The following is a 242,113-nucleotide window of genomic DNA, read 5'->3' on the forward strand; positions in this document are numbered from 1 at the left end:
TTATGACATATCTTATGGGCTTGAAGAATAAATAAAATAATGGCTCAGGGAATAATGTAAGTTAATGCTAAGTGGTGGAGGAGCAAGGGGATTTCCCCTCCCCTCCTGAAGGTTCACTGACATAAATGGACACTAGGCAGACTAACAGGAGAAAAAGCACACAAACTCATTCATGTACACCAGGTTATCACAGAAAGGTGAGTACCCAACACCCTGGGAGGTTCTGATGCCCACATACCCTTCATCATAGGAAAGGGAGACGAGGAAATGCAGTCTATCTAAATGAGGGACAGTAGAGGAACTGAATAGGCCTAATGCAAGCAATAGTTTGTGATTCTCTTTGAAAATTGAATGGGACAAATATTTCAATAGCATGTGGATACATTATAGAAAAGTGAGAGATGGTTCCATAGTGACTACACTGTGAGATTGTCATGTTATACAGATAATTTCTCAGGTAACCTCTGGAACTTCCCTTGGGAAAATGCCTCATCCATCTGGGTATGGGTAACAACAGAGTCTCTTCTCTTTTCTGGTGGTTAATCTCTCCTGGTAACTTAATGGGATTCCTAGGAGGGGGCATGAAAGTTTTCCTCAGTCAAATAAGAAATTTCCTCTCTGTGTGTGTTAGCTTTTTGTCACTGTGACCAAAATACTTAACAAAAACAACTTAGAGGAAGACAAGTTTATTTTGGCTCATGGTTTCAGAGGTTCAGTCCATAGTTGACCTACTCCGTTACTCTGTGCCCTTCAAGGTAAGACAGAACATCATGGGGAAAGGGTACCATAGAGGGAAGTTGCTCACCTGGTGGTTGGAAAGCAGAGAGAAAAAGGAGAGGAAAGGGGACACAGGGAAGATGAACCCTTTCAAGTCACAACCCCAGTGACCCCTCTCCATACCCCACCTGCCTACAGTCACCACCACCGAGTCAGTTCCTTCAGACTAGGTTGGATTGATTAGGTCACAGCTGTCACCATCCAATCATTTTACCTCCTAGCCTTCCTGCATTAACACAGAGCTTTGGAGGACATCTCTATCCATACCAGAACACTTTCCTTGTACTCAGGGGTGGGGAACAGAAGGTTCAAAAGTTCTAGTTATGAAGCAACTGCTAAGGACTTCCAATTACCTTTAAAACAAAGGTATACAGCACATAAAAAAGAAAAAAGAAAGAAAGAAAAAAAGACATGTTAGTATATTGTTTTCTGAGACCCAGCATCGGGTGGCAAAAGACTGGTTAAGCTGACACAGTTTTCCTAGGCATCACTGTGGGTTCAGAGTACTTTTTACAATGAAAAAGATACATAAGATCCTTTAATCATCGTTCAACAAAGCAGACAAATAACCATTTCAGAACTTTAAACTGTTTGAGTATCATCACAAATGTCTCATCTCAGGGTTTGGATGGGAAATGTCATATGACTCAAGCAATCGGTTGGACCCACACAAGAGAAAATATTTCAAGTTTTCCAAAGCAATGATCTTAAATGAGTTTTCTATAACAAAAGGACAAATTAATGACGTCAAATACCCTCTTTAACTTAGTACAGAAGCTCCTACGGTAAAATATTCATCATTCTAAAATCACCCCAAATAGGATTTTTCTGAAGAATTCAGTTATAATTATTAATTTAAAAGGTTCAGAAATTGAGTCAACATCAAAAAGTGAATTTGAAAATGAGACTGAATCACCTCTGTTTAAGAAAAAGCTAAGAGTGTTTTCTTGTCAGATGGTTTAGAAAAACATAATCCAGAAACGCATGATGACATTAGAGTATATTATTCAATGCTGATAAATTACTACCAAACATTCCAGAAAACATGACAACGTCCCTTATTTATTTTTTAAAATAAATATCTGCTTTCTACATGAAATGAGGAAAATCTTCCATGAAAATCTTTAATTTGTGCAGATTTGGTATATTTAGGAGCCAGATTAAAACATTAGGAGTTCAATGCTACATATTAACTTTGTGTTGGATTTTTATCAAAAAATTTGAGTCATTCTCTACGTCATTTTTTTTTTACTTCCAAGTATTTAAATTGCAAAATAGTATAGTAAATATTTTTATTAAGCAATTGTGACCTTTAAACAAACAGCCAAGCAGGCTGCCAGGAATCTCTCCATGGGTTTTCCATATGTGTGCTCTGCCCATATTAGCCTCTGGTGAAAATGGGCTGAGACTGTGATAAAGAGCTTCTGTTCAACTCTGTGAATACAGACACGTTGATGGTTCCTGGGGATCTCAGAAGACCTGGCATTGTGTCTGTAGCATCAAAGAAGGCTTTTAAAGGGAGGCTTCCTTTTAGTGATTTTCCACCACTGACCCCTCACTCTGCTTGTTGTCTATAAACACCTGCTTGTGTTTATTGTATGTAGGGCTAAGCTCAGCCTCTCAATCCTACAGTGATAGTCTTGACATCTATTGCAAGAGTCTGGAATGAAGTCTTTACAGTTTTAACAAGAGAAGACCAGCATGGAGTAGGAGAGTACAGGAGGAGGAAGCAAAGGGGACAGAAGTTGGAAGAGACGGGTGGGACCAGATCAGACAAGGGCTCCTAGGCCACATGAAAGAGTTTGGCCTCTGTTAAAAGAGAATGGAAAGGCATTGAAGAGTTTTAAGCCACACAGCGACATGATTGGATTTGCATTTTTGAAAGATCCTTCTGGCTTTTAACAGAGCAACAAGGCCATCTTAAAAGTTCTTTACAATATGTGCAAGGACATGAAAGAAAATTGAACTTACTTATACATATGCAAATCCACACTACAAGAGATTGAGACATCTGAGCAGGAATTTGAAAGCTTTGTCCACCCACAGCTGTGAGTGCTGGCCCAGTCCACATTCACCAACTTCAATCCACTTGCTGCCAAATGATATCCACAGAGATTGACTGTGACCACCCCAGCCACAGTCCTCCTGCTCCCTGTGGGTGAGGGGTCATTTCAACAGCCCCATGAGACTGGTATCAGCTCTGGAGGGACAGTGCTTTCTCAAGGACAATCTATACCCTGGGTTCAGATGCTCTTTTGCAAAAATCTCCTTTTTAACTTCACATCCATCACCTAGTAGTAATGGGGATGAGGTTGGGGGTGTCACATACAACACAGTAAAGTCATTGAGGACCAGGAACACTCTAGGCAAAAGGGATTCATTCTAGAGGAAAAGCATAACATTCATTGTGTAGTGTCTTAGAGAAACCTCTGAATTGCCTTCCTCCATCCCAGAATATTGCTTCATACTTGTTCACAGGAGCACATACACCTACTTGCACAGCTTCCTTTCTGCTTTCCAGAAGAGCACTCTCAAATATACTTTACTTCTGATGTTTCGAACATGCCTTAAAGCACAAGTATGCCAGGAACTCATTCCTAAACTTATTCCACCAATGGCATTACTTTTCTCTGATCAAATAATAACAACAACAAAACAAAACAAAAAAACAAAGACTTCTTACTTCATGCTCCTTATGATTTTCTTGTGCTCTCCTGGGTCATGGGATGTTGCATTTCTGCTCATGGTCAGCTAGTAATCAGAGCAGGTAAAATTTCTATCATGAAAATTAGGTAACAGCTGGAAGAGAGCATTTAGCTTCATGATTTGGCAGCTAGTTCCTCTGAAATCTTACTTTTTATGACTAGGTGAATGGTATGTTATCTTGTTCCATAAGTGTTTGAAAATAGGACTGAATATTTGACAGGTGGGAACGTGAATCGTGTGTGACAATGCTTTTCCAATGAGTAATAGGGGCGTTTTGAGAAATTGAGCTGGATACACTTCTGTCTTCTCTCTGGATGACTAACTGTGATGATAATGACGGCAAACAAAGGAACTTGCTGTCCTGTAGGTACCAGCCAATATTATAACACTTAAAAGGCAACATCTTTTCTAACCCGTTGTATAAAAACAGGCTGCAATCACAGTCATCACACAGACTTGGGCATTTTAAAAAGCTGGAAAACTAGGCAAGAGTAACTAGTATCACATGAATTTTTCCTCCCACCACTTTTTCTGTGGGTGGCCATCAGCAGTGGATGTTATGTGGCAATTGACCTTTAATATAAATGAATGAACATGAGTTGAGCATCGATTGGTAAGAATTTTGCTTTCATTAAGCAGTAGGAATTGTGACTTGCTATTTGGGTCAGAAAAGCTTGATGGGATTAGAGTTTTAATTAGAAACATGTGAGCCTTAATTACCTGTTTGTCACTCCTGTTTGATAACAGTGGAAAAGTTCCTACACTTGACTTATAGTCCCCAGTTACTCCCCCAAATTACCTCTGATGGCCACTTAAATTGGCTGGACTAAAACCTAGGACATTTAGTCCTGGAGAATCACTGTTGACTAAGAACGTGGTTAATTACATAAACCGATTTCAGAAAACCATCTCCTTTGCTAAGAAGTGGCTACTTATGAGCATCTGAGGTGTCCTTTTGTGACCCCACAGTAGGTAGATGATAAAGTTGACTTGCCCACAGAAGCCATTTCCATTCCTACCACCTGGTTCCCAAATGCAGCAAGTTATGTTCCCTAAGAGCCTCACTGGGGCCCAGGGTATCATTACCCTCCCACCACCACTCTTGCACGTATACAACCCCACCTGGGACCCTGGATGGTCTCTCTGGGTAGGCTAACCCTAGGGGAAGAAACCCAGAGGGACTGGGCACCATGAAATTCTAGAGGGAAGAAACCACTGCTTATTTATCTGTTTCTCCTTGTCCCCTTGATTCCCTCCCAACCCCATGGCTTACTGCATCACAGAGTGAATGGAAGATACTTAACACATGGCTATAGACTGACTGACTGATATGATAAGCCAAGGAAGGTCTTCCTGGCCCCAGTAGCACCCAAACTAATAAGTGTAAAGATGTCACTTTGAAGAAGTTCTTTAAAACTTCAAATGACTTGACTTAAATTACATCAAGTCATCAGAATTCACTCTTAATTTTTACTGAGCATTACTATATACCCAGGTTAAACATTTTGCATATATTCAGATCTCAGTGCCATTCTGGTAAGGTATTTGCTGTTATCCCTATTTTCCAAGTGAGGAAACTCAACTACTTTGCTTAACTTAGTTTGCATAAAGCCTCAGGCTGAATCCTAGCAGTCCAATTCCCAAATCTAGAAACAAATCACAAATATTTCTTTTTCCCCCCATATTTTTGTGGGTGCATCATATTTGTATGTAGTGGTAGGATTTATTTGTGTACATGCACACAAGACAACATTTTTCTCCTCTCCTCCATCCTTCTGGTCACTTTCCTCTACTCTACTGATCTCCCCTTTGATTTTCATGAGATCCCTCCCCCTTCTTTTCCTTTTCCCTATCCAACTTCCACCTATGAGAGAAAACATACAACCCTTGATTTTATAAGTTTGACCTATTTAATTTAACATAGTGTTCCATTCATTTTCCTGCAAATGACACAATTTCATTCTTCTTTATGGCTGAATAAAACTCCATTGAGTATATATACCACATTTTTTTTGTCCGTTCATCCACTGACAGACACCTGGGATCATCCCATAGTTTGGCTATTATGAATTGTTCTCCTATAACATGGGTGTGCATGTATCACTATAGTATGATGACTTCAATTCTTGAGGCTAAATACCAAGGAGTCATATGGCTGGGTCTTATGGTGGTTCCATTCCTAGTCTTTTGAGGAAATTCTCTTCTAATTTTCATAGTGGTTTTACTAATTACCAATCCCACCAACCGTGTAAAAGTGTTCTGTTTTTTCCACATCCTCTCTAGCATTTATTATTGTTTATATTCTTGATGGCTGTCACTTTACCCGGAGTGAAATGAAATCTCAATACAGTTTTGACTTGTATTTCCCTAATTGAAAATGGCATTGAACACTTTTTTTTTATATGTTTGTTGCCCATTTGTAGTTATTCTTTTGAGAAGTGTTCATTTAATTCATTTGCCCATCTATTAATTGGATTTTTTAAATTTGTATTTATTTTTTTGTTGACAACTGTTTAGAATTCTTTATATATTCTGGATATTATCCTCTGTTAGGAAAGTAGCTGGCAAAGATTTTCTCCCTTCCTATAGGTTATCTCTTCACATTCTTTACTATCTCCTTTGCTGTGCAGAAGCCTTTTAATTCAATGCCATACCATTTATTGACTCTTAGCATTATTATCTGAGCTTTTGGGGTCCTATTGAGAAAGTCATTGCCTGAGCCTATATGTTGGAGTGTTGACCTTATGTTGATCCTTGAGTTGACTTTTGTACAGGATAAGAGATGAGAGTCTAATATTGTTCTTCTATGTAAGAATAACCAATTTCTCCAAAAAGATTTGTTAAATAGGCTATCTTTTCTCCAAAGTATGTTTTGGGCACCTTTTGTTAAGGATCAGATGACTGAAGATGCGTGGGTTTGTCTCCATTTCTTCTATTGGTCTATGTGTTTATATTTATGCCAGTACCATGCAGTTTGTGTTTCTCTAATTCAATTCTGTAGTGTAATTTAAAGTCAGGTATCATGCTGCCTCTGGCATTGCTTTTTTTTTTTTTTCCTATTCTGTGTCTTTTATTATTCCACATGAATTTTAGGAGTTTCTTTCCCTCAGGTTCTGTGAAGACTGTCATTGGTATTTTGATGGTGATTGTATTGAATCTGTCTATTAGTTTTAGTAGTATGGCCATTTAAACAATATTAATCCTGCCTATCCATAAATATTAGAATTCTTTTCATCTTCTGAGGTCTTTTTCAATTTCTTTCTTTAATGTTATGTAATTTTTATTGTATAGGTCTTTTACCTTCTTGGTTAGAGTTTTTCCTAGATTTTTTTTTTGAGAGTATTATAAATGGGATTGTTTTCCTGACTTTTTCTCAGCAGATTCATTGTTGAGGTATAGAAAAGCTATTGATTTTTTAATGTTGATTTTGTAAACTACTAGTTAGCTGAATTTGTTCATTAGCTTTAGCAGTGTTCTGGTAGAGCTTTATGGATCTTCTATGTATAGGATCATATTCTCTGAAAGCAATTTTAAATTGACTTCCTTTCCTATTTTTATCCCTTTTAGATACTTCTCTTACCTAATCACTTTGGCTAGATTTCTCGTGCAATATTAAATAGGAGTGGTGAGAGTGGGCATCTTTGTCTTGTTCCAATTTTAAAGAAAATGCTTTCCGATTTTCCCCATTTATTGATGTTGGCTTCAGGTTTGTCATATATAACCTTTATGGTATTGAGGTAGACTCTTGCTACCTCTAATTTCTTCAGTGTTTTTATCATGAATGGGTGCTGAATTTTGTCAAAGGCTTTCTCTGCATCTATTGAAATAACTAAGTGACTCTTGTCCTTAATATTATTTATGTGGTGAATTACATTTATTTATTTGTGTATGTTAAACCATCCTTGCATCCCTGATATAAAACCAACTTGGTCATAATGTACAATCTTCTTAATATGTTGTTGAATAAGATTTTTTGATAATTTGTGTAGGACTTTTGGGTCTAAGTTCATTAGGGATATTGCTCTGTTGTTTTCTTTCCTTGATGTGTCTTTATTTGGTCTCAATATGAGTGTGATATTGTTTTCATAGAATAAATTTAGGAGTACTCCATCTCTTTCTATTTCATGAAACAATTTGAGAAGCATTGTTATTAGCTCTTTTTTAAAGGTCTAGTAGAATTCAGCTGAGAATGCATGTGATCCTGGACTTTGCTTATTTGGAAGCTTTTATTATGGCTTCTATTTCATTGGGTAGCTATTTATCTGTTTAGATTTTCTACTTTCTCTTGATTAAATTTTGGCAGGGTGTAAGTTTTCAGGATCATCCCTAATGACTCTCAAATTTCTGTGATGTCTATGGTGATTTCTGCTTTTTCACCTCTAATTGTATGAATTTGGATTTTCTCTCTTTTTCCTTTGGGTAGTTTGGCTATGGATTTATCAATCTTGCTTATCTTTTCAAATGAATCCTTCGTTTTATTAAGCTTTTGAATTATTTTGCTTTTTAAAATTTTCAATTTCATTGATTTTGGTTCTTAATTTTTAATTTTGCCTTTGTTTATAATTGTTTATTCCTGGTTTTGATGGCCCTGGAGATGCATCATTAGGCGGTTTACTTGGAATTTTTCTGGTTTTATTATGTGGGCACTCATAGCTATGAACTTTCCTCCTACAACAACTTTCATAGTGTCCCAGAGGTTCTGTTATGTTGTATCACTATTCTCATTGGAGTCTAAGAATGTAAAAATTTCTTCCCTTTTCTATCATGCATTCATCAATCCAAAGGGCTTTATTCAATCTTCATGTTTTTATATAGCATTTGTAGGTGTTTGGGGTATTGATTTTTAATTTCATACCAATCTGAGATGATGCAAGGAATTATATAATTTGTTTAAATTTGCTAAGAGTTGTTTTGTGGCTTAAACTATGATCTGTTTTGGAGAAGCTTCCATGAATTGCTGAGAAGAATAAGTGTTCATCTGTTGGTGAATGAAATATTCTATAGATGTCAATTAACTTTATTTGATTTATAATATTTTTTCAAAACCAAGGAGTCACTACTGAGTTTTGAGTTTATGTTTGGATGACCTATATATTAGTGAGAGGTGTTTGGAAATCACCCAGTATTATTGTAGGGTCTATCTTAGTCTTTTTAATTTGACTAGTGTCTGATTTACATATCTAGGGGCACCAACATTTGGGGCAAAAATATTTACTATTATTGTATCTTCTTGTTGGATTGTTTCCTTTAGCATTATGAATTGACATTCTTTGTCTCTTCTGATTAATTTTGGCTTGAAATCTGCTTTGTTTTATATAAGAAGATCTATTCCTGCTTGTTTGGGAGTCTTGGTTTGCATTATATATCAATTTCTATCCTCCTTTTACTTTCAACCTGGGGCTGTCTTTGCCTGTAAGATGTGTCTCTTGCAAACAACTTAAAATAAGAGTTGAGTCTTATTTTTCAATGTATTCTGTCAATCTATCTCTTTTAATTGGAGATTTAATACTGTTTATGTTCAATGTTATTATAGAGAAAGGTTTATTAATTCTTGCTATTTTGATTTACTTCTAATGTTTCATTTTATTGTGTTTCTCATTTAGTTACTCTTCAAATCAGATGTATTCTTTTGCGAGTTCTGGGGTTTATTTTTTATTTCTTCTGTGTGGAGCATTTCTTTAAGTTTTTTTTTTTGTTGTGCTGATTTAAGTAGTCACAAATTATTTTTGTTTCTGCTTATTTTAGAAGGTTTTTATTTCTACTTTGATTCTGAAGGAAACTTTGATGGTTATAGCAATCTTGGTTGACAGCTATTTTCTTTCAGTATTTGAAATTCATCATTCCAAGCCTGCTTGAATTTTAGAGTTTGTACTGAAAATTGAAAGTAATTCTGATTTGTTTGCCTCTAAATGTAACTTGATGTTTTTATCTTGAGGCTTCTAAAATTCTATCCTTGTTCCATACTTCAAGTATTTTAATTATAATATATCATAAAGAGGCTCTTTTTTATCTTGTCTAATTGGGATTCTGAATATCTCTTGTATCTGAATGTCCATCTCATTCTGAAGGTTTGGAAAATTTTCCCTTATTATTTCCCTGAAGAGATTATTCATTCCATAGCTTGCATTTCAGAAGCATCCTAACGTACAATGATTCTTAAATTTGGTCTCTGAATGTTCCAGAATTCTTGCATATTCTGGTTGTGCTATTTATTTTCTTTTCTTTAATACTGTCTTAAAGATCAAGGTTGGCCACTTTGTTGTCCAGCTCTGAGATTCTGTCTTCATCATGATCTATTCTGTTAGAGGTTCAGCTGAATATCTAATTTGATATATTGTGTCTTTACTCCCAAGATATCAGTTTTGTTCTTTTTCAGTATCTCTATCTTCTTCAATTTCTCACTCATGTCCTGTATGGTCTTTTTTCATTCATTCAGTTGTTTTTATCTTGGAATTCATTGGTCATTTTAATAATCATTCTTTTGAATTTTTTATCTAATATTTCATTCACTTCAATATCTTTGCAGTCAATTGCTGGTGAATTATGAACTTTAGGATGCATCAAGTTACCTTGTTTTTTCATGTTACTTTTAATCTTGTATTGTGTTTTATGCATCTCTTGTGATGGGTTTCTCTTCCACTCTGATGTGTGGACCTTTTAGGGCACAGCCTTCTCTTCCCAGAGTGTACTAGAGTGATCTACATTGAGATCCCTCACAAGCGTGGTATCCATAGCCTTTGTGTCAATCCCCTGTTTTTTTACTATAAGAGTAGATATCTGTGAGTGAGACCTGAGCACCCCCCTACACACACACACACACACACACACACACACACACCATTCTTGAGGCCTGGTCATTAGTTGGATGTTTTTGCCTCTCTTATTCTTTGTATTAAAGTATAGCTGAATTTTGAGAATGGTTAATGTGTGTGTGGAGCATGGTGCACCATCTTTTGGCTGGGTTTAGTTCAGCAGCAGAACCTCTACCCTCTGAAATTGTATGGTCCTTGTAGAGTCTCAGTACTTCACAGAAAATGGGGAAACAAACAATAACAACAACAGAAGAAAACAATATACAGCATTCAAATAAATACTTGGTGCCTATTATGATATCTATAACACTAATTACCACAAATCAGGAATGGTGGGGTCAGAATTATCAATAGAATAAATAATAAATAACTTAAATAAATCTAGCATTAAAGTAAACAGCAGGTATCAACTATGTCATCCACAGTACTAATAAGCCCAACAACGTGAATGGTGGGAGCAGGAGTTTTATAAACTAAGTAGTTCTAAAAAAATGGTAAAAATAAAGTTCATTAAGAGAAAAGAAATTATGATAGGAAGGTAAAAGAAAGTTGAAAATGTTCAAAATGTGAACAGAGAGAATACAGAAGAGATGTAGCAAGTGAGGGTTATCAAGGAGAAGGAGGAAAAAATAGAAAAAACAAAGTAAAGCAAGAAAGAGATAACAAGAGAATTTGGTTACTAGTGGAAGAAGAAAGGAGAGAAAGAGATATAAGAGAAACAAACAAAAGTAAACAAAACCAAACCCATAACCCTCAAGACACAAGACATGGAAGAATAGCTTTCATTTAAAAAATGCTAAAAGTGAAAAAAATATGTATGTGTGTGTGTGTGTGTGTGTGTGTGTGTGTATCCATGAACCAATCAGCACAGCAAGCACACACACACACACACACACATGCACGCATACACACAAGCACGCATACACACATGCACACACACCCACACACATGCACACACACCCACACTCACAAACGCACATGCACAGGAAAATGGGGGAAAAAAAGATTCTTAATGAAAATTGAAGGAACTCTGTCACTGAGGTGGTCAAAACAGTTGGCAAGGATGGATGGCCACCGCCTGTGCCCAACTGTCCTTCTTTCTTTTTCTTTTGGGGCTGTTTACTGAGGAGATAGAGAGCAAAGCCTGGGGGTTGTTTTCCTGTCCCCTTTTTGTGCTGCTCCCTGGGCTGCCAACTGGAGTGACCTAAAACTGTAGCTGGCCAAAACAGCTCTCCGCTTCTCTTCCCACCACTATCAGGCAGGATGGAATGGTGAGTCCTGTCAATTGGAATTTTATCTGGACAGACTGAATCAATACACTCGCAGGGTGGGGCTGCTGCAGAGTTCCATGAGGGTGGCTCAGGTCCAATCAGGCCTCGTGGCCTTTACTGGGTTATATTTGCTCTGGAGAGATCAGAGGGACACAGCCTTAGGGCCAAGCAGATGTAGATCTCTGCTGGAATTCTGGATCTCAGGGACCTCCCCAAAATTCTACTCACAAGGCAGGGGAGCCAACCTCCCACATATTCTGCTATTCACAAATACAGCCTTCCTGGGCTTATCCCTGAGCACATTCACACCCACCTGACCCTTTTCAGCTGTAATCCAATGCTTGAATCCTGACCCTTTTCAGCTGGTCACATGAGCTGCCAGACTCAATGAGAAAGTGAATTGCACTCCTCTTCATTTTTCTGACTTGAATCCTCCTGGGCACAATCTTCCCTGTGCCTGTTTTACTCATGTCCTGCTAATTGCACTTTGGGCACACAGTAGGTGCTTGCCAGTGAGACAGGGTAAAGGACAGATAGCTCTTTGCCTGCCTTTGGGTCACATAGGCGGTTGCAGGAAACAGACTGGTGGAGAAGCAGCAGGCAGCACTGGGAGAGGAGAACAGAGGAGATCAGACTCCAAATTCTGAGAGCCCATCACCAGTTTTCCACAACATTTATGGGCTATCCAGTGTCATAAATGTTCTAGTCTAAAGGATACAGAGTTACACCTGGGGTTTTAAGCAGGAAGCAGAGTGCCTTAAGGGGGAAAGAACTGGCTCCTTTTACAAGGCCTTCAATAAATCTCTAGCTTTAGTCCTGGAGCCTGCACAAGGGCGTTTACATTTCAAAGGAAAGAAGTTAGATCCTAGGGGAAGTAATTTACAATCCAAAGGTAGGAATGGAGGGTGCTAATCAAGTTCCTGGAAGTCTAGCTGACTAGAAAGGGGAGGGGAACTCTCCTTTTTGCAGGCACTAATTCTCAAATAAGTGTTCTTAGCTTATTTTGCATCCAGCTTGGGTTAGTTACCCATTACAAGGCAAGATAGGAAGAAACCTGAGATCTATAAAGAGACAAAACACAAAACACATGCCCCCCCCCACCTCTATTCTGTCTCATAAATAAAATTTGCTTTCTGGGCTTGCCTTGGCGTTTCTGGGGCACTGAATCTTCAACACTCATGGAGAATAAGGACCAGATCTTGATTATCAAGACCGGTATGACTATGATCTCCCAGGCTCCCAAAGCACAAGCCGCAGTGCGGCCCCCTCAAGATGGCTCCAGCCTCAGCTCTTTGCTTGCTGGTTGAGAAACGGAGCACTTTTCATACACCAATTTACTATGCAGCCTCTGGACCAGCTAAATTCAGGCTGCTTATATGATCTACAGGTCTGATTGTGCCAAATTTATCCATTGTGTTGCTCTTATCTATCTTGTTCCTCCCCTGCCACTGCCACAACTGACCTGGCTCCAATGTCCTTTCCTGTTCTTTGTTCCATGCACCTGAATTTCTGAGTCTCTGATATTGAATTTCAGCAAATCCCATTTTTCACCTACCTTGCTGAGAAGCAGTAATCCAATGCTTGTATCCTGAGCCATGAAGCAACTGGAAATGCAGCCTTCCTGGAATCCACCATCTGGAATCTGTAGCCTCATAAACATTTCTTTATATTGACAGGTTCACTTATGAACTACAGTGAGCAAGAATAGCCAGAGGAAATAATGTTACCGCTGTTGACCGGTGAGGAGTCCTTGCTTCCCCAATGTTGAAGAATAATACCAAAGAAGCACGCCCAGGCAAGGTCAGAGTAGAAATTAGAAGTTTATTAAAGGACAGCAGAAAAGACTTCTCCCGGAGGAAAAAGGGGACCCAAGAGGTGGAATCGTGGAAGTGCGGTTGTCTCTCCATTTTATAGTTTCTTTCAGTGATGGAATGTAGGTTGGAAGGCCCGAGGGGTGGGACACAGGTGGGCCAAAGAAGTAGTCTGAGCAGGAAGGACTTCATTATCACTTCTTTGGGATGGACTTTGGCCTAGGGCCTTTTCGGACTTCATTAACATTCCATGAGTTGTCCTGCGTTTCTGGAGGAATCATTCTCAGCATGGCCTCCATTTTAGATTTCACTCGGTATTAGACCCGATTTACCTAACTACACTGACTACCTAACTTTAAATCTGGCTTCAATAAGACAGAGAACATGTATCAGAAGTGGAAAAAATGAGGGCTGTGGATGTTTGTCAGTGGTAAAGTGCTTGCTTGGCACGATCAAGGCCCTGGGTTCTAAACCTGGCACCACAAAAGCAAAAACAAATCTAAAAAAAAAAAAAGTGGACAAATGAGAGGACAAGAGATGAATGAGAGACTGAGTGAGCAAAAGATACAGGGCCAGGGGTCCTGGAGCATTGTGCAGAGAGAGTGGTAGGTCCAGGTGAAGAAAGTCCTCTGAAACCAGCCCATCTGGTTCTTACTTTAAAGCTGTTTGAGGTTGGCCCCAGAAGAGCTTGGTATTGCTGGCTTGGCATGGTCTAGGCTGATACTTAGGAAGTGAAAAACCTCAGTGTGACGGTTTCCTACCAGTCCTGTAACAAATCCTCACAAACTTTATGGCTTAAAACTACACACTCATCTTATGGCACTGCAGATCACAAGTCTAAAATCAAAGCACTGGCAGGGCCGTGTTCCTTCCGGAGGCTCTCGGGGAGGGAATCCATTTACTTGCCCTTTCTAGCTTCTATAAACTGCCTGCCCTCCTTGACTCAGGGACCCATCCTCTGCCATGAAAGCCAGCAGCATAGGATCTTCCAGTAACTTTTCTCTGTGCTGTCATTGCCTCAACTTTTTCTGACTTTGGCAATCTCCTAAGAGTCCTCTTATAAGGAACCTTGTGATTTCATTGGGCTCTTCTAGGTCAACTCTCTGGGTGTAATCCATCTCTCTCCATCTCAAGATGCTTAATCACAACTGCAGAGTGCCTTTTACCATATTCACAGACTCTGAGGATTCGGATGTAAGTTCAGCATCCTCAGTCAGTAAAACTCTAAGAAACTATACACCTAATTTCCTGCCCTGTTGGCAATGATCATAACGATTAGGAATCGTCTACATTGTTGAGAATGTGAAGAATTGAGAATTGTTCCAGACAACTGAAGAGCAGTATGCAGCATAGAGGAGAGAGAGGAAGTATTATGCTAAAAATTTTAAAAACTTGCATTTGCTTTTATCTGTCAGTTTTATTAGCCTGTGCTCCTTTGATTGTTCTGCTATTTTAGGTATAATTTACAAAGAAGAAAAGAAGAAAGATTGTACTTTCCCATTCCTCTCAGAAGATCCTCATCACGGCTTTAACCCCTCCTCTCCAAGGCTTTTTGCTTTGACCTTGACTTCTCTGCAAAGCAGCAGCACTCTTCTGCGGTCCTTCTGTTTGTAGCGGTTCTTGCTCCTGTTGTGGTTATATAAAATCTGCAGTTTTGGGTAATGGCTCTCAGTGGTTAAATTTGTTTGTCCCCTTTTCCTACTTTAAGCTCTGCAAGTTAGAGCCCTATTTTAACACTGCTCTCACCGTCCATATGTATGAGTTAAGACTGAGTTTGGCTAACAGGGACAGAACTTCCGAAACTTAAACCAATCAGGGGTTTGTCCTCCCTAGAGAAGAGTTTGAGTTGTATTTAGCAGGAAAGCAATTCAGAGATGCTTTCAGGGTACAGATTTCTGCCCTGCTCCTCCTTCCTTAGCTGTGCCTTGACCTGTGGTATCAGGAGCACTAGTGGATCACATTCATAGTTTAGGTGGAAGAGAGGTGAGCCTTCCAGAAATAAGGAAGATTAGGGACCTGAGTATTTTAGTCTTTTGAGCTCTTGTGGTTTAGGAAGAAAAGGGAAAAGAGAATAGGGACTGGCTCTGTGTAGTCAAGCCATAGTACCCGCAAGCCATGCTCCAGGGGGGGGTCTGATGGGAGCTTGGTTATCTGAGCTGATATAACCCTTTATTAGTCAAAGGACCTCATGCAAAAATCTGTTCCAAATATGAGTCAGGCATGCACCATAGGTGTTCCCCCAAAGTTGATTTTGTTAATGACTTCCATAGTGTTTGGAAATTTGTAAGAATTACACTTTACTGAATTATAGAAAAGTAGAGTATATTTATGCCAATACAATATTCCTAACAGAGTTTCATTGAAATCATTATTTATATCATGGTGCTACAAAACAATGGGCTTCGAGGACAAAAAGATACTTTAGAGATTACCCAGACAGACTCTTATTTTATAGATGAGGATCCAAACCAGAAAGGTGTGATGTGATTTACTCAGGGCTACAGTTAGTGAGTCACCCAGGGGGGTTGGTGTCCTAGTGTTTGCCTCACCCGCAGCTGCTCAAGGGTCCTGAGAACCAACATCAGGGCTGCCAGGCTCCATATTTTACCCAGGGGCCATGCCCTAGAGCTGCATAAACAGTAGTTTGCACAGTCTCAGTCTTTCTTTTCTTTCACACCCAGAAAATAATTTCATGCATCTATTGCTGTTTCAAACAACACATATTCTATTTATATTTTTATAAATGCAAATTTGATTTTAAGAAGGAAACTTTCTAGAAGTGAGGAAATTCCAGTGTTTATGTGTCTGTCTTAATGACAGCAAAAATACACTCCAGTCTACATATCTTCTTGTTGAAAATATAAATAGGAACATCTTGAGACTAATGTCTATTTTTAAATACTGAAGACGCTAATATCTTCAGTGAGCCACAAAGTTAATAATACAATTTTGGTAGTAATGTTGCCATAGTAACTTCAGAGTCAGAATCAACTTTGAAGTCAGTTATGCTCCTATATTTTTTCATTCTAATAACTTTCACTATTGATTTTTTTAAAGGAAGTGAAATTCAGAATTTTTTTGATATCCCATCTTGCTTTCTGTCAGATATTAAACAGAATAATCTAAACGCTTATCTTCTAAAATAAGCGTTCAGCAGTGTCAAAGTACTAATTATTGCTTTGATATATTTTTTATTAAGTAAACTAATTTAAAAGTCAGTAATTTGAAGCATAGCTGTAGTCATTGTTAAATAAAAGATTAGCTGTCTGACCTTGATGACAATCTGAAATTCCTGCCTCTGCCTTGCAGTTTCATCATCTGTAAAAATGAGGTGTGTGAACTGGATTATCTCTGTGGTGCTCACAGTCGACGCTTTGAAGGGAAGCTCTGATTTGCATTGTCTGGTTGGTCCTGAACACTGTTATTACTGAATCAATCCAGGAGGCTGAACCACCAAGAATTATGATGCCATGGATTTATTATAGGAATTAGACCTTTCACAATTGTGGGGAGGAAGAGAGCCCTGGGGATTGATGGTGTGATAGGAGAGCTGGAGCATCAGTGGAGTCCATAACCGGTCAGTTTGAGAAGCCAAACACATCCAGTCACATATGTGGACTGCAAAGGGGGTGCTGGTGGAAAGGTCTGTAGGAGACGTCTGTGGATACAGAGCTAGAAGTCTGGGCATGGGCTGGGGGATGCTGTTGATCAGCAGGTCAGTCAGCAAGAATGGTTAGATGAGAATCCTTTGGACTCCGGTGTCTCTGGCCAAATACCTTCAGAGAAGGAGGCTGCTGTTTAATTCTCATCTTTCAAATCTTATACAAGGTTCTCTTTTGCCCACTTCTTTCCTGGAACTACTCAAGGACAAAGATTCTAGAAAGTAGAGTTCTAGTCAATTTGATATAAACACTAACCAACCAAATGAAGGGATGTTTGTTCTCCTTTCCTTGACTTTCATTCAGTCCTTCTATAATCTACACCTCTTTGTAAATAGCCTGAGATGCTTGGTGCAGTTAGGTAACACTTTTAAAGATGCATGCCTAGGAAAACATCTGAGGATTTGGGGAGCATGTGGATAATCTTAAAGGGAAACTTTGGTCTAGAATTAACCTGACTGCCTGCTCACACCAGCCCCTCCTTCCTCACAGATGCCCGGGCTGTGGGAGGGAAGTGTAGGAGGTTTTGCAGAAATGGGACACAGAGCCAGAAGGGAAGGGGAGGCCGTGGGAGGAACTGGCAGGTGGAGATACAGGAGAGAAAGAGAGAGAGATGAGGTAATAACAGTATAGGGGTTTGGAATTAGAAGTGGGGGGACAATGAAAACACACTCTGTGTACAGTCTGTCTAAGAAGTACCTGGTAAACCTCCTTTTGACATTTCATTTCAGTGAAATATTTTATGCAGCCCAAGGAATATGTGTAACATAGATTTAAAGGTTAATGACTTATAATATATTGAATATACACAGGCCCACCACCCAACTAAGACAATGAGCATTGTCCATTATTAGAGTTCCTCAAATGTCCCTTTCAACCTGCCGCTCTCACCTCCCTTCCCCTATTTAATATTTCTTTTTCCCTCCACTTGGATCCCAGAAATGTGAGGTTGCTTCCTGGTGTTTCTATATACTCAGCCCCAGTGTCTTAGGCTGCAGAGGTCACTTGAGTAAGTTCCTGGATATCGATTTGATCTCCAGGGTGTGCTGCCAAGGTCGTTGTTCTCACTCTGACTCCAGAGTGTTAGTTATACTTCAATGTCTTTTGCACTGAAAAACTGAGTCCCCTGGTTATTACACCTAAATTAGAAGAGTAATGACCTCTGCCAGTGGCCATGTTAGAGGTTTAGAGGAGATGGTGCCTAAATGCAGAAATCCAATTATTTAATAGCCCCAGTGAAGGCTGTTAACTTCAAAAATAACAAGTTAGCCCAAACTTCCTATAAGGAAGATATTGTGCAATTACCTTTTCTGGGGCTCCTAGATTGGTCTCTTTGGATCCTTTAAGTCATATAGGTCCTAAGCATCCAATAAATATAACTAATCCTAAGGAAGGGCATGCCAGGTGGGCTGGGAAAAAATACACAAGCAGAAAGAAGAAAGACGAGGGAACCTGAGGCTGCTACTCCTGGAGGAAGGGATCGTCTGTCCAATTTTGAATCTTTCTTTGTGTCTTCCACTTTTCCTGGCACAGAACCATTTGTTGAATTGTTGAGTTGAAATCATACTGACATAATTGGTCAGCAAAGCCTCCACAGCTTTCTAGTTTAACCATGCTTTTCCTATCATCTTCTTTGGTTCCAACTCCACTGTTTTTCAGGACTGCAAGGAGAATGGAAATCCACAGAGAAATCTCTCCAGCACCAGTGTATCTGCCAAGCATGGTGACTCAGGAGTGGCCTCCCAGCAGCCAATCGTCCTTCAAGCCTGGGAGTATAATTGCCTTCAGAGGCTCAAAGTTAGTCAACATTTTTAAACCCAAGTCTTTGAACCAAGGTTGTCAGAATGCTCTATATCCCAACTCCTGGGTCTAAGGCAACTGGAGTTTGGGTAACTCCTGGGCAGCAAGTACTACTCCCAAGCCTGACCAGTGGGTAAGTGGTAGATGAAAAGCAGAATGTTCTGGCTTGAGAACCCAAATCTGATTAGGTCATTGCAGCATAGGGCAGGTTTCAACCTGAGCACCACTGACATTTTGGATCAGATTTGTTGTGGTCCTGTGCATGTCTGACATCCTTGGTTTCTCCACACACTAGATGCCAGAAGCACCCCCCTTCTCTCAACCCCTGGTGTGACAACCAAAAATATCTCCAGATATTGCCAAATATTCCCTGGTGGCAGATTTGCTCCTAATTGAGAACTATTACTATAGATATTGTGTCTGCAGCAGTTTTCCTCAAAATATTATTCTTAAACCATCTATGAAAAGCACTGTTAAGGTTTAGATGTCCCCCAAAAGTTCATGCATGAAACAATGCAAGGTGAAATGATTGGATTATGAGAGTCTTGACCTAATCAGTGCATGAATCCCCTAAAAGGGATTAACTGGGTGGTAATTGTAGGCCGGCAGGATACAGCTAAGGAACATGGGTCCTTGGGGTTCTGGCTTTGGTGCATATATTTTGTCCTTGTTGAGCTTATCTCTCTGCTTCCTGGTGCCATGTCCTGAGCCACTTTCCTCCATCACACCCTTCTGCCATAATGTTCTGCTCTTCCTCGAGCCCAGAGCAATGGAGTCGGCCATTATGGACAGAAACCTCTGAAACCATGAGCCCCCAAAGAAACTTATTTTATTCAAATTATTCATGTCAGGTCTTTTGGTCACAGAAGCAAGAAAGCTGACTAAAACAACCACTTAACATGGTCATAAAAATCAGGATTCTAGGGATCATCTCAGATTCTCTAAGATCCCAGCATTTGTGTCTTAATGAGCATTCTAAGAAATTCTTCCCCTTTGACCTGCAGGAGCTATGGCTTTGAGATAGAGATTTTGTTTTTGATATTCCAATAATATGTGTTCATCTCATCTGTAGGCATGAAACTCTGCATTCATGAATTTATTTAAAGTCCAGGATTTTGTTTAAGGAAGCTATTTCCATATCCTCAGGGATATGGCATGTGGATGTCATGACTGACCCTTGCCTCTGCATTTAATATAGTATTTTCCAAAATAAAGGGTGGGCATGTCGAGAGCACTGATCATTCCTTTTTGCACTGATCAACTTCCTTTTTGCCGCAGTTGGCCAGCATAGCTTGCCAGTTCTACCACTTATCATTCATGTAAGTTTGGGCCAGAACAGTCATTATTATGCTGTAAGCATTACCTAGTAGAGAAGACCCTTCACATCTTAGTATTTCTTCATTTTAAGGTTAGTCCTAGCATTAAGCATGGAGGAATGGTAAATATACATTTAAATTTAGATGTTTTCTGAGTTTAAAATATAAAGCTAAGAATTTTTTTTTTTTAAGTAGGACAACCTCAGGATATTTCTGTGTAGATAACTTCATTTCATTACATTTATTGATTCATGGGTGCCATGTGCTTTGTGAACTGGGGCAATGGGTTTAGATGTGATGGGAGTACTGTTGCTGGTGGTTACAAAGTGTGGTATGCTGGCAGTGGATCCCTGGAGGTCAGAGGACAGAACCTGCCAGTAAGAAGTGAAGAACCGAAAGAAGGATAGAAGGAGTCTAAAACTGAACAAAGCCTGCCTTAAAATTTTGCTTGTGGCAAATTCTGCTGTAACAACGGCTAATATTTGTAACATGCTTATGCATTTGATGGGCATGCTCTCATTTAATTCTCCCACCAGCTCCAGGAGGAAGGCACTCTTATTATTCCCCATTGCCTTTGGGAAGACTCAAGTGTCCATGATCTGAATGCATCTGTCTTTTTTTTTTTTTTTTTTTTTTTCTGATCCATGCTCTAACCCAAGACATTACAGGCTGCCTGGATTCCAAAGAATTTGACTTGCAAAACACTCTCTAGGGAGTGAAGGTTGACTCAGGCTTCTGTTTTTGGTTTAGTTCATAATTGAGGCTTCTAGCCTATCAGCATCCTGTCTTGGTGGGTTGCAGTGTGAAGGAGGAGGGTACCCCAGTGGTAGGGACTGGAAGGACTGTGGATGGAGGCAGTGGGACCACCCCCCAGGAGTCCAGCAGGAGAGCAGGGGCTTAGCACCCCAGGGACCTTGGAAGAGGAAACTATTCTCTCTGTTGGTGCAAAGAGAGACCAGAGCCCTTTAAACAAACACTTGATTTCTTTTTCTTTCTCTACACTGCCTTCTTTTGCTCCTCTAAGACATTCTCTTTTATCTGAATTCATTCACTTAAAAATAAAAGACACAAGAGAAGGGCCAAAGTGGGTTTCTCCTGCTCTGCATCCTCCAGGGAAGGCTGGGCTCCATGACCCTGATGAGACCCTAAGGGACTCTGTGTCAGTCACTATGGAGGAGAGAAGGTCAAGGTGGAAAGGAAAGTGGCCTTAGAGCTGAGTGTCTGAAGACATGGCAAGCTTGCTTTAGCTAAAGAGAGGGAGGGAAAAAAGAAGAGAGAGACAAGAAGGAGGAGGCAGGAGTGATGATGGGAGAACAAGGAGAGAGAGAGAGAGAAGAACACATGTATTCTGATTGGACCACACAATTTTAACATCCAATCAAGCATATTAATATTAGAACTTCCCTCTATCTGTCTGCTCTGTGTTTTCATGACTCTATCATCTTTGAAATTATTTCCTCCCTTTGTTTTTGCTCTCTGCTCCCTTGATCTGGAAAACCTGGTGCCTCCAGCAGCAGGACCAAGGACAAGTCAAGGTGACTTTGAGTTGCTAGCACCCTATATTACATTGATTACCATTTGCAGTCTCCTAAAATTCAAATTCTCCAAGTCACATAGAAAATGTCATTCAGAACATACAATCAAGCTGTAGTTCCGTCTTCAAAAGGTATCATGCCCTACAACAGAATATTCCCTCAAGAGGCCAGGGCAGGGCTTCAGACTTGGCTATGCACAGAGTTACCTGGCAAACAGTACCCTGAGACTGCCCCTCCTTTGATTTCGTCTGTACAAGGTCATTGTATGAAGCAACCATGGATCCAGAATGCAGTATCACAGGATTATGCTTGTTTACTTCAGGATCTCTTGCTATTTAGGGTTGGTGTATATACTCATCCTGGGGGTAGAACTTAGCTCTGAGACAGCACCTTTGCTGGGGCAAAACATCAGGGAGGACCGTCGCAAGCATTTTGCTCCTCTAACAATGGTTACGTGTCTTTGTGGTGAGTGTCCATGTTTGGGAGAGAGAAATACCTAGTATACAATAAGAGAAATGCTTAAAATTAAAAGGAAAGAAAGGAAGCAGAACAGCCCTTCATTTGCATCCAAAGAAATTCATGTTCAAAACAAACAAAACAAAAACACAAACCCAAAAGCAAGCAAGAAACCCCAAATTTCTCTTCACTCACTAGAGAGCAGCCACTGCCAGAAACCAAGATTCTGCAACTTGCTTTCATAAAATAATTTGGTTTTCAAGAATCACATCAATCTTGTCTATTTTAAAGGCTTCCGCAGCCACCTCAAAGATACAGTGTTCCCTTTAAGAGAACTGAGCTAATTACCTTCATGTCTTATTCAAGTGATTCCTTCTATCATGATGACAGTGGACTTCGAAATCAGTCTGATGTTCTATGGGAATTTTCCTAGATAGAAGCTAAAGAACGGGACAGTGAAGCAAACCTAATTTCTGTGCCCAAATCCCGCTCCCTCTTCCTTTGATATTAAAAGCATTGAAAAAAAAATAGAAAGACTTCATTGTAGACTTCTGAATTTTGGAGGAAGCAGCAGGAACTTGGGGTGAGATTCGTTTTATGAGGTCATATTTTCATACCTGGAGGTACCCGCTGCCTCTCCATCAAGGCATACAGTAGAAAATGGTCCAAAGTTTGGATATGTGCAACTTTGTTTGACATGGTGCCTTTGGGCTGGAAATAAATACTTAGCTATTTTTTTCTTCCCATTTTCTTATTATGAGTACTCTGAGCACATAGAAAGTAAAGACCCCTTCTGTTTGCTCCGCTTCCCTAAACTTTTTATCCTCAGCAGCACCTGGCACCAGGTATGAAGGCTTAGGAACTCTGAGGGGCACAACTCTCTCGGGAGCCACAGTGGAGGTGGCACAGTGCCCACAGCTGTGTCACTCTACCTGGCTGGTTTGGCATTTGTGACTATGCTGGTTGTCCTTGTCTTTCCCCTCTCTGCCCCTGCTCACACTTTCCCTGGCCTTCTGCTCCAGGGATTGAAAGAACAGATTTCTAAGAGGGCCATCTTTCATTTGGTGGTGTCATTCCAATCCCTGAAAAAGAAAAAGAAGAGGCCAATGTGTTCAGAGGCACATGGAAGATGTTGCTGTGGCTTTTTTTTTTTTTTTTTTTAAATACTGGGGATTGAACTCAGGGGCACTGGACCACTGAGCCACATCCTCAGCCCTATTTTGTATTTTATTTAGTGACAGGTATCACTGAATTGCTTAGGGCCTCACTAAGTTGCTAAAGGTGGCTTTGAACTTGCAATCCTCCTTCGTCAGCCTCCGGAGCTGCTGGGTTTACAGGTGCGTGCCATTGCGACCGGATGGCATGACCTTTCGAAAAGCCCAGAATAACTAGCATTTTAGTTTATCAATCCAATGGGTTAATCTGATATTTTCAAAGACGTGCAAGATGAAAAGAACTTGGGAGAAATAGGATAGGGATTGTTTTTATCAGCTTTTTCACCACTGTGACTAAAATTTCCAACCAGAACAATTGTAGATAAGGAAAATTTTATTTGAGGCCTCAAGGTTTCAAAGAAGGCTGGCTCTATTCCTTGGGGCTTGTGGTAAACCAGAAAATTAGGGCGGAAGAGCGTGGCCAAGGGAAGCAGCTCCATGGTGATCAGGTAGCACAGAGAGAGAGAGAGAGAGAGAGAGAGAGAGAGAGAGAGAGAGAGAGAGAGAGAGAGAGAGACTCCACTCTCTAGATACAAATGTATCCCAAAGCCAATCCCAATTCCTACCTCTTCCAGCCACACTCTACTGCTTTAGTTACCTCTCAGTTAATCCCTGTCAGGGGATTAATTCGCTGATTGGCTTAAGGTTCTTAAAACCCAGTCATTTCTCCTCTGAACCTCCTTGCCTTGTTTCACTTGTGAGCTTTTGAGGGACACTCCACATCCAAACCATAACAGGGATAGGAACAGTCTTAATTCAAGGGTACCAGAATCAAGAATTTCCCCCAGGCTATCTATTTAAAATGACTTTCTCCCCTATCCTTCTCTCCTCCATTGTTCCAGAGACTCTTTCTAGGAAAGTCTTTATATCTGCTGTAATATTTATTACTTCTGATGAAGACAGGAAAGATCAGAGACTTCTCATTTACAATTCACTCTTGAATTTTATTAATTTTAATGAAATTCAGAAACTTTAACTTAATGTCAGTTGAACTTGATTGATATCTTTTATTCAAAGATTATGTAAAATTGTACTTAATACTTGTTTCCTTTTCTTGGAGGTGTTATATATACCCAGACCCACTCAGTCTACTTCCATATAAATATGATTGTGATACATTGTGTATATGTAAAGTTATTATTAAAATTTAGATGAAAGTATCAGAAGCTTTTTAGTTAGTGAAAGTCCTTTAGAATTTAAAGCCTGGTACCTCAGGACCAAAGGACAGAGTTGGCATGAATATCTTTGTAATCCAATTATATAAATACAAGGCAGGAATAATACTTGGAACTGGTGAATTGGGGTTCTAACAGCAGTGATATGAGAAATTTATGACTGCAACTTAATGTTTCAGGATTACTTTGTCATCTCAGCCATCAGAGACCAGTCAGGGCTGTAGCACAAAAATAAACATTCCAGTTGCCAGTGGAAACTGAAATCACCTTGGAAATGATTAATACTGGTAAGGCTGACAGTGGAGGTTGCAGTCACCTAATTTCTGGTCCAATCAATCATGACCATACAAAGAGCAGCAAACATTTCTACAAAAGGCAAAAGAGCCAAAGTCATCTTTTCCAGAGCTTTCAGATTTAGTATGAAAGTTTGTTCTGTGTGAGCAAATTATTTTCCTAATACAAAGCTAATTTTCAACAATCACTGAACAACTTTTCACTGGTTCAATTGTCAGGAGTCCTGGTTGTCCCTTGCAGGGTGCAGTAGGAAGGTTTGATGATGAAAGTGCATCTTGTAAGTTTATAAGCACTTTTTTCTTTTCTGTTATTTCTCTCTTGTTGCAAGTCTTCATTTTTTGAGAATCTTGTGACTCTAGATTATTATAATCCTTGAAGTTTTAATGTTTGTGGCTTTTGTAAAGATTGCTTTGCTTGAGAGTGCTTTGCCAAATCATCAGATACATATGCCTTTATCAAGAGTGTATTAGCGGATAGGAAGACATTATTGGTGCATGCACAAGAGTGTTTAGTGGAACGTAGAGGCAATGAAAACCTCCTTATATTGCGTGGCTACCCAGTTTTAAAAGACAATGATACTATTATCAACTAAGAGATTGTTCCACTCACACACTTCCATCAAAAACTTGAGTAGCAGAGGGACAAGTAACAATAGGTATAATTACGCTTTTCGGATCAAGAGGGCTACCTTATAAAATATTTAATGTTGAATAATGTCAAAGATGATTGTTTTGGTGTCTGTAATTTACTCTGCAATACTATCTACTAGACAAAGTAATGTTACCATAGATGTATTTGTAATGACAGATAACTTGGCTGCTATGACAGAAAATCCTGAAAATCGTAGAGTTATGATTTAATAAACAGTATTTCTCAATTCTAATACATCAGTTTGACATCCCATTTATCAATCCTCATATCACAGCAAGAGACCATGGATATTATGTCCTAAGGAAGCCCAGTGGGAAGTACATGATGCCATCATAGAATGTCCTTGCCAAATAGCCTAACTGATCAAATGACCCATATTCAGGACACGTGGGGCACAACTTGTCAACCAACACTGGAGGGATGCAATTACCTAAATCTAGAATGTGGAAAATGATACAGGACAAATGATGACCTGGTTTTTTCAATAAAGAAATGGCAAGGGGAAAAAAAAGGAGAAGGAAACTAAAAGAGACTAAGAGACACATTACTTAACTATAACATGTGGGCTCTATTTGAATCTTGATATGAAGAAACCAACAGAAAAAAAAAAGAAAAGAAACAGCTGAGGAATATCAAGGGTATTTGATAACGTTGCAGAAAGAATGTAACTAATGTTACATTTCTTGGTGGGATAATAGTATTGAGATTAAATTCAAATGATAGGAGACTCCTTCTGGGACAAATGTTGAGATATTTACAGATGAAATGGTATTTCTTGGATTAGTTCCCAAATACCTCACTGTGTAGGAAGAGGGGAGGCAAGGACCTTTGTCTTTAAAAACATCTGTCAGCAACTATGGAGACTTTGCTAATTAGTGTAATGATGCCAGAAATGGGTTTCCATTGTTAAGTTAAATGATCTCTAATAGCAAGCTACATGTGAGCATGAGCGACAGTCTTCCACTGGTGAAAACCATAATATTAAAGTCAAGTGGATCTGACAAAATGTTGTGGCACTATCCTTTCACTGGCTTTAAGAGGTTTAATAATCCTGGGATTCCTTTGATTTCCTTCTTTATCTTTCATCCCAAGGGATGACACTTGAAGTTCTATTCCTAAACTATCACATTGGTTATGACATTGGTTCAGAGGATTCTGTTTGCCTCTGCTCATATTCAAAAGTGTATTTCTGAGTATTGTTCAGGGAATTCTGGGGTCCCAAAAGACCTGAAAGTGGTCTGTGAAGTCAAAATTATTTTTCTAATAATACTAAGGTTATGTTTGCTCTCCTTCCCTACATTCTCTCATGAGCACGAAGTGGAGATTTCCAGATCCTGTATGATTTGTGAAAATGTCACCCTGTGGCTGCTAGTAAGATGTGTGTTTGTTTTTAAATATTCTTGTGTACGGGGCTAAGGATGTAGCTCCGTGATAAAGTGCTTCCTAGCATTTTTGAGGTCCTGGGTTCAATCCCCAGTACCACAGAGGTCAGAGAGGGGAAATGTACTGTGTAAATTTAAAAGTTCTGGGATATAGTTTCTAATACATATCTATAGCTATAAAACACAAAATGTAATCTCTTTGGAGTCTTCATGAATTTTCAGAGTACAAGGTGTTCTGAGGCCAAAAAGTTTGAGAACTACTATTTTGGATTGTTATCATGCCTATGTTCAGTGACACTGTTATGCAAGGTATAACAGGCATATTAGGATTTGAGAATAAGGATTTTGTCAAGCATATGAAACAAGCTGTTTTTTACCTACTTGTCAATAAATCACCTATATTGTCACAGAACTTGATAGGAGTCTTGCCTTCTTTATAAATATGAAAAAACCAAATGACAACAAATTTAGTTAAATTATTTAATTGATTTTTCTTTGAAATTCATGAATCAGGGAAACATCTCTAAAAATATAGAAAGGTTCTCCCATAAGCTGAAGAGAGAAATCTGGTTTTATAGGCAGAAAAGGACTGAAAAAGCAGGAACAGGGAAAAAAGCAGTTTGGTCATTTCAAACTTACTTCCCTTCTAGGGCTAAAAGGGAAGGGACTTACTTGTCCATTGGGCTAAATCTTGCCCATTTGAGGGTTAGGTTATCTCTGTCTCCAAATTTCTCACATATTCAGCCTTTGATTTTTGAGGATTGGCTTACATCACTTAACACGATAGTCTCCAGACCCATCCATTTACTGGTGAATGTTATAATCATTCTTCTTTAAGACTGAGTAATAGTCCATTTTATATAGATATACCACAATTTGGGTATCCATCCATCTGTTGGTGGACACCTAGGTTGGTTCCATAGCTTAGCTATTGTGAATTGGGCTGCTATAAACAATGAGGTGGCTGTGTCATTGTAGTATGCAGACTTTAATCCCTTTGAGTATATACTGAGGAGTGGGATTACTGGGTCAAATGGTAATCCATTCCTAGTTGGGTTTTTTTTTTTTTTTTTTTTTTTTGGTGGCGTGGGTGGGCAGAATCTCCATACTGCTTTCCAGAGTGGTTGCAATAATTTTCAGTCCACTAATAATGTATGAGCATAACCTTTTTTAACATCCTTGCCAATATTTATTGTTACTTGTATTTTTGATAATTACCATTCTGGTTGGAGTGAGGTGAAATATCAGTGTATTTCTAATTTGCATTTATTTCATTGATAGAAATGTTGAAAACTTTTTTTTTGTATATTTGTTGACTGTTATATTTCTTCTTTTGAGAAGTGTCTATTTAGCATTTAGTTCCTTTGCCCTTTATTGACTGAGTTTTTTTTTTTTTGTTTGTTTGTTTGTTTTTAAGGTGTGAATCTTTTTGAGTTCTTTGTATGTCCTGTAAGTTAATGCAAGGTAAGAGACTAGTTATACCCCTATGTAACTAGTATTATTAGTAAGTGTTATAAACAACCAAAAAGAACTTGATGGTTATTTGTGACCAAATTGGTTTAGATGAGTTTGTGCCCATAATGAAGCCACAAAGCTTATGCTCAGGAGTCTTGGAATAGAGAGTTAGAAAACTGGAGGAGGCTAAGGATTAGACTCTAATGGAGTCTAAGTTTAGGCAGAGAAGGGGGGTTGGGAGAAGGTCTGGAATGTAGAGAATGGAGAAGATCTGATGATGTGGGATTTGGGCTCCTCCATCCCCAGAAGTTCCTGAAAATAGTACTCTGGCTGCCATCCAGTCCAGCCCTGGCTTTCCCTTCTTGGGAAAGGGGTCTTCACAAGGGCAGTGGAGCCTGAAGCAGCAGAATTCTCCAAATCCCTTCCTGCAAAGCCTGCCATGACTCAATACAGAACAAAAACATTGGTTCCACAGTTAGAGACAAAAGGCCTGAAATCCAAGTGTGATCCATTAGTCAGTTGACAGGCATGAAGGATCATCTTTCATCATTTTCTCCTGAGACCTGAGGAGGTGGTGAAGGTTGCTCTCAAAGAACCATGAGAGAGGCGTGGAGAGGAGAATAGTGAAGGCTACAGAGCAATTGAGCGTGGATTAGAATTTTCCTTGTGGATTTCCTGAGTGAAATCCACCTCCTTGCCTGGGCACTTGTTCAAGTGTAGCTAAAAATATATGATACTCTGCTTCTTGAGTTTCATGGAACATGTCCTTCCTCCCTCCCTCCCTCCCTCCCTCCCTCCATTCATTCCTTTCTTCCTTCCTTCCTCTCTCCTCCTCCTCCTTCTCCTCTCCTTGCCTCATCTTCTTCTATAATTTAGTTCTCAGATCTTCCCCTAAAAAGATAAGAAACTTGGAACATACTCAAATACATTTATTTGCAGGTGACATGACTTAATAATCTAAAGACTCTTTTTAAGGCTCTTTATCTCCTGGACTGCTCCAATCTCTCCATGCTGAGCTCACTGTTTTCACCTCCTCATCCCTTGTGCTGTCAGCAGAGAGTTCTCTGCACCCCTGTGGCTGGAGCAGGAGGAGGATCCCCTCCAGAGTAGATGATTAGTGTTCAGAGTGGGGAGTGAGCTGAAGGTCTTGGCACAATGGCCATGTCATGTAGTAGAGGAGGATTTGGTTATTGAGCATTGTAAGATCCTGGAAGAAGAGGACAGTGTCTTATTTGGAATTTTTTTTTTTTTTTTTGGTAGCCCTGTAGACACAGCCTGCTGCCCAGTGGGCTCTCAAAAAGTGACTGTGACACTAGCTGAGAGTAGGATGGGGGAGGGGGGGGCATTTCCCTTCATAAGTTATATACTTATATTTTAATGTGTTTTTTCTAGAATGCCTACATATCAGTATTTCTATAACCAGCAAAATCATTGCAAATAACTTTAAATGCACTTATTGTAATAATTTAAACAAAGTCTTGAAAGCAAAAATGAATAATCTGCTTTGGGTGTCAAATCAAAAGGAAAAAACTAGACAGAGCTGGGAAGGTGAATAGGGAACAGTTAACAGGAAACTTGGATGTGAAGTATGAACTTGTGTTCAATTAATGATGAAGTAAAGGCCTGGGGCTGAGCAATCGGAATGCTGGTGTTGTCATCACAGAGAAGAGGGACACCATATTTAGAGGGAAGGTCCCAAGTTTTTGATACGTTAAATTTCATTTGTCAATTAAACATCCAAGTGGAAGAGACAGGAGTCTGAAATAAAGGAAAAAATCTGTGAATCATGGGCTTGAGATAGATGGTTTCTAAGACCATTACATCACAAGAAGAAAGGGTAAATTCAGAAGAGAGGTGAGCCAAAAACTAGGCCCTGGAGCACTCCAGTGTTAAATGGTGGTGAAGAAAGGAAAAGCCAGCCCTGCAGATTAGAAGAAATTAGAGAAGTAGAGAAAAACAAAACAAAACAAAACAAAAAAACAAGAAACCCCAAACAAACCAGGAGAGTATGGTATCCCAAAAACCAAGATTGAGGGAAAGAAAAGCAGAGACACTGGGTAAACTAACAGGGTGACCAAGAATCAAACACATCTGTTTTCCTTGCTCCTACTTTCATCCAGGTCTCAACTACACTTTATTTTTCTCCTTGATTCTAATATTTCCTAAATCACTCTGCAGATGATCGCCGAGTTAACATTCCTAGTAAATCTTTCTCCATTTATTTATCCTAAGTGGAGGAGGGCTTACACCACCATAGAACTGAGTTCCTTGGCCTGACTTTTAAAGTTACTCTTAATCTGTTCTCCAAAGTTCTTTTCTAGGCTTACATTCTATTTCTCTTCAATTCAAACTCAGTACTTTCAGCAGGCCATGTGCCAATCCTGAAACTGGCTTTACTTTTCCCTTGGGATAGGTCTTTGCCTTGGCTGCTATTTCCCTGTATAAGATAGTCCTTGAAATATTTCCTTCATAGAAACCCTTCAAAGTCTACCTCAAGTTGTTCCATACAGCAAACATAATTCCTTTTAATATTCCTTCTGGATGTCAAGGACAACGCCTGTTTCATAGTTGGCTCCCCATACCATAAGCAGAAGCTGCATTGAGTATGTGTAAGGTACTCGAGGGGCTTTTAAAAAATTAATTTCTTGACTTGTTTATTAAAATTAATAACATTAGGATTTTTCTCTATTCTCTTTAGAAGAGTGAATGTTTGCAGTTAGAATTTTTATTTTCACAATCAAAGAATGGTATCTGCTATTAGCTCAAATGTTTAAAATTTCATTAGGAGCAGATTTCTATTTCAGGTTCACATCTAGGAAACGAAGGTAATTTGCATGCTCAGGTAATGAAGGAATTCCTGAAAGACTAGAGAATGAGGAAAGAATGCTGTGAATCACAGCACCCTGGTAAATGAAATGTAACCTGCAACTTTCCAGAAACTAACTGAAGATTATCATTTTGAATTATAAAGTTATAAAACTGAAATATTATGTATACCTGGGCAATTGTTTCATCAATAAAATGGAGATTTCTTCTTTATTTCAAATATGGCTTGGGGGCCTTAAGGCTAAAAGGCAAATATATTGAACAACAACAAAAAAATAATACAGTTAATGTTACAAAAGGCCCTGGGCCATCTTCTCACATATTAAATTTCTTTTGAATTTCAGAAATAGCTTTTATATTTTGTTTTCAAAAAGATATTCACAGCCTCTGAAATTACTTTCCTCATTCATTCTAGAATCAATTGAACAAAAAGTGCTCCTATGTTAATTCTAAAGCCCTGCCATTGGGTAAGAGCACCATCCATTGCTTATATCCCAGTAAAAATTAAAATTTTATAACCTATCCCCCTTCTTTTTGGCCTGAGATGCTGGAAAACTGATCCATAAGTATATGATAATGAAATTTAGCCTATAATTTTCACTATGAACCAGAAAGCCAAGTAATTCTACAATGTTGTTTGGGAACCTAATATGTAGCAGCACTGTGTAAGACCCTGATAATTCCAGAATTTCCTGAACTTCTCACTATACAAAAAATTCAGTGACATTCCTAGGTTTACAGCAACCTCCATCTGACAAATCAACTCTTGGTGGACTATAGCAACAGGAATGAGAGAGCAGAAGTGCACATAAGGATACACTTAGATACATTCCTCATAACACCTTCTCACACGGTCTCCCTCCCCTTCCATTTAGGCCCATGGACGGTGTAGGTCAGTGCTACCATTTCATTGCAGAATGGTCAAGACTCAATTTTACCTCACCTTTAATCTACCAGTCATAGAACATGGCCATAAAATTGGGTTAACAAAAATAAATAACAGGAGAGCCTGCATGAATCACAGGTTAAATACTAAATGTTTAAATATTTGAGAGAAGGCTATAGTTTTCCCTTTTGGAGGGAATTTTGTAAGCATACAATAATTTTGTATCAGAACATCTTAGTACATATTGCCAGAAGAAGTCTAGAGTTAGAAAAGATTGGATTCTATTAAATTTGCTCTGTATGTTACTGAACATCTTGCAAGCCAATATCAAACACAGGCAGTATCCACATGCTAAAGAGAGTACATTTTATTCACATTACTTCCTAAGAGTCTTTGTTCTATTTTAAAATGACAATGAACAGGCTACACAATAAGATATAATTAATTATATTCTATATTGAATATGATCCTGGTTCTAACTGTCGTCCAGATTTTTTGCTCATTTATATTTTATCTGACCCTCTTAAGGCCCTGAAAACAGTAATATTCTACAATAACAAACTCATACAATGCAGGACCATTTGGAAGATATTTCCTTCACTTTTCAACTTATTTAGAGTTAATTTGGCTTCTCAGGTTATTAAATTGTGAGTGATAACACAAGGTAACACATTGGAATTTGGAAATGCTTTAGGGAAAAAGACTCCTAATGAACATAAGAAATATCTGAGTGCAGGGAAAAAAAAAAGTGTTTCTTTTTTAAATTTTTTTAAATAACAATCTCTGAACAGCTTTGAGCTATTGACAACTCATTAGTTGACAACTTCAAATTAATGATTAATTCACCCACCCTTAGGGTGACTTAAATGAGCTGACTCATAAACATGGTTAGTGCCTAAAAGGTTTTTTTAAATCAACTAAGAATATTTTCTCATGCCCCAGTGATGAAAAATCATGAGCTTGGTTTCATTCCAAAATAAAGTATAAATGGAGTATCTTTTGCAGTGCATAGGTTTTCAATAAGCAGGAAAAACATATGGCGTTCTCTCCTATCTCCCAAATCCCACACCACCCTTGTCTTCCTGCCTTCCTTTTCATAAGTGTGGCTTATTGAATATGGATACAAATGTGTCATTTTCATCTACAATTCTTGTATGAGGGGGTAAGAGACCTTAATGGCATAGTTTCATAGCAATATTAGATTGTTAATATATTAAAACGCAGGAAATCAAGGTATTAAATAAATACTAAAATTTCCCATTTCAAGCTAGATCCCTTTTCTGAGTCAGTCCTAGTCTCTTTAAACCCTCAATATTTCTAAAATGTGGTGAAAATTTCAGCACTGTATTTTCTGCCTGTAATTATGGATATATCTCTTTTTATCTATCCCAAGAAACCCAAAAATCTAATCACCAGATGTTGAACATGATATGTTTTTAAAACCTAGTTTGATCCTGCTGCAAATATGTGGAATCAAGTATGTGGGTCCTGATTCTGCCAATAACTTATATGTCTCACTGGGGATCAGCTCAAACATTCTAGTGCTTCTGAATTCCACGTGCTGTGTTTCTATTAGCAAATTATTCTGTCTTTTGCACTATAAATACTGTGGTCTTATCTACATAATCAACAACTGCACTATGAACAAAATTTCTTATGTTTAATTTATAGAGTATTCTTTGGGGACACAATAGATACCATTTGGTGATAAGAAAAACTAGAAAACAAGTCTTAAACTATTAAATCATGAATTAATAAGGGAGGAGACAAAAATAAGAGTAATTTTGAGTCATTTCTGTAATGAAAAGCAACTAATGAACCAATGAGTAGTAAAAGGAGGCAATAAGAAGAAAAGACATAAAGCCACAGATACACCTTCTGCCCAGTTTGTTGAAAACCATCTTGAGAGTGTGAAATGACAAAATCCTATGTATAATGTATAGGGCTTTTCCATATTCTCTTTGTTGCTTATTTTCTCTCCTCGTAAGCTGATGGTAAAAACTGAAATGTAAATGTAAATTGGTTTACCTAAAATATGTTTCCAGAAGAGGAATTGACCTGCTGACATTTAAAGGTTGACTGACTAATTCTGTCACGTTTCTGGGCCCTGTTCTTGACAGGTCTGAGTTTTAATTTACAATCTTTATGGACTGAATTGTGACCCCTGTCCTCAATTCCTACATTGAACCACAAATCCCAGGACCTCGGAATGTGACTGTAGTTGGAGATAGAGATGTTAATGAAGTTATTAAGTTAAAATAAAGCTGTTATGGTGGCCCTAATGCAATCTAACTGGTGTCCTTGTAGGAAGAGGAAATTTGAATACACAAGAGACACCAGGGATGGGCAAGAACACATGAAGACACCGTGAGAAGGTGGTCACCTGCTAGCCAAGAAGAGTTGTCTGGAGAAATCAAAAGACACTGATACACTGATCCTGGACTTCCAAACTCAGGACTGGGAGAAAGAAATCCTGTTAAGCCTACAACCCAGTTGTGGTATTTTGTTATAACAGCCCCAGTAAACTAATACAATATCTTGAAAAAACACCAGCTGTTAAAAAAGGACTCTTCAATAAAATGGGCTTTTTTCTCTTGTGTCATCATGCTGAGAGAAGCAGCATATATAGAGAAATCAATATGTTCCTTCCATATGAATTCAGATAATAAAGACTTGAACCATCAAAGGGGAGATTAAAGATGAAGTTCTTTAATAATCCAACATCAAGGTTATATATTTTAAAATCTTGATAAAATGTCTAAAATAGGATTACACATAGAAAGGGGCAGGACAACAGGGCAATTTATTGAAATAAGAGACAGGATAACCCAGGTACTATTTTCACAGTGCCTGAAGAAATAGTGATTAAGATTTTCGAACAAGGGCTAGGGTTGTGGCTCAGTGGTAGAGCACTTGCCTGGCATGTGTGAGGTACCGCATATAAATAAATGAATAAAAAAAAGGCCCATTAACAACTAGAAAATACCTATTAAAAAGAACCTGTGAATGACCTGAATATCAGAGTAGATGGATATGTATCACTGGGCAGGCTAATCCTCTAATATCTAACATGCTACAGGAAAAGTATTAGTAAACTAATAAACCTTTTCTTTTTAAAAATATATTTTATTTCTTCTAGTCATCCACTTTGTGTTTCTGTGATGGATTTAAAAGAGGGAAGTTTGAACTGATAAAATAAGCTACTAAAAATTTATCTTTATCTAATAAATTGTCAAATGCTGATTTAATACATAGTTTGACATAAATGTGTGCTAAACTGTTTCTTTTTACTTTACATATTATGTAAGATAATTTACACTGTTTCTTCTAAAATAGAATTTACATCATTTTTTTCTTTATATAGATGGAAACACATACTTAAGCCTGAAAGCTTTTACACGTGATGGTTGTTCATAAACCAACTCTGGGGTTTTATGTTTTATGTAGTCTCTTAAAAATCAACATTTTTTTTTGCTTCCAAAAGCTGTATTTCTTCTTTAAAATTATTATACTGACATTATCAGTGCTAAAAAAGAGATTATCGGTGTAAAAGTAAAGTTGATCAGGATCGTCTGCTTGGGGCCACCTATCATCACCCACTATGATCCAATTTATAAGTTACTGACCAATGGTTCAGTGCTTTGAAGAAGATCCTCTGGTTGGGGGAGATCCATTCATTTCCTGTGACTTTTGGAACACAAATTTAATGGATTAAAATAACAGATTTATTCCTTTGTAGTTCTAGAAGCCCAGAAGCCCAAACCTGTTTCACTAGGTTAAAGTTAAAATAATAGCAGAACTAACCAGCTGGAGCCTCTCAGGGGAGATCTGTTTCCTGTTTAGAGCTTGCCTTTCTTGGCTCATGGTCCCTCCCTCCATCTTCAAAGCCAGAAACTTAGCATCTTCCATTTCTGCTCTGGCCACGTCACCTGCCTCTTTGTAGTGAAATTTCCCTTGTCCTCTCTTGTTAGAGTCTGTAAACAGGTCAGGATGGCGCCTGGCATTTTGCCAGAGGGAGTGGTTTGTGAAGTAACGCCAACGAGCCATTAAGTGTGGAGATTCCTTATTGGTTGACTGCTGTATCTAGTTTATGTTAATTAGATAAGCTGTGTGGAATATATATACCCCTCGGGTCCTACAATAAATGGCTCTTACTCCTGCTGTATCAACGTACACAAGTTGTTCGTCACCCCCCGGTTATTTTGCTGCAGCCGGACTCCGGCACTCTCTCTTATGAGGACTCTTGTGATTACACAGGGCACACATGAATAATCCAAAATAACCTGTCCATCTTGAGATCCTTGGCATCGCTACAGCTGCAAGTCCACTTTGACATACAAGTACCGTTCACAGGATCCAGGGACTGGGATGTGGCCATATTTTAGGAGGCTGATATCCACCCTACAGCAGGCGATATGCTGGGGGTGGGATGGGGATGGGTGAAGGCTGGAAAAGCTCTTATGTGATGCTCTCAGATAGTAATAACATTTATATATTAATGCTCACTATGTGCCTGGCAGGCACCATCCTGAACCCTTTACACAGATCAGCTCATTTAATCTTTAGAATCCTGGAATCAGAACCAGTGCTTATTGGTACACATTGATGGGTCTGTGTAAGTAGTTCTCAGCATGACCAATAGGTCATTGCCCACACCCAAAGCCACTTGACCAGAAAGCGGCAGAACCAGAATTTACGTCTGGACTCTGGCTCTAATGTTCGAAACATTAAGTATTTTTGCTCTCCTACAGTTCTTGACCCTCATCATTTAAGAAACAACAGATACAAAGAAATGTTGACAGGTGATGATTTCATCTGAAGGCACCGAGAACCCTGGAACTTACAAGTTTGAAAGGGTTTGATAGTTTATGTTATTACTCATCTCACTCCATAGTTGAAGAAACCAAGTTCTGTTTTTTTTTTTTTTCGGATTTGAACTCAGGGGCACTAAACCACAGATCCGCATCCCCGGTCGTATTTTGTATTTTATTTAGAGACAAAATCTCACTAAGTTGTTTAGGGCCTCACTAAGTTGCTGAGGCTGGCTTTGAACTTGCAATCCTGCCTCATCCTCCCAAGCCACTGGGATTATAGGCATGTGCCACTGCACCAGGCATCAAGGTCTGTTTTGAAATTAAGAAATAAATTGAGAGATTTGCTAAAGGTTACACAACTGGGACAGCAAAGCCATTTGGGGACATGTTCCCCTAAAATTCATATCTTAAAGCCCCAATCCTCTGTACTTCAGAAGACAATTGTGTTTGGAGACAATCCCTTTAAAAAGGTAACTGAGGTTAAATGAGTCCTATAGGTTGGGGCACCTGTAATCTGTTAAGGCTGGTGTCCTATAAAATTAAAAAAAAAAAAAGACAAGAGGGGTGTGCATGCACAGAGAAAAGGCCACATGAGGACAGTGACAAGGCAGCTATCTGCAAGGCAAGGAGAGAGGTCCCAGGAGAAACAAATCTTAATGACACCTGGATCTTGGACTTCTGGCCTCCAGAAGTGTGAAAAAAATAAATTTCTATTGTTTAATCCATTCAATCTGTGAAATTTTATTATTGTAGCTCTGGAAAACTAATACACCCGAGGTCAGCTATGGGCCTGAGAAACTGTTTAGGCTGAAGGCAGCTAGTCCATGATCCAAATTGCTGGAACTTTTCACAGCAAAAAGTAAAATTTCTAAGTAATTTTCAATATTCATAAAAGCCCCAAGGAAATGTACAAAATTGGAGCTAATAAAAATTCCAGATTTCAAAGCTTTTGGATGGAATAATACCAAATCAATATGGTATCATGAATTATCTCAAACTGGCCTGAAATTTAATTAGGAACATATGGTTTTAGTTAATTTAAAATTTAGAAATTATATATCATTTAAGAAAGGTGACTCATGTGATAAACAAAAAACTCAGGTTTTTTGATGAGGAGAAGACTGAGCAAGAACCACTGCTTGAAGCCCTCAATTCCTTTTTTGGATCCTCCAAGAACCATGCTGCTTAATCCTCTTTACATTTCTAGAACTCTTTTGGGGACAAACTGAGCAAATTATGTGGCTTTAGTCATCTGTCACAACAGGGGTGTTGAAAGCCATTGTTTTCAAATCTGGGAGCATCACTAATATTTGCTGGATGCAGTTTGATTATTTTCTTGAGAGTCAATGAAATGATCTCAAAATAACAATAAATGGGAAAAAAAACCCTCATAAAACAGGTGGCTGGACTTTGCTCTTTAACCTAACAGAAGCAAAATTAAAGCCCCAGGGCACCCAGTGCCTGTACTAGGGCATCCAGTGCCCTCAACAGAATGCATCTGAAAGTTAGGGAAACAGTACATTAAGCAGAAATGTACATTTTATTTAAAAACAATAGCAAAGGTATGAAGAACACCGACTTCTATGAAGAACAGAAGTTTATTAAATGCTTTATAGTAAAATATTGAGCCCACTCTATCACAATACACAGGCTTGATGTTCTAATAATTAGCACAGTACCTCAACTGAGGAAAGCTCATGATGCAAACGTGGGTGGAACTATGGGGAGCTACACACACAAATGTACCATCCTTCTGCTCTTTCACACCTGTAACACTGATGCTCTGAAATGGTTAGGCCTTGAGGAAAACTTGTGAAATTTCCTGAGTATTCCATTAAACAATTCTTAAAATTGTTACTTTAATGGAAAACATGAAATTTTTTCTGATGGAGGCATCCATTTTAGCGTTTAGTGTCTTCAATAACAGAACTACAACCCTAAGAATTTATTACACCATGAGAATGTCTTTGGAGTTAGCATAAGGCTTTCCAGCACAAGGAAAATTTCAAGGCAATTTATCAAGGACTAAATTTTCTTGAACTACCAACCTGGTGGTACATGAATGAAGATAAAAAGAAATATCAAGTTTAGTTGACTATTTTCCAAATAATATGATCTAAAAAATATTGGGGGGAAATAAGGACGTGGGAGTGGGTGTATATTGCATGGTAACAGATGGCTAGAAAAAGGGACTGAGGCTAGCTAGCATTAACTAGTATAAAAGGTATCCTCACTTATTAGCCAATATTTTCTTCCAGTATATAATTACTTCAAGATAGCATTTCTACAAACTACATTGGTTCATTCATTTTTCAAGTCAGATTTCAAAGAAATTTTGATTCTGAATATCTAAAGTTATAGCTGATAGCTTTTTGACATTTATCTCTCAAGTATATATAGCATTCTCAGCCATGACTCTTAAATACATCAATTCTTGATAATATATCACTAAAACAAAACTTATGTTTAAAACAATACTACCTACCTAGAGCTCAAAATAAGATTCATAGCCAACTTAACCAATTTGTAATACTGAGCTCACAAATTTGGCCAATTTGTATTATTTAGCTCACACAGAAACTAGATCCTTTGTCTTTGAACTGATTTAACCAATTCTATATAAAAACAATTACTCAGAAAATCACATCCTAAGATTTGCACTCATACTCATTTGTAAATATATGTTGTGGAGCCTGATTTGGTACTTTTGGTCCACACTTTGGTACCCTATGTTTTCCCTACTAGATGCTTTATTCTATGACTATGACAATCAATGAATGAACTTAAAAGTAAAGCAAAGTTTTAATTTTGATGCAAGTATTTTGTATTCACACCAATAAAAGCTATCATGCTCTTGAAAGAATGGAGAAAACAAAATCACATGTGCTAATCTAGAGTACTGCAGTCTTAAGTAACCCAAACACACAACCATCTCCATTACAGAATTAAGCAGCCAGTAATACACTACAAAACATTTGATTAAAAAAGCTTACAACAAATGCTTTAAGAGGGAAACACTGGTGAAAATAGTTTTAAAATATATACCCTTGGAAAATGATATTTTTAAACTTTAAAACCTTGTTTCAGAAGTTCCTCGTTTTAGGTTGTTACTCAAAAACTCATCATGTTCAAAACTCAAGTTATTGTGAGATCTCGAAATCATAAGAAGCTTCTCCTTATTGGTAAAGTCTTTTTTGATTGCAGCTTGGGGCACCAGCAACCTATCCATGGGGTCCTCTTTGTTCTCTAGTTTCATATATCCCTTGCTGTTGCTTCGATCCAACCGAGGCCAACTTGGATGTTTCCTTTGCTCTGCCTGAACAGTCAGAGTGGAGGGACCCCGGTCCAAGTCTAAGGATTTTGAGTGTGATGAGAGTAAATGTAAAGATGTGTTGGAGCCAAACTGTCTTCTAGCAGCCCCAGGAGACAAGAGCTGTCCGGCCCCAGGCCCAAGGGCCACAGAGGACTTGTACTGAGTGGACAAGGACTCCCCGATGGAATTATTCCTTGGAAGCAGTGTGCTGGCTGGCTGGAAGGATTCACCGGTGTTGGGCAAAGGGACCACAAGGGAATCCATTGACAAATTCCTTGACCTACTTTTGAGGTTATCAGCATCCTCAGTGATGTTGTCTATACTGGGCTCATCAATCACACAGTTATTAAGTTTGATCACAGGCAGTGTAAAAGCACTGATGGATGATGACACAATTGACTTGGTTTCACATTTCTTGGAACTGCTGCTCTTATCCTCCATTGTCTTGGATGGAGGTGGATAGAGGCCAAAGACAGAGACGGAGCTGTCCGAGAGCAAAGGGGGCATGAGATGTCCCAAACTCTTATTTTCACTTAGCATCAGTTCGTCCTCCTCCACGGAGCTGTCCATTCGAAAACTGCTGCGCAAACCTGAGAAAGAGGCAACTGAATTTGTCGCCAATCTTGAGGGACAGGAGCTCCCGTTCTGTTTCACTTCTGATTCTCCCATTAAGCCCGAGTAAATGCCATTCATATGCTTTTGCTCCTTGATTCTCAGCGTGTGGATGTCAATGACTGTAGAGTAGATGTCCCTCATGTGTATGATTTTGGTTTCTTTGTCACGGTTTTCATGAAGAATGGCATTAGCACAGATGAAAATGAAAATGCCAATCCCCATGGTGAAGGGGCCGAGCATTTTCATTTTATCCGAATGCAGATGCTGCTCAAAGAAACGAACTACCACGCCGCCTTGGTTCCGAATCACCTGAGTCTCGTTGGTTGACAATGTTGTCTCAGCATCGATGAAATGTTCCTTTTGGGGCCAATATCCAAGAACGGCCATTGCAATTCCTATGATGGAGATAAGCACTCCTAAAATGAGGAAAAATCCAGATGGGGAATAAAGCCGGATCTTGCCTCGAACAACTACGACATCAGCCCGCGGCCGCCGCCTGACTGGTTTCTGCTCCTGGGCAGCGGGCGATGGACTGAGGTTGACGTGCTGCTGTGATCTGGCAGAGTCTTGCCTTTTCAAGGCGGCCAGGCCGGTTATGACTCCGCCAGTGGCTATCATAGCTCAGCTTTTTACTCTGAAAAGAAAGCAAACACATGATGATCTAAATATGTCCCTGGCTTAGAATGCATTCTTGCAATTCACTGTTCCAAGATCACTATCATCAATGAACTCTCAACAACCACATTTAATGTCCCCGTCAATTTCCATCTTGCTTACCCCTCTGTTTCCATGGATATTACTGGTCTCTCTTTTCTTCTCCAGTTTTTCATGATGCCGGGTCCTCCTGGTTCTACCCTGACCTTGCTGACTGCTTCAGTTTTGGCTCTTCTTCTCTTATCTAAAAGTAGACCACCTTCCCCTAGAGTCCTGTGCTTGGCCACTTTCTCTTCTCTACTGTCCCTCAGCATTCATATCCACTCCTACATCTCCCACCATTTCCTTTATGCCGATGAGTCCCAAGTCTACGTTTTGGTCACATTCTGAGTTTTGATTTCACATTTTCAACTGCCCACTGGGGAACACACCCACATCCACACACTGTTAGCAAAGCTGAGCTCATCTTCCACCGGATACCAGCTGTCTTGCTTGACCTCACTGTTTTAATGGCTCAGTTTTCAAGCCTGGCTCTTTACAGTTTTCCTTAACTCCCCGCTTTCTTCTTCCTTTCCTTTTCCCATTAGCTCTAACTCCTAGAAACGTTCACTACACAAATGTCTCTTAATTCCACCCTCTGTTCCAACCCTCCTCTTCCCAGCTTAATGAAGCTCTAATTCATTCCTATTAGACCATTACAACGACCTCTTAACTAGCCTTCCAGTCTCCAGTTTCCTTTCCGATGATCAAATTTATATACAGAAGGCAGATTACATATCGTATGACACACTTTTGAAATTGTTTAAGAAGTGAAGCAATGGAGAAAATATTCCCCTCTACCTACCAAAATTTTAATCTGGGATTCCAGGTTGAGCTAATCTGAGTTTCCTTTTAAAATGTGCATACAACTAAAACCCATCCAATGTTCCCTATTTCTCATTCATTCTTCATTCCTGAGACTTTTTCAAGACTGTTTCTGTCATTCTGTCCAGATCCCTCCTGCCACCCATCTTCACATATTGACATCTGGCTAGTCATCAAAGCTCATGTTCTACTTCCTTTATAAAGCATTCTCTGATTCCTACCTATATCCACGCATGCTCTCGTTCCTCATAGCATTTGAGCAAGTTTTCTGTGGCACTTGCCATGTTAATGTCTTATTTCTTTCACTTCTTGTGGTTGAACACCAAATTTAATCCATACTTTTAAGATCAGAAACATTCATTGTAGTACCTTGTATGTACAGAATCAGCGCTTGAGCAACATTTGTTAAAATGCTGAATAAGGGAATAATTCTTTTCTGGGATTTGCTGGATGACCTTCATATTACTCTACTTAACTGATAAAAAATATAAACAAACAAAATTAATATCCCCCCCCAAAAGCAACATTTTAGAACTTGGTAAAATACCTGTCTTGTTTTTATAATAAATAGTTCTCAAGCTGCCAAATTTGTCTCTTAGGGAAACAAAGGATATTTTAAGATCTATGAGGTCTTGGGCAAATTTCCAAGAGGGCATCAAATATCAACTTCCAGATTGAGTTCTCTCTCCTTTTGAATTTCTATTAATGATTTCTGGATTGTGTTTAAATAGCAAGGCTGTGGACAGTATGTACAGTTTTAGCAAGCTGTTGAGTAAATCAAGCCTTCAGTGGAATTATAACTAGGATTAAAATAGTTTAATGTTGGAAGAACAAACTAAATTGTAGCCCCTAGCTCTAGTCGATGAAATTTATCAAAGTATAACACCACATCTTAAAAATATCTCCCAAACCTTGGCTAAAACAAAGCTTAGTGTCGACCTATATTTTCTTGAACTAAAAATCAACTGTTTGAAGAAAATGCTTAGATTAGCTAGCAGCCACCTTATTTCCATATGGCAGGCTAAGGACTCAGTCTGAAATCCTTCTGAATTGATGGATTTCAGAAGGAAATGGAAACAAGAGCAAAAGCCTTTCATTTGGTTTAAAAAGAACCACAGTGAATTGCATTCCTTGCAAATTTCTAGTTCTCTACCACTTGTAAAAACATGGTCTTCTAACGCTGCCACTTTCCATTCCTGAGCTTGATAGAGGAAGTGGGGCTGGAAGAGAAGAAATATTTTAGGTGAGAAGTGGAAAATAGGAAGGACTGAGCCTCTGTGTGGGCAAGCAGGTTGGGTTTGAAAGAAGAGAAATGTAGTTTAAGAGTATGCAAATGTATTGGGAACGAAAGAAAGGGGGCTAGGGATGGCTCAGCTGCAGAGTACTTGGCTCCATGTGCAAGGCCCTGGGTTCCATCCCCAGCACAGCAGGCGGACCACACAGTTTCCTTAGCCAGCCTGCCCTGGTCAGGCTCAATCAGAGTCAATAAGGCTCCCCCAGATTAGCAAATTGGGGCTTGGTGCTAATGTCTTCAACACTCCATGAGTCTCACTTATGACCCTGGGAAACAAACTAGATACAAAGGTGAGCAAATTTGGTCACAGCTGCAAGGAGCTTGAAACCTAGCAAAAAAGCTCATATGTACATGAAGCAGAATGAGGTAATTCCCAGAATGAAAGCTTCAATTAGGAAGGGCCTTTCCAACTGGCTTCGTGTAGGAGACAGCATTTCCACATTTATCACAGTGAAATATCAAGTTAACATCATTTTAGATAGGGTTGAGGGAAAGCAAACAGGCTGGCAAAGAGGAGGAATGTGGCCTGCCTTTCACATGCACGTCTCCGTGCTGCAGAGACAAGTAGGTAAACAAGGCTAGATGGGTGGACTGGGTCTTGAAAGATGGCAAATGCATTCTATGTGCTCCACTTTTCCATCTTCAGCGGTGCTGGAGTATGAAGCAAATACCGCTGTCATTATTTTAGAAAAATTAGTCTCAAGTAGATGAGATCAGTAGTGAGAGACTGATAATGGGAAACCACATGAGGATGCTAGCAGAAGTTTGCCAATAAAAAGCCTAGAGAAACCATAAAATCCAGAGTGAGTGAATCTACTGGTCCTCTGTCTTTAAACTGCAATGCCAATTAGTCCAAAGTGTTCAGCTGGTGCAAAATGAGCCTACATCTACTTCTAAAATTTATTTTGCAAAGCCACATCTCCTCTATCCTATGTCCCCCAATATATATATATATATTTTTGCTTGTGGGTGTGACTTGGGAGGGTTAGGTATACAGGTCCCATTATCTAGTCTCCTTATTACAGTAAATAAATCACAGCATTCTTCTAAGTTTTTATAATATCAATAATAACAGCAGCCAACCATACTGCTTATGGTCAGGCATTTTGTAAGTGCTTTAAGTACAAAAATATGTATTCTCACAACAATGCTGAAGGTGGTTATGATAATTATGATCACTATTTTCCAGATGAGAAGACTGAAACTCAGAGTTTAGGTAACTTGCCTATGTTTTTATAGAATCTGAGGTGGGGATGGGCTTCCAAGTTGGTTTTCACTTCAAATTTTCTTTCCCTTGTTTTCCTTATTCCAACTCCTGCTTCCAACATAACACTAGACCCTGAGGAATGCTGCTCTGCCTTTAAAACTAGGACAATAGACCAGAACCAACTTCCATTTCTCAAATTACAAAGACCAGGTAATTAAGTCCATGACGGATATATAGGGTTAAAGGTGTAACTTCAGGTGAGTGTTCACCTTCTTATACCTGTTTCCTGATCCCCTCCAGCATCTAAAGATGCAGCTTCAACAGACCACCCTCCCCTGCTCCATACACCTCATCTTTGCCCTCTGTTTCATAGGGCAGGACAGGGACTCATTTCCTCAAAGGTCCAATTGGAGAATCTTATAATACTGAATTACATTTTGTTATCTTGGGCACAGAGCTTTCACATATTAACCTTTTTGGATCCTGAATCTGTCTTCCAAAATAGTGTTGACCCTCTCAGTGTATGTTCATCTGCAAATACTGTAAACCCTGCCTTCCTTAGCTCTCCTAAGCTTTTGGAAATTGAAGAAAGCATACCGCAAAGCCCTGTGGTACTCCACTAGGGACCTCTCCTCCTTGGTGGACACTGTTAACTGGTTTAGATATTTATTCATGCAATTCATTAGAATGGATACCTGCCATTGTGGAAGTTAGAGGGCTCTAAATAGGTTTCTTGGCCTGAAGAATATAATGATCAGAAACCATCTTTTTGATGAGGCTATTCAACTAGCTATAAATAAACCTAATCAGAGGGTCAGCCACATGCATGTTTCCATATGCTCCCTGCAAAAGATATGATTTTGTCAAAAGCCAAAAGAGAAATATTATATGTATGCATTCATCTGCTGACAGCTAAAACTAAAAAATTAATTTGGATTACCTCTGGGCCACCTGTTGATCGTCCTGTTTTCCATTCTCAGTGCTCATAAACTAGTCTCAATTTTACTAACAATAGGTATCAAGATTACCAGCTTTAAAATAAAAAAAAACATACCCTCTTCCTCACTGTGCTAACCAGGACACTGGTGGGCCATCTTCAGGCCTGTGCCCCCTTATTGGAGTCTGAGACTCATCAACAGGACTCCAGCTCATCTGCAGAAATTCAGTCTCATTTGCCACTTTTGTCACTATAGAGAAATGTAGACTCTCGACCTCATTCAAGCACTTGAACTGTCTACTTTCCTACCTTGGGCTCTCGCATCCTTCTGAACCACGGTTACCTTACCCTTCTCAGCCGAAAGCTCTCTATCCTGGACTGAGAGGATTTCTGCTTGTGCATCATGTGGAATACTACATCACACACAATCTGTTCGAATCTTCAGGCTTATCCTCTCCTATTCTTGCTCTAATAGTTTTTAAAACCCTTGTTGTCCTTAACCTTTTTCATAGGCCTAAGTACATCCTGGAATGTGCTTTTCATGGCACTAACTCATGCCAGGTTTTAGTATTGTCACATTCCTGGAAGTTTATTCCAATATACTTAGGTCCTCTTCTGACCACATTGACCTAATATTCTGACCACATTGCAAGCCTATTGCATATCAGACATGGTTCTAGCTGCATCCACACATTTATATCTGAAATAATGACAATTAAACAGACTGGCAAGTTTTGAATCCAGATATTTCCTCTAGCCAACCAGAATGTTGTCCAAGACCAAATACTGAATTAGCAAAAAGAAAAGAGTTGGAATGCAAAGTTTCAGACTCTGGGTCCAGGGTTCATTCTTGGCTATCTGTTCCTCTTTCTGTTGTTTTGCCTTCTAGCCCAGTGCTTAGCAGAGTTCCTGGATGTAATAAATGCTCAGTAAGTATCTGTTGGCTGGAAATAGATTTGAGAAATGCTTCAATATCACTGAAATGTGTAAAGCATTAGGAGCACAGTTAAGAAGACCCAGTCCCTGATTTCAAGGAGTCTGGCATCTGGTGGGAGAGCAGTCAAAATAAATGTCTAAAATGAAGTGAACTAACTGCTGTGATGGAGTTTCAGAGGTGCCTCTGAATGCTCTCCACAATCTGGAGGAATCAGGGCAGGCTTCCTAGAAGTGGTGACAGTTAATGGAGGCATGGTACTCCAATAGGTGTGTGCTCTGCAGACAGAGTCTCCTTAATCCTTGTTCCTGACTGCTGTACACGTGTCCCTGCTCTATGGTTCTTCATCATCTCCTTTTAAGTGGGCCTATTATTTTAAATATAATTGATATTTATATATTTGAATTTCTATCCTTATTCAGAAGTTAAAAAACTCACCAGAATGCAAGACTATCTGTCCAAAGGAAATACAATTAATTTATGCCTTCAGGACCAAATAAAAACATTATATAAAACTCCATGTGGTATCCACAAATGTGACAGATGGATATATTTTCTGTTCAAGCTACAACAGTTTTAGGACTTTCTTCCCAGTAGAGACATTTTAAACTTTTAGAATAGGATTTTTTTTTTATCTATATTCTTACCAGAGTTGAAAGAGAAAATGCCTATATAGTTCAATCTCATAAAGTTTAAAAAAATAAGAAGAGGAATCATCTTTTTCACATACAGCATGATGGCTCTGCATATGGACGGAACACTGGAATAAGAGAGATGGGATCCGCTTCCTTGCTTCATCATTTCGTAGCCATGCAGCCCTGGAAAAGTTGTTTTAAACTATTCTTATCTCAGTTTCTCCATCTGTAAAATGGCAAAAGGCTTCTTTAATACACAGTAGATTGTGCTCTGGAAACACAAGACCTGGGTCTGTTGAATAACTGCACACCACAAATAACAGCACTTGTCCAATTCACCAAACTCTTGGAGCCTCAGTTTTCTTACCTGTAAAATAGGGCTACAACGGTTGTTGTAAAGCAAAGGAGATAATGAAGGCAAAAGACAGCTCAGTATCTGGCAATTAAGGTCTACATTAGTGATGCTAGCAGTCTCTGATTATAAGTCTTTTCAAGGATAAAATGAAGTTTTACATACATATATACACATATATACATACATTATATGGGTATATATACATATACTTATTGTATACATATTTGTGTGTATATATATAGTATTTACTATGGTTTGATTATAATAAAATCTCAAAAAACAATAGCTGCATTAACACTTCATTACTCATATTATTCTTTCATTGCTCAGCTAGGCAAATAAAAATATTTTGGCTGGGAGTGTAGCTCAGTGGTACAGTACTTTCGTAGCCCTGGTTTCAATCCCCAGCACTAACACACTCTCTTTCTCTGTCTCTCTCATTTTAAGTTAAATGATTAATGATGACTCACTGTACTTGGAGCAACAGTTATGACTACGAATTTGTATAGGGACTTAGAATTAAAAAGAGAATGGAGAATGTGCATTTAAGTGGTGGAAGCATCAATAATTTGGTAGTTGCAAAGTAGAGTTTACATAAGAAAGACAGTTGGGAGATAAAGATAAAATAGAGCATGGCTATTTTTTAATTCATTCTCTCTTCACATTTAGAGGTTTGGCTTATAAAATCATAATGGCAATAATAAAATCAAGGTAAGAAAACCCAAACTGGTTTATCTGATGATTTTACTTGCATTAATAAAGCAACTGGATCAAATGCATGCATGATCTGATCAATTCTGCAAGCACCATTCTGTTGCCATTGGGACACTTGGGCACAAAACAGACTGAAAGGAGAAGAATATGAAGCCTGGGAATATGCAGCCTAGAGAAGATGCCATAAGGGTAACAGAATGTGAAAATCTGCAAAATATGAAATCTGTGTCAAGAAGTTCGTGCACATTCTGGAGATTTTTGTAGATCTTCTTTGGAGAGTGTGGTTTCTTAATATTCAGTACAGTTCTACATTCTATATGAATAAAAAGGAAATACAGAATGTTGACATAATTAGCAAAATATTACTCAAGTCATTAAATATATAACATTATGATTGAGTGCATCCCAAGCCTGCAGACATTGCTAGAAATAGAGGAAACACTTGGAAATCTGTACACAGCCTTCAAAACCTACCAGGCTCACAAACTACAAAATATGGGCTCAAACCAATTATGAGCTGTGTAACAATGACATGGAACAATTGCTCTCCAAGGACTAAAAGCCATGAAGCCTTGGAACACAGAAGTCTCCAGGAGGCTGAATAACAGATCCATAATGAGCTTAGAAAACACCCTGCTGGGACCCTGTGGGAGGCATTTTCTGCAAGAACAGAAGAAATTAGAAGCCTATTTCCCCCAAAGTAGAAATATGCTGCCCGCCCTGCAGTCCAACTCTTCAAACGTAGACAAGCTCTTAACAATAACTGTCATATTTCCCACTTACTGCATTTCCTGACAGGAAGGTGACTTGAACCTGGTGTAAAGAAGCTACGCTAAAGAAGTCACCAATTTACTAAAACACAGGAAATTAGCTGAGGTAGTCCTGGATAAAGACCTAAAGCTTTTAAAATCATAGGTTGGACTTCATGGAGAAGTCTCCTCCATTACAGCAGAACATAAGGTCTCTTCTCTTGGAGGAATGGTGACCAAGTTTTAGAAAGTGAGACTCCAATAAGTATTAATATGCTTTCTGTGATTTAAAATGCCTGGGAAATCATAAACACACCGTTGACACTTCTGCAGGGCCAGGAGGAAAGCTGGCTGGTGAGCTACACTAATTTCAACTCTTAGTTTTTTCCATTTACCAAATATCTTGTATAAGTCTGACAGTTTTTCAAGTAGCACAGCTGTGCCAGTACTGCTAAGGCTACTGAATTCTTGCATACTTCTCTCCTGCAAATGAGGAACCAGCTCTCGTCAGAGCAAATTCACAATTTAAATTAAGTTGTGTCATCTTCTAATCCTCAGTAACAGACTGTACAGTAAATACCATATAAAGTTTTCCAACCAATGGTAGCTCTATTAATAGTAAAGTATTTTTAAAACCTTATAAAATCAGTAGGAAATGATTCAAACGACATCATTTCCATTGGAGAGGGTTAGTGGCAATAAGGTAAATTGAGGAAAACATGGACTTGTAGATGTCCAATTTTAGAAAAGTATTTGTTAGTCTATTTATCTATCTCTTATCTGTTTGGAAACTACTTCCTATAGAATGAATATTTATGTACCCCCAAGGCATTGGTATTAAGAGGTGGGGTCTTTGGGAGGTGATTAGGTCATCAGGCCAGAGCCCTCATGACTGAAATTAGTGCCATTTTGTGTTCCTACAACAGAAATAGAGACTTGGCATTTTTTTTTTTTTTTTTTTTTTTTTGGTTCTGGGGATTGAATCCAGGACCTTGTGCAAGTGATGCAAGCACTCTACCAACTGAGTTATATCCCCAGCCCAAGACTTGGTAATTAAAAAAAAAAATGATTCTCACATTCTGGAGGCTGAGAAGTCCAAGGTGAAGGTGTTACATCTGGAGAGGGCCTTCTTGTTGCATCACAATGGGGAGGAAGGCATCACATGGTGAGACAGTAGGAGCAGGCCAACTCAGGTCTGGCTTCCTCTTAAAGCTACCAATCCCATCATGGGGGTCCTATCCTCATGACCTCATCTAAATACCATGAACACACACATTTAGGGATTATGTTTCCAACACATTAACTTAATTCTTCTCCGAGAATCCCCTTACTCTACAGAGTGAGAAGACACTACCCATGAACAAAGTAACAGGCCCTCACTAGATACTGAATCCACTGGTGCCTGGAGATTGGAATTCCCAGCTTCCAGATCTGTGAGACAATTTTTGTTGTTCATAAACCATCCAGTCTATAATATTTTTGTTACAGCAACCCGAATGAATCAAGGCCTTATATTTATGCCTTATATTTAAATTTTTGATGCATCTGAAATTTATTTATTTTTTTTATAAAATTCAAGGTAGGGATCTAACTTTTGTTAACAGATAATCAATCTTGCCTTCCTTGGTTTGAAATGCTACCTTCATTATACACCAATTTTGTATGCTGTGCAATATAGCAAATTTCATAGGCATTTAGGTCAATAATAAGACATATCATCCCATTCCATTAATTTGTCTTTGCCAGAATCAAGTTGACATTTCATTTTAGTATTATGTATTTGAATACAAAATACTGGGTATTCTCATTGTTTAGCCAGTTTTTTTCAAGACCCACCCAACACATTGTAGAAAAGGAAAGGTTTATTCGAGGGTTCACAGTTTCAGAGGTCTTAGATCGTAGAAGACTGGCTCCATTCCTTGGGGCTCAAGGTGAGTTAAAACATCAGGACAGAAGAGTGTGTCAGAGGGAAGCAGCTCACATGATGATCAGAAAGCAGAGAGAGAGAGTCTCCATTCTCCAGACACAAAATATGTACTCTGTAACCATGAACCATTTCCTCCAGCCACACTCTACCTGCCTTTTGCTAACACTCAGTTAATCCTATCAGAGATCATTGATTAGGTTAAGGCTATGACACATTCATTTCTCCTCCAAACCTTGCCTTGTCTCACACTTGAGCTTTTTGGGGACTCTTCACTTCCAAACCATAATAACACTCATTTTACTTCTGTGTCAAAAGTTCTTATCTGTTCTTATCTATTTATTTTGCAAATGAACTTTGACTTTTTAAAAAAATATATGGTTATTAAATTTTATTGAGATAATGCTAAATCCATACATAATTGTAGGAAGAATTGACTTCAAAATCCTTCTATAGCATTTCATCTAAAAAGAAGTTTATTTTATAAAATAGTTTTTTGCTCTTTTATTTTTTTTTAACATAAATGTCTCCAATTTCTTGCTATGGTTTACTTCCTGAGTGTTTTCTATCATTTCTTTTACTATCATTTCTATCTTCAAGGTCATTTGGATGTAGACAATCACCGATTTTGTGTATCAGTTTTGTACTAAGCTATTTCACTAAACTTGCTCTTTTTTTAAATTAGCTCATTGTCTTAGGTGTGGTAGAAATACAATTATATCACTCAACATTTTTGCCTCCCCTTTTGCAATTTTAAACCTCAACTTCTCTTTTCCAATTGTGTCACTTGGCACCACCTGTGCAAGGGTGAACAACCAGAGGACAGTGGACACCTTCCTGGATCCTGCACTCACAAGCTAACTACTGCTCCCCCCCATAGAGGTATCAGCCTGTGCCTGTGTCATTAAGAGTGCCAGGGGACACTGGTGACTGACTCAGAGATGCTGCTGGTGAGGAAGAGCTCTCCACCTGGAGAGGAAGACAAGGAGGAGAGGGAAAGGGGGGAAGCACAAGGAAAGAAAGAACGAACCAGTGGAGGATAAAGGGCAGGCAGAGAAGAAGAAAGCTGAACTAATGTAATTACTAATATCTGGAAGCAGGGGTAACAATTCCTGTATGTTTTTTGAAATGTCCTTATTTCTTTCTATTACATAAAAAAATGTTTTTAGGGATTTTCCTCCTGGGATTTTGAGATTACTGAATCGTCTGCCCAAGTGTATTAGGTGAACGGGAAAAATGAGAAGAATGACAAATTGCATGAGATGTCAGGAATATTAAAAAGACTATAAAGAATGTTTAGCAGTAAAAATGATTTCAGGAAAGCCAAACATAACAAAAACAGATAAACCACATTTCTGAAAGCACCATGCACATTCCCACTTTCTACAAGTGCATGGTATTTTCTAGATCAGGTCTGAGATATTTTTAGCTTCACGTATCTGTTATATGGCCAATACATAGAATAAAAAAATTACCAATTTCCATTAATAAATGAAAAGAACAAGGAACAAAGCAATGAAAACTAAAATAACTTAAAAAGTAAAAGTAAATAATTGTCACTTAATAATTGTCAAAAATGAAAAATAAAAAAGAGAGACTGATCACACCCACTGTTGGTGAACTATACAGAAATAGGTTTTAATAGGCTGTCAATGAGAGGAAAAATGGGTAGTTTTTCTTGAGGTTAATTTAAGATTGACTTTCACAAATTGAAACATTCAGTCATTATGCTCTCTACCCCATGCCTATTTTACTTCTAAAAATACTTCCTTTAGAAATAAGGATATTCTCTGTAGTACTATAGTAATGGCAGCAACTTAGAGCTGAAAGGCCCAGCAACAGAAGACTTGCTAAGTAGACATACGGCACCTGTATGGTGGAGTACTATATAGATGTTTAAAAGGATGAATAAAAACTAATAAGGAAAAAAAACGCTCACATATTCAGATTTTAATTTTTCAAATATTTTGAAAACCAAAGGCCCAATGATTTCTCTGATACATGGATGCTGATCCATAATGGGGATGTCAGGGGCAGGGAGGAGCATGGGAGGAGTGGAGGAACTCTAGATAGGGCAAAGGGGATGGAGAGGAAGGGAGAGGGCATGAGGGTAGGAAAAGCAGTGGAATGAGACGGACATCATTACCCGAAGTACACGTATGAAGACACAAATGGTGTGACTACTTTGTGAACAACCAGAGACATGAAAAATTGTACTCTATGTGTACTATGAATTGAAATGCATTCTGGTGTCATGTATAACAAATTAGAGTAAATAAAACAATTTAAAAAAAATTTATCTGAAAAAAAATTCAAATATTTTGAAATTTTAGAACAGATATAGAATAAGTCCTCTTCATGTGAAATATTTATGTACTGAATGGATATAAAGGCAACACCAAACTTAACAGCCCACATGCTTAAAGAGTGTGCTTACTGGTGCTGTGCTGCAGAACTATACATGTAATATAGAACTATACTGTTGACCTATTTGCAAGGAGCATGTAATGCTTTTATTTCATTTCCACTTTGGAAGCCTTAAAGATGGAGAGTAAAAAAGTAGATCAACTTGGTACTTTAGGAGGATTAGGTATGCTGGCTAGCTTAAGAACAAGTGTAGTAAAAAAATTCAAGACTAGAAAAAAAAAGAAGATATCTAACATCACTAACCAAACTAAGTAAGCAAAGGAAAAAAAGAGTTATAATACATCTTAATCTTGAAGCACAGAAAACAGTTCCACCCATTTAGGAAATACCTGCATTAAGCAGGAGTAAGGTTACATTAAAGCATAAATTACAAATTTATCCCTTAAAGAGCTTATAATCTAGAATCCGTCTAAGGCTAAAGCTGTACTACATAAAACAAATAGGAAGTACTAAGGCTCTGTAGGGCTCATCCTGGCTCCCCTTGGCCTCCAAAAGAGGGTGGAATCATTTTCTCCCCCAAAGCTCAGTCTTCACTGTGTGTAGGTCTATCTCCATGCCAGTCCATCAGCCTGTCTTCTGTTGCTCTAATGCCAGCTGGAAACAGACTCCTTTCGAGGGCATCCTGCAACTTCAGAATGATTATTTTCCTAAAGAATGCAACTACAGAAGCTGGGCAGAAATCTCCAGCTTCCCTCCAAGAGGGAATTTAAGCCGGGCTCCAGAAAGTTCTTTCACTTAACCTGATTTGTATTCACCTCCTCATGGAGGATGGAGCAAGACTTTTATTTAATTTCTTCTTGCCTTGAAATGAAATTTTTGTTCCACCCCCTCCTCTACCCTGATTCACCCTTTGTGTGCTTCATGGTGGCTCCAATGCCACAGAAACCAGGGCTCTTCTCAGTGGGTGTGGGTCTGATGGCAGAGCCATCAAGGATTCTCCCAGTTCCTGCTTTTCTCTGCTTAATAATCTTAACCCAAAGATTGAATGGTTACTTCTGACTTTGTTTCAAGGAATTAAAATTCCTGGGGCTTATTTAAAATGAGTTCATGTGATAGACAGCTGTCTCTAAATGCAAGTCATTTCAACCCAAGTTTTACAAATGCCTCCAATCTTGATTTTTTTAAAATCAAAATCAAATACTAATAGGGTTATAATGATGAGTTTTGATAACTGTATGCTTTTTAAATAAACACTTAGCAATTTTTACATTTTTGATCTTCAATGATATCAGATCCACAGAGAGCCATAACCCACTGTAATGCTCTAATATTTTTTTTTGGGGGGACTTGCTGTAGTTATATGCTAAGATACAGGTTTTATTGGTAGTTTTTTGAATATTAATCAAATGTTTGTTGGCTTATCCACATATTGGCTCATTAAGTCTTCCCAACGATAATGAAGAGTAGCCCACAGCATCCCTTTACACAAATGAGCTAAGGGGCTAAGGGGATGCATCATTTGTATGTAAGGAAGAATTGGAACAAGTCTTCCAACTCAAGTTCTGATTGCATAATCTCTGTAGCCACTATGTTACTCCAAAGTGGCTGTTTGTGTCTTCAAATGAAAGTTACTGATAACTGATCAGTTTGCTCAGGATTCAAGATCATTGGCATTCGACTGTTTTTATACAAGATGGCTGTTATCAGTTTTGTATTACTTTCCAAGTGATGAAGAGGACTCTTCTTTCTTCTTAAATCTGCATGAAGTAATGAAATCACCTAAGTAAGTGCATCAAATAACATTCCCAAGTCTTTCAGAACAATGTTCATGACTGATTCAGATTTCACTTTGACTGGGAGGCAGGGCATCTATCTCACATCTGTTTGGCTCTGCCTGTGTTGCTTCTAATTCAAATCAGCAATGAAAACACTTGCAGCTTTCTATGCTCCTTTACTTGAGTGATCTGTGATTTTGATCTGACACTCCTGTGATTTTTTAATTTGTTCTTTTTAGTTATACATGACAGTAGAGCCTGTTGGAATCCATATTTATACAAACATGGAGTATATCTTATTCTAATTAGGATCCCAGTCTTATGGATGGTGAGATTCACTGTGGTATATTCACATATGAACATAGGAAAGTTGTATCTGATTCATTCTACTGTCTCTCCTATTCCCATTCCTTCTACCTTCCCTTCATTCCCCTTTGTCTAATCCACTGAACTTCTATTCTTTCTCTCAACCTTGTTGTGTGCTAGCATCCGCTTATCAGAGAAAACATTTGATTTTGGGTTTTGGGGCAATCCTGAATTAAGTACAAAATACATCCTGAATTATCTCACCTGCAGTCAGGTTAGCTGGGATTTGGATATAAGAACTACAACTTCCTAACAGCAACCCCCAAGCAGAGGCTGGAATTCAGAGGGAAAATCTCCAGGTTTTGCTCGATGGGGACACCAGTGATCATCATGGCCCCTGACCCAGCTCTCCCTGCTCATTCCCATAATTCCTTCCCATAAAAGACATTAAGGTCTCCCTACTGCCTAAAAGATAATTTTAGGATTTGTTCAGATTTATATGGAATAAAGTTGACTACACTACAGTCTCCCAGCTTAGTGAGATAAAAGTAAATATGAGTTAAAGCGTGACTTTTTAATAATGAAGAACTCCAAAAAGAAAGTTTATATTAACTATTTCCCAAGAGAACTGTGAACAAGTTCAAATTATTCATCTGGAGACTTTGAGGGAAAGTAAGAAAATTGAAAAAAAGAGTAAATAATTAGAAAGGAAAAAGAGAACTAGTGTTTGTTGATTTCTGAATATTTTTAAGGAACTGAATATGTGTTATTATAATTAGTCTTTGGAAAGAGTGAGGGAAGACAAACTGTCCCATTTCATTCAGGGAGGGTTAGTAATTGACTTAGTGTCACAGAGCCAGGAAGTATAAGGGTGAGGTTACAAATCCAGATCTATTTAGTTCAGAGAACAAACTATTTCTCCTTTGTCATACTGCATGTTGAAAGAAATAGAATTAAAAGGAAGCATAGTTGAAATGTTGAGAGAAAACAGAGACAAGGAGAAAAAAGAGGAGTTTATAATTATGCATTTAGAATTCGGTGAGAAAAGTATGCTATTTAAAGAAAGAAATCATAAATGTTATTTAAAGAAAGAAATCATAAGCATCTCTAAATTGCATTCAGCAGTGCCATGTCTCTAGGACAGGTAGCTATTGGTGAAGGTAAAGTGAGTTCAACTTCTAATCTTCATAGGGACTCACTTCTATAAACATGATCAAAACTGTATGTGAAAAATAATCAAATACCTCAAAACAGAAACACACACACATTCCACCTAATGTGTTGGTAAGGATTCAATACTGCACAAAGCAGTTACATGAAGATCACCATCTCTTTAATCTTTTATGTATTTTATTACCTTGAGGCATGGTATCTGGTAATTTAACCCTTTACTGACACATTTGGACCATCTAGCATCTGTCTCCAAAGCTAAGAGGATATTAAAAATGACTCCTATGGCCTCAAACTGATAAAGCTTTAAAATCGATTTAAAGATTTCATTCTCCACTAAGTATCATATGAGAAGTGTGACCTCAGGAAATGAAATAAAAACGAAAAGATTTTTACTTTTTAAGAAAGACTGTGTAAATGTTTTTTTCCATTTTTTCTGGAGAGTTCTTTGGCAACATGATTCCTTGCTTTTTTCCCTTTCATTTATTTTAAAACAATGCTTTGCCAATTTAAAAAATGTTAGGGAAATATTTAATAACAGGAAGAAATTTTCAATAATTATGGTATATGTAATATAACATTACATATAAATGTATGTCTATATCTACTGCTGATTCAGTAACACAAATGTCCTTATTGCAACTGCATGCATACAGAAAAAAGATATACACAGAGGAAATACTCAGACAGAGAAGCCATTTAGAAAAAGGCTATGCTAAGGTGTAATTAAATATAATTTTTAATATTACTCACATATTAAGAAGCACCCCAAAGAAAAGATCACTTACAACACTGACTTTCATTTCTTCAAGGTCATGTACATCTTTATTCTCAAAAATTAAATTACCTTTTTGTTAAGATCAATTTCAGAGCTATGTTTATGAATTTATAGCTTCAGTTAACTAACAAAATTCCTTGAGCAAAATTATAGACATATTAATTTTATCTCCCACCAGTGCAGCTGAAGTAACTTTTTAAATGATTTCACAAAAACCAACTGGCTAACTAACCAGATAACAACAGTATAATAAAAACACTCAAATAAAATTTTAAACTAGTTTAAATGACTCAAATATCTGCTACGAGGGAAACCATCCACACAGCCTTTGGAAGTGCTAGGTGGGCATCCCCCTCAGCTTTCTCTGTAGGTTTTTCTGATACTAGGCAATGCCCACGTTTAGGACTTCATATTCCACAGCAATCAAAACAACATTCAGGCAGACACATAAAAGACAACAATGGTATCACAATATCAGAAGGAGAGATAATTAGGACCATCCCCATAGCTCAAAAGCAACATTAACCAATTCAAAGGAGACAGCACCTCACAGCTGTTAGGACGACTATCATCAAAATAAAAGATAAAAGAGAGCAAGTGTTGCAAGGATGTGGAGAAAAGGGAAGCCTTGTGCTCTGTTGGTGAAAATGTAAATTAGAAGAGCCATGTGCAAAAGGTACAGAAACTCCTTCAAAAATAAAGAAATAGAATTCCGGTAGGATCCAGCAAGCCCTATTCCGGGTAATACACAGGAAATGGAACTGGTATGTCAAGAGACATCGGTACTCTCACGTTCACTACAGCATTATTGACATGAGCTAAGGTACAGAATCAGCTTAAATATCTACTGACACAGGAATGGGTAAAGTGGGATGCGTGCGCACATGAGCGTGCAAGCACACACACACACACACACACACACACACAGAAACGGAATGAAATACTATTTTTAAAATAAGGAAAGTCTGCCATTCATGACAATATGAGGAGTGAATCTGAAGGACATTAAGTGGAATAAGTTAGACACAGACAGAAAAATACTGCATGATCTCACTTGCATGTGGTATCTTAAAAAGGTGAATTCACAGTAGAGAGTAGAATGGAGAAAGCAGTGGGGAACGGGAGATTCCCATCAAAGAGTACAAAGCTTCAGTTATGGGGCATGAGTGAGTCCGAGAGATCCAACACACAGCAGGGAGACTGCACTTAATAATGCTGCCTTGTATTCTTGAAATTCACTAACAAAGTAGATCTTACCACACACAAAAAACGGTAACTGTGTGAAGAAATGGCTATGTTAGTTGCCTTGGCTGTATGGAGTAGTTTAGTGTGTATATCAAAATATTATGCCGTGTACTGAAAAACAGTAATAACTCACTTAAAGATGGAACTATGTTCTGAGAAAAGTGTCATTAGGTGACTTCCAGTCTGTGTAAGCATCGCAGTATGTACTTACACAACCTAGATGGTAAATCTTCCTACACACCTAGGCTATAGGGTATACATGTAATATGGGAGGTATATATAGGACCTATAAGCATACATGGTATACATATGGTGTGTGTGCATATATATGATATATATAGAAGCCTGTTGCTTCTGGGTCTATAATGAACAGAACAGGAGATTAAATCAAGCACAAGAGATAATGACACAATTAAGGTACTCCTTGAGCAAGAGACATTTGAGGCTAGAGCCAGCATAACATGGCATACTCTAAACTTTATTTTTCTTTCTAATAAATAGAGGATTTGCACTCTAAAATGATAAAAAGTATAGTATAGCAATAGTACAGATCTTTGAGACCACTTCCACCCTCTGAATATGAAACCCTGAACTAGGTGGGTCCAGCAGCCTGTTTTAACAGTTCCTCCAGGTATTTCCCATGCCTGCTGAATCTGAGAACCACTAAGCTATAGACATTTCCAGCAGACCTTGCTTTGCACAGAAGAAACAGGGGAAGGGGGACCTGTTGCCTCTGTTTCTTATAGAACAGGGAAGATTATTTTTGGGGGGGTGAAAGAGGTAGACAAAGGATGCTATCATTACAGAAAGATGGCTCAAGGCCACTATCTCAGCAGGTACTGTATAATGAGGGAGCTCCTTATTGTTTTCCCCAGGGATCTTGTCCTGTCCATGAAGAATAAACGAAGAAGTGAGCAGAAATGAAAGGAATATAAGCATAGGACTAAGGTGTCCAGAACCAAGAAAATGTCCCCCTGTGGTCTCCCCATGCCTGGATCCTTTAAGTGAGGATAGTGTCGTTGTTGTTGTATATTCATTCAGTTCTTTTTTCACCTGTTGTTTCAAGACTAAGTTTCAGACCCTGCTGGGCACTAGAGACTTGAAGCTAACAAAAGACTCTTCACTCCAGAAGAGACAGAGTAGCATATGCAAGAGGGAAGGGCCAACGGAATTGATGTGGTCAAAGTCCGTTGGGGTAAAATGTACTTGATATCCATCCACCCATCCACCCACCCATCCATCCATCCATCCATCCATCAGTGACAATGACCAATTCTGTCCTATCTGGACCATCTCTTTTCCAGCTATGGGTCCATCGTTTGTTACAGTTTCCCAACACCATGAAGTTAGTTAAGCACTGAGTATTGACTTGTTGCGATCAGTGAAATGTGAGTGAAGAGAGCTGTGTCCTTTCCTGAGAAAATGTTTAAGAGCAAGTTTGTGATTTGCCATGATCCCTTTCCCTCTGCCATGGTGACCAACCACTGCCTGCATGGCCAAAAGCCCAAATCCTCAGGTTCTCATATAAGAACAATGGGGAGGGGCTGCTGGCTAAATCACAATGCACAAGAAAGAGGAATACATCTTTGTCATTTTAAAACACTGAAAGTTGTTTGTTATTGCACATATCCTATTCTGATTTACACAAACTGACACTAGTATTATTCTGATGTTATCTGCAACAAAATGAGAGAGAGATTAAAATAATTGACTGAAATACAGAAAGGTGTTGTTATAAGCTGAACGTGTCTCTCCAGAACATATTTTGAAACTTCATAGCCAATGTGACATCGATGAGGCCTGTAGAGGGTGATTAGTCATGAGGGCTCCACACTCTTGGACAGGACTAGTGATCTCATAAGAGGTCATCCCCTTTTGCCCTTCTGCCTTCTGCCATGTGAGGATTTGGCTTCGTGGAAGGAAAGAGCAAACTCTTGTCAGGCACCAAATCTGTTAACCTCTTGACTTTGAATTTTCCAGTCCTCAAACTATGACAAAAGCATTTCTTTTGTTTATAAATAATCTAGTCTTTGGCATCTTACTACAATAGCAACAAGAATACACTAATACAGGTGGTGCCATTAGGTAGATATCTTTTTGTTTGACCTCTGAATCTCTGGATTCATGAGCCAAAGGAAATTTGTTTAACTGATCTCACAAGATTTCCTCTTGCTCTAGATTGTAAACCACTACACTGATATGTGATAATATCATGACTAATAATTGATCAGAGATTGTCCCCATATAAAGAAAGGATTAAGCATATTGTCCACTGTGACTCAGTATGTGACCAAAAGAAGAATGCCTACCCAAATTTCTCTGTCTCTAAAGCCTGTGGTTTTACTATTGCTTTTATGGCTATGTATCTTGAACTGACCAAAAGTTCTGGTCCTAACTTTATCTTTAATAAGTACTGTGACCTTGAGGTAACAGTTTAAGCTTTGGCTTCAGATTTTTTTTTTTTTTGTAAAGTGGGAATATTAACCCTCCCTTTCTCACAGGTTATTATGAATTAAATTGAGTTTAAAGTCCTTGCAAATAATACATCAATAGAATTAAAATGTGTAAACAGTCCAACATCAGCTTGGGACATTCCCTGGCTTATAAGTAGCTCTACAAAAAAGAAGAAATAAATTTGTGTTCACCTCTTTTAGAAGAAAAAAACTTTACTTTCATTACTTGGTATGGAAATATTTTTAAAATATAATACTTGAAATGGAATACTTCATTCCAGAATCTTCAAACTGTATTAATCATTAATTTTGTTTTCTCTTGATGAGTCATTGATGGTTTGCTTTATTTTGATAATGAATATCTACTATGACAAGATTCTGTGCAATCCTCTGACAGCTATGTGAAAAGCCAAGCATCCTGAAGAAGCTTGTGATCAAGATAAGGAACTCAAGCTGTGGGTGTAGCTCAGTGGTAGAGCTACAGGTGCTGAGGATGCGGGGGAGGCCCTGGGTTGGGTCCCCAGCACCAAAAGAAAGAAGAAAAAGAGAATTGGAAATGACTTTCTTGAAGTATCATCTTGCTGCTAGGTGAAATTCAGTGTGTTCATGCAAGTAAGGGTCCATAGGAGTCCTCAGGAGGCTTAGATGAGTCCACTCAGTCAATGCCATCATGGGTGCATGTGGGCCACTGAAACTGTCCTGCCCTGTTCGGCTTCTCATCTGAAGGTTCTAATTTGCTGTGATCCTAGTAGTGAGATAAGCAAGTAAACAGGTTTATGGACACTGTGTGCAAATTAAGAGTGAAGACTTTGGGAATGTATCTCTTTGGCTTGTTTTTGATTTTTGTGTGTATACTTCCTGGTGTTACTTTGGCCTTATTAAGTCTGCAAATTTCTGTTGAATGTAAAGTTATGATGTTGGATCAGCCTTTAAGTGATTAGAGAGCTGTATGGACATATTGCAGTATGGGTGATATAAAAATAAATATTTGTTCTAGATTTTATATTCCATATGTTTTCACAAAGAATCCTTTCCGTGTGTTCAAGGCTTATGAATATATTTAAATTTGTTCACCTGGAAGATTATTTTTATATGCACACACACATTGATAAATCAGTTTCAATCTGGTAGATAGAATTGTCAATGATACTTGCAAACTAATTTTAAAAAACACCACCCAATCATGCTCAAATTTTCAAAATTTTATTTTTTTCAAGTACAGATTGTCGGAATAATTCAGCATCAAAAGTATTTGAGTGACATGCCAATCAGCTTTTCATTCATTCACTAGTTTGTTTCATTTATTTGTTTCAGTCATCTAACAAGTTATTTACGGAGTCAAAGCACTCTGCCAGTAGGCCAGAGATAAAATAATGAACAACTCGAACTGCATCCTCACCTTCCTGGATCTAAATCCAAACTGAATGAATAATTACAAAAATGATCTATGAAACATTCAGGGGAGTGCATATCGAAATGGCCTATCTTGAGCTGGGGATGTGGCTTAAGCAGTAGCGAGCTCGCCTGGCATGTGTGCAGCCTGGGTTCGATCCTCAGCATCACAAACAAAAGATGTTGTGTCCACCGAAAACTAAAAAATAAATATTAAAATTCTCTCTCTCTCTCTCTCTCTTTAAAAAAGAAAAAAAGTATGAAAAAAGAAATGGCCTATCTTAGTCCTAGGGATTTTGGAAGGCAGTTTGAGTAAGTGACTTAGTTTTAATGAGAGAGTGCAGAGAAGAGAAGGAAAAACAGCATGTGCCAGGACTCGAGTGGTAGAGTACTCAGCCTCAAAGACATGAACAAAACCTATGTGGCTTGGACCGGTTGAGGGTGGGCAAATGAAAAGGGAATGGAGCAAGATCATACAAGATTTCACAGGACATATGAAAACTTTGAACTCTATCTTAGGAGACATCATGCATGGGCTTCAAGCAGAGATGGAGTAGGATCAAAGTTTCATTTTTGTGAGATTCTTGCTGCTGTATGGAAAGTGTAAGGATGGTCTTCTTGAAAGGACAAGCATTTTAAGAACCCCTACAGTAATCCAGACAAGAGATGATGGTAGCAGGAAGCAGCATAGGGGTCATATGGGTGAAGAGAGTGGACAAAACAGTGATTTAGAAGACAGAGTATAAAGACCCTGACACTAACTGTGAGAGGTGAGGGAGAGGAAGCTGTCAAGCTGATGCCTTGAGCAGCGGATAGGAGGACAGCACCTTCCACTGAAATTAGAACAAATGAAGAGAAGCTGTCTGAATGCTATCGGTTCTCTTATTCCCAGAGACTTTCTGCTAACTGACTGTATGTACAGATACACCCAGCAATCAAAAGCTAAACATTTAATCCATAGACAAAACAAGTATGAGTCTTAATGAGAATGAATCAAAGTAATGTTGTTTTTCTTAGTGAAATACAGTCTTTGAATCTTCCTGCCAGAGTCAAATGCTGACTGATGAATGTGATTTGGGAACTATTTTCTGTTCTCTTACACTATTGTTTATTTTATGACTTAAAGAAGCATTGCTATAGCAATTAGTATGGAATAATTGCTAAAACAATTTACTAATTTGGAAAGCATCAGTAACAAAAAAAACCCACCCTGCTTTCAAAATAAAAGTATTAATAAAAAATCAATGCAATTATGACACTTATATAGAAAAGGGGAAAGAAGCCACATATCTATCAAAATATTCAGTATAAGAAGTCTTTTGAAACCCTGCAAGAAAAGAAAATTGAAAGTATTATCATTACCAACTGTTTCAAGTCTAATTTTCAAATGACTTGTTTCAGGAAAGATGATGGATGTTCACTAATGATGCTGAGAAATACTATGACACTTCTTTATGCATCCATGGCAAGGCATTTATGCCTTACATCAAAGTTTCCCTGTTAAATATTGACACAATCTCAGCCACCCGCCAAAAACAGTTCTGTGGGCAGTAAGAACAGAGAGGTGTCATCATACTTGGGCAGAGGAAAGGTTAGCTCCTGGGTCAAGGACGGGTGGGCAGATTTCTCATAATTAAACTATGAAAGTGGGGTCTGTCCCAATTCAAGAATCTATCATTTTATGGAGACTTTAGTTCTTTTTATAAGATTTATCTTTTAGTTGTAGTCAGACACAATACCTTTATCTTAGCCATATATTTTTATGTGGTGCTGAGAATCAAACCCAGGGTCTTGCACGTGCGAGGCGAGTGCTCTACCACTGAACCACAACCGCAGCCCTCTTTTTATTTTTATTTTTTTTCACCTTAACTTGTTTTATTCTAAGGGGCAATTTCTTCACCAAGGAATGATGCAATGTATTAGTAATGAAGCTAGCTGTTGGCAAGTTAAGCACAAAGAACTGAGGCGAACTTGTTAAATGGTTCATCCCTTCAGGTTTGGATTTACAGGGAAGGCATCATCCTCTCTCTGCTCGTCCTCCCAATTCCTCCAGTCCTGGTCCTTTATTGCATGTTGGGTAGGGGAAGAAAAACCCTTCCCTTTGGGCCAAACCTTTCTTATTCCCATCCCTCCCCATGGTCCTCAACTCCCTGATTGTTTTCCTCCATCTCCCCCTAAAGCCGAATTTGTAAATACTTCTGTTCCTTGGAGTTGTATTCTGAATGGGGGCATGGGGTGCTTTTTCAGTTCTGGTAGATTATCTACAAGACAATAAAGTATTTTATAAGACTTCCCTGATTAACTTTCCTCCCAGGAGCGAGTATGCTCAAGAGTCTCTGACTCTTTCTTCCCTTTTTATTTCACATGCAGAGGTTGGTTTGGGAAGTTCAGTGTGACCCTGGCTCCAGAAAAACAGTATGTATGGAGTTTAAAAAAAAAGAAAGAAAGAAAACTCCTCCAACCTCATATATATTTTCTGGTTTACTTGTTTATTCTGGATCTCTTTGAGTAGATTATAAACTCCAAGGGAACATTTTTGTTCCCACATCCCTAGCATTGTGCCTGACAAACAGTATGCTCTCAAACAAAATTCACTGAGTGAAGGTAGAGTCCAGGGAATTGATCTTGGCCATCAATGACATAAGTCATTCAGCTCTTCTGTGCTCATGAGATTGTGGATGTTAAGACAGACAAGGTATGCACACTTTTGTACATGTGAGAAATTATTGTAGTAGTTACCAGCATCATTAATGGAAATTCATCATCTTTGCTGAAATGAGTCATTTGAATAAACTAATAATAATTTGATGATAACAATACCTTGAATTCCCTTTTCTTCCATGGTTTTGAAGTGTTTTATACACCAAATATTTTCCAGATACTGTGGCCTTTTTTTTCATTTTTATATTTTCAATGTCATGATTAAATTGATTTTATTGAGACTTTTATTTTGAAAGCAGGAAAAGCAGGCATTTTCCTGTTTTCTTAAGAGCAAATTAAGTTTGATAATTATTTCATGCTAATTTCCACTGAGAGTCTCCTGAAACTGAAAATAAATAATACTGTAAGAGAACAGAAATTATTCCCCAAATCATACTCATTGGTTACGCATTCAATTCTAGTGCAAGGATTCAAAACTTCTATTTGGAAGAGGAAAGATAATGATATTTTAAGCAGATAATGTTCCAAAGCTACAAGGTAGTAAAATGCCTGGTACATTTCAGGTACAGAAACAAGAACAAAGTGGCTGGGCACTGAGAATGGGGGTCAGTAGGAGATGGACTGGGGAGAGGAACCAGGAGCTTATCATGCAGCCTACATGAAAATTGTGTGATTGCTTAAGTACATTTAGGCAAGTTAATGATCTGATCTGATATGCAGATATCACTCTGGTGGCTGTAAGGACAATGGATCAAAAAAGTAGAAAGAATGGATGCAAGAAATAGACCAGGTGAGACATGGTGGTGACTGGTATTAGGCTATGACAGGAGATGATGAAAAGGAGAGACCAGACCACAAGACACAGTGAAATGCCCTACAGAAGGCATAAAGGAGGATAATCAACGACACTTCCAGACCTCTGGCTGGGTGATGGTTATGCCCCTTATTGGGACAGGGAAGACTGAGAGGAGGCCAAAGCAAAAGAATGCAGTATTTTGTGAATCAAGAGTTCAGGTGTGGGTATGCCGAGTCTGAGGTGCCTGTAAGATGTCAAAATGGAAATGTCATGTAAACACTGGCTATAAGAGCATGAAGCTTAGGGGTTACCTGCTTGACGTTTCTGTTTTGATATTTCACAGGCATCTCAATAATACATTTTTAACACAGTTGAGACAAGAGGGCAATCCAAACTGCAGGGCTTTGAAAGCAGTTTCAGGGCCAAGATCTGGGCTGAAATATAAATTTGGGGTCACTGGTCTACATTCCATGTGTACAACAGGAATCACCTTAAACCTTTGGTCTAAATCAAATGTGATGGGATGTGAATGAGGCATTGCTAGTATTTGAATTTGAGGTTTCCATCTTGCATTCCTTTGCAAACAAAATCCTCTGAAGACATTATTCCTAAGTAATTTATGCACATGTATATTTTAGAAAGGATAAGCTATAAATATGTGATCATTTCTCACTGAATGTAGAATTTATCAAACATGAAAGTTTTGCCTTATTACGGTCTGTACCTTCACTTTCAAAAATTGACACGAGGACACAGAAAGATCATTTATCTTTAATTATATGTTTTGGAATTTTGGTTGAAGAGTACAACTGGAGATCTTTTGAGTTTGGCAATCATTAGGTAACTTCTAAATCAATATTCAACCTTGAACTGCATTTTCCTTCATGAGCAATTTACTCCAAAATCCATTTGGTGCGCCTAGGCAAGGGAGGGATCCACACCAAGGTAGGGGACCCCTGGGGGCTGCAGAGAAGTGTCAGAAGCTGGCTGGCCTGTGGAGGATGTTCACTCAAAGAGGAAGTGGCCTGAACTGGGTTGTCGCAGTCTGAACAGGTAAAGAGAGCATCCCCACAGGGAGTGGGTAAAGAAACATCAGCACCGATTTTCTAAGCACTAACTTAGCAAGGAATGTTTCCACTTGGGGCAGTGGGCCAGCACAAGGTGTTAGAACCTGGGGGAGGAGAGACAAGACTCCCCAAGGGAGAGGACAAGGTGGCCTGACATATATATTGAGACCCGGGCAGTATGAAGAAGGAGCCATATGGCAAAGTAACCTAGTGCAAGGGCTCAGAGCGCTGAGAGCGAGAAAGGAGTCTCTGTGGGGTGAAATGTGGTGAGGGCAGCAGGATGAAAGAGTGCTCACGTATGAGAGGGCCCATGAGCAGTTGTGACACCCTGATAAGCAATGACACCAATCATCCAGATCATGGTTTCTAAATATCATCCTCTACTAAAATAAATCAGCCTTTTGGGAGAAATAGCTAATTTCACAGCCAGAGTAGGGAAAGGAGAAGATGAGCTCACAACTTGTTAAAAAAAAAAAAAAAAGAAAAGAAAAAGAAAAAAAAAAAAAAAACAGACAAGAAAATGCTCCAAGAATGATTGATGGGGTATGTCAAAAGGAAACCAGTTTGAGTGAGCTCCCACTGGCCAAATTGAGAAGATTGAATATTAAAATAAATGATTGGTAGTATTCAATTATAACCTATTAAACCACAAAACCATAATATAAACTAACAAATGTATAAATCAGAAGTTCCAAAAGGAATAAGATATTTTCATAAATTCAAAGTACCCCCTCACAGAATACTTAGTAATTAAAAAACAATGTAAAACTTTACAGAGGCATGCTGTCAACTGCAGGTTTGGAACAAACCTTGAGCTTCTTTGTGAGACGCCATATTGTTTTTCCAAAATTTCTACTTAATATAGACAGCCTCTCTGTAACAGCTATGTCCATGATTCTCTGTGGTTTCCCTAGAGCTACAATAACACCAATAATTTATTCTTAATTAAATAAGAAGGTCATGGCCCCCAAATTCAATCTTATCACAATTAAGACATAAGTTCATTATCATTTCACTTGGGCTTTCAAAGTCATCTCTCTTGTCATGCTGGCTGATTACTACTTAGCTTTGTCTGAACAGGGGATCCACCAGCTCAACAGGAACAATATCTCATTTGTGCATGGGTTCTAAATACTATCCGATTATGATATCATGTGAAATCCTTTCACCAACCAGACTTAGGATGATTGTTAGACAATTTTATAGAAATATGAGTTTTTTATTTACCTGGTTCTTTCTAAATTTAAGCAACTGTCATGCATTCTCTTTAAATGAAAACTATTTAGAAAATGCTCACAATTACCATGAGATCATTTGGACTTAAAAGACATTTTTTAAAACATGGGAAAGTTAATGTTTAAAGGCCCAATATATCACTCCAAATATTTCTCAATCCAGTTGAATTTTTGTTGATTTTTAAAATAAGTAACTTGTCCCTTACTAAAGGATTTTGAATGTATAAGATGAGAGTGAGGCAGTGAAGTCAAAACCACAAGACCCTGGTTTCTAAACCCTCTCATCACCATCTGGATCACACAGGGAATCCCTGCTCGCTGGAAACTCACAAAGGGAGTCTGATCACAGGAACACCCAAAAGTCTGCTCAGGAGATAAGACAAAGTTCAATTACACAGCTTAAACACATTTTTTTTTAAAATTTCAAAATAAATGATATTCAACCCATCATCTTATTTTATGTAAATGTAGTATATAATTTTGTTGTTATAGTCATATAAACTGTAATAAATATGATAGAATGTCTTAAAACTAAAAATTAACTTCCATATTTTTCTGACATTTAAAGATTACAAACTATTTCCAGAACAAGAAGTACTATTTTTACTTAAACAGTAAATTATTATTTAAAAAGAAGGGGAGAGAGAGAGAGCCTTTCATATGTAAGGCATAATAATCCATGGAGAAAAACTGCCTCAAAAATCACATGGTGATTCTCTGTAATTAATTCTGGCCTCCCAAATGCTAGGTCACTAGCTTTTAAGATGCTGAATTATCCTTCTCTTTTATCTAGCCACCTGCTAGTCATAAGATATCAAAATACTTTGTATAATAAGAATGATAGAAAAAAAAAATCGTATCTGTCTGAAGCATTTCCTGTCCATCAAGTCTTTGAACTTGAGCCAATTCTGCCATGGATAGGATGTGGGAAATACATTACTAAATAGAACTAAGCAGGGCTGGCACCTCCACACTGTCCCCAGAAGCCTGTCAGATCCCAGTGAGCTGTAATGAACTTGTGCAGGAAAGCTTGGCATGGCCCAGAGCTCCAATCTACCCCGAGATCATTAGTTTAGAATCATTTCTGACTTCATAAAAAAAGTTTATTTCATAGAAAGGAAGGTATGCTAGTTCAGAGGATGAAACATAAATAACCACTTAAAGTTAAATGCTAAAATTTAAAAATAGACTTTGAGGCACCCTGTGTCAGTTCATATCTTATGGGAAGCAGATGTGAAGACATAATTAGAAATATGAGATTATTGAGGGAAACACCCATGACAGATAAAGGCGAAAGAATAGGCAGAGAAAGCCTCAGACCACCATGAAGACTTGGCCCCAGGGAAAGACAGAAGAGAAATATTGACAGGAGGAGCCTTGGATGTCTGTGGCTCTGAGAACTCCTCCAGCAAAGATGGCCCATTACAGGAGTCACGTGGGCAAGGTGGCCAGGCCTTAGTACCCCACCATGCCTGGACACAGAGCAGCCCAGGGACGCTGTGGCCCTGTGCGAATGCTGTGGCACTACAAGCTGCTGGCCTGCTTCTCCTACAGCAGGTTCTCCCTGAAGGGAAAGCTGAGCTGTGCCTCTAATCAATGACTTCAACTCAGAAACAAGCAACACTACACAAGTCTTTCTTATCAGTCTACTGCTGGAGAGTCTTTGAAAGTTCCCCCTCACCCACACAGCAATGGCCAAACCCCTCAGAAAAGCACATACAGTCTTTCATGATCTGGACCCTACTTTTCCGATCATCTCCCACCTCTTCTCTTTCATGCACCTACCTACACTCAAACCATGTGTAGTGCCTCGAGCTCCCCCAAACACATGACTTTTCATACTTCTTTCTTTGCCTGTTTGCATCTTATTCCCTAGTGTAGTCTAAGCTTCAGCCCTTGACAAATCCATTCTGGTCTCTGGAACCATGCAGAGACAGAGGTCATAGAAAATAGGAGACTGGGTCAGGATCAGAGGATGGAGGGCAAAGACAAAAGCAAGGCTAGAAATATTTACAGGCCTGGGGAGGAGGTTTAGCATAGACTTTCTCCAATCCCAGGAGTGGTTGGAGAAAACACTTAGGGAAGTGCCTGATGGGACAAAAACCTGGAACGTTCTTCTTGTGGTCCCCTTCTGCAGCAAATTCAGAACACCCACTGGGTTCTGAAACCTATGCAGTCTGCTCTGTCCATCCATCAGGGTTCATAATTCCCTCCTGCAGGTCACTTCAGTACAAGGTACTATGGGCGCTTGAGTACTGCCCTGGAATACTGTCTACATTTTTGCCTCCTTATGGCTCTAACTAACTCAACCGCATCTTACCAGCCCTTGCAGGTCCCACACTTCGTAGATGGAGCATAGTAAGTATTCAACAATGGTTTGTCAAATGGACTGTATTTATCATAAATGCAAGGATATAGATATATGTGAATACCAATCAGTACAGCTCTAAATAAAATTAAAGAGGATGGAGGATAGCCAAAGGAGACATCAGGTGTGAGACGCAATTGATTAAAAAAACCCTTTGAAAGAGGATAATTTTCAAAGTTTGGGAGAATCAAGTTGCCTTCAGTTGATCCTTTGTATGCCTTTTCTGTTTCTTAAATGTTATTTGTAGTCTCATTTTCAAAGTAAATTTTCTACTTTCTTCCCCCTCCAGATTGAGGACAACTTGAAGGTTACATCTTACTACTCATCTCTGAATTACTTGCACCCATTTGTGTTTTAAATACACTAAGCAGTTATGATATCAACCAAATCAAGTATCTTTTTAGACACAGACGTAAGGGACCTGGGTAAATAATGCTAAATTGCTGAGATAATTATTCTGAAGAGAGATAATTGAGGCAACAAAGGTTCTGCTTTTGAATTACTTAAATCATTGTTTCAATTCTGCTTGCTAAACTTCGTAAATGCAGATCATACTGATACCCTGACCGTTAACAATCCTGCTATGGCAAGCTCCAAATTAATTCTGAGGTTGAGCAAGTGTGATACTTCATAATCTTGATCCTGAACCACATTCCAAAGTGAACCAAATCTCTGGATAAAAGAAAACATTAGGTTAGATTTCTTCCAATTAAATTTGCTTTTATCACGGTATTTCAGAAGGTGCTTAAAATACGTTTGAGCATTTTTAGATGCAAGGTCAGGTTTCTCTGCCTTTTCTATCTCCTCATCCACACAGGCTTATTACAGTACCATGAGACTTCCAGAGCACAATTATAATTTCAGGAGCTTTTACATTATGTAATAGAGTCTTCACTCTATCTATATGAAAATAACAGGAAGGCCAGATTAAAATCAAGTACAATGTGCTCGAAATCAAGAAAACCAGAATATAAACTCTCTGAGGCTTATATTTAACATTTATGAGCTTTGTTAAGGCAACTGCAAGGGAAGTTTAGAATATACTGATGAGAGATCAAATAGACCTATATAGTGAGCTAAGACCGAGATGGTCAGTAGGAACTACTCTTCCTAAGATGTTAGTCTTGAAGGACAGGAGAAAGGCTGTTACTTGAGATGGATGTATAAGGAGGGGGGACTGGTTTTCTGCCTAAATCAGAAAATTTTGTAAAACCAAACAAATTATTTTCAGGAAGTATAAACGGAAAAGTAAAGTTCTTCTGTCTGGCATTCAAGACATGTATGTATCAGGTATAGAGGCTACAACAGTGTGCCTGGGAAATGGGAACCAGATGAGAGGAAACTGTTGACACACATTGACACAGGTTGGTATCACACACACATCAGTGAGTGAAAAATCCAGATAAGGAAGACTGCATATATTTAGATTCTATTTATGTTAAACAACATGTGAGCTAAACAAAAGTCTTTTAAGGGGCACATACATGTGATCAAACTATAAAGAAAAGCAAAAGGGGATAAACAGAAATTAAAGATATCATTCATAGGAGAGGGAGGAGGGATCAGCCCACATAAGGGCTTCAGAAATACTAAAGGGGTCTGGCTTTAAACTGAGTGGTGTGTGTTACACGATTGTTCTTTAAATTGCATTCATATTTTACATTTCTTCTTGTATATCTGACATATTTACACATTTTTTAAAAAAGAAAGCATAAATGAGATAAAGGTTTGACAAATTATCAATTAATGGAAGGGAACCAAAGAAAAAGTTAAGAAAGTGAAGATATGGAAAGACAAGGACTTAATGGAGAGAAATGATTTATGGGCTTGCAAAGGGATGAGTTAACTTTGGAGAAGTGGGCCATCTACTCCCAGAAGTTAGGGAATGATCAAACATGAGGATAAGCTTGCCTTAGTTTGAAGTAGATGAAATTGCTGGCTTTGTCTAGTTAAAAACCAATCAAACACTGTCAATTTCATGTGCATTTATTTAACATATGGAGAAGCGACTGTACAGTGTGGTATTGACTGTGTGCAGTGTCTGTCATCTGGATTAGTAAATGGCCATCTAAACAGGTCAGCCGTGGGTCAGGAGACCTGGGAGGGAGGTGAGAGTCAGCATAGGAAGAGGGCTATGGCTGAACTGCGCTGAAAGCACACATGGGGCTGGAAACCAAAGATAATGGCACCAGGTCCACCAAGATGTGCCATTTTGCCCATCAGTCCTGAGCAAGCTAGTTGCCCTAGGAATGTAAGTAACCATTTCCATGCACATAAATCCTCAATCTCAGAGTGACTCACTTACAGAAAGCCAGCTCATGGAAAGCAAACTCCAAGAAGAGGTCAAAGCACAGAACTACTGCACTAGTGGCATTGAAGTGGCAAGAGTCATTCCTAAAGGTTTCTGAAAGAAGAATTTACTCAAAAATCATAGAATGAACTGCGCTTTTCTACTGTAAAAGTATAAATTATTAAAGAGTATATATTTTAATTTGAATTCTGTAATTTTAAACATACAAGTTGCTTCTTTCAATACCACTCTCATTATACAAACGACTACTTCCATGCGAAAATAAAAAGAACTGCTTTTGGATACCATTTATCAAAATAAGATAATAAATAAGAATCCATCAATACAGTATCTAGAATTCAGTTGGTATGAAAGTATTCTCTTATCTGGTTATATTCTGTCTGAGCTTCTAGGAAAGAGGGCTACCATCTACTATTATCATAGTTAATTATAAAATGGCTTCTTATGAATATCTTGTTTCATTTATCAACAGAGTTCAATTTTCTAGTTAGTAACCATTAATATAGTCATGTCAGATGCCTCTCGGATGGAAGATACCCAGAGTGTCTATCCATGTGCTTTTCCTAAGTGGTCCTACCTGATACCACTGCAGGTAGGAATGTCAGTAATGGAAGTAGAAGAGAATCATCAAGCCACTGCAGATTCAGAGGGTAGAGGGTGGCAATAGGACCAAGATGCAAAAATTACAGTAAAAGTGACATGGGGAAGCCAGGCACAGTGGCACACACCTATAATCCCAACAGCTCAGGAGGCTGAGGCAGGAAGATCGAAGTTCAAAGCGAGCCTCAGCAATTTAGCAAGGTCCTAAGCAACTTAGTGAGACCCTATCTCAAAATAAGAAATAAAAAGGGGATGTAGCTCAGTGGTTATGTGCCCTTGAGTTCAATCCCCGGAACCAAAAGAAAAAAAAAAAAAAAGAAAAAGAAAGTGACATGGGGAGAGAGAAAAGAAATGAAGAGGCTCTTATATACATGGAGATAAATACATTATATTTTAAAAATAACTTAAGAAGATATTAGATAAGTAAATTTTCTAGTAGTAGATAAGAATATTTCACTTCAGCCAATGTGTGTACCATTAATATATTTTACAAACAACTTTCTATAAAACCAGACAAATTGAAAGCCTAGGGTTTGTAGAAATTTCTTAAGTTGTTATGAGTTTTTAAAATTCCACACATTATATTTCTCTTCTGCTTCTGTAGTGCATTTCCTTAGGAAGATTGACGTGGGTAACAGAGTCTTCCACTCCTCCCGGGAGCTGGTGGGTAAACAGAAGGCAGGAGGACAGAAGAATCAAATCAAGCTGCTACCAGTTTGGGCCAGATGAAAATTCTCTACCCATCTGATCTAGCTAATAATAAACCCCTGGTAATAAACACATAGATAGATTATCGTGGTTTAATACTTTTTTTCATTTAGATCTACTCTTAGACCTTTTTTTTTTTTTTTCATTTTCTACTCCACTGGCTCCCATTTTCCATGCATGGTGCTGCAGCCTCTCTGTTGGAAGCACTGTGTTTCCATTTTTATTCCCTGAACATTGTTTGCTATGTTTCTTTCACTTTAGTGTTTTCATCGCTTTAATTATTTTAAGCATTTAAGCATTCAAGTTTTTTTCCTTATTTATCTGGGGGAGCATTATTTTTGAATAATACTTCATTTACTTATTATATGAATTACTCTGATGGCAAATTAGAGTATTTTCCCCATCAAAGCAGTTCATAAATTCCTTCTTTTCAGTTTATTTTTTGTAATAGTAATAAAACCAAAATCCATTAAAAATTTCTTAATGTAGCTATCAACATACAAAATTGAGAACTCTTGTAAGGTAAACCTACCACAGTCAGATTTAGAACACAAACAGCAAACAGCAACAAATGACAATCTGACAGGCCAAGGAATACTGTCTCTGCTATTTAAAAAGCTCTTTAAAATCAATGGATCAAAAAATTGAAAAATAAAACATAAACAGGCAATTTATAAAAGAGAAAAATGGAAAAAGCTCACACACGTACATATACATGCGTTTACACACTCACACACACACACACACCTTATTAATAAGAAAGTGCTAAGGAATGCAGTGAAATATCATTTTTAACCTATTAAATATACACATTGAAAGCAACTGAAGACAATGATGAAAATGTGTGAAGTTGTGAATATAAGACGAATAAACTATGAGAACAATCTTGCTATACTTATGCAATCTTTAAAACTGTGCATATATTTGATTCAATGATGCCCTTTCTAGGCATGTTGCATATAACTTTAATTGTCAAGTATACAAAATATATGTGCCAGGATACCTAACTGCAGCATTGTTTCGTGTAGTGGAGGAATAAATGGGAACAACATAAAGGATCTGTAACAAGGATTGATTTAACTTATGGATCAGCTGAACACAATGAAATGTTATGCGGCCAATAAAAAAGATGCTCACAAGATAGGTGGATTAAAAAGCAAGATACTAAACAGTGGACACCTGGATACAGTGAGGTGACTCTCTGGGTTAAGATGAATCTCCTTGTTATCGATATATAAAAATGCTGAATAATCTATTATGACAAAAATGGATAATTGGCTGGGTTCAGTGGTGCACAAATGTAATTCCAACAGCTCAGGAGGCTGAGGCAGGACAATCAAAAGTTCAAAGCCAGCCTCAACAATTTAGCAAGGCCCTAAGCAATTTAAGGAGACCCTGTCTCAAAATAAAAAGTAAAAAAGGCTGAGGATGTGGCTCAGTGGTTAAGCACTCTGGATTCAATCTCTGGTACCAAATAAAAAAAGAAAAACCCAGGGCTGGGGTCGTAGCTCAGTGGTAGAGAGCTTGCCTAGAATGTGCAAGACCCTGAGTTCCATCCTCAGCACCATATAAAAATAAATAAATAAAATAAAAAGTATTGTATCCATCTACAACTAAAACAAAACAGAACAAAACAAAACAAAAACAGTAAGTGCATAGTTGAACCCCAATGAAAGAAAGAGATATCCTCATCCTCTACTTATTTCCAGAAATGAAGAGGAACCCAGAGCCAGAAAGAAAGATTTCAGCTGACAGCAAGGCCCAGGATAATTTCAGACTAGATATAGGTCTCCTTCCTTAATAAGTTTTTTTGCTTCCAGAACATGTGTGTGGGGTCAGCAGGTGTGATGGGATGGCCATCTAAACCAGAGGGCTGGACTTGGAATCCTTACATAGGGAAGGGCCCTAGAAGTCAATCATGCTTCAAAGGCAACAGGAAAACTTCAATCACTTATCCAGCAAAATGACAAGAAAACTTTTCTTTGCCTGGGGCTCCAAGTGTGTGGATAAGGAGAATTTAAATTAAATTCTCTATGAGGTATAAAAATCCTGAGAAATTACAGTTTAAAAACCCCTTTACTTAAAAATATTTTTTTTTTTGGTTATAGGCGGACACAATATCTTTATTTTATTTTCATGTGGTGCCTAGGATGGAACCCAGTGGCTCACGCATGCTAAGGAAGTGCTTTACCTCTGAACCATATGTGTAATATGTCATACATAACAAATTAGAATAAAAAAGAAAAGAAAAAGAAAATGTTGATCCTGAACTGATGAAACCCCTGAAAACATACCAGAAGTAAACATAAATAACTCAGAGATCCCATGAGAAAATAGTTCTAGTTAAAAATAAACTCATTGTATATATATATATATATATATATATATATATATATATATATATAAATAGAGGCATAAGGCCTAAGGTGTCACCATGACAAAGTCAGAAGAATCCTCCAGTAGTAGGATTCCTAAGCCCAAGAACCAGAGGTAATAGAATAATCGGTGACTAAAAGAAGAGTTTTAAATTAGTACAGAAACAGAAGAAAAACTAGAAAACATAAATAAAGAATGAAATGCTATGAAAAAAATAACTGGTATATTTAAATGAAATTTGTATAATGCAAAAGATAATGCTAAAGTACAATCTCAGAGTCTGGATACAGCTGCAGATTAGCCATTGCTAGAAATGGCAATGGGGCACCAAAAGATGCTTCTGAGGAAAGTACCAGGATTAAGAACTGGAAGGGGGGAAAGAGACATAGTGGCTAGAATCAAAGGTCCAAGGTAGTCTCTTAAGAGTTCCATAAGGAGAAGTGATAGAGAGAGTGGTAGAGAGACAATCTAAAAAGATAGTGTCTGTAAACTCCATAGCAGATGAAATAAATAATCAGGTTGAAGAAGTCTTAAGGAGAAGAAAGTCACTAAGTCACTAAGTCATGAGAAAGAGGAAGAGGAGGAGGAGGAGAGGGAGAAGGAGGAGGAGAAGGAGGGAGGGAAAAGGAGGAGAGTAAGGGGAAGAAGAAGAAGAACAACAATAGGAGGAGGGGAGGAGGGGGAAGAGGAAGAAGATTTATATACAAGGCAGCAAAACTACAGAACAAAAGAAAAAGAAAATCTTGAAAACAATCAGGAAAAATATAAAACATTAAATACAAGGAAAACAATGAGACTGAGAATCAGTTTTCTACAAGAAATGATAGAGCCTGAAATGAAAGGGAGAGATCTTCAAGATACTGAGGAAAATAACCATTAATCATTGCATACCCAGCTAAACTGCTCTTCCAGGAGATAGGGAGAAAAGACATTTCAGACAAGTTAGGACTGAGTTAAATACTCAAGTATCCTCAATGAAATAAACACTAAAGGATACATTTCAGTTAGAAGGATACTGAACCATGAAAGAAAAAATTAGATCTGATAAGCAATAACAGAGAAAAAATGGTCAACAAAAGACTAAAGAGCTGAAAGAATTATCTATAAAAATATAATATGATCAGATGGTGACTTAGGGCAAATGAAAGCAAGAAACAGCAAAATGCTAGGCAACAATAAGGGGAAAGATACGAGGAGATCATCAGAATTAAATCGCTTTAGAGTCCTGTATTAGAGGGGGAGGAGGGAGAGAGAAGGGGAATGGAGGGAAAAAGAAGGCAGTATCATCAAGTATCTTCAATTTTAGGCTGTTTAGACAAGAATACATGTCTAAACGCAATAAAATAAAAAATATGTTTTTACTTTTATAATAATCTGAGTATATAACTTTCAAAGTAGCAGAAGAAAAAAATGAAAACCTATAAAAAGGCAACAAATGCAATAATTCAATATATAAAAAGCCTGTTTAAAATAGAACACAAAATGGGGTGGTGGAAAAAAATCCAAATGTATCAGCAATCACAGTAAAACCAAATGGATTGAATTTACCAGTTCAAAGCCAGCAATTTTCAGATTGGATATTAAAAAGAAGCATAAACTTAAAACATAAATGACACAAAGTAAGATGGAAAGAGAAAGTAGAATAGTAATATTAACATCATATAAAATAGACTGTAAAGAAAATAATAAACTATTAAAGATGAAAAGGGTATTTCATAATGACAAAAGGAATAATTTATCATTAGCATACAATAACCCTGGATCTGTGTTCCTCCAACAACATGGGTTCAGAATATAGAAAGCAAAAATGAGCTCTATAACAAAAAATTGATTCCTGCTAGTGGAGAACTGAATTCCATACCTGCAGTTATTAGTATATTTGAATCTGCCTTTAGTCTACAATTCTACCTGCAAGTATAAATCCCAGAGATATCTTATATGCATGTTCGAGGAGACGTGAAATCCACAGCAATGTTGTTTTTAATAAGGAAAAATTGGAAACCAATTAATGGTCCATCAGTAGGGAACAGATGATTCAACAGTGCCATCCAATACTACACAGTAGTTTAAATAACCAACTAAAGCTCACAGGAGTCAATCTGGTTAAAACCCAAAATATATTTAATAAAAAAAATGCAAAGATAATTTGGAACGGAAAAGCACTTGTGTAAATTTTAAAATATACGAGTCTCTAAGTAATAAAAGATACAAACCTACAAAGTAAAAGCACAGGTACTATTTACCCCAAGGAGGGAAAGTGGAGCATGGGAAGTGGGAGGCATTTCCAACAGAACCTGCAGCACCTATTTGTTGTTGTTATTAAGTTTTTAAAGAAGTATTTTTAAGTACTTTTATATGGCAAAATATTTTAGCAATGAATACATAAAATACATTACAATATAATAAATTATAAAGTCTCTGCAATTTTTTATATTTTAAGTATTCACTATTAAACATAAAACAGTAGATGTAGGAGACATAGTAATTCTGTTTTTTATTAAACACATTACAAAAGGAACAATTTACCAGTAGAACATAACAATCCTGAATCTATAAATTCTACACATAGGTATTTATGTAATGTCTATTTTATGTGCTTTTTTGAAATCAGAAAGGCTATGCTCAAAATATGAATAATCAATATCTTGGGAAAGAGATTATTTCTGAGTTTAATTTACTTCTTCATACTTTTCTAAATGATCCAGTTTATTTTTTTTAAAGAAAAGTATCATTTTCATAAAACCAGAACAACCACCACCAAATCCAACTCTTTTTTATTATTAAGAAATTTTATTCTTTGCAACCTTTATCTTGCCCCTTAGGAATAGTCTTAGTTACAAAATAAATAAATAAAACTTGTTAGAATCCCAAATAAGTTTAAGAAATTTTTCAAAGCTACAATAAAAATATCAGCAAGTAAAAATACATAAATTAAAAAATGTTATAGCATGTTTTTTACATTTTTAATCTCTTGTGTCATCACTAACATTTGCAGAACACATGCTATATGCAAGAAATGATTAGCCTCGTGTCCACAAAGGTTGGAAAAGCAAACTTAATAAATAAAAAGTCTGGAAGTATAGAAAACTTTAAAAAGTTTGTGTGGATAATTTTAAGCAAAAATAGAAAGGAATAAACCATATTGATTTTGCCTACAGGTTTATAACAAATGCATGTCTGGTACATTTCCTTGGTAATGATTCTGACACCAAATGAACCTACTCACTGTTTTCACATACATTCCAGAGAAGGAGAGGGGGCTGTGAAAGTGTCACATGTGAGCCATTAGCAGCCCATGACAAGGTGGAAATCTATGTCCTCTTTTGAACTGTGGTCACAAAATGATTGTCTTGAATGACCAGTGAGACACTGTCTCAGTATTTCAAACTTCCATTAAGTGTAACACTTGCCTTAAATTCAATCAGATTTCTATCCTGCTCGTTAGTTTCTTAGACACATAACTCAGTGCAGTCCTCGGAGTGCAGTGTGAGCCTGCTTTAGCATCATTACCAGCAAAACCTCTTCCATCTGACCAGTCGATCTAAAAGCAATTGCTATGGACCGAAATTTAGTTCTTTCATATTTCATTTTTTAAAAATGACTTCCTGAATTAGGTTTAGCACGTTTTTAAAAAATTATTTAATTGGGCATTTAAGATGCTCAACCAGGACCGGAAATATTTTTAGGTCTACTTTCAATCAAAATTGGTTGTTTATATAATCGTTTCCTCAGAAGAAACAATTTGTGAGATCTGTTCTCCCTGCATATCCTTCACAGATCCACTATCAAGGCCTCAGATCCTTTAACAGCAGACAATTAGACCTGCTTTTCCACAGCCTCTGAAATCACAGATTGATTTTGACATGTTTCAGCTGGCTGGCATTTCAACTAAGGGTTCCTTCCATTCCCTTGAGAAAGGGAAAAACTGCTGAAGTGACCCCTCTTCCAGGCACCTCAGTCTAGGTGCAAGAATTATAACCAATCCAACCAGCATGGTTCTGTAGTTGGTTGGAATTTGTTTTGGAGGAGAAAGGGGCAACATTTTTTTTTTTTTTTTTTTTTTACTTCTTACATACAGAAAGAGACTGAAGTTCAATACATCTAATACATATGTTCTGAGTGTCTACTATCTTCAAAACAGTGTGATAAAGTGAAAATAAAACAGGATAAAGAGAGTGGACCAGGATCCTAGATTTGATTCTAGCATTGGCCAGCTGGGTGACTTTGGGTAAGTCACTGGACAGTTTAGTCAGCTTAACTGATTCTGGCCTCAATCTCCATAGCTTAGAAATGAAGGTAATAAATGCCATGAACTTTTAAATTTTATCCCTCATAAAAGTTGGGATTCTGTGATTCCCTAAAGGGCCTTGAGATTTTTGCAAGGGGGCAAGTAAATCACGCCGGCTATCCTCTCTTTATCCCATCACATATTCCAAAAAGAGCTTCTAGCATCTTGTGCCCACTGGAAGCTCTGGAATGTAAATTCTATGTGCACTTCAATACTTCACATGTACCCTTTGACATCTTAACAAATGCATACGGGATGCCAAAAAATAAATTAGCAAGGGTGCTGTCAGCCAGACATGGAGAGAAGAGGAGACTCCCTGCCAAAAAATGTCCTCCCACGTATAAAGAAACTGGTAATTGGAAGTAAGAGGAATCCCCCCACCTCCCAGAGCAGACTGTGCAGAGGCGGGTGCCCCTACAGACACCCAAGCCTCTGCCACAGCAGAAGCAGCGTGGGGAGAGAAGAAAGCTCTTCCATTCCTGCTACTCTGAGTATTTACAGGGATGCATTCCAGTTCCCGGCAGAAACCTGCTGGCAGAAATAAGTATTCCCTTCTGTGGGAGGGGAAGGGGATTTCAATATGACAGTTGTGAAATGGGAAATTCGTATCAAGCCTTGATCAAGGCTCTTTCTTGCAAATCAGTTCAGCATTCCCCTTAAGCACCTCAGGCTTACAGACTCTGAGCTGGCTGGGTTCAGGGGAAGGGGAATGGCTGCTGGTCCCTTAGATACACAGCAGTCAAGATCCAGATCTTGTAGGGTTCGTCCAAGTTTTTGAGAAATGGACAAATACTGATTTCAAACCCTAATACTGAAATCATAAGACAGTTGATAGAATCACCAAATACACATAGGGATGTGCTTCACTGCTATTTCACTTCATCAGCAAAGCAATGTGTGAAAAGTAGGAATGGAAATATATTCATTATTCTAATCTATCAAAAAGCTGAATATGATACTCAGTTTGTAAGTTCAAGATAGAAAATTCCTTCCTCCAAAGGTAAGACGAGATAGCGACAGGTAAATGGTGGTTAGAGATGCTTCGAATAGTATTGTTAAAGTTATGTATTTGGGCAATATAGAGCATGTTCCCTGGACTAAAAAGAACAACAGGGTTTCCTTGAAGAAATCCTGGTTGAAAATGGTTAACGGTGTTGCTAAATGATGTTTTGGCCATCTCCTTAGTGCTATGAAAACTGTATACTGTTTCCTTGCTTTATATGACAGGTCTGAGAAATAATCTTCCTGAAAAGAGAACTCTTGAGACTATCATTTTTAGAAGCAAACTAATCTAAACCTTATGCTTATGTAGAAAATGATAAAATGCTGATTCCTTTTCTAGCTGAGGCAAAGTAAGCCTGAGGCAGTCTGGCCCACTGAACGTCATCCTTGGTCAGGGTACTTATGTGAAGGTGTATTGACCTAGAGGCCTTGAGTCTCATGTAAAACATTTGCCCTCGGTAAACCACCTCTGATGTTTGACAGAGGTAATGGCAGGACTCCACTTGATGAAAAATTACTTTGTCTCATTTGTAATAACATTACAAACATACCTTTTAAATAGCTCCATATTGTCAGAATTGATTTCCACCCCCTTTGGATGTTTCTCCTTCAAAAGATCAGGTTCCTTAAAGTCAGAGTCAATAAAACAGAATAGTACAACCTCATGCACAGTCCCCTTTAGTCTTCCTTCCTCTGCTACCTACTACAGAATATCTTAATCAATCCTAGTTTCTACCTTCTGTGTGGATCTACTGATTTACTGGTTTTGTCCATCAGAGGTATTTGCGTGGTTTCTTTGTTTGCAATTCTCCTGGCTAATTCCATCCAGTTATTCTTATTCTACTTTGTTCCTGTAATTTTATCAGCCTATACTGACTGACTGAATGTTGCAGAATCCTAGTTTTATTAAACTATGAATACTTAGGAAAAACCAACTATGCACCATGTTATGGTTTGGATGTGAATTGTCCCCCAAAAGTTCATACATGAGATAATTCAAGAATGTTTAGAGGAGAAGTGATTGGGTAATGAGAGCCTTAACCCAATCAGTGAATTAATCCCCCATGGAATTAACTGAGTAGTAACTGAAAGCAGGTAGGACGTGGCTGGAGGAGGTGAATCATTGTGGGTGTGCCTTTGGGGTATATATTTTGTACCTGGTGAATAGAGTCTCTCTCTGCTTCCTCATTGTCATGTGAGCTGCTTCCCTCCACCATACTCTTCCACCATGATATCCTTCCTCATCTTGATCCCTAGGGAATGGAGCCTGCTGTCTATGGACTGAGACCTCTGAAACCATGAGCCCCCAAATAAACTTTCTCTTCTACAGTGTTCTGGTCAGGTCTTTTAGTTACAGCAGTGAAAAAGCTGACTAAAACATACCAAGAATTTGTGCTACTCACTACAGAAACCAAAATGAATGAGACATCAAAACCTCACAGCAAGGGACACAATCAAGAAACATAAAGTTATGCATGGTAACTGATAAAAATACCTCTGTAGCAAGTGCTTAACAGTAAGCGACAGAAGCTCTAATTTTAGTGATGGGGGATAAGTGTCGCTTCCAACATGAAGAAATGATGGGGCTATGTTGTAAAGGTGAGTAGACATGAGCCCAATAAAGAGAAGAAAGGAAAACAAGGAAGAGTCCTAATGCTCGCTGGGATGCTGTTGATGATGGCACTGATTGGCCAGTACCTCAAGCTTGAAAAGCTGACCTTAGTTATAAGCCAGCGGAAGACTAAAGAATATCTCTGTCTGGATAGCAAAACAGTGGGCAGATAGGCAGATGGGAAAACTGGAGGTGGAAAAACTGGTTAAGAATCTGGGCAAGAAAAGACGGAGGCTGGTATGAAACCATGCACTGGAGATGGGTAAGGATGGACCACATTGGGTTGAAATGGCAGATGGAAGTTTCAGAGGATAGCAATGCATTAAGTGGGAAGAGAGCTGGTTAGGGCAGGAGTAAGAGATGGCTCTTGGGTATCCAGCTAAAGCATAATTTCAGATAATAACAGCATCTGCCATTTGCTACATGCCCCAAGCATTGTTTTCTTTCTTTTTTCTTTCTTTTTTTTTCTTTTTTTTGAGTACCACGGGTTGAACTCAGGGGCACTCAACCACCGAGCCTCCTCCCCAGCCCAATTTTGTATTTTATTAGAGATAGGGTCTCACTGAGTTGCTTAGCACCTGGCTATTGCTGAGGCTTGATTTTGAACTTGCAGTCCTCCTGTCTCAGCCTCCCAATCTGCTGGGATTATAGGCATGCTCCACTGCACCCAGTGAAAACATTGCTTTCTAAGTGACTGATGTATATTATCTCATATAAGTTATTTATACACATTTCCTAATTGGCCCTCACAACAACCCTGGGAGATAGGTATTCATTTGCCTGATGAGAAAAACGAGGCTAAGATCTACACAAGGTCACAGAGTAATCAGTTGCAAAGCAAGATTCTGACTACAACCCCTGTGCCATTCCTGGGATAATTTTTGCAGAAAGTTTAGGGCTGGGGATGTGGCTCAAGCGGTAGCGCGCTCGCCTGGCATGCGTGTGGCCCGGGTTCGATCCTCAGCACCACATACCAACAAAGATATTGTGTCCGCGAAGAACTAAAAAAAAAATAAAATAAATATTAAAAATTCTCTCTCTCTCACTCTCTCTTTAAAAAAAAAAGTTTAAAAGGGGTATGGAAGAAAGATGGTAAGTTTGGTTTTACCTATACCAGGTTTCTGTTTCTGGGTCTTATGAAATACACAGGAGGAGAGCTCTAGTAGGTCCAAGATACAAGATTCTGGAATTAATAGGGAGGCTTTCAGCTAGACATAAAAATTTGGGGATCTTTGGGGGTATAGGTGGTTGCTGGAGCCCCAGTGTGGAAGGTGTTACAGAGTAAGAGCCAGGGTGAGAGAGAAAGTGAGAGGAGTTTCTTTAATCTCTGCCTGGACTGAAACCTACAGACTCAGGCATTCAATCCCAGATTATTTTATACTTTGAGTGAAGATGCTGCATAATTCTGTCAATGATGGGAGGAGAAGGAGAGAAGACTTGAGAAGATGGTAATAGCATTAACAGTTTCAGGAAGAGACCAGGGGTTATAGTTAGTCCCTGCCCTTTTGATCCAAAAGGAAACAAAAATCCACAGCATATACTGGAGTAGCACACTATTATAACTAATTATTAAGTGTTTCTTCCTTTTCTTCTCTCCCTATTTACTGGACTACTACCATGTGTGGGAAGAAGCTGTGGTTCAGCACAACCCTCTAGGGGCCAACGGTCTGGTGGCACAGGGTTCGGGGTGCCCAGGTGAACCAACAATTACATCACAAGGCAGCAACTTGTGTACTGCTATTCTAAGCCTGAACAAGTCTGTCCCCAGGAAGACACTAGACAATGTTTGGGACATTTTTTATTGCTACTACTTGGGACACTAGTAGCATCTTATAGTGAAGGTTGCAAGTAGAGCTAAAAACCCTACAAACACAGGACAGTCCTAAAAAACAAAGAATTATCCAGGCTAAATAGGCTATCTTGTGGAAGTTGAGACACACTTCCATAATGAAGGGAAGCTGACAAAGGCCACAGCAGGGGACAAAACACTCAAAACTGCCTTAGAGGAGCCAAGCAGCATCACAAACCATGGACCTGACTCCAGAAGAAGCAATTTCCCAGGCTAATGAATCCGTATTTGATTTTAGTGATCATCTTTTCCTGGCTGGACAGTATTTTTTTTTTCATAACCTCAATCATTATCAATATTTATTAAGCAATAATTGCATTATACACAATGCATTCATTTCTATGATATGGAAGAGAAACAGCCATGAAAAAGACAGTTCGTGCCTTAAAGTGTATAAAGAGTGCTAACGCTTGTCAAGCTTTTTCTCCTGTTTAAACTGGAGCAATCCTATGAGGGAGGCAGCCCTACCCTCACTTTGTAAAGTAAGAAATGGCTTCAATGAGATTCAATGATACATTTGAAACCACACAGAGCGGCTCTGCGCTCAAATCACTTTATGCTCCTGCAGTCTGCGTAACAGCATCCTACGTAATGTATGTCACAGTCTCACGATACAGTAAAAGCCAGTGGCTATTTCACCAAAATGCAGCACATTCAAATTTTCTACAGTGACAGCTACAGAATTTGAGAACATTTCTTGGTTAAAATACAAGGGCTAGGGAGTTAAAATGAGATTGTATTTCTCCAAGAACCAAATCACCAAGACAAACAAAATGGTATGATTTATAAATAAATCATCATATCTCTCAGGCCCTAAAATTTTGTAAATCAGAGGAAGGTTAAATTATAATGAAAAAATTGTTTGGGAGATACAGACCATTTAATATTTTAAGACCTTTTTGAGAGCTGAGCAAAAAGCATTTATAGTTAATTCTCAGTTAACCAGAAAATTCAAGAAACCAAAGCACTCGTTTCTGGCCATACTTAATGAGTGTTGAATAAACATGTAAGCAAAGTAACTTTCATTAGTTACTTTCAGGTATCCAGATGAGGAATTTTTGCATAGTGAAGCCATCTTAAGTAGATTAACAAGGAAATGTATGGGGATTCTAGAACTCTTTTGTAATAATGGAAGCCTATGTAATGAAAAGAGCCCACGGAATCTTGAACAAAGTCACTTGCTTAATACAACTGGGACATTTTGAAATTTCTGGGGAAACCTGAAGCTCAATGAATGACTTAGAATTCTGAGAAAATCTGGTATATAAACTTCAAGTTTATAACATCTTTTTTTCCTCTCAAGTTGTATCTTATAATATGATAATAGTTGTGGATCAAGGGAGGAAGCAACATAACATCAAAAGAGCAAGAGTTCTGGCACCCAGAGCATGTTCCTTCACCCTTCTAGAATATTCTTATGTGGAGTGCTGTTACCTTACATGATGCCGTGAAGACCAAATGAGAAGGCAAGTATGTAGTAACAAACGCAGAGTACACACTAACAAATGTTAGGCATGATTCTTAACTGAAAAATGAGATTCAATTTCTAAAATGATAATTACCTCACATTGTCCTTCATGTTAAAAAGGTCACCTTGCACACACACCCAGTAGAGCTGGTCTGGGAAACCACAGTTCCTGGTCCTACCTATTTTGCCACAAGGTCACAACTTGCTTCTTCTCTTTACTTAACGGTACAAGCAGAGCAAGGCATCTACTCTCATCACTATCTCCAGCATGTGCCTGCACTGCCTTTCTCAGAATCTACACTTGGGGTTCTGGTCAGCATGTTACTGTGGAAAATGCCATGAAAATCAGCAGGACCCCATCTGGCTCTGCCTCCACTTATAACCTGCTGTGCGACTGGATACCAATTTCAAAACTTTGTTTCCTCATTTATAAAATCAAGGGCTTATCGTACAAGATTTTCATTTCTATTCAAATCCAACATACCCAAATATTTTAAGTGAGAGGCAATGAAAAAGGATCATTGCCTTATCTAAAGATAATGGAGTTAGAACTAGCATGAATAGAATGTATTTTCATGTTGCATCTATATTGTATTATAATATTTATTTTATTTTATATGTGGTAAATCATTATTCCAGAAAGGATTAAGATTTTGTTTTTATCAGTTTACCTGACTTCTACTTAAACATAACCAACTTTTAAATTATTATTACATAGTGATGTGTTAAATGTCGTGAGTTACACAGTTTTATAAGCACACATACCCACAGTGGTTGATAAAATTCTCATATACTGGAGGAATTACATTTCTATAATGATATTCTATTGCTTTCCTTTCTTCAACCTTGGTAATTTTGGTGCTTACAATTGAGTAATGCATGTATTTCTTAAGTCATGAAGTTATTTTAAGTGCCAAATATATACTTACAAACACAAAAGTTAATAGTCATTGTTTTGGTTGACAAGATTGAGAAAGCATAACTATCAAATTTCGCCACTCACCAAAAGAGTCAATCACATTATGGGAAATAGAAAAAAGTAAGAATGTGTGAATTTAGATCATGAAATACCTGAATGAAAACATACAAAAACAATAATACACATATTACACCAACAGACACAGAACTTATCTAAACCCGTCATATCCTGAGGACAGGCCTCGTGTTCTTTAACTAAGGACATACACAGCCCCTCTCTTGATAATTCATTCCAGGCTTACCAATTTAGGAAACACTTACATAGCTAATATTCTAAAATTGTGGCTTAAATGCAGTACCTTTTCAAAGGATTTTTCCCCCTAGGAAGGGAGATTTCTAATTCCTGTATTTGAAAGCCATTATGAACCTAAGCCTTCTCTTCTCCAGAATAAGCCCTTTTCCTTTCACATTTACTAGCCTGTTGTTAAAGCCTTACTGTGCCTAGAACCTCAACCCCGTCACTTTTTTTTTATAGGTCTCCAGTAGTACACAATATACTAAGTCACTGAATATTGAAATGTCACTCTCCCCTGTGTGGGTGATACTTGCCATTTCCCTTGACTTCCCATCGTATGCATTATGAAAACTTCCACCTATGAAAGGAAAACTGCTTTGAGAATCAGAAACCAACTGCAAATTTTCAATTCTCTAAGACACAGGATACCAACACTCTCACTGTTGTGTTCCCCTCCTGCTTTTCACAAAGGCAAACAGGATTTCAAAAATCTTAAGAGAAATTCTCCCCCAAAATTGAGCAGGGCTCTAAGCCACTCTCGGTAGAGAGTTTAAACCCAAATATTCCCAAGTCTAGTTGCCAAGGAGCTTCACACATGAGCATTTCAGGGAAATGTACTTAACTGTATGGAAATGATGTCATGATAATCATCTAGAATTCCCTCTACAGGTTTGAGTCCTGTGGGCTGAACAAACACTTAAAAATATTCAACAGGTCATGTGGCCAAAACCACAGGATTCCACCTCTGTCAGCTCCCCACTTTTTTTTTTTTTTTTTGGAAACAGGTTCTGTCTACATTCCCAGGTTGGCCTCCAATTCATGATCCTCCTACCTCTGTCTCTGAAGTTAGCTGGGATCACAGGCTTGGGCCACTCCATCCAGCTCAGATACTCTACCCTCTTTAAAACTCTTATCCAAATACAAACATCCTTCCCTTTCTGCTACAAAGGAATTATGCAAATATTTGCAAAAGCCTTTAATGTGGTTTGATTACTTTTCCCATAAATAGAAGAGGGCTGCAGGCAGTTAACCCCTCATTCTTTTTTCTTAAGCTCTCAGCATCTTGCACCACTATCTTCTCATTATATACTGTCAGAAAATAATAGAGTTGGAAGGGATCTTCAAGGTCATGCCCCCTTGGGATTGATCATTAAAGGAAGGGCCTTCTTCTGCTTCTCACTTCTTAGCATTGAAGGATTATTGGCAGATGAGCTGTGTTCCAATACAATCCAGAGGCTCCACGCTTAGACTCCCCCACAAGGAGTACTTGGGAGCACTACAGGGGACCCATAAAAGAACTTAGTTTTCACATGCTGCTGGTGAGAAAAAGGGGAATGCTGCCTTTGAGCAGTTTTAAAATAACATAGATTGATGCAAAGCAAATTTTTTTTTATTTCAAAATGACCCAGGCTCATGTCTACTGAAGTGACATTCGGTTTGCTTGTTTGGTTTGTGTGCGGTATGAGAGAGAGAGACAGATAGAGAGAGAAGAATAACTTAATTTGAATCATCTATACCAGCTTTTAAAGACCTATGGTTTCTTTTCTACACAAGGTGTTGTTGATGTTTGGAAAGGATAAAGACTTGAGCAAGTTTTCACCTGTGGGAGGCAATAAAAAGGACATCCAAGATGAAGAGGTCAGAAGGCCTTTCAAGATGTTCCTCAGATGTTCCCTGCTGGTCTGTGAAGAGCGCAATTCCCTCATGCCAATCTTTATGGCTAACAATATTGCAGTTGCTTTCAGTGACTGGAACACTAGCTTATAAAATGTATACCGCGAGGGCCACCATCACAGACAAGCAGCTTGGCCCACAGACATTTGCAGCTACTCCTTTCATCAGAGAAGACTTCAAACCCACCAGTGCTGTGCAGGGAAATGGCTCCCTATGTTCCCTTCCTCTTTCTTTGTGCTTCTGTGAACAGGATTGGTTCTTGTTCAAGCTTCTGGTTTTACTGTGTTAGAGGGCTCGGATTACCACAGAGAATAAAGACCAAAAAGCTCTTTCAGTACTAGAGAAATTTTTCAAATGTGAAACTGAATATTAGTTGTTTTCTCAAATTAATATACACCTGGGTACATAAACACAAGAGCAATAACGAATAGAAGAAAATTCCTGATAATTCAAACTTAAGAGCCCTCATAAATATAAAACAATTGTCTTACATAGCACTGGTTTTTGGAAAAATGGAATTTTCTTCCTCAACTGAAGAATAATTTTCTGAACTGTCTATTTAGCATTTCAAAGCATGACCAAATTTTCATCTGAAAATTCTTCTTATAGTTTATTTATAATAATGTGAGAGATAACACAACATTATGAGTGGGTCGATGCTCAGACTCTTAGAGAAGGTTTTCAAAAAGGAAAATGGCACGAAAGATCATAGGTTACAAGGTTATAAACCTCCTTTCATTCCAAGCAGAACACAATGTAATTTTAAAATTACAGAAGAGCAAGGAAAATTAATTTTTTGTAGACAATGAGCTTCTAATTAAGGGCCTTTTCTTTTGGGGATTTGGGTGGAGAGAGAAGGACTAGAGGAATGGAGAACAATCCTGCTAAAATAGCCTACTTTACAAAAAGGTCTATTAACTTATTTTACAGTGAGTGTTTTACCAGGGTAGATGACTTATCTCTGCCTCAAGTTAAAAACACGTATTGCAAGGATCTCTTGAATTTGCAAAATGCGACATCTACTTTATTTACTCAACTTAATGAAAGAAATGGCCTGACAAATCCCCAACAATAAACTCTGTTTAGAATTTAAGTGAACTCTGAATAAACAGACTACAAAAATTATCATAAAAAGCCACCATCCAGGGCTGGGGTTGTAGCTCAGTGATAGAGTGCTTGGGGCTGTAGTTCAGTGGTAGAGTGCCCAGTGCATGTGAGGCATTGGGTTCGATCCTTAACACCACATAAAAAAATAAATAAAACAAAGGTACTGTGTCTATCTACAACTGAAACAAACAAATAAAAGAGCAGGATAAAGTTATAATTTTCCTTAAAAAAAAAAAAAAAAGCCACCTTCCAAGTGGCATTCAATCTCTGGAATGGCATGCCTGATTGTCAAGCACTCACCTCCAGGACCAAACATCCCAGTAGGGAGCCCTCTCTCCCCCATTTCATTCCCTTCCAGTGGTTACAGTGACACGCAAATGTTTGTTATATGATCTCTGCAACTGATAACACCTCAAATGCACATGCACTAGGCATAATGTTAAAGCATTTTGTTAACAAAGGCTGCTTTTATTCCCCACTTTATTCCACATTTATATCTGAAAGACTGTATTAAAAATGACTGACTGGTCTTCATGTGCTTTCTACCATAGGGCATGATAGAGAATCTTTCTGCAAAAAGATAGTAAAGGTACTCCAAAAGTGAATTTTTGTAACATCAAGAAAAGCAAAAATAATCCCAAACCAACTCTCTCAAACATTTTAAATAATGGAAGGGAAAAAATCCATCAGAAAGTTTTGTAGAAGAGTTATGCTCATATTTCCAAGTTCACTTCGCTATAATCTGATGATTATTTCAAAGGTTAAGCTTTGTAGAAAGTACCAAAATAATATATCTGAGAAACACATTACTCCTTTCTGAGTCAAGGAAATTACAAAGGAAACTTCTAGTTGTCATAAGAATTAATATTCCCTTTTCATTAATTAAAAGTATAGACAACAGAATATCATGGAGCCTGTAGAGATACAGATACAAAAATTCCCATGATATATCAAATCCTTAAAATTGACTAACAAAACATTCATTAAAAAGTAAATTTATTTCTTATAAAATGCTGACTTAAGCCATGTTACAATACTGAACAAGTATTTAAGAAGTGATTTCTTATTTTCTCATGTTATTTGAATAAATTATTTCTATGGACTTCCTTTTTAATATTTGTCAGGATTATTCGAAAACTGAAAAGGGGGAAGCTAATGCTATGTATTCATAATAAAAACATATTCGTCACGTCTTGGTATTCATTTTTCCCTCTGTGCCAATCAAATGTGATTTAGCAAAATACTATAAGGTACAAGAACACTGAAATACTGGATTTTTAAGCATGACAAGTTCATAATTCATTAATCAGTATTTTCTGAGACCCAAAAAGCAGTATTTGGATGCATGGTTGAATTCTAATGGCCCCGGGAACCAGTTATGCCACCACCAGACATTCAAGTGCTCACTCTTCATTTTTATTAAGATGGCTTCAAGGATGCCTCAAAACATCAAGATGAATGAGGCCAAGAAAGGGGCCAGATCAGCTCCTATAGATTAATAGTCCCCATCTGGCTGGGCTTTGGAATGCCAGCATGCCCGGCCTGGCCGACTTACAGCATTTCATTCTCTTTAGGATGGCGTTGCTGACTTCTTAGCAATCATGAATAAGATAAAATCTCTTCCTCTGAACTAACACTCTTGCTTGGTACAACTTGCTTGTGAGCTGTGAAACCAATCCTCACAACGCTGTCCTGCAGATGCTGTAGTCACTTAATGAATCCCTTGGAGCTACCATTCTAATTCAATTTAATTTCACAAACTCAATAATCCCTAAGGAAATAGATGAGGACCATAAGGAGTTGTGAACACACTACAATGTCACCTCTGGCCTCTAGGAGAGCACCAGTTGTTCCTCAGGTGAGATGACCTGCTTCCTGGTTTAGAGTCACTGAGGAGCCAAGGTAGATGCCTTGAGGACCCTGGCCACAGAGGAGTGACTGAATGACAGCACCAATTCTTGCTTAGTGCAGCTTACCTTGTCCCTTCCCCAAGAAGATTAAGACAGAAATTCCTGGAGGAGCTGGGGTGGGGGGATATATTTTGTGGAGCTGCAATTTTTCTTCTGAATCAAGCTGACAGTCCCCCCAAAAGCAAACTCTCGATTCTTCACCAAGGGAGCTGAAGTGGGTTCTATTTTTTAGGAACAATGCTACTAGCAACATCACTAAAGGAAAAGTATTTCCTTTCCACACTGCATTTGTTGTCCTAGGGATATGTTATGCCCATTTTTGCTCCTTATCCCCTGGGTCTGGGATAGAGACAAAGGTAAACAAGTCCCTGTCAATACAAACAGGCTTAACTGCTGGCATGAGCAAAGTTCCTTGAAAGTCTGAAAGGTGCAACGCACCCTCCCAAAAGAGGAAGGAGACTCCACATAACAGGTATCTCAATTCAAGGGAACCTAGGAGAATGCAAGGTGGACCTAAAAGAGTTGAAGATGCTGCCCCCACAAGGACTCTCATCCAGGCAGAGCTAACAGCTGCTGAACCCAGAGCTTGTGTGTAGCATCCGTACACCCAGGTTGGGGAGTGGGGACAGAGAGAGGACAGTGGGAGCCAGGAGGGAAGGAATCAATACCGGGCAACACCAACAACTGGTATCATCCACTGAGCCATATTCTTTACTTACTTGACCTTTTATACCCACCCCCAATATCTCTTCTAAGGAGGTCATTCTGTCCCTCACTGAACTGGGGCTCAGCAAGGTGAAGTAATTTACCCAAGGTCTAATATCTCTTGAGTGGTGATGCTCAAATTATCTCATGATTTTCAAATTATCCTTGGCAATGGATCTCAAAAAAAAAAGAAAGAAAAAGAAAAAAAGAAAAAAGAAAACCTCTCTTAAGTCATAAGGAATCCAAATAATCAAAAGTTGATTATATATCTGTACAACTATCTTTGAAGAAGAACCACTCCAGGCAGGTAGCCGGGTAGCAGTGGGTTCTTGAGTGAATGGAAGACGAAGTGACAGATCAAGGATGAGATTCCATTCAGAGAGGACCCTGGGCAGCTGGGTTAATTAACCAGCCTCTTGAAGGTAAAATTACAGGAAAAAAAAAAATAAGGTTATTTCTCTTTTCCCAGGCTTAATATCAAACTCTTATGTTTGTCTAGCAGGACACAAGGCAGCTTTGGGACTGTCCCTCAATGTTCTTAATTGCCATAGAAAGATGGATGGTATTCTCATAGCTCTGCACTTGGAGAAAAGTTAGTGGAGTCTCCAGCTCAATGACTCAAGGCTGATCACCATCCTTCACCCACTGTGTCCAAGGGGAAGTCAATGTCCACACAGAGTCCTCTCTGAACAGGAAAACAGCTCTACCCCCTTTCTGCAAGAGTCATCTTCAGAGATGGTTTGTCTGAAGGCAAGGATCTGGGGAAAAAAAACCTTTGTTGTTGTTGTTGAGGACAAGCAAAAGGATAGATCTTGCTGTACTTAACCGCACATGCTAACTGACACTACTTCTTATGACACGTTTCTGATGAAGGTCTTACATAACGTGTGAACCCTTACATCAGGACGGATAAGCCCACTGGTGAGTTTCCCTTATAAATATTCCTGTAAGAAGAAAAGGTGCTGAAGGACTGACTGAAGGCTTCTTATTCAACAGGGGACCCGGAACAGCAAGGTGCTACTGCCCCAAAGACACAAAGGCCAAGACAGTTTCTATTTTTTACTTTTAAATCATAAGTTATGATTTTAAAAAGAGACAATTAGGAACATCGTAAGGAATATTAAGTGTTTTTATAACTTCATTTATAAATCAGGTGACTTATGAATATTAATATTTATGTATGTTTGTGAGTGTGTGTGTGTGTGTGTGTGTGTGTGTGTGATGCTGGGTTGGAATCCAGGGCCTTGTGCAACTAGGCAAATGCTCTACCCCTGAGCTATACCCCCAGCCTTTAGCCTTTTAATATTAAAAAAAAAAAATACTTTGAAAAATGAAAAGATTATATTAAAAGATTAGAGAAAATGTACAGTAAATGTAGTTAATCACTTCTAATTTGACAATGTTCACACAAGGCTGATTTTCAATTTTTGCACATTAGTGTTCTGTACTACCGATGACTCTGCACTGTGTCTTTTCCTGCAGAAAAATAAGAACGAGGATGTGAGGCTCCCTAAGGATCCAACATCACATATGGAATGGGCTGAGAGGGTTCCCAAATGGAGAGGTTAAACTCAACCTCCAATAACAAGTTTCTTTTCAATTTTAATGAACTCAAATTCATTCAAAATAAAAGCGACTACAGTAATTCTCAGAGATTCAAACCTTTCTCTTTTAAATAAGAAACTTCCCACTATACTGTCCTGCAAAATAAATACCCTGGAAAGCTGAAGCTTCTATTCATGATTAAAAAAAAAAAAAATCTATCATGAAACAGTACGCAACCTAGTAATAAACTTGCAAATGCTTTAAAAAATACCAAGACCTACTAGATTGGAAGGCGGCAGTGGAGCCGCAAATGGCATGATAATGAAATTGACCTTCAGATGTGCTATATAACCAATGTGAAGGTATGACTCCTGCATCTATTCTGTCCTACTAGTATCAACAGCTGTGAACATCAAAAACAGATTTTCAGTAATTTTTAATCTCATTTTATCCCAAAGTTTGAAGGCTATACTACATCAGGATTACATTGATGTATTAAGTTGGAGAAACAAAGATGAACCCAAATCTTCAAAAAGGGCTCAGGAAAGACCAAGCACAAACAAAGCTTGATCGCTCATAACATGTGCCCTCCATCAAGAACATCACCCCTGGCTTTCCTCCCATCTTCAGGGCTGCTACTTCTCAGTACATTTCTCTAGACTCCCTGAAATGTGGAAAGCTTCCGTGCCTGTTCCCAAGCCACCTTCCTTGTTTCTCTCTGTATCGTAATTGTCAACGTGATACTAATGACTCCAATTTATGTCTCCATTCCAATCGTCTCATCTGAGCTCCTAACCCATCTCACCAAGCATGGACTTACCTTTTCCTCAGAGATGTCTCACAGGCATCTCAAACCCAGTGTGTACAAACTGAACTCATTCACCAAGCACAGGGAAAAAGGCTTCCTCATCTGCATAAAAGCTACTGTCATCCATCTACTTGCTCATGCTCAAATCTTGGAGCCTTGGGGACCACAATTTCCCGTGGGCTATCAGTTAACAGGGCCTGCTGATGCTGCCTTCAAAACCTCTCTTGACTCTGGCCATGTCACTCCAACATCATGGCCACCACCCAGCATCAGGCCCTGTTATCTCTTCCCTCATGCAGTCTTGCCTCCCCAACTCCCAAATTCACTAAAGTGCTCAATCTCACCTTATATCAGTATCAATCTTCCTTTTAAAAAGCCTTATGCTTCTCTTAGGATCAAGCATCAGATGTTACTGGTTCTCACAGCACTATATGATGGAAACCTACCCTCCTCCTATCCTCTGTCCTCCTCTCATTGGGATCCAGCAACAAGACAGTCTTTCTGTTTCTCAAAGATACCAAACTCCTCCTCCCACAACCTTCCTGCACAGGACTTTCAGCTGGCTCTTATCTTCTCCAAACTAGCTCCTCTCTTGTCTCTAGTCCCATCTTAGATGTTTGCTGGAGAGTATTCTTCAGCCATCTTTGTGGCACTAATCACATGTACAATTACATCATTATTGATGGTGTAAATTTTTTTCTGACGCCCTCACTCCCAGATTATAAACTCCAGGGCCACCAAATTCCAAATTCTCATGCACAATTAGTACCTGGAAACATGGCAGGTCTTCACGAGTACCTGAGACCAAATGAATACTGGATTTAATGGAGCTTTTTGGGAATTCTCAAGGTCTTTAATCCCGAAAGCCCAGTTCTTATTAAGTAGCTCATCTCAATCCAAATTTCACAGCTTTGCTTTTCCTCAGCACGCGTCTATCACCTACATTCCTCGAGAGACATAACTGGGAGGAGAAAGGCCTGGAGTTTAATCTTGTACTAGACTTGGTAAACGGACTTTAGAAAAGTGAACTGCTTCCCTGGACCTCAGATTTTTCACTCTTGTCTGAAAAATTCCCTTCCTGGCCCTCACATTCTGATTCCGTGAATGCATACCATTTTCAACCCACAACCAAGTTTTGTTTGCCTCTGAAGCAAAAAACATCTCCCATTTGGCTATGGAATCCTCAGGGCTGTTCTTGCTTTGAGGTTTTTATCAAGGTCACTTTCATTTGAACACATGATGTCTAAGAACCTCGGGTTTGAGTTCAGGCCCATCAAGCAGGGCCTACTGCTGATAGGTACAGGCACCTGGGCTCTTGCTCACTGCGTGTTTCTTCCTGGGACTAATACTGAATGTGAGGATGAGGCTCAGTGAAGCCCACACTGCAGGTTAAAATTTCAGCAAAAGCTTCCCAGGTTACTCAGAGTAAAGTCCAAAGTTCCCTCATCACCCCAGTGCTCTCTCTAAGTCCTTACACTGTTCTAATCACACTGGCTGTTCAAGCATTCCAAGCCCATGACCACCTCACAGTTGGCCTCCTCAGGGCCTTGGCGCTTCCTGCTTTCCCTGCCTGGCACATTCCTGAGTCAGTCTGATGATTTCCTCCCTCGCTTCATTCAGGTCTCAGCTCCATGTCAGACCTTATGAGAGGGCTCTTCTTTGTCCACGCCTTGCAATCTCCATCCCAATTGCTTTCTGTCCTTGAGTCCTGCTTTACTTTTCTTCTTATTGTCACAACAAATAATATGTGTACTATCTGTCTTCTCTAACTGGAATGTAAGGGTCAGAAAGACAGGAAATCTGTTGTGTTTCCTCTGACATTTCCAGGGACTAAAAGAGTACATGGTAAATACTCAGAAAATATTTACAAAATGAATAAAGGAAGAAAATAATAATGATCAAGAGGAAGCAGGGTTAAGATTCTTCCAACCCAAAGTTGCAGGAGCCTTTGAAGCTCAGGGCAAGGTGGAGCCAATGAGGACTTGGAGGAGCAACTTAGGTTGCTGTATGCCAAGGCAGGAGAGCCAAGAAGCAGCCCTGCATTCAGGAAACGGAAGAAGGGCGGGCTGCGTTGATGAGGCTGCAGGTAGGGGTGAATCCCTGGGGCCTGCCAAACAAGCCAGCAGCTGGGTCTCCTGCCAAATGAGCAGACGAGTCTCTGGCAGCTGTGGAAGAGAACAGGGAATCCCCAGGGCGGTATCTATAGACATGAGAATCAGGGCACAGGTGGCCTTGTTACCTGGAGATGGATGGCATGTGCTGAGGTTTTCATCTGTCTTCTTTATAACCTGCCTTTTAAAATCATTTAGCCAAATTCCAAAATTAAGGCATCTGTGAACTACTTGACAATTGCACTATCACACCTCTTCTCCAAACTTAGACTCAGGGAGTCCCCTGCATCATCTTATTTTAAGACTCTTGCAGAAAGTACCTAGTTTTACCCAGTGGCTCTCTAGCCCATGAGTTCTTGAGAGAAGTCTGTTAGGCTCTAGCACCAAACACAGTGGCAGGCACTTAGAATGCTCTCAATGAGCATCTGATGACTCAACCAGTATATTGTGAAACAGATCTCCTGAAAAAGATTGAGCTAAATTTTCATTAATAAGCCTGGCTGATTATGTGCTATTATCATTTTATATTCCATTGTGTCAGTGTTGGCAGAAATCTTCTGAACAGAGGTCAGTTCCAGGCTTGAGAGACACACAAAATACATAAGGAACTTGCGCAAGTCAAGTAAGGTATGATATAACCACATGATGCTAATGAAACTTTTACCTAAAATGTGGACTTTGTGGAGATTTCTACCTACACTGGGAGAACAAAAGGTATGTTGGAAGATAATTATATTTGTATTGTATTATATTTTTATTTTCAATATTTCATCTTTCAATATTTTAATACAATTTTAAATTACTATTAATATTCAAAGTTTAGTTAACATACTATTTTTTTCCCTAAGAAAGAGTTGGTCTTGTTACAAAAAAATCCTGTGCCTTAAATGCAAATTTATATACTAGAATTTTTTTCCCCATCACAACATAAAATATTTTATATAATTAATTCCAAAAATGTTTGCCAAATGCATAAAATACACAAGTCACTATGACAAGCACAGTTTAAAATTATAAGCTTCACATCACAAAAAGCATTCTAGTGGACTTACTAAGATATGTATATTCATTGAAATTTATATTTACTTAAATTCATTTATATTAAGTATGTTTGTCATTTATTAATATTTATATATTTGTATTTAATATTTTGTTTATACTAAAACTCCTTTGAAGGTGGGCATACTAAACATGAAATGTCTTCAGCCAAAGAGTGATATATGGCACATCTTGAGCATATCTACATATCTCCCATCTGCAATATCCACAATCATATTAAGATATCACTTTATTCTTAACTTCAACCTCTATTTTAACACATGGCTTCAAACATCATGCTCCAAAAGCCCAGCCTTCTAATGACTCCCAGGGCACTGTGTACAGTCCACCCTAATCCCTCCCTGCTCAAATGTGTGAGGTGGGCTCCTTATTGCCTCTCATGTCTCAGCTCAAATGTCCCAGAGGTCTTCTGCTTTGCTTGTTTGTATTTTTACTATTCATCTTCCCCATCTAGAATGCACACTTTTACTCAGATCATCACCCAATCCCCAACTGCCAGCACACAATATTTATTGAATCATTTGTTAATTAACAAACTTCCTACCAAGCTTGAGTTTGCTATTTTATGCATTTTATCAGAAATTCACATATCAGTAAGCAAACAATAAATATATAGGACATGCTTTCCCACACAGTGTTCTACATTTTCACAGTGTAAGAGGTGTCTCCTACTTGACAAAGTGGGTCATAAGTATAATTTAACAGCATCTGCAGCATCATCTTCCTAAGTAACTATTTGCTGAGTAAATGAATAAAAATAATTTTATCCAAAATTATTGACCGAGACTGATAAAAGAAAATGATGTTGTAATATTTTTCTTAAACTCTTAAAAGAAAACAAAAATATTTTTTTATTTCAGAATTGTGAATTGTGAATGATTTTTTTGTAGAAATATGGTAATGACAGAAAAGTTGAAATTGTCACCCAAGTGATCCTGCAGTAAGTTTAAAAGTTCCATTGTAGTCGTAGTCGCATACAATGAGATAATGAAAACCCTACAGAAGTTTAAGGATAATCCAAATTCCTCCTTCTTGTGAAATAAATCAATTCATCTATATGAAAACTCAACACCATGATGTGGTTCACTTTTCTTTGGAAAGCAATCACATCAGCAAGTTCAAAACTCAGCATCTTTTTGTTTTGTTTTTGTTTTACAATCTCAGTGACCAACTGAGCAGAAGTTCTCTAGGAGAAAATCTCAAGTTATCTTTATAGTCTACTTCCCACCACAACCTGGGCCTGGGTTACCAATGGGGATTGAACCAGGAACAAAACCAATAGGGACCTGTCCTCACTTGTGTTACAGAGACAGGGGACACTCCAGGGCCATGAGCACAAGTCAGGCTACAGTCAGATCACTCCATGACCCCAGGACCTCAGCACCACGGCTGTAGAGGCAGGGCTGTTGGAAGCCTGGGCTCTGCAACATGGGGCCATGGTCTACTCCATGGTCCAGTCCCTCTACTCCAAGTCATTCCACACTATGACCTGAGGAGTCCCCTCACAGGAGGCACATAGAGTTGGCTTTCAAAAAAAATATCATTCATAACTTAATTTTCTTTCTGTAATGGCCCCTCTCTGCATGCTCAGAAATACTTCTAAATAAATTTGAAAACTGAAGTGAGTGGCTCATTGTATTTGGAATGTACCAATCTACATTCTAAAAGAGAGTTCTGGATAACAAAGAGACACAATCATCAGTTAGCATAAACTAGTATTCATTTTGACATGGTAGCTTTTCTATTTAAAAACAACAAATAAGTAAAAAATCAATCTAGTGAGGGCCTGGTGAGAGAGGGGTATTTCCATATTCTGTCAATCCCAATTTCACTTTTTCTGAAAATCAACCTGGCATTGAGTATCTTAAGTTTGGAAACATTCATGTCCTTAAACCCAAGAATTACCTTTCCATGGATCTTGCTTAAAGAAATAATCTGATAAAATTCATAAAATAGTATACAGGTAAATGTGTAATCTTTATCCCCCCATAAAAAAGTAACCTGAAATTTGGACAAAAATTTCATCAAAGTGTCATTTATATACCAAATATTTCTAAATAGTCTAAAGGTCCATTTTTAAGGAAATAGTTGATAAATCATCATACACATACATACACACACACACACACACACACACACACACACACACATAATCCAATACTCTACAACATTAAAAAAGTTGCCTAGAAGTTTAGGACACAAGGTTAAGCTAACAGAGCAGGTTGTAATACCAACTGTGAAAAAAAATCATTAAAAATTAGGAAGAAATGCCAAAATGTTAGGAGTAGCTTTGGGTCATAGAATTATAGGTAAATTTTCTCCATGGATTTTTAATATTTAATACATTTTTCAAAGTTTTTATGGGAAGTGTGTATTGCTTCTATGATTATAAATAATGCCATCTCTTCAGCAATGCTAATATATTACAAATACTTGCACATTTATGTTCACTGAGCCAATCTGACTCACGTTGCCAAGGGAGCCAAAATTTGTGTCTCTCCTCTGCCAACATCAGCTTAGAGAAAATACTGAAATTCTTTGGATTCATCCCACATTTCAGCCCAAAGATGCTGATTCCCAAAAGGAAAATATTTTCTTTTCAGCACCTCTGTGATTAGTTCACTGTTTCCAGAAGAGCTTGCATTGTTTTTGTTTCATCAGACTCCAAAATTCTTTTCATCTCTACCAGCTTTACTCACCGTATTGCAATCATTTGTTTACATCTGGCTCTCTTATTAGATTATGAGATTCAATTCTTAAGTTATTAAATTATGAAACAGAATCCCTGATCTCAAGGATCTCACAATCCAATGAGAACAAAAACATGAATATTATCTGAACCCCAGAAGGGCCAAACACCCCCCATTCAGGTTATCATGAGTGACTACTGCTGCTTTACCCCCTCCATCAGGAGCCCCTCTAGTCTTGCCTCCCTCTGTATCAGCTATATTAAGATACAGAATCATAGGATTAACTGCTTCAATCCAGAGCAATGCCCTCTCCCAAATCACCCAACACAAGCCCAAATCCTACCAGAAATTTCTCACTCTCTCCTGCTGAGACACAGTACATTCTCCCTCTCTGTAAGAAGTATCATGCATGTGCTCAACAGGTGAGTTTCTGCTGGTCTCAGGGTGGAGGGCGATAAGTTCTTAGTCCTGCCCAGAATGCTCTCTGCCCCTCTCTGCCCATGCATATTCATCAGCACTTACCTCCAGTTGGCTTCTTGACGTTAGAAGGGCACTATAACACTTATGTTCAGCTGCTGCTATTAATTTTGTATTTCACCATACTAGCTGACACTGCACTCCTGGTTGCTCTCTGATTCTTTCAACTCTAAAATTACATTTTTTCCATTGCATTAAGTTTTATGCATGGTTGTCTTACTTCCCCAAATAGGCTGTAAGATTCTCACAAATACATCTATTGTCATAGACATTCTCATTACCCTTCCTCTTTTGCACATGCACATGTGCTTGTGTGTGTGTGTGTCATTCAATTCTTGAATTATTAAATTATAAGACAGAATCCCTGATCTCAAGGATCTCACAATCCAATGGGAACAAAATAGTCTTCTGTATATTTGATTGTACATCTGAGCAGATACAAACTTCCCTTTGCATTTGTTGGTGCATGACATGTGGTTCATATTCCATCAGTAAACCTTTTCATTTAGAGCAGCTTCAGATATATATACCTTTGAAACTTAAGTGTGTCCCACATACCTACTGCATTCAGCACGTGCTGGTCTCTCCCTCCTCCCCACCTCCTTCTTATCTTTCATATTTCAGGACAAAGTATAAGTATCAAGGTAACTTCAGGCCATAGCAGTTGGCAGAAGTTCCTTTTAAACTGAAGTCGGTGACTAAAATTAAGCTTTCCAAACATCTGACTTGCTGACGTGTCTACCCTGCATAATGATAGAGATCCTGCATGGACGGGCAAAAGCCTACTAGATCATTAAGTTTTTGCCAAAGCTGAGTGCAATCCTGCTGGACAAGTCTCTTCAGATGGTCTTCTCTCATCTTGCACTCACAGGTCTTAACACTTAGATCACTGCTTTCTTTCACAACAAGATACCCCTGCTGATTTCCCCATTGCTACACTCAGACTTGAAACTGACCTTGCCCTGCAAGGGCTAGGATGCCACCCTGATGATTCAGGCTGAATTCTAGATTCAGATAGACCATGGATTCTGTGACAGCTCTTTTACATTGTGATCTGGCTCCAGGAACTCAGGCAAGCAAGTTAATCTCTCTGAGCCTTCATTTCCTTGCTCAAAAAGGGGAGGGGGCCTGATATTTACCTTTCCAGGACTGTAATGAAGATTCAGTGAGATCATATATCTAAAGCACATGGTAGATGCTTTACATATGTTAGCTCTTCTTTTTCACAGTGCCTGATAACGAATAGAATCCAGTCTCCCTCAGAGAAGCTGCACATTCCACATTCTTATTGACTTATCCCAGGAAGGACATTTAAAGCCAGAGCAGATGGCAGAGCTCCTGTTCTCAGATCAGCAACCAAAAGTCAGTTGTTCTATTGATCTGCCCACCTGCTCAACTTCCTGATACTGCCCCCAATCCCTTTCCTTGCTATACCCCAACCCCCAAAACAAGAATCTATGTGATATTCTTTGCTAAGGTTTTACCTTGGCACCCTTGTCCATCTTTTCTCTGAACATGGACACTCTGCACTTTCACTCTAATAACCTATATTCTACGACTTATGTCTGCCCTGTACTCTGGAAGCCTGATTTGCACAATAGAAGGCTTTTTGATTCCATTATCTAGTTTGGATACAGTGAGTTTGAGAGATGGTATTCCATAGTGGTTACATACCAGGGTATGGCATCAAAATTCCAGGTTTTGAATTCCAGACTTACTACTTAATAATAACATAATCTTGAGTAAACCTACCTCCCCTAACTTTTAATTTGCATACTTTAGAGGGATGTTATGAAGTTTAAATAATACAATGAGTTCAAAGCATACAACACAGGATCTGCCATACCAGGTAGGTCCTCAATAAAAGTCAGTTCTACAAGTGTCTCTAGGACTCAGAGTGACCACTGGCTGCCTTTCTACACAATCCAGTTGATGTTGACCTATCTACCACCATGCACAACCATTTCAACTACTGGCCCAGCCTGTCTTCCTGGTCTGGTCCCCCGTCTGACCCATTCCATTCCACAAATGCTTCTATTAACACAGATACTTCTTCATCCTGACTTATAACCTCACCAGAAATTCATAATGCTGCTCACACACAGTTTCCATCAATACTCTAAGTAGGGACCCAATATCTTAAGTACAAACCCTAAGTTGTGCCAGCTGCTCCCCCTTAGCCCATCTCCAACAAACCCAATGAACTGCATAAATAATATTTCTGGATTCATCCATCACATCACTTCCATGTTTGAGTTTTCCCTGGTCTACAATGCCCAAAGCAAAGGTCCTCAATCTCATAATGACCAGATGTGCAGCTTCTGAAAATGAAATCCCTAGGCTGGAAATAAAGCACAGGGATTTGCTAATAGTACACTGATATGGATAAACTGGGGACTCCTTGTTCAATATTATTCTGGAACTCACACTTCTTTTAACACGCCTAGGCAGGAGAGAATTATTTCATCACTGAATATCACCTTGGTTAGGAGGAAGGTCCCACTATCGGAACTTGAACAGCTTTGAGTACCTGAGTTGCCTCCATGGGCAAACTCCACAGTTTTGTATAAGAAGAGAAATTATCAACAGTAAGAGACATGTTACTTTTAATTGGCAGCATCATTTTCTTGAGAGAATCACATTTCTATGTGATCTCAATAGAATTGTCCCTCATGGACCAGCCTCCTCCTCCCAATCTGGCTACCACCAGAACCACATATACACAAAGTTGGGTACAAGATTTAGTCTGAGATTATCATAGAAGCAAATCTCTGCTGGACATAGAGACTGATGCCATAACCACAAAGCAAGGCCACTCAGAATCCTTCCAAAAGAGTCACACAAACAGAATCTGGAAGAGACAGGATCTTTCTTTCTTATGGACCCCAACCCAAGAGTGGAGTCTTGTAACTTCCAACAGTGATCTTTCTCTGTACATACAAAGAGGGTCGATCCAGAGAGAAGTGGAGCTAAGAAATGAGAAAGGGAAGAAATAACCCTGACAAGACATGTGAAACTCTGGTTCCAGCTGTGACTAAAACAAGGTCCACTTTTGGACTTTCCATTCATGTCTGTCAATAAATCCTTTTTGTTTAACCTAGTTAGATGTAGTTTCTTTGTGCACATAATTAAATGAATCCTGACGAACTCCCTCCCACAAAAACACAGGGTAGTGTGGTGGTACAGGGCGGGGGATTCTTGACACAATTGGTGTTCAGGACAGAGTGAGAAGGTACTGCAGAGGAAATGTATGGATCCACAATTGGCTACACTCTTATGTTTTCTGCATAATTTCACCTTTGGGGACAAAGTTTCCAAAGCACAACTTGCTACTAGAACACTCCCCACTAATTAACACAAGAATCCTCACCTTTATTGAAGTTATGGATATTTACTTTTTCCAGTGGTACTCAAAGCTCTTGAACTAGTCTTATCAGTTACTCTGTAATAGACATATTCCCAGAAATCTGCTAGGGAAGGGGAAGAAAATGAGGTGGGGGGAAGTGAAAATTGGAGCAATCAGAATGAACATATATGCTGTGAACTTAAGGTCCTTCTGGGCATCTTAGTCTCATAATTGGAGATTCTTATCTTTGAGAATGTAAGCTAAATTTTGACTCAGAAATTCAACCTCCACAGAAATCTGACACCAACCTTATCCTTCTCTCCTGTTTATTCAGGGTTTCTGAAGTGTGCATTAGCTTCTGCTATCTCTATAAACCCTGCAGAAAGGCAATGGCTCATACTGATGCAAACTTGCTTTGCAGTACTAGTCTTGGTTTCGTCACCTTTCTGCTCTAATTACCTCGGAGGGTTGCTATGAAAATCAATTGCCATTATTTGTAAAGACTCATCAAAAGCCATCAAGTACCAAGTGAAAATTGGTATTTATTGTTTTATTCTGTATTGTCAACTCAGATAATGAATGATGGGCCAGATGCCTTAGGCTAGATCGCCTTTATTACCTATCATCACAGCCATTATCCATGCCTTCCAACCAGCACATCCTCCAACCTGCCCCCCTCCAACTGTAAAGTCACACCCCCCACACACATTCTGATTTCTCCCTGCCTTTAATTCCATCAGAATTCATCTTGCAGTATTTTAAAAGAATGTAAAGGTCACCAGTCCAAAGTACTTTTTCTTCCACAAAGGTCAAGGAACTTTTACTGGGACATGTAATCAGTAGCTCAGTCAAGATGACAGCTCCCCATTCCTTGCCCTTTGCAAAACACCATACTGTTCCCTGGTCCGCAGCAGCTCCCTGGTGCTCACAGACACCCTTGTTCTGCTAGGTGACCTGTGGCATATTGACCATACCTGTCACCACCAGCCCAGAACCTACCATCAGAGTGTTTGTTAGCTAGCATGGCACCCCAGCAAAGCCCCTTTGATGTTTTCTGAGTATTGGGGCACATTTCGGATCTCAGTAAACAAAAAATATTTTAAGTACAGAAACAAGTGGATAAACTTAATAAAACTGCAAATCACATATTCCTCAGTAAAATGAAAGGTCGATCTCATTGCAGGTTTATTTTTCTGTCACTACACAAGTTCTTTTTCCCAATATATTTTGCTTAGAGTGAGTAACAGTTCACGAAATTTATTTTTAAACTGTATCCTCTTTTACATTTTGCATTGTTTGATAAATAACGTGAAAATGTATTACTTGCTATGAGGACTTATCTTTTTTGCTTAAGATATAAAAATATTATCTTTTTTGCTTACGATATAAAAAGGTGATTTTTTTGCTTCTATCTTTGTCCTTATCAGTTTCTATAAGTAAAATACGAATTTCTTTTTTCCTTATGCTAAGATTTCCCCTGGGAATGAGAGAGTTTAACCAATCAATTGAAATTCATTTACCTTATATGTTAGTAGTCATCTTTCTCTGTCCAATGAGCTATTGTCAAAATCCTGAAACTAAACAAGTCCAAATATAGCCATGTAACTCTTGAAGCATTCAAAACTTCTCTAAAAATTCTTCCAAATTGAAATGACAAGTGCACCCACCCCCTTTTACGGTGATCCTGCCTGATCTTTTAAATCTTTCTGATTTCGGGTATATTTTGGATACTCTGCACTTACCTAGACCTGCATCAGAAGCAACAGGTAAAGCCTTCTCTGTCCCAACTGCTTGAAAATTGCATACAGAGACTTTCTACATATTAATTTCCTCTTTAGTGAAGGCTTTCTCAGACTAGATACAAAGACAATGAAGACAATTATATAACCAAAAATACAAATTATAACTAAATTATCTCATGATTTTAAGCTATGTAGCAGGACTTGGAAGGACTGGGGGGAAAGGGAGAGGGGAATCATGAACTAAAAAGGATTTCCATGCACATAGGAGTTTGTCAGGATGAACCCAATTACTATATATAACTATAAATCTCTAATTAAAAGAATGAAAAATTCTCCTCACTTCATTATACATTTTTAAAAATAAAACACCCATAACATAAAATTGCTAAAATATTGAACTATAGTTTCCACTTAACGGAAGCATTATTTTCTGTTTAGAAGAACTCCTATTTCTCACTTGAGTTGTCGAAAAGCATGACACTACTACCACATGCTTGGTATGGGTAAACAGTAGTGGAAAAATGAAGCAAAGTTTTAAAAGTTTCAAATTTAGCCTACTTTTCACAAAATGGTATTCTTTTCTAGTATCAGCACCTGAATAACAAACTGAAGGACATTTTATGTGTTTCCACAATGCAAAAAATGACAAACCATTAAAGAAAACAGCACTCACAGGCATTGTTAACATTTATGCAAAAAATACTACAGAACGTGAACTTATGTACTTGGTTTGACTGCAAAACCAAAAAGTTAAATGTACTTACTGACAAACAATATCTGTAGATTTCTGAAATATTATCCACAACTACTTCTGAACGTTTTCAGAAGAAATGACAAGGTAATACTAACATTTTAAATACACCACACTAAGGTGTAGAGGAGCACATTCTAATTTATATATATATATATATAATATATATATATATATATATATGTGTGTGTGTGTGTGTGTGTGTGTGTATGTGTGTATGCACCTGTCTTTCTTTCTGACATTACCAATGCTTGCTACTGAACAATGAACTATCATTATTTTACACACACACACATACACACACTTCTCTAAATCAAAGTGCAGCAAATACTAAGAGAGAGATTTCGCCCACACAATGTGAAGTGTTGGCTTGAACAATTAATTATCCCAAAAGATTGATTAATGAAGCAAATCTTGCAAACCTTTTCTCTTAAGGACAGACTTTACAGGGGGAAAAAAAACAGTAATGCTGAATTTTGCAAATAATTGCTTTCACCTCTCCATTTTTGCCTATGTAGGTACAACCACACAGAGATACTGCTTTAGGAACCCCTGCCCATACTTTGTTCTGCCATATATTAACGACATGGACATCTTTACAGAGAATGCTGACTCCCTGGAACCGAAACAAAGGAGGGTGTAGCTTGGAGAAACCTGGCCAGGCGCACCAGGGCTCCGGGTTTTCGGAGGCTGCCCCGTGAGGCTTTTCTTGCGCTCTGGGGACTTAGGAGTCCAGAACGGATGTCGGACTTGGTTTATTTCCCAAACTTCAGGCGTCAGTGTTTATCCTAACTCTGGAGGCTGAGGCGGAGGGGAGGAGAGGAGGCTGAAGAAGCGTGCCGTTTCAGCCACAGGGCTTGCCCACCTACCTCCCCACGCCCAGCAGCACTCTTTCCTGTCCCCTCACCTGTCGTGGGCGCAGAGCTTCGGTGTCCAGTGACCTCTTGGTTTTCGCTCCGCGAGCTGTCCCGACGGCGGGTGCCTCCGGAGGCAGAGAAGGAGGCGGCGGGGTCGGGGGCGTCAGCGGGAATCCTGGCAGCCACTAGCAGCCGCGGTCTCCCTACCCATCCTGGCGGGGCTCGGGCAGCGGACGCGGCGCGGTCACCGGGGGCGGATGAGTCAGGCGAGGGGGCGGGCGGAGGGGGTGCAGGCGCTCCTACCCCCGCGCCTGGGTGACGCGGGAGGCCTCGGACCCGGGGGCGCGCCGCTGCTTGTACCCGCCCGGGGCTGCAGGGTCGCCGGCCGCCGCCATCGGGCGCGCAGAGTCCAAGCTTTTCTGCCCTCCGAGGGCGCGGGCACCGAGGGCAGCGAGCGAGGCAGGGGCAAGGGACCACTGCTCAGGCGTTGCCGCCGCTTCCAAGAAAGACAAAAGGTATCTGGGTCTGGGAGGGAAAGTTTTCTGCTAGGCTCTTGACGGATCCCAGCCCCAGATCTCAATCCCGAAACCTCGAAGGGGAGAACTGGGGGAGGGGTGCGGGGAGGGCTTTCAGGAGCGTCGCCGCGCGCTCGGGACCGGTGTGGTGTCAATCGCGTTGCCACCCACGACCCGTGGGAACTCCTCCGGCCCCGCCGGCCCCCTCTTCCTGGAGAATGCAGACAGAATCCACTCCTTCCCCTTCAGGACTCCCAGTCTCGCCGATGTGCCCCCGAGTCGCAAAGTTGCACTTCTAGAGCCCAGATCAGCCTCCGACAAAATCCATCTTGGAGAACAAAGTACCGCTTTCAGGCGCCCTTTGCAGGGCTGAAGGCCAGAGGGCGGAAACGGACACACCCACTCACCTCTGGTTGCAGCGGGACCCGGGTTCCAAAGTCAGAGATCCCTTTCCTGCGGTTCCCTACTGCACTGGGGGAGCCCCAGCCGATTTGAGGATTTTCTTGGAGCCGGCGCCTCAGGACCCTCGGTTCCACGCCCCTCAAACGCTTTCTTATCAGATGCCACCTTGGCGGGTCGGGGTCCCCCTGGCGGCTGCGCGAGTGCAGCTGAAAAAGAACCAAACCAGACCCACGGGGAGAACTGCCCCCAGTGCCCAGCCCTGGGGAGAGCAGTTTAGGGAACGAGGGTCCAGGGCTTGAGGAGTCAGAGCTAGGACTGAGGCGGATTGAGTCGCTCAGGGCTCCAATAAACAATGCTGAAGTTAAACTCCAAATGTCAAAGTCAACGTGGGATTGACTTTGCCCCTCCTCCTTGTCTCAGTGAGTGGAAACTGTGCCCTATTCGTCAAATAATACAATAGTTACCCCCAATTCAGCAGAGATAGAGTGATGACTGTATACATGAAGGTCAATTCAATAAGTTTATCGTATAATTCTGAATTACTGAATATTCCAACCAACACACTGACGTGTGCAAAGCACACCAGCTCCCTGCGGTAGTGATATGGTAAATCTGTGTGTTCCTGGATGGTTTTAAGTGATAAACTGGAAGGAAATATGGTATTCTGGTGCTGTCCATTTGTGTATTTCAATATGTGATCTGCTGATATCACTTTCGAGAAAAGTCTACTTGCGGGGTAGAAAATGTATGGAGAGGGGGCTGTCTTCCATACAAAAATTTCCACATTAAAAGAAAATCTTGGAAATTAGACATGGCGATGAAGAAAGACTGTGGAAATGGACTCTTTGGGGGGGGGGGACTGGGGTTGTGGCTCAGCGGTAGAACGCTCGCCTCGCACGTGCAGGACCCTGGGTTCTATCCTCAGCACCACATAAAAAAGTGAAATAAAGGTATTGTGTCCGACTACAACTAAAATAAATAAATAAACAGTTATTTAAAAAAGAAATGGACTTACTGGGGTAAAATTTTGCTTTGACTAAAATAATTTGCAAATTACTTTTGAGTAGAAATCTCATAGATGAAATATTTTTTTAAAAAAGAAAGGGCAACTTAATGAGACCCTGACTCAAAATATAAAATAAAAAGGATTGGGGATATGGCTGAGAGATTGAGCTCCCAGGGTTCAATCCCTTATATCAAAAAAAAGGAGGGGACCAAAGAATTGGAGTGGGGTGGAGAAATGAGTCACCTCTCTAACCCATCTGTGGTTTTAGTTTTAGTCCATGTGCACCCAGTACTATTTTGCCCAGAGCCACCTGCTCAATACTCTTAGGTTTTCTTACACATTTGTCAAGAAACCCCTCTAAAGGCACATGAGTCCACTGGGCTTTCCTACTAGCTGCTGCCACTGCATTTTATAAAGTAGTACCTGAAGCCACATTTCTCCACAAAGATCCTAAGAATGAACACTTCCTGATAACTCTCACTAGTTTAATGAATAATAGGCTCATAGTGTGCAGAAAAATCCTTTTGACACCCTCTTTGAAACATGCAGTGAAACATTTATCATGGCCATGGAGCCATTTTAGGCATTTAGTGGCTTAGCATTCCTCAAAAAGAGACTGACGAGGACCATGAAAAAAGAAATAAGCATATTCTTATGCTCAGTGGCAGTGATTTCTTGTTTCTAAACTTAGATTTCAGTGATTCAACCAAAAATAGAAAAAGAAGAAAGATGGACTAGGTAAGAGAACCAAAAGGAAATTACTTAAATTTCTTTAAAAATGATGACCATTAGTCTCAGTGAAGATTGAGATAAAATGTCATATAAATTGAGGATTATCTATACTTACAGTAGTCCAAGCAACTCCCAAGATATACTTTTCTGGAGTTGAGTGCTCAATGTAAGCTCAGGTAAATTATTTAATCTTTGCTAATGGCCAATATTTTTTCCATCTGAAAAGAGCCCAGTGAATATAATATGCCAGTAATGGATTTTAAATTTTAGTTCTACACCCACTTTTGAAATAATAGATGAGAATTAACTATTTCCTGTCTCTTACCATCAGAGCAGCACTGTACTTCACACATAATGTGTTTTTGTTATTGATGTTGTTTTCTGTATCTACTTGAGATGTGTAAGCTTCCACTAGAACAAACCCATCTTAGAAAACTGTATGGTGGAAAGATGGTGATCCTCCCTATCATTCAAGTTTAACCACCTAAAATAAAGACTTTGAACCTAATATTTCCTATTCCTTAAGTAGAAGCAAATTACCTATTTTCAAATATTATTGGGAAATTTATTAAAATAATTTATAATATTAAGATTCTTTTCATCTATTACATAGATCCTCAACACATTTAATTACACTTACACACACACACACACACACACACACACACACACTCCCCAAATTTGTTTTAATGGTATGGTCAAGAAAGAAAGTCTCATTATCTTGAGGAAAAAATGTCAAACTATGAAGATCAACATCTGCAATCTTGGTACATTATAAATGTTTTCTAATGGATGGAAATAGAATTTTAATGAAATGTGGAAACATACATTGGAATGAAAATGAGTATTCTTAAGTAGATCAGATAACAAGGCTAAAAGAAAGCCTGTTAGAAATTGTGTGTGAAATTATACCCACTTTTTGCAACAAATATATTCCATAGTATCCCCAAATTTGAGAAGGGGTCCTCAACCAGAAAATAAAAATGTCTTCAATAGGGGAAATAATTGGAATTGTTTGCTTGACTTTTATCTGAATTACTTTGCTCCTGCTGTGAAATAGATTGATAGTTTTAAAGCCCCTGAGGTTCCTCTGCTGGCAGCCGTGGTTGCTGTTTTAAAGCAGGGGACAAAGAAGAATAAAGGCAAAACAGAAAATTATTTTTCTGATTTTATCCTTGAAATAAGAAAATGTGTAGAAGGAATACAATAAAGAGAAAAGGGTATTGAAAATGCATTTTAAAATGAATTAAGATAATTTTATTTCACTGTGATTTGGAATAGCAGTTTGTCATATTTTTTTCTTTTGATTATGTATAATTGGCTAATAGTATAGTAGATGTAGCAGAAGAAAGCTGTTGCTAATTCTTTTTCTGTTCATCAAATGTGCAACTGAGACTGCTAATCCCTCTCAAATAGATGCCTTATAATGTTAAGACTGATGCGGCGACTTCAATATTTTATAAATTCTGTATTAACTTCCTGATGAGATAATAAACCTGATAAGATTCCTTCTGCCTAAGGGGCACTGTCAGCATACCTGTTAAAAATGCTAGAAGGGAACTAGGCATGGTGGCCCATGATTGTGATCCCAGCTACTCAGGAGGCTGAGGCAGGAGGATCACCAGCTTGAAGCCAGCCTCAGCAACTTAGTGAAATCCTATAGCAAAATGAAAATAAAAAGGGCTGTTGATGTAGCTCAGTGATAAAGCTCCCTGGATTCAATCCCCAGTATCTCAGAAAAAGAAACATGCTAGAAAGGGCATACTCAGCATACTCTCTCTTTAAAAACCCTAGTTATTTCCTCCAGACAGATTTGTATTTATACAAATGGAAAGTTCACCACATGGCTAATAGCCATCCAAGGAGTTTTTTTAAAAAATATTCTGATGGTGTATTTTAGTATGAGTCTACCACAGACAATAAAGACTTGACTGAAATGGAAGCATAAGATGGTAGTGGTGCCCCACCCATTTCACTGTCCGTGGTGCTGAACCAGTCTCACTTCATTTGTGCCTGGTACTCAAAAGTGTGATGAAGGATCAGCCACACTGACATCACTAGGAAGCAATGAATAGCAGGATCTCAGGCCCAAGCCCAACCCTACTGAACCATACCTGAAAACTCAAAAACATCCCCAAAGGATTCAGATTCCTGTGTGTATTATATTTAAGAAATGTTGCATGAGTACCCAGTTCATGTTGCCCTGGAACTGACTTCCTGCCTACATCACCTGCACTCAGTGGTGTTATGCTGAGAGCATAGCCCTTGAATGAAACTTAAAATCCAGCTTAAAATTCCAACTTGTGAATTAATTTTATCTGGGGAGTGCATGATAGTGGAGTAGAGAAAGGAGGTGCTTCTCATTGGCTCTGCTGTTTGGAATTTGAACAATAGGAATATGGCTTCATGATGAGGTGGGTGTCTGAAGAACACCATTATAAATCATCATTTGTCTCTCAGAGATTAGAAGAAGCCCAGATATTCTGGTTTATTGAATGGAGGATATAAAGAAACACACGTGGCCCAGCAGCAGCAGTGGTGCTGTGTCACTGCAAAGGAAGGGCAACATAATCAGATAGAGAAACACAGCAGACAATCTTGGCACACAAAATGTGCTCTATGTTTCCTAACTTCTAAGTGAAGAAATGAGGTGGAGATCTAGCTAAAGGAGTTTATGCCAAATTTTATTCCTACAAGAACCTAACAGTCCTGAGCAAATACTTCTACTCTGTATCAGCCAGAGCTTACTGAGTGACCTAGAGCACACCTGGCAAATCACCATCCCAAATGAGTTTTAGAGAGTAAAGGATCCAAGGGAATTCAAGACAGCGGTACACAGGAGAGTGCAACCTGCTCTCCCTTTGATCCCTGTGGTCCAAACAACCAGCCACTAATGAGAAAGTATTGGGAAAAATGACCAAGCAAAGTAATTACGTGGAGGACAGGAGAGTGCAACTCAATTTCCATTTGAGTTGTATGATGGAAGAACCAGCTGAAAAGGATCAGGGGAAATTAGTCAGGTGGGCATGATTACATTCATTCTGGAGACTTGGAAATCCATATTTGGGTGATGGATAGGCTACAGAAAACCTGCACCATCCACCCAAAGAGGACTCTCACCTTACCCTACAAATAGAACTCTAGGGAGATGCTAGATGCTCAGCTGAGATCATCCATTCAGCCATAGGGGTGCAAAAATTTAATTGCTCCAGAGTACATATCCCAAACAAAGACCCAAAGTTCCATTTAGAGCTCAACTTCAGCAATCAGAACTTCCCAAATAGATCTCTGCACCACTTCCAATGGGAAGAGTAGTGTTCTAAGACACCTGGACAAAACCCCAATAGAAGATACTTCTAGTTCCATCCTCCCACTCCACCCCCAGTACCTGGTGAGCAGTGAAGTTGAGTGTCATCTCAACCAGCTACACTTCCAATGTACTCCAGCAGGCATAGAGTCAAAAATCAAAACAGGAAGTCGGATTTAATATAAACCAAACTGAGTTCTCTTTAAGAGCCACATAGCCTAAAAACTAAAATACAGAAGGATAGTCTGGAATAGGATGTAAATACTCAACTTCAGCTACCTCAGTGGAAAAAATTTAAGCATTTTTAATTAAGAAGTTTTCTTTTCTCCTTTATCATTTGTATTTTTAATTGTTGTTCTGGTTATATTTGCCAATCAGTTCATATATACCTACCTATCCGCATCTATCTATCTATATTTTTTGGGGGGTAGGGTTCTCCCTATTTTATCATTTCCTTTCCTTTTATTAACCTTTTATTATTTTGTTCTGTTTTTCTAAGGAGTGGTGATTTTTTGCTTGTTTTCTTTTTTGTTTGTTTTTGTTTTGTTGTTTGATGTTGGGAGGGATATTGTTGTTTTCTATTTGTTTGCTTGTTTTATTGTTCTTACTTTATTATTCTTTATTATTCATCTATCCCTGTAATAGCAATTTATCTTGTTTTCTCTCTTCTATTCCTTCACTTTCCCCCTCTTTAGGGCCGTCATGCACTACCTTAATTTTATTTTCTCTACTCTCACATTTTGAATAGTTTAACCTTCCTATTGCCTTCATACTCAACTTCTTTACTTTTAATGAACTGTATTTTTAACATCCTTTAAATCCATGTAGTTTATCCCTTTCAGGAATGAAATAAGGTCTTCGGAGGAAGCCACACTACCAATAGAGCTCCCTAAGAGTGATTCAAAATCAGCAAATTGAATCTACAATGAAGAACTCTTTCACTTGTAATAGGTGATCTGAGCTCTGAGATGAAGAGCCTGACTCACCCTGGGGATGTTTGTGGGTGGGAAACTGAGACAAATACAATTCAGGCCAAATGTGGTGATTCCTGAGTTACCTCTTCCAAGCCTAAAAAGAGCTGGAGATCAGACAGACACACCTCCACCTTCGTCCCCCCAACACATGGTCTGAAACTCCCATAAAGAGGGGGGAGTCTCAGAGTTGCTCAGCCAAAAAGGAGTAAAAATCTTCAGAGAAACTTTGCCTACAGACTCCTCTAACAAGTTTGATCACTTAGTGTCAAATCTGAGAATAAACAAATTGTCCAATCACTGAACCCCTGGAGCAGGTGGGATATTCATTTCAAAAGCCTGAGGAAGAAAAATACTTAAATAAACTGACTCCCAGAAAATGGTGGAGGGAAAATAATAAGTCTCAACTCATCCACAGTCCAGAATCGAAACAGTAGGACAATACCTAACCCCAAAGCCAAATACATTTTAAAGGCAATTTTTACTTTTCTTAATATTTAATTTTTCAACTAATCCATGAAATGTATTTTAGTTTGCCACTCAGATTAGTGGACTACTGGAGAACATTGTTGATAAGGTTTTCTTAAAGACTTATTAGTATAAGGTGCTGTTATGAAATAGCATAATTACTGGAGGTTAGTATTTCCTCTTAAGATAGTGTTAGAATCTGGATATGGTAGTAAGTTCAAATTGTGTGAAAACATTAAAATCAAGACATTTGCCCAACCCAGGACCAAGTCAAGAAAAAGCAGTTCACTAAAGGTTATTTTATAAACATAGAAGAGATAATTATCCTACAAGATGGGTAGAAATACAATATGAAAAATCAAAGGAACAAGCCACCCCAAATACCTTCCATTATCTCCACAGAGAGGATATTCCAGAAAGAGAAAAGAGAAGATTTATAATTAAAATTTTCAATGAACTAAAAGAATATGTAAGGAATTACAGAGAATATACAGGAAGTAAAAGAACATTTTAATAAAGAGAGAAGATTTTTAAAAGAATAGAAAATAAATTCTGAAAATGAAGGACTCAATAAATTGAATTAAAAATTCAACTGAAAACACCAACAATAGATTAAGCAACTTTGAAGGCAAATTCTCTCAGGCCCTGGAGACAAAGTATGTAATCTTGAAAATAAAGTTGACAATAAACAAAAGATGTTAAGAGACCATATACAAAATATATTACAAAATATACAAAAAATTAAACATTAAGACAGCAAATCTAAGAATCATTGATTTAGATGAAGGCACAAAAATGTAAACTGAAGGTGGTCACAATCTTTTTAATGAGATAATAGCAAAAATAGTTTTTTTCAAACCTTATCAATGAGATGGACATATAAATACAAAATTCATTTAGAACACCAAATAGTCAAGATCAAAAATGATCATCCTTAACACACATTATAATGAAAATACCTTATATACAAAATAAAGATAGAATTTAATAGGCCACATGAAAAAGCTGCAGATAAGATCACATTTAGAGGTAAGACAATTAGAATTTCAACTGATTTCTCAGTCTAGACATTAAAAGTCAGAAGTGCTTGGAATAATATATATCAAGCCCTGAAAGAAAACAAGTGCCAATAAAGGTTACAATATTCAGCAAAACTATCATTCATAAATGAAGACAAAATTAAAACCTTCAATAACAAGCAGAAACTAAAAATTCTTAACCACTAAGCTTTCACTATAAAAATATTCAATGAGATATTTAATGCAGAAGAAACAAAAAATTAATATCTGAGTAGGTGTATGGATGAATCACTAGAAGAATAGTCAACCAAAGGAGAATCAAGTCTGAATTAAGCATTAGGAACAAACAAAAATAACAGGAAATAAAAAGTATCTCTCTATAATAGTACTCAATGTAAATGGTTAAACTCTTCAATCAAAAAACATAGATTGGCAGAGTAAACTAAAAAACAAGACCCAACCATGTTGTTTATAACTGATTCAACTTAACGGTAAAGATAGTCACAGGCTAAAGGTGATAGGATAGAAAAAGATATAGCTTGCAAATGGATACCAAAAACAAGCATAGGTAGCTACTATTATATCAACAAAGTAGACTTCAAGCCAAAATTAATCAAAAGAGACAAAGAAATTAGGATAAATATCAAATGGCAAGATATAATGATTATAAATATTTATGTCCCTAATGTTGATGTACAACATATAACAAACCCTACTCAATATAAAAAATCAAATAGACCATAATACAATAATATTGTATGATTTACATACATGTCTCTACCCAATAGATAGATCTTCCAGATATAAGTTAACTGGGCTCCTTGGAACTAAAATAAATTACTATTAATCTAGCAGATCTAACTGATATCTATAGAATATTTCATCCATCAAAAACAGAATTTATTTTCTTCTCAATGGAACATGGAACTTTTAAAATATAGATCATATTTTAGAACATAGAGCAAGTCTTGGCAAATACAGGGGTGGATAGGGTAGGAATTTCTTGGATCTTATCAAATCATAATGTAAAGAAAATAGAAATCAACAATAAGAATAAAAGCAAAAATCATTTTGACACCTATAGATTAACCAATACACTTTTTAATGAAGAATTGATCATAGAAGAAATCAAATGAGGAAAAAAATTCTTATAGATAAATGAGAACAGAGATACAACATATCAAAATATCTGGGACAGTATAAAGACATTTCTAAGAGGAAAATTTATAGCACTGAGCTTCTGCATTAAAAAAGTAGAAAGACCCCAGATATAGTCAAATATTATGACTCAAGACACTAGAAAAATAATAAATTTATTCCAGTACTGTTGAAGATAGGTAATAATCAAGATTGGAGCTTAAAGAAATTGAGAATTAAAAAGCAATAAGAAGGATCAATGAAATGAAGAGTTGATTCTTTGAAAAGATAAACGAGACTGATAAACCTTTAAACAAACTAACCAAAAGATAAGACCCAAATATACAAAATTAGAGATGAAATGGATGATGAAAATGGAAATACTACCACAGACATTTTCTGAAATACCAACAATCATTAAAAATGGAAGTCAATAAAATGGAAAATCTAGAATATATTGACAATTTATAAACACATGTGACCTGCCCGAATTAAGCCACTAGAATATAGAAACCCAAACAGACTGATATCGAGCAATAGGATGGAATAGAAAATTAAAAGCCTTCTAATAAAGAAAAGCCCAGAATCAGATGAATTCTCAGCTTTGGTCTAAGAGATCTTTTAGGAACCTAACACCAATCCTCCTCAAATCATTTCATGAAGTAGAAAGGAAGGGAAAACTGCCAAATTCATTCTATGAAGCCAGTATTACCCTGATACCAAAATCAAAGACATATGAAGGAAAGAAAACTTAAAATATCCCTGATGAACTTAGATCCAAAATTCTTAATAAAATATTGGCAAACTGCATTCAAAAACACTTCTAGAAGATAGTACACCATGATCAAGTGCATTTTATCCAAGGGAAGCAATGTTGGCCAAACATGTGGAAACCAAATGTCATTGTAATTTACCCCATAAATAGAATTAAGGATAAAACCAGTCATTTCAATAGATGCACAAAAAGCCTCAGTGAAATGCAGCACCCACTGATGTTAAAAACTGCCTAAGAAACTAGGAATAGAAGGAACTTACCTCAACATTGTAAAGCCTATAGACAAAAAACCCAAAGCCAAAATCATAGTAAATGGAAAAAAAACAAAAGCTTTTCCTCCAAAATCAGGAACAAGAATATCCACTCTCACTACTCTTATTCAACAAAGTCCTTGAAACTCTAGCCAGGGCAATCAAGCAAGAGAAGAAATTTAAAGGGATACACATCAGAAAAGAAGAAGTCAAATTATCTGTTTTCTATAACATAATACTATAACTAGAAGACTTAAAAAAACTGTAACAGAAGATTTCTAGAGCTGATAAATTAAGCAAAATAGCAAGATACAGGAGATCAATCATGTTCCTGTGCTCCAATAATGAATCTGTCAAGAAAGAAATCAGGAAAACTATCTCATTCACAAAAACATCGCAAAATAAAATACTTGGGAATAAGTCTAATCAAGGAGGCGAAAGACATCTGCAATGAAAACTACAGATCATTGAAAAAAAGAAGTCAAGGAAGACCTTAGAAAATAGAAAGACCTTCTATGTTCTTAGATAGGCAGAATTAATGTTATCAACATGGCCATATTATCAAAAGCATTATACAGATTCAGCGCAATTCCCATCAAAATACCAATGGCATTGTTCACAGAACTAGCTTGAAAAAGCGGTTTTAAAATTCATTTGGAAAAATAATCCCAGAGAGGCAAAGCAATCCTGAGCAAAAAGAGCAATGCTGAAGACATCATTACTGGACCTCAAACTGTACAGAGAGCTATACTGGCAAAAGTAGCATGTTATCAGCACCAAAAACACATATGAAAACCAGTAGAATAGTACAGAAACAAATCCACACAGATAAAGTCATCTGATACTCAACAAAGGTGCCAAAACATGCTGGAGAATAGAAAGCCCTTTTAACAAATGGTACTGTGAAAATTGGATATCCATATGTAGAAGAATGAAATTATACCCCTGTGTCTCACCCTGCACAAAAATCAATTCAAAGAGACAAAACACACCTCTTTAAAAGACCCCTGTTCCTTCTGATGGGCAGAATCACAGCCTTTGGAGTCCCCTGTGTTTCTCCTTTGCTATCAAAAGAATAAGCCTTCTTTTTCCTTTTTCTCTAAAACAAAAATAAAAGTAAAAACAAAACAAAAACCAAGAGATAAAAGACCTAGGAATTAGACCAGAAACTCTGCAACTGTTAGAAGAAAATGTAGGCTCAACACTCAAACATATTGGCACAAGCACCAACTTCTTTAACATGACACTTAAAAGTTCAAGGTTAAAAAAAAACACCTAAGAATCAATAAATGGGACAGCATTGAATTCAAAATCTTTTACAAAGCAAAGGAAATGATCAAATGTGTGAAGAGAGAACCTAAAAAATGGGAAAAAAATCTTTGCCAGCTGATTTTCTTACAGGGAATTGATATCTAGAATATATAAAGAACTCAAAAAGCTTAACACCATAAATAAATAAATAAATAAATAAATAAATAAATAAATAAATAAATAAATAAATACCTACAAAAACAACCAACCAACCAAACAAACAATTTAAAAAATTGGAAAAAGAACCACACAGACATTTCTGAAAAGAAAAAATACAAATCACCCCCAAATGTATTTTTTTAAAAAAATGTTCAACATCCCTGGAAGTCAAGGAAATACAAATTAAAACTACATTGAGCTTTCATCTCACTCAATTTAGAATGCCAAATACCAAGAATACATACAATAATAAATGCTGGCAATGATGTCCATCAAAAGGCACACTTTTACATTGTTGGTGTGATTGCGAATTAATACAACCACTTTGGAAAGCAGTATGGAGATTTTTCAAAAGACTAGGAATGGGAACCACCATATGATCCAACTATCCCACTCCTTGGTACTTATTCAAAAGGACTAAAACCAGCATACTATAGTGCTACAGCCACATCAATGTTTATAGCAGCACAATTCATAATAGCCAAGTTATGAAACCAGACCAGATGCCTTTCAGCAGATGAATGGATAAAGAATATGTAGTGTATATGCACATAGGAGTTTTACTCAGCTATAAATAAATAAAATTATGGCATTTGCTGGTAAATGGATGGAACTGGAGAAGATCATGCTAAGTGAAATAAGCCAGACTCAGAAAGTCAAGTTTTGAATGTTTTCTTATATATGCAAAAGCTAGAATTTTTTTTTAAAAAAGCAAACAAAGTGGGAGATTCCATGGAAATAGAAGGGAGAAATGTAGAATAGAGGAAGAAGGATAGAGAGGGAAGGAGGAAGGACAGGAAAGGGGAAGAACTATGGAATGAAATTGACCCAATTATGCTCTGCATATATACCACAGTTAATCTTCACCTTTATGAATATCTATAAAACTCCAATTAAAAAACTACAAATAAATAGAAGGAAGACCAGTACAGTGAGGGTGGGAGGGGAGCAGAGGGTGGAAGGAGGAAAGGAAAAGAAGAAGTACAGGGTACTGAAGTTCAGCAAATTATATTCTACACGTGTATAATTATGTCAAAATAAACCCCAGTATTATTATAATTATAATGCACCAATTAAAACAAAAAAAATTTTTTAAATCCCAATTTATACTGAGCATTATGAGCTATATCATCCCTATCTATAAAGTGCCAATATTATGAGGTGTCCTTGTAAGGTGGTTTTAAGTACTGACTGGTAATTAGGAGTTGTAAAGCCTTTATTCTTGCATGTTGTGTGTGTTTAACAAGTCCCTCAGCAACCGTGTGAGTGCTGCATCTTCAACCAAGTAGGGATGCCCTTTAAACATAACATTTTCAGGCATGGTGGAAATTTATTGTAAGACAATTTAATCTTTAATATATAAATGATCAAATCAACAGGAAGCCACTTTGTTTTTCTTCTTGATACTGAGAATTTGAATCCAGGGGCACTTAACCCCTGAAACATGATTTATTTTTTTATTTTGAGATAGGGCCTCACAAAGTTGCTTATGACCTCGCTGATTTGCTGAGGCTGGCTTCAAACTTGTGATCCTCTGGCCTCAGCCTGCAAGCTGCTGGGATTACAAGCATGTGCCTCCACATACCTGTAATATGGCTATCCCCACTTTCTTTTTTTTTTTTACTAAAATATTTTTTATTTGTCCTTTTAAGTTACACATGACAGTAGAATGTATTTTGACATATTATATATACATGGAGCATATCTTCCCATTCTTGTGGTTATACATGATATGGCGTTACGCTGGTCACAGGAAAGTTATGTCCAATTCACTCTACTGCCTTTCCCATCCTCATTCCCCTTCACTTTCCCTATTCCTCCCAGTACATTTCCATGAACCTCCACTCCTCCCACTGCTCACCCATTGTGAGTCAGCATCTGAATATCAAAGAGAACATTCAGCCTTTGTTTTTTGAGGATTGGCTTATTTTACTTAGTGTGATTGTCTCCAGTTCTATCCATTTTACCGGCAAATACCATAATTTCATTCTTCTTTATGACTGGCTAATATTCCATTGTACCACATTTTCTTTATCCATTCATCTGTTGAAGGGCTCCCTAGCTTAGCTATTGTGAATTGAGCTGTGAGGAACATTAATGTGGCCTTGTCACTACAGTAAACTACAGTAAACTGTTTTTAAGTTCTTTAGGTATATGTCAACTGGGTCAAATGGTGGTTCCATTTCAAGTTTTCTGAGGAATCTTCATACTGCTTTCCAGAGTAGTTGCACCAATTTGCAGTCCCACCAACAATGTATGAGTGTACCTTCTCCCCACATCCTCACATTTATTATTACTTGCATTCTTGATAATTTCCATTCTGACTAAAGTGAGATGAAATCTCAGTGTTCTTTTAATTTGCATTTCTCTAATTGCTAATAATATTGAACATTTTTTCATTTATTTGTTGACCAATTGTATTTCTTTTTCTGTGAAGTGTCTGTTCAGTTCCTTTGTCCATTTATTGATTGGGTTATTGGGCAGGGGATTGGTGTTGTGTTTTTTGAGTTCTTTTTATATCCTGGAGATTACTCTATTTGAGGTACAAGTGGCAAAGATTTTATCCCATTCTATAGGCTTTCTCTTCATGTTCCTGATTGTATCCTTTGCTATGAAAAATATTTTTAGTTTGATATAATCCCATTTATGAATTCTTGATTTTACTTCTTGCACTTTAGGAGTCTTGTTGAGGAATTTGGTTCCTAAACTGACGTGATGGGAGATTTGGGCTAATTTTTCTTCTATTAGGTGCAGGGTCTCTGGTCTAATGTCTAGGTCCTTGATCCACTTTGACTTGAATCTTGTGCAGGGTGTGAGATTGGGGTGTAATTTCATTTTATTACATATGGGCTTCCAGTTTTCCCAGCACCATTTGTTGAAGAAGTTTTCTTTTCTCCAATTTATGCATATGACACCTTTGTCTAGTATGAGATAACTGTATTTATTTGTGTTTGCCTCTGTGTCTTCTATTTTGTACCATTTGTCTTCATGTCTGTTTTGATGCCAATACTATGCCTTTTTGATGTCCCTTTAATTTCTTTCTTTTGTCTATTTGCTCTGGCTAGAGTTTCCAGAACTATGATGAATAGAAGTGGTGAAAGGGGGCAACACTGTCTTGTTTCAAGCTTTAGAGGGAATGCATTCTTTTTTTTTTTTTTTTTTTTGGTACTAGAGATTAAACTCAGGTACCACTGACCCACATCCCCAGCCCTTTTCTGTATTTTTATTTAGAGTTGCTTAGGGCCTCACTAAGTTGCTGAGGCTGGATTTGACCTCACAATCCTACTGCCTCAGCCTCCTGAACTGCTAGAATTACAGGCATGTACCATCGTGCCTCACTCAATTTTTCTCCCATTTAAAATGATGTTGGACTTGGGTTTAGCACATATAGCTTTTAAAATGTTGAGGTATGTTCCTATAATCCCTAGTTGTTCTAGTGTTTTGAACATAAATGGATGCTGTATCTTGTCCAATGCTTTTTCTGCATCTATTGAGATAATCATGTGATTCTTGTAATAAGTCTTTTGATGTGATGAATTACATTTATTGCTCCTATGTGTTGAACCAACATTGCATCCCTGGGATGAAGGTCACTTGATCATGATGCACTATCGTGTTTAATATGCTTTTGTATGCAATATGCAAGTATTTTATTTAGAATTTTTGCACCTATTTTCACCAGGGATATTGGCCTGAAATTTCCTTTCCTTGATGTGTCTTTGTCTGGTTTAGGTATCAGTGTGACACCAGCTTCATAGAATGAGTTTGGAAGGGTTCCCTCCTTTTGTATTTCATGAAAAAGTGTTAGGAAGATTGGTGTTATTTCTCCTTTGAAGGTCTGGTGGAACTCAGCTGAGAATATATCTGGTCCTGGGCTTTTCTTTCTTGGTAGGCTTTTGATAGCATTTTCAATTTCATTACTTGAAATAGATCTATTTAAATTTTTCTATGTCCTCTGATTCAATTTGGGAAGGTCATATGTCTCTAGAAATTTGTTAATGTCTTCAAGATTTTCTATTTCATTGGAGTAAAAATATTCAAAATAGGTTCTGATTATCATCTGTTTTTCAGTGATATTTTTCATTGTGATATTTCCTTTTTCATTGCAAGTTTTAGTAATTTCAGTTTTTCTCTTTTTCTTCATTAGCATGGCTAAGAGTTTATCACTTTTATTTATTTTTTCATTTTTTTATTATTTCTTACATCAAAATAGAGAAGTGCATTACATTCATAATTCTTTTGCATTGCAATTCTTTTTTAATATTTATTTTTTAGGTATAAATGAACACAACACAATGCCTTTATTTTTATGTGTTGCTGAGGATCGAAATTGGGTCCTGCCCGTGCTTGGAGAGAGCTCTACCGCTGAGCCACAATTGCATTGCAATTCTTTTTTTTTTTTTTTTTTTTTTTTTTTTTTTTTTTTTAGAGAGAGAGAGAGACGAGAGAGAGAGAGAGAGACAGAGAGAATTTTTTTTTAATATTTATTTTTTAGTTTTCGGCGGACACAACATCTTTGTTTTTATGTGGTGCTGAGGATCGAACCCGGGCCTCACGCATGCCAGGTGAGCACATTACCACTTGAGCCACATCCCCAGCCCTGCATTGCAATTCTTAATACACTTTTCTACCACAATTTATCATATCTCTGTTTGTATATAAGGTATGTTGACACCAAATTCACATCTTCATACGTGTATTTTGTATAATGATGAATGATGACTGTCTCCTTCCACCATCCTTGCTATTCCCCTTCTTCCTCTCTTTCCCTCCCACCCCATTCCCTATCTAGAGGTAATCTTCCTCCCTTGCTCTCCCTCCCAACCCCATTTTGAGTCACCCCCCCTTATATCAGAGAAGACATTCGGCATTTGTTTTTGGGGGGATTGGCTAACTTCACTTAGCATAATCTTCTCTAATGCCATCCATTTCCCTGCAAATGCCATGATCTTATTTTTTATTGCTGAGTAATATTCCATTGTGTATAAATGCCACATTTTTTTATCCATTCTTCCACTGAAGGAAATCTAGGTTGGCTCCACAGTTTAGCTATTGTGAATTGTTCTGCCATGAACACTGATGTCGCTGTGTCCCTGTAGTATGCTGTTTTTAGATCCTTTGGGTATAGTCCGAGAAGAGGAATAGCATTGGACAAGATATAGCATCCATTTATGATCAAAACACTAGAACAACTAGGGATTATAGGAACATACCTCAGCATTATAAAAGCTATATATGCTAAACCCAAGTCCAACATCCTTTTAAATGGGAAAAAAATTGAGTGGGGCATGGTGGTGCATGCAGAGTGTCCTTGCAAAAACCTACATGGAGTAATTTACTACACACCTGGGCCATATGGTATAATCTATTGCTCCTGCACTACAAAATTCTACTGCATACTGTAGTTAGTTATAACAGAGTGATAGTTGTGCATGTACATAAATCTATCTAAACATATTAAAAATACAGTTAAAAATATGAAAGATAAAAAAAGTGATATGCCTGTTTAGGGCACTTAGCATGAATGGCGCTTGCAGGCTAGGGAGTTGCTCTGGGTGAGTCAATGAGTGAGTGAGGAGTGATTTTGAAGCAGAGGAAATCAGTGTGCACCACTGTAGACTGTATGAACACCATATGCTTGGACTATACTAAATTTATCTTAAATTTTATTCCTTAATAATACATTAATCTTACTTAAGCTTCTCTTCTTTATAAATCTTAAATGTTTTTTGACTTTTTGATTCTTGTAATAACAACTTAAAACACATATTGTAGACCTGTACAAAAATATTTCCTTTCTTTATGACCTCATTCTGTAAGCTTTGTTATGTTTTTGAATTTGTGTATTTGTTTTGCTTTTAAACCTTTTGGCTACAAACTAAGACACGATCCCACACATTAGCCTAGGCCTTCACAGAGTCAGGACCATCAAAATCACTGTCTTCCACCTCGTTTCTTGTCCCATTGGAAGGTCCTTAGGGCCTGGAGCTGTCACCTCCTATGATAAGGATGCCGTCATCGGGAATCCTTCTGGAGGACCTGCCTGAGGCTCTTCTTGAGGAGTTGTCACTGTTCAAAAAATATGTCCACGGAGGTTTGCTAGGTTTGTTTCTTTTCTTCATCATAGATTTGCTTTTAAGTAGATAATGCACCGTGAATGTTTCTCTCTATTAAAGAATACCTTTCCAAAGCTCTTAAAGAACTTGTGGAGATCTGCAAAACCTTCTGCTAAGCCCTTCCCTGTGAGTTTTCAGAGGAGTTCTTTTTCTTCTCTTGCACTTTCCTTTCCTCTTGCCTCTTCAGTTGTGCATTCACCAGGCAATAGGAATTCTTGAGCTCTATTATGAACTTACGGGACCACCATGGGAATTTAGTCCATCATTGTCTGAGATTGTCATGCAGCATATTACTGCACTATATTTTTATTTCGTTTCCAGCACTGGTATTCGATGAACAGGGCATGTCCAGCACTGGTATTCAATGAACAGGGCATACATTGCCTTTAAAAATCATTCTACCACTGCTAAATAAGAAATGAAGACGAAGAGTTCATTGGCTATTTTCACCATAGTCTTATTTTTCAATATTATAAATTAAGATTCAGATACATACATATAAAACAATGGATCACAGTATTGTTTATAGTAATAAAAATGTCACAGCAGACCTTCATGCAGTGTTTACTCTGAAGTAGGAACTGGCCTAAGCATTCAATATCTCTAAATACTTTATAATAATCTTCTACAGTAAGGACTATTTCACCCCATTTTATGGTTGAAATACCTGGTAATAAGGAAAATAAAGTAGTTTACCCAAGTAAGGGGAGGAACTGGGATTAGGAGCTCATACTGTCTGGTGCAAGTCTGTGCTCTCAAGAACTCTATTAGTTGCCCCTCAGTGAAAATTCTAAGTCCCCTTTGTGCCCCTCAATAGGAATCTACTGAAATGCAGTATGTTCACACAGTGGAAGAATTTGTGGTGTTCAACAGAAAAAATCCACATCCATTGACATGGGAATATGTCAAAAAGATATTACATGAGAAAAAAAGTTGTAGAAAATCTTGCATAGTGTGGTCCCATCTTTAAAAACTCTGTGTGTGTGTGTGTGTGTGTGTGTGCATGAGTGGGAAGCTCACAGGTCATAACAGAATACAACTCACAATATTAATATTAACTGTATGCATAACAGGAAACAACTCTCCACAGGGAAATGAAATCAAAGGGTGAAAGGATCCTTCTAATTTCTATTTAAATGATTTTGTTCTTTCTAATTTTTTATCGTGACATTGAACTACTTTTATAATGAATATTTAAGAAATAACAACATCAGCCATTAAGTCTTTTTCCTCCTATTTACTGTGGACCTGGCAATGGGATAGAATCTACTGATAAATGGCAGATTTTGAAAGTTAATCTCCATATTTTAGAACACCTTTCCAAGTCTTATGTGAATATATAATAAGAAATTTTAAAATGAGATTTCACCTTATGATTCATCAACTTGAATACAAAATTTCTGGAATCTTTAACGAAATCCACAGCCTGAATTGAAACCTGCCTGAACTTTTATTATATATCAAAGAAGGCTTTAAAGAGTCTTCTGACAAATGCAATCAATCTGCAGATTGTATTTCTTTCTGTTAGATATATGAAAGAATCATTTACTTCAAAATGTGAAAAAAGATTAGATGATGACGCTGGATTTTTTAATATCCTGCTGAGAAGAACCATATCTACTTTGAGTTTCATGCCTCTATAGAAGAAGAAGAATAAAATTTTTCCTACAGTGTATTTGATTAACAACCTACAACTATTAAAAGATCATAGAGAAAATGACAACTTATTGCTAAAAGAGAAATTAACCCTACTAACTAGCTTTTAACTAATTTAACATTTCTTTTCTTAATGACAAGATAATCCCTATTCCTCAAGCACTTGTCAAATCAACTCTTTTGTCTTCCTGGCAGCTTCTTTATTAATTACTTAAACAAAATTTTAACATGTGCCAAGAAAAAAAAATATTGAGAATTGAGAAGTGTGCTTTCACAAAGTTTATCCAAACATACCTCATGAGCAATGTTTTCTTTTATGCTGTTTAAAAAGTATGCATGTTCCAGCAGATTTTTCCTTCACCAATTGATCAATAACCTGGGAAAGGATTTGAAATTATATTTTTAATCCTTAAGAGAGAAGATACATTTTGTATTTTTGGAGTTCAGAGCATTTACCTTGCTTAGGATCTGGCACCTAATAAATGTTAGGGTTGACATGAACGCAGGACTCCAGTCTTCTAATTCTGTATCATTTTTTTGCGAAAATGCTTTTCTGTGATTTGGAAAGTACCCTTCAAAGGTATTACAAGTTTGGTCACCTTGGTCACAGGTCCCAGTTTGTGGCACTATTAGGAGGTGGTGAGACTTCAGTAGGTGAGACCTAGTAGAAGGATGTTAAGTTATTGGAGACATACCTTTGAAGGGGATATTGGGATTCTGGTTGCTTTCTGTCTCTTTCTTTTCCTAGACACCATGAAAAAAACAAACCTTCTTTCCAACAGGTTCCCACCATGATATACTATGCTGTCATAGGCCCAGAAACAATGGGGCCAACCAAACACAGACTGAAACCATGAGCCAGAATAAAATTTCTCCCTTTTAAGTCAATTTCTTTAGGCATTTTGTCACAGTATATGAAAGCTGAATAACATGTGCTTTCTTTGGAAAAATAGGAACAGATTGTTTTGCCCTGGGCTACTACAAGTCAAAAATGGATATCAGATAGCCTCCTAGAGCAGTGATTTTACCAGGTGATTGAAGAGAGTTTTTAAAAACTAAAATAAAAATACGACACCAATTTTGCAAATCACATGAAAATTTAAAGATAAAACAAAAAGAAATTTTGCATTCTCATCTAAAGATTTGATCTATGTTCCCAATTCATGGCACAGGAGACAGGAAAATAAAAGTCTACTTTCCTCAGTAGAAGTGATATTGGATAAATAGCAGGGTTTGTGACATTCTTGCAAAATGGGAAGCTAAGCAACACTGAGATGAGCCACTCAGGTTTGAGACCAATAGGAAAGATGCACTAGCTACGCAAGCTGGAGACTGCCAGATTTTCCTTCATTTAAATTAATTTCTGCTCTTCAAAATGTCTAATTTGGGCTGGACATGGTGGTGCACAGCTGTTATCCCAGCTACTCAGGATGCTGAGGCAGGAGAATCACAAGTTCTAGGCAAGTTTGGGCAGTTTAGTGAGACCCTGTCTCAAAATAAAAAGTAGAAAAGGCTGGGATATAGCTTGTGATAGAGTGTCCAAGGGGTTCAATGCCTAGTACCACAAATATAAAAAGAAAGGAAGGAAGGAAGGAAGGGAGGGAGGGAAGAAGGATGGAAGGAAGAAAGAAAGAGAGAGAAAAAAGATCATTAAACAGGAAGATCTCAGGCACATTGTAAGGCTATGTTCTGGAAAACAGAAATTTTCATATTCTTCAATGAACTTCCTTCTAAGTGTTACTGCGCAATCCACTGTGCTGTCCTATCTTTGACTTCGCAATAGCACTTGTGTTCATAGGGTGGGTCTTTGGACTCCTTTTAGAGATAATGTGTAATCACAAAGAGAAGAATTGGTGGTTACTAATGGCAGGGATGAGGTTTTATTTAGAGTAAGAAAAGTCATAAAGTGAAGCGGTTTCAATTCAAAACCCCTTAAGTTGTGAGTTGTCTCAGTCCGTTTTGCACTGCTGTAACAGAATATCGGAAACTAGGTAATTTATAATCAACAGAAAATTGATTGGCTCACAGTTCTGGAGGCTGGGAAGTCCCAATCAAGGCACAGCTGAGGACTTTCTTGCTGCATCATCACATGGTGGATGGGGGAAAGACAGAGAGAAAACAAATTCCCTCCAAGGAACCTTTGTGTGATGGCATTAACCCATTCCCGAGGACAGAGCCCTCAGGACGTTAATGCCTCCCATTAAGCCCCATCTCTCAAGGCTGTTGCAGGGGCTTAAGTTTCAATGTGAGTTTTGGAGGGCAAAAAAACATTCAAACCAGAGCATGAGTCATACCCCAGTTTTTAAATACAACAAGGAAAACAGCTGAAATAATTTTTGTGGGCTCTACTCATAAAGCCTTAATATCTTTATTCATTAATATAGTTCCTTCAACTCAAGTTGACCCCCCTTTCTTACATAAATCAACAATTTTTAATCAAGTCATTTTCCTGCCTAAAAAATTCTATGGCTTGTTGTCTTTTATAACAAGATAAAATGCACAATATTCTGCTTGCATAAACAGCTTAGTGTGTATTTTTACCTTTCTGGCTTTATCTATAACCTCTCTCATGGCACTAATAGAAAAGCCTATCCTGGATGCTCTAACATTTTAACTTGGACACAACCTAAATCTTGTGACACTTACTGAGAATTATCTGGTCCTTACTATGAGAGTCTGTTCTCATTTTCTTCTTGAGCTCCTGTAAGACATTCCAAATCTTGATGTCCCTCTGGGATGTTTCAGGAACCCCATCTAACTTCCCCAAGCAAATTGTGCTCATAATTTTGCCTAAGGCTTGTCTCAGCTGGGGGAGTTGTTACTCCACCATACAAATGCAGTCCTGCCCAGATTAACACAGCTCTCCATTTACACCCAAAGCACCCCCTTTGGATGGGGAACACCCTCACAGAAGAGAAGCTGAGGGGTTGTTTACACAGCAACCTGACGGGACATACCTCAGTGGATGACATCTGCTTAGATCTGCTTCACTGAAGAAAAGAGGTTGTGAGTTTTGTCTTTTTCATTCCTAGTTTCCTTTTTCCCCATCTCTCGAAGCCTCCTTCCCTTTACCTCCACCTCCTTGCAGGGGCTAATGAATGACTTCCTGTTCATTTAGTCTTCCTCTTCTACCCAGCCTCAGAGATAAAATCTAACTCAATTCAGCCCTCATTTATTCAGGACTTAGTAAACTGTTGAACCACTTGTTCATCGTCCCACTTTAAGAGGTTTTGAGTGAATTGACTGGTGAATTTAACAGAAATTTATTCACAGCCCAGTTCTAAATGAATCAAGCATCATCTTCTCTTCATTCATCTCCTATTCTATGTGTTTCAGGTATAAATAAATTGTTTAGAAATTTTGGAAAGGATGGAGGGAGGGAGTTGGGCACACTGGGGACAGATGTCCTGACCTTACAGAAGAAAAATTTCCAAGGTCAAAGTAGAACAAAAGCAATCTTTCATTTTCTTTTCTTTTTCCTTTTCCTTCCCTTCTCTTTGCTTCCCTCCCTACTTTCCTTTCTCCTCTCTCCTATCCTTCCTTCCTCTCTTTCTTTCTGCAAAACATGTGTGTTTGAAATGTGCGGTTGTGTCTGCAGGAAGGGATTGGCTGGGAAAAGTCAGAAGCAAGTGTCCAGAAATTCTTTTAAGCATGCCACAGAGACAGAGCAATAGATGTAGAAACAAACAAACAAAAAATGAGTAACATGTTAGTAGTTGTCCTTCCTGGCTTAATTGTGCTATGGTTTGAATGTTTGTATCTCGTCCCAAGTTCATGTTGAAACTTAATCTGCAATGAAAAGTATTAAAAAGTGTGGCCATCGGGAGATGAGTCATGACTGTGGAGGTGAGTCTTGGTCATGACTTGGGGCATTCAACTGAGAAACATCCCCAGCCCTATTTTGTATTTTATTTAGAGACAGGATCTCACTGAGTTGCTTAGTTCCTTGCTTTTGCTGAGGCTGGCTTTCAACTCATCATCCTCCTGTCTCAGCCCCTGAAGATGCTGGGATTACAGGCATGCACCATCACGCCCAGCACTTTCTGCTCTTTATAAATTATTCACATTCAGGTATTTTGCTCTAGCAAATAGGAATGGAAGAGGGATATTCAGAGGGGAATTTTCTTTATGCATTGCTAAATTTTCTACAATCAACATTTGTTATATTGTAATAAGAAAAACAAATTGTTAATATGACAATAAAAACAAATCAAAACAAAAAACAGAAAAGTTTTCATCCCAGAGGGCTGCCAGCTATTTAGGGAGATCCACTGAGTCCCTCTGTTAGAGGAGCTGTTGGAGTAAAAAAGGTGCCTATGTCTCTTTTCAAGGTTTTCTTCTAATGGCACATGATCTGCTGCCATTTGCCTCCACCCATGGCCATTAAGCATTGGGGAACTTGGCCCACAGGGCACCAGGTAATTTTGCTACAGTGGGACAGAATGTGCCTTTTATTTTCATTTCCTCACCCTCGTCTTGCTGTCATGTTTCTGTACTGGCCATGAGGCTTCCTACCCAGGCCTGTGCAACTGGAAGACATTTTCGTCATCTGGGTCATGACTTGTGCCCATGGTAACTCACTTAAAATCCCAAGTTGTGAAGTTTCAGGGGAGACTCAGAGAATCTTGGGGAGAAGAAATCTGCGCTTTCAGAAAAATGAAACCTTTCTCACTTACAAAATTTGCATATTTGAAAAATATTCAGAGTGATATTGATAATGCATCCCTGAAACTGCCTTTGGTACCAGATTTAATATAAAATTACACAACCCCCCAAAAGTACACAAAAATCAATAGCAATAATGCTAGAAGTGATTAAATTCCACCTTCATTTCCAAACTGTTTTTCTCCTTTCAGAAGTTTTCTGAAACTATTTTCTTGACTCATTCTAGAAAAGCCAAGTTTTGTTCCTAGTTCATCTGAATGAAAGCCCCCACAATGAGGTCTAAATGTACAAGGTTCAACATCTACACTGCTTCCCAAATCATGATCAGGCCAGGAGGGGTGGTGCACACGTATGATCTCAGTGATTCAGGAGGCTGGTGCAGGAGGAAGGAGGATCCCAAGTTCAAGGCAAGCTTGGGCAACTTAGGGAGGCTCTCAGCAATGTTGTGAGACCCTGTCTCAGAATTAAAAATATAAAGGACTAGGGATGTAGCTCAGTGGTAGAGCTTTCCTAGGTTCAATTCCCAGTACCAAAAAAAATAAAAAAAATATCAGGGTCAGTAGTCAATATTTCCTCTCCTACCAAAATCCATAGATACTGACGATTTTAGAAGATTTGAATAATATTTCTTACTGTTACCTTTCAAGGAAGATATTGATTTTCTTATATGTCAAGAATAAATCCAATTAGGATGTTCAATTACAGATGAAATTCACAATGCAATTAATATTGCATTTGAAATTTTTTTTTCATTTTTTATTTTAATAATAGAATCTAACTTTTTCAGCCCCTGTTAGAAAAGGTAGGTGTTCAATTCCAATATTATAGAAGTCTGTCTGGATGTTATGGCTTTTCATATTTTTAACAGGGGAAAAGTTATTTTTATCTCTCATTTTTATTTTTTGTGGCACTGTGGATTGATCCCAGGACCTCAAACGTGCTAGGCAAATGCTCTACTACAGAGCCATGTCCTCAGCTCTGACAGAAATGCTTGAAAAAATAAAGACACACTAGTTTGCAAAGCCCCCAAAGTGAATTTTAAAGAAAGTAACTTTAATGAATTATAAATATGATGGTGTGATATTTAAACTCTTAGTCCAATTCCTAAAATTAATTGAAAACTATGCCTAATGCACAAGTTGCCTAGCAATTAATTTTTACAATTTAACATTGACTTTCCAAAAATCTAGTGCTCAATTTTTATGCATGATAGCAAAAAAATAGCTTACTGATTCCAAAACAATTTTTTGAGGTTTGTAAACAGCATCTTGTCAAAAAAAAAAAAAGTTTTACGTCTCTCATCATGAACCATTCCTTTCATTTATTTATTAGACACAGGGTCCAATGAGAATCTGGTGAAAGCTATGGCATTGCATACCAGAAGACAAATGCCATCATATTTACATTTTTCCTATGCTTATAGAGACTTCCCTGATATCCTTCCATGGACTACTCAATTACCCATTAATGCATGGATTAGTTTAAAGTCCTCAGAACTCAATCATTTAACCTTTAAACTTTCTTGTATATCTTACACATGAGCTTTTGGGGGACACTTCATATCTACACCATAACTAAAATCAACAAACAAGCTAAATTAAAAATTTGAATTAAAAACACAAAATGAGCTAGGCATTCCTATATATCTTTATTCTAAGTCATTATAGTTGAACATGTTTGCATTGTCCATTGACAATCTAAATCGTCAATTTTGATGTTGTGTGGTGTCCTGTGTTAAAACAGGAGGAAGTGATAGACCATATTATTATCACTAAATCTTCCCTTTCTTTATTTTTCTCTCTTTCTCTCATTCTTCCTCTCTCTCTCTCTCTCTCTCTCTCTCTTTCTCTCTCTCTCAAATTTTTGTAGAATTAGAAAACGAAATTGTGCAAATATATCTTGAGTTCACCTTAATTACTTTATAGATTAGTCTCTGGGGTAATAAGACTAACAACACCTTCCCCACCTCCATCACCAGCAAAGATGTCCATAAAACAATGTCCTGAAAGCTAAATGTGTTATATTTTAGAGTAATGGGGAATTAGGGTTGCAGATGGAATTAAGGTTGCTGACTTTGAGATAAAGCAGTCTTCCTGGATTATATAGTGAGTCCATCAAGATGCAATTATCAGGATCCTTATACTTAAAAGAGGGAGGCTAGAGGTTTAAAGCCAGAAATTTAAAGTTGTTTCTCTTCTTGCTTGGAAGATGGTGGAAGGAACCATGAAAGAATTCTAGAAAAGACAAAGAAACAAATTCTGCCCTAGAGCTTCCAGAAGGATTCAGCCCTATAGATACCTTGGTTTTAACCCAGTTAAATCATTTTGGACTTCTGACTCCAGAACTACAATAGAATAAATTTATGCCACAAACTATATGGTAATCTGTTATTACAGCAATAGAAAGCCAATGCAGTATTATTGAACATATATTGTATAACTATCTCTGCCTTTTAGATTAGATATAAGTCATAGTCACATGGTCACTAACCTCATTAAGTTTAGTAGAGGATAAGACAATCCTCTCTGCATATTATTGAGTGAGTTCTATGAGGGAAACTTTCATGATATTGAGAGTCTTCTGATTTTTGAGGAGCTACATTAGGAGGATGTTCTCAAACATATTAATGGGGAGAAATGGAGATTTATGCAGAATATTTGACTTGGGAAGGCCCTAATCTTACATGATATCCAGACTACATGCATTATTTCTTCTGTATCCAACCACCTGTTCCAGAAAGTAACAGTGTGATACACAGTATGAAGTTGTGAAAGCTGGTACTTCCCCACTACCAACATGAATAGGTTAATTTTTAAGTGCTGCTTTCACTTGACTATGACCAGCATTTTATATAATGAGTTTTCCGGCTTAGGGTTGGATATATTTGCATTTTAGATCACCTCCAACATGACACTTATTTAGCAAGATTGATGACACTCTTTCAGGCAGAAAGTTACTATAACAGGTGCTGTTGTAAGACTAGGACTTTGCCGTGTATGGGGGGATGGTAATTTTTTTCCTTTGAATGTTTCTGAATAGGTGCCCATGTCACTTATGAGAAATACAGTCATCAAAAATGTTACTTCTGCCAGGTGCCGTGGTTCATGTCTATAATCCCAGCACCTCTGGAAACTGAGGCAGAAAGATGTGAGTTGAAAGCCAGCCTTGGCAACTTAGCAAGGCCATAAGCAACTTAGTGAGACGTGTCTCAAAATGAAATACAAGCCAGGCACAGTGGCAAATGCCTGTAATCCCAGAGGCTTGAGAGGCTGAGGCAGGAAAATCGTGAGTTCAAAGCCAGTCTCAGCAAAAGTGAAATGCTAAGCAACTCAGTGAGATCCTGTCTCTAAATAAAGTACAAAAATCGGGCTGGGAATGTGGCTCAGTGGTTGATCATCCTTGGGTTCAATCCCTGATACAAAAAACAAAAAAGGTCACTTACACACACACACACACACACACACACACACACACACACACACACATTTGCTACAACTGCAATTAGTATTATTCTTTTTTAAAATGAAGTGTCACAGAAAAAGTCCCATGTGCTAGGTTGGAGCCCTGAAAGGTAGTATTACAAGTGCTTAAACATAGACAAATCAAGATTCAAATCCTGGCCTTGCCACTGTGGGACCCTAGTAATATGAACCTCATTTTCATCATCGGTAGAGCAGAGATACTAGAAAACGTCTCATAAGTGGTTTTGTGATAATTAAAGAGATAATTCATATAAAGTGCTTAATGCATTGAATCAATAAATGTTAGCTTCTGCTTTAATAGCCAAAGGAACTAATTTGCTGACAAGCGGTAAGTTTGAAAATATTTGTTTACAAAACCCCAGGTTTGATAATGCTGGTTGAGTGACTAAGTGAATTAATAAATGTGTATCTGATTTAACTCTATGACATGTAATGAGTATGCTGTCCTTCACTTTGAAGGACACAGGTGGCTCTCTATCAAGAAGTTTCTCTAATGGAATTGTTTCCTTGCTAGTGATGGGGGTCAGCCTGGGGGTCATTCCTAATTGCCCCAGTGACAGGCCACACCCATTGAGAGTTAGTTCGTTGGAATCAGAGATGGACTTGGCCATCTTGACACATTATTTTCTGCTTTGGGAACATGTCTGTGCATAAGGAGAGGAGACCCAAAACTTGGCCTTGTTTCCACTCATCCCAGAGCATGACAGACTTGCTAATTGAGTGCCTGCTGACCGCTTGGCTCATCTTTGGGGATAAGAGTGCCAACTTGAGAAAAATACCATCTGGGAGCCTGACCTTTGCTACCGTCAGATCTTGGCCCCACCCCCTGCCGCTCAGTCACAAAGGCCATTGATGTTGCCAAATGTTTTTGCAACTATCATAAATCTTTTAAATAAAAAGGGTTGATTGATAAATGACATGCTGTTTTTCTCACACTGAGAATCCACTCTGCCTGTCTGCTGGTGACAGATTTGTCTGTTGTAAATATGGCCTGGTTGACCATATTTCAAGGCCTTTCTTGGACGATGGTACTGATGGTGCAATAGGAAAAGAGCTGCACTAGAAAGAGGAGCCTGGCCTCTCATTCTGGATCTGCCACACATTGCATATATGGCTTTGAGCAAGGGGAGAAACCCACAGTGTTTCTAGATACCAGTGTCTTCTAGATACCAGTCTCTGAATGAGATAGCGCAAAAGCATGACACCTCTGTAAACCTTCCCAGTGACCCCTAATGGTCAGTAAAGTGATCTTCATTTCAAAGATGAAGGAGTTGAGTTTAGAGAGATTATTGAACTTGCCAAGATCATGGAGCTAAGAAATCAGAGAATCTGGCTTCTGCTCAATCAAAATCCTCTGCAAGTCACTTGCTGCACCTGTAAAAAGAAGTAGATGAACTAAATGAGGCATCCAAGAATTTTTAGTATGAGACTGAAAAAACGAGACCAAAATCTAGTGACTTATAGGTTGCCATCTCTTTTTTTTCTCTTTCTTTTCTTTTTAAAATATTTTCTTCAGTAACATATGGATGCCTTAAGTAAAATTATTTAGCTTTCCCTGAGAATGCAATTTGTTTAAATATGTTGCCCCTTTCTTCCCACCACCAATTCCAAGAATTGGGGAGGGCTTTGCTTCATACCTCAGAGCACCTTTGCAGCAGGTTGGAAAGAAGAAAGGATTTGAAATCAGAGGATTTTCCTAGCTCAACTCTTTGACATTCTAATGATAAGTGCATCATGAGGTAAGAAACGATAAAGTAGTAGTAGTGCCTTTGGGATTAACAAGGAGAAGTGCAAAGATTTCCCAAGAGAAGGAAGAGAACAGAGTTGTATGTGCAGAAACCTGAGCACAGATCCAAGGCAGAGCCCTAGGGAAGTCGCAGCATGTAGGAGTCTAATGTCCTCTGGGTCCAGAGAGGCTGGTCCCAAGCTTCAGACCTCAGAGCTCTAAAGACTAAGACTGAGTTTCTCACCTCTCTCACAGTATAGGACGTTAGAGCAAGTTTTATGTTGACTTAAAATAATAAATAAATGTGCTATTTCCTGCCACCAAAGTGTATAGACTCAATCACACACTTGCTCTGTAATATTGAATGTGATGCAAGCCTGAGTCTGGTGCAAATGGAAGATTTATTGAAACCTATCCTTCTTCTGTTTATCATCTCACAGAAGTCCGCTTTTCAAGGTGTAATTTTAAAGGAATTAAATATGAGCTACTTGAGATTCTATATTAAATTAAACTTAGCTTCCAGTCGAATTGCTAATTGCTCCAAGTTAATTTAACAATATAATGAATAATAGTCACTCAAAAAACAATCATGCAGAAAGGTATTAGGATATACTGGACCACTGGTTCATACTTAGGTTACGAAATACATTTCAGAATAGTATTTTTCTACTAATAGTGGGCATTGAGGAGCACACAGGGCATCAGCAGTATGGTCAAGTTCCAAAACAGAGGTCTCTGGTGGGTGCTGGGACCATCAATCTTTGTTTTATCATATATAATGCATAATTTACACATGCATGACATGTACACTTTTGCAGTGTCAAATATTGCAGTAAAATATTTTTTAATGGTGATCCCCTCTAGCAAGACCCAGGTCATAATCCTAGTAAATATTAATACATATCCCCAGCAGGATTGCTTTCCTACTTTCCCAGAGGGCTTGTTCTCACCTTCTTAGCAATCTTCAAACCCTTCATCCCTTTAATACCCTACACACACACACACACACACACACACACACACACACACACACACACGCACGCACATAGCACTGCCCGTTCTTGTCTTTAACTCTATTGAGGAAATAAGCAAAATAAGCACAATAATCATTGAATTACCAAGCTGCTTTACTTTCTCCCCTATCTCCTGCTACAGTACTAGAAGATCTCAGAATCTGAATCCTGTCCCCTCAGGCACACAGAGATGTTTCCTCCTCCGTATTGGCTTGCAGCACTGTTCTACTATCCCTCTCCAACTAACACAACCACAAACAGCCTCTTGGTCATCCCTTCAGCTACTGTCCTTTCCCTTCTCAGCAGGACTTGTCTCTAAAACCTGTCCATCCTCACAGTCTGCGTCTTCTCATCCTCAGTTTCTATAAAGCCCACTTGGCTGCACATCTTCACCCACACCATTCAGGTCCTTACAGATGCCCTCCATGGTGTCAAATCCCACACTCCCTTCTCTGCTCACAACTCTCGTCATTTCTCAGCATGTTGTTCAGTACAGTTAAGTACCCCAGAAACACCCACTTCCATGGGTCTCCAACCACCTCATCTGCCATCTTCATTATCTTTTCCAGAACCTTCTCTGGCTAATCCTAAATGTTGGACAACTCAGGATGCTTCCTCTGACATCTCCCTTTTGCTCTAGGTCCATATATACAGATGCCTTCTGGAAATCTCCTTTTAAATTTGTAATAAATATCCCTCAAACTGGACAGGTTTAAAACACAACTCCTGCTTTCCCCTCAATTCTAACAGATCTTTTCCTTTTCAATAAGTGGCACCTCCTACTATAACCTTAGTCCCTCAAACCAAAAATCTAGGCACTCTACTTCTTTCTTTCCTTTCCTTCCACTTCTATGTCCTGTAACTTCTACTCCTAAAACCTATCCCAGCCCTTCACCTCTGTTCCACGTCTACCACTGCCATCCAAGTTCAGCTATCATCTGTTGCTGTGGTTGACGCTGGAGCCTCCTGCTGCTCTCTTGCTTCCACTTTTACATCCCCACAAACCATCCTTCAAATGGCCCTCAGATGCTTCTGAGCAGAAGTGATCATGTCCCTTCTGCACAGCAAGGCCCTCTGATCCTCTTCTGACCATCTCAGCAACTCCATCCTCAAGGACTCTTCCCCAAATGCACCCTACTGTTTGTTGTTTGACTTCCTGTTTATTAAATACACTAGGCACCTCTTTTTTATGATATTGTATTTTTTAACCTTTCTTTTATTTAATTAGTTTTATGTGGTGCTGAGGATAGAACCCAGTACCGCACACATGCTAGACAAGTGCTCTATCACTAAACCCCAAACCCGGCCCCATTAAGCATCTCTTACCTGTACGTCTTCGCTCTGGTTTTCTCCATGTCACACAATTAGCCACTAATTATTGCAGGGCCTAGTATGCCTTGATGTCCAGGTATTGTCTCAGATGCCCCCTCTGAAGGGAAAATATGCCTAACCATGAAGAGTTGTAAACGTATACGAATGAACACAGAAGCACACACATTCAGACACACCAACATCTACATACGTCTTGATTTTTTACCATTCTTTCTAAAGCTGGTTAGTGTACTACATCAGTGCATGGCAAAAGCTTATCATTTTATATATTTGTTTATATAAAGTCTCAAACGTGAATAGATTTTTAAAGTAAGTTCCCTTGAATTTTCTAGTCAAAGTCTTATTTTCTGGTTATGATGTCAATATTGTCTTCTCTTTTATAATTGCTGTATGTCTCATTTGCCCTTTGGGTATTATTATGTTGAACAGAAAACACAGAGCAATGTCGAATGCTGCTGAGGATAGTAAGCAGCTTTCTTATGCTTCTGATTTTAATGGAAACAGCTGCAATACGATATTAGCTGTGGTGGCTTCTGTGTTTAGGGGCCCCAGGCAAACCCTATTTTTTCTGCTCATGAATTTAATATGTTAATATCCTTGATGGGGTTACAAATTCCTTTCCTATTTGGTCATGGCTTAAGTTAATTTTTATTCTCTGTTACTGTAGCTGTATTCCAAAAAAAATATCCTGTTTAAATGACTTCTGCAGAAAGCTAAACTCATTTGTATTATACTAATGTTTTCTGTAATAATGTCAGCAAATAATCTTGTCTTCAGATTCTTAATAGGAAGAAGGGGTGTAGAGGAGTAATTTTGGTACACAGTGATCAGGAGGCTCTGGAAGTGGTAAAGATTGTGACACTGGTATTGCATAACCATTTTTCTTTTCTTCCAAATTCTTCCAATGAAAAGGCAGTACCTGTATAACCAAACCCACTCTCGGCACATCCAGGGGAAATTTCAAGTCTATCCTTTCCACCAATGAAATTTGTGCATCCAAAAGTTCTCTTTTGTCTTCTCACTTATTGCTATAAATTCCTAGCTTTCAGTTCTTAGCTCAAGGGCTTCCATTACACAATCCCCCCATAACAATAATTGCTCAATAAAATATTTATATGTTCCTCCAACTCAGTAGTCATATAATTCAATTTTCCCCCTTCCCTCTCCAAGTTGTAGACCATCCCCCCCAAAAATAACTATATGACTGAATATCACTGTATCCACTCAAGTTCTAATTTGGTAATTTTTATTATTCATGTACATAATAAAATTATTATTATGTTGACATAAATTTTTTTGTTAGGTTGACAGCAATATGAACTCATACATATGATTTATGTAGGAAGATTTTATTATAGAGCGTAGCCATTTTAAAGACATCCCTGGCCTCCCTCACCAACACCCTAATATATCCTGTATATTATGCTATACTCTCCCATCCTACAAGCCTTCCTCTGGCATTCACATCAAACCTAGACAATATCTTCCCTTATTCTGGTTCTGTCTAACTTTCAGGTAACTATCCTTACTTTATCAATACATGAGATAAATTATCCTATAGGTATTCATCTCATAATTGTCACTGGACCACTATCTTTTTTAATTTTTTTTACTTTGTTTTGTTACACTTTGGGACCTCGTATTAGGTGCTCTTTACCCGAGAGAGGGATAGTAAAGATGTCAGGCAGTTGTCACTAGTCCCCAAACTGAAAGTGGTTTCTGCAGTGAAATCAAGTCTAAGCAGCAGTGAAAAACTCAACCAGGCTTTATTTATTTTCTTATTTATTTTTGAGATTTTTTTGATGTTGTTTATATTTAGCCACTGACAGTGGTAATGACAGTTGTCATTATATAGAAGTTAGTAAAAATATGGTCTGCCAAATTCAAACAAAGTAGAAGTACATTAACAGTGACCAAGGAATATGAAAGTAATACAGATAAAGATATAAAGATAGATGACAGGGAATCTGTCTAAATCTTGATCCTCTTCCTCACTTACTGGAAATCAATCTCTTATATTCTCACTTTCTGACACTCTCAATCCTATCTTCATAAGTCTACCACCTTTCCTTTGTACTCTGAAATCTTACCCTTTTTTATTTTTTCCCCCTGGTTGTATACATAGTATATTCACACTAATTCGTGTCTTCATACGTGTACTTTGGATAATAATGATCATCACATTCAACCATCATTAATGACCCCATGCCCTCTCCCTTCCCCTCCAACCCCTCTGCCCTATGTAGAGTTCGTCTATTCCTCCCATGCTCCCTCTCCCCATCCCACTATGAATCAGCCTCCTTATATCAAAGAAAACATTTGGCAGTTTTAGGGGGGATTGGCTAACTTCACTTAGCATTATCTTTTCTAACTACATCCATTTACCTACAAATGCCATGATTTTATTCTCTTTGATTGCTGAGTAATATTCCATTGTGTATACATGCCACATTTTTTATCCATTCATCTATTGAAGGGCATCTAGATTGGTTCCACAATTTAGCTATTGTGAATTGTGCTGCTATGAACATTGTTGTGGGTGTGTCCCTGTAGTATGCTGTTTTTAAGTCCTTTGGGTATAGACCAAGGAAAGAGATAGATGGGTCAAATGGTGGTTCCATTCCCAATTTTCCAAGAAATCTCCATACTGCTTTCCACATTGGCTGCACCAATTTGCAGTCCCACCAGCAGTGTATGAGCGTATCTTTTCCCCCTCATCCTTGCCAACATTTATTGTTGTTTGTATGCATAATAGCTGCCATTCTGACTGGAGTTGAAATATTAGAGTGGTTTTGATTTGCATTTCTCTAATTGCAAATCAAACATGAACATTTTTCATGTTTTTGGACACCTGTATTTCTCTACATTACATCTATCTACTTTGTATCCCAAATGGTTTTCCATATTTTATCCTGAAAGAGCCTTTAAACTTAGCAACGGGTAGATTCTGTGAATAGAGAGTGGTAGCCAACTGGCCCTATATTTGGATGACTGGAACAAATGGAAAACGTTGCCAAGGATCAGAAGCTTATTTGTCTAAATAAATGGGGTCTTGAGGCCTCTGTGACACTAATGGCAGCATGGTGGGCTGAAGGAAGTGATCTGGGCGTTCACAAGGAAGAAGGTTGCTTTTAGGTTGATCTCACGTGTAGTTGTCTAATAGTGAAACAGTGAAACCTCCCCGTTCAAGATGACTTGGCAAATTCTGTTTCCATCTGGGCCAAAGTGAATATCTAGAATATTTACTCATTTCGGTGGGTCGTGAGATGAGTATTTCCTGGATATTGGTGGCACATGTGTGGTAGCAGGTAGGTTTAACCTCTGTTTCTGTAGAAGACTCAGAAGACGGGTAGAAGATAGGCAGGGACAATACAAGGATCAGATCCTTCCTGACTATATCTAAAGAGAGAGAACTTTCTGAGCTGGTCATTGCTTAACATCATTTCCAAGGAGAGATAATATTGGTGTCATGCATTTCCACTTTTAATTAATTTTCCATTTACTTCTTTCTTATTTCCTTTACCTCTCCACTTGTGTGTTGCCTCAATCACAATATGGTTATTGTAGTAATTCCTACTTTACAAATTAATTTTTTTTGAGTATTCAAATGATAAAATGTTAAAAGTGCTGTTAAGCACAGCTCCTTTACATAACCCTAAATATGGTGGTCATTATAAATATCAGTATCAATACCTTTCATACATAGCAAAAAAAAAAAATTTTAGATGTCCATATATAAAGTCTATACTAGGCCTCATACCAACATGACCATGTTATTGGATTCTAAATATTTGGTACCTTTTCAATGCACAAGTCTAATGACTATTTTTACTTGACTGTTTTATTTTGTTGAAAGAGTTATGTGGTTTATTGGCCTTTAGTTGGCAATATGCTAGTTACTAAATATACACTTTCATGTTTTTGTGTTAAAATTCTCTATCATTTAGGTTTTGATTTTAGTTTAGAGAATATTGATGTCTTTTTATGAGAAGTAAATTTCGTATTTAAAGATAAGATCATTTAATCTAGTTCTAGAATCTGGAGAATGCTGCACTCTGATCACTGGCAGCTTTCTTTAGAGTCAGTGCCTTTATCTTCTTTTTTTCTATGTTCTGATTTTGTCTGATAACTTAGCAGCCCATGCTTATTTTTTTTCCTAGTGAAATCCACTGACTTATATCTCTCCTTCTATATAAACTTCACGTTCCAGGGGTTGCAAATTCATTTGAGGCAGTGAGATAGAATCCAGGAAAGGAAGGAAAGCATTTCACAACTTGTGAGGTGTGGACTGGAAAGAAACCTACCACACTCAACCAAATGTGCTCTTATGAAAAGAGGAAGTGTCAGATGAATTATAATAGAAATATCTGTTTACTGAGTACAAAACTGATTTTTTTTTCTTGGTACTGAGTATTGAACTCAGGGGCACTCAACCCCTGAGCCACAACCCTTTTATTATTTTAGAGACAGGGTCTTCCTAAGTTGTTCAGGGCCTTGCTAAGCTGTCGAGGCTGGTTTTGAACTCAAGATCCTCCTGCCTCAGCCTCTTGAGCTGCTAGGATTACAGGTGAGCACCACTACCCACAACACTCAGCTAAAACTGATTTTTAAAAACCTGAAGTAAATTACAGTTTTAAATAGAACTGTCTTACAGTTAAAAATTGTAGTCACTGAGTGTCTCCTCTGGATCCATCAGGGAAGTACCTGTGATTGGGTGCCTCAAGGGATGGAGTGGACATTCACATTATTATCTATGAAACTAGTATCTACCCCCTGAAGAGTGCAGTGCACAATGTACACAGCTGTATTCAGTGACTCCAGACCTGGAGGCCATATTTAAAATTGGTGATGATACTAAATTTCTATGCCATTCAAATTATTTGTTCAATCCACTGGGATGAAATAAAGTGCAAATGGTGATGGACTAACTTCAGTGTATCATTGAATTTATAATAATTCCTGAAAAAGCATTCCTACTCCAAAGGAGCATAGAGGGAAAGTCATGTAGATCAACAGCAAAATAGATATGATTCAACATACTCAGGAAAATGCACAGAATACAACGGGCAAGCTGGGTGCAGTGGTACATGCCTATAATTCCAGTGGCTTGGGAAACTGAGGCAGGAGGATCACTAGTTCAAAGCCAGCCTCAGCAAAAGCAAGGCACTAAGCAACTCAGTGCAACCCTGACTCCAAATAAAATACAAAAAATAGGGCTGGGGATGTGGCTCAGTGGTCAAGTGCCACTGAGTTCAATCCCTTGTTAAAAATAAATAAACACACACACACACACACACACACACAATGGGCAAAAGTAAAGGGGTATTTAATACTACCTTGGGCTTCAGGAAAAAAATTACTGGAAAATATATTATTCAGGCAGAGCAAAAAGGAAGAGCAGGAGTTTGCAAGTAAAACTGAGTAGGATTCCCCAAAACTAAAAGCCAAATATTTTATCTGATATGTAGATGCTATTTCACAATGAGGAGGGACTAGGGAAGAATAGACTTACTTTAGAGTACTTAAGGGGAGTGAGGGAAGGGGAGTGGGTCTTAGGGTAGGAAGGATAGTCCAATGAATCAGGCATTATTACCCTATGTACATAGATAACTATTTGACTGATGGGATTCTACATCATGTACAACCAGAAGAATGAGAAATTATACTCCATTATATACTATCTATCAAAGTGCCTTCTACTGTCATGTATAACTAATTAAAACCAATTTTAAAATTAAAAAAAAAAAAACTGAGTAGGCATTTCCAGAAAGAAATCTGTTGGGTAAAGTCAAAGGGAAGAAATATCAGGGTGTTGTATGCCAGGAGATATACCCAGCTTAATACCATTTCACCATAAAACAGGAGCAAAGGAAAACAGAGGCTATGATGCAGGTGGGATGAGATAATGAATGGAGTCAGAAAATTCAAATAAGAAGCTCTTGCAATAGTCCAGATGAGAGATGCCACAGGCCTAAACTAGGACCGAAATGGCAGAAGTGAAGGGGATTAGGTAAGGATTCACCATGCTTTCCTCCAGTGTTTACTGAGCTGTGGGCAGGATGCTAGCCTCTGAGTTTATAGACCAAGCTGAAGTCAGGTCAGGAGAACAGGAGACTGGCTTGAGAATGAGGTGCCTGATGGATGTTGCTGAGTAAGCAAGAGAAAGCAGGGCAGGTCGACTTGTACATTTCTGGATGGGCTGCAGGACAGCTGTGGTCCACTCTCCCAGTTAGGACTAGAAAGGCAGGTAAGTTCAGAGATGGGCACATCGAGTTTGAAGCACCGAAGCCATTACACTTAAAAACTAGCTTCAATACTGAATTATGCCAAAAGTATAAAGAATTACATAAAGCATCTGAATCTGATGGTTACTCTTAGATATCAAGTGGATTAAGGGTTACCAAGATAGCTGATGGAGCGTTGTTTCTGGGTGTGTCTGTGCAAATCTTTCCAGAAAAGATGAACATGTGAGCCAGTAGACAGATTGCCCTCCCCAGTGTGGGTGGGCAGCAACTAATCACTTGAGGGCCAAATGGAATAGACAGGTGGAAGAAGGGCAGATCCCCTCCCTGGTGGAACCAGGAAGCCCATCTCCTCCTGGGTGGGGGCAGGTGATTTCATCTGGACCAGTTCTATGTGTGAACTTACATTTCTTTGAATGTTTTTTTTTTCCCCCGAAACACGGTTATTTGGATATTTTAGTTTCAGCTATTTCAAGGATGATATTCAGATCTTTTGAGTTCAGGAATTTACTTGGTGTATTTAACAGATGGTTTAACTTCCTCTAAGCTAAATTTTTCAATAACCAGAGTTTTAACCAACTTCCTTAAGGAAAGAGAAATAATTCCAAGGAGGGATAAGGAGAGGAAAAAGCACACAATAAATTGGTACAGAGTTTAGGAAATGGCTCATAATTTGAAAACAATATAAGAATAATATATACATATGTGTGTGTGTGTGTGTGTGTGTGTGTGTGTGTGTGTGTTTGGTACCAGAGATTGAACCCCATGAGTGCTTTAACCACTAAGCCACATTCCCAGCCCTTTTTATTTTTTATTTTGAGACAGAGTGTCACTAAGATGCTGAGGACCTTTCTAAGTGGCTGAGGCCAACTTGAACTTGCAATCTTCCTGTCTCAGCCTCCCGAGCCACTGGGATTATAGGAGTGGGCTACTGTGCTGGGCTAAATTCTATATTTTGATGATAAAGAAGCTAGTTCCAAAAATAATTATGATGTAATATAGATTGATACAACTATATCAAAATTATAGAATGTCAAGGTTTTGCTCCCATGCGTATTTATTTATTTTTTGTTAAATTTTTATATTGGTTCATTATAATTATAGATATCATGGGATTCATTTTGCCATATTTGTACATGCACATAACCCCATCATCTATTTTTATTTAAATTCTTTTATTAAAAGTGTACATATTTATGAGGTACAGTGTGATAATTCCATATAGATAGAAATGCCTATGATTGAATGAGGATGATTAACATTGTCATCTCTTTCCACATTTATCATTGATTTGTGTTGGAGATATTTGAATTCCTCTCTTTGGTTCCTCAGAAAATGCATAATAAGTTGTAAACTCCAGCCACTTCACTGTGCTGTAGAGAGCTAGTACCCACTGTTCCTGTCTATCTGTGTCAGGTCATTTGACCTTCTCTGTCACCTTCCCCCAGCTCCTTCCCGCCCCTGTTGACCAAGGGTCTGCTCTTCATAAAAATAGTCATAAAATATTTCTATGATAATATTCATAAGAATATTTCTATGAAATTAACTTTTCAAGTTTCCACATGTGATTTTGCATACATTCTTCAACAGCAAAGCAACCACAATTAACATAATCATCAAACTCATGGCTTTTGCTAAATCAAGGCAGCAATCGTTAAAAAAAAAACACTAAATTTAAAGGTTTGGTTTTCCAGTCTGAAAAAAATATCTCAAAGGTAACTTCTAATGAAAAACATCTATTATTCTCAATCAGTATTTTGAGATTCAACCAATCATTCTAAACTGTTACCCTAATGTTTAATAACCTTTGCTGTATCTAAAATGTTTACATCCTTTGAAGGCTTGAAATGTTCTACTTCTTAATCATGGAAAATTAATATGTTCATAAAAATATTTCAAGGTGTTAAATGCCAGAGCATATTTATTAATTCAATCCCGTGCACCTCATGTGTTCTATCATGATTTAGTCATTAATTTTATCCATGCATTCATTTAAATATTTATTGATACACTGTATATCCAAGACTCTAATGAAAGAGAAGCAGGTTGCACATTTTCTTCCTTTTTAACTTACAATCTTGTTGAAAATCAAACTCATTTCTGGTGTTTATCATAAACAGCAATATCTAAGCATCTTTCATAAATGAACTCACTTAAACCCTGCAGTACCTCTACAAAATTAATAATAGTATTATACCATTTTACAGATAAGGCAAATAATGCTCAGAGGAGTGACGCAACCTGTCCTAGGTTGCACAGCTCATAAGTAGTCATCCCAGAAACAAGAAAGAAGAAGGGGGCGGATTACAATGTAAAATATTAGTGGGGTTTTTATATATATATAATTTCAGGAAAGTACAAATGAAGAGAATGAAGTAATACAGTCAGATGAAGTGATTTGTTTTTAATAGCATCTCAAAAGGAAATAGGATATGTGGATTGCTAACGAAGAAGTGGAATTCTGGGACCTGAAAACTACAAATTAGAGAACCCAAGGAGCCTGACTTGTAAGCTTTGGGGAGGAGGTATCCATTGTCCGATTTTCTTACCTGTCTGTATTTTAGATATGTCTAACACTCACTTATGAGAAAAATCATTTAAGTGTGTTATGTCTATCATGAATAGCAGACACTATTTGCTGTTTTGGCTTTTCATAAAATGCCCCACTGTAACAGCTGATAAAACAGGCTTATGTTATGTGGATGGTTATGTGGATGGCTGTTATTGATAGTCATTGTCTGACTTTTCATGTATTATTCCAAGAACCTTTCCTATTGTAAACTTCTAAGTGTGTGTGTGTGTGTGTGTGTGTGTGTGTGTGTGTGTGAGAGAGAGAGAGAGAGAGAGAGAGAGAGAGAGAGAGAGAGAGAGAGAGAGAGAGAGAAATCCTAGTAGCTGGAGATTCCACCCAGTATTTCTGTGTACCAGCAAATCACTCCCACACTGCCACCTAGTGGGTCAGAGCCGCCTCCACCATTGACAGAAATTGTAATTCAAAAGTCTGATCCAGCTGAAGGTTCTTTAAAATTTCTGGTTTTGCTTTGGTTGTTTAGAGCATTCGCCGCTCATTTTACACAGAAATGATACCACGAGTGGCTGTTGGGTTTCCTGGTTGTTCACGGGATCATTTACCTCACTGCATACTTCGGACTAAAACTTCCCATTTATGTTGTCCCTGCTGCAGTCACCGTGTCACAGAGTCTTCTGGAATCACCTCACCCATATGTCTTAGTCTTTCTCCAGGCTGTGAGCCTTCCACTCCGCCATGTTGTCTGAGCCTGTACTCTGGCTTGAGCAGACAAGGAACTTCCTTGGGGTCCATCTCTAAGCCTGCTGCTGGCTCCGGATACCATGATTCGACCAAGGGCAGGCCCAGGCTGCAAAGTGGCCCCTGAGTGTCTCCTCCACTCTGCCCTTGCCTGGACCACTTGGACACCTGCTTTAGCCTTGCCTTCTGGAGCCTTGCCTCCAGCCTTCCTCTTGACTTCCCATTAGTGACTTCAACTGTGGCTAGGCCAGGCCCTCATGGCTCCTGTGGACCCCAGACATCCGTTCCTTTCCTCCCTTAATTCCTCCTCTCAAAACGTTCTGAAACGCATAATGAATTAATCCCCTGGTCACAGGGCCAAAGCAGCAGAGCAGCTGAAGAAATGTCTCATTCTTCTGGTTGTTTATGAAGGCCTTTCCTTGAGTAAAGAGCTGCATATGTCTAGGAGCTAACAGGGACTGCCTCACCGTCCATACTTTTTTTCTTCTTCAGTTCTATATAAAGGTGATGTGTGTGTGTGTGTGTGTGTGTGTGTGTGTGTGTGTGTGTTGTGTGTGGGGAGAGAGAGAGAGAGAGAGAGAGAGAGAGAGAGAGAGAGAGAGAGAGAGAGAGAGATTGGCCAGACAGGCAATGTTTTAGACCCCTAGTTATGTGGAATTTATATTCTATAGTAAAAAATAGAATTTACATTTTATTGTTCCGTGGAATTTACATTCTATTAGGGAAAGATTAACAAGCAAATATATGGGCCATGTAAAAATAGTTTGATAATGAAAAGTATCTTAAATTTTAAAAAAATGCTAAGTAAGGGAACAATGAGTGTTGGGAATTGTGTATATTGGGGGTTTTCCCAGCAAAGGTTTTATAAGGAAATCCTCTGGATTTGTTGTCTGCTGCTGCATAAAAAAATTATTCAGAAATTGAATAGATTAAAACGAAGAGCATTTGTTACTTCACTATTTCCATGGGTCATAAATCTGGGTGCTTGTGAATCAAGGTCCCTTCCAAGGTGGCCATTAGGGCACCAATCCAGGCTGCAGTCATCTCAGAGCCTCATGGGGAGAGGATCTGCTTCTGTGCTCACTCACATGGCCAGTGGCAGGCCCCAGGGACTCTGTGGTGCTTAGAGGCATCAGCTCCTTTCCCTGTGGTCCCCTCCTTAGTGCGGCTCACAGGGGCCCTAAGAAAAGCAGGTGGAAGAGGGTGGAGACAGCATGCAAGATGGAAGCTGATCTTGGAGGTGACATCCTTTCACTTGACCTTGTTGGGCTTACTATTTATGAGCCACCAGGTCTCACTCACACTCACAAGGAGGGACTCTGCAGGGTGTAAGTACCAGGAGGTGGAGCTCACTGGGGGTCATGTTAGATGGGGTAATACTAGATGAGAGACCAGAATGAAGTCAGGAGCAAGCTCTATGGAGGAAGGTGCTTGTGTCAAGGAAGCATGCTTGGTGCACTCAAGGAACAGCAAGGAGGCCAGCTGTGTGCAGCCCTGGCAGCAGGAGAAATGGCCCAGAAGATGAAGGTAGCAATACTGACCTATTCTCTATCACTTTAGATCAGATTGCATTTTGTAGAATTTTATATAAATGGAACACTTCCATTTATATAAGTGATAATCAGCAAAATTATTTCAATATTTCTCCATGTTATCGAGTATATAGAGAATTCATTTATCTTTATTTCACTGTATCACAGTCTGTTTATCCATTCACCTACCAGTGGACATTTGGGTTGTTTCTAGTTTGGGGCTATTACAAATAATAGTCCTTGGTTATTACAAATATTCACATGCAAATATTTATGTGGACATGTTTTCCTTTATCTTGGATAGTTACATGGAACTGAAATAGCTGCTATGTAGCAGGTATGTTTATTTTTTTCATAAATTGCTGAACTGTTTTCTAACCACTTCATTATCTCACCATTCATGATGTAAATTTCCTTTTGCCCCATATCCTCCCCAATTCTTGGGGCATTCCATGTTTGTAACTTTAGCCATTCTAATACATGTATAATGGTATTATTTTGTGGTTTTAATTTGCATTTCCCTAATGAATAGTGCTGCTACCATCTGTTCATGTGCTAATTTGTCATCTAATCGAAGTTTCCATTCAACTCCCCATCCCATATTGAAGCTGGTTGAGAATTCTCTATATATTCTGAATTTAAATCCTTTATCAGATGTGTGTTTTGATATTGGTTTTCTGTTTTTCCCACTTATTCTATTTTGGCATTTGTATTTTACTATCTTGTTTTGGATTGATTGAATTTTTTTATTATTCCATTTTGATACCATATCAGTTTCAGAATGTGTGGGTATGTGTGTGGGGGGGTGGGTATTTCTTTTTTCTTTTTTTTTTTTTCTCTTCCTCTTTTCATTTGAGTTTGGGAAGCTTCTCTTAATCTACTTCAAGTTCACTGATTCTTTTCTTAGTCACTTCAAGTCTACAAATATTTCTGTCTCCTTTTCTAAGGTTTTCATTATTTTGCTGTTGTTTTTGTACATTTTAATTTTATGCATGTCATAACCTTCAGTATTTTGTTAACTTTTTTCTTTAAAAAGTGGATTATACTCCAGATATTTAAGTAATAATAATAATAAACATGTCTCTACATTTTCATACATAGTTACCATTCCCGTTATCTTCATTCCTTTGTGTCTGGCCAGATTTCCATCTGGTATCATTTAACTTTTGCTTAAAAAACTTCCTTCAACATTTCATGGAGTACAATGTCTGCTTCATCTTACATGTGAATTTTTTTTTCATGATGCTTTCCTGGGGTAAAAAATTATAAGATGAAAATTTTGTCTTAATTTTTTTTGTTTCTAGTACTTTCAAGTCGTTGCTCTTCTGTCTTCTGGTTTGTGTTGTTTTTGCCAAGAACTCTGAGCTTACCCTTGCCTTTGTTCCTCTGTATATAATATGTCTTTTACCTCTGACTGCTTTCAAGTTTTTCTCTTTTTCAATGATTTTTAAATAACTTAGTTATGATGTGGTTTTGTGTAGTTTTCTTCATGTTTCTTATGCTTGGTGTTCTTTCAGGTTCCTTGACCTGAGAATTTATACATTTCATCAAAATTGGAAGCATTTTCAATCATTTTTCAAATATTTTTCTATCCTTCTGTTTCCTCTCCTTTAGGGATTCCAAATTTTCCTATAGTAGATTACTTGAAGTTGCCCACGGCCCACTGATATTCTATTATTTGTTCATAATATTTACATCTTAGGTAGTTTCATCTCAAGTAGTTTCAGTTAACATGCCTTCAATATCACTGATCTTCTTTTCTGTAATGATTAATTTGCCATTGTTCCCTTAAGTCTTTTTATCTGACACATTATAGTTTTCACCACTAGATATTATGTTTAGTTCTTTTTTTATATCTTCCATGTCTATAACTAACATGTTCAATCTTCTAGCTCCTCAAACATATGAATATATGTGTGTGTGAGTTTGTATACATATATATATATATATATATATATATCACATTTTGTTTAAATAGTAGTATTAACAACCATATTAATAATTTTATTGTCCTAATTACTAATTCTTTATGTCAATTCTGGACTAATTTCAGTTGGTTGTTTCTCACCTACTTGTGAGAACTACTTTCCTGTGTCTTTCCTTGTCTAGTAATTTTTTATTATATGTCAGACATTATAAAATTTACCTTTTTGGTTGCTGCATATCTTTTCATTTCTATGAATATTCTTGAGCTCTATTTTGGGATATAGATAACTGCAACCATATGATCTTTTTGAGCCTAGATTTTAGGTTGTGTTAGGCAGGAACAGAATAGTGATTAGTCTAGGCCTATTTTGGAGCCCACTATTGAGATAAAATTCTGAGTATTTTTTTCAAATGCCCAGTGAATTTTGAATCTTTTTACTGTGACTGGTGGGAATAGGTTCCATTTGTGATTCTGTGTGAGCTCCAAGGATATTCATCCCAATTCTGTGAGTTTTTTTTCCCTAACCTTGAATAGTTTCCTGACATGCATGTGTTGATCAGTTCTCAGCTGCATACTCAAAAAAGATCCTCTGCAGTTCTGCAGTTTTATCTCTGCGTAGTTCTCTCTGACATTCTCTCTGACACCGTGACCTTGTTGAACAATCAACATTGCCCCCTCAATTCACGAAGACAATGGCCTGGATGTTCTCTTCGGGAAGTAATCTGTGGAGTTTTTCTCATTTCCTGTCTCTCCGGGATCACTACTATTGTTTGTTACTTGAAGTACAGTGTCTTGATAACAATTGTTTCATATGTTTTCAGGTTTTTCAGTTGCTTCAAATAGGAGAGTAAACTGTGTCTCTGTCATTCCATCTTGGTCACAAGAAGAAATAAAAAAATACATTTATAGAATAGTCATTGTGTGTAATCTCTTTATCTACAATTTTAGGCTTGCCTAGAGCTCTAGGTCCAGATATACTTCTAGTTCTATCATAGCAGACTTTCTTGACATTCCCATTATTTCCTGAAAAATTCTATTATAGCACTGATCACAGTGTATTCTAATTATTTGGCTATATGTATATTTCTTCTGCTAAGGTAGCAACTTCCATATATTTCATTGTATCACCAGAATAGTACCTAACACATAGTAGTTATTCAGCAAATACCACAGTGAGTCTTTCTGACTCTTCTTGAGGAGATGCTTATGGTCTGGCCACTTACTACCCTTCCTACCGGCATTTCAAAATTCTAGAAAAACACTGGGCTTGTTCACTGCCTTTCTTCGCCCACTCCTTTACCCTCTACTCTCTCATGGTTGCTAGGGAACATGATAACCCATAGGGATAGTAAGAATCATAAGGCAGAGAGTTGATGGTAGCTGCAAATACCACAGAAATAAATTAAAATCTGCAGTAAGTTCCTATCTCAAATTGCTTAGGCAGGTGAATAGATTAAACAATCTCACAAGGACATTACTTGTTCCAGGTTTTCTATGATTCTGTTCTTGTCAAAAACTTAAATTCATGTAATACATATAGCAGATAAGATGTTTTCACACATATTAAATCAATAAATTCACATAAACCTCTTGAAAGCTGGAGAAATCAGATACTATTTTCATTTTACAGAGAGGTTTAGACGACTTTTATCTGAGATCATATTACTTGTTCTCCAAATGTCAAGTCCAGTGATAGTGACACCATATTTCACTGGTTCTAATGAAAAATATTGCCACATATCCCTTCTTTTCAAGTTTTCATGGGCATGGTAAACCATATTTGCACTTGGTTTCATACGTGTATATATTGTATATTATATAGAAACTCACATTTTTCTGACACTCTAAAATAGTGGGTGTGATCTCTTTCTTCTCTAATATTTTCTATTGACTTCCCATGTTAGTACATTTAGGTTACACATCTTGCCAGTGTGTGTCAACAATTATTGTTCTGAAAATCAAGAACAAGAACACCACATTATTTTCAATGCTCCTTAGCTTGAAAACACAATAGAATACATACTTTTAACTGGGACCCTATGGTCTATCCGTATATTGGGATTCAAATAAGTTATAATATAATGGAAGTACTAATGTAATAAGGATGTGCTGACCAATAACTTTTGGCATGCAGTACTCAAAAGACACTGATTATTACTATAAGTACCTAGAGAACATTTTAAAAAATCACATCTGGCTATACCTGTAGAAAGCTCAAAAGAAGTCAAATGCCAGGTCAAAGTTTTATTCATTTGACACTTAATTCATTTCAGCTGTGATGTTTTTATAATTTCCTCATCTTGAGGAAATTTTACAAACATAGTCCCCACTACCCTAGATCTGGTGATATTCCTAGAGCCAGATATTTATTTGCAAAGAATTCCACCTGACATTTTGTTAATTATGGAATTTAAATTCAATATCCTTTTTGGTTCACTCATGGCTAGATACCACCTGATTCCCTACAGTCACAAGTTGGGCTCTTTTGACAGTAACAGGAGTTACATGTGAGCAAGTAGGACCAATACCTAAATATCTTTTTCAGATTGTGTCTAAGGGGTAAAATGTTAATAGTTGGGAGGAAAAGCCAAGTGAGACTATGGACTAGGATATTAATAATAACATTTTTTTAAGTATACAAAATTTCTAGGTGTTTTAAACACACTTTTAAGCTACTTGAGTTAATGCCAGTGATATTTTCCAAGTAGAGAGCAGTGTAACTGTAAGGAGAAATGCCTTAGATTTTGTGAGTAAAGTTAAGACCTATAATCCTTATGCTTTTAAGTGACGAATCATAATCCAACATTGGTATCTGTTTGAAATTTATAAAGGATTTTAATAAATTCTGTCTTACTCAAGGATATCTGTTCTGGAGCTTTCTTATTTTAAAGTTTCTTAGGGGATATATTTTCAGCTCCAAATTTGCTTTTATTGAAGAGATGATAACAGTTTAACAATCAGGGTTTTACACCAAAAAAAAAAATTAAAAGAATGTATTTTGTCCCTTCAGTTTTCCATTCTCCATCTTTAACCAAGGCCATTAAAAACACCTCTCCAGCTCAAATACTTTTATACCCTTTCCATCCTCCCCGTACCAAAGCCTCATTTCAAAAGAGCATCTGGGAATTCTGGCTATCCACTGCAGACTAAACACACATGTTTATTGTTCCTCCTTTGTAACACTCCAAAGTGAAAATAAATACACAGAAAGGCATCAATCCAAAAGAACAAAGAGAATGGGGAAGCAGATAACAGCAGATGAAAGATGTGAACAAGACTTTGGACTCAGACACAAGCAGATGGATGAATAGCAATTGATTTAGCAGATCAGAGAAAATGGGACTCTGAGTTCACAGGAGAGAAGCTGCTTGGCCCTGCTGAACCTCAGAAAGAGTCAATTCTTAGGGACAGAAGGTGCCTCTGAGAGCAGGACTTCAGGGCAAAGCTGCAAACTGCAGGAGAGGTAGAAAGTGTCGGTGATGGTCAGGTAGACCTGCAGATCCTCTCCTCAGGAACTTGGCCCTTCTCTTTCTCAATTGAAGAGTTTTACCTTTGGAGATATTTACAGCTGAAAATGGACAGTAGGGTGGTATTGGTGAAAGACAATATGGAAAATAAGGGAATTAAATAGTCTCCCAAATGAAGAGTGAGATTCTCATATCCCTTTCTTCCAGATTGCTTACAGCCAGACTTTTACTTCCCTGATAAAAGAATTACTTAAGGCAGCCAGTGGTTTACTATCCAGGGTAATTTTGTCTGCTAGATGACCTCTGACAAGGTCTTGGGTCATGCTGGGTTCTCACAACTGGCTGGGGGTGGGGTTGTCACTGGCATCTGGTAGATAGATGTCAGTGATACTGACAAACATTCTACAAATGTCCAGGCCAGCCCCACAATGGACAGTTACCTGGCTCAAAATGTCAACAGTGCCAAGGTTAAGAAATCCTGCATGGAGGGAATGATTTTCGAAGTGTGTTTCCTACACCACAGGATCTGCATCACCTGGGCATGGGTAGGAATGCACACCATCCCAAGCCTCTTCTCAGACCTACCAAATCACAGACTTGTGTGATGAGACTCAACCACGTGTTTTAACAGGTCCTTCAAGGGATCCTGATGTACCCACAGACTGAAAACAACCGCTGAACCTCTACTCCAAGGAAATCACCATCCAGGAGAAAAGCCTTATACCTTCTGAGAGCTGGGCATATTCTATTCTCTAAAGCAGCATGAGTCTGTGCCTGCTTCACATTCTCTTAACATGTCTTGAGGTTACCATCAGCTTGCTAATGCCTTTCCCTTAAAAAAGAACAGTCAGCCAGATGAATCACCATAGTATTGTGAAAAAGTATCTAGCATAAAAGTCAGGGGCTGAAGCACAAAAGATGTGTGTGCATATGTGTGTGTATATACACACACACATATAGACACACATTAAACAAATAAATTTGGCCCAAACCTGTCTCTATTATGAGATGATAAGTTTGGCCCAAAGCAGTTGCCATACATACCAAACTACATCCCAGATTAGTGTGTAAAGAAATTGTAATCTAACCTAAGAATTTATTTTGTAACCAAGCAACTAAGTCTTAACCCTTCATAGCAATCAAACTTCAGCCAATCACAGGCTGCCAACTGATCAGACCTTGTTCCTGTTAAAGAAAATGCTGACTGCAGTCAACCCCATGGTCTCTATATGTCACTTCCTTTTCTCTGGCTATAATATAACCTTTTTCTGTATGTGTATGAGATGGGGGATTCTGAATCATCTTTGGTCTGGAATGCTGCCTGTTCTAGAATCTTTTTGTTTGTTTGTTTGTTTGCCAAAGTAAACTTTGACTTCAGTTTTTTTCTTTTAATAGACTATAATTAAAATGTTCCACAAAATAAGATGAGTTTCAAAAACAAGGTAAAGAACAGGGAGCTCAAAATCAGGATACAATTTTCAACAAGAATAACTTGATGCTGAGTTCCCAAATGAATGGGTTAAAATTACTTTACCATCTCCTATGCAAGGACTGGGTTGGTCTGGGACACACAGGTGGTTAAAATAAGACTCACGCTGAGGGAAGCTGTAAAAGTTAGGGAGCAGGAAGAGCCTGACACGGAAAGAACTGTCAGAGGAGTATGTTGAGCAAGTATGACTCAGGAATCCACGCATTACTTTCTTTTTTGTTTTCACTATTTGAAAATTTCCTTTCATGGAAGGTTTCTGCTTTTTGATAAAAGTTTTGGTAGTATCATGACTTGTTACTTGCAGGCAACCAAGAGTTCTACCATTAATCAAAGACAAAGCCTCAATTTGCACATTCAATGTATCCAGTCAGATATAGGAATCAACAATTCCATCTTTGTTTATCATAGATGTCTCCTCCCTCTCTTGCAGCTACAACCCACAGAGACAAGTACTTGTTCATTAAGAATACCTTACTCAATGAAGGAATTTTTTTAGCTTTGAATTTTTTCCTCTGTTTCACTGGATTTCTGCCATCTTGGCCAACTGTAGTTTAACCCCAGAGGTTTGGAAAGTAGAGAGGAAAGAGGACAATGTTCCCTGGGTCAGATAGAAGTTTCAACTGGCTCAACCTTTCACATTCATCAGAGATTCCTCTCCTGATGAGACATGGAATGAATTATACTTGCCACTGTGCCCTGGTTTCTAATTATCTGGTTGTTTAACCAAACAGAGACTCGAACCTTTGGAACCTAGCACAGGACTGGAAACTGCCTCAACCCAGTTCACTTTGACTGTCCCCCGCCCACATACCCTAATGTTGCTATCATCTGGCTATGGAAAACTCACATATCCTTTGCCTGACCAGTTCTGAGCATGCAGCACTCAGAATAGCCACCTCCATTTTGCAGTACAGAACACTTAAAACTTTCTCACTCTTGACTCCAGCACCAAACCAAGCTCTTGGAGTGTCCTCCTTCTCTCTCACTAAGGGCGAAGTCATAATTCAGCTCCCACGCCTCTCTCTTTAGAGAAGAATGGAGTCCATGGTAAATATCTCAGTCTAAAATCCTTTTATAAACATCCTCTGCCTTGTTGTTCTCAACCATTTCATATTTGAAGTCGATGAAGACTTCAAATATGTTGTGGGCTCAGTTCTTAAACATTTCTTGGCATGTTGTGCTCATGGTGATGTAGCTTGTGCTCATTTGAGTTTCAGACATCTATTGTATTGTATTCCATTGTGCTGAGGCTTTTAGTTGAAAATGAAGTAAGGTGTATTGTATTCCTAATACCTTATTCAATAAAAAAAAAAAAGAAGGAAAAGTAGGAAGTTTCAAAGAAAGGAACATGTGATTTGCCAACCAAAAGAAAAAAAAAAGATCCTTTTTCCCAACTCTGGCTTATAACCAATCAACATTTTCCTTGCCTAAAGACTATATAGTTTGCTCTTATAAAAATTCAAGCATGGTTAGGGGAGAAAAAAGGACCTAGGGCTATTTGCTCCATAATCTGGGTCAGCCCAGCCAATCTGTGACCAAACTAGATTTAAAAAAAAATGTGTATTAAACAAATCATTCTCTCTTATATATGTCTTATCCCTATCAATGGGGGTGCCTCAACAGCAGAACCTGGAGATGAGGAAAGAGACATAAAAGCAGTAGTCTCACAGATGTCTTTACAAATTTTATTTTCAACACTTCGGATGTTCCTTTGCTCTAAGTGTCTGCCATTTTAAATAAAGGGTTGGATGATAAGCCTCTAGAAGCTCACATTTTTAATGGAAATCTCAGAATACGGTCCTGTGGGCACACAGTACCAGGAGAATGGCTGCAGCAACATCCAAGGAAGGATCTTGGGCTGCTGGGATGGTCTTGGAAGGGCACATAACCTCTCCAGGACTCTATTCCTCCATCTCGCATAAATTTGTGTCTCTATAAAATTTAAACAACTTCTAAATAATCTTCCAGTCCTAACACGTTGCAATTCTGGTCATATAAATAAACCTTATTAAGAGGAAGAGGAAGATGGTACACAGAATGTGTGGTTCTTCATCATGGCCGCCAACTCTGCCTCACTCTGTTCATTCACTCCCCCCAGCACTGCTTAGCTTGTGTTTACCTGGCTAATGCCCTAACATTAGGTTAGCAGTGATACACTTTTCCTCCTTTATCTCCAGGATAAGAATATTAACTGTGATTTTAGTTTATGTTTTTATAGCTTTAAACTGGCCAAATCCAAAGCATTTTTTGTGGTTATGGAGTACCGCACATTGTAGGGCCCATCGATTCCATGCAGTGGAAAAACATTAGTGGCTATGTTAATAAATGCACATTTGCAATCAGTCTTCAGCTCATTATTTTTGCAATATAATTCAGATCCCCAAGCCTCTGAAATGTGCAATCTACAATTGTAGGGTATGGGAATTCACAGGTGTTAAATTATCTGCATAGAGCACATTTACTGTAATTTTGGATTCAACAGAAGTACATTATATATTGCCAGAAAAAAATTATAGCACTAAAATAGAATATAAAAACTACAATGTTCAAGGAAATTATGTTCCCTAGCTCATAACCAGAACTATATCTATACATATTGTATTGAAATTTTGTTATAATGAAGTATATTGTGCTTTGCTTATTTAAAACAAAAAGAATTTAAATATTTTCATTAACCAAAAAGTATTTTAGGAGACAGAGAAAATTAACTTTGGAAAGCAAATCATTCTTTTAGATAATGTTGAAATGAAATGTATGAAGTGTTTCTGTCAATGATTTTATCCATGAAGGGACCTAAAACTCTATAAATAAAATCTTTTCAAAAGGTAATGTAGGTTTTATTAATATTATATTTGCATTATGGATGTTATAATATTCATCAGATGTGGAGGTAATTATGGTGACAATGTTTTACGTTCTTTGAAATAATTGGAAATGATTCTGTGACCCAAATGAATAGGCACACCAGGAAATTCTAGGAGAATATTATCCTTAAGGTAAGAAGAGAGTGCACCATTCTCTCATTTTTCTATCTATCTGCAGCCCATTTGAGATTTTGAGTTTAGGACAGAAGGTTATGTTCAGAGATAGGTATTATCTTAATTGAATAACAGAATTACCTGCAATTTTGTAAATTGGAGAAAGTTTTCTTTCCCTCATGTGTGATTTTTTTTCCCCAAGCCCCAAAGAAAAAGTGGAAAGGCTGAAGTATTTAATAAAAATGGCATTAGGTATGGCGTTTCTTTCTTTCTTTTTCTTTTTTTTTTTTAACCTCCCTATGTCTCAGAAACTTGGCAGAGGACAATCAAGGACAAATGCAATGGCAGTGAAAATGAATTCCAACTCCCACTCAGGGCAATAATTGGTGTCCCAAATCCCTCAAGTCTTCTCTTTCCTCTGGCAGGGTGCCAGGAAGCTCGTACTTCTCCATAATTTCTAGGCTTCTTGCTGCTCTTCAATTCCGCTGCTGGAGATAGTGAAATCTGAAGTTTAGGGTCTTCCAGACAACCATGTGTGTGTCTCTCATTTCTGATTTGTTCACTCTGTTGTGCTGTCAATGATTTTTAAAGCACTAACGATGACTTTGAAGGTCCAATATTAAAAGCAACAACAATAATAAATTTCTGAGCATTTTTTAAGTGTCAAGCATAGTGCTAAATATAGCACCGTATATAATTAACTTAATTGCCCTATGAAGTGAGAAACGCTATTATCCCCATTTTATAGGTAAGGAGAGTGAATCTTGCTCAAAGTCACACAGGCAGAGCTGGGTTACAACCTAGAAATTAGAATCTAGTACTTAAGCTCTTATCTCTTACATTCTCGTTCCCCATAGCATAAGCAATAATGTATTCTGACTATTTGCAACATACCAAGCAGGATATCAAGTAGTCTACATGCATCCTCCTACTTGTGATTTAAATGCTTGAAATACTCTGACCCAGCTTGAGAAACCTGGAGAAGCTGTCTTCCCACCAGGGTCAACATTATATGACAAGACTGCTGAAGTCAGAGCCAACACTTATCACCAGAGAACTAGTATGGTTGTTTATTTTGCAACTCACTCACTGTGTGAAGTTATTTAAACTCTCTTTAAGCCTCTGATTCTTTGTCATTAATATATGGAAAATAATTGCATCTGTTTCATGAATTATTAAGAAAATTAAGAATTAGAGAGAGAATAGTGCACACTCATATTATTTGTCTCATTAAATTTTGGCAGTTCAAATACTAATGTTGACATTTCCCACCTGAAAGGTATTTTTATTGTCCTCTCTCGAAAACACCTTGGGATGTATTCGGGGATAGTCAGGTCAAAATGCAATTGTGAATCAGTATCTTGGAAGCATTTCAGCTCTTTGATTCACTTGTGTATCAGTGTAACTTCACTCCCTCCAGATTTCCCTTCCCTGATTTGAGGAAGAATCTGTCATTCTCTTGTTCCAAAATCTTATTATAGTTACCTAGAAACTACCCACCCGCCCCAAAATTCATTTCACCTGTATCTTTTATGAGTCCTGATGTGACACCATCAAAATTGGGCCTTGGAATCTTTACAGAGTGGCCAAATCTCCTAGGTTGTTTTGTATATAAGCTTTGTCCCTTAGAATCTTACCTACTGATATGACATGATATGATATGACATGATATCATATGATGTAATATGCATCATATTCAAATATATTTGAACTTGCCAGAGCAAGGAGTTTGAGATGAAATGAGAAGGGCTTCTTGACCCTCCCTAGGATTTATAGCCTTCTAAAACTCTTCTGAGATAATCTTGACTTCCTGGAGAGAGAAGCTCTTCCTAATTCCTTAGGAATTTGATGGTCATACACTCTAGTTTCTTGTTTAATCAAGACTGATATAGAGCTATACCAAACCAACCCAAACAAAGTAAATATAAGAAAAACTTTGTTTGATCAGTGAAGCCAAATGTAGAACAGAATATGAGAGAAATCTTCCAGGAGTATGTCACACATAATTCCACCCAGTTATATGTGTTCCGTAAAAACTTTGTTTTAAAACAGTTGACAGGAGGCTCTTGGACTATCTATGAGATGGAATTCTTCCTGCTCATATCTGTCAGATTCATCTATATCAAAAGAGATCATGAAAGCACAGATCTTGTTTGGCAATGCGAGAACTGTCTTTTGTAATCTTTAGTTCTGTAACAACTGTTTCAAATTTGGTAGATCCTAAAATGCTTTCAGATCAGCATCTATCTATTCATATAAAAATTGAGTCATATTATTAAACTAAATAAAGTGTTGACCTACTTTATTTTGTAAGCAACACCATTTAAAACCTGCTCTAATTGGAGAATATAGTAATTAACAGCCAATTGACCTAAATTAATTTTATACTAAAAATGAACTGAAGGTCAGAGTTACTCCAATTTCAAAAGTAAATTCTCTATTTTCCTCACATTTTGTAAAACAATCCACCCAAACAGTAAAGCCCTCTTCACCTCTATTAAATTATAAACCTGGGTTTTCTAAACCAATACTCTAATTCCTCTCTCAAAGAATATTTGAGTGACAGTTTTAATAAGGAGAATACTTATTTTCACAGTTAATGAACACATTCTAGGAATTAAAAAAGAAAGGTCAAGAGAGAGGAAAAAAGAAAAAGAAAATTTAACTCTAGATCTATCCTTTAATACTCAGATTGGACCAGCTACCTAATTTGTAGTGATTAGCACAAAATAAAAATATGGGGACACTTGTTAAAAAAATTAAGAATTTCAAGACAGCAAAGTCTTAAACCAAATTGGACCTAGGTATGAGGCCCTGTGCACCTGCTCTTGAAGTCAGCATTGCTGATAGCTGCATTCCATAAATGGTGTCTCACATTTAGCAAACACATGTGTTTTCATTGTTATGTGTAAGTTTAAATACACATATAAAGTTCGATCTTTGTGAATTCATAAGGAATATAGAATATCTTAGATACATGAAATAATGTATCCAGGAGCACAGATTTTTAAAATTATTTTCTCTCTGTGTTTTACAGGGGGAACATTCAAAATAATTTTAAAAATCTAGGAGACAGAGAAAGCTAGATAGAGAATAGGTCAGAACAATGATCTATTAACAAATTAGATTACTCATGGTCTTTGTCCCCTAGCCATAGTGGTGAGTCAATAGTTAGAAATTTAATCAGTGGTTTACAATTTTACAAAAAGAAAACACCAGGCCTAAATGGTTTATCAGCTGATTGTAATAAATATGCAATGAACGTTAGTTACGCGTTTATAAACTCTTCCAGAAAATGGAAAAAAGAAATATTCTCTGGCATAGTCTGTAAATTTACCATAAATCTTGATTCCTGTGATGGATGACATTTTCTCTCTCCTCCATACTTTCCCTCTATACACTTCTAGACCTTTGGGGCTAGAAGCCTGCAAACTATATTTTATAATCTCCTTTCCATCTGACATCCTATTTGTTTCTGCTAATCCGAGGCACTAACAAAAAACTGAAAAGTTAGGAGAATACAGAAGGGATTGATTTTTTCTACCTTCTGGCAGCAATTCCAGCAGTAGTAGCTCCAGCTGCCGTAGCAATGGCCACTTTTGAGTCAACTCCCTTCTGACCACAGCAGACTCAGAATCATAGCAATCACAGCACTGGGTGACACTGTTTTAGTCAGCTTTTTCACCACTGTGACTAAAGGATCTAACCAGAACAATTTTAGGGGAAGAAAAGTTTATTAGAAGTCTCACAGTTTCAGAGATCTCAGTTATAGACATTCAGCACCAGGCTCCAGATGAGGCTGAACATCATGGCAGAAGAGGGTGGCAGAGGGAAGCCGCTCACGTGATGACCAGGAAGCAGAGAGAGAGGTCTCCACTTGCCAGATACAAACATATACACCAAAGCCACATCCCCAATTTCCACCTCTTTCAGCCACACTCTACCACTTACTACTCATTTAATCCCTATCAGGGGATTAATTCACTGATTGGGTTAAGACCCTCACAACCCAATCATTTTTCCTCTGAACCTTCTTGCATTGTCCCACATGTGAGCTTTTGGGACACATTTCATATTCAAATCATAACAAACACCATTTTCTTTTGCTTCTCAGCCCTTGTTTAGCTTTATTGGTAATTTTTCCTTCATGTTTCTCTAACTCTTTGTAATAAATTACATTTCCTGTTAAATTTCTTCTTCTTATAATATCTAGAATGGTCCTAAGTTTTCCTGCTTGGATATTTGTGCTTAAAGCATCCAAGGATAGTTGATAGGAAGAATTAAATATTTTTGCATGAATACAAATGTCCTGCAGTGATCTGAATGTTGGTGGCCTCCCTTTCCAAAATTCATATGTTGAAACCTAATTCTCAGTGTGATAGTATTAGGTGGTTAGGTCACAAGGGCAGAGACCACATGAATGAGGTAAGTGCCCTTAACATAGAAGAGTCCCTAGAGAACTGGCTCATCCTTCTGTCATGTGAAGGCATAGTGAGAAGACAGAATTTATGAACCATAAATCTGGCTCTCACCAGACACCAAATCTGTCATCTCAGTCATGAACTTCTCAGCCTCCAGAACTGTGGGAAATAACTTTTTATTGTTTATATGCCACCCAGGTTAGGGTATTTGGTTATAGTAGCCTAAACAGACTAAGAAAAGTCCTAAACAAAATATTAGCAAATTATTTTAGGAATAAATTTTAAAAGCTAACATAATGATTGCCAAGTTTTGCTTATTCCAGGATTTTAAGGTTATTTGTTGAAAAATCAATTAACACATTGTACCAGATAATAATTGAAAGGAATAAAAAATAGTATGACCTTCTTTTTTGACAGAAAAAATAAAATTTAGTGCCATTCATGATTAAAATCCTTATCAAACTAGAAGTAACTATTAATAACTTGTTAACAAGAATCTACAAAGACTTTATAGCAATCACTTTTCTTAACATCGAAATGTTATGAACATTATATTTAGAATTAGGAAAAAATCCGATATTCCACTATGGCAACTTCTATTCAACATCTTTCTGGAAATCAAAACCAGAATAGTATGGCAAGAAAATAAATAAGCTAAAGAACTATACATCAAAAATTAAGAACAAATATTGTAATTATTTAGATGATATAGCTGAATGTCTTCAGAGAAAATACAAGGATTCTGTAGAATAATTATTAGAATATTTTAGAGTTTAGTAAAGTTACTAGAAATAAAGTCAGTATAAATAAATCAATTTAATTTCTTATATACCAGCAACAAATAAAGAAAGTAATTTGACTGCTTATTAAAGCAACCACAAATATGTAAGCACTTTTTTAAAAATTTACAAAATTTTGTTGAAAGATATTTTAAATACCTAAACAAAGAGATTGATATGCCATCTTTTTTGAAAGGAAGATCCAATATAATTACTTAATTTTTTATTAAATTAATTTTAATTTAATTTTAATCTCATTAAGATAAAGTTTGGATAATATTCTAATTAAAATTCAGCATTTTTAAAGTGAAATCTACAAGGTGATTTTATGCACTGAAGATCAAAGAGTTCAAAGAAGAGCCAGAATTCCCAAAGCCAAATAGTAAGTTGGGAAAATTTGCTTTAACTACATTTAAAAAGTTATAAAACTCTAACAATTAAGATGCAAGAGTAATATCAGCATAGAGAAAGAAATTTGGGTTGTGGAACTGAAGATAAAGCCTCCATAAGTGATCTGTTCATTTATGTAAACTTGATTTATGAACAATTTGGCATTTCAGATCAATGGGGGAAATGAGAATATCTAGTACTCTTGACAGAACACTTCTTTAACCTTATTGAGGATTATGAGAGAAAAAGAAAATGGACATGTACCTCATATAATACCCAAATATTAATCCCAGAAAGTTTAAATTTTTAAACTTCAAAAGAAAAACATTACAATTTTCAGGAGTGAATATCAAGCAACATGTGAAGACACTGACCTTAGAATTTATTAGATAAATAACAGAAATGACAAACTTTAAAAGGAAGGATTGATAAATTCAAATGCTTTAAAATTCAAGCTTTACATTAATCAAAACCATTTTTTTAAAAAAGATGAAAAAGCAGACGAAAGGTTGGAAAATACATTCACCAAATATGTAAAAAATAATTAAAATCTAGAAGATATTCAGGAGGAAAGTGACATGATTTTCTGTCTGGTTTTAAAAGATTACCAGGCCACTCCTTGGCGAATATATTTCACAGTTGCAACAGTGATAACAGGGAGAGTTGTTGAGAAGCAACTTAGGTGAACCATAAGGTAGTTTTGAACTGGGATAGTTTTGCATGTGTGGCAGACAGAACTCAATAAATTGTATATGGGCTTTGAAGAAAAGAAAAAAAATTCTAATTAATTCTAAAGTTTGGGGACTGACCAATTGGACAAATGAGTTTCTATAAATAAACAAATAAATATATTTCCATTGAGGGAGAGGCCTGGGAGAGGAAAAATTTAGGGGTGATGAGGAATCAGAGTTTTGCCTGGCCATGCTATTTCTAAATGGAGATATTGACTCCTTTAAAACAAACACTGGATGCTTTCATTCAGACCTCAACAGATAGACCAGGCCAGAAAGATTAATCAGGAGTTCTTGGTCAATATGGCAGGAGGGTACCTATTTCTACCCACTGGATTGTGACCTGAAACTGAGAAGGTTGTGACTTTTAACTTTGGGGAAGAAAGATAAAATAAAGAGGACCTCTATTAGGAGGAGACATGTTGTCCCTAGGTGGGATGAAGCAGGACAGGTCCCCTGGGGAAGGCACTCAGTCCATCACAGCAGGAATAGTAATGGACAACAGTCAGTACGGTCTTATTTTCAAAATTGTAATCCACTACTGTCTGCATGGATGGGCCTGTTTTGGGGAGAATTAAGCTTGCTATTATGTCCATGACTAGGGTCATGCAGGGCATAGTATCCACAGTCTGGAAAAGGAAGAATAATGATAAGCAGTAGAAAAGTCAAGAACATCAGTCCATAGCTGCTGCTGGCTGACTTCCCAATATTCATTTTCTATCCCATCTGAAGTGTACTGGGGAAGGGGAATGAGAGTTGTGGATCAACATGGGCCCAGGCCCGACTCTGATATTCCTATGCCCTTGCTATAGGTTGTTGATGGAAGGGCTCAGATTATTTACCTCCATTAAAAGTGAGAAGAGTTTTTTCTGTGGTTTCCTAGTAAAGAAATGTCTTAATTCTTAAGAAAAAACTACAAAAAGTCTGCCTCATTGTCTCTAGACATGACAATGGAAGTCTATAGTCCCTGTTGCTACTGACCTACATACTATGACCACAACAGAACACTGAGATGGAACTCAACAACAGTGTGTGGTGACCCAGATATAAGGACCATCTAGGTCCTTATCAAAGCACCAACTCTGAAGCCTGTTTGACCACTGGGTCCCTTGATGTGAATCAATATATATTTATTAGTTATTCCAGTTCATGTTGGGTTTTATGCTATTGAAGCTGAAAATATTTTAACTGATCCAAATTGTAATGCACAATAACCAGCAATATGGAAAAATTAAGCATTCCTGGAGCCCAAAAATATTAAAAGAACAACCAATAACATGAAATAAATAATCTGTGGATATTCCTGGTGGTTATTTGAATGCAGTTGTTGGATATTGAAAAGAAATTGATGAGGTGAAGTACTTGGGGACATCTGGGACATTCAGAATACTCAATCATATTCAGATTTCTACACTTGAACCAAAAATCAAAGTGCTATATAATTCTGAGACCATCCAGTCATTTTATAATAAATATATCATTGAAAAAATTAAAATCCTCAGAATTGGAAATGTCAATAAATATGTATGGCTTATAATTAATATTTTATTTAGTTGAATGCAACACAAGAATGAAAGAGGAACAATCATGTTTTACCTTAGTTCTTAATCATTAATCTTCCTTTCTGAAGAATTTAAAGAGCATCACAAACAAGATAAATATTAATAAATGAGGCTGAATAGAATTCTGAATAGAATTCTTTCTTTTAGAAACGTGAACAAAGTGGTTAGGAAAATTTTTTCTTAGATTAGTCTACAATATCCTGAAAAGAAGCCTATTCAAAACTCTGAAGTGATGTTCAGAATTCTGGAGCGTGTTTGCAGCCCTTTGAAGTCTAGTGTCTATATACAGCATGACATCCTTAGGCTAATCCAAGTTGAAATTAAGAAAGATAATGGAAAAGAATTATTCAGCCCCTTTAAAAATATGAAACTATGATTTAAAAATTAATAGCTTACTCTTACTTCCCACTTCAAACAATACCTGCTTCCCAAAGAAATGCCTAGGGAATGAAATTTGTTCTTTATGGTCTTCAATCAAGGTCTACCCTCTTCTGGTCAGTCTTGAGGACCAGCCTGCACTGTTCTCACTGCTGTAATCCTGTGAATTTAAAGCCAAACTGTGAGTGAGCCTCTCTCCTGACTCATCTAGTATAGGATTCTGGAACATCAAAGTCCAAGTATGGACTTCAGAGGCAAGCTGAAGTCTTTTGTAGTGTGGAACACTAAAAACAAGCTCTCAGCATAAAGTGGCATGAAGTGCCCTGATAGTCAATTCACTTCTGATAACAGCCTAGAGTCAAATCCTCCTTGAACTAAACTGACCATATCAGATATCAATCTTTCATCATTAGGGAATGGTGTTTCAACAGGTTATTTATGGACACTGTAGAAACATCACATTCGGGGCTATTTTTTGACTGATCACTATATATCCTACTTAAGGGTGTCATCAGCTGGATAATGAGATATTTTTTAGTCTTTGTTGAAGGGAGGGGGACAATGTACCAGAACACATTTGTATTCCAGCTACTAAAACAAGGCCTTCAGAGTAATGTGGTGTATAGTGGGTCAGGTATATTTGTAAGCTTTCTCTTTAATAGTTTACATTAAAGATGACAGATAATCAGCCACCTCAGACAGATGAAAGATGTTGCCATTCAGTCACAGCATTCCTTGTCACAGGTCTCAAAATACTTTTCACCCAGCACCCCAAGCAAATAGAGTTGGCCCATAATATAAAGCCAAATTTCTCTTTTAGCATAGATGCAACTATCTCATTCCTTTTATCCAAACTGGACTTTTCCAAACACAATTTTAGATACTAATTGAGATTTTTCAAAGACTTTGATAGCAGGAGGGAAGGCATCCTTGGTTAATCTTTGGATAGAAACAGACTCCAGAGTAAATGAATAAACTGACTTTCTGAATTATGCAGCAATCATTTCTGAGTTTGGTAACCTATGAGTTGCTCCTGAAGATGAAATCAACCAAAGAGCTAACGAAGTGAAGTTTGTAAATGTGAAAGGCCAGGACACACAGCCAGGCTTAGAGCCACCAGCTTCCTGCTGACTGTGAGGACCTTCATCTCATCTCTGTAAACACTGCTGCTGAGGGCCATTGCCAAGTAGGAATGACGCATCGAAATTTCCTTGCCAGCGTACCCCATGTTGCTTAGAGGACATTCGATGGGACATTGCATGTATGCTTTAGTATGGTGACCTTGCTCAAAGACCAGGGCGGATCCGGGTTTAGAGCTGATCAGGTTTTAGGGAGTATCCCGTCCTTGGGTTTAGGGAAGGTCCAGGTTTAAGGTGTACCCTGTGGGGGAATAGGGCGTATCCTGCTGCCTCAGGCACGCCTGATCCTTGAGTTCCCATTGAGTTCTCCTGAGATTCAGAAAGTATTTTGGAAAAAAGCCTCGTGGGGATGTGAATTGGTGGCAGAACTTGGATTTCCCCAGGACGAGTTTGTACAGGGCTGGTGTGAGTTCGGGAATAAAGGATTGCTGTTTGAATCTACAAGGTGTGTGGTGGCTCGTGATTCTGTGCCAAGCCAAGACATTGGCACACTGCAAAAATCAACTTCTTACTCATTCATAATTTAGTAAATTCAGGTTAAAATTTTGTCTCAAAAACAGATAAGCATGATATTAGCTTTAACAATAAAGATCTCTAAACATTTAAATTTTTAATTTCTTTTTAGATTTCTGTTTTCTTTTCCTAAGCCGAATTAATTTTCATCTAAACAGATCCAGCATAGAAACATATTAAAAACCCACAGATCTGCCCACGTACAGTTACTCTAAAGGAATTGGGAACTTATTAAATATGTAATTATGTGCCTGAAGGAAAACCTACAGTTAATTAAATAATTCTGGAGGGAAGAAAATAAGTAAGTGGTTGGAATCGTAAAATCACATGAGTATTAACAAATAAAATTACATATCAACAAATTGTTTCAGATGACATTGGAATGTTTAGATACAGAGAAATAAATAAACTAGAACCCTCTGTGATTATAGCAAAGAATTAATGGATAATTTTGCATGATATTAAGGCTTCATCATTAAGATTCTACCCTGACAGATAGCTAACTAATTTGCTAGTTCTCTATCACACTACATAATAAACTATAAGCCTGAATAAAGCTTAACTACCAACTTAAAAGGGTCTATTGTCTCAGTCTTTATGACATAAGCATTTTGTGAATGGAACATCAAAATGAAAGTTCCAACAGAGTGTGCTAATAGGGATAATGGGGCAGAATATTAAAATTGTAACTGTTCCAGTAAGTTCAGATTGATTGGCTATTCTCTGTGTACCCAAATCCCTGGGAGAAGGAACAGAGTAGGACCAACAGAAAACTTCTTTTCCATTTAAAATTTTCATATTGCCCTACCCGAAGATATAAAAGCAGTGACAATAATTATGTATGTTAATAATAGCCACAATTTATTGCACATTTATTCTGTGCTACCCTACTCAGAACATACTACATATATCATCTAATCTCACAACAACTCTAAAATAGATTAACTGATAAGGAGGCTGAATCACAGAGAGGGCATGTTACTTCCTCACACTCTTAGCTCCCCAGGGCAGAGCTAGAATTAAATCCAGGCAGCCTAACTCACAAGCCCAAATCTTAATCAAAATGCTGTATTGTGGTGGCTAATTTTGTTTGTCAACTTGACCAGGTGATTGTGCCTGGCTTGGTCAAACAGGGTCCTTTTTAAAGATGTGATTACCATTTAAATCAATAGACTTTGAGGAAAGCAAATTATACTCCCCCACCATGTTGTGTGTAGTCCTCTCTAATCAGTTGACGGCCTTAAGAGCAAAGGCTGAGATTTCCCAAAGGAGAAGCAATCTACCCCAAGACTGTAACATAGGGGCCCTGCTTACGCTTCCAGGTTGTAGGTGTAGGACTCAAGATACAACAGCAACTCTTCCTAGAATTTCCAGGCTGCCAGCCTCTTCTGCTTCTTAAAATAAATCTCTACGTATTTCTCACTATCTCTGTGTGCACACATATTCCATGTATATCCTATTGGTTCTGTTTTTATGAGAACCCTGACTAAAACATGAGCATTTGTATAATCTGAAGTTTCTGTTATATAACATTATTTTATTAAACCCTCATCATAATCCTATGCTCGGATCAAACCAGTATTAATAAAATTTTAAAGATAAAAGAAATGAAGCCAACAGTATTGGATTATTTATCCAAACCATAGATCTAATAAGTCATAAAGCTGGCACTAAAACATAGAGGTCCAAGATGCCAGATTTGCCAGCACATGTGTTAGGTTTGGCTAGGGCAGGTGTATTCTATTTCTGTAGGGATTTCAGTTGGCTGCCACCTTCCTAGATTTTTTTTTATGACTCTAAGGTTTAAATTTTTTTTCTTTGCCTCTCTTATTTCCTCTCAAATAAACAAGTCCACTTACCAGATATTTTAAACAAACATAGAAAGAGGAGAATACTGAATCGATTGCTGTAGACAAATTCTGCTTCCCAGCCACTTTCTGGGGCTAAATATAACAGGCAAATGGCAAATTTGTAGAAAAGAGAATCGAAGACAAGTATCTCCATTTATTTATTCAAATACACATGGAGATTCCATTGCACAGTATATACGCTTGTTCTTTGAAAGATGATAAAGGGAGTCTGCTATCATTGAGTCACAGAGAGGAGGGCCTATGCTAAAAACTTATGCAATACTTTTAATATTTAAATTAGTCCCAACAACAATATCCTTCTCCATAAGCTTATTTATCACATTGCCTGGGCACCACCTGAAATTTTGTCTCTATTATATGTATAATGTTGCAAGATGAATAAGAATAAGGCCCCCCAGAGCATACCACACTTTACACTACTTGGGTCTAATAAAATTAGAGATTATTCTAAGAGTTGGAATGCTTAGTAGTCAGCAAGATTGTGTGTTTGCCAGCACAAATACTATGTAAACATCTTCAAAAATAACCATCATAAATAAAGGGAAATTGCTTTGTGATGAGCATATGTTGAGGAGGTCACATAATTTCTGAGATCCTAATCATGAGCCCTGACCGCTGCTCTGCAATCTGACTCCAGTGCACTTGGCAAATCATCCTCCCACTGAACTCAGTGAACTTTGCCAATTTGTCTACTGTCTTTCAACCTTCAACATCTCCCTGTCACCCTAGAGGATCTCATCTGCTTCACGGAAGAAACAAGGCATCAGTTGGAACTCCTAACAACCTACATCAACACCTCATTTCCCATTCACAAGGAGAAGCTGCCTCTTCTCCCGCCCAAAGCCAAATGTTCACATGGTTCTTAGCTTCCATCCAAATGGCACGTGTCCACTTGGCTAGGCCAGTTGTTTGGTCAAACACAAATTTAGATGCTGCTCTAGGTATATCTTAAAAATAATTAGCATTACAATCAGTATACCTGGAGTAAACATATCACCCTCCACAATGTGAGTGGACTGTTGTAAGGATGGCCTTAGGCCTTAGCTTAAGCAACTCCATGTTAAAACTCTACTTTGAAACCTGCAGTCTCACCAGGCACACCTACAGAGCCCTTCACTATGGCCATCAAGCATAGGTGACATAAACAAGTCCCTTCTCACCACCCTGACAAACTCAGAGTGAAGTCTCTGTCATGTTGCCCTCACCCCAATAAGGGTGAGAGGCAAGGAAATCAGGGTGGGGAGCACTAGACCAAATGCTTTAACCTCAGGGTCAATGACATTACTGAGAAATCTTGTAGCAGGTGATAGGGATTGAAAGGGCAGTCAGAAGCCCCAAACTTTAGTATAAATGATGCCAACCAACTCTTCTCATTGTTTGCCTGATCCTCTGCATCTTTCTCACTGCTCTCAAACTCAACAGCTACATCTTGACCCTGGTGGGAACTTCAACTTTCCCTAGGACCCTCTCCTCAACCAGCCATCAGCTGCACCCCAGGAGAAGCCTGTCTCAGTCCCTGATCTGATCACTGCAGTCTAAGTGAGTGTGTATCTGCTGGACTTAGAGCCTAAGGCTTGAGACTTTAGATGTGGCACTTGAGCTTATCATGGAGAGGAAATGTCTGTCATGAGCCTGTCATTATTAAGTGTGTTTGCGGTGCTCAGAATTAATCTAGAATTGTTTGCTGTGAATTGATTATGTCTATGGCAGTGACTAGTATTAAGGATTATTATTTTCTTGATTAAGAACCTATAGAGTGAAATTGTATTGAGTGATTTGAGTGAATAAAGCATTGAAAAGGGCAGAAGCCTGTGGACATTCTTTATTTCTCCCCTCAACTGCATAAGTCACACCTTTGCCCATCACAACAGCTCTCATGGCCTGTGTGGTGCTTATTCAGTTTCCCCTGAACTCAGGCTGATGAGGGGATGGGAAAAAAGACTAACAAATACACAAATATAGGGAAAACAGGACCGGGGGCGGGCGGGAATCCAAGCCCTGAGGAGGCTTGACTGACACAAGAGCAGTCAACTCTGCACTTTTATTATATAGGTTTAAACATCAAAAGAATTTATTGTGAGCAAGAACAGCCCAATTAAAACTTATCATCTCATGCACATATCTCTTCTACCCACAGGCAGCTGGCATTTGAACCCAAGGCTATTGAACTGATAAATTCTGAGGCACAGAACCCCCTTTAAACAGAGGGCCACCTGTGTCTGAGCAGGTCTCTTATCAGTGTGTTTCCACCAAGAGTTCTCAGAAGAGTGTCACCTCTGCCTAGAGACGGTTCAAAGACACCTATAATCTATTTGCCACTCCCGATGGTGGACTCCATCCAAGCAGGTGAAGGCTTTTGTAGAAAAGACTGAAGGCTCCAGAAGGGTACAACTTCTATCTCTAGACTGTCTTTGGACTCAAGACTGTAACCTTGACTCTAGCTGAGATCTCCCGTCTGCTGGCATCCTGCCCTACAAACTTCAGACTTGCCTGCCTCCAAAGTCAGGTAAACCAACTCCTCAAAACAACTCTCTTCAGATAGATAGATAGATAGATAGATAGATAGATAGATAGATAGATAGATGCTAAACAGGTAGGTAGAGGTTACTCATTCTATTTCTCTGGAAAGCTTCTCATTTATTTCCTTGGTAACCTCACACAGAGGCTTCCCAATATTTTTAACAAAACATTCTTCTTAAAATTAATATTTGTGGCTGGGCACAGGGATGTAAGCCTATGATTCCAGCAGCTTGAGAGGCTCAGGCAGGAGGATCACAAGTTCAAAGCCAGCCTCAGCAACTTAGCAAGGCCTTAAGCAACTTAGTGAGACCCTGTCTCAAAATAAAACATAAAAAGGGCTGGGGATGTGGTCAGTGGTTTACCCCTGGGTTCCATCCCTGGTACTTTTATGACTACTACCTCTAATAATAATATTTACAGCAGGGCACAGTAGTGCACACCTATAATCCCAGCTGCTCAGGATTTTGAGGCAAGAGGATAACAAAATTCAAGGCCAGCCTGAGCAACTTAGCAAGACCCAGTGTTAAGAAAAACTTTAAAGGCAAAGTAAATGAAGAAATAAATAAATAAGGCTGAGAGTTTAGGGGTTTAATTCAGTGGTAAAACACTTGCTAGTATATGTGATGCCTTGGGTTCAATCCCTAGCACCTAAATAAATAAATAAATAAATGTCCTTCTATATAGTTTAGCTCCAGTTGAGCTTCTATATAGTTTTGCTTCTCTCTGTTCCTTCCCCCAGAAGCTGGCATTCTCTGCTTTTGCTATTCCTTTTTGTTTTGTTTTTGCAGTGCAGGAATGGAACCCAGGGCTCATGCATGCTAAGCACCTACGCAACTACTGAGCCACATTCCTGAGCCCTTTGTTTTGTTGCTGATGTTGTCTCTCTCTGGTGGTTTCTGCTACTCTCACAGTGTCTCTTTCTCTTTCTTTGTTTGATTCCCCCATTTTATTTTAGTTTTTGTTTGTTTTTTTGATACTTGGCATTGAACCCAGAAGCGCTTAACCACTGAGCCACATCCCCAGCCCTTTTTATTTCTTATTTTGAAACAGGGTCTCACCCAGTTGCTTAGGCCCTCACTAAATTGCTGAGGCTGGCTTTGAAACTGTGATCCTCCTGCCTCAGCCTTCTGAGAGCCTGGGATGAAAGGCATGTGCCACTGCACCTGGCTCTTCTCTTAGCATCTTTATGTCTGTTGTTCTTTCTCTTTTTGTCTCTGCCTCTTACTTTCTTCATCCCTGTGTCATTCTATCTGCCTCTTACAAATATATTGTTTGGATAGCAAACAAAAAAATGAGTCATGTCGATGAGTAAGCAGGATGACAAATCTGCTCCAAAGAGAGATTATGTACAGACCGGTGGTGGAAGAATGTTGGGAAAAGACTGCTCTGTCAGACACCATACTGGTTAATGTCCTATGAGGCAATAGCACTGTGCCCTGTGGGGTTCTTTTGTGTCACCGCACAGAAATCTAGGAGTTAACATGTAACTTCAGAGTCACAGTCTTAATCCATTTTAAAGCCAAACAAAGATAATCCCCTAGAGAAGATGATCTCAGGTGGGTGTGGGGCCCACACTCCTATCCACCATCGGTCTTACTGCCGTTTCAGCAAGTCCTATTCATGCTGTTTTCTGTTATCTCCTCACCTTTGTCTCCTGTCTCTCTTGTTCTGGAAAGCCTCTCTCTGTCTGTCTCTGCCTCCCTCTTTCAGTTTCTGCCTCTCTTCCTTTGACTCCATCTTTTTCTCTGTCCTGTTTTAATAAATTCACTTTAATCATCTTTCATTGGGGGCTGACCTGGAGTGATGGGGAAAGGGTGGAGCTGAATCTGACTTGCCCTGGCCACTCTGTCTACATTTCTTTGCCGAACTGGAAGAAAATCAAATAGAAATTCTGAATGCTTGGAGGAGAAGGGCTGAGGGAGTGGGGATGTGGCAGGGGAAGGGAGGTCTGGGAGCTGTGGCGGGCTGTATTTGTATAATACACTGGCTGCTTATGGCTGAAAGCTCTCACCACCTGGATCTGAAGACACGGTGACTTCCCCACACCTGTAATTCTTATCTGCATCCTCTTCCTGGGAATTCCTGCTTATCCCTTGGCTTCTTTCCCTTATATGCTCTATCCCTCCTTAAATTTTAAACAAACCCCTATCAGGTTAAAAATAAAATTGAATATGAATTTCCACATCCTCCCCAAGTTTCCACTTTATTTCTCTTCTCTTTATTTCTCTTCACACTCTTCTTATAGTTATTTATTCTGTTTTTTTTTTCTCCCTCTGGCAGTTCTCCTTTACAGATTTGTTGAATTAATAAAGGAACGGGTAAATGGACAGTGTTCCAGATGCAAGAATGCTGGGCACTATAGAGACCATCATGACACATGAATAGTACTCCTTGACAAGGAAGGCATCTTTCAGCATATGCATAAGACACCATGTGATAGTGACGAGGTCAGGGAAAGGGGCAGCTAAGGGCTGGGATTGTCCAAAAGGTTTCTAGAAGGACATAAAGGGCATAACTTAAGAGATCACCTAAAGGAGAGGAAAAAAGAAGATGTGTTAGTTCCAGAGCCAGGTGTGTTAGGAGCTGAGAAAGAAGACAAGTAAGAAGTGAGGCATCCAAAGACAATGCTAGAGGTATACAAAAGGCTGGCAGGGGGAGAGTTTCCATTAAAAGAGAGCATGGTTTCTCTGGGGGTAAATCCAGTTCTATAGAGAAGCCAATGAAGAAGAAAAATTAAAAAGTTCAGGAATATCAGGAAGAATGGGGGAATAGAAAATGAAGATCAATACATCTATATGATTTTCAATTACTAGGCCACAGGTGGATATGTAGAGAACAATTAAAAAAGAAAAAGACGAATAGGCGAGGCAGAAGCTAAGTTGTCCTGTGTTAAGGGGATGAAGGGCTGGATGAGGTGCTGAGCAGATGAAGTAATAGAGATTGTTTCAGGAAGAGGGATCTGGCAGGAACATCCATGTCCCTTTGACGCTTCCCTATCCTCCTTTCTGTGTTTTCCTTCTGTCAAGAAATCTTGCCATTCCTTTATGGATTCCTGCTACCTTTCCCATCTCCTTCCTGCCCTGCCTCTCTCCAGCCTGAATCTGTCTCTGACTCCTGCTGCTCCTCCCTCTGGGCCTCTTGGTGTTGGTTCAGTGAATGTGGAGGATAAGGGCAGCTGGGGCCCCAAGAGGGGTCAGGCGAGAGCCTGGCTCTGGAACTAACACACCCGGCTTCCAGCTCATTACTGTCTGATCTTGAGCAAAATTTTTAATTTCCATGAGCCTCAGTTTCTTTATCTATAAAACATGGTTAAGCCAGGCACAGTGGCACACACCTGTAAACCCAGTGACTTGGGAAGCTTAGGCAAAAGGATCACAAGTTTGGGGTCAGGGTGAGCAACTTAGCAAGACCCTGACTCAAAATAAAAACTAAAAAGGGTTGATGTAGCTCAGTGGTAGAACACCCTTGGGTTTAATCCCTAGTACTCCCAAGGGGGGAAACAAAAGATCAATACCCTCCTTATCGATTTGTTTTAAGATTCAAATGAAACCTAATATGTTTTATAGACAGATAAAGATAACAACCCAGATAGCCAATTATTTTTATTATGATACCAAACTAATATTCCTAAAGCACAGCCTTTATTTTCTCATGTGCATGACCAAATCTCTTTAAGGCCCTACTATTTCTTATGAAATGTAAATTTCTCCTAAGCCATGAGCTCTTGGGCTAAAACTTCACTTTGTGCTTTAGGAACCCCACTGAACAATCTAATGCACTTATTCAACACAACCTTCCCTTTCTCTGGAAAATAGATGAACTTGTTAAGTTGTCCAGAGGACAGATTAGGATGTTTCTGGCTTCAAGTAATAAAAAATACAATTAGCAATGACTTTACAAAATAGATGCTATTTCAAATAACAAAATTCTGGAGGTAGTGAGTTTCCAAATTAATCAAGTGACTCCATGATGTCAGGTTCTTCTCTTCCAATCCAATACCCTCCGTTGGCTTTTCATCCTCAGGCTTGCTTCCTCCTGGTTCCAAAACAAGTGCTGTTGGCTTTGGGCATGTGTGACTCACATGACCACACTCAAAGCAGGAAGCCACGAAGACAGACATCAGAGCTCTCCCTGGGTCCCTTTACTTCACCAGTGGGGCTGCTTTTTTGGATTTTTTTTTCTCTCTTTCTTTCAATTTGATAATGTAATTGCAGGAAAGCCTCAGAACTATAAATTAGGCTTTTTTTTGTACTAATTACTCTCCTTGATGACTATGCATTCTCATTTTTTTAAAAAAGATCTATGCTGACAACTATATTCCAGTTCAACTCTCCTCTCCAGTCTCCTTGTTTGTATATCCTGTTCATATCTCCACTTGGTGTCATTCTGTAACATTTTTACAGCCCTCTTTTCTCGTTTAATGTCATGCTTTTGAGAGTTGTGTATATTATGCATGAGACTTCATCCATTTTATATCCTAATGGATAAGTAACTCATGGATTAGTTTTCTATTTCCTTGACTCTGGACAGTTATTTATTATTATAGGCAGAGCCACAAGTAAAGAATTCTTACATGTCTGCTTGCCTGTTATGGAATGGGAAGCATTTGCCTACTGGTGTAACTGAAGATTTGTCTCTTCCTCCTTCTACTTGTACAAAATGTTCTTAATATTTGTTGTTGAAGTCTCATAAACTTTTTTTTTTTTTTTTTTTTTTTTAGTGCTGGGGATAGAACCTAGGGCCTTGCACAATAGGCAGGTGCTTACTACTGAGTCACATACCTGAACCCAGAGGCATATAAATTCTAAAGTGGTATTGCTTTTTGTGACTTTAACTTTCATCAATATATAGTAATATCTTCATCCCTAATAATGATTTTCACCCAAAGTAAATTTTTTTTTATTAATGTAACTACCTTAGCTCACTTTTGATTATTATTTACCTGCTCTGCTTTTGTTCATCCAAAATAACATTGAGTACAAAAAAAATTGAAAAAAAAAAAAAAAACAGCATTGAGGTATTTTGTCCCATTATGTTCATGGAGAATTTTAAGGAGAATTTTGTTGCATGTTTACAACCTAATTTATATCCTGTCCTTTAACGGAAGATTTTGCCCATTGTCATTCAGCAATTACTGAATATTTGAATTTATTTATACTTCTTTTTTTCCTCTCTCTCTCTCTGCTTTCTATTTAAAATGCTTTTTCTTATCCTGTTTTATATAATATTTACTAAGGTGTTTATTCCCTTCTTTCTTCTAGTTATTTAGATATCCACTATCAATTTCTGTTATTAAGTAGTTATGTTGAAATAACATATATATTTGATGAAATAGGAGTTAGGACTGATCAATAATTCTAATCTTCCCCTAAACAATAATGACCCATTTCCCTATTAAATATTATAGATGTTTAGAGTTGTTTTGCATTTTTAATTACCCATGTTATCAATCATTATTTTTATTGTTCTACATAAGAAATGCTTCCTTATGTTGACAGATGATTACTAATTTCTTCATTCATCATCACGATTTGAAATTTTCCTTCTTTCTGGCTTTTTCTTTACTCATATCCTTCATTCATCTTGGATTCTTTTATTTATCAAGAATCTGAGAGCAGTATCTTCTTCAATTTTATCTAAAAATGTGTATTTTTGCCCTCCGTCATGAATGACAGTTTGCATAATTTATTCAAGATTAACACTTTCTCTTAGTTCTTTGAGGGAAGACAATAAAACACCATTGTCTTTTATCTTTTTTGGGGGGTGGAGGACTGGGCGCTAGAGATTGAACCCAGAGCCTCTCACATTCTAAAGAAGCACTGAGCTACGCTTCAGATCTTTTATTTTTTATTTTGAAACAGGGTCTCACCAAGTTACCCAGGTCCTCAAACTTGCCATCCTCCTGCCTCAGCCCCTGGAGCAGTTGGGATTACAGGTGTGCACCACTGTGCCCAGAAAAATACCATTGCCTTTTACCTTCTTTCTATTCATGCTTTCAAAACTATGTACCTATGTGATTTTTGTTTTCTTTCAGGTAAGTTATCTTTTCTCTTTGAATAGTTTCAGAGATAAAGATCTTCTCCTTCTCTTTGGAATTTTACAATTTTAGGATACACTTTTAGATCATTTTTTATTTAGTCTGCTCATGAAATGTAAGATTTCTTTAATCTAAGGGTGTATAACTTTCATTAGTTCTGGAAAACTCTCAGGCTTTATCTCAAGAAATATGGCTTTTCCCTTTTCTCTCAATAATTTCTTCTACGACTCCTAACTGACAGGTATTCTCATCCTAACCTCCATATCTCTTATTTCCTTCTAGTTTTCTAGTTCTGGATCACTCGATGCTGTATTCCAAACAATGTTCTCCAATTTCTCTTTTCAATAATCCTTTATTTACTTGTATCTTACTTTCCTTTAGTACATCCATTGACTTTTTGTTAAAGAAATTCTCTTTCACAGCAATAGTAATGTCAATTTTATTCTGGGGTCCTTCCTTTCCCCCCATCCCCTCCCCTCCCCTCCCATCACTTCTCTACCCAATCTAATGTGACCCACTTATTTTTTTTTTTTCCTCACATCATCATACCTGAATTCTGTATAACAAAGGGGGTCTCCTTCCCTCTTCCATGCAATTCCTCTTCGCCCTCCCTTTCCCTCCCACCTCTCTTCCCTATCTAGATAATTTTCTTCTCATGCTCTTCCTCCCTACCCCATTTTGAGTCGATTCCCTTATATCAGAGAAGACATCCGGCATTTGTTTTTTATTGCTGTGGGTATATACGTGACTGCATGACCAATGTGATTCTGCAACCTGTACACTCAGAAAAATGAGAAATTATACCCCATCTGATTCAAATGTATGATATGTCAAGATCATTGTACTGTCATGTGTAACTAATTAAAACAAAATTTTAAAAAAGGAAAAAAAAAGAGTTACCTTAGATTAGGTATAGGGAGGGAAAATGAGGGAATGTGGGAATAGGAAGGATAGTAGAACAAAACAGACATTATTGCTTTATGCATATATGTGATTGCATGACCAATGTGATTCTATAACATGTACACTCAGAAAAATGAGAAATTGTATCCCATTTATATATGATACATCAAAGTGCATAAATGCAGTCTATTGATATGTATAACTAATTAAAATAAATTTAAAAATTTAAAAACCTGCATAATGTGAATTCAAACAAAAATTTACACACAATTTGTTGGGAATCATAGTCTGGCAGTATGTTCCCTATGACTTCCATTTGTCATTCAGAATAAAAAACACCTATGGAAAGAGGAAAGATGTGTTTTATTCCCTAGTATATAAATACAACATTGATCTTAACTTTGATTTTTTGAAAAAAAAATTGTGGCTTTAGACTTCATATTGATACAACCAGAGATGTGAAAAATTATGCTGTATGTGTGTAATATGAATTATAATGCATTCTGCTGTCATATATAACAAAATAGAATAAAATTTTTAAAAAGACTTCATATTGTCAGCAAATAATCATCAATATCAATAATATATATATATACACAGATTAAAAAAAGAAATTCTCTTTCATTCTTTTTCAAAAGTGTCATTTTTTCAGTGTTCTGTTGTTTTCTTACAATTTAAATTTTACACATAATGCATTATTCATTGGGTGCAAAGCTATTTTCTAGTTTTGACTGAGGTATTCTAGGAGCTGAAATTCTTGGAGTTCCTCCTCATTGTTGTATCTTCGGACTTTACACATGATGAGTCATTACCGTACAGCGTGGGTGAGGGTGTGTTTCTCTGGAGCAATTTTACATTTGCTTCTTCCACATCCCTGAAATTATGACCCCATTAGGTCCAATTTTTGTACAAACTTTCCATCAAGATTTACAGATTTATGGGAAGCTCTTATTTGGGATTCTAAGCCTGCTTGAGCACAAGCTTGGGGTTTAGATTATCAAAAGATTCTCTTTTGTTTCAGCTACTACTTTCACCATTCCGGCTGTCTCTCTATATCAGTGGGTGACTTCTGATTTTTTTAAAAATATGCTTTCTCTGAGGACTTTCCTGAGGTTTAGTATGTTGAGAGTCCTATATTTATTCAGAGGTTTCAATTTCAACCTACCTCTCTTCTTCTGAATACAAAACTTCAAAAGAAGCTGTTGGGGACATTAAACTCTGAGCCTTGGGACTAGTGGATGACTAGGGCCAAGAACACCTCAAGGCAATGGCCTCACACACTTCAACTTGCCACCAGAGTAGTGTTTAGTCTTCCTTTTTTAAAACATACATATGTGCGCACGCACGCGCACATGCACATGCAGTGAACGTAGGAGTACTCTGCCACTGAGTTATACTCCCAATCATTTTAATTTTTTTGTTTGAAACAAGGTCTCACGGAGTTGCCCAGGCTGGCATCAAACTTGCCATCCTCTTACCTCAGCCACTTGAACCGCTGGTATTACAGGCATGCACCACCGTGTCTGGCTAATAAATAAGTTTAAATATACACAGATTTAAAACAATACAATCCAATAAGTATTAGCCATGTCTTTATAGATAAAGAAATAGACCTATTACATGGGGCAAAGCGGTGGTGTTTCTGCCAAAAGAAGCAATTAGCAGTAGGAGAATCTTTTTGCTTCTCTTTTTCCTCCATTTACTGAGTCTGTTTAAAACTGCTATCATCATCTTTAGGGCTGAGGAGGGTGGGGAAGCCATTACCCTAGTTATAAAAGTCAATGTCAAGGCAAAGAGCAAGTCCAACCCTGTGTGTGTACATGTATGGGTGCATACACACAAATCCAAGTGTGGCTTGTATGAATATTAGCATGTGAAACAAGACCTCTATTGGGGAAGATATTCGTGAGCAGTTGAGACTCGATAGAAGAAGAATTAGCCACAAAGGCAGAAGATGCCCATTCTAGGCTAAGGACATATGTGGGCAAATGCTCAAAGACTTATGGGAAGGTGAATTATTTGGAGATCTGAATGTACATCCATTCTTTAGGAGCAGAAGCCAGACAGGGAAATGGCCAAAGCTGAAGACTGGATCATGAAAATCCACTTTAATTCCATGCTAAGAAGCTTATATTTTATCCTAAAGACAATTAAAAGCCCTTGAAGGATTTGCAGTAGCAAAGTGGCACGATTAGATGTTCTCTACAGAGTGCCAATGTGAAGAGCAGATGCAGGAAGCCAAGATATTATTGCATAAATCCACATGTCTCATTCTCCAAGCTATACAGGAACATCTGGGGCAAATGGTGGCAGGGCAGGGCAGGGTGAGGAGGCAGAGAAGTGGTTCTAGGACACCTGACACCCAGGAGGTAAAAGCCAAAGGAGGAACAAAATGGGAAATACGGAAGAGGGTCTGAAGAGTCATGACCCAACCTGGCCAGTGTCCAAATCCAGTTATGGAACCAAGAAATCTAGGCTGGGAAGATGCAGAGCAACTTTAAAAAATGGGGAAAAGTTTGGTGCTATAAATTATGGAATATTGTGGTCAGTAATGGTAAAGCCTTCAGATTTGTCTGTTTTCACTCAGTCTCATAACAGGTGGATATGCGCATTGTTAATCATTACTACCTTTCTGATGGGGTCTATCTGATCCATTAGCATTACTAAAAATTCATTCTTAAATGCAATCAACAATAGAAAAGGAAACCAAATGTAGTGATGTATAACGAATGCATCACCATGCTTTGACTTGAGAGGAATAATTCTTTAACGCAGCTATAGCAGTGTCTCTATGGATACAGAAATAGACCTATCACATGGGGCAAGGCGGTGGTGTTTCTGCCAGAAGTAGCAATCTGGACTGTCTTGATTTGTAAGAGGAATCTGGCAAACCTCTAGATGCCCAGCAGGTGTTTATCACTTTACTCCTACTGCAAAGGGAGAGAAAGAGCATGAAAATGTGGGGTTCCAAATTTAAAACAAAAACCACTTTATACTAGATGATGAGCTCTACCTGGTGGTGTTCCAGAAAAGTGACTGCTGCTATGTGTTTTCATGTTCTTTTGGGAAATGCAGGCCGAGTCCTCCCCATCTTGGCAGCAACACACCTCTAACCCTAATTAAATATCTGCAATAGTACACACCTGATGGCCCTGAAATTTAAATTAAGGGGAAATAAGAGCATCATGCTGTAACATCAGCAAGCAAGAGACTTTCCCTTTTTCTTTCAGTTTGAACTGCAGTGATTCCTACTATGCTCAATTATGTTATACCACATTTTTAATGTCAATCGTTATATTGAAGTATATGTAGCATATATTATAATTATCAAATAGACTCTTGACAGTTGTAGAGATAAATGATTGCTGAATTTTAATACAAAAGCAAAGGAACAAATAAAGGAGTCAAAACAGGAGGTGAGAAAATAAAGACTCTACAACTACTGTGTCAAGAAATTTTCAATCTGCAATACAACGTCCATGATAACTAAGAAATAGAAGCCATTGTTTATGTGCCAAAGTAGGATCATGAACACTGCCAGGTGGGCACAGAATCCAATTTGGGATGCACTAAATTTATAAAGAAGGAACAAAAGCTCATGTGAAAATTTGAACAGGGAACCTGGAACAGCACTAGAGGAGAGGTTGGTGTCAAAGGCTAAACTTGAAGTTGCCCGTGTAGAGGTGATACTTTGAAATCTTGGAAGTAAATGTGAAAACACCAAAGAGAAGCACCTGAGAATAGAGAAGGCGAAATATGAGCAAATGTACCATGCAACTTCTGGCTGAAGAAATGAAAGGCATCATCTTCCAGTTTCACCCACCTCCAGTTGTGGAGAAGGCCTTGAATTCAGATGATAGCATCAAAAGATTAAGGCAGACTGGATTGTCAAGTGACTGGCAGAATACAACTCTGAACACTGGGCCAGGACTTGCAGTGGACTTTATTGCGTCAAGTCCCGAGTACTTGGGGGATTGCTTGTTTCACCTGACAAAGCAGAGCTGAAGAGGAGCATCTATTGGCACTCAGGGCAGGGAGAAAAAGATGATTGAAAGAGGTGACAGATAAGTTATGACTATGAATGAACAGAATTTATGTAGGCAACAAGTCAGAGGTCAGAACAAAGAGAACCAGAGGAGACTACATCACTTGTGTGTCTTTAGAGGAACAAGATGGCATGCATGAGAAAGAGCTCAGCAACACAACTAGTGTCAACAGACATTGCCTTTGTCATATAGAGTAAATGATTAAATTGAGCTTACCTGGAAAAATATCTCATTCTCAATATCCTTGATCTAATTATAACTTTTATTATGTAAGGCTACATATTTACAGATTCTGGGTGCTAGGATGTGGACATTCTGGGGGACCATTTTCAATCTATAACAATACTTATAGGAAGTTTAAGCAAGCTCATAAACAGAGAGTGAGAGGGGAAAAAAATCTGTAAAAGGAAAAAAAAAACAATCTTACTAGAGTGGGCCATAAGGCAAAGAATAAAAATAACATGATATTGGGCTAGGGATGTGGCTCAAGCAGTAGTGCACTCGCTTGGCATGCGGGCGGCCCGGGTTCCATCCTCAGCACCACATACAAACAAAGATGTTGTGTCCGCTGAAAACTAAAAAATAAATATTAAAAAATTATCTCTCTCTCTCTCTTTAAAAAAAAAAACATGATACACAGAGAAGAGGAGGGGCAATATGTAAATATCAGGGGAAGAAAATTCTAAATCAGGACCAAATAGACAATTTCATGATCATAATATAGTAAAACTTGATTTTTTCCCCCATGATTGACTGGGGCAGTAAATGAATAAACAAACTCAAATTTCTATCATTGACTAGATCACGGTATACAACTATGCTTAACTAGTTAAATTATAGCACAGTCATTGTAAAACAAATTATGTGCTTATTGTTTGTCTTAAGTCTAGTGCAAGACAACACTACCAGTATTGAAACACAGATTACTGAATTCTTTTGGTCAAGATTTTAAAATCCAGAGTTGACAGAGTAAGAAAAGTGAAATCTCCTGAATTTAGTCTTACCTTGTTTTATCATTGTGTCATATAATATCAAAACATCATATGATGATGATGGAACCCACGCTGACTGAAGAAGCAAAGGACACCAGCTATAAGACTTTGCAGCCAGCATCAAAAACTACTGATATATTAGTCAGTATTCCATCACTGTGAGAAATGCCTCCGAAAACCAACTGAAAAGGAAGAAAATTGATTTTGTTTTATGTTTTCAGAGGTTCCAGTCCATGATGACTTGACCCCATAACACTGGGCCTATAGTAACATAATACATTGTGGCAGAAGCGAGTGGCAGAGGAGACCTGTCAGGGTAGAAAAGACAGACAATAGGAGTCAGGGTCCCAATATCCCCTTCAAGGGCATGACTGCAGTGAACCTAACTTATTTTCACTAGGCTCCATCTCCTAGAAGTTCTACCACCTCCCAACAGTGCCACGGGTTAGGGACTAAGTGACACATTACTTTAGGAGAATATTCCAGACCCAAACCATAGTGTTCTACTCCTAGTCCCCAAGGGTTCATGTACATTTGACAATGAAAAATGCATTCGGTCCCTCTCCAAGTGTCCCTGAAGTGTCTTAATATTTCCAATATTGTACAAAAGACCAAGTCCAATCTCTCTTCCAGGACTCAAAGCACAGTTTCAGCTGTGACTCCTATAAAAATAAAAAAGAATGTATTTCCAAGATGCAACAGCACAGGATAAATAATCCCTTTTCCAAAGGGAAGAACAAAGGCAGAGAAAGGAAAAACATTAAATCCTATAACTCTGTGTCCAGCCCAGGGCACATGTGAGCTCCAAAGGGCTTAGGCAGGCTTGCCCCTATGTTCTTGCTGGCTTCAGCTCACAAGGACATTCTCTGGGACTGCTCATTACTTGCAGCTTTCCTCAGCAGATGTTCCTCATTCCTGTCATCTCTAACTTCCTGAGGTTTCCATTGCTATAACTTTATTTTCACGACTTCATGTATCCCCCTAGCAGGGGCTACATGCAGGAACAATGACCACACACTGCCTGCCGTAGCAGACCTCCTTTGAAATCTTGGCGGATACCTCCATGACTCCACAACCTTGCATTATGCATACCTGCAAAACCAGCACCACACAGGTGCCAAGGTCAGTGGCTGTCATGATTTATACCACCAGGGCCTGCTAGAATCTTGGCTGCAATGACTTCTAAGTGCCTCAGAAGCAGGTTGTGGTGAAACTAATCCTGATGGAACAACTTCTTAGGCGGCCCTGTGTGAGGAGGGTGCCCAGGGGCTCTCTTAAGGTAAAGTCTCTTAAACATGTTTGTAGTTTTCCAACTTTGAGCTTGTGATAGATGGGACCTGACCAATTCCTGATATGCCTTCAAGGCATATTTCCTATTTTCCCAGTCCAAAGAAGTTGGCTTCTTTTTAACAGTGCTAATTTCTTCAGCCACCACACCTTCTTAGGCTCCAATTTTACACCTTCTTTTTTTTCTGGCCCAACTACAAGTTTTTCAAAATCTGTATGCTTCACTTCTTGCTCATGATTCTCATTTTCACTCTGGTACAGCACCCAGCAATACCCATGCCACTGTCAGAGTGCTGTGTTACCTTTAGATTTCTTTTGCCAGATTAATTAGTCCATCATCTTTAAACTCAGCCTCACACAAGGTCTCAGAGCATGGAAAAAATGTAGACAAGCTCTTTGCCAGAATATAACATAATAGCTTCTAGTCCAATTCCCAATAGAGTTCCCATTTCCCTCTGAAACCTCATCAGCACAGCCTTTATTCTCCACATTCCTCTCAGCCCCCAGCCTTCTGAGTCATCAGCAGAATTTCCCACTAAATTTAATATATAGCATTTTAGGTCTTCTTTAACCAGTTTCTTCAAACTTCTAAATTCCTTTGACAAAATAATGCTTCTGAACCACATGGTCAGGTGTAGCCACAGCAACAGCCCCATTCTCAGTACCAATTTTCCTTATTAGACAGCTTTCTGTCAGTGTGACTAAATACCTAAAAAAAATCAGCTTAAAAGGAGGAAAGATTTATTTTGGCATACAATTTCAGAAATTTAACTCCATGATCACTTGAGCTCATCACTTTGGACTTGTGGTGATTGCAGAACATCTAAATGATCAAAGCAAAGAGAGGAAGGGATGGAGCTTAACTATCATCTCAGGGGAACTAATTTCTTTCTACTTGTTCTCACTTCCTAAAGGTACCACCTCCTCCAGCAGTACCACAGGATGTCAACCAAACCTCTATCATGGAAGCCTTGGCAAATATTCCAGATCCAAACTATAACAACTGGTATGGAGATAACTTCTATCTGTAAGAAACATGAAATTACAGGAAACAAAAAGTAAATGAAGCCACAAAGAAGCAAAAAGACACATACAAAATCAAAGGCATTCCTGAGCAGTATTTCTCACATTTAATGGGCATATAAGTCACCTATGTATATAACCAAAATGCAACTTATGATCCAAAGTCTGGGGTAGTACCTGAAAAATTACTTTTCAGAGAAGATCAGTAGCCATAAGATTATTTTGATGATGAAGAGTCCAAAAACTTACTAACCTGATTTCTTCAACAAATAAAGCGTATAAGGAAAAAAAAAAAATAGCAGGATGGGAGTGGTAAGGACCAGATTTCACAGTCTTTACAATAAAATATAATGGAGAAGTGATGTCCGAAAAGTCATGGGAGAGGAAGTTCCAACACTTAGAAAGGCTAATAAAATGATACTAGAGCCAAAATACTTTCATAAAACTCCAGATTCCAGTAAACAAATTACAACAGCTTAAATGAGGACATAGCAGAAAACAAAAGCACTTCAAAATGTAAAAAAAAGCAGCAGTGTGTCAGCCCCTCCCGCAAAGACAGTGTAACTCAGTACCAAGAAAGATCCACATAGCCTGAAATGCATCCTGTGGTGGGTAGAATTTTAACTGTACATACCCCATTTGTAGCTGAGGGACTCTAAAAGGAAGTCCACCCTGGGTTTTATACCCCAGAATCCCATGTTACTGGACTAAAGCATTGTAGACATCTTTCCTGGAATGGGGAGAATGGAACCGAGCCCAGACTTTCCAGTAAGCCCTTCCCTGTCTCAGAATGTTGCATTTACAACACATTTTGCATCTATTCTTGAGAACTATAAGCAAGTAAGGGAAGAGAACTGGGTCAGCCCAAAGCTGCCGAGAAATCTCTCTTGAACGATGGAGTCCCTACTGGACTATTTCTTACCAAGTATCTTGCAAAACAAGATACTTGGGTTCATATATGTAAAGTTAAAAGAAAAATAATTGTCCACCAAGAATACCATATCTAGGAAAACTATCTCTCCAAAAATGAAGGAGAGAGAGATTTTCCCAGACAAAATATGGGGGAATGCATTGTTACTAGGTCTGCTTTGTGAAAAATGCTAGAGAGTTCCAGTTGAAATGTAAGGATGCTAAAGAGCAACATAGAAGGATTTGAAACTATAAAACTCACTGATAAAGGCAAATATAAACAAACCTGGAATACTATAAAATAGTAATGGTGATGTATAAATCACTTTTTAATTTAAATATAAAAGTTAAAAGACAAAACTAATAATAATAACTACTACTATGATAATTTATTCACAGTATAAAAAGATGCATATTGTGACATCAATGACAAAGTAGCTTGAGAGGAGTATAGAATTTTAGTATGCTAAGTTATTATTAGCTTAAAGTAGACACCTATTACCCATGTTTTATGCAACTTTCTTGGTAAACACACATACATACACAAATACAGATAGAAAGTACACAAGAGAAAATAATTAAGAATATTATTACAAAATATTGATGAAACACAGGAACACAGCAAAAGACAAAAAGAAAAACAACAAAAAAACTATAGAACAGTGAACTACTAACAAAATGAGAATTGTAAGTCATTTCTAATCAATCATTAATTTAAGCATAAATATATTAAAACTCCCAATCAAAAGACAGTGTGACTGAATGGTTAATAAATGAAGTAATAGGGACTGAGGGTGTGGCTCAGTGGTACAGCACTTGCCTAGCATGTGCAAAGTCCAGGGTTTGATCCTCAGCACCACATAAAACTGAATAAATAAAATAAAGATATTATGTCCAACTACAACTAAAAATTTTTTTTAAAAATAAATAAAGTAATAGTTATATGTTGTCTACAAAGAGGCTAATTTTAGGTTTAAGGATATGTATAGCCTGAAAATGATATTCCAGCAAATAATTATGAAAAGAAAACAAGATGGTTATACTTACACTTATGTCAAACAAAATAGACTTTAAATTAAAATCAAAGTTGTTATAACATACAAGAAAGTACATTATATAATGATAAGAGGTCAATTAATTAGAAAGTTAAGACAATACTAAATACATAAGTACATATATACACGTTCATATATATATGCATACACAACATCATTTACAAATAAATAAAGGGATAAATAGACAATATTACAATAATAATATGGAACTCAATACCCCTTTTTAACAATGGCTAGAACATCCACACAAAAAAATCAATAAGAAAACAGTAGGGCTGAAAATACAATAGAACAAATGGACCGCAAAGACAGAAAAAAAAAATACATCTCATTTGACTTTCTAACAGCAGAATATACATTTTTCTCAAGTGCACATAGAAAATTCTCTAGGATGAGTGATATGTTAGGCCTAAAAATAAAGCTAAACAAATTGAAAAAGATGGAAAGTATACCAACTTTCTTTTCTTAACACAATGGTATGAATCTAGAATCAGAAAATTCACAAACATGGATAATAATGTATTTATTTACATGTTGGTGAAAAAAAAAAAGCAAAACGGAAATCATAAAATATCCTGAGAAAACTGAAAATAAAAACACTACATAACAAAATTTATGAGATGTGGCAAAAGCAGTACTAAGAGGAAAGTTTCTAATGATAAAAAAAGAAACATTTTAGATGAATAACTTAACTGTATACCATAAAGCACTAGAAAAAAACAAATTAAGCCCTAAATTAGGGAAGTTATAATAAAGATTAGAATATAAATTAAGAAACCCAAGACAGAAAATAACAATGAAAATAATCAACTGAATCAAGAGTTGGATGATTAAAAAGAAACAAAATTGACAATACTTTAGTTAGACTATAAAAATGATAAAATTAGAAACAAAAGTAGAAATGTTATAGCTGAGGCCATAGAAATAAAAAAGAAACATAAGAGACTATAATGAAAAACTATTTGCATACAAATTGGACAATGTAGAAGAAATGAATAAATTCCTACATACATATAACCTCCCAAGATTGATTTATGAAAAATCTAAACAGACCAACAAGTCGTAAGGAGATTGAATCAGTAATCAAAAAACTCTGTATAAATACATTTTCTTTACTATAATTACATATCCAGGGTTGGGTACTTTATAAAGAAAGAAGGTTTATGTAGCTCACAGTTCTGGAAATTGAAGGTTGTGGTGCCTGTATCAGCTTAATTCTGGCAAGAACCTTAGGAAAGATGGCATCAGAGTGCCAAGAGTAGATATGAGAGGGAAAGATCACATAAAATATCATATCACATGATCACAGAACGATAGAAAGAGATCTGTAATGATCTCCCTCTATTCCCCTACCCCTGAAAGATTCTACCACTTCTTAACATCACCAAACTGAAGACCAAGCTCCCAACACATAAACTTTTGAGGGACACAACACTCAAACCACATCCAAACCATAGACTTTCCAACAAAGGAAAGCCCAGGAAAAGATGGCTTCATGGTGAATTTCACCAAACAGTTGAAAAACAATTGGTGCCAGTCCTTCTCAGACCTCTTCCTAAAAATTGAACAGGAAGGAATACTTCCAGATTCACTTGAGTAAAGCCAGCTCTTCCCTGATACAAAAGCCAAACAAAGATACTACTACAAGAGAAGAAAATACAGACCAACATCCCGGATGAACATAGATGCAAAAATCTATCACCAAAGTATAAATTTATTAATTCAACAGTACATTAAATGATCATATGCGTGGCCAGGCCTGTGGTGCATGCCTATAATCCCAGACACTAGGGAAATTTACCAAGGCCCTAAACTACTTAGCAAGATCCTGCCTCAAAATAAAAAATAAAAAGGGCTCAGGATGTGTCTCAGGGGCTAATCACCCCTGGGTTCAATCCTTACTACCAAAAAAACAAAACAAAACAAAATTTAAGAAATAATAAAAAGGAACACAATGATCAAGTAGAATTTATTATTATCAGGATGCAAAAATGATTAAACATATGCAACTGAATAAATGTCATTCACCATATTAATGAAATGAAGGATAAAAATCAAGTGATCATTTCAATAAAAACAGAAAAGAACACTTGACAAAATCCAACACCCTTTCACAAACAAAAACCCCCAACAAAATTAGTATGGAGGGGATACACATCCAAACTTAATAATGGTTATATTCTACGAGACCACAGCTAACAAATTTAGTGGTGAAATTTTGAAAGCTTTCCCCTAAGATTAGCAAGAAGATTAGAATGCTTCTCCTATTCAACAGAGCACTAGAAGTCCTAGTCAATGGAAGTTATGTGAGAAAAAGGAATTCAAGTAAGAAAAGAAGTTAAATTTCTTTGTTTGCAAATAACATGATATTATAAGTAGAAAATCAGAAAGACTTCACCAAAATAAAAAAGAAAGAAAGAAAGAAAGAACTGTTAGAACTATTAAACAAATTTAGTAACATTCAAAAATAAATTGCATCTTCGCACACTGACCATAAACTTTACAAAATGAGATTAGTTAATCCTATTTATTGAAATGAATAAAATACTTGGGTATAAAATTAAAAAGAAGGGGACAGACTTGTACACTGAAAACTATACATCACTGACAAGAGAAATTTAAAGAGATACAAATAAACGGGAAAACATCTGGGACTCATAAGAAAATTTAATATTATTAAAATAGTAAATGATTGATGACTTCAATATTGTCTCCATCAAAATTCCAATGACATTTGTTTTATTCAGCTTTTTCACCACTGTTACTAAAATATCCAATCAGAACAGTTGTAGAGGAGGAACAGAGCTCAGAGTTTTTGAGATCTAATCCATAGAAAGGTGGCTCCATTCCTTGGGGCTCAAGGTGAGGCAGAACATCATGGTGGGAGAGTGTGGCAGAGGGGAAGCAACTCACATGATGATCAGAAGGCAGAGAGAGAGACTCTACTTGCCAAATACACACACACTCACACACACACACACACACACACATACACCAAAGCTACACACCCAATGCCCACCTCCTCCAGCCACAACACAGCTGCCTCCAGTTACCATTTAGTTAATCCCTATCAGGAGATTAATTCACTGATTGGCTGAAGGCTCTTCTATCCCAATAATTTGCTCCCTGAACCTTCTTGCATTATCTCACACACAAGCTTTTGGGGACACCTCACATCCAAACCATAACAACATTTTTATAGAAATTGATAAAAGAATGTTAAAATTCATATAAACATAAAGAAGTCCCAAAAGAGTCAAATTGATTTTGAGAAAGAAGAACAGAGATTAAAATTTCACATTTTTTATTTTTAAACATATTACATAAGAATGGAAATATTATGACATCTGTGGGAAACACTAAGGAGGTTCCCCAAAAAATTTTTAAAAATTACCTAGGATGCAGTATTCCCTTCAGGATACATACCCCGAAGAATTGAAATCATGATCTGGAAGAGAGAACATTTGCACTACCATGTTTATTGTGCATCATACATAATAGCTATCAAACACAAATAACTCAAGACATTGACCAGAGGAATGATTAAAGAATGGACAGAATACACATGCAATGTGCCTTTAAAAAGAAGGAAATTCTGCCATTTGTGATAACATTTGTGAACATGGGGGACATTATGCTAGGTGAAATATGGAAGTCACAAAGGATAAATACTTCATGATTAAAATTATATGAGCTATCTATCATAGTCAAACTCAAAATCAGAAACTACAATGGTGCTTGTCAGGGGAGAGGAGATGGGTTAACGAAGAGTTGTTCAATGGGTATAAAGTTTCAGTTATGCAAGATCAAACAACTCTAGAGATCTATATGACATAATGTCTATAATTAACAATAAAATCTGGTGCACTTCAAAATTTTTTAAGGAAGTAGACCTCATTTTAAGTGTCCTTAAGACCTGTACACAAAAGGGACACAGCTAACTTTAAGAGATGTTGGATTACCTGGGTTGTGGTGATGATATCACATGTATATGCACAAGTCCAAATGCATGATCCTGCTTCAAAATAAAAAATAAAAGGGGCTCAGGTTGTGGCTCAGGGGTTTAGCAACCCTGGGTGCAATCTCCAGTATCAAAACATAAAAAAGTAAAATTTAAAAAAAACACCATGATCAAGTGGAATTTATTTCCAGGATATAAATATGATTAAACATATACAACTCAATAAATGTCATAAAATTGTACACATCAGGCCTGTGTGTGTAGCTCAGTGGTAGAGCATGTGCTTAATATGGATGAGTCCCTGTGACTGATCCATGGAACCACAAAAATATTATGTACATTAAATATATGCATTTCTTTGTATATCAGTTATTCCTCAATAAAATTGTTTAGACAAAAATGGAGATGTCAAGAATAGTGTTTTTTTTTTTTGTATTCCAATTTGAACAAACGAATTGTAAGGAAAAAAATAAAACAACTTTTCTTATGCAATTGGATGATTTGATTTTGAACTAGATTTTACATAGTACCCAGAAATTTGTGTTATTTTTGTTAATTATAAAATGGCTTTCTAGTTATGCAAGATAATACCCAGTATTTTAGAAAGTCATATTGATGTAGGGAGGAGTGAAACATGTTAAAATACTTCACTAAAAAAGGGGGAAAAGGCATAACAATAATAAGATAATTATTTAACTTATGTGGTGGGCAAATGGAGATCATTTTCTTTTTCTTTCTACCTATATGTAAAAAAAATGGAAATAATAAAAATTCCAAGTATTGTTGGTAGCTGAGGATGAGCATGCTAATATATGTGTCTACCTGTCTAGAAGTTTTCTGTGAAATCTACTCACTTCAATCCTCTTTGAGTTGATGATTAGAAAGTGGACCACAATTAAAAATTGAGATCCAATTCTGTGTATCATCTAAGGAAATAAAGATTGATGCCACTTTGGATGAAATTAATCTATATTTTCACAAAGCACAACAATATTTAATTATCAGTTATCATAACTACCTAATTCATTCTCCTGGTAGTTTAAGGGAATGCAATTCTGGCTCTCTAGTTACTTATTTATCATCTCTATAAAATAAAAGTATTAGGACCTATTTGTTAGTAAGTGACCATTCAGGACACTGTAATACTACAATTACATGTGAAATAATTTAAAATAATAAGTAGATGAATTGCTGTAGGTAGTGGCTGTCCCAATTTCATGCCCCCCCATGTTAAGAATACCTCAAAAAAAAAAAAAAACAATGGATTTCAGTCATCCCCAAATTTAATCTGTTAAATGAAAACTGATGAATCTTTATACAGAGGTATTGAGTATATGATCAAGGTGGCATTCCAAAGCAGAAAATATGGATTATTTAATAAGTGGAGAAAGGATAATGGTCAGTAATTTGAAAAAAAAAATAAATATAACAGGCCTTTCCCTTAGTCTTCTCTCAAAAATAGATTAAAGCTTCCAACATAACAAAAGAGAGAATTATTTATAATTTTGGAAAGGATAACACCTAAGGCCAAACTCAAAACTCAATAAATCACAAAGAAAAAGAGGAATAAATTTTTCTATATAAAATTTTTTCATTCTGCTGGAGGGAAAATAAATACAAGGAATATCAAACCCAAACTATAAAAACTGTGAGAGAACTATTTGTAACAAATGATAGACTAGAAGTTAATTTCTAAATCCATAAAGAGCATTTACAAATCAAGTCATAAAAAACAAAGTATTAAATAAAAATGGGCAAAGTACATGAACATTAAAATGTATTAAAAACAAGGGGGGATATTTATTCATCCCCACTGTAAAAATGCTAATTAAAATCACAAGAAAACATTAACTTGATTAAATTTGTTCAGATTCTCAAGAAATATGTACATGAATGTTTCCTGAAGTATTAAAGTAACAAAAAAACTCTCTGATAATACCTTAAAATCTGTTACTAAAGGGCTGGTTTTGTTTATTCACACAGTGGAATATTTTCTAGCTATTAAAATAATTAAGATAGGTCTATGTGTTAATGTAGCTCTAAGATCAGATGAGGGCCATATGAAAATATTTGGGGAAGGGAATTTCTGAAAAAGTCACTTTTCAACCACACATGGTTTATGTTTGTGAGTAAGCATACGTTTGTTTAGTAATTACATAACCAAATTCTCACTATTTGAATGTTGAAGTTGAAACGAAAGAAAATATTATTTTTGGCCAATGAAGTCCTAGAAAACATGAGATCCAGAGCTTACCTGTAGATCTGAGTCACAGTGACATGTGAACTATTAAGATAACTACCGTACCTCCAGGCTATATAGATATGGAACTGAAAGTTCAAGAATATTCATGGAACGAGGAATGTTCACTGACATAAGACATACAGTGTTAACAGATTATAAAAGATATATACTTTCGAGTAATTTTAAATTTACTTTGAAGTCATTATCACATGTGTAATTCATAGAATATTTGCATTTTTGCTCTGACATGATATTAACACTTTGAAAAAGAGCTGCTTAAATTATGAGACCTATTGCTCATAATTACAGGTTCTTCTGAGCCAAATGACAAAATTTTTTTCACACTATTCACATAGCTATAGTTTTCGTTGAAAAATATTTCTTCTATGAATCACAGTGATAAGAGATGATTCTTGATATCATTGAGAAATCTGGAAATATAGGAATCTAAGCTAGGAAAGCCCTTAAAAGAATGTAATTATTCTAGGCTAGCCATCTGTTTCCATTAAGGACCACAAGTAAAACTTCTAAACCACAGAACAGATTACTTGTTTCATGAAGAGTTTCACAAAACTCTTTTCTCACAGAGTTTATTACTAATCTTATACCTATGTTCTCAATAAACACTCACAGAGTTTATTACTAATCTTATACCTATGTTCTCAATAAACACTAGGATGTTTTGTTATTAAAGGAGATGGAACCAGGTGAAAAAGAGCTTAGTTTTTTTGGAATGAGACAGACCACATTCCAATACTGACTTTTGTACTCACTAGGTATGTGACTTACAGCAACTCAGATTTCTAATATAAAGTAAATTTCTCTAGGATTCACATACATTTTTCTAACATTCTGAGCACAAACTAATTCTCTTCAACAAAAGTCACTCAAATTTCACTGGCTCCCTGTCCACACATACAAACCAAACAACCTCAGAACCCCATACACTTCTTTGTGAGTATTCCCAGAAATCCTCAAGGGATCTTATGAACCAAGTTTGGGTCCTGCCTTGCTGAGTGAGCACTGTAGTTCTCTGCCATGCCCTAGCTGCTTCTCTGGAGGATCAACCCTGCTTAAGTATCTCAGCAACACTATAGCTCCACCAAGTTACAAGGTCCCTGGAGCTTAGTTGCCTGCTGCCACTCTCCCTCTAGTTCTGGCAGCAACCCCCACTGTTCCCCTAAGTGCTATCCTCTACAACTGCACTCAGGGGCTTAAAGCTGCCTGGTGAACTGTAGTAAAGAGGTGCCGCTCCACTGAGCAGTATCTTCTGTTAGATTTCCTCCAAACATGGTGTATTTGTATGACATTCTGTCTTTCTCTCCTTCCTTCCTCCCCTCTTAACTTCCTTTCTTCTTTCCTTCCTTTTACTCTTCCTTCTCCACTTCATCTCCTTTTTAATTTACAGACACCCTGATTTCTACAGGACTAAGTCTTCAACAGAACCTGTGCTTAAAGTTAATGTCAGGTGATGGATTTCATAGTTTCTAGAATTCTATTTCTCTTCCAGCCAATTCTTTATTACTGGTTTAGTTGTATATGCCTGGCTCCTTTATAGTTAATTTTATGTGTCCAGTTGCCTGGGCTAAAGATGCCCAGATAGCTGGTAGATATTATTTATGGGTTGTCTCTGAGGATGTTTCCTGGAAGAGATTAGCCTTTGAATCAGTAGACTAAGTAAAGAAGATAGCTTTTATCAATGAAAATGGGCATTACATAATCTGTACAAGACCTGAATAGTACAAAGAGTTAGAAGAATGTTGAATTTTCTCTCTATGTAAACTGGGATAACCATCATCTTCTGTTGTTATACATCAGCGCCCCTGATTCTCAGGCCTTCAGACTTAGGCTGGGACTTATACCATTGGCTAATCTTGTCCTCAGGACTTTAGTTTGGGAATGCAACTATATCACCACTTTTCTGGGCATCCAGCCTGTTGATGGAAGATCACGGGGCAAAATAGTGTACCAATCCCTCAAAATAAATCTCTCTATAATAGTGTCACTCCTGAAGACATTTCACCTGCCCCCCCACCCCCAGGATACCAAAGTCCACAGATGCTCATGCTCCTTATATAAAATGGTGCTATATTTGCATATAACCTATGCACATTCTCCCATATACTATCATCTCTAGGTTACTCACAGTACCAAAGACAGCATAACTGCTATGAAAATAATCGTTAACTTTGTTGTTTAGGAAATCATTATAAAGAAAAAATAGTACATGTTCAGCACAGACACAATTTTCTTTTATTATGCTCAATTCATGGATGATTGAGTCCCCTTCTATACCTATGGGTTCTGGATGATGCCGAACCCACCAATGAGGATGGTCAACTATATATATTATTGATTTTGTATCCCTGGAGAACCCACATAAGACACTCTTCTTTCCCTTAGAAAGTTATGTTTCCCAGAATATATTTCAGTCTCTGTGAAAATAGAATTGGGCTGGTCAGTATCAGGTTTATAGTTTGCCATATGTATCACATGGGATTGTAGACATTCTATGCTCAGTCAAATCCCAATTGAACACAAAATACATATGTAAATATTCAAGTTAAAAGATTATTGTGATATTTTAGTATTCTTAGTAAGGTTACTATTATGTGCTCAGATTCCTTATATATTAGTATGACTAATTTAATATGGTTATTACTTAGTGTCTTACATCCAATATTAAATCATTCAATAATTTTAAATTTTTTAAATTTGTAGATGGACACAATATTTTTATTTCATTTATTTATTTTTATGTGGTGCTGAGGATAGAAACCAGTACCTCACATGTGCTAGGCAAGTGCTCTACTACTGAGCTACAACCCCAGCCCTCATTCAATAATTTTGATATTTATTTTAACCACATATCCTTTTACCAATAACTTATACAATAACTGAAGAAACATAATTCCATTTCTGGGTATATATCCAAAGGAATTGAGACCAACTTGATAAAAGATCTTTGCATACTTATGTTCATTTGCAACATTATTCACAATAGGCAAGATTGGAACCAACTGAACTGCCCATTGATGGATAAATGGATTTTTTAAATGGTATATATACTCAATGTTGTTTTAAAGCAGAAAATTCTGTCATGTACAACTACATAAATGGACCTATTGGGCATTGTGCTAAGGGAAATAATTTATGCATAAAGAGATAAAGGCCACATGATCTCACATAAATGTAACTCTAAAAAAGTCAAGTCATAGAAGTAGAGTGGAATAGTGGTTACCAGAGGTTGGTGATGGGGAAAGAAGAGAAGATGGTCAGTTTCAATTCGACAGGAAGAATAGGTTCTGGTGATACATGACACAGCATAATGACTGTAGCTAATAATAATGTATATTTCAGAATAGCTAAAAGAATTAATTTTAAATGTCCTCATTACAATGAAATGATTACATGCTTGACGTGATAGATATGCTAATTAGCTTGATTTACTCTTCCACAATATATGCAGGTATGGAAGTATCCCAATGAACCTTGTAAATGTATGTCATTATTATTGTCAATTAAAAATAAGACTTAAAAATTAACTCTAAATCCTTAGCTATGAATAAATATTAAGAGAAGTTTGTTGCTTTAAACAATGAAAAACTGGTATAGAGATTTAATTAATCAATAAATTTTTATTGAGTGCTATTTACCCAGTACTCAATATTATGGGGGCAGGAGGGGTTAAAACATCCAAGGCTGATCCCCACCCAAAAATATAGGATGAATAAGATTAAATTTGAAACCACAAAATCTATAATAGTAGACCAGGAAAAGAATATGGTAATAAAGACTGATTAATTGGATGGGAGAGTGGGACTATGGAAGAAATAGATGAGGCAGAGGAAGGCAGCATGGGATGAAGATGTGTTTTCAATGAAGATAAGGAAGATTTGCCTTCTGGCTCTGATTCTGACTTTTTCCAGTTAGTGGAACTTTCAGAAAGTTACTGTGCTTACCTCACATGCACAAGGCCTGGGTTCAATCCCAAGCACCACCAGAAAGAAAACAATTTCAAAGCCTTTAATTTCTATAATTGTTATTTATTTAATATTTACTTTTTACTTGTAGTTGGACACAATACCTTTGCTTATTTATTTTTATATGGTGCTGAGGATCAAACCCAGGGCCTTGCACGTGCTAGGCAAACACTCTTCTGCTGAGCCACAACCCCAGCCCTATAGTTGTTATTTTAGAGGCTCGAAATCCCATAGAGTTTGCTCCTAACCACAATAAAATTAAAATGAAAATTAATAACAGAAAGATAACTTGAAAATTCCCAGATGTTTGATGGATCAACATGGATCAAGAAAAAAATCAAAATGGAAATTAGAAAATTTGTGGCCTGCTGCTAAAGCAATACTGGCAAAGAGGCTTACAGTATTAAGTTCTCATATTAGATTGAGTAAAGGTCTCAAATAGACAAGAATTCCTTTCTTAAGAAAGCAGGAAAAAAAAAAAGAGCAAAATAAGCCCAGTGTAAGTAAATTGAAGGAAATATTGAAATTATTGGAATAAGTGAAGTATTATCAAAAATTATATTAAAATTATTGGAATAAGTGAAGTATTATCAAAAATTATTTAAATCACCCATATCAATTGTTACATAAGTGTAGACAGACTAGACATACCAATTAAAAGGCAGAGATTATAAGACTGGGTAAAAATAAAGAGCTACCATATGCTGTCTACAAGAAACCAACTCCAAATAATTAAGAAAATATAGAGGAAGTGTAAAAAGCCAGAAAATAATTTGCCATAGAAAAATAAGAATGATGGCATGGTTATAGTAATAAATAAATAATAATATAGTCAACCAAATGACATATGCAATGATGTTCAAACAACTTTATTTATAATACACAAAACATGGAATGAATAGTAGCATGAAAAAATAAATTGTTAATAAATTCATTCAATAGAATACTTCCAATAAAAAAAGAACAAGCCAGGCACAGTGGTACATGCCTGCAATCCCAGCTACTCATGTGGCTGAGGAGGAAGGATCATGAGTTCAAGGCCCGCCTGGGTAACACAGTGAGATCCTCATCTCAAAAAAATAAAATAAAATAAAACAACAACAATTCAAAAGAACAAGCTACCACAATACATTGAACAACAACATGTATTATATGAATATAAACAAACAATATATATTATTGTAAGCAATAATGTAGATGAATGTCAGAAAAATAAGTACTTGGGTTGTACAATTCCATTTATGCCAAGTTCAAGAAGAAAACTAATCTATGGATTTAAGGGAATCTCTTAGGTAGTCGGACATGGGATATATATATATATATATATACACACACACATACACACACACACACATATATATATAATTGCTATTTCATTAGGTGAATATATTTACACTAAAATTCATTAAGTTAATATACACTTGAAATGCATACAATTTTCTGTGTGTATATTTCAACTTCAATAAAAATATTTTTAAGTCAATGAAATTTAAAAATAAAACCTCAAGAATTCTACAATATTTTGAGTACGTTCAGTAAGAATGGTTGCCAGAAAGTTTGATCCAACCAGAGAAGAGAGCTGGTATTGAGAGGTAGTAAAAATAGTAGTTGATGGATAGGGAGTCTGTAGCCTTTGATTTATTTTTATTAATCTATCACAAGTTAAATTATCGTTCTAATTTATTTAAAAAATAAATGAATGATAATCATTTATGTGAATATAATTTCTCCAATATTTCTGTAGTGCTTTGAATCAAGTCAATGTAGCCATGAGACTAAAAGAGACTTATACATACTAATACATACTGTCTTAGTCTTCTTGGGATGTCATAACAAAATAGTATGGATAAATTAAAAAGCAGAAATTCACTTTTCTCATAGTTCTGGAAATTGGTAAATCCTAAGATCAAGGTAGCAGCCAATTTGGTTCCTGACAGGGGTGCTCTTCTTGGCTTAAAGACAGCCACCTTCTTGTTGTGCCCTTATGTGTTGGAGAAAGAAAGATCTTAAAAGGCCACAGTTCTATCAAATTAGAATTCCACTCTAGGACCTTATTTAGCCTTAATTACCTCCTAAAGACCCTATCTCCAGATGGAATCACTTTGTGGACAAAAGTCAGTCCATAGCAAGGTAGTTATTTAAGAGCAGCTATTTCCAAAAAGAATGTGAGATAACTAAAGAGTGATTTTTGAGTACTTGTAAAAATGCCTTCATTTCATGCCATTTCATAAGTGGAATTAAATGTTGTACAGAGTGATAGAAAATTGAACTCATCCATTTAATGACATGGGGGTCAGCTAGAACATCTGGGTTTGCTGTTTAAAAATAATTTGAAAACAGAAAATGTTGTGTTTTATTTAATTTCAATCCTGTTTCATTTATTTCATTGGGGAAAGAGCTTAGGCAACAACATCTGTTTCCAGTAGCACTGGGAGAGGAGTGAATATAGACAAAACACACAGTTGTAAACAGACAAGTCAGGGACAAAGACTCTTCCAGATTAAGAATGGAATGACAGGCAGCACTAAAAACTAGAAGAATCTCTGAGAAAAAAAAATCCAAGAAGAGTCATAACAGGAAAGGAAAGATTTTACAAAGAATAATAATGACTGGGGAAATTTTCTTAAAAGCAAAAAGAGTCTTTCATTTTTACATGGCAGCAAATAGTCAAGATTTAGTTCAGAGTATCATTGGTCTTGAAAGCTCTATGGCACACAATTACAAATGATTGTCTTAGATTTTAACATAAAAGGCATATAAAGAGTCCCCAAGGCAAATTCTATGTTATGTTATAATATCGTAACTTTTAGGTACAGAAGAGAATCTGTTATAAGGATCTCATTCCTGAATCCTGCTGACGTACACAAAACCTGAAAGTTCACCATTAAGAATCTCATTAATGAGATCAAGGGTCCAAAGATCCCTTTCTGGTTATCTTCAGCTCATCTTCATGGTGCTTATGCTTGTCCTTATAATTCCAAAATGGTTGCTATGGTCCCAGAGATGTAGTAATGTATTGGGCTGACAAAAAGAGGAGTACTTCCTACTTTGCATCATGTTATTGTTGTTGTTACAAAAAAGGAAACTTTCTTGGGGAGCAGATCCCTCTCAGTCTCCTGAACCAGAAGCCGGTTACATACCCATGCCCTTTACAGGAGCAGTGTGGGAGGGAATATGTCTGACGCCAGCATTCCTAACAGGAGGAAAGTTTGGTTATCAAGGAACAGAGTTGAGAGCAGGAAATAACTGCTGGGTGTCTGCTATGCCCTCATCGTGAAACTGAGGAGAAGAATTAGGGAGAGAATAAATGGGCATAGGTGTGGTCTCCCATAGAAGTTAACAAAATCCGGACTCTGTACCAGATTATGTAAGCTTAAACTAGTTAGTTTGGAACTTGGTTTGCTCATCCATAAAAGGAATAAATAATGTGTAAGTTTTAAAATTGCTATAAGAGAAGACATACAAGCCCTGTGGTACCTGACTCTTAGAACACAGTCAATAAATGATACCCATTATTACATACAAATACTGGAATTATACACTTAAATGTCTCCTTATTGTATGTAGAATCATTTTCACTTTCTTTTGTTTCCTCATCTCTAGAATTCATGTTTTTAAGGACCAATGTACACTTAAAAACTAAATTGTTTATAAATAAAGTAAGTTGATAAGCAAATATATGAGCATATGGTAGAATATTAGAGCTAGAAATTAAAAATCTCATTATACAAAGACTAAGATCTAATGCATGGTAGGTATTTAATAATCTCAAGTGGAGGAATGAAGTCTAGAGGAATGGAGTGAGTTATCTGTGGCTAGCAGCTGGATATTGCATTCAAGGAGAAAAATGACTTCAAACAAAACATTTATTAGATATGGGGAATGTTATTAGTGAACTTCTAGTGCACAGATTGTGGCATTAATATAAAATTCCTCCCCTTTTCTCCTGGGAATCATCTCATACCTTAACGAAAAGTGAGCAACAAAACAAGCCACGTTGTTTATTTGTTTCTTCTGTTGCTGGGGGCTGGACCTGGTTCCTTGAGCATGCTATGCATGCACTCTAGAACTTGGCTTATACCCCCAACTCAAATTATCATTATTAATAGATATTAATGCAATAAGTTAATGGGTTCCTGTATGACATTTCTATTCATGCATGCATCTTGTTTGGATCACATCCACCCTGCCTTCTGTGCTCTTTTGCTATCTTCTCTTAGCCCGTTCACTCCCTTCCCTACACTAATAGTTTCTCTTCTACTTTCAGGGCATCTTTTTGTTGTTGTTGTTGTTAGCTTTTCAACATGAGAAAAAAACATGTGATACTTGTCTTTCTTTCTTTGTCTGATTCATTTACTTAACATGATGTCCTCCAGTTCCATGCATTTTTCCTGTGAATGACAGGATTTATGGTTGTATTTCTGGCTAAATATCCCATTTTGTATACATATCATTTTTTAATCCATTTATCTATTGATCAGTACCTAGACTAATTCCATATCTTCTCTATCGTGAGCAATGCTGCAATAAACATGGGTGTGCAGATATCTCTTGCTTATTGGTCTTATTTCCTTTGAATATATATATATAAACTTCAGGTTATGTAACTAGATCATATGGTAGTTCTTCTATACTAATTTACATTCCCACTCACAGTATATAAATGTTCCTTTTTCTCTACATTCTTACCTGAATTTGTTATTTTTTGTTTTGTTAGTAATAGCCATTCTGACTCATGTGAGATGGAATCTCAATGTAGTTTTGACTTGCCTAGACCGGGTGGCTAAAGCAGATGGGCATTTTTTCAAATATTTATTGGCCATTTGTACTTGTTTAAGAAATGTCTGTTCAGATAATTTGCTTAGTTTTGATTGGATTACTTGCTCTTTTGTTGTTGAGCTTTTTGAGTTCCTTAAATATTAGGGATATTAATCTTCTGTCAGATGAATGAATAGGTAGCAAAGATTCTCTCTCATTCTGCAGGTTAGCTCTTCATTCTCCTGACTATTTCCTGTGCTGCACTGAACCTTTTTAATTATTTTTGTTTCCTCAGCTTTTAATCAGGAAATATTTACCAAGATATGTGCCAATACCTTACAATATTTCCAATAGATAATCCTCTAGTAGTTTCAAAGTTCCAGCTCTTAGGCTAAGGTCTTTGATTCATTTTCAGTTGATTTTTGTACAGGGTGAGAAATAGAGGTCTAGTTTCAGTCTTCTAAATGTGGATATCCAGTTTTCTAGCACTGTTTGTTGAAGAAGCTGTCTTCCTCCAACATGTTTTCTTTTCTTTTTTTAAAAATATTTATTTTGTAGCTGGACACAGTATCTTTATTTTATGTATTTTTATGTGGTGCTGAGGATCAAACTCAGGGCCTCACACATGCAAGGCAAGCGCTCTACCACTGAGCCACAACCCCCGTCCCGTATGTTTTCTTTGTTGAGAATATGATGGCTGTAGATGTATGGGTTTATATCTGAGTCCAAAATTCTTCTCTTCTAATCATCTATGTGCCTGTTTTTGTGCCTGTACCATGATGTTTGTGTTGCTATTATTTTGTAGTATATTTTAAAATCAGGTATTGTGGTACCTCCAGCATTACCCTTTTGCTCAGGATTGCTTTGGTTATTTGGGCTCTTCTGTGGTTTCATGTAAATTTTGGAATTATCATTTCTAGTTCTGTGAAGAATGATATTGGTGTTTTTATGGGGACTGATTGAATTTGTAAATTGCTTTTTGTAGTATGGCCACTTTAGCAATAAATTTATAAACATGAGTTTTTCCATATTTTAGTATCTTCTTCAATTTCTTTCATTAGTGTTTTACAAATTTTATTATAGAGATCTTTTGCCACTTTGTTTAGTTATTCATAGGTTTTTTGATGCTATTGCAAATGAGATTGTTTTCCTATTTCTTTTTTAATGAATTCATCTGGTATATATAAAAGCTACTGATTTTTGTATATTGATTTTGTATCAAGCTACTTTACCGAATTTGTTTTTCATTTTTTGAGTCTCTTGGAGGAATCTTTAGAGCTAAACAATATTTTTTAAAGTGAAAAAATGATAAACTATTTTTCTAGACTCTAAAAATTGATGCAAGCACTGTTGAAAAGAGTTAGGGTTGAACAAGGAAGTCAAGAATTATAAGGAGGAACTGGGGTTGTAGTTTAGTGGTAGAGTACTTTCCTAGAATGTGTGAGGCACTGGATTTGATCCTCAGCACCACATAAAAGCAAATAAGATAAAGGCATTCCATCCATGTACAACTAAAACTATATATATTTTTAAATTTTTTTTAAAGAATTATAAGGAAAGAACTAAAAGATCCCACACAGAGATAATTGAGCAAGAAAACTCCATAACTGCAAATTTCAAAGGAGGCAGAGTTACATTTCTAGAAGATGAAAGACACCCACTGAAATTAAAAAAGCTGTTGTCAAAGAGTATTGTTGGACCCTATATGATTGTGAAGAGCAAGAAAGAATAAGACAAAGTGGTAAATTTACACAGGAAGTCATGTTTTCAGGATGTAGTCTGTTTTAGTCAGCTTTTGCATTATTGTGACCAAATGACCTGACAAGAACAATGTAGAGAAGGAAAAGTTTATTTTGGCTCATGGTTTCAGAAGTTCAGTTTATGGTCAGCCATGATGAGACAGAACATGAAGGCAGAAAAGTCCAGGAGAGAAAATCATCTCAGGACATAGCAACTAGGTAGCAGAGAGTTCTGCTCACCAAGAACAAAATATAAACCCCCAAACTCACTGGCAGTGACCTACCTCCTGCCTACCTACAGTTACCACCCAGTTAATCCATATTAGTGGATTAATCCACTCATTAGTTGGTACCTCTCATAACTTAATCATTTAACTTCTGAGAATTCTTGCATTGTCTCACACATGAGATTTTTGGGAGCACCTCATATATAAATCATTACGTAGTCTGAGTTTGGGTGGCAAATGAAAGAGAGCCTTTAAACTGATTAATATGCTATAATCCATAGAGGAGAAACAATGGCTACATCAACTTTTGTACAAAATACCGAATTCCACCCTTCCTGGGCTATTAACTAAACTACTTTTACTATAGAATCTTCCCAAAATAGCTAGTCCAGGGGAAATTATCTCTGCCCATAATCAGTAATAAAAAAAAAGCAATATATGATCTCTAAAACATGCTATACTTTTAAAAAGGAAGAAAGAGGAATAAGAAAATAAAGAACATTTATTATTGAGCAATAAAAGTTGTGGCTAAATATTTCTCCATTTTTAATTAAATGAATTAATTGCTTTTTAAAGCAGAACCACAAATGCCAGACTTTATCCAACAGATGCTGAAAAAAAAAAACACCTAGAAGTGAATCATAAGACACAAGAAGCCAAAGAAACTTATGTCATCATAGAAGCAGAAACATAATTGGTAAGAGTACAAAGAATAAAACACAGAAATCACAATAAAAGACATATAGCATAGATATGAAATAATAAAAATTAATGAAAAAAGAGAATTTTGAAGTGTCATTATAAAATAGAAATAGAATGATATTCAATAATAGAAATAGAATGATATTCAATATACATATCAAAGATCCTCCAAATAAGAAAACAGAAGCAACAGAAGGAAATATTTAAAGCTGTAACACCAGAAACATTTTCTAAATAAAAACACAATAATACTGAAAGTGTCCTGTGAACCAGGAAAGTTTGAAATATTTTTCCTATGAATTGTTCTTGAGAAATTTTCAATTCTTGTTTATATTTAAATGTGTTAAACTTTCTTATTATTTTAGAGATATGTATAATTTTATATCTATGATTCATATATTTATGCATATATATATTCACCAAATATTATATTTCTCTTTCTCCCAAAAAATAATGTATAATTATAGCAAAGGGATTTCTAGAAAGTTTTGAGTCACTCTAATTGCACATCTATGACTAAAACAAATAAAAGCAATAGAGTAACAAAGAGAATGTAAATGTTATATAATCTGATGGTGAAGAAATAATAATAAAAAAGATAAAGGGTAAACCCTTACATCACTTAATAATGAAAAATAGGTAAAAGAGGCACAAGCATATATAATAGTGCAAAGGTAAACCCTAAAAAGTATACAATTTAAAATTGGCACTAACTTAATAATTTCTCGTATGGGAAATCAATATTCACTTATAGAGTAAGAACACAAAGTTACACATATAAAATAATATAAGCTTTGTATTTATTATATAAATTATAGTTATGAAATTATAAACCCAATGTAAATGCTCTTAAATGTCAGCAGAATTATACTCCTAAGAAAAACAGATCACATTGTTAATGATTGTTAAGCCCTAAAACAAACAAAAATACCACACAACGTAATACAACATAGATAGGATTAAAATATTGACATATCAATTGACGTAAGCTCATCTACAGAAAAGGATTTTAGGTAGGAACTCAAGATGTTTGTAGTTCACAGGATCCACCCAAACCAGGACTGCACCTAGACTCCTGAGAACTAAAGTTCTCCTTGACCATCTTGACTCCGAGGAGAATACAGAGCTGGACTTAGACAAGGATGAGAGAAATGGCCATTTGTTTTTATCTGATATTAAACTACTTCTACCATTGAAAACTCATCATTAATAAGAAGTTCCCAGAGAAGGATGTGCAGAAAGTAATGAAGTTTTAGTATGAAACTTTCCTGTGAAATGAAAGTTGCACATACTTTTCTTGTGCAATTGTTAAGAAATACATGTAATTAAATTTGAACCAAACTTGAAGCATGTTTACAGAATCCAAAAAATCCTGGAAAAAAGCTCATCCAGATAATCTTCACTATATCTAATGGCTGCAAATACACACAGCTAATCAAGATTAGAGCTTTCTATAATTATGGAAATAAGAGATAAAATAATTCATAATAGTTAAAATAATTTTACCAGGGCTAGAATGCAGCTCAGGGATAAAGGATGTGTGTAAGATTCTGAGTTCCATCCCCAGGACCAATAAATGAATAGAAAAAAGTAAAATAAATAAAATAATTTTATCAGTAGAATTGTCTTAAAATCTGCTAAAAGATAGATTCTTCAGGAGAGATTATCCACTGTAGATATGGGTGTGACACCAAAATTATAGGGGTCAATAGAACCGCTCTGCAGAAAACATCTCTGAAGCTTGTTCCTATGCAACTGAATCAATACCAACCAAAGCTAAGCCTACCTGCAAATGATTATTTTACTAAACTGTAAAGGCTTCCTACCCCTGAAGCTTCAGGAAATCAATAAATGAGACTTCTGACTGCAGGAATAATTGCACATATCTAGTTTTGTTTTCTTAGCCAGTGTTGTAATAGAGCTTCATTAAAATTTGAATCAGAAAGGGAAAAGATTTGGCCAAGTGCTTTGTCTTGTTCTCATTCCCAAGTAAATTGTTTGCAGTTAATTGATTAACTCTATTTTAACCTCTTCCTCCTATAATTGAGCTAAGGTCTTATATAAAACATAGAGGTTTTCATATTTCTTATGAACAAATTCTTCCTTCAGGAAACAAGGGGTGAAAAGAAAAAGAAGGCAAAGATTTTTAGAGTAGAGGAAAGAAACAGGATCCAATTCTATGCTCACTACAAGAGATTCACCTTATATCCAAAGATAAAACGAGGATGAAAGTGAAAGGATGAGAAAAAGTACAGTCTTCAAACAGTAACCAAAAAGAATGTTGCAGTGGCCATACACATATTAGATAAAGTAAATTTTATGAAAAATAGTTATCAGAAATAGGTGAGAACATTTTATAATAAAAGATCAGTCTATTGAAAAGATATGACAATCACCAAACAGACTCCAAAAATACCTTAAGTGAAAATTGACAGATTTGAAAAGAGAAATAGACAACTCAGTAATAATAGCTGGAAGCTTCAATAGTCCACTTTCAACAATGAATGGGACATTTAAACAGAAGACCAATAAGAAAATGCACTCTATCTAATGCATCTGTAGAATACAGCATCATATGATTCTGCATTCTTTTCTTAACAAATTCACAAAGATCCAGAATAGCCAAAGCAGTCTTGAAAAAAAAAAGAATACAATTGTAGAACTAATATTTTCCAATTTTAGAACTTACTACAAAGCTATATGATCAAAGTTGTATGGTACAAGGATAGATCAAGGGAACAGACCTTAGAGTTCAAAAAGAAACTTTCATGTCAGGATCCATTCTATGAAGGAAATAATAGGTTTGTTTTTTTTTTAACAAAAGATTCTGGGTTGATGGATCTTCACATGATAAGAAATGAAATTGGATCCTTGCTTCATGACATGCACAAAAATTATCACAAATAAATAAAATATTCAAATGTAAGAGTTATTATAAAACACAGAAGAATCATGGATGTAGTTCATGTTATTGGATGAGATGGTAGTTTCCTCAATATTACATGCAAAACACACTGAACCAAAAGAAAAATAATAGACAAGTTGAACTTTGTGAAGATTAAAATTATTTGTTTCAAAGAACATTATCAAGAGAGTTGAAAGGGTCTAGCATCTAGGATACATAAATAACTGTCACAGTTGAGCAGTAAAAGACAAATAATCCAATTTGTAAATGGGCAAAGTGTTAGAATAGGCATTTCTCCAACGAAGAGATACAAATGATCAATAGGCACATGTAAAGGTGATCAACATTGTTATCCATAAAGGAAAAGCAAATCAAAACTATAGTGAGATGTCACTTCACATTCACTTGGATGTTATAATTAAAAAAAAGATGGATAAAAGCAAGCATTGGCAAGGTTATTGAGAAATTGCAACCTGCACAAACTGGTATTGGGAATGTCAAATATTGCATGTATTGTAGAAAACCATGTGTCATTTCCTCAAACGGTTAAATATGAAGTTATATGGTACCCAGAAATTGCACTCCTAAGTATAAGTCCAAAAGAAATGAAAACGTCTCTCTATAAAAACTTGTTTATGAATGCTTATAGCAGTTTTATTCATAAGGACAAAAGAGTAGAAACAACCCAAATGTCCATCAAAAAACAAATGAATATAAGTGAATTATGGTGTGTTAATGAAATGTAGTATTGTGTAGAGACAGGAAAGAATGAAGTATTGATTCGTGCTATGATATGGATAAGCCTCGAAAACATTATCCTAAGTGAAAATAAGCCAGACACAGAAGACCATTTATTGTATGCCATTCATGAAATGTTAAGAATAGGCAAATTCAAAATAATGAAGGTAGATTAGTGCTTGCTTGGAGAGGTGACGGGATGATGGGGAAAAAGGAATAGTGAGGGACTGCTATTATGTGTGCAGTTTCTTTCTGGGGTGATACAAATATTCTAATTATGATGCTTGCACAACTCTGAACATACTAAATATACAGAATTGAATTTTATGTGAACTTTATCTCAACAAAGATGTAAAAGAGGGAGGTTTTTATCTAGCAGGTATAACTGCTTTTACAGCCTTTCCTCATTCCCTCTCTTCTCAGCCCTTTTGCACTACACCAAGAGTAAAAGGACTTGGCAAATCCTCTATCAATAGCTTGGTAGATCCTTTATTGAAAAGTTTAGGAACTGTCAAATGTGTTAATGTTGCTGTGTCCACAAGTGATGTGACTGCTTTTACTGCATTTGGAAACATCTTTATTTAATATGCTATGTTTGTGCCTCTTTTTGGCTTCTAATCTTTAGCAAAACCACCAAATCTCATTGTAGTGTCCGTGAGTCCAGTCTGTTTGCATAGTTGTATGTACAGGTTGCAGAACAAACTGTAGACTCATGAGCACCTACATCACAGCTTTTACCTATAAATTCATTCCTGGGAGCATGCATTAATCAGAGTTCCATTACTGTGATAAAATACCTGAGATTAATGCCTTAAAAGGAGGAAAGCTTTATTTTGACTCCTATTTGCAGAGGTTTAAGTCCACGGTCACCTGGTCCCATTGCTTTGGGGCCTGTGGTTAGACAGTATATTATGGTGGAAGTGTGTGTCGGAGGAAACCTGTTCCCTTTATGATGTGGAAAAACAAAGAGACAGAAACAGGTCCAGGCCCAATATCCCTTTCAAAGTCATGCCCTCAGTCACCTAACCTCCCTCAATGAGGCCCCACCTCCTAAAGGTTCTACCACTTCCCAATAGCACCAGATGCTGAGGGCCAAACCTTTAACCTGTGAATCTTTAGGGAATATTCCAGATCCAAACTATAGCCCAGCACTATATTTAGTATCAAATCCCACATTTGACCAGGGTTGGTGGGTGTGAATGGGAAGGCCCCCTCAGACTGGCTGCAGAGCTTTATGACTTCCTCTCAAATCTTACAGCTCCAGTGAGACTATTTGCGAACATGAAATGACCAGACGGTCCCTTTTTATTATTTTTGTTTTCCCCTGGCTAAGCTTCAGTATCACGTCGAGTTCTTCTCAGAAGCATAACTTTTCTGGGAACACCTCTTCACTAGGGACTTGCCCTGAGACTGGCCCTCCTGAGCACCTGAAGGTCATAGTTCTCCATGTCTCTGAGCTCATATGCTAACTAGTTGGGTCTGGCCTCATCATTTTTTAGAAACTAATATAGATTGCCAAATATCTTTTGAACTTACCATTTTATGATGTTTAGTCGAAGTAACTCTTCTGCTGGTTTCTCTTGCTCCTTGTTTCTCTAGTTTTGTATCATCATATAAAAACATATACCTCAGGGTATAGGTATTTCTGTTGGTAAATATATGAATACAAGCCACAGAAAGTACAGGTACTGAGGTCTCAAAACTTCAGACAGTGCTCAGGAAGTTAGTAGCTACAAAATGTTCAAATTATGTGAACACAACCATCACCTCTTCCACAGAAGCTCCCTGACAGCATTCTTTTTCAGAAATGAAGGTTTGGATGTATTCAAGGAAAAATGAAAACGAAGTTAAGAGCTACTTGTGTTAAAGCAGGACAATGCCTAGGGAAGGAGTGCTCTTTGGCCAATTAGAGTAAGCAGAGTGGACTCCTGGAGACAAAAGGAGCTAAAGGCAGGACTTTACATCCAAAGCATCCAAATTCCTTCGGCTCCACCCCTTTTCCTTTCCTGAGAATGTCTGATGACTAACAAGACCCAGGTATGTGGTTATGGGGCATGTCACCTGTCCCTATCCAAGCTGTATTGCAAAGGTTTTCATGGAAGGAAGAAGTGTCTTGGACGGGAACATTTCTCAACCATTAGCTCATAGAGAGTTTTTATCTTTGTCTTTTCAGAAATGTCCAATCTTATCCTGTTTTTGAAACTGGTATTGAGCCCCATAAAACATGCTCTGTGAGCCTGACACAGATGATATTTCTGCTCTTGAGGGCCGGTTTTAATCAAGTTTTACCCCTGCTAGCCAGCTAATATCAATTTAAATTCCCTGACGATCCAGGAATAAGAGCAGGATTCATTATTGAGGTTTCTTGGAGGCGTCTTAGCCAAGCTGCATATAAATGGAGCTCAGGTCATTTTTCAAAAGCCTGTTCTTTCTTCCTTCGCTGCCCCCAGTGAGCGACTAGCTTATTACTGCAGAGTTCTGCTCGCTGTTTGGATCAGCAGGAATCTCCTCAGTGACAGAGTCTGCCATGCTTGGACTATCTTCCTGGCCTTTCTCTTCAGCCTGAGGCCCTGCCAGGACCTAGGTGACAGACAAGGCTAAGGATAGAACAGGCAGTGGAGTGCGTAGAGTCGCATCCTGGGTAGAAACAAGCAGTGCACTTCCTATTCGTTTCTCAGACACCAAATTTATTTTCTTGTTAATGAGTGTTTTATTCAGCCTTCTTTTCACTGCTGTGACCAAAGGACCCAACCAGAACAATTGTAGTGGAGGAAGAGTTTATTTGGAGGCTCAGGGTTTCAGAAGTTTTCATTCATAGAAGGCTGTCTCCATTCCTCAGGGCTCCAGGTGAGGCAGACCATCATGATGAAAAGAGTATGGTGGAGGGAAACAGTTCACATGTTAATCAAGAGGCAGAGAGAAAGTCCACTTGCCAGATACAAATATATATATATATCCAAAGTCACACCCCAATTCCCACATCCTCCAGCCACACCCTACCACTTCAGTTACCATTCAGTTAATCCCTGTCAGGGTATGAAATCACTGATTGGGTCAAGACTCTTAAAACCCAATCATTTCTCCTCTGAACCTTCTTGCATCGTCTCACACTTGAGCTTTTGGGGGACACCTCACATCCTAACCATAATAATTAGTTAGGCTCCCAATTCCTCTAAAGTTTTGTCTCTGAACATTTTGTAACTCTCATGAGTGTTGGTGAGACTTGAGAAAAGAAGAAATTGAGATGCCATAAGGGTAGAACTGAAGGGGACCCTGTTCCCTGCAATATGGCTTTGACCCAGATGTTAATTGTAGCCATTGGCTACAGTTAGTGTGTTTGAATAAATTTCTAAAAACTGTGACTTTTTGTTAAATAAAGGCAAACAAATCCATTTTTTTTCACATTGGATTACAAAATATACTTAGGACAAAATACTCCACAGCAGGCCAAAAAAACAGTGATCAAATGTATATGAGATGAATGTTATCAAAGGGAAAGCAGGTATATGAATCCTCATAACAGCAGGGTTGAAATCTGGCCAAAAATATAAAACAGCATAACAACAGGTAGTTTATAATGATGTGCAGTGTACTTCACACCAAATATACTATAAATACTCATAAACCAAAGGATATCACAGCCTTATGAACCAAAGGATATCACAGCAGCAAGCATAAGAGAAACAGAAGATATGTGCAGAAATACATAGAAGCACATTAGAGATAGACAGCTGTTATGTACCTCATTCACACTGTGATGGAAGCTATGGTCAAAAAGTCAGTGGGGACCTAGAGATGCTAAAGGTTTGAAAATGGTTTGTATCCACAGGGGTCCATTGTGATTAAAGGCTTTGTTCCCAGGTGGCACTGTTGGTGGAAATATTGGAGGTGGAGCCTAGTGGAAGGTCTTTAGCTTTTACAGGGAACACATCAGAAGACAGGTCTAGTGGAAGGCCTTGGTAGTTCCTGCAAGAGGCTTGTTATAATCATCTCTTTGGCCCCATCTGGCCTGTCTGCTCCAGGTTCAATATGTAATCCCTTGCTTGCTCCTACACATGCTCCCAACATTGCTATATGCTATTTTGTAACACAGCCAAGGACTGAACCAGTCCGACACTGTGCCCTTGGACCTCAAAACTATGAAAAACAATACCTGACTTTTTGTTGTTCTCTTATTGATCGGTCTTTAAAATTATGGTTGTTTGGGAGAGTAGTGGAATGCAACTGTAATCCACACTGCTCAGGAGACTGAGGCACGAAGATTGCTAGTTTGAGGCTAACCTGGGAAACTCAGCAAGACTGCCTCAAAATAAAATTTGAAAAGGGTTGAGGATGTAGCTCATGGGTGCAACACTTGCCTAGCATTCATCTAGAGGTCTTGGGATCAATTCCCAATACATTCCCCCCCCCAAAAAAAATTATGGTTATTCACTTAGCATTTTCCAATGGTGGCCCTATAGTTGAGCCACATCATTACAAATTCAAGTTTAAAATATACTTATGTTTCCATCCATCATAGGCATTATTCATATTAATGCTAAAGTTGTCCTATCTTTGTCCACTGGGAACATTTTCAAGTTGATCCTTGGTTTCCTTCAGACATGACAACCATAATTTGTAAAAACTCCTTTGATTTCTGATATGACAAGATGTCTGGCTGATTTCATTCACTTCTTGCCCTAAGCCAAAAATCAGTTATTTCTTAAAGGAGAACTAATTTTTTTTGGAGGTAGCTTTAGAAATAATAATCTGGGCCAGGTATAGTGGCACACACCTGTAATTCCAGCGGCTTGGGAAACTGAGACAGGAGGATCACTTGAGTTCAGCCAGACTTAGCAATGGAGAGGGGCTAAGCAACTCAGTGAGACCCTCTCTCTAAATAAAATACAAAATAGGGCTGGGGTAGTGGCTCAGTGGTTGAGTGCCCTGAGTTTAATCCCTGGTACCCTCCCCCCTGAAAAAAAGAAAGAATAATCTGGGTCCTAGAAGTACTCACTGTTTCTAGTCCTTTTCAGTGGTCAACATTGTATATGTATATAACTTTTTATATATTTTATATAATTTTATATGTACAAATTATGAATTCATAATGGAATTTTCCAATTCAAATTTGCTAGAGGAATTTAACTTTACCTTTTCAGTCTCGTGTTTTTGTCGCTCTTTCCCACAACTAAAGCCCATTTTCCAAAATCAATATAATTACTCATTAATACATAATAGTCTCAAAAAATACCATCATCAAAGACATAATCTAAAAACAATTTACAGGTTTTTTTTGGCTTCTTTTGTCCTTAGGGTATTTTTGTTCATAACAAATTGAAACGTATTAAAGCCATTTGAAATGGTTTCATTGCTGTGAGATTATGCCACCAACTTGATATACTGTTCTGTTCCTTTGTTTCATTTTGTTTCCAGTTTTTAGGGTGGCTTTTAAAATTTTTTATGTAATGTTGTAATTATATAATATGTTTACATGACTTAAAAATTAAACCTACAAAGTGAGGTATATATTTTAAAAATATTGAAAGTAAGGTATATATTTTAAAAATATTGAAAGTAAGGTATATATTTTAAAAATATTGAAAGTAAGGTATATATTTTTAAAATATTGAAAGTAAGGTATATATTTTTAAAATATTGAAAGTAAGGTATATATTTTAAAAATATTTTTCATATATTTGTATCATGATCTTTGATGTATTTTCTGGAAGACTAACCTTGATCTTGGTTCTCCACAATGAGCAATGCTTCTATGAGCTATTAAATTTATTTTTAATAAACTCTTTTTCTTTTCAGTCTGCTAAATTGGCTTCTGTTTCTTATAATAAGAACTTTGACTGATCTGGAGAAAATGGCTATTGGGTGAGCAACCAACTTCATTTGCAAATTGATTTATGCTTTCTTGGGACTAGCTTTGCATGAACAAAATCTCAAATAAATGACAAACTTGAGCATAACTAAAGTCTCTATGGCACCTTTCCCAGCCTCCTACTTTGTCCTACATTCATGTAACTAAGGGAGAACACAGACGTGATCTGCCACAGAATTGAGGGGGAAAAAAGTTTCAGGACCCTTAACTCTTTAGGCACAGCAGATGCTGGAATACATTGTACATATCTGCTTGGTTTTTATGTCACATCATTTCTGCCTTTCCCTGTGTTCAGTTTTATACACATTCTCCAAGAAGTTCAATAGACTTCCCAAGGCCTGTTCATGGTTTTGCTCCAAAGGAAGATTGAGAAGCTAAATTTCAACAAGAATTTCATTCTACTATATTGAGCACCAATGTGCTCTTAAGAATAGTATCCTTTATTAAGTTAAAAAAATGTAGTAATCCCATACTCATGGCAATTGACAGCACCCTTTGATCTAAGTGAAATACCAATTTCTCTCTTCAAGTCCAGTGTTAAGTCTGTTATCACAGAGCAGTTGTGAGTTAATTCACTTTCTCTCATCTCTATTCAAGAGCCCATGGTACCCGAACAAATGAGAGATCTGAGCACTGTCAACTGGGTCTAATGATAGAGCATGAAAGTGGTATATTAAAATGACTTTACTTGCTCCTTTTTCATGCTGAGAGTCTTTCTAAAAATTTATAGACATGTCTAATCACAGTATATTTTGTACTTGTTCTTTGGCAGCCCAAACAACTTGAACCACCATTCAAATTAACCTTGCAGCACTTTCTAAACAACTTTATGTCTTACAGAAGATGGCAATGACTTTGGCTGAAATTTCCAATGTTCTCTGAAATGTTTTCCTAGGAGCATTCATGTGTATGTATCTAAAATATTCCAAATTTCAATGAATTTGGGAAATGCTACCAAGAGTTTACCCTGCATTGGAATTCACACAGGCTAAGAGCATTTTAGAATATTTCAGTCTCTCTAATTTCCAAGCATGATCCTAGCATCCTTCTTACCAGTGTTCCCTAGAACTTGTCCTAGAGGTAAAAATAGTTGACCTTGATCGAGGATTTACAAGGGGCTAGGCACAAATCTATAGCTTTGTTCTACATAATTCTATAGGATCATCTCAGTCACTACAATAACCCTGGGAAATTTGTGCACTCTGGTGCTATTTTATGGGTAGAAAAACCAAGGAACAGAAATGATAACTACCTTGCTTGAGACTACATAGCTAATAAAGGAACCAGGAGTCAAACTCAGGTACCACGGCTTTTGCACCCACCCCTTTGGTATTTCACTCTATCCCTTCCCACCAGAAAATGCTGCCAGATAGGAGACACTGTCATTCATCTCCTTTTATGACACATCTTACAGGTTAGTGAGGCTACAAATCACCTTTTGTATAGAAGTTTTGTTCATCCTTGTCAAAGGCATAAAATATTTTCCTCTAATCAAACCATCTAATAAAACTAAATTATATAGTCCACATAGAATATATTTCCAACTTACTAGGATCACACTTAACTGGCTTATTTATACCACAAAAGAACCATTTTTTAAAGTCTAGGTTCCATTTTTTATTCACAAACTGCTTTTGTTAATCATTTATCTTATGAGAATTTACATACATATAGATAACTCTTTTAGCTAGCATCATAAACAAGAAATTCCAAATCAAGTTGAAGATGATATATACTTGTAAGATTATTTAATAAACAACAAATGAGTAGCAGCAAGTGAATTTAATTTTTTTATTATGCAGTTACTTGCATGTTTGTAGTGAGTGATTGATTGGTTGCACATTTTTGTTCATATGTACACACATATGTGTGACAAAGGCCACAAACCTAGTCCTTCCCAGCTATTGGACCCTAGTTGAAAAAGCCCAGAATTTAGTACTCAGTTCAAATACTAGTTGTGCACTTAGTAGTAAAAGTTACTAAAACTTGCCAAGACTGTTCCTCAACCAAAAAAAAAAAAAAAAAAAAAAGATGGAGTAAAGAACTTATAAGGAGATTGTGAAGATTTGGTGAGATAAGACATTTAAAATACACAGCACCTGGCACTATAAATGTCAATTCCATTTTTTTCCCCCTCTGCACTGTGTTCTTTCTTCTCTTAGGCAAGAAGAAATGGGGAGTTCATTTTTGGAAGAAGAGGTGCCTTTGCTTCAAAGAAGCCTTTGTCTAAAGTACTTGGTAGAGACTGGTGGGTCCAGAGAAGCAGAACAGAAAGCAGTACTCAGATTCAATATTGGAAGGAAAGAAGAAATTTCCTTTTCATTTATCCAACCCAGCTCACCAAAGTAATTAAGGATTCTGATGGAGACATAACTGGACAGAATTTGTCTCCCTTTAGTCACCTCCCCTTTTACATGCAAGGAGCTGTAATGCAAGATGAAAATTCTGAGACTATATGGAAGGAACAATTTGAAGAGGAGGTTGCTTTTTACCTCTGTGAGTGACACCAGATAAAAACAATGGGAAAATGCCTCTATGTCCTGGGGCAGCATAGCTGAATCCCTAACATACCCCAGGCAGTGGGGTATGTTAGGGATTCAGCTATGCTGAATGGCCTGATGTTGACCCCAAATCTTGCACAGTCACCTTGCAGTGCCTAATTCCAGGTGTCAAAGGGACAGGATGCTAACAGTGTCCGAAGAGCTAATTGTGCCTCCTAAACTGAGGACACGTTGTCCCTGACTGCACACTGCCTCCCACTCCTCATAATGTCTCCAGCTTCCTGATTTGGGTCCAGGGAGAGCTCTTTTGCAGACCAGCTCTATAAGACACGCTGGAAGCCCAGCCTGGAGCCTGCTCTTCCCAGTCTTTAGCTGGCCCACTTTTTCTTGTTATTCAAAGAGGCTTTCCCTGAAAACCTGGAAAAAGTACAGCTGTCATTTCCAGGTCATTGTCTATCACATTACCTGTTTTATTTTCTTTACAGCTTTTATTACTATTCAAAACATCTTTTTTATTTATTTATGGGTTTTTTCTCTCTCTCTCTTTCTCTCTCTCGCTCTCTTGAAAGCAAGCTCTATCAGAACAAGAACTTATCCTATATAATTTAGGAATTGGCAAATTATATTGCTATTGGCCAAATCACTGTTTTTGTACATAAAGTTTTATTGAAACACATTACTATCCATTTACTTACACGTTGTCAAAGAGGCTTTTGTACTACAAACAGAAGTGAGTAGTTGAAACAGACACTGTCTGGTTCACAAAGCCTGAAAAATCTGACCCTTTATAGAAAATAATTGCCAAGTTGTGGTTTAATTCATTGCTCTAGCAGCAGAACAGTACTTGCTACCCAGTAGATGTAATTAGTTTTTGATGAATAAATAAATAGCAGACAGAGAAGTGAGGCCCTCTGCTTCAGGGAAAAATTTCTCTCTTGATGGGCTTTAGGTGAGGTTGCATCTAAAGGTTCTATCAATAGAAAGAGCTGAAAAACTATAACAGATAACATTTATACTTATCCTGAAAGCTTCTCCACTGTTTTCTGCTATTATTGCTGCTGGTGATGGTGTGGTTGGTAAGAGTGAGAACTGGGTTTCCTACTCCATTTTTCAGTGCTCCATTAAATAACTGGATTTGAACCAGGAATATATCAGTTTCCTTAAATATGATTATTTTCCTTCAAAATTCATTTTAAAAGACAATAAATATTCGTTATCAAATAGAAGGGAAAATGCCTCTTATCACATTTCTCAGGTACAGATGATAATAATATGAATATTTTACTTTCAATATCTTCAAAATATAAGAAAAATGTTCAAAGTTGAATTCTTATTAGTGGGAAAATTTTTCTACTTTGCTTTTAATTTAACATAAAGAATAATATTTGTTTGGGTATTATTAGTAAAGGTTAACGGGTAGCAATTTGAGAAACAAAGTGTGCTAAATAAGAAAGTTATTGAAAAGTGTTGGGGTAGTCATCAGAATCAAAGATACGTCTAAATAGCAGGATAGTCTCTCCATAACAAAAACAGAATACGTTGGCTGCACCTTTGTTCCTAGCTTCTGATCAATATTCAAATTTCCTCCAAAGAGAGACTCGGACATTTTGACAGACAGTCCAGCAAGGGCAAATGCAACAGGAAAAAGGAAGTGTGTCCTGAGATACTGAAGTAATGTCACCCAAAGGAGAGAAGGAAGGACAGGCAAAAATAGTTGTCTACTGTCTTAGTCCATTTTGTGCTGCTATAACAGAACATCTGAGACTGGGAAACTTGTAAAGAACAGTTCTCTCACAGTTCAAGGAGCTGGGAAATCCAAGATCAAATCACTACTATCTAAAGAGGTGACTGTCTTAACTTTATCCTCACATAGCAAAAGGCAGAGGGCAAGAGAAGGGCAATGTATCCTCACATTGCAGAAGAGCAGAAGAGAGCAAGCATACCCCAGCAAGCCTTTTCCATGACAGTATCAATTCCATTCATGACAAGGGAGCCCTCAGGATCTAGATGTTCCCTGCAAAGGCCCCCCATCCCAACCTTTTCATTAGGAATTGCTTCCAGCATATAAATATGTGTGTGTGTGTGCACATCTGTTATTGCAGGTGGAACCTAGGGCCTTACACATGCTAGGCAAGCACTTTGCCACTGAACTAAATCTGCAGTTCTCAAAATACATGAAGGTTGAGAGGCACATTTAAACTACAGCATCCACTACAACATGATATTATAAACTCTTCATAAATAAGCTTATTTTTTAATTGATGTAAAATACAATAATTTTAAGTGATAATATTTTTCTTTGTCTCTGATCCCACAGATGTCTGTGTTACTCACTTCTGTGACATTTCACCAGCTCTGAACATTACAGGTATTCCTTCTTTGACCTTATTTGGTCCTGTAGATATTTTATTAAGAAACTTTGAGACACTACAAGGTGTTTGTTACATAAGCAGGGGGGCATCAGCAGTGATATCAGGTACAGATGATAATAATATGAATGTTTTACTTTTAATCTCTTCAAAATGTAAGAAAATAATTCCACAACATCCAACAGTGTGGACTAGGGAAAAGACCATGTTGGGAAGAGGAAACTTCCAAAACCAAGGTCAGCAAAAGAGTAAAATGTAGAAAGCATCTCCCTCCTCCAATCTTCCAGATGGAGGGGCATGCCAATCAGGGCACTACACTAAGGTGTGCCGTATAGGTTTGCACGCCAGGGCGGGGCCTGTTCTTTTGTTGCTGTGCCTTTTTATAGAGTGAGTGCAAGAAAGTTTTATTGGGAGGGGACTGTGAGCTGACTGTTTACAAGATGCAAGCTGGCTGGCACCATTTGTGTATAAACACATCTGTTAAGAGAAAAGAGCCCTGGCCCCAGATACGTGTCATCCAGAAAACCCACCATGAACGTGTCAAGTGGCATGTCATCTTTCTCAGGTCCAGGGCCCAAAGGACTGCATACTGAAAAGGAGAGGAAAGTTCAGAACTAAAGTTTCTCCTCAAAACTCAAACCAACCTATGGAAGTAAGTATGTGAGTTTTTATTTGGAAAGTGGAACATGCTTCATACGGTATTTTTTTCTGCCACTAACCATGAGACCCAGGACAATTCACCTGAGACTCACCTGAGACTTTTATTCTTTATCTTTCTTTCAGCCCTACCTTCCATACTTAAAAATGTTCTCCCCTACAGTAGGGGAGTTGAACTTGGTATTTCTTAGGCCTGATCCTAGTCTTAACTCCTATAAATCGAATCTACTTTTACTGGTTAAATATAAGCATGATTTAGAGAACCAAGAAATGCCTCCACTGGCAATGTTTTCTTATTAAAGTAACTCTTATTCTGTAATTTCTTAAAAATAGTAAGTTTCAGGGATTTTGTTTCTTTATTACCAGGGTGAAAAAAGTAGGCAATACTTGATTGACTGAAATGTAATAAGTATGGTTAATCAATGAATTCATTTAAAACAGATATATCTAATCACTAATTTTAAATATTTTAAAAACATCACTAAATTTCAACAATTTAATAATTATTTAGGTATGGGTACTAGAGGTTTGGCCTCTGGGTTCCAAAAACCAGCAGCTTTACTTATTGGTTGGTTATCTACACCAAAGTATCTCAACTACAAAATGAACATAATAGTACTACTACTGCACAGATGACCAACTGATTCAACATTGGTATAGAATTTGCAGAATTCTTGGAACATAGAAATAACTCAGTAAATGTTATTCTTGTTACTATTACCATTATTCTTAAGTATAAACCGAAAAAAATAGCCTGTGCCACATAATTTAAATATTATAATCATGTCATACTTACATGTATTTCAAACATTTTCAAATGCTTCAAATACTAAAAAGTAATAACTATACCCTTCAACTTTTAAGACAACTGACACATATTCAACCCAAATGTCTTTTTTTATTTGTACAGCAGAAAAGTATGTAGTTTTAGCTGTGTGCTTTGTAAACCTTGGGACGTGATCTACATGGAAAAGCTCCCATTTATTTATTTATTTATTTATTTATTTGGCTACTGATAATCTCACAGAGAACTTGTACTGAAAAATCTAGGTTTAAAATCAATGAAGAAAAGTTTAAGAGAAAAATTATAACATTAAAGAATATAGTATTTAAATTTAAAACTCACCACCATGCTTGAGCACAGTAGAAAATCAAATTGTTTCCAAACTCAGCATAAAAACTTGGAATTGATTTGTAAAAAGCATCTGTAAAAATAACAACCCGTCATTAGAGTTGAATGATGAGAATACTATATACAATATAATTTAGCTCTACCAGAAGATAGTACGATTACAGTTATGGCTTAGATTAGGTGTACCCAAAAGTTCATGTGTGAGACAGTGCAAAAAAAGTTAGAGATGAAATGATTGGGTAATAAGAGATTTAAACTAATCAATTAATCCCACAGTGGGGATTAATCCCACAGTGCATTAATCCTCTGACAGGGATTAACTGGGTGGTAACTATAGGTAGGTAGGGTATGGCTGGAGGAGGTGGGTCACTGGGGGCATGTCTTTAGGTTATGCATTTTGTCCTTGTTGAAGAGAGCTCTCTCTCTCTCTCTCTCTCTCTCTCTCTCTCTCTCTCTCTCTCTCTCTCTCTCTCTCCTCTCTTTCTCTCCATCCTGGAGCCATGTCCCCAGCTGCTTTCCTCTGCCACACTCTTCTGCTATGATGTTCTGCCTCATCTCAGGCCCTGAGGAATGGAATCAGCTATGTACAATTGAGACCTCTGAAACCATGAGGCCCTAAATAAACTTCCCTCCTCTAATTGTCAGGTCTTTTTGGTTAACGTAGCTAAAAAGCACTCAAACAATTACACACAGGAAAATTATATAGCTTGCATAAAAATTGTATTTTATAGATATTGTGCTTTATACAATGCTGCTAGACATATATATGTATATATATGAATGTATACACATGTATATATATGCTTTTTCCATCAGCAGCTTCTTAAACTCATCAAAGAGAAAATTAGAAGTTTCACATTCTTATGATAAAGGCAAAATAGAAACTCAAATCAAAGAACTATAATTTAATTTAAAATTAGCAATTTAAAGAACTATAATTTCTCCATTTTATCCAAAAATGTATTGCAATTTCAGACAGGTAGAAAAATGTGTGAAGATTACAGTTAAAAGAAAAACTAGTTTCTGATCTCTAACATGATAATGAGAAAGTATTGAGGCTTAGCCAACCTATTCCCCATCTGTAGGGAAGGAGAACCTGTGGGAGGCAGACTCCAAGTAGTGTTCTCCTGTGTGTTCAAGGACAACCCTCTTACATCTTAGATCATTTTTCATGCAGATTTGGTAGGAATCCAAGACATGCAACTTTTGAAGTAATGGTGATGATTTCATGAATTTACAGATAGCTGAATATCCATATATTGATGGCCTGTATGTATATTTTAAAATTCATCATAATGTGTTTTTAAAATGCACAGTTTATTATGCATCAACTAAACTTAAATAAAACTGCTTAAAGAAAGCCTCTTTGATATTAGAAAGACATAGTCAAGCAAACTAAGAGAGATGTATGCACTTCATATAAAAATAAGTATCAGTGGATCTTGAGCAAATGAAAAAATGATCCTCCATTAATGAAGCAAAAATTAAACTTCAGCTAACTACTAAGTGGAAAAAATCTCACAGTGGGGAAAGTTACAATGGCAAGGAAGAATGCAGGTGAGGAGCCATTTTCCCACATTTAGAATAATAATGAAAAAAAAAAAAAGATAAAACCTACAGAGACCAATTTGGCAAGTTCTACCAAAATTTCTATGGAGATGACTAATGCATTTAATTTTGATCCAGCAACTGTTCTCTGAGGAATTCATTGTACAAAGTCCCTTACTTGAAATAAATGACATATTCACGCAGCCACGTGGGAACCAGCCATGAGGAGCACTGAGACCCTGACTCAGGAAGTTACATTGTGGCCATACAGTGTGCTGCCAGCTGCAGGGAAGAATACAGAAGCTCTGTGCTCTGATCAGGAAATTTTTCTGAAATAAAGATGGATAGTCCCAGCCTTGGGGGAAAAAATATGGATAATGATGTATTGTGATGTGTTTCTCTCACTAATGTTAACAAAATGAGAAAACATGAAAATATATACCTGCCTTTGCTTTATCATGTTTGCATATAGAAGAAATGAAAAGGTGGTAGAATAAAAAGTTATTCAGGAGGAAAGAAATTTGGTGAATGGAAACAGGGAGGGGAAGAAGAGTCCTTTACATTTGTTTTCAAATTGCTTTGTTTATTTTATTGGTTTAATTAAGAAAATATATTCCTGATTCAAGAATATTGAAATATGGGCTGCGATTGTGGCTCAGCTGTACAGCGCTCGCCTGCCACAGGCGAGACCTGGGTTCGATCCTCAGCACCACATAAAAATAAAAGGCATTGTGTTGTGTCCATCTACACCTGAAAAATAAATATTAAAAAAAGAAAAGAATATTGAAATATGCTTAATATTTATTTAAAAACAAGAAGAAAGTTCAGTCATCTAATGTCAAGTGTCCATTTTGTGGATTGATGGTTTGAATGGTGGTTTGAATCTAAAGGTCCCCCAAAACCCCATGTGTTTAAAGTTTGGTTCCCAGGGTGGTTCTGTTGGGAGGTGGTAGAACTTTTGAAAAGTGGAGCTGAGTAGAAAGTCTTAGGTCACTAACGGAATACCTATGACGGGGATTGTGGGACCCAGAACTTCCCTCAGCACTTTTTTTGCTTCCTTGGGCATGAGATGAAAAGTACACTCTTGCCACATGTAGTGCCTGGCCACAAGCCCAAACCAACAGGACCAACTGTTCATGAACTGAAACCTCCAAAACTGTGAGTCAAAACCAACCTTTTATTTTTATAAGTTGCTTATCTCAGTCACTAAGTTAATTACCAGAAAATATTATCTACTCTCAGCAATAATCCAAAATTGATGTAATTGTAATCCTAAACGAAAGGTTCTGTTCCTGAAGGTACTCCAGGGATTTAGATATTTTACAGGTTGTCTTAGCCTATTTCATGTTGCTATAACAAAATACCTTTAACAAGGAAATTTATGAAGAATTGAGGCTTATTTTGACTATAGTTCTGGAGGTTAGGAAGTCAGAGAACATGCTGTCCTCTGATGAGTTTCTGGTGAGGTGAGGGCCTTGTGTTGTTTCCACTCGAAGCAGAGAACAGAAGGACAAGTGGCAAGACAGAAGAGATGGTATGCTTCATAACAACCTCCTCTCTCAGAAACAAATCCAGACCCTCAAGAATCAGAACTCACTCCCACGAGAAAGGCATTGCTCCCTTTTAACCACTTAACCATCTCATAAAGTCATCCCCCACCCCAACACTGCCAAAATGGCAATTAATTTTGATGGGGACAAATCACATCCAAACTACAGCAAGGGACATACTCATGTTTGATCTAAATATAATTAACAATAAAAGTTAGTTCTAGAAAGTCTGCTGAACAATCATGGGAGGACCCTGTAAAAGTCTGGATTTTATTGTATTTATGTTATAGAGGCATATGGAAAGACTATCTGCAAACTCTACTTATCATCATCATCATCATCATCATCATTGTTTGTGTGTGTTTGTGTATGTGTGTGTGTGTGTGTGTGTGTGTGTGTGTGTGTTGCTGAGGATTGAACCCAGCGTCTCTCACATGCTAGGCAAATATTCTACCACTGGCATAGACCTGCAGCTCCAAACCTTACTTATTAATAGTGGTCTTTACTAAAAAGAAAAAAAAAGTAATTAGCTTATATTAGAGAGTAATACCCCTGAAATTAATTTTTAAATAAGGGTGATTTTGATATCTTGAACACTAGATGAATCTTATACTGAGCATATCAGCTTCCATAGCAATAGGAATCAAGTGGTTCCACTTTAGGGTTTATTTTAAAACAAAACAAAACAACAACAAAAATATTGTCATAGCCCAAAAGTCAAATGTCACCTTTCAGCCAATCTTATTCTTTAAAGTGATTCCTTTCTAAGAAACTGCAGTTGAATCAAAATTCAACCAGGTACTTGACATTCATTCTTCCATTCAACTCGGGATCCTTGATGACCTCACTGAACATCTCATTCACTTTGCCAGATTGCTGGGAGGATGGAGTGAGGCTTTTGTTAATCTAAAATTTAAATCAAATTCTTTCCATTTTTAGCTTGAAGTTTAAATCCTCAATGATCATTAGCCATCAAGGCAGAGAGCTAAGCTTGTCTCATACTCAAGGACTTCATACCAAAATGAAAAATCCATCTGGGGATAGTTGCTCTTTCCTAGCAGCTTTCACAGGGCAGATCAAAACTCCCAACCATCCTTATAACCTCTAAGCAAAAATTGAGGAAGAATAATTTTCATTACCATGGCTCCCAGCCCCAATAGGAGAGATGAACCCTGGGAGTCATAGGAAGGCAAATAGCCTCATTAACTCAGCTTAGACCCCAGATGGACCTTTGTAAATGAACAGATTTTGATTACAGATGTTTGATTCCTTCAAAGAAGTCAAAGGAAAGAAAAATTTCAATTTTGTTCACTATTCCTTCTCTTCCTCACTTGTCTGTTTTCTTTCCTTCAATGTAGAAGAGCTCAAGTGAAAATTAGTCTGTGACTATAAAGAAGGCTCTTCACCACCTTGTTCTGCATCTGGTTTAGCTCAGCCATGGGTAATGGAGCACACCTATTACATGGGGAGTTTCTAAAGAGTTCTGTGGCTGTGGCCTGACCTGACCATGACAGAGATCTCTACTTGTTTACGTTCCTTTTAGGCTTTGAAACCAAAGGCCTTTTGAGTGGTCAGGGAGCATGAGGACCCTGGGCCCACCCAGTATGCTCTACTTCCCCAGTGATAAAAGACCTTGTGGACCTACTGTACTTCAGTCTTCTTGCTGTCTGGGTCATAAGGAATTTGGCTGACTCTAGTGGCTAGAAGATAACTTCTAAACCCTTGGAATTTCCCTAAGTGATGGGAGTCTTTGTTGTGACTCAGTCAAGGGTGTCTACATTATGAGACCTCAGAAACACTCAGAACACTGAAACTGGGGTGATTCAATATTCTGATGTTTGTCACTTTTCAATATGCAAAGGAGACCATGTCCTTAGGAGGATGGAAGCTTTGCATTTAGAAATCTCTCAGACTTCCCTGTGCATCTCTTCTTTGCGCTGATTTTAATGTGCATCTCTTTGCTATAATAAATCTTAAGGATAAGTATAGTGCTTTCAGTGAGTTCTGTCAGTATTTTTAATAAGTCATGGGACTCAAGAGAGTTTGTGGGAGTCCCCAAATTCAAAGCTAGATAGGTGTTCAAAAGTGAGGGTAGCCCCAGAAACCCCTGAAGTTGCATCTGGTGTCAGAAGTGAGGGTAGTCTTGTGGAGGACAGTGGCCTTGGATTTTGTGGTTTGGGAAACTCAAAGTAGTGTCTTTCCTGAAGGTTCCAGCCACGCCTTTCTCTGCCAGTCAGAGAATTGGCCTAGGAAGCTCAGCTCTTGTCACACAGTAAATGACTTGAAGCTTTGTCCACATCTGTGAAATGCAAACTTCTCAATGATCAATTCTTTCAAGAATAACCTTGAAAGTCTAATTTTTCATAAACAAGATTGTCTCACTTGTCAAACAGTATCAGGTGCCCCTTCCACTGTTAGTAAAAGGGACAATAAAATATCAGTAAATGCAAAGCACAAGATTTGGTAATTGCTTCTTAAGTGCTACCACAGTCTTGGGAGCTAGGCACAGTTATTACCTTTCTTTTTACAGATGCGGACACTGAGGCTTGTGTGATGTAATTTGCTCAAAGTTGTAGATACAGAAAGGGGGAAAGCCAGGATCTGAACCTCAGTAGTGTGCATCCATTATGTGAACTTTCAAACTATCTGCCTTCAGAACACAGTGTTTCCAAGTGCACCAAGAGGCAAGTTTGATTTTGGAGCTGGTAGCTCTCTAAGTTATCCATGAAACAGATCCTTAGTGAACTTGGGTGCAAGAAATGCTAGGAAAGGAATGGAAAAAATGAAACAGGAAGGTAAGAGAGCAAAAGGTGGACACCTGGACTTGATTTTACCTGGGGACTCTGGATGTCTGAGTGGAATTTGCACCACTGTGGTGTCTACAAAATTATCCAGTGGTACTGATGCATCAAATCCTATCAGTTTATCCTTAAGACTGCTCCATTTCCAGCCTATCCTGGGCAGCCCTGGCTCTACTTGCTACAGAAATTCCAGAGCTGGAGAAGAAGGCTTTTCCCACACTATTGCTTAGGCCTGATGGGCTACAGGTGGAAACTAATGCGTCCCCTTACACATTCCTTGTAATTAAGCTTTAGTGACACAGAAACTGTCTCCCCTGTGCTGTCTGCTACAGTAGCCACATGTGACTATTTGAAGTGAAATTAATTAAAATTAAATAAAATTAAATATTCATTCTTTTAGTCACATTACCCACATTGCAAATGCTCGATAACCATATGTAGCTAGGGGCTACACAATTGAAAAATGCAGATATAGAACATTATAATCCATGCAGAAAGTTATGTGGTTCAGTGCTAGTGTGTGCACTGTTTTGTAGGAGCATTTTTGGAATAGAATATCATTTCTAGAAAGCAATTTGGAAAAAAAACTTTATAATTATTTATACCTGATTGTTCAAATAAATAGTCCTCCAATCGTCTATGAGCCAGTCATCTATGACAAAGGTAGGTCAACATGACATTATTTTCAATAACAACACACACACACACACACACACACACACACACACACCCAGAAATAATTTAAGTACTCAATATTTAGGAGATCTAATTGAATTATATTTCAGCAAAGTGGAATGCTGTTCATTAAAAATATATTTTAAAAAGTTGAATAAGTTATGGAAATTCTGATATCAGGCAAAGTGCTGGAAGTAATGTAATAAAGATAACTATACTCTTCACTGGATGAAAACATATTTATAGGGTTTAAATTTTTTCTTTTATCTTATACGTTTTCCACATTTTTCAAACTGATAATGTTATTCCTTTAAGCATAAATAACATAAAAATATATACTTCACTTACATTCACAACTTTTTAGGTCTTTGAAATCTTAGTTTTCCTATCTAAGTCGTTGATAAATGCTATTGAATGAAACATGACTAGAAGTTGAATTGAGGGACAAGATATTGAAAATATTTCCCTGGGTTCAATTTAGCCTTATCAGAACTTTTCAGGAATGATTATTCAAACAATTTTAAATCTTCCACAGCATCCTAGCACCCAACCCATATGTCTTTATCTTGACCACAAGATGTTAATAAAATTTCTTCAACCTAGACTGAACTGGTTTGCTCACTCAATTTATTCAACAGATATTGACTGAGGAGCCATCCTGTCCCGAGCTAAACAGAAAACATGGGAGGGTTGTGCACACAAGAGGGAGACCTAGCTGGCCTTTCCCATAATGCAGCAGATGACCTCAGCATGGGGATGATGTGAGCAGCATGACAGTCTCCCTTTTCCAACTCTTCCTATGCAACCCTGGTCTGCTGATAGTCACACTATATATTTCTTTGGGTCATGATGCAAATGTTCTAAGTGCAAAGAGTTTTAATATAATACCACTCTTCTAAGGCATTCAAAGTCATGGTTTCCATTACAGGACTTCTTAAAGGAACTCTAGAAATAAATGTGCATTATTATCTCAAGCAATTGAATCATCAGTGTTGTTCTGCACCACAACTTTTACTACCACACATCACAATTTATTGTAAATCCCCCCCCCACATTTGATAGGGTTTGTATGAGCAGGTAATTGCCATATGAATTATGAATAGAGAAAAAATAATTTCTCCAGCCTTGAGGTTCCCCTATATTTTACAGTCTGCAGTTCTCTGTTTGATAATGATTAAAATTGTCACTGTGGTGAGGTTTGCTGACTCTTTCCTGCCTTGAGCTTCCTGTGTTAGCTCTTCCTAATGCAGTCCATTATTTTGCCATCCATTAATGGCTTCCTTCATGTCAGCCATAGTGCTAAGTACTGGAAATACGATGTTGGATAAGAAACAGTCCTTGCTCTGAAGAATTCAGCCTAATGGGGAAACCACAGATCTATAATCACTTTTATTTCTACATGAAGAATGTCACAATAGAGTCATCATATGATGCCATTGCACACATAATTTCTGTTTTGTCATCTTCAATTTCTCCTAATACTTTATGCCTTAATTTTTTTTTAAAAAAAGTGTCAGCACATAGTGATAAATCTCAGTCCAATAACTCAAGAGTACAAGACATAAATCTTTTATTGTTTCATAGCAATTTAATGTCGGGCTCTGAGTCCCATTTCAATCAGACTAGGGAAAAAAAAAACATACAACTTCAGTTTTCCTGGGATGCCCTCAATTTTATTCCCTAGAGCTGTGTCATAAATTCCATGACATGGGCACTGCTAAGCCATTGGGAGTGGAGGCCTAGGGCAAGGGGAAACCTGGCTCTTGCTCATTGGACACATAGTTTCCCATCACAATGTCCACAATTCTTATCAATGTGCTACTTAGGTCTACAGACTCCCACATCTGGGCCATGCTTGGGCACAAAAAAACTTGACCAAGACCTCCAGGGCATCCACTGGGCAAACTCAGGCTCAGCAATGCTCCAGAACACACTCTAAGCTGCAGAAGTATCTAAACTTCCTTTTGGGCTCAGGTTTTTGTTAAAAGCAACCCAAAACACCCATAATCATTTCTGGTTTCCACATTGCCATGTTCCTTCTCAGTGGCAGAGCCCAGCTGGGAGAGGGATGGCAGTGAAAGGAAGACTTGTGGGCTTGGGAATGACCCTAACACTCAAAGGAAATACCTCTGCCCAGCACTGTCTGCTCACCAGGTCCACCTGCAGACTTCTAGAAGCATCCTCCTTGAGTCCATGGCATGCAGCTCAAGCAGAGGCTCCAGAGTAGAGTCTTTCTTGTTTCTGGATTTGTGTTCTATCAGCCTTGCTTAATGCAGCAGTTCTGAGACCTAACTGCCCACTGCGACCAATTGGAAGAGCTTTTTAAAAATATTAATGCCTGTGATCCACTCTCTAGAGTTTCTCATTTAACCAAACTGGCGTGGAAGCTGAGTACTAGTTTTTTTTGTTTGTTTTTTGTTTTTTTTTTTTCTTTGCTTTGTTTTGTGTATTTAGTTTCCCATGGAGATTTATATGTGACTAGAGCTAAGAATGAGACCACTGCTATATTCATCCCTTCATGGATTTCCCAACCTCATTTTAATAACCTAGTCTGTGATTTTTAAACTTTTTCACATTATGCTATGCAGAGATTTATTTTATTTTTTTTCTGCTTGATAGGCTAAATGAGTGAGGTTACTAGAACTCACTGGTCATCTGAAAGAAGCTCCAACTGTGGCCAACAGATGGGTCCTGTTGGCAACCGGTATGCTGAGCACTGGGGAAGGGCAACTCTGGGATCACAAAGGCATCTGGCCCTGTCTCTACAACAGAAAATTGAATTCTCTTCAAAGCATATTCACACAGCAATGTACGTGCGTCAGTGCTTGGAATTTTAACTCAATGATCGTTGAGAGACTGCTATGAGCTGCAGTGCTCAGCCCATGAAACACAAGATGAAAAGACACAGTTGTCATTCTGTAAGGACCTCTGGCTGAAATGAGGATGAAAGTGCTTTCTTGGCTGGTCTTGTTAAATATAACTCATTTTACTTATTTTACTAAGCCTGATAAAAAGGACATCTCATTGAACTAGCTATGTGTCAAATCACTTAGCATTTCTGAAATTTTCCTTCTTCATCTAGGACATGAGAGGATTTGACCAGATCTGGAAGATCCACATAGATTCCCACTATGCTAATGATATAGCAGGAAATGAGAATATTGTGAATGATTCTTCTGATGGTTTATTTGGCTCACAGTTTCACAGAACTCAATCCATAGATGGCTGACTCCATAGCTCTGGGCCCGAGATGAGGCAGAACATCATGACAGAAGGTCCCAGCAGAGGAATGCAACACAGACCATGACAGATAGGAAGCAGAGAGAGACTTCTCATCAGGAACAAAATATAAACCCCCAAGCCACAACCCAGGGACCTACTTCCTCCAGCCATACCACCTGCCTAAAGTTACCATCCAGTGAATCCATATCAGTGGATTAATCCACTGATTAGGGGACAAATCTCATAATCTAATCATTTCCATTCTGGGTGTTCTTGCATTGTCTTACACATGAGCTTTGGGGATCAACTCATATCTAAAATGATATTATTCAGTTTTAAAAAGGACAGTCTCTGATATACTTACAACATGCATGAAGCTAGAAAAAAATCATGTTAAATGGATTAAGTTAGATACAAAAGAACACATGTATGATTTTACTTGCATGCAGTACCTAGAAAAGTCAAGTCCATAGGAACAGAATGTCTAATTATGGTTACCAGAGGCTGGGGATCAAAGGTGGAGATGAAAGTTATTGTTTAATGAATACAGAGTTTCAGTTTAGAATGATGAAAAAGTCCTAAAACTGGATAATAGTTATTTTGGAATTAGTAATGTGAATTTACTTGATGCCACTGAATTGTACACTCAAAAACGGTTAAAAAGGTTAATTTTATACTATATATATTTTATCAAAAATGATTTGAGATGAATCAAGTTGCTACATTTTACATTCTAGACTTTATAAAAAAAGTATTTGTAAATATAAAATTACTGCCTTAAGTTCAGTGGTATGCACATGATTAGTTTTACAAAGTGCTATAAAATTTTTCTCAATAGTATAATTTGTGCATAATGATATTTTGGGATGGTTTGGAAACTGTCCTGCTGGGCCCTATAACTAAAAATAAATCATAATGAATCTTTCAATTGCTTCACAAATTTGCTCGAATGTAAGAATCTCTGAAAGTGATTAGAAATTCTTATGGGGCTCACCCCAATCCAATTGAATCAGAAAGGAATCTTGGAAAGGGATTGGGAATCAATATTTTTATGAAGTACTCTAGGGGGACTCATATTAGGTAAACTGGAAAATACATTTTTAAAATAAAATTCTGGATTAAACAGAGAGAAGCAGGAATCTGCATCAATCCTACATCCTTCAATAACACCTCTCTCCTTTCAAGCCTGAGTCTGCCCACCAGAAACAATGAAGGACAATATCCCTAATACCCTTCCCTAAAACTGGCACTGCCCTAAATTGCAAGTACTACAGCAGTGGCTAGAAACCTGCACCAAAAATAAAGCAATCAGATGGAAATAACCAAATATGAGATAGGGACAACTGGAGAGAAAGGATGATTTGATCAGTAGATGATGAAAGTAGGAGTAAGCCCATAGCTGGCTGACCTTCAATGCCCTTGGGCATCAATCCTACGTATTTGCCAGGAACAAGTTCCAGATGCCCATGTTTCAAGGTGGGTTCTATGTGCCAAGAAATTTGAATTGAAAAGTTCACTTTCTGCCTGAGATTATGGTGTTTGGGTTTTTTTTTTTTATTTTAAGCTTTTCAAAGATTGCCTAATTTATGAAAAATTTCTTTTTCTTCCTTTCTTCCAAACTTCTCTCTCTTTATCCTGGGGTTTCGTTTTTGTTCCCAAATGCAATCAAAGAATGGCAGAAGTGAGTAGGATTAGAATTAAGACTGAAATGTAAAGTTTTTTTTTGAAAAATTGTTGATCATAAAATCATCTAAAAAGGAAAGGTATATCTTATTATAAGTATTATGGTCTTTATTTGCAGTGTGGTTATTTTTTCACTTATTTGTTCTCATTCATAATAATCTTTTCCTCTCCTCTTTATTCTTCCCCATTTTCCACTTTTTCACTTGTTTGGTCCTGATGTGTGTGTGTGTGTGTGTGTGTGTGTGTGCGCACGTGCGCGCACTCGTGCTCTCTCTCTCTTTCTCTGTCACACACACACACACACACACACACACACACACAATTCAAATACACACCCTCAGACTTAGAGGCAATTGATGCACATTTTACAGTGTTGGCCAAAAGTAGCTTTGTGTTAAAAATGCGTTTAAACATCCTGGCCTCTCTTCAGATGGTCCCAGGGCTGGCAGAAGTGTGATCATTGCTCACTCATTTTGTACCAATCTTGCAGAAAAACTACAGGCTCCAATGTCTTTTTTCCCTACATTTCCCATCGTGGTTTGAGTCACACTGCATTAAGAAAATTCACCACCTATGTCCACTTCTTCCTGAAGACATCTATAGAGTCAGACTCCCACCCGCTGGGGCAGATTAAAAAAGCCCAGCTTGGTTCTACCAGCTGAGCATTGCAGCAGGGTGCAGAAATCACCTAACACAGGTTCTAACAGATGTGGCTCTGAAGAAGCAGCTTAATAACTGTAATATTTTAATAACAAAAGTTCTTGCCACCATTCAGAGCTATAAAACAAGCAATTCTCACCTGTACTATACACATTGAGCTATGTAATAGGAATATTAAGTCAATGTCTATGCTACGTAAATGTTCATGCATTTTAGCTGAAGGAAAATAAAAGCCCTTAAAACACTAGAACTTTCTCACACACAGACTTTGAGTCCTTGACTTTGATTCAACATCTAAAGTCTAATGTAAGTATTATCATCTCTGCTTTAAAAATACTCTGGCAAATGTTTTTTCTGATTGGTACTGTTTCTTATAGGAGTTAAAAAAAAAAGTTAACAACAGAATTAAGTGTATTGAAATAGACATTATTGAGTACATATGCATATATAGCTACATACATGGGGATTTGTACTACTTTTCAGAAACTTCTACCTTCAAGAGTTGCCAGTGTGGGGCTGGGGTTATGGCTCAGCAAAGAGTGTTTGCCTAGCAAGTGTGGGACCCTGGGTTCCATTCTCAGCACCACATAAAAAGAATTGTCAGTGTTGGGGCTGGGGATGTAGGTCAGTTGGTAGAGTGTGTGTTTACCATGTATAGGCCCTGGTTCAATCCCCAGCACCAAACCAAAACAAAACAAAACAAAACAAAAGAGTTGCTGGTGTTAGCCCTCTGAGATCCAGCCTTTCAAACTTTATGCTTCCTGTACCCTGAGGGGCCCTCAGAGTCTTGCTCATCTTTCAATACTCACTGATAAATATGAATTCAGAATTGCCAGAACTTCAGATTTTTCAGGACAAACTCAAGATTTGTAAGCTCCTCCATTTTAAAATGAAATTAACTAAAAACCACTTCCCCAAACTGGATTCAGCTAGTGATCTCTCCTTTGATCTTCAGAGAGAGAGAGCAAGTGGAAGGAAAGCCTGTCCCCCAATGATATGCCAATATCACTGGTTATCTATTCTTTTTAAAACTCCAACTTTCCTAATAGTAAATGTAAAATTCTTTCTAGGGAAAAAATTCTGTTCTTTTTTTTTTTTTTTATCTTTCCCCCTGCTGGGAGTTGACAGGACCTCACAAATCCTGGAAAAGTGCTCTCCTACTGAGTTACATCCCTAGCCCTAATGTTGTTCTATATCAACAATCTATGAATTATAAATTAGTTCACATCAAACAGATTTTTTTTAATTGAATACATGTCCACATTTTTTTCTTATTTTTGATTTGAATTTCTACATACAAATGTGTTAATTCATCTAAATATATATTTAGGCATGTGTAGCCTATGGCCCCTCATTAATTATTGCATAACTCCATTACCTCTTACTATTTGAAATGTTTTCTTAATATGATAAATTTATTTCTGTAGATACAGGTATCTTGATTTAGTTCTTGGATCAAGAATATCACATCATCTGTATGAAACCTAATTTATGCCTTCTCATATTATACACACATATTATACACTTCCATGTGATAGTCAGGGATCCATAAAAACTAAGAAAAAGAAAGAAGGAGAAAAAAGAAAAAAAATGAGACTTTGGATCAAGAACCCATCTGGTTTTTGTCAGAGACGATAACTGAACAGTGCTGTTAAATTTTAGCAAAATCTGGATGTGTGACTAGGAAGTCTTGGTATTTTAAGGTTGTCAGTTCTCTTAGAATTTATACATTCTAATTCACAGTCACAAAGGATTTTGTTTTTGACTTACTATGGTTCTATATTCACCTGGAAAAAATAAAAGTGAAAAGATATAGAAATGCTTGGCAGAGGACTTGTATGATGTTAAGAGATATTATACAATTATAATAAATATAAAAACATAGTATTAGAGCAAAAGATCATCAGCCAATCAAAACAGAAAACCCAGAAATAGAAGTATACACAAAGTAGCATTAAGAAGATTTTTCAAAATTAGTAGCAAGACAAGAAATTATTTCACAAATTTTGCTGGGACAGTACCTCATATCACCTATAAAATCCATCCATTAGATGAGTTAAATATTTAAATGTTAAAAAAGAAAAATGAATTAAAATAAGATTATATAAAAACATTCAGACTCAGTAGCATACACTTGTAATCCCAGTAACTCTGGAGGCTAAGTCAGGAGGATCTCAAGTTTGAGGCCAGTCTCAACAACTTAGTGAGGCCCTCAGCAACTTAGCAAGACCCTGTCTCAAAGTTAAAAAAAAAAAAAATAAAAAGGGCTGGGGGTGGAACTCAATGGTAAAACACCTTGGGTTTAATTCCCACTATTCCCTCTCAAAAACGGTTACATAAAAACAAATGAATTTAACTACAAAATATAAAACACACACACACACACACACACACACACACACACATATGTGTGTATATATATATATATATTATATGCCTAAAACCAATAAAAATATAAATACACTAATAGAATAAAGAATTCATGTCACAAAAAGCTATACCAATTTATATTACCCTTAACAATGTGTAAGACAACATTTGACCTTACACTCTTGTTAATCCTTTTTCCCCATATTTTCCAGTACAATAGGTGAAAATTATATTTAACTCAATTATTTTTATTACAAAGAATATGGTAAATTTTTAATTATAAAAATATTTAAAATTTTGTTTGAGAGATTAAGGCAAACATCTATTTTTTGTTGGTTTTCAAGAAGCAAGACATTAACCAATAGTTTCAACCATAAGAAATTACTGATCTTAGATTTTTGAATGTACAAAAATGGCAATATCAGAGCCAGGCTTGGTGGCTCATGCCTGCAATCTCAGCAGCTAGGGAGGCTGAGTCAGGAGGACCGTGAGTTCAAAGCCAACCTTAGCAACTGTGAGGTGCTAAGCAACTCAGTGAGACCCTGTCTCTAAATAAAATACAAAAAATAGGGCTGGGGATGTGGCTCAGTGGTGGAGTGCCCTGGTACCCTCTCCCCACCAAAAAATAAGTGGCAATGTCAGAAGGCTTAGCTTAAAGGATACTGAGAGCCTATTTGGATTCTTCACTTGTTTGGTATCTGCTAACTTTATAGATCTCACTGTTTTCCTAACTATGATGTATGGAAAATAAATTAAAAGTTGTATTTCCATAAATGTTAGAGAGATTGATTGAAATATCTATGTTGTTTTTTGTTTGTTTTGTTTTTAATGAAGGAAAACTGGTGTTTATATGAATGTTTAGTAAAGGCCAAACTCCTTCCATCTCCTGTAACATTTACTTCAAGAAAGAATCATTTCTTGTAATTTATCTGATGTGGCTGCCTAAATATCCTTTTGAAGGCATGGAACACACTGTCAGTTTAATAACTGTCCCAAGCACACGTGTATGTATAGACTCTTAGCTCAATACTCCACGCTCCTCTGTGCTCCTTTCACACTACCTCCTGGTATCTGCTACCATGTGGTCACTATTTCAGGCGGTGTAGTCTACTTTAAAGTCCCAAACATGACCTGTAATTCTGGCTCTTTGCTTTTAGTTTGTTATATCAATTCCCCTTCTTCTAGATCCTTCACTTATCTAAACTGTATCTATCATTCACATTCCAAATCAAGGCTTATTCATTTACAGGAGACTGTGGGGGAAGGCCAGTCCTTTCTAAAGTACTTTCTAAAGCACCCAAGATCCACTCTGTTAGATTCTGCTTGTCTATGTGTCTCACTTTCCTGATAAGCTTCAAACTTTCGTGTAGTACCATTCACTCAATTCTGGACTATTTGAACCATAAACATCTTGGTCACTAACGCATGCAAAGTATTTTAGTAAACTATTTCAATTTTCATT

At 37.6% G+C, this 242,113-nt stretch overlaps 2 protein-coding genes and 1 long non-coding RNA gene across 10 annotated transcripts; 2 read left to right on the forward strand and 1 right to left on the reverse strand.

The window, feature by feature from the left end:
* Positions 1-16,654: 16,654 nt before the first annotated feature.
* LOC144366040 (uncharacterized) lies at positions 16,655-34,575 on the forward strand. The gene is made up of 2 exons (XR_013424855.1): positions 16,655-18,833; positions 34,334-34,575. It is a non-coding gene; the product is annotated as an uncharacterized LOC144366040 (long non-coding RNA).
* Positions 34,576-38,419: 3,844 nt separating this feature from the next.
* Tmem200a (transmembrane protein 200A) lies at positions 38,420-109,048 on the reverse strand. 3 transcript variants are annotated; one of them, XM_040283273.2, is made up of 3 exons: positions 108,908-109,044; positions 47,389-47,519; positions 38,420-41,402 (listed from the first exon to the last, which is right to left on the reverse strand). In XM_040283273.2, the coding sequence occupies exon 3, from the start codon at positions 41,384-41,386 to the stop codon at positions 39,911-39,913; it is 1,476 nt and encodes a 491-aa protein (XP_040139207.1). In that variant the 5' UTR covers positions 41,387-41,402; positions 47,389-47,519; positions 108,908-109,044; the 3' UTR covers positions 38,420-39,910. The 3 variants fall into 3 exon arrangements, with proteins under 3 accessions (XP_040139207.1, XP_040139208.1, XP_005340405.1); XM_040283274.2 differs by lacking the exon at positions 47,389-47,519 and adding an exon at positions 41,546-43,506 and having other exon boundaries at positions 108,908-108,988; XM_005340348.4 differs by lacking the exon at positions 47,389-47,519 and having other exon boundaries at positions 108,908-109,048.
* Positions 109,049-109,114: 66 nt separating this feature from the next.
* LOC144366039 (uncharacterized) lies at positions 109,115-219,477 on the forward strand. Of its 6 annotated transcripts, XR_013424851.1 has the most exons (5): positions 109,235-109,372; positions 175,010-175,126; positions 175,725-176,093; positions 190,287-190,378; positions 219,411-219,477. XR_013424851.1 is itself a non-coding variant. In XM_078019171.1 (2 exons), the coding sequence occupies exons 1-2, from the start codon at positions 109,115-109,117 to the stop codon at positions 190,401-190,403; spliced, it is 375 nt and encodes a 124-aa protein (XP_077875297.1). In that variant the 3' UTR covers positions 190,404-190,540. The 6 variants fall into 6 exon arrangements, 2 of the variants coding, with proteins under 2 accessions (XP_077875297.1, XP_077875296.1); XR_013424852.1 differs by lacking the exon at positions 219,411-219,477 and having other exon boundaries at positions 190,287-190,540; XR_013424854.1 differs by lacking the exons at positions 190,287-190,378; positions 219,411-219,477 and adding an exon at positions 181,969-183,584.
* The last annotated feature ends 22,636 nt before the right edge of the window (positions 219,478-242,113 follow it).

The sequence above is a fragment of the Ictidomys tridecemlineatus genome, chromosome 8 (assembly GCF_052094955.1).
Source record: "Ictidomys tridecemlineatus isolate mIctTri1 chromosome 8, mIctTri1.hap1, whole genome shotgun sequence".
In the NCBI taxonomy this organism is placed as follows: Eukaryota; Metazoa; Chordata; class Mammalia; order Rodentia; family Sciuridae; genus Ictidomys; species Ictidomys tridecemlineatus.

Bases quoted from the DNA above. Each gene is read 5' to 3' on its own strand.
- Tmem200a (XM_005340348.4), bottom strand. From the start codon at position 41,386: ATGATAGCCACTGGCGGAGTCATAACCGGCCTGGCCGCCTTGAAAAGG.
- LOC144366039 (XM_078019170.1), top strand. From the start codon at position 109,115: ATGAGTCAGGCGAGGGGGCGGGCGGAGGGGGTGCAGGCGCTCCTACCC. The intron at 109,373-109,621 runs GTATCTGGGTCT...CTTCCCCTTCAG, and splicing joins GCTTCCAAGAAAGACAAAAG to GACTCCCAGTCTCGCCGATG.